Here is a 263,976-nt window from a genome sequence, read left to right as displayed (position 1 = left end):
TCCTCGGCTCCCCAAAGTGCTGGAATTACAGGCTTGAGCCACTGCGGCCAGCCTGCATTGCTATTAATGGCAAAAAGAAAAGAAAAGAAAAGAGAAAAGAAAGAAGGAAGGGAAGGAAGGGAAGGGAGGGAGAAAGGGAGGGAGGGAGGGAGGGAGGAAGGGAGGAAGGAAGGAAGGAAGGAAGGAAGGAAGGAAGGAAGGAAGGAAGGAAGGAAGGAAGGAAAGAAGGAAGAGAGGAAAGAAAAAAAGAAAACCACCACAAGCTAATTAGCTGGCCACAGGGCAACAGGAACGGTGAATGGGACAATAAGACTCTCTCAGGGCCTCTCATGAAGTGTCATCTGAAGGCTGGATAAGGGTAGTTCACTAACATGACTGGCAAGTTGGTACAGGTGTCACCTGGGGGCCTCAGTCCCTCCCGAAATGGCCTACTCCACAGGGCTTCTTGAGTAACCTCAGGACATGGCAGCTGGCTTCCCTCAGAACTAGCAACCCCAGAGATCACGGTGGGGGTTGTGATGCCTATTATGGCCTGGCTTCAGAAGTAACCTACTGTCACGTCTGTCACATGCTGTTGGCCAAGCATGTGGGATGTGAGATGTATTGGTGTGGCCATCCTGGGGAGACACACTCTGCCACCCCAGGTTATTCCAGTGTGTAGTAGCCAGGGTTGAGGACCATGGAGCTTGCAAGCTTCATAAACAAGGAAACAGAGCAGGTAGGAGCAATGTAGCAGCCAGAGTGAACATTCGGGGTCACAAGCCAATTCTTTTATCTTTCTAAGCTTCAGCTTCCTCACCTGTAAAATGGGAGTTAAGGAAGCTGTATTAGTTCATTTTTACGCTGCTGATAAAAACATACCGGAGATTCGGCAATTTACAAATGAAAGAAGTTTAATGGACTTCCACAAGACTGTAGAGGCCTCACAATCATGGCCCAAGGCAAGGAAGAGTAAGTCACATCTTACTTGAATGGCAGCAGGCAAAAAAGCAAGCTTGTGGAGGGAAACTCCAATTTTTATAACCATCAGATCTCGTGAGACTCATGTTCACCATCACAAGAACAGCGCAGGAAAGACCCGCCCCCATAACTCAGTCACCTCCCACCGGGTTCCTCCCACGACACGTGGGAATTGAAGCAGTTACAAATCAAGATGAGATTTGGGTGGGGAGACACAGCCAAACCATAGCACATGCCTACTTCCCAGGCTTGTGAGAGGCGCCCTGACTGACCCTCTGCACCCTGTGGCTGCTGTTTCTGCTGCTGTTTTGGGGGATTTGTTTGATCAGTATGAGCTCATGAGGTTGTATGTCCCAAGGTATCACTGTCCAAACCCGCCAAGGGCTCTCCAGTATGCTCTGACTCCCGTGGCCTCTGGGAGCTGACCCTGGTCAACTTCATCCATTATCACCCTCCCATTCAGCCCACCTGGCTCCAGGTAACGGCCCTGGTCTGCTTGTCAAATGCACCAAGCAACCTCGGGCCTCAGGGCCTTTGTGCTTGCTGTTCCCTCTGCTTGGGTTTCTCTTCCCCCAGACAGTCATACAGCTCTTGCTTACCTCCTTCCACACTTCCTTTGCATCTTTGTCCAAATGTCATCTCCTCTGGGAGATCCCTCCCCACTTCCCCCATGGTTCCTGTGGTCTCTCTGCATAGTGTTCCAACCTGCAGACATGTGGTGTGGCCCGTGCTTGCATGTTAGCTGTCTCCTCCACCAACTGTGAGTGCCCAGAAGGCAGCATCCACATTTCTCTTGCCCACTTGTCCTGCAGTTAGAGACTCAACATGCCTATCTCCACATTAAAGTATCTGAGAAGTAGTGGAGTGGAAATTTCTTTCTCTTTGCTTACACCACATTTCCCAAACACATTTAACCCTGGAGCCCTATGTCCACACAACACTTATGAAATGGTCCATAGAAATAGTGAAAACATGACCGGGCATGGTGGCTCTTGCCTGTAATCCCGGCACTTTGGGAGGCCAAGGCGGGCAGATCATTTGAGGTCAAGAGTTTGACACCACCCTGGCCAACGTGGTGAAATCCCGTCTCTACTAAAAATACAAAAAAAAAAAAAAAAAGAGCTGGGTGTGGTGGCGGGTGCCTGTAATCCCAACTACTCAGGAGGCTGAGGTAGGAGAATCACTTGAACTCAGGAGGCAGAGGTTGCAGTGAGCTGAGATTGTACCACTGCACTCCAGCCTGGGTGACAGACTGAGACTCTGTCTTAAAAGAAAAGAAAAAAAGAAAAATTATGAAAACACTATCTCCAGAGGGTGGGTCTCCAGGATGTGATGAGGGACACTTCCTTCTCTGCCAGTGCCCCCCTTGAAAGCACAGAGTGCTTCCCCTGGGACACAGGGACTGCCCTCAGTATCCAGTTCCCCACAGCCCATGCCTCTCAAACCAGCATCACTCTCTCCAGGTCACACCTTCAGAAAGAATCTGGCCCGGCTTCCTATGGGAGCATTCCAGGTCTGAGGACATGCCCCACTGGCTCAGCCACACTGTGGGCCCATCTTTAATGGGAATGATAATTTCCCTTACGATGTAAGATGTCACATCAAGTCTCTGAGATGATGCTGGCAAAACTTTGAGCACAGAGCCTGCCCAGAGCATGGTTCTATAAACAGGCATTATACTAATGATGATATCAGAGGGCATGAGTCTGCTCCAGCTGCGAAAACAAAATAGCAGAGACTATGTGGCTCAAATAGTACACATCTAGTTCTCACAGCTCTGGAGCCTAGAGGTACCAGATGGAGGTGCCAGCTGATTCAGTCCCTGGTGAGGGCTCTTCTTGGCCTCTGGGCTGGCCACCTTCTCCTATGTCCTCACATGGCTTCTCCTTGGTGCATGGAACTAGGGAGGGTGAGAGAGTTGGTGAGAGAGAGAGAGAGAGAGAGAGAGAGAGAGAGAGAGAGAGAGAGAGAAATCCCTCTTGCTCTTCCTTGTTTGTTTTTGAGATGGAGTCTCTTGCTCTGTCACTCAGGCTGGAGTGCAGTGTGCAATCTCGGCTCACTGCAACCGCCTCCTAGGGTCAAGCAATTCTCCTGCCTCAGCCTCCTGAGTAGGTGGAATTACAGGCCCACGCCACCATGGCCAGCTAATTTTTGTATTTTTTGTAGAGACAGGGTTTCAGCATGTTGGCCATGGCTGGTCTTGAACTTCTGACCTCAGGTGATCCTCCTGCCTCAGCCTCCCAAAGTGCTAGGATTACAGGTAAGAGCCACCACGCCTGGCCTTCTATTTGCTAATTTGTTTAACAGAGAGGAAGTCTCAGACTTGGGGATAAACCGGCATTTTTCTTTGTTTTCTTCTCTAAAATTTGTCTTTTTGAGGTGGTTTATACATAAAATAAAACTCACCAACTTTAAATGTAAGCTTTGGTGATTTTTGGCAAATGTATACAATCTGTAACCACCACCATCATCAAAAAACAGTTTGGATCACCCTAAAAAGTTTCTGCACCCCTTGATATTGTCAGCTCCCTCTCCCCAGCCCTGGCAACCACTGGTCTGTTTTCTTTCTCTCTAGTTTTGCCTTTTCTAGACAATCATATAAATGTAACCTTTTGTGTCTGACTTTTTTCACTAGAGGCTAGACTAGAATAACATTGTTTTATTTCCATTTCATTATTTTTTCCTATTATATTTCTACTTGTGGCAGATGAAACCGGTTTTCTGTTTACAGAACTGGAATAAAATTTCTTTTTAAATTAAATCTATTTAAGTAAAGGAGAGTAAGTTCATTTAAGAAATAGTTAAGTGGAGATGGCTACAATTACAAAAGTGGGACAGACACAAGTCACTGGTGTTTGGGGAACCAAGGCCCAGAAAGCGGAGGTGACCTGGTCTGGATCACACGGAGCAGGTGGTAGAAGCAGAAGAGGACAGATGGAGAAGGCTGCAGGGAGAGGCTGGGGTCTCCCCTAGGGTTGGGGGTGGGGACCCGGGTGGGGACCCTCCCCTCCCCTCCCCTCCCCTCCCCAACGGTGCAGACTGCGATGACAGAGAGGTCGAAGGTCAGAGGCTGAGCCTGACAGATGGGATTTTGCTGGGGAAGGGGGTTCCCGAGGGTGGGGGTTTGGCCTTTGTCCTCACAGCGTGTAGACCTCTCCTAAAAAGAAACGACCTTGTCCCCGGGGCCCCTCCCCAGCCCCAGATGGCAGGGCCAGGCCGGAGGGGCGTTGGAGGCAAGGGAAGGCAGAGCCCCTCCTGAACAGGAAGGTCATGGCCTGGGGACAGAGTCTTTGTGGGAACTAACACCCAAGACCCTCTACCCAGGACTGGCGCAGGCCTTCCCAGCTTTCAACTTGACCTCTCTGCTTCACATGCAAATCGGATGCAAATGAGTGGACAGGCACTGGGAGCCCTGCCTCCCTTCCTCTCTGCTAGGGCCCATAAGCAGGCGGGTCCAGACACCCAGGATTTCCAAAGCCGGGTCCTATCTGCTCCACACCCTCAGACCCTCCACAAGGGCCAGGCAGGAAACGGGGTCCCCTGGTCCATCTGTGCCTGGAGGCTGCATCAGAGCCTGGGCTGCTCCTACCTGTCCCCACCCATCCTGCACCCAGCACAGGCGGACCTTTCAGAATATAACTGCTATCCCATCCTCTTCCCACTCGGAACCTTCAACTGGCCTTCTGTGGCTCAGGCCTGCCCTCCTGTCCTTCCCCTATCTTGCCTCCTCTGGGACCTCAGACTTCCTCTAGCAGACCCTGTGCCTGGTTCTGTCCCTCAGCACCCAGCTGGTGCTCACTTCGGGGCCTTAGCACAGACCATTCCTCACTCAGGGATGCCTTTCCCCTGGTTCTTCTTCCCCTGCAGCTGCCTTCTCATCCAACTCTCCGCTGAAATAAAGTCACCCCTCAGCAAGGCCCTCCTAATGCTCTCTTCCACAGCTCCTGTCGGTCCCTCTCACCACGAGTGACATCTGAAATTACTTCATATGTAGGTTTGCTTGTTTTTCTTTGACTCCCACACCCCAGTGTAAGTTCCACAGGGGCAGCGGCCTTGCCCCATTTCCAGTGCCTAGAATACTGCCTGGGACATAGTAGGCGCTCAGTAAATATCTGTGAGTAAATGAGCCAGGCACAGTGGCTCACGCCTGTAATCTCAGCACTTCAGGAGGCCAAGGCAGGTGGATCACCTGAGGTCAGGAGTTTGAGACCAGCCTGGCCAACATGGTGAAACCCCATCTCTACTAAAAATACAAAAATTAGCTGGGCGTGGTGGCTGGCGCCTGTAGTCCCAGCTACTTGGGAGGCTGAGGCAGGAGAATCGCTTGAACCTGAGAGGCAGAGGTTGCAGTGAGCCAATATCGCACCATTGCACTCCAGCCTGGGCGACAAGAGTGAAACTCCGTCTCAAAAAAAAAAAAAAAAAAAAATGTAAGTGAGTGAGTAAGTTAATGAAGGACCAAATGTGTATTCTAAGCCCCCTGAAGAGGCAGACATTTATGAGTGGGAAGTGTAGTAGTAACAATCCCTTGTTCATTCAACAAGTGTGCTGCACTCCTACTATGTGCCAGGTGCCGCAGTAGGGGCTGGGAGTACAGTGGTGAGCAAGACAGACTGGCTCTCTGCTTTGTACGTCCACACCTGGAGGGAGGCAAAGGCCAACAGGGCACTACAGTGCTGAGTGATCCTAGGCAGCTGTGGGGCCCAGGAGAGAGGTCCTTAATCTATTCCAGGGGCCAAGGCAGGCTTCCAGGAGGAGGCAACATCCTGGCTGAGGCTCAAAGATCAAGCAGGAGGGAGGGAGGGAGGGGAACAAAAAGAGGCTTGGGGCTGGGGTAGGAGGGAAGCTGGATCATGGCGGTCACGAGAGTCCTCAGGGCCCTGTTTGGTGTGGGAGTGGGGACAGAGTAGGAGACCCTCACATAATCCCCTTTTTACAGGCAAAAATACAGTGCCCAAAATCAGAGCAGGCACAGGCCCACACCCTCCAGTCCACTGTCTAGTGCTCTTCCCCTGCCTCTGGCCTTGTAAGAACACCAGATCTTTCTCTGGAAACTTCTGGAGCCTCAGCCACCTCCCTTACCTAGGGAAGGGGCCACCTCTGGCTCCCCACCCTGCAGATGAACCCTGGCTTAAATAACTCTTACCCCAATCTGGAGAATGTGACCCCCTTTCTAAGTCCCTTTCAAGTCTCATCACATCAGTGAGAAAATGTTCTTTGCTACTGCCCTGTCTTCAGATTTAGTAGCCACTGATCTCCTATTTGTGTCAAATAGAGAACAGGTCTCCACCCACAGCTCTGGGCCTGGCACCGTGTCCATTTCCAGGGATACTTTCTATTTATAACAGAAGATAACTTGCTTGTCATTTAGTATATCAAGTTTCCTTTCACAATAAATCTGTTGTCAAATGTAAAACACAATTTAGGGGAATTGCCAATGGGGAAATCCATTGTGGATTAAGTATTAGATATCTTTGACTGATGCAGACTAAAGTATTTGGGGATGAAAATTCATGATCTGTAATTTACTTTAAATTATTTCAGAAAGAAAGAGATAAAGCAAATATGGCAAAATGCTAATGTCATATCTGCGTGTTGGGTATATAATTCAAAATGTTATTCTCTACTTTTCCGTGTGTCTAAAATAATTCTAATTCAATCTAAGTGAGTTGACTTAAAGAAAACATTGGCCAGGCGTGCTGCCTCATGCTTGTAATCCCAACACTCTGGAAGGCTAAGGCAGGAGGATCACTTGAGCCCAGCAGTTTGAGACTAACCAGAGCAACATAGTGAGACCCCCATCTCTACAAAAAATTAAAACATCAGCTGGGCATGGTGGTGCATACCTCTGGTCCCAGCTACTCAGGAGGCTGAGGCGGGAGGATCGCTTGAGGCCAGGAGGTCAAGGCTGCAGTGAGCAGTGATCGTGTCACTGCACTACAGCCTGGGTGACATAGTGAGACTCTGTCTCAAGAAAAGAAAGAAAGAAAGAAAGAAAGAAAGAAAGAAAGAAAGAAAGAAAGAAAGAAAGAAAGAAAGAAAGAAAGAAAGAAAGAAAGAAAGAAAGAAAGAAAGAAAGAAAGAAAGAAAGAAAGAGAGAAAGAGAGAGAGAAAGAGAGAGAGAAAGACAGAAAGACAGAAAGAAAGACAGAAAGAAAGACAGAAAGACAAGAAAGAAAGAAAGAAAGAAAGAAAGAAAGAAAGAAAGAAAGAAAGAAAGAAAGAAAGAAAGAAGGAAGGAAGGAAGGAAGGAAGGAAGGAAGGAAGGAAGGAAGGAAGGAAGGAAGGAAGGAAGGAAGGAAGGAAAGAACGAAGGAAGGAAGGAAGGAAAGAACGAAGGAAGGAAGGCAGAGAGAAAGAAAAGAGAGAGAGAGAAAGAGAGAGAGAGGAAGGAAAGAAGGAAGGAAGGAAGGAAGGAAGGGAGGGAGGGAGGGAGGGAGGGAGGGAAGGAAGGAAAATAAAACATTCTGAGAACAATCCTCATGGCTGACTCTGGGTATGGCCAAAAGTGTGAACATGAAATGAAACTGGAAGAAGACTGGGAAAGGCAGAAAGTACCTTCCAGGCTGGGAAAGCCGGCACTGTATCTGGGAGGCACACAGGCCCTGTGCATCTATCTCTTCCCCCATCTGCAGCCCCTTCCCCTGGGCCGCCTTGATTCTCCACCCCAGCCCTGGCACCTGGTGCTCTGAACAGCTCTTCTCTAGTACATCTGCTCTTGGGTTTGGGGCCAGGGAGGAGTCCAACAGCTTAGCTGTCCCCAAGCCCTGGGAGGCCTAGCCACTCTGCCAGTGTCTAGGCTGGGGAGGGGGCAGAGGGCCCAGCCACCTCTCATCAGCTGGTTCCACCCCCTTGGATCTGAGCCCAGGCATCTGTCCTCTCACTGTCCACCTCATGGGACAGGCAGGGAAACTGAGGCCCAGGCCTGACCCAAGTTCCCTGTCCTGGGGCCTGGACTCTTCCTAAGGACCCAGGACACACAGTCCTGCAGAGGGAAGAGGAAGGAGAAGGCCAAGGGCACAGAAAGAGCCAACAGCCAGCCTTCAGCCCTCAGCCAGCCAGGGTCGCACACAGAGGTAGGGGACAGGGCCCCAGAAGTCTGAGGTCCCTGAGATGAGGGAATCGCAGTGCAGGCTGTAACCCGCAGCCCCAGCAGGATAGGGTGCTCCCCTCTGTAGCTGTGTCCCCGCCGTCAGTGCTGCCCCAGCCTCCCCAGCTCAGGAGAGGCGCCCTCCACCCATTGCTCAAGCAGAAGCCTCAAAGTCACTCTCAACTCCACCTTCACCCCCAAATCCAGTCAGGTCCCCCTCTTCAATGTCTCCCCTTTTATTCACTCAGTCAACAAATGTGTCTTAGTTTGGGAGGCCGAGGCAGGCAGATCACTTGAGGTCAGGAGTTAGAGACCAGCCCAGCCAACATGGCAAAACCCCGTCTCTGCTAAAAAAACATAAACTAGCCAGGCTTGTTAGCAGGCGCCTGTAATCCCAGCTACTCGGGAGGCTGAGGCACGAGAATCACTTGAACCCAGGAGGCAGAGGTTGCAGTGAGTGGAGATCACACCACTGCACTCCAGCCCGGGTGACAGAGTGAAACTCTGTCTCAAAGAAAGAAGGAGACAGAGAGAGAAGGAGGGAGAGGAGGGGAGAGGGGGAGAGGGGGAGAAGGGAGAGAGAGAGGGGGAGAAGGGAAAGAGAGAGGGGGAGAAGGGAGAGAGAGAGGGAGGGAGAGAGGGAGGGAGGGAGAGAGAGAGAGAGAATCCCAGCCTCAGGTTCCCCTTTCCCACCGGAATGGATTTTTTTGGTCAAATCCGTCAGATGGCGACCTCTGCTGGCGAATTTTTAAAACTGCAATCCCTCAGGTTGCGGGCCTTAAAGGACCAAAACCATGATCCCGCCAGCTATATAAAATCAGAAAGCGGCCGGGCGCGGTGGCTGACGCCTGTAATCCCAACACTTTGGGAGACCGACGCGGGCGGATCAGGAGTTCGAGACCAGACTGACCAACATGGAGAAACCCCGTCTTTACTAAAAATACAAAATTAGCTGGGCGTGGTGGCGCTTGCCTGTAATCTCAGCTACTTGGGAGGCTGAGGCAGGAGAATCACTTGAACCCAGGAGGCGGAGGTTGCGGTGAGCCAAGATCGTGCCATTGCACTCCAGCCTGGGCAACAAGAGCGAAACTCTGTCTCAAAAAAAAAAAAAAAAAAAATCAGAAACTACGCCCCACCCCTCACTCATTCTGCAGATGAGGCTATTGTGACCCACCTATTGAGCTCTGGTCTCCTCCACCACTGCCCCTCCCGGCCTCCCAGCTATTGTTTTCCACAGCTGCACGACACCCTCTGGAAGGATGCTGGCATGCTGCCTGGCTTGCATCTATCTCAGGCTTCGGCACTCCTGACACCCCAGAGTAGCCCCTACCTGCCCTCCCTAGCTGGGTAGGAAAACTCTGCCCCATCCTGGGCTGGACTTTCCATCCCCTGCACCCCTGGATTCCTGTCCTAAAGCCTGGCATCCATTTACCATCCATACACCTAGAAGCTGCTCACCTGCCCAATTCCTCCCGCTTGGGTAAAGGGCCTGCTACCAGAACTGTATCACGTGCAGAAGGCCCCAGCTTCCCCCCACCTCCAACCCCCAGCATGCCTTAGGCTGTCATTATTCTCACAGGACAGGGCCAAGAAGAGGAAAGGAGGTCGCAGGTGTGGTCTGAGCACAGCAGAGGGGGCTGTCGCCTCCCTTGAGCTGCATGTAAGACTTCTATTGATGCAACACAAGATAGCATTTGATTTTTTTGTTGTTGTTCCTTTTTTTTTTTTTTCTTTGAGCCGGAGTCTTACTCTGTCACCCAGGCTGGAGTGCAATGGCACAGTCTAGGCTCACTGCAACCTCCGCCTCCCAGGTTCAAGTGATTCTCCTGCCTCAGCCTCCTGAGTAGTTGGAATTACAGGCAGGTGCCACCACACTCAGCTAATTTTTGTAATTTTAGTAGAGGGAGGGTTTCACCATGTTGACCAGGCTGGTATCAAACCCCTGACCTCATGATCCGTGGCCTCGGACTCCCAAAGTGCTGGGATTACAGGCGTGAGCCACCACTCCCAGCCTTTTTTTTCTTTTTCTTTTTCTTTTTTTTTAAGTAATTTTTAATTTGTGACTATACAATAGCAGGGTTACAGACTCCTGGAAAATTAAAATGTTTCAGTTTAGTCTAAAGTCCCCTTTGGGGGCCGGGTGCAGTGATTCACGCCTGTAATCCCAGCACTTTGGGAGGCCGCGGCAGGCGGATCACCTGAGGTCAGGAATTCGAGACCAGCCTGGCCAACATGGTGAAACCTCGTCGCTACTAAAATAAAATACAAAAATCAGCTAAGCGTGGTGGTGGGCACCTGTAATCCCAGCTACCTGGGAGGCTGAGGCAGAAGAATTGCTTGAACCCGGGAGACAGAGATTGCAGTGAGCTGAGACTCTGTCTTGGAAAAATTAAAAGAAAATTAAAGTCCCCTTTGATCACTCCTTATTTTCCTTTTTGTCCCCTGCCCCCTTCTACACACACAATAACAAAAGTAACCACTGTTGTCAATTTGACATTTACCTTTCCAGATTCTCCCTATAGATGTTTATGTGGTAAATACACACACCCCAAACTAATATGTAGAATTTATTGGGAGGCCGAGGCGGGCAGATCACGAGGTCAGGAGTTCGAGACCAGCCTGACCAACATGGTAAAACCCCGTCTCTACTAAAAATACAAAAATTAGCTGGGTGTGGTGTCGCACGCCTGTAATCCTGGATTCTCAGGAGGCTGAGGCAGGAGAATCACTTGAACCCGGGAGCCAGAGGTTGTGGTGAGCCGAGAACGCGCCACTGCACTCCAGCCTGGGCGACAGACTGAGACTCCATCACACACACACAAAAAAAGATTTTATTTGTGGAGTTTTTTTTTCACACAAATGAGATTATACTGTACATATTTATCCTGGAAATTTCTTTTCAAATTTTTTTTTAGATAACGTTTCCCCTGTCGGCCTCCCAAAGTACTTGGGATTACTCAGCCTCCCCACGAACTGGGATTACAGGCGTGAGCCACTGCACCAGGCCTATCCTGAAATTTCTTTTTCCCCTCTGTTCTGGGCTCTTGGGCTCAACCGTGGGCATAAGGGGGTTTTGGCTTTGCTGGGGTCTGCATCAATGCTGCAGGCTCTTATGGGGAGCTAAATGGTCCTTACCTGGTGTGGAGGCCCCCTCAGAAGCCCCTCTCTCTGCCTTCTTCTCCCACATGTCCTTTTACCCACTCCCCTTTCTTCCATCTCCCACCTTTTTCTCACCCTAGCATTAAGGCCCCACAGAAGCCCTTGGTGAAAAGGTCCTAAATCACCAGACGCTTTTTAAAAAAGTTTTCTCCAGAATGTGGGCTCCCTGCGCCTCCTGGTGGCTCCTTTGAGTAACTGCAACGGCACCGTCAGCCCCTAATCCAATCATCCTCAATCCCTCTATCCATCAATGCCTCCACCAGGCACTGCCCACCTACTGACTCCCGCGTGAACCCTCTGTGCGAGCCCTGGGAGGAAAGACACGGAATGGAATATCTCTGCCCTGGACACTCCCGCTAGAAAGTGAGCTCCACCGTGACCTGCCAGAAGAGTCTACAAGTTTGAGGGAACAGCACTTTGTGCTGAAATCCGTGGCCCAGGTGCAGCTCCTGTGGAAGGCAATCAGGTGATCTCTCTCAAGTTCACTGCTGGGAATTAATTCTGCAGATATTCTGCCCATGGGCAAAATGACAGATTGGCAGAATGTTTATTACAGTATTGTTTTTGTTTGTTTTTTGGAGACAGATTTTTGCTCTTACCCGATTGGAGTGCAGTGGCGAAATCTAGGCTCGCTGCAACCACTGCCTCCTGGGTTCAATAGATTCTCCTGCCTCAGCCTCCCAAGCAGCTGGGTTTCCAGGAGTGCACCTGCACTCTAGGCTAATTTTGTATTTTTAGTAGAGACCAGGTTTCATCATGTTGGCCAGCTGGTCTCGAATTCCTGGTGATCCACCCACCTTGGCCTCCCAAAATGCTGGGATTATGGGCATGAGCCACCCCACCCGGCCTGCAGTATTGTTCTTGATGGCACATGGTAAGCATCTAGTAATGGCAGTGGGTGACATTTGTCTTGGTGCATCTGGATAATGGAACACCATGCGCTAGCAGAAGGAGCCCCACCTGCCATGCAGGTTCACCTCTGACCTCGCCTTTCCATCACTCTACTCCAGCTATCCTGCTCTCAGAGCCAGCACCAGAGACAGCTTCCCACCTCTAGGTCATGCCAGTCCCCCTCCTGTGATCCACTCCTCCTCAGAGGGGCTCTACTGGCTGCCCCCACCCTGCACCTGTCCCCACTCGGTCCTCTCTGCACTCCAGGTCCCTCTCACTATTTTCCTACAGAAAGTATCTTATAACATACTAAATAATGTATTTATTTGTTGTATTTATTGTCTATCTCCTTCCACTAGAATATCATCTCTCCAATGGAAAGGACTTTGTATATTTTGTTCAGTTTTATATCCCAAGCACTTCTCATAGTGCCTGATATAGAGCTGACAATAAATATCTGTTGAACAAAGGAATGAATTCAAATGAATGAGTGAAGCCAATGAATGAAGGTCTCAATGTACAGAACACAGAAAGATCTGTAAGACAGATAAGAGGAGAAAGGAAGCTGCAAGGTGATGTGTGTGGTGGCTCCCCTGTGTAAGTAACATGGGTGGAATGCTGTTCTGTAAACCTAAGGCCAGGCGCAGTGGCTCACGCGTGTAATCCCAGCACTTTGGGAGGCCAAGGCTGGCAGATTGATTGAGCTCAGGAGTTCAAGATCAGCCTGAGCAACATGGCAAAACTCTGTCTGCACTAAAAATACAAACATAGTAGCCGGGCGTGGTGGTGCATGTCTGTGGTCCCAACTACTCAGGAGGCTGAGGTGGGAGGATCACTTGAGTCTGGGAAGCAGAGGTTGCAGTGAGCCAACATCGTGCCACTGCACTCCAGCCTGGGTGACAATGAGACCCTGTCTCAAAAATAAATAAATAAATAATAAACTTAAAATCACTCAAAAAATAATGTATATTAAATAAGTAGCCAGAGACCAGGCACCGTAGCTCACACTTGTAATCCCAGCACTTTGGGAGGCCAAGGCAGGTGGATCACCTGAGGTCAGAAGTTTGAGACCAGCCTTACCAACATGGTGAAAACCCATTTCTACTAAAACTACAAAAATTAGCTGGGCATGGTAGTGCATACTTGTAATCCCACCTACTCAGGAAGCTGAGACAGAAGAATCACTTGAACCCTGGAGGCAGAGGTTGTGGTGAGCTGAGATCGCGCCATTGCACTCCAGCCTGGGCGACAAGAGCGAACTCCATCTCAAAATAAAAATATGAAGCAAATAAATAAACAACCACAAAGATTATAAAAACTTCTGGAGATTACAAGGAAGGGAGAAATACATTGGTTTGGGGTTCATTCATTTATGTATGCAACAAGCATTTATTAGGCTCCCAATATATACTGTTTATATCAGATAAAGATATCAGGACAGGTTTCTTTGGAAAAGGTGGCATTTGAGACTGGCTTTGAAATATGGATCAGATCCTGCCAGAAAGAGACAGGCAGAAAGGATATTCTGATGGAAGGATCAGTAAGGAAATTTTGGTGGCTCAGACGTACTATAAATACTTACAGAATTATTACCAGAAAGGGGTACAAAACCAGACCCCAAGACGGGGTTTCTGGACCTCATGCAAGAAGGAATTTGGGGTGAATCCATAGAGTAAAGTGAAAGCAAGTTTATTTAAGAAAGTAAAGGAATAAAAGGATGACTACTCCATAGGCAGGGCAGTGGCATGGGCTGCTCAAACTGAATATACTTACAGTTACTTCTTGATCATGTACTAAACAAGGGGTGGATTATTCATTGTTTTACCAGGAAAGGGATGGGCAATTCCCAGAACTGAGGGTTCCTCCCCTTTTTAGACCATATAGGGTAACTTCCTGATGTTGCCATGGGATTTGTGAACTCTCAGGGTGCTGGTGGGAGTGTCTTTTAGCATGCTAATGTATTATAATTCCTATGTAATGAGCAGAGAGAACGACTCGAGGTCACTTTCATCCCCATCATGGTTTTGGTGGATTTTGGCCGGCTTCTTTACTGCATCCTGTTTTATCAGCAGGGTCTTTGTGACCCGTACTTGTGATACCAGTCCTGCCAAACTCCTATCACTAAGAATGTCTGACCTCCCGGGAAAGCAGTCCAGTGGCTCTCAGACTTACTTTACCCAGCCCCTATTCAAGATGGAGTTGCCCTGGTTGGAAGGCCTCTGACAGAATGGTAAACAGTTCTGGTTGTAAGTAGCAAAGCCTAAAGTACAAGAAAGAACACATGGGCCGGGCATGGTGGCTCACGCATATAATCCCAGTAATTTGGGAGGCTGAGGTGGGTGGATCACTTGAGGTCGGGAGTTCGAGACCAGTCTGGCCAAGATGGTGAAACCCGTCTCTACTGAAAATACAAAAATTAGCTGGGTGTCGTGGTGCACGCCTGTAATCCCAGCTGCTCAGGAGGCTGAGGCATGAGAATCACTTGAATCTGGGAGGCAGAGGTTGCAGTGAGCTGAGATTATGCCACTGCACTGAAGCCTGGGCAACAGAGTGAGACTCCATCTCAAAAAATAAAAGAAAAGAAAGAAAGAAAGAACACCTGATAAAGTGTGGGGAAAAGAGAGAGAGATCAGATTGTTACTGTGTCTATGTAAAAAAGGAAGACATAAGAAACTCCATTTTGATCTGTACTAAGAAAAATTGTTTCTGCTTTGAGATGGTGTTAACCTGTAACTTTAGCTCCAACCCTGTGCTCACAGAAACATGTGCTGTATTGAATCAAAGTTTAATGGATTTAGGGCTGTGCAGGATGTGCCTTGTTAACAATACGTTTGCAGGCAGTATGCTTGGTAAAAGTCATCGCCATTCTCCATTCTCGATTAACCAGGGACACAATGCTCTGCGGAAAGCCGCAGGGACCTCTGCCCAAAAAAGCCTGGGTATTGTCCAAGGTTTCTCCCCACTGAGAGAGCCTGAGATATGGCTTCATGGGAAAGGAAAGACCTTACCATCCCCCAGTCTGACACCTGTAAAGGGTCTGTGCTGAGGAGGAGTAGGGAAAGAGGGAGACCTCTTTGCAGTTGAGATAAGAGGAAGGCTTCTGTCTCCTGCTTGTCCCTGGGAATAGAATGTCTCCGTGGAAAGCCAACCATTCCCATTCGTTCTATTCTGAGACAGGAGAAAACCGCCCTGTGGCTGGAGGTGAGATATGCTGGCAGCAATACTGCTCTGTTGCTCTTTGCTACACTGAGATATTTGGGTAAAGAGAAACATAAATCTAGCCTACATGCACATCCGGGTATAGCACCTTTCCTTGAAATTATTCATGGTGCAGATTCCTTTGCTCACGTGTTTCCCTGCTGACCTTCTCCCGACCTGTTGCCCTGCTACACTCCCCTCACTAAGAAGTAAAAATAATGATCAATAAATACTGAGGGAACTCAGAGGCTGGCACTGGTGCAGGTCCTCCATATGCTGAGCACCGGTCCCCTGGGCCCACTGTTCTTTCTCTATACTTTGTCTCTGTCTTATTTCTTTTCTCAGTCTCTCGTCCCACCTGACGAGAAATACCCACAGGTGTGGAGGGGCTGGCCCCCTTCAATAAAGCTGTCATGATTTATTGGTCCCAGTTGAGAAAGGAATTATATGTGAGGTTTAACTAGTTTTCTTAACTTGGTAAGCAACAGGGAGTCTTTGAAGGTTGATGTTAAGAATGTATTCTTAAATTTAAAATTAAAACAATATAAGACCAGGCATGGTGGCTCACACCTGTAATCCTAGCACTTTGGGAGGCTGAGGCAGGCAGAACACTTAAGGCCAGGAGTTCAAGACCAGCCTGGTCAACATGGTGAAACCCTGTCTCTACTAAAAATACAAAAATTAGCCAGGCATGATGGCAGATGCCTGTAATCCCAGCTACTCAGGTGGCTGAGGCAGGAGTATCACTTGAACCCGGGAGGCAGAGGTTGCAGTGAGCCAAGATCACACCACTGCACTCCGATAAGAGCAAGACTGAGGCGATAAGAGCAAGACTCCATCTCAAACAAAATTCATTTAATTTAATTAAAATTAAAATTAAAATTAAAATAATATAAGAGGCTCCTGTGAGAATATGACCTGCAGTGAGACCACAGCAGCAGGGCTGTGGGTCACACCTAAGGGGGAACTTCCTGCTGGGGCTTGCAGGGGAGCATCCCTGGGAGACAGGGATTAGGGACAGGAGAAGCTTCCCTACTGGGGGCCTGATGGAGAATAAGCAATCCCTACCAGGCCTCCAGCTTCCCTAGGGAGCAAGTTCTTGTGTCCCTGAGGCCTGACAACCCCAATAATCAAAAGTGGCTGCCCAGCGAGGTGTCAGAGCCTCAGCATTGGAAAGTGGTCCACTCGTGGGTAGGTAAGGGGAATTTACTGGTGGGCACAATAGCTCACACCTGTAATCCCAGCACTTTGGGAGGCCAAGGCAGGTGGATCATTTAAGGTCAGGAGTTCAAAACCAGCCTGGCCAACATGGTGAAACCTTATCTCTACTAAAAATACAAAAATTAGCTGGACATGGTGGTGGACGTCTGTAATCCCAGCTACTCTGGAGGCTGAGGCAGGAGAATCACTTGGGCCCAGGAGGCGGAGGTTGCAGTGAGCAAAGATCATGCCACTGCACTCCAGCCTGGGCAACAAAGTGAGATTCCATCTCAAAAAAACAAAAAAGAAGGAAGAAGAAGAAGAAAAAAGAGGAAGAAGGAGAAGGAAGAAGAAGAAGAAGAAGAAGAAGAAGAAGAAGAAGAAGAAGAAGAAGAAGAAGAAGAAGAAGAAGAAGAGGAGGAGGAGGAGGAGGAGGAGGAGGAGGAAAAAGAGGAGGAGAAGGGGAAGGAGGAGGAGGAGGAAGAAAAAGAATTATTTATGGATGATAGTGTTGGTTTGAAAAAAGGAAAGTTTTATTAGAAAGAAAGAACTCTGTAGAAGAACGCAGGGGAGCACCTCAGCAAGATAGAATGGAGAGTGCCAAGGTGGATTTTTCCTCAGGGGCATTTATGGACCTTAACGCAGGAGCTTAAGGATAATTTGGACCACATTAGCCACATAGGTCATGCTAAATGATTACATTTGTAGACATTTTGGTGCCTTGATGTCAGCAAGGGTTGCATAATGAGTTTCAATATGCATGCATTCCAGAGATGTATAGAAATGCTACTTACTGCAAATCAAGAGTTATCTGAGATAAGTTTCAATCAATTTAGAAAATTTATTCTACCAAGGTCAACGACAAACCAGTGACACAGCCATAGGAGGTTCTGATGACATGTGCCCAAGGTGGTTGGGGCACAGCTAGGTTTTATACATTTTAGGGAGACATGAGACATCAATCAGTATGTATATAAGATGTACATCAATTCTGTCCAGAAAGGTGAGACAACCCGAAGTGGGGAGGGGTTTTCCAGGTCATAGATAAAGGACAAATGGTTACATTCTTTTGAGTTTCTGATTAGCCCTCCACTGCATATGCAACTTACAGGAGTAGTCACTTATGCCTTAGTCTGGCTTAATGAAACAACAGGGCAAAGGATGCCATCAGATATGCATTTGTCTCCCATGAGCAGGGGGATGACTTTGAGTTCTGTCTGTTCTATGTCCACAAGGAATTTCCTTGTGGGAAAATTGTGAGGGAGGTATGTAGCTTTTTAAAATCTTTGTAGCTATCTTATTTAGGAATAGAATGGGAGGCAGGTTTGTCCAATGCAGTTCCCAGCCTGACTTTTTGTTTTGGCTTAATGATTTGAGGGACCCAAGTTTATTCTCTCTTCACGTTCTCCCCCACTTTTCTTTTTAAAAGCATTTTAGAAGAAAATTAGTCTCTGGTCTCAGGTTTTGTCTGATTTCTCATGACTAGGACATTCTTCCACATTATTAGGAAAGAGGTAGGTTCCACATTATTAGGAAAGCTCATTTTAGCAGGTTGTGAAGTCTCATGTCCTAAGAGAAAATGGGGGAGGAAGGGAGAAAAACAACAACAACAACAACAACAACAATCCTGGAAAATCAATAAAGGTCATATTGCTCTGAAGTTCATACATCAGTAGGCAGGTATGAAAGTAGCTTATGTATGTAAATAGATTGTCTAGCTTTAGTTCACAGGGTTTTAAGAAACCACAGTTTAATGTTTAAGTGATTTCTAATCAGGAAAAAATGTAGGGGAAAAAGGAAAGGAAAAAAGAAAAAAAATGAAAAAAATTATGTTGGAGACTTGTAGCCAGGAAAATTTTTAGAATTTAGTCCAAACTATAGAAAATAATGAAAATTAAAAATCATTAAGCAAGACTAAAATCTAACAACAGGTGTACCATAGGTGATTTTGAAACATATTTTTTTCTCTCTCCAGTCCCCTTTCACTGAGGACAAATTATAGGACAAAATTCATTTGCAAAATAAGTTTCTGTTGTATTATATTTGGCTGGAGTAGTTGCATAAAATCATCAACAATAATCATTTGCCACGTAGGGTCCTTGTTTTTGTTTTTTTAATTGACTTTGCTGGACCTTTATTCCATAAGTAATCTCACATTCCACTTTAACATCTTAAGCCCAGCCTGTGCCTGCAAATACCTGTATTAATTGGGTGAATTCCTCACCTCAGGAAGACTTGGGGCTCCTGGGCCTGTCAGAAAGTGACATTCTTTACTTACCACAGGTCAGGAACCTGTACAGTGACTGTGTAGACAAGATAGGAGGCCAGCTTTCCCAAGAGACTTTTATTAGCTCTGTAAGTTAACTTTGATTCCTTAAAGGAGTCTGCATCTGATAGCATGTTGTTCCAGTCAAAACCTTGGTAAAATGACTACTGTCTCCAATTATGTCCTCTTATAAAAGCAAACAGATTCTTATTCTACTTGTGCAGATAACTATATTTCTATAAGTTAAGAATACTCACAACTAGTTTCCAAATTTTAGAGAAACCAGGTAGAGAGAAATACGCTCCAAATTTTGTTTATAGGAGTATAATTTCCTCAATTGTTAAAAGCTGTAAATACAGAACTTGCCCTGCAGAGAAAAAATAAAAGAAAAAAAAGAAAGAATATTATTTATTTGTAAATAATAATAATAATAATAAATTTTTTAAAAGCTCAAAATAAATGTTTTCTTGGCTCTGAAAAACAAAGAAAGGATTAGCAATGTTTTAAGCCAAAAGTCATAAAAGGATTATTTCAGTCTTCTATTAGTTCAGTCCATGCAGTTAACTCCTGTTCTGCTTGATATTCATGAATTTTTCAGCTCTCTATGGGAGTATTGGATTTTTTTCTCTATTTCAGTGTCACAATCTCCAAAACCTGTATTCAAGAGCAACTGTCAGAGTCCTATACTGATTATAAAATCATCCTGTTGAAAAGAATAAAAGTAAAACAACTGTGGATGACAAAAGTTTTAGAAAAGTCATACTTAAAGACACAATTGACAAAGAAACTTGGTTACTTCCATAGCATACAACAATTTTACATAATAATTATAATGATTAATAACATATACTAAGTCATTCAGAATTATAGTTGGAACACATGCCAATAACATATTTATACAAATACAACCCAAAGAAAACCAAACACTATTTCATATTCGACAATGCTTCCTGTATGATTTTTATACCAAATAAGCTCACTATGTCTCTTTTGGACTTCAGGGGACTAATATCAAAAAATCATTGAGGAACCAAGTTAGAATTTGACTTTGGGAAGTTTGTCAAATATAAAAAGTTTAAAGGCCAGGCACAGTGGCCTTTAAACACCTTTCATACCTGTAATCTCAGCACTTTGGGAGGCTAAGGCAAGTGGATCACCTGAGGTCAGGAGTTCAAGACCAGCTTGGCCAACATGGTGAAACCCTGTCACTCCTAAAAATAGAAAAATTAGCTGGTGTGGTGGCACATGCCCATAATCCCAGCTATTCATGAGGCTGAGGCATGAGAATTGCTTGAACTTGGGAGGCAGAGGTTGCAGTGAGCTGAGATGGCACCACTGCACTCCAGCCTGAGGTGACAGAAAGAAACTCCATCTCAAAAGATTCAAATTTTAAAAATAAAACTTAAAAGTTTAAAAGGCTTGATTTGGGTGGGCGCAGTGGTTCATGCCTGTAATCCCAAAACTTTGGGAGGCCAAGGCAAGTGGATCACCTGAGGTCAGGAGTTCAAGACCAGCCTGGCCAACATGGTAAACGCTGTCTCTATGAAAAATACAAAAATTAGCCAGGCATGGTGGAAGGCACCTGTAATCCCAGCTACTTGGGAGGCTGAGATAGGAGAATCACTTGAACCCAGGAGATGAAGGTTGCAGTAAGCCAAGTTCATACCACTGCACTCCAGCCTGGGCAACAGAATAAGACTCCATTTCAAAAATAAATAAATAAATAAATAAATAAAATGCTTGATATCACAAAATAGGATCACAGATCAGGTCATTGTAAAATAAGTCATTCGTTTACCCAACTTGATAACTCAAACATTTAAAAAAAAAAAAAGGCAAAAACCTTGATTCTTTGAGAGAGAAGACTTAACTTTCTAAACAATAAGCCCTAATAAAAACATGAGGCCAATTAAATTTGTTTTTCAAAATTTATAAACAATCTATAAAATTTTAATCTTTTTGACCACAAGATAAAAATTCCATAAGCCTTTTTATAAGCTTTATAACCTTTTATTAAGGAGTGGGTTAATTCTCCAAGAAAACCTTGTTAATGTGACACAGCAGCCTATATGCTAGTCTTGCATCAGTGTGCCTTTGAGATTAATGGTTAATTTATAGAGAAACTCTCAATTATTTTATCTCTCAAGCTTGGCCATTACAATCATTTGATCTCTCAAAATTGGCCCTTACAATCTCATGCACCCACTTCTTCTGTGATAGTCTCCGGACCTTGAGGAGTTGAATAGTTTTAATTTCTGGCCCTCTGTCTCATGAACACAGTTTATTTTGATTTGCATCTTCTACCAGGTCAGAAAATGAGGTTTTAACTGCTGTCAGTGTTTAATATTTAGCAGGACTTGGTGTTCTTTTTAGACCAAGGACTCAAAGCTCTGTAACTTAATGGCACAAGGACTTTAAAAACACATACAGAGGGTTACATGGATGTAATAATCTTAATTTTAAAAATATTTAATCTCAGGTTTTTTTCTAAACAAACCAAAACTTAGTAATCATGACATAGGAATTATTTCAATAAAGCATAAAATCTGTTTATTAGGCCAGTTTCCCAAAGGGAAAACAAAAGACCTTCTGCATATCAACTGCTGTTCCCTACAGGGAATATTATGTTGGAAGGAATGTTTCCTTTAGACCACAAAGATAAAACATTTATTAGCATCAGGCCACAACAGTTAGAACCCAAAGAAGAAAATTTAAAAAACTTACAGGAGCTAAAAATGAGTGGAAAGATAGAGTTATTATTTCAGATGCTTTAAAAGGGGAGAGAAAGCTGAAAACAGTGAGATGCAAAAAAAGTTGAACTTTGCAGAAAAAAATATATATATAGTCTTGTAATTTATTAAAAGTAAAACAATACCTTAAGAAAATGCTGTTCTACCAAATTCTTTAGTGTATAAGTGTTTTTTAATATCAAAACCCAATCTCTCAAAAGGTCATTATAAATAATTTCCCTTTAATTAAAGACAACTTGATTATATAAAAGATTGTGGGGTTTTTCCCAAAAATGCTCTTATTATAACTTAAACAGACCATTCACTACATGCTTGGACTTTCTGGTTTGTATGAACATTCCTCTTTCTTAAACAACCAGTAATTTTATTCTAGGACAAAAATTTGCCATACAAGATTCTTTCTCATGTAACATTATTTTTCTTTAAGCTTTCTTACCAAAAATACTTTATTTCTATAACTTTCTTTACACTTATTTTCTTGTTTCTTTTACCTTATTTTATATATAACGTTTAAATAAGCTTTGAATTAGACAAAAATTATCCTCCTTTTAACAAGAACACACTTTTTTAGAAAAAAAAAGATTTCCTTTTTTTTTTTTTTTTTTTTTTTTTGAGACGGAGTCTCGCTCTGTCGCCCAGGCTGGAGTGCAGTGGCGCGATCTCGGCTCACTGCAAGCTCTGCCTCCTGGGTTTACGCCATTCTCCTGCCTCAGCCTCCTGAGTAGCTGGGACTACAGGCGCCCGCCACCGCGCCCGGCTAATTTTTTGTATTTTTAGTAGAGACAGGGTTTCACCGTGGTCTCGATCTCCTGACCTTGTGATCCGCCCGCCTCGGCCTCCCAAAGTGCTGGGATTACAGGCGTGAGCCACCGCGCCCGGCCTAAAGATTTCCTACAATATATTTTTAATAAAAAATAGCCAGTTAATGAAATATATATTATTTAATTTAACATAACTTTCTATCCTAATTTATGACGTTTGTCTACAAGTATTTATTCCATTACATTTACCTAAATATTTTATTTTATAGTTTGCCCAGATTATTTATGAAAACTGTGACAGTCATCATTTAAAGTTATTTCCCTGTCAACCATTTGATAGCCTGTGAATTTCAGGTGTTTGCTAAGTAAGAAGCTTAAGATTAAATATGTGGTTATTTTACTAAATAATTCATGATTTAGCTGTTTTCATTAAACCAATATCAATGTCTTATTTATCAAAAATTACACAAGCAAAGATCATTCTGTTTTGAACTGGGTTTATAGTTTTATAACCCTATGCCAAATTTTGACACCTTATAGTATTTGGCAGTATATGAAATCCCTTGATCAATAAATGCAAACAAAAATTTATGCTAACGATTTTTAAGACATTTCTAATATTACTTTATCAATAATTTTAAAGCTAGCTTATTAAAGATTTTACTTAAGTCATGTGAACTTGAAAAGCATTTTGCCTTATTTAATTTATGAGTATTCTTTAACTTTAAGCCAATTCAGTACCTTGTGGCTAGAAAACACAATGAAATAAGTTTATGTATGCATAAACACACACATACATACTCATACAACCAAAGATCCTATAGTTTTTACCTCAGAACTGTAGCCATGAGATATTAATACAAACTTATTGGTTTGCTGAGATCATGCCATTGCACTCCAGCCTGGGCAACAGAGCAAGACTCTATCTCAAAAAAAAAAAAACCCACAAAAATTAGCCAAGAGTGGTGGCACATGCCTGTAGTCCCAGCTACTCAGGAGGCTGAGGTGGGAGGACTGCTTGAACCTGGGAGGCAGAGATTGTAGTGAGCTGAGATTGCACCATTGCACTCCAACCTGGACACAGAGCAAGACTCTGTCTCAAGAAAAAAGAAAAGTAATAGCAGACTTAAAACAGGAAGAAAAGCAAGCAGAGAGATAGAGAACTTACGAACTTTACAGTTGGAGGTCAACCTTCAAGCTCTAAATTGCCCTTGATATAATTATACACAAAGAGACCATAATATGTACATTTTACACAAACACTTGCAAAGTAGAGATGCCTTAAAACAAATGGGGTGCCTAAAAGGGGGTCATTCTCCTATGAGAAGACTAAGCTCTGATTTTTTTTATCTTGCCTAAATTCCTATCTAAGGGGTCTGGGGAGTCATGCCCTACAAATCATAAATTCTGACCAGATGGATTTTATTTAACATTATATATCATGACTACTTTCCAATTTGACTCTGGCATAACATTACATGACCAAGAAGAAAGTTAATTATTTTACCCCAAAACATGTTTCTTTGCCATATTTTGAAATGGCCCTGCCAAGCTGTCCTTTGTGGGGAGAAATTTGCAACTGTAAAGAATCTCTATTAACATAGCTAGATCTTTTTATTTTAGGCCCTCCCAATCCTGAAGAGATTAACTAATAGTCTAACACCTTTTTAAAGGTCTGAATAGGAAACATTTGTCACCTATTGTCTCTAAGGGCAGCCACTATAAGGCTTCAAAAGAACCTTGGACTCCACAATCTTTTATCTTAACCTAAACATTTACTTTCTATTGATCCTAGGTCTTTAGACAAACTCAACCAATTGTCAATCAGAAAATGTTTAAATTTAGGGCAAAGTGGCTCACACCCATAATCCTAGCACTTTGGGAGGCTGAAGCAGGTGGATCACCTGAGATCAGGAGTTCAAGATCACTCTGGCCAAATGGTGAAATCCTGCCTCCACTAAAAATACAAAAATTAGCCAGGCATGGTGGTGGGTACCTGTAATCCCAGCTACTCAGGAGGCTGAGGCAGGAGAATTACTTGAACTCAGGGGGGCAGAGGTTGCAGTGAGCTGAGATTGTGCCACTTCACTCCAGCTTAGGTGAAAGAGTGAGACTGTCTCAAAACAAAACAAAACAAAAAGTTTAAATTTACCCATTTACCTATAGCCTATAGCCTGGAAGCCACCCCCACCCTGACCCTTGCTTTGAATTGTCCTGCCTTTCTGAATCAAACCAATGTATTTCTTAAATGTATTTGATTGATGTCTCATGCCTTCCTAAAATATATAAAACCAAGCTGCACCCTGACCACCTTGGGCTCATGTCCTCAGGACCTCCTAAGGACTGTGTCACGGGCCATGGTCACTCATATTTGGTTCGGAATAAATATCTTTAACTATTTTACACAGTTTAACTCTTTTCATCAACACCTTGTTTTTCCTTATTCATAGATTATTTGTTTCCCACTTTTTTAAAGGAGTAACTGAGCAGTGGCCTAGGGTTTTTGTGGAGTAGGTCGAAGTGTAATGGTTGCGGTGAGACTCCACAGTGTGTCACCACTGAATCATTGCTACCACCCTCTTAGGTGTCTCAGTGTTTTCTCCAGAGGCCTAGCACCTCCAAGAGGGCTCAAAATTCAGAGTGACCAGCTCCTATATGTGTTTCCTGGGCAAACCTTTTTAAAACTAATTTTGCTGTGAGTTCCCTACAGAACCACTTCATGTCACTGGGGGCTCAACCCCCAGACACTCCCACAAGGCCCTGCAGTCACTCGGGTACCTTTCTGCTGGGATTAGCAAAATGCCCTTTTTCTTTGGAGCTGAGGAAACTCAGTCTCTTATTTATCTATGAAAATGACAGTTCAGTTCCTCACGTGAATGCACACACAAGCCAATGTGTGAGATTAATTTTGGGGGGAAAGGCAATGGAGAAGCCTATTTAGAATGCACCTCTGAACTAGAATTAGGATCCTAAACAACAACTTCCCAGGAGGGAAAAAAACCAGCTAAGACCACATTCTGTTTACTGTCCTCAGTCACCCCTAACTTTGTAGCTTGGTAGTGAAGATGACAAAGTGGGGAGGAGGAATCAGGGTGAAAGAAAAGCAAACAAAACAACAATTTTTTTTTTTTTTTTTTTTTTTTTTTTTTTTTTTTTTTGGAGACGGAGTTTCACTCTTGTTGCCAGGGCTGGAGTGCAATTGCACGATCTTGGCTCACTGCAGTCTCCACCTCCCAGGTTCAAGTGATTCTCCTGCCTTAGCCTCCTGAGTAGCTGGGATTGCAAGAGTGTACCACCATGCCAGGCTAATTTTTTTGTATTTTGAGTAGAGATGGGGTTTCATCAGGTTGGCCAGGCTGGTCTCTAACTCCTGACCCCAGGTGGTCCACCCACTTCAGCCTCCCTGAGTGCTGGGATTACAGGCGGGAGTTACCACACCCAGCCAATTTTTTTTTTTTTTCCTATGTCAGAAAGCAAACACAGAAACCAAGTTCATGGTAGTGGTGGTTTTTGGTTTTTTGTTTTTTTTCCTTTTGCAGCTGTGAGGAATTTTAGCCAATTCAGAGAGGCCTTGTTCCCCAAAATTTGAAATTCTCATTCAGATTTGATGAAACCAGGTAAACTTGGTAAAATCTGATGGAAGAAAGATAGAACAAAAAAGAACAAAACCCAACAATATGATTACTGAGCAGTCTAATGCTCAGTAATTAAGACCAGCTGGTTGTTAATACTAACTTCATCAAGATAAAATTTCCAATTCAACCTGTCTTCCATCATCATGGAGGCAGGAAACCTTGCCTTCCTCGTTGGAAGCAAATAAAACCCACGAAAAAAGAGTTGTACAGCAAAATAAACTTTATATCTTGACCAAATTTGGGGAGATCAAGAATTATCTGGAGGGGGGCTCCCAGGCCTCAGCCAGTTGTCCTATTGGTTTGAGACATAAAGAGGGCTCAACCCAGCACCAAGCGCCAATATATTTGTCAAAGGCCAGGGTCATATCCACTCCAAGTCCCTTGCTTGGATGGCCAATTTGTAAACCAGGAGTATCTGAGACAAGTCTCAATTAATTTAGACAGTTTATTTTGCCAGAGTTATAAACACACTCTTGACACAGGAGGTTCTGATGACATGTACCCAAGGTGGTCAGGGCACAGTTTGGTTTTGTACATTTTAGGGAGACATGAGACATCAATCAATATATATAAGATGTATATTGGTTTGGTCCAGAAAGGTGGAACAATTCAAAGTGGGGAGGGGGCTTCCAGATCATAAGTAGGTAAAAGACAAAGGGTTGCATTCTTTTGAGCTTCTGATTAACCTTTCACTGAATATGCAATTTACAGGAATAGTCACGTATGCCTTAGTCTGGCTTAGTGAAACAACAGGGCAAAGGAAGCCATCAAATATGCATTTGTCTCCCATGAGCAGAGGGATGACTTTTGAGTTCTGTCTGTCCTACGTCTACAAGGAATTTCCTGTGGGAACACTGTGAGGGAGGTAATGTAGCTTTTTAAAATCTTTGTAGCTATCTTATCTAGGCATAGAATGGGAGGCAGTTTGCCCGATGCAGTTCCCAACTTGTCTTTTCCTTTTGGCTTAGCGATTTTGGGGTCGAGATTTATTTTCCTTTTACAGTCTAAAGACTTTTCTAGCGCTGACAGACATGTGCCAGTTTTTGCTAAGGATATCTCAGGACAGGCAGTAAATTCCCATAGTGTGATTTCATAGTAAGCAAAACCTCCTCAAGGGGCAAGAGTTGTGATAGTTTGCATAACTATGGCCACGATAAATCCTAGACCCATTTTCTTCTAGAATGGAATTATAGATTGGAAGTTATGTTCAAGACAGTGACTTGGGTGAGAGCTATTATTCCCAGAGTACAATCACCATAATGAAGAGAATTACCAAGGTGGCATAGGGTCAAAGCTCAAAAAGGGTTTAAATAATTATTGGCAGTGTTGCAAAGCCATAAGGGTTCAGAAGGGGCAGGTAATATATTCTTGAAGCTTCTTGGACTAAGAGGGCCACTACTGTTAAGGCTTTAAGCAGGTGGTGGTGAGTGGGGGTAGGATGGAGTGCCTTCCTGAGATACTAGGTCTAAAGTTTTTGAAAAATACACTATAGGGCACTTAGAGGACCCCAGATCTTGGGCTTAAACTACCAAAACTTTTTCCCCTTGTTCATGTACATACCAAAAAACAAAAAAACAAAAAAAAAACAAACAAATAAACAAAAAACAGTTTAGCCAGATTTGGTAAAGTTAAGGCCAGGGCCAAGATTAAAGCCTGTTTTAAACTGTTTAGAGCATGCTTCATATCATCACTCCAGGATAGAGGTTTTTCCTCAGTTCCCTTGAGGGCTTCATGTAAAGGTTTTGCTCTTACTCCAAATGAATAAATCTATATTCTACAAAACCCAGCCACACCCCAGAAGGACCAAAATGATTGGGGTTATTGGGGTTGTCATGTTTAAGATAAGATCTTTAAGAGCACTAGAGAGGCTCTTTGTATGGGGGGCTAAAATAAGACCCAAATACTGAACCCATTGTGCAGATACTTGCGCCTTAGAAGGAAATAATTTGTACCCACCATCAGCAATTTTATTTAGTGCTAATACTGTATTTTGGTCTGAAACAGCCTTGTTAGGGCTACAGATTAGTAGGTCATCCACGTACTGGAGTAGACTGCTGTCTGGGAGAAAGTGTAGGATGCACAGGTCTTCAGCTAGGGCCTGCCCAGAAAAATGGGGGCTGTCTCTGAATCCCTGCGGCATGACTGTCCCAAGTTAACTGTTGAGTTATTTGAGTATCTGAGTCTTGCCATTCAAAAGTGAACAAAAATTGGCTATGTGGGTGTACAGAAATGCAGAAAAAGGTGTCCTTGAGATCAAGTACAGTAAACCAAGCTGTGGTGAAGGGAATATGTATGAAAAGGGTGTAAGGGTTTGGGACAATAGCATGAATAGGATTAACAGCTTAATTAGTAATTCTAAGGTCCTGTACTAGTCAGTAGGAGCCATCTCAGTTCTTTACAGATAAAATGGGAGTATTGCAGGAGTTGCATGGTGCAATAATCAATGGGTTAAAAATTGTGTTATTAGAGGATTTTAATCCTTTTTGTGCTTTTGATTTCAAGGGATATTGGGGGTTCTAGGGAACTTATTGGCATTTTTTGTTTGTTTGTTTTTTGAGACGGAGTCTTGCTCTGTCACCCAGGCTGGAGTGCAGTGACGTGATCTTGGCTCACTGCAGCCTCTGCCTCCCAGGTTCCAGTGATTCCTCTGCCTCAGCCTCCCTGGTAGCTAGGATTACAGGTGCCTGCCACCACACCTGGGTAATTTTTGTATTTTTAGTACAGGTGGGGTTTCACCATGTTGGCCAGGCTGGTCATGAACTCATGACTTCAGGTGATCCACCCACCTTGGCTTCCCAAAGTGCTGGGATTACAGGTGTGAGCCACTGCGCCCGGCCTCTTACTGGCATTTTTACACTGATTGACGATGGGAGCAGCTGATCTTGAATAGTCAGGAATAGAAGTATTTTAAACCTCAAAAGGTACTTCTTAAATTTTTTTATTTTATTTTTTAAGATAGAGTCTCATTGTGATGCCCAGGCTGGAGTGTAATGGCACAATCTCGGCTCACTGCAACCTCCAATTCCCAAGTTCAAGTGATTCTCCTGCCACAGCCTCCTAAGTAGCTGGGATTACAGGTGTGTGCCACCATGCCCAGCTACTTTTTGTATTTTTAGTAGGGACAGGGTTTCACCATATTGGCCAGGCTGGTCTCGAACTCCTGACCTCAAGTGATCCACCCGCCTCAACCTCCCAAAGTGCTGGGATTACAGGCGTGAGCCACTGTGCCTGGCCAGTGCTTATTTTAAAATGTGATGTTCTATAGACTGCAGCAGTTTTTTGGTGAAGTGTGAGTTAATACAGCTAGAAGGTGAGGTCTTAACTGTAAATTCGCTTATAATTTTGTAAGTAAATTGTGACCTAATAAAGAAACAGGGCAGCTTGGCAGGACTAAAGAATGGGTAAAGGAATAGCCTTTCATTTTACAAGGGAGTGGCAGTGTGAAACAGCCTCATTGGAGTTTATCATCAATACCCGTAATGAAATGGAGGACTAGCACATTGGGTTGTAATAAACACTTAAAGCTGAATAACTGGTCCCTATATCTATTAGGAACATTGTCTCTTGTTCAGCCACAGTCAGATTTAACAGAGGCTCATCCACAGAGATGGAAAAAATAGGGGCTTGAACGACCTCAAAGCCCTAGAGGATGATTTTATTTATTTATTTATTTATTTATTTATTTATTCATTTATTTATTTATTTATTTATTTTGAGGCAGAGTCTCACTCTGTCGCCCAGGCTGGAGCATAGTGGCACAGTCTCAGCTCATTGCAACCTCCGCCTCCCAGGTTCAAGTGATTCTCCTGCCTCAGCCCCTCAGGTAGGTGGGATTACAGGCACCTGCCACCATGCCTAGCTAATTGTTTTTGTATTTTTAGTACAGTTAGGGTTTCACCCTGTTGGCCAGGTTGGTCTCGAACTCCTAACCTCAGGTGATCCACCCACCTCAGCCTCCCAAAGTGTTGGGATTATAGGCATGAGCCACTGCGCCCGGTCCCAGGATGACTTTTAGAGGCTTGATTATTATCCAGGAATAGAGTTAGAGGTGCTTCTCCCTGCCCTTGCCCTTGTTCTGCCAGACTCCCTTGTCCAGTAGGTTGGTGAGGTTGTGGCTGTGATAGCTCAGAAGGAACAGGTGGCCCCCCACCATGAGAGAGAGGGACACTTGTTCTTCCAATTGAAGCAGGAGAGTTCCCTGATTCTCCTTACAGGACATGCAACAGGGGGTGTGGCTCGCCTGTTTGGTCACCCCACTGCTCAAACCCTTGAGGGAGAGGGAAGGGGGAGCATGCAAATGGACAGGTGCTGGAGCCCAACTGGGTATATGTTACAGTGTGCTCCTTTAGCCTTGCCATCCGGGGATGGCTGAATGTTAACTTCCCCAGATTCTTGTCTGGCATACTGGATTAATCAGGTCACATGAACTCTTTGAAAGGTGATACATGCGGAGACTTTATTGAGCAGTGAAGGTGGCTTCCAACGTTCAGACGCCTCTTCCCTCCCTCTCTGCCATGCTGCTCTGCCACTCTCGAGTGCTCTCTGCCATTCTCTGCCACTCCATTCCTCTGCTCCTCTTGATATTCAGCTGCTTCTGTGTGTGTGCCTGCCAAGGCCTCAGGTTTATATTGTTATATATAAAGTTTCGGTGCCACAAAATAAATAGCACTCGAATATAAAGTTTTCTTTTTAATTATCAGATTTAATTATCAGGTTTTAGGAAATTACAAAAACTAGTTGGGGCAGTCCATCCTTGCTCTTTGGTGGTCCACAGAACATTGGACCAACTACAGCATAAAAGCTCTAATCGTAGGGGGAAGACTCCTGGTTGCCACTGGGGTCTTTATAGAAATATCCTCGGATTAAATGGTCCCAATTCACTGATGCCTAGACTGAGGAGAGCCAGGAGGGACAGACGTACTTTTCTGAAGTAGAGAGCTGTCTTTGGCTTGACAAATCCCCACAGGGTATAACAAGGCAAGCATCAAATGTAATAGTTTGAGGTGAAATTGACTTGGTTATGTTAATAACCAGATGGTCAGCAATAGAGTGAGGAAAGAAAAAAGAGTAATAGACTAGATGAAAGAGAGTTAAATTCTTAGCTTGTTTGGTGGGGTTTTCCCCTGGGACTATGGCCCACCACTCTGAAGGGGGCGGCGCTTTCTTGACTCGGGTGTGGTGAGTCCATCCTCTCTCTGCTGTGTGGACTGCAGTTTCAGTATTATGAGCACTAAGTAAGGACCTTCCCAGGCTGGCTCAAGCTTCTCCTCTTTCCAGCTCTTGATGAGGACGTGATCCCCAGGCTGATGCTGATGCACCGGGAACTCCAAGCGTGGCACCTGTGCTAGTAGACTTTAGTTTTAAGAGAGAAAGGAGAATATAGACCAAGTATATAATTTTTAAGGAATTGATCATTTGTTTCCAAGGTAGGAATATCAGCAGTGGAGTGCAAATAGGGTAACCCATAGAGCATCTCATAAGGAGAAAGACCAATGTCTTTCCATGGTGCAGTTCGAATTCTCAGCACAGCAATAGGAAGACACTTGGTCCATGGCAACCGAGTCTCTAAGACTAATTTGGTTAAGTAATTCTTTAGAGTCTGATTCATTCTTTCTACTCTCCCTGATGAGGATGGGTGCCAGGGAGTATGGTGTTCCCATCTAATGTCTAATATTTGGGATATCTTTTTAATAATGTGTGTGGTGAAATGAGTTCCATTGTCTGAGTCAGTATTTTCCATTAGTCCAAACCTGGGTACTATATTTTCAATTAGGGCCTTAACTACATTATTGGCTGTTGCATTTGAAAAGGGAATAGCTTCAACCCAGTGAGTGAGGTGGTCTACTATCACTATTTTAGATGACCTGTTGGAGGCATTGCTCTGTAATCAACTTAGATACTTTGGAACGGCCTTTAGCCTGGATTCCTTCCCCTGAGAGGTAATCTTTTTATAGTATGTCTATTACTTTTCTTACATATTAAGCAACTATCTGTAACCTGTTTGGCCAGGGTGTAAATTCCTATACAACCATAAACTCTGAGAACTGTGTCACACATGGCCTGGGGCCCCAAATAGGTCCCCTGATGTAGTTGGGATAAGACTTCCCTCATAAGGGGCTTAGACAACATTTCTCTCTGGTTTGGCAGTATCCACTTTCCTTCTGAATTCTCTTTAGCACCTATTTTTATTAGTTTCTCTTTTTCAGTGGAAGAGAAAATGGGGATTATGGTAGGAGGAGGGAGGTAGGGAGTTAAGTGAAAAATATGCATTTCAGAAGACACAGCAGCCTGCTTGCCTACCTGATCTGCTAGGTTATTTCCTCGACTTTCAAAAGAAAGGCTTTTCTGGTGTCTGGGAACATGGACAATAACTATTTCTTCCGGCAACTGAAGATTATTCAATACTTGGGTGATCAGCTCTGTGTGAATAAGGTCTTGACCTTTACTATTAATGAGACCTCGTTCAGTCCAAATTTTCCCAAATGTATGGGTCACTCCAAAGGCATACCTGGAATCTGTATAGGTGGTTCCTTCATGGTTCTGTAAGTACTTTAAGACTTGGCTGAGTGCAAACAGCTCACACGTTTGAGCAGACCAACTGTTGGGCAATTTTCCTGACTCTATTTCTACAAGAGTTTCTCCATCAATCACTGAATACCCATTTTGTCTTTTTCCCTCAATCACCTGGGAGGAACCATCTATTAGTAAGTGCTGTCCAGTCCGGAAGGGGGTTTCTCCTAGGTCTGGTTAAACCTTTGTATGATAATCAATTAAATCTAAATATGTGTTCCCTCCTTAGATCTGGATTCCCTGTTAGGAAACCTGCTGGGTTGAGTGAATTATCAGTGGTCAATATTAAATCATCCTTTTCTAACAGAATGGCCTCATACTTTAAGATTCTCAAGTCAGTAAGCCATCTCCCTGCTCTCTGGTTTAAGATAGTTCTAACTTGGTGAGGCGTGCTTAATGTCAATTTTCCTCCAAAGGTTAATTTTCTGCTTTCCTCAACTAGTATTGCTGTAGCAGCGAGGGACTGGATGCATTGAGGCCATCCACAAGTGACTGGGTTTAAGACCTTTGATAGGAAGGCTGCGGGCTGCCGGTGGCCTCTGTGTTCTTGAGTCAGCACTCCTAAAGCTACCCCACTGTCCACATTAACAAAAAGGTGGAATGGCTTTTCTAGGGAGGGTAAGGCTAAAACGGGGCAATCATGAGCCTTTCCTTCAACCTCTCAACTTGATCAACTTCCTCAGAAGTCCACAGGAGACGGTTAGGCTTCTCCTGGGCAAGTTTTTGATATAACAGTTTACTGTGCAGTGCATATGAGTCAATCCATAAGCGGCAGTATCCTACTAGCCCTAAAAATTTCCTGAGTTCTTGTTTAGTTTGAGGTAAGTGTAGGGACACGATTCCCTCAATTCGTTCAGGCCCTATTCTTCGCTTGCCTGCACTTATTAAGTGGCCTAAATATTTAACTTCAGGCTCTACATACCGAAGCTTTCTTTTTGAGACTCGTAGCCCCTCAAACTGCAAATGGTTAAGAATATGTGTAGAGAAGTCAGTTACCTTCTCTATATCTTCCCCAGATATTAGAATGTCGTCCACGTACTGAAGGCATATTTGTTCTGGGATGACAACTTTTTCTAGTACTTGTTCTAAAATTTGGCCAAAAATATTAGGGGAGTCTGTGAACCTTTGGGGCAAGACTGTCCATCGATATTGTTGTTTCCGCCCTGAGTACGGATCCTCCCACTCAAAAGCAAATATATCTCAGCTATCTTCAGCCAGGGGACATGCCCAAAAAGCATCCTTCAAATTTATTACAGTAAACCATTGATGATTATATGGAATCTTGCTAAGAATGGTGTAAGGATTGGGGACAACAGGGTGGATAGTCTGGACTATTTGTTTGATAGCTCTAAGATCCTGTACTAACTGGTATGACCCATCTGATTTCTTGACTGGCTGTGTTGGGGTGTTATAAAGGGACATACAGGGCTCGAGAAGTCCATCCTAAATAAGGCCTTCGATTATAGGTTTCAACCCTATCCTACCTTCTAGGGGAATAGGGTATTGCTTCCTTCTTACTACTTCTCCTGGGTTTTTTAGTTTGATGTGGATCAGAGGAACTTGGAGTTTCCCTTGGTTTCCTTCTTTGGATCAGACATTAGGATGAATATATTTTTCATCTGCAGTGGTGAGTAGGTTTAATGAGGTGAGGAATCCTCTTGGGCTGACTTGTAGACCTATACCCAACTTTAACATTAAAATCCCTCCCCAGTAAATTAGTTCCTGCTTCAGGGATTAACAAGAACTGAATATAAGCTGAGCAATCCTGGTATCTAACTTCCGTACTTTCTAAAACTTTTGCTCTTAATCCTTTCCCTTTTACCCTGAAGACTAAAAGTTCCTCTGAGGAGGAGACAACATTAGATGGGGGGAAACAGAGGAGCAAGCAGCCCCTGAATCAACCAAAAAGGTGTTTAAGTTCATGTTTAGGTCCCACCTCCAAATGTATCAAGGGCTCCTGGTGGGACTCAAGATAAAAGAGACAGAGCCCCTGGCCCCCCTATTCTTCCTTGAAAGTCATGAGTTAAAGGATTTCTTTCTCCTTTCTTAGTTCAGGACATCCTCTCTTGAAGAGGCCTGTTCTTCCACATCTATGGCACCTATCTTGTCCTTCCTCCCTCTTAGTTCTGGGATTCTTTAACCCTGCTCCCCCATACTCTTTAGGGGGTCTGGTACACAAGGACCTTGGTCCTCCAGATGGAGGCTGGAGTCCTTTAAAAGAGGGTTTGGAAACTCTATCTAGAAGTACTTGTGTTTGGAGCCATCTGTTTGAAGGTGGAAAACATAAGTTTTGTCTTTTGTTTCTGTTTTACTTTGTCTCTTTTCATGTATACTTTCTGAGCTTCCCTGAGAAGCTCACTTAGGGGATGGTCTTCCTAATTGTCTATTTTTGTAACTTTTTTTTGAAATGTCTGGCGAACTTTTAATGACAAATTGGAGTTTCAACATTCCTTGCCCAAGTGGATCATCCAAATAATAAGGCCTGCATATTGCCTCATTTGCTCACTCAGTCTGTCTAGGAATCTCAAAGGCCCTTCATCTTTTTCCTGTTGTATATCAAATGCTTGAGAAAAATTTCAGGTTCGGGGTACTGATTCCTGAATTCCTTTTATTATTATCTCCCTTAGGTCCTGCATATTTTCCCAGTGATCTGCATTGTTATTGTCCCACTAGGGGTCTTGGGCAGGGAATTTCTGGTCCGCAGTAGGAACGTTTTCACCAGGAGGGTGCTCACATTCCCAAACTACCATAGCAGCCCTATGAATCATACTCCTTTCTTACCCTGAAAAGAGGATTCCCAAGATGGACATTAACTCAACCCAAGTGTATAACTGAGGTCCTAAGAATTGGTCAATTTGGTCTGCCACTCTGTAAGGGTCATCTAGCAGCAGTTTACGCTCCTTTTTAAAATTTTGGACTTCTGAACTGATTAAGGGAACATTTACAAAGCCAACGGCCCCCCCTCCCACTCCTTGTGGTACCTCTTTCAAAGGAAAGAGGGTCGGGGCTGACCTCTTAGGTACGGAAGGAAATGGGAAATTCTGAATATCTTTATTACATTGTTCTACCTCAGGCTGGAGTCCTTTTAGAGAGGGGTCTTTAGGTTGGGAGAGAACAGGCTGGTGGAACGGTAATTCCCAAGAGTCAGGGTTATAAGGAAGAGGGATAACATGAGCAGAGGGGGAATTTGGAACGAGATCTGAGGCAGCAGTGGCTGTCTGAGGGTAAAGATTGGGGATGCTGAGTGGGGGAAGGTAGTCTAGGGGATCCCATGCACTGGAGTCTTTAGGCATGAAAGCTGGCTCCTCTGACTTTTCATTTTGAGGTGCCAGATTGGGTTTTTCCCTATTTGTTTTTAAGGGAAAAAGGAGGGCAGATCCTTGCCTCCAACAAAGGACATAGCCTCGTTCTTCTTGAGACACTGGACTTTTATCATTAACATATCAGATTAGAAGCTGACACATTACATTCTCATTCGACCCAAACTTTGGCCAAAAGATTGAGGGTTTGAGGATGGGTCTCTGAGTCCAAATAGAACAGCAATATTTTATCATTTGTTGCTGTTTCCTATGTTTAGTCCTTTCATGATCCTTCTGGTGTTTTAGCATGAGACCTAGGGGCTCTCCGGAGGGATATCTTTGTTACCATCTTTATCCCCCTCGCTCCCTGTCTTGCTTGGGATATTTCCCATCTTGATGGTTTTGGGGTAAGGTTCAAGGTTCAATTTCCCTTACTGGAATTTTGGGGTGAGGCTCAATTTCCCCACTGGAAATTTCTTGCCTTTTCTACTACTGGAGGTTTGTGTGAGGTTCAATCCCCCCCCAGTGGGGATGTCTCACCTCATTTTAACCTCGAAGCTACCCTGACCAAGGAGTACTACACCACCCACCACCCCTGTGGCTTTCTGACCTTGGTCCTGACCACCAAGGAAATACTTTACCAGCTCCCACGGCTTCTCCTTCCTTGGTCTGTGTGCAGAGTCATCGCTGCAGTATGTGAGAATCCTTTAAGCTAGGTTGCTGGCCATTTTTTTCCCCCACATTGCTGAAAGCTTAGGTTATTCCTTGCACTGGGTGGGTTCTGATTTCTCCCCTCTGAGGCTGCCACAAGGGGTGGGGTGAATGCCTCTTCACAAGAGAGAACAAAAGACCGCCCCAGCAGGGAATGTAATCACGAGCGAGCCCCCAAATTGTTATATATAAAGTTTCAGTGCTGCAAAAGAAATAGTACTTGAATATAAAATTTTCTTTTTAATTCTCAGCAAGGCAAGGTACTTCTATAGAAGGGTGCGCCCTCCAGATAAAGCAATGGTGAGTGCACACCTGGACAAGGGAGGGAAAGGGGTTGTATCCCTGATGCACGTGGCCCCTGCTGCTGTGTCATTCCCCTATTGGCTAGGATTAGACTGCACAGGCTAAACTAATTCTGAATGGCTAATTTAAAGAGAGTGATGGGGTGAGTGCTTTGGCGGGAAAAAAAATGGTTATGCAGTGTGGAGAATAATGAGTCAGGGTGGAGCAGGTAGCAGGTAACCAGCATGAGTCAGGGTGAAGTAGGTAATCGGAATGAGTCAGGGTGGAATAGGTAATTGGAAAAGGTTGCTTTACGAGGAAGTTAAGTCTAAAAGTAGAAGGCAAAGAATTGAACACACTGACATATAAATTCTTTGAAGAGAAATATAGAATTCATATTTAACAATATGGACACAGGATGCGGGTGTGGTGGGCCAGAGTGGTCTTGGAAAATACAACATTCAGGCATGAAAACAGGAGTGCCTGTTCTTACTTAGGTCTGCAGGCACAGGCCCAAGGGTGGAGCCATCACCAGGAACCCTACATTTCTGTACCCAGCACTCCCCTGCCCCCCTTCCATATCACAATGACCCTCTTGTTTGCAATGAGGACAAGGTCCTGGGGGTGGCTCGTAACCCAAAGGTTTGGAACATTCTCTACTCCAGTGTCCTGGATTCCTGCAATGATGCTGTCTGTAATAATTTTGCAAAGGTGGTTTCAATGCCTTAATGTCAGCAAGGGACTCACGTTCAGGTTATGATAAAAGATTGTGGAGACCAAGGTTCTTTTGAAGGCTTATGGTGGCTGCCCTTAGAGACAATAGATGGCAAATGTTTCCTATTCAGACCTTTAAAAGGTGTTAGACTGTTAGTTAATCTCTTCAGGATTGGGAGGGCCTGGAAGAAAAAGATCCAGCTATGTTAACAGAGATTCTTTACAGATGCAAATTTTCAGCACAATGAGTTTTGATATCCATGCATTCCAAAGATGCATAGAAATTCTAGTTACTTATAAATTTGGAGGAAAGAAGGCTGGAATGAGATGCCTACTTTAGATAATAGGGAAGTCTAATTACTTCTGAATAAGGAGTTCTGATAAGGAGTTTTGTCTCTGAATGGTCTGCTTGATGGTCACCAGGTGAACTTTGCTCTCCCCAGTGGCCAAATCTGAGAGTCCTGTACATAGGTAAAAACAGAGAAGCTGAACAAAGGTGTGAGGAGACCAAAAATCACCTGGTGACCATCAAGCAGCCCCCGAGACAAAAGCTCCTTATCTGAGGAATTTAGCAGTATAATTGTTACTGGAAAGGGGTCCCAATCCAGACCCCCAGAGAGGGTTCTTGGATCTCACACAAGAAAGAATTCAGGGAGAGTTCACAGTGCAAAGCAAAAGAAAATTTATTAGGAAAGTAAAGGAATAAAAGAATGGCTACTCCATAGGGTTGGCCATTTTTATGGTTATTTCTCGATTATAAGGACTAAGTTCTGATTTTATTTTGCTTAAATTCCTATCTAAGAGGTCTGGGGAGTCATGCCCTACAAACCATTAATTCTCATCAGATGGGTTTTATTTAACCCTATATATCCTGACTTACTTTCCAATATGACTCTGGCATAACATCATGTGACAAAGAAGAAAGTAAAAATATTTTACCCAAAAACATGTTTCTTTGCCATATCTTGAAATGGCGCTGCAAAGTTGTCCTTTGTGGGGGGACACACATTCTGTAAAGAATCTCTATTAATATAGCTAGATCTTTTTCTTCCAGGCCTAATATAGTTAGATCTTTCTTCCAGGCCCTCTGAGATTAACTAAGAGTCTGGCAGCTTTTTTTTTTTTTTTTTTTTTGAGTCTAGCAGCTTTTAAAAGTCTGAATAGGACACATTTGTCATCTGTTGTCTCTATCGGCAGCCACTATAAGACTTCAAAAGAACCTTAGTCTCCACAATATTTTTTCTTAACCTAAACATTTCCCTTCTATTGATCCCAGGTCTTTAGACGAACTCAACCAATTGTTAACCAGAAAATGTTTAAATTTACCTATAGTCTGGAAGCTCCCACTTTGAGTTATCCTGCCTTTCTGGACCAAACCAATGTATTTCTTAAATGTATTTGATGGATGCCTCATGCTTCTCTAAAATGTATAAAACCAAGCTGCGCCCAAACCACCTTGGGCACATGTTCTTAGGACCTCCTGAGTGCTGTGTCATGGTCCATGGTCACTCATATTTCACTCAGAATAAATCTCCTCAAATATTTTACAGAGTTTGAGTCTTCATCAACATGTCTAAAGCTGGCATCTGGTTCCAGGCGTCTTTCAAAAATTTTGTAGTAACCAGAATTTATATGTGAAACTCATTGTGCAATCCTTGCTGACCTTAAGGCACCAAAATAACTACAAATGTAACCATTTGTCATAACCTCCGTGGCTAGTATGGTCCAAATTACCCTCAAGTTTTCGCCTTAAGGTTCATAAATGCTCCTAAGGAATATCCACCACAGCGTTCTCAGTCCTCTCTCGCTGAGGCGCCTCGCTGCACTCTTCTGCAGTGTTCTTTCTTTCTAATAAAACTATCCTTTTTCAGACCTATACTGTTGTTGGTAAATTCTTCTTATCAGCCCTTGAGTTGACGACTTTCTGATGCCGGGGCTCTGACCCTTCGACCGGCAAAGGCTGAGACGTAGTTACAGAGATTTGATTGACTACTCCCTACTTTCTGAGGGGTTGCTTAACATTCCATTATAAAGAGGTAACAGTCACAGGGGGCTCTTTTTCACACACCATTATGTCCAAGTCCGAATGAGAAATAGGGAACAATGGTTAAAGGTGTAGAGATACAGTTAGGAAAATTGCCTAATAATTGGTCTGCTCAAACGTGTGAGCTGTTTGCACTCAGCCAAGCCTTAAAGTACTTACAGAACCAGGAAGGAAGCAGCTATACCAATTTTAAGTACGCCTTTGGAGTGGCTCATACATTTGGAAAAATTTGGATTGAACCAGGTCTTATTAACAGCAAAGGCCAAGACCTGGTCCACGAGGAATTAATCACCCAAGTATTAAATAACCTTCAGTTGCCAAAAGAAATAACTATTGTCCATGTCCCAGGACACCAAAAAAGGCTTCCTTTAATTAAAATCCCAAACTCACAAGGTTTTCAACAAAAATAACATTTGCTGAAAGTTAACAGTGTAACGTGTGTTATCTTAACCTCTAATCTTGTGGCCTTGGGCAGTCTAGTCCACAGACATGAAGGAAGTTTGCTTTGGGAAAAAACAGTTATCATCTTTGACATTTAAAAAAAAAGGAGAATTTATGTAAAAGGAATCTTATATGGTAAATTCTCATCCTAAACTAAATTAACTGGTTGTTTAAAGAAGGGGATGTTTACAACAAGTCAGAAAGTTAAGTCATGCCAAAGATTGTCTGTGAAAGTCGTGAAAAATGTTATAAAAGGGAATTTATGCAAGAAATGTTGTATAATTTAAAAGTAATTAGGCCTTCTGAATGTAAAACTATTGAAGAAACAGTTTATGTGCAAGGTATGTAAGGAAGTAAAATATACTTTTGGTAAAAGGATTAAAAGGAGGCATAAGAATGTGGATTTTTACCTACATTAAAAGGTTAAAAAATTATTTTCAAGGTTTAAGCAAGTTTTGAAATGTTAATTGTAAAGGAAATTCTGTGTGTAAACATATTGGCTAAAGTTAAAGGGGTATCATCCAGTTTTTCTGTGAACTGGACATTAAAATAAAAGCACAATGGGTTTTTCTTAAAGCACTAACCTGCTCTTTAACAAAAATTATAAACCGTTAAAAAGAGTCTATAACAATTTTACCTTATGGTCAGACATTAAAATTGGATAAATATGTCTACAAGGTTTTATTAAAATTGAGTTTAACATTAATAGCACACTAATATAAAGGTGAAATTTAGCTTATCCAATATAAAATAATATAGGAAGCATTATCAAATATAAAATAGTGTTTGGCTTTCTTTGGTTTAAAAACTAACAAAAATAGGTGCTAAAGAGAATTCAGAAGGAAAGTGGATATTGCTAGACCAGGAAGAAATGTTATCCAAACCCCCTATGAGGGAAGTCTTGTTCCGACTGCATCAAGGGACCTACTGGAGGCCCCAAGCCATGTGTGATGCATTTGTCAGAGTTGATGGGTACATAGTAATTTACAGACTGGCTAAACAGGTTACAGACAATTGCTTAGTAAAAGATTACCCCTTGGGGGAAGGAGTCCAGGCTTAAGTCCATTCCAAAGTATCCAGATTGACTACACAGAGGTGCCTCCAATTGGTCATCTAAAGTATTTATTAGTATAATAGATCACCTTACTCATTGGATAGAAGCTATTTCCTTTTCAAGTACAACTGATAATAATGTAGTCAAAGCATTACTTGAAAATATTATACTCAGGTTTAGATTAATAGAAAACATTGATTCAGGACTCATTTCACTGTACGTCATTAAGAAATTAACCCAGGTACTGGATATAACATGGGAATATCATACTCCCTGGCAGCCACCTTCATCAAGAAGAGTGGAAAGAATGAACCAAACTATTTTTTTAAAAGCCCTTTGGGAGGCCAAGGCAGGCAGATCACGAGGTCAGGAGTTCAAGACCAGCCTGGCCAATATGGTGAAACCCCATCTCTATTAAAAATACAAAAAATAGCCTGGCGTGGTGGCACATGCCTGTAGTCCCAGCTACTAGGGAGGCTGAGGCAGAAGAATCGCTTGAACCTGGGAGGTGGAGGTTGCAGTGAGTCAAGATTACGCCATTGCACGTCAGCCTGGGCGACAGAGTGAGACTTGGTCTCAACAACAACAACAAAAAAGCCACCTAACCAAATTAGTCTTAGAGGCTTGGTTGCCATGGATAGATGCTTTCCCATTGCCCTGTTGAGAATCTGAACTGCTCCTCGGAGAGATGTTGGCTTATCCCCTTATGAAATGTTATGTAGGTTGCCCTGTTTGCACTCCACTGCTGACATTCCCAAGTTCAAAACAAAAGATCAGTTTCTCAGAAATTATATACTTGGTTTATTTTCCACTTTCTCTTCCCTCAGAACTAAAGGTCTTTTAGCACAGGTACCACCCCGAGAGTTTCCAGTACACCAACATCAACCTGAGGACCATGTCCTCGTCAAAAGTTGGAGGGAAGAGAAACTGGAACTGGCTTGGGAAGGACCCTACCTAGTGCTTCTAACCACCGAGACCACAGTTCGAACAACAGAAAGAGGATGGACTCATCACACCTGGGTCAAAAGAGCACCACCCCCTCCAGAATCATGGACAGCTATTCCAGGGCCAACTCCAACCAAGCTAAAGCTAAATGGGTTTGATTCTCTTATATTGCATCTCTTTCTTTTCCCCTTCTATTGCTAGTCCTCTCGTTATTAATGTAACTAGGTCAAGTTTGCCCCAAACTATTAGTTTTGATGCTTGCCTTGCGATGGTCTGTGGAGATTTGCCAAATCAGAGGCAACTTTCCACTTCAGAAAAGTATCTTTGTCCTTCCTGGCTCTCCTCAGACTGAAAATCTGTTAAACGAGATCAATTAGTCTGGGAAGATTTTGATGATGATCCCAGTATGAACTGGGAATCTTGCCCTCCAAGAACAGAACTTTTATGCCACAGCTGGTCTAATGTCTTATGGACTACCAAGGAGCAAGGATGGACCGCCTCATTGTCAGATGAACCAATGTTTCCAGTACAGATTACCACCTCTGCTCCCTAGAGCACCGTTTCTATGGTATAGGAGCAGAAGTCTCAGGGAAGGACACCACAGGATCCTTTGAAATGTGCTTCATTGCCTCCTCACCTTCTGCAACCCGTTCTCCCTCTCCTAAGTTCTCTGCTAACCAGACCTTCTTTTGTTATGTACCCAATGATAAAACCAAAGTAGCTGTTGTAGAAGTTATAGATTTAAAACAAACTACAGCAATTGAAACAGAGTACCAGGCCGTAAATACTTGACTGAAATGGATTAAATATTCTGTTCGCATGCTAAACAAAAGTGACTGCTTGTGCGACAGGCAGGCCAGAGACCCACATTGTCCCCTTTCCTCTTGGGTGGTCCTCTCATGGACAGGGCATGAGCTATGTGGTAGCTCTCTTCCAGAACCCCACAGCCTGGGGCAATGAGTCATGCAAAACTCTTTCACTGCTGTTCCCTTTCACCGCTGTTTCCTGAAGTCAAGAGCCCTGTGGGTCAGCCGGAGGGCCGTCTGGCTTCCAGCCCCTGATGTTAACTTCACCTGTGCCTTCCCGGCAGGGGGGAAAAGTTAGCATTTCTTGGAGACTTAACAGAGTGCAGTGAAACCAAGCTTTTTCAAGAGCTTACCAATCAATCTGCCCTTGTTCATCCCGGAGCAGATGTGTGGTGGTATTGCAGGAGACCATTGCTGGATACTCTGCCAAGTAATTAGAGCAGCACTCGTGCCCTAGTCCAGTTGTCATCCCTTTCACCCTAGCATTCTGTCAACACGATAAAAAAGAAAATTGTAAAAGAAGTGCTTTACATGGGTCCTTTGACCCCCATGTTTATATAAATGCTACTGGAGTTCCACGAGGAGTACCAGATGAATTTAAAGCCCGAGATCAAATAGCTGCAGGATTTAAGTCAATATTTTCGTGGGTGATGATTAATAAAAATGTAGATTGGATAAATTACATCTATTATAATCAGCAGCAGTTTATTAATTACACCAGGGATGCTGTCAAAGGAATAGCAGAACAATTGGGTCCCACTAGCCAGATGGCCTGGGAAAACAGAATGACCCTAGATATGATATTAGCAGAAAAAGGTGGTGTTTGTGTTATGATTAAAACTCAGTGTTGTACCTTATCCCAAACAGCACTGCCCCTCTGGGAACATAACAAGGGCCTTACAAAGACTTACCGCTCTATCCAATGAACTAGCTAAAACTCTGGAGTTGCTAATCCTTTCTCAGGGTGGCTAGAAAGGTGGTTCAGTAATTGGAAAGAAATCATAGCCTCAATTCTTACTTCTCTTGCAGCCGTAATAGGTGTGCTCATTCTTGTTAGGTGTTGCGTCATACCATGCATCTGTGGGCTAGTGCAAAGATTATAAAAGCAGCACTTACTAAAATCTTCCTTAACTCACCTCCACTTTATTCAGATAAACTTTTTCTTTTAAAGGATTAAGTCGAGCAGCAAAGCCAAGACATGTTAAAAAAGTTTGAAGAGGAAGTACTATGAAAATTGAAAGGGAGAAATTGTAGGACATAATAAATTCCTCTTCAAATGTTTTAGCCTGTAAATTGTTAAGTACAATGAGTTCTCAGATCCTCTCCAAGGAACCAATGTATCAGTATGTTCAGGTCCCCTGTTCTTTGTTCTCCATTTTAAAGTTAAACTTCCTTGTTCTCTTTGCCTCCTTGCCCCTAGTTTCAGTAAACAACCTTTTCCACCAGTAGTGGTAGTTCACATCGGTAGTTCACACCTATTCCCCAATCACCTGCTCTTTTCTGAGTTACCCCTGATCACCTGCACTGACCTGAGTCACCTTTAGTCACCTGTTCCTAACTGTCCTTCCCGCCAAACTACTCACTCCACCACTCCAACTCATACCCTGCTCTCTTTAAAACAGCCAGTCAGAATTAGCTTAGAGTGCTGTCCAACCCTAGTCAATAGGGGCACGACACAGCAGTAGGGACTACCTGCGTCAGGAATAAAAACCCCTTCCCCTCCCTTGTTCAGGTGTGCTCTCAACATTGCTCCATCCACGAGTCACACCCTTCTATAGAAGTAAAATTGCCTTGCTGAGAAAATTAAATTTATGTTCGAGTGCTATTTATTTTGCAGCACCAAAAATTTGCTTCTAACAAAGGTGTTGTAAGAGTTCAAGAAAGAGGAAAGAAACATGAAAAGAGGCCCAACAGTCAAAGACAGGTTTATTTTAGAGAATAAACCTGAGCGGGGCCTCTATCCAATTTAAGTCAGGAGTGCTCTTTCTTACATACTAAGGGTGTTTATTGGTTTCAGGGTGAGAGAGCTTATCACAGGCTTGGAATGTTCCTGTGTAGGGGAGAACTCTATTGAGGGTTGGAATGTCTCTGTTTGGAAGGGTGTTGTCTTGAGGCTGACATCTCTCCAGCTGGAGGGGAGGTTATCTCCGGGCTGGCATGTCTCTGGTTGGGGAGGGCTTTAACTTATGGTTGGAATGTTTCTGGTCAGAGACGTCATTTGTAGTTTATGGTCATGCTGACCTTAGCCATTAGGCTGATGCCCTTTGGATTTAGGTGGTTTTTGATCAAGGGGAACTTTAGAAGAGTGGTGCTTGTCCAAGATGGTGATACTCCTGCTCTGTCAATCCAGACCTTATAGTTATAAAAAGGATGAGAGGCAGAGTGTTCTTTCTGGCTACTTCCTGCTGATGAGGGGACGGAGCGTTTTCTGGTCTTGGATTAACTGTAGTAGTAACGCTATTTGTGGATGTTTTTGGGTTAAATGGCCATGATCCTGTCAGTTAAAAATCTTTGAAAAAAGTTAATTAGGCAGGGTAAGAACATTAGTCCTAGGCATATTATTAGGAGAGGTCCCAGGAATGGGATGACCCATGCTATGATTTTGTTCCCAAACCAAGAATCTATTTGGTTGTTTTGGTATTCCCTTAGCTTTTTAGCCCTTTCCTTAAGTATTTCAGCAGCGTCTCTTACTAGGCCTAATTGGTTGGTATAGAAACAACATTCCTCACCCAATGACAGGCAGAGGCACATGTTTGGAAAGGCCCATGTGTTATTTTCTGTTAGTAACCATTATTCCTGCTATGAGGATAATAATTAAGCAAAATGGTACAGTAATTGAGATTCTCTGTCTGATATTCCACCCTGAGGGTGCTACAGTACATAGTCCTACGGCAAATAGTAGAGTGAGTAAAACAATTCCCACAACGGTGGTGTAATAAATACTTTCCATTAAAAAGGTTTAATATTTGTCTTAAAAGGAGAGGTAGGAACATCTAAAAGTATTTGGTGAGGTAGGGGTGAGACTGAGTAAGATAAGTAGTTCTCACTCAGTTACTTACTTTTTATGAGCTTAAGGTTTCCTATTTCTTTACATTCATATTTAGGATATTCCTTTGGGCTATCAGGGGTTGCTTCCTCAGCTTTCTAGGTTTTGACTCGAGTGTGATGTATCCAGAAATTGATTCCTGGTTTTTTGTTTTGTTTTGTTTTTTAAGATGGAGTCTCGCTCTGTCTCCAGGCTGGAGTGCAATAGCACAATCTCGGCTCACCACAACCTCCGCCTCCTGGGTTCAAGTGATTATCCTGCCTCAGCCTCCCTAGTAGCTGGGATTACAGGCATGTACCACCGTGCCCAGCTAACTTTTTTATATTTTTGGTAGAGATAGGGTTTCACCAAGTTGGCCAGGCTGGTCTCGAACTCCTGACCTCAAGTGATCTGTTTGCCTCGGCCTCCCAAAGTGTTGGGATTACAGACGTGAGCCACTGCACCCGGCCCAGAAGTTGATTCTTGTAAGAGATGCTGTCCCAATTACCCTGGGTTCTGTGGACTCACTAGATGTGGGGGTGAAGGATTCCAGGCACTCTCAGTTATTAGTTGTCAGTGCCAGCAGTGAAGAGGTTTCCTCCTGTGATGGTTGGGGGGCTTAGAGGCAGTGCCTGCTGAAACGTCTAGTTTTCAATTCATAGGGCTTTAAGAAAGCAAAGCTTATTTTGGAAACTCGTAGTCAGAAAAAATAGAATTTAATTTAAAATAATAAAAATTGAAAAATATTAGGCACCACTAGAATTTAACAACAGGTGTGCTATAATTTTTGAAACGTAATTTTCTCTCTCCAGTTTCCCTTTTTTTTTTTCCCAAGACAGAGTCTCGCTCTTATCACCCAGGATGGAGTGCAGTGGCACGATCTCAGCTCACCGCAACCTCCGCCTCCCGGGTTCAAGCGATTCTCCTGCCTCAGCCTCCTGAGTAGCTGGGATTGCAAGCACCCACCACCACACCCGGCTAATTTTTTTATTTTTGTAGAGACAGGGTTTTGCCATGTTGGCCAGGCTTGTCTCAAACTCCTGACCTCAGGTGATCTACCTGCCTTGGCTTCCCAAAGTGCTGGGACTACAGGCATGAGCCACCACATCCAGCCAAGAATAATTATTTGTTACACAGGCCTTAAAAAAAAAAGTTAACAGTGTAACATGTATTTAAGACTATTGTAAAAACAGTTTACATATACTTTTAGTAAAAATATTATAAGGAGGCATGAGAATGTGGATTTTTACCTAGATTAAAAGGTTGAATAATTGTTTTAAGTTGAATAAAATAAAAATGAAGGTTTAAGCAACTTTTGGAAGGTTAATTGTAAAGGAAATTCTGTGTGTAAACATATTGGCTAAAGTTAAAGGTGTATCATCCAGTTTTTCTGTAAATTGAGTATTAAAATAAAAGCACAATGGGTTTTTCTTAAAGCACTAACCTGCTCTTTAACAAAAATTATAAAGGGTTAAAAAGGGTCTATAGACCAGCCACAGTGGCTCACGCCTGTAATCCCAGCACTTTGGGAGGCCGAGGCGGGTGGATCACGAGGTCAGGAGATCAAGACCATCTTGGCTAACAAGATGAAACCCCGTCTCTACTAAAAATACAAAAAATTAGCCAAATGTGGTCATGCACACCTGTAGTCTCAGTCACTCAGGAGGCTGAGGCAGGAGAATAGCCTGAACCCAGTAGGCGGAGGGTGCAGTGAGCCGAGATTGCTCCACTGCACTCCAGCCTGGGTGACAAAGCGAGACTCAGTCTCAAAAAATAAAAGGGTCCATAAAAATCTGACCTTATGATCAAAACATTAAAATTGAGTTTAACATTAATAACACACTAATATAAATGTAAAATTTGGCTTATTTGGTATAAAGTCACACAGGAAGCATTGTCAAATATAAAATGATGTTTGGCTTTCTTTGGGTTATGTTTGTATAACTATGTTATTGGTATGTGTTCCAAAGTTATGGGAGACTCCTATAATTCTGATATGTCTTAGTGTGCATTATCAGTAGTAATTATAATTGTTATGTTAAAATTTTTATGTGCCACAGAGGTAACAGATTTCTTTGTCAATTGTGTCTTTAACTATGGCTACCCTAAAACTTTTGGTCATCCATAAACAATTGTTGCCTTGTTTTGGTCCTCTGTAGAAGGGTCTTATAGTCAGCTATAAAGCTGTAACAGGTGCTCTTGAATGCAGGTTTCTGATAACTTTGGAGACTGTGACATCAGAATACAGGAAAAACAGTTAGGACTCTTGAAGAGTTCATTAATATCAAGCAGGACAGGAATTAACTGCATGAACTGAACTAATAGGAGACTGGAGTGATCTTTTTGATATTTTGCTTAAAATATTGCTAATACTTTGTTTTGCTTTTCAAAGTCAAATAAACTTTTCTTTATTTATTGTATTTTATTTTATTTTTAGACGGAGTTTCACTCTAGTTGCCCAGGCTGGAGTTCAATGGTGCGGTCTTGGCTTACCACAACCTCCTCCTCCTGGGTTCAAGCGATTCTCCTGCCTCAGCCTCCCTAGTAGCTGGGATTACAGGCGTGTGCCGCCACCACACCCAGCTAATTTTGCATTTTTAGTAGAGACGGGGTTTCTCCATATTGGTCAGGCTGGTCTCGAACTCCCAACCTCAGGTGATCCACCCGCCTCGGCCTTCCAAAGTGCTGGGATTACAGGCATGAGCCACCGCACCCGGCCTCGAAACTTTCATTGTGAGCTATTAACAGCTTTTAACAATTTAGTATACTCCCATGAACAAAATTTGTAGCATACTTGTTTCTGTCTCCCTGATTTTCTCCAGAATTTGGAAACTATCTGTGAGTATTCTTAAGTTATTTGCACAAGTGTAATAAGAATCTATTTTCTTTTGTAACAGGACACAATTGAAAAAACTGGTTATTTTTACCAAGGCCTTGACTGGAATGGTATGCTTTCTTTTAAGGAATCGAACTTGACTTACTAAGCTAAGAAAGCCCTTGGAAACTGGCCTCATCTTTTGTGTACACAGTCCCTGTACAGGGCTTCTGATCTGTGGTAAGTAAAGAATGCCCCTTTCTGAGAGGCCAGGAACCCCAAGTTATCTTGTAACCTCAAGAGGAAACTCACAGGTATTTAACGGTACAATTCCATGGCTAGGCTCAGCTTTACAGTCTTATCTTAGATTCTTTCTATGGAACAATACATGTTACACTGTTAACTTTTAGCAACTTTTACTTTTGTCAGTAAGTTTGAGATTGTAATTATGTACTAGATGTAGAGCCTAGGACATAGACAGAAGTGCAGATAAGGTCTGACTTATTCCAGCATTTAACTCCATGTGTCCTAGGTCCTACCTAGCTACAAAGCAGGCAAGTTGTACAGCTAAGAGTTATAGTGGCATTTTATAAAGCATTCAGGAGGCCCAGTCACGTTTTTTTTTTTTTCTTAGATGGAATGTAGCTCTTGTTGCCCAGGCTGGAGTGCAATGGTGCAATCTCAGCTTACTGCAACCTCCATCTCTGGGTTCAAGCTATTCTGCTTCAGCCTCCCGAGTAGCTGGGATTACAGGCACCCGCCACCATGCCCAGCTAATTTTTTGTATTTTCAGTAGAGATGAGGTTTCACCATGTTGGCCAGGCTGGTCTCAAACTCCTGACCTCAGGTGATCCACCCACCTTGGCCTCCCAAAGTGCTGGGATTACAGGCGTGAGCCACCATGCCCGGCCCCCTAATCACTTTTAAATTGTACAACATTTCTTGCATAAATTCCCTTTTATAAAATTTTTACAATTTACACAGTCTCTCACATGCCTCAACTTTCTGACTTGTTATAAACATCCCTCTTTTTAAACAACCAGTTAATTTACTTTAGAACAAGAATTTACCATATAAGATTATTTTTTATTTTTTATTTTATTTTTTTTTATTTTTTATTTATTTTTTTTTTTTGAGACGGAGTCTCGCTCTGTCGCCCAGGCTGGAGTGCAGTGGCGCGATCTCGGCTCACTGCAAGCTCCGCCTCCCGGGTTCACGCCATTCTCCTGTCTCAGCCTCCCGAGTAGCTGGGACTACAGGCGCCCACAACCGCGCCCGGCTAATTTTTTGTATTTTTAGTAGAGACGGGGTTTCACCGTGGTCTCGATCTCCTGACCTTGTGATCCGCCCGCCTGGGCCTCCCAAAGTGCTGGGATTACAGGCGTGAGCCACCGCGCCCGGCCTAAGATTATTTTTTATATAAATTCTCTTTTCTTTAATATCAAAGATGATAACAGTCCTTTCCCTAAAGAAACTTCCTTCATGTCTGTGGACTAGATAGACTTCCTAAGGCCATAAGATTAGAAGTTAGGGTATTTAACGAAATAGTTCAAGATACAGTTATCTTTATTAAACCAATATTGATGTTTCATTATTTAAAAATTATACAAGCAAAGATTATTCTGTTTGGATTGAATTATAGTTTTGTACCCTCTATGCCAAATTTTGACATCTCATAGTATTTGGCAGAGATAAGTATGAAATTGTGGCTAGGTACAGTGGCTTATGCCTGTAATCCCAGCACTTTGGGAGACCAAGGCGGGCAGATCACCTGAGGTCAGGAGTTTGAGACCAGCCTGGCCGCTGCACTCCAGCCTGGGCAAGAGTGAGACTCCGTCTCAAAAAAAAAAAAAAAAAAAGAAAGAAGAAGAAGAAGAAAGTGGCCATCCTGCAAGCCACATAACTCACTCTGCAGGGCTTAACTTCTCCTTTGGCATCATAAATTTAGAGAGTCCTGCAATTTTTTTTTTTTTTTAACAGACCCAAAGTATTTGGTACTATAGAGAAGGGAAACATGGCTTCCCTCCACCTTTCATGGTTCTTTGGCTGGGCTATGAATTAAATTGACATGAAACTGACTAATAGGAGAGAAACCATATTTAATTCATATCTGTGTGTGGAAATCCCACAAAATATGAGACTGAAAGAAGGGTCAGATGATTGAAGTTTAAGGAATAGGATCTTAGGGCTTCTGGGGGTTGGTGGAGACACAGTTATGGGAAGGTGAGGGGAAGAATTATTGTATGGTAAATAATGGTTATATTGCTATGCAGATAAAAGTCTCTGGGTGGTCGGGTGCAGTGGCTCAAGCCTGTAATGCCAGTATTTTGGGAGGTAGAGGCAGGCAGATCATCTGAGGTCAGGAGTTTGGGACCAGCCTAGTCAACATGGTGAAACCTTGTCTCTACTACAAATACAAAATTAGCTGGGCATGGTGGCGTGCGCCTATAATCCCAGCTACTTGGGAGGCTGTGGCAGGCGGATCACTTGAACCCAGGAGGCGGAGGCAGGCTGCAGTGAGCTGAGATCGCAACATTGCACTCCAGCCTGGGCAAAAAAAGTCTCTAGGGCTCTAGGGTAATTCTTCTGGAGTAAGCCCTTTTCCCGATACAGGAATGTAGATTTCCTTGATAGATGTAAATTTACTTTACCAAAGAATAGCTTTCCAGAGCTACTCCTATGTCTGCAGTTTCTCTGAATAACCAGCTCAAAGTATGTCAAAGAAGTGTATTTGGAGATGGCACATTCTGGTTTCCCACAGTCATATTTTGGGGATATGTATGTCCTGAGCGCCAACAGTGGCAACACTTCCTGAACACCTGCCTGCTAAGCAAGGAATCTGGCCCCTTCCCTAGTGCCTGCTCACCTCTCACCCCAAGCATTAGCCTGGAGAGTGATTGATTGCTTGTTAAGTAAATGAATGTCTTGGAAAATAACACAACAGGCAGGCCAGAATTATTTGTAGAAGTCAACATGCACTGAGCATTTACTAGGTGTCAGAATCTGTGCAATATGTTGTATACCCATGGAGGCACCAGTTTGAGTCTGCGTTCAAATCCTGGCCCTGCACTTACAGGCCGTAGTACTGTGAGCAACCACTTTTGTAAAGTTAATGAGAGGCAAGCAGGCTGGGGGAAGAAGAGGAGCCTGGGTCCTCCTAAGGTGTAGACATAAACGATTGCCAGTCATTATTCTGGAGGTCATAAGATATGCAACTTCCCCAATTACTCCTGCAAATAACACCACTATTGTAGGTTGGTCGTTTGAGATATCTTTCCAGTTGGTGTTTGTTTTGTTTTGTTTTGTTTTTTGTTTTGTTGTTTTGTTTTTTTGAGACGGAGTCTTGCTCTGTTGTCCAGGCTGGAGTGCAATGGTGCAATCTCGGCTCACTGCAACCTCCACTTCCTGGGCTCAAGCAATTCCCCTGCCTCAGCCTCTCAAGTAGCTGGGATTACAAGTGTCCACCATCACGCCTGTCTAATTTTTGTATTTTTAGTAGAGATGGGGTTTCACCATGTTGGCCAGGCTGGTCTTGAATTCCTGACCTCAGGTAATCCACCCGCCTCGGCCTCCAAAGTGCTGGGATTACAGGCATGAGCCACCACGCCCGGCCATCTTTTCAGGTTTTTTGCAGCTCTGACACCCCATGGCTCCACCTAAACCTGATGGCTCTACCCAGACCACCAACCCCGCTCCTGTGGTCCCACCTAGAAGCAATTCAGCCTGCAGGAGGACAGCTTCAACCCCCTGTGATTTCATCTCCACCCCAACCAATCAGCAGCAAGCACCTGTTACCTGGCCACCCCCAACTCTTCCCCCACACTGCCTTTGAAAAACCCCTCACCTACAAGCTTTGAAGATGATTTGAGTACAAACTCATCTCCCATGTGGCATGGCCAGCCTCGTGTCTATTAAACTCTTTCTCTGCTACAATGCCATGGTCTTTCTTTATGCAGTGGGCAGGAAGAACCCCCCCAGGTGGTTGCAGTATTTGTCAGGGTAGCTCAATGAGCATCAGAGACCAGTTCTGCCATATACAAGGTGTATGACCTACACAAGGCTCTCGACTTCTCTGGGCCTGTTTCTTCATCTGGAAAATAGGGATAGTAATAGCATCTCTCCAAAAGGCCATGAAGATTAAATGCATTAATTCATATCAAGCCCCAAGAACATGCCTGACACTGGGTCAGCTCAGTCTACACTAGCAGTTAGTATTTCTGTCCTATGAAGAGGGCACTATTATTGTCCCTGCTTTCCACATGACTTACTGAAGCGCCAGTATTTGAACCGTTTTTGCTCCAGGGAACTCTCTTCCTGTGTGAAAGAAATTACAGAGATCTCCTGGTGGTGCCAGAACCAACTGTTTGCACATAGCTTTTGTCAACTGGGGATCAACCCTCATGAAATCTGGATGGCAGAGAGCACTGAATAAAGCAAGCCCTTTAATGTACAGTTCTACCATCAGGAGCCTCCTCCTAGCTGGGCTGCAGGGCAGATTACAGACACACAGTAGGCTCTTGGTCTTGCTGGGAGCCACACCCACCCTCCGCCTGCCTTTCCCCGAGCTCTGGGCGGGGACAGCTTTATACAAAACGAGCTGCCTCTGGCCCCTCCCATGCAGAGTGAGTGGAGAACTGGACCAGCAGGTAAGTGGGCAGAGCGGGGCGGCTCAGGCCTGTGAGGGTGCCGCTGCAGCTACCAAGGCCGGCTGCTAGCTGGGAGCATGGGACGCTGACCAGGATGTGGCAGGGGCACTTGTCTGGAGCCAGCAGGTGTCTGGTGGCCTTTCCCCTAGTTTCAGGCTGCCATGTCGGGAGAGTCCAAAGAGATAGGAGTGAAGAAAGGTTTCCTCCTCAGCTGGCATTTGGAGTTGGGACAGGCTGAGCCATTCAGGTGAATTCCAGACCCCTGGTGCCTTCAGACCAAAAGGCTGGACCCATGCTGGGTGCCACGGCTCACGCCTGTAATCCCAGCATTTCGGGAGGCCGAGGCAGGTGAATCGCTTGAGCTCAGGAGTTCAAGACCAGCCTGGGCAACATGGTGAAACTCCATCTGAACAAAAAATACAAAAATTATCCGGGTCAGACATGGTGGCATGGGTTAATAGTCCCAACTACTCAGAGGCTGAGGTGGGAGAATCGCATGAGCCAGGGAGGTTGAGTTTGCAGAGTGAGCTCAGATTATGCCACAGCACTTCAGCCTGGGTGACAGAGAGAGATCCGGTCTAAAAAAAAAAAAGAGGCTGGGCCCCCACTGACTTTACCTAGGTGCATCTCCATGCTATCTCCCAACGACTTGACCAGCTGAAGCCGCAGGAGCCTGGGAAGGAGGCTGGGAGTTGGAATGGACATGGAGGGGAGGAGAACTGGCCTGGGGGAGGCTGCTCCACCAAGGTCAGCCCGTGGGAGGCCTGAAGCCCTTCCTGGCTTTGGGAGGGAGAAGAAGGGGAAGAGAACTCACAGTCTGCTTCTGCTGCCAGCCTGAGTGCCTGTTATCTCGTTTCCTTTTTCCTGGTCCACTGAGCCCAGAAAGGCTGGACATTCCCAGACCCTTTCACAGATGGAGAAACCAAGGCCTAGAGAGGGTGAGCAGCTGACCTGAGGTTGCACAGCTGGTCAGCACAGGCCTGGATGTCTGCCACAGCCTGAGGTCAGGGTTGGGACAGGGTTCGGGGAAGCACTAACTCCTCCCTGGGCCTTGGTTTCCCCACCTACGCAATAGGGATACTGAGTTGGGATGAGTTCCAGGGAAGCTCTGGGGTCCTAGCAACGAGAGGTAGAGATGGCCTCCTGCTACATGTGGCTGTGAGCAGTGAGCGTGGCTGAGCTGGGCCCAGGCTCCCAGTGCTCCAGCTGCCTCCTGCCTCCTGGCACCTCCTTGCCTCCCTCTCAGCTGCAGCTTCCCGTTTTTCCTTGTCTCTGTGCCTCTGTTGTCCTTTCTCCCCATTTCTGCTTCTAGCTTTTGGTTCTTTCTGTCTCTTTGTCTCAGTCTCTTCTCTCTCACCCCTTCATCTCCCATCTCTCCCTGTGGGTTTTGTGGTTTTGACCTCTCAGCCTCCCTTCTTCAGGGGCTCAAAGCCAATCCATTCCTACCCACTCTCATGAGGGTGAGGCTAGGGCCAGGCCCTAGGTAGATGCCTGCAGGGCTCACTAACTTCTCCAGGAGCCTGGAGCCCAGGAAAGCATTAGCTCAGACCCTTGCCCAGAAGTGAGATGTATCTAGTGTCGGGCTACCACCTGGCACCGCCCCAGGGGTCACCCTGGCCAACACAACCCGCATAGCTGAGGCAGGTTTCCTCCAGTCTGGCCCACAGGGCTAGGTGCCTACCAGCTGGCAGATTATCCCTGCAGAACAAGAACCCAGCCATGGTACCAGGAGCTCAGGTGGCCCAGCCCTTAGCAAGCCAGATGGTCACCTGGGCACTGGGAGAGAGGACAAGTCCCCGCTCACATGGAGATTACACTCCCGTGGGAGAGACCAGCACTCAACAGATAGACACAGATAAACTCCCGTAACTGAGCTGGTGTCAGTAATACTTTGATGGAGGAAAGCAGAGGGCAGGAGAATGCGGAGGGGGGCGGGGGGCGGCGGGTGGGTTGGAAGCTGCCTGAGCTCCCTGGAGGAGATGGCCCAGCCCACACAATGAGGGTGCACTGGACCTCGACAGAACCCCACTCCCAACTCCCTTCACTCTCTTGGGCTGGGGGCTCACAGCTTTTGATGCAAGAATGCAAAAGAGAAACCTTTGCCTGGAACTGATCCTTCTAGCTTCTCTATCCGTTGCCCACCCATTATGGGGCATCTTAACTGTCTCATGTGAAGCCTTAGGTTTCTGGTCTCTGGTGATCACAGAGGGGTCCTGGATCCTTGGGAAGCAGATATGTCTCAGAGCCTCTCTCATCTTCTCCCGAGCCTGTACCCCATTTCTCTCTTTCCCCGGCCCAAGTCTCGGGAGGCCGTCTGTGAGCGGAAAGAGATCCTGCTCAGCTTGGCCCCCATGGCCTCTTCAGAACCCCTTCACGCCGAGGCCTTTCTCAGGGCTGGGTCCACAGTCAAAAATGCCTGGATGTAAAGTTCAACTCCCAGCTGTATGACCCTCGGCAAATTTATTTCCCTTTCTAAACTTCAGTTTCCTCATCTGTAAAATGGAGATAATCATAATGCCAGCCTCAGGACTATGGAACAAGATTTGATAGGTAATGTGTGCAACGAGCTTAGCACAGGGTCTGGCACAATAAGCAGCTGATGAGTAGCAGCTATGGTTGTCACTGTTGTCATGGTGATTTTTAGCCCCTTTGTAACAGCTTCCTAACCCGCCGAAGGTTTACTCCTCCTTCCTCCCTGGTGCTTCATGTTTCTCCTCACAACAGCCAGCACGATAACTAGATTAGAGCTGGTCTCCCCTGCCTACTCATGGAGCTTTTTGCTCTAGGGAAAACACCCAAGCTCTCACCACAGGGCCCTAGGGAACCTGCCCTGTCTCCTCCCCTCCCACCTCGCTCCCGCTGCTGCAGCCACACTGGCCTCCTAGCTATCCTTTGAACAGCAAAACCCACTTCTGGGACAGAGCAGGCATGGCTGCACCCCAGGGACTTTCCACTTGCTGTTTTCTCCCCTGGACCGTGCTTTCCACAGACAGCTCACTCCCACACTCCCTTCATGTCCTCTCCTTGACAGCTGCACATTCCTCATTCAGGAGCTTTGCTTTCCTCCGGAGTCCTTGCCACCATCTGACTTGCTCTGTGTTTCTGCTTTTTATTCTGCTTCGTGACCACTTCCCACACCTTCCTGAGAGCAGGGATTGTGGTTGAGCACACAGTTGGTGCCCAAGAAATATTGGTTAAATGAATAAACAAGAACTGCAAGGTCACTGTAAAACAAACAAACAAACAACAACAACAAAAACAGAAGATGCAGACATGCATCTTTTAAAAGTATCCCAACACATTCCGAACACCAGCCATTCTGAGTCTCTCCTTTTCTCTGGGGCCTTTTTGCACATGTAGTTCCCTCTGCCTAAGACATTCGCTTCGTTGTCATTGATGACTGTTCCTCACTGTTTCCCTGAGGTCCAAAAGCACGCCTCGCTTTTGAGGAAGGAGACAATTTGGGAGTGGGCCACGGCCATAGTGCAGATGGGTCACGTGGGGACCAATCCCACCGTGCCTGGTTTCCAGACAAGGAAACAGACCCCCAGAGCCAAATCCCATCCCTCAAGTGACACAGCGGTGGCGGCACCTGGGTCGGAATCAGAGAATGTGTCTTTGTGGGGAGCGGGGATTTAGGTTTTCAGTGCTTAGGACTTGTTGAACATAGAAGAAAGTCAGACTACTGCCCTGTCTGCCCTCATCTCCCCATCCGGCCCTCCGTGGGAAAGCTACTGATGTTTGTAAATGTTTAACTGGACACTCTCCTTAGTTTAATAGCTTTTCAGGTGGCAAAGGTCACCATCATCTGCAAATTCACCTACTCCCCTTAACTACTGACTTAGCCCTCTTTATTAGGTATGTCATTTATTGCTTTTGCTGTATCTTCGTTTATTTTGCACCTTCGTCTGCTGTCTTGACCTGGAAGGGTGAGTCAGGCCTGTACCGCCGGACTGTGCTTCTGTTCATTTCTCCTGGAATGTCTGAGGCTATTTCGGGAAATATTCAGAATACAGATAGTCACTACAGTTTTGACTCCAGTCTCGATATATGAAATGACTCTTGGTCTCAATTTATACTTTTGGTACCAAATTCTCTATGGAGGGCTCTTTGTTCCTCTGTTCCTCCCTCTTTCTCTCTTCTCCTTTTTTTTTTTTTTTTTTTTTTTTTCATTTCTCTGCAAGACATTTGCCCCCAAGTGTCTAAACAACTACTTTTGTTAAATTTTGATTTTTTATCAAATCCTGGTTGGGACAGGACCTAAGTTTCAGAGTCAGAAAGTAGGTGGTAAAGGAGATAAATGTATTCATTAGTTTTTGGTTACTATAATCTGTCAATATATATCCTGGAACATGTATCTCTGTGCACTTAGTACAGAGTAGTTTTTGTTTGTTTGTTTTTGTTTTTTGAGACAAGAATCTTGCTTTGTCGCCTAGGGTAGAGTGCACTGGTGTGCTCTTTGCTCACTGCAACCTCCACATCCCGAGTTCAACCAGTTCTCCTGCTCCAGCCTCCTGAGTAGCTGGGATTACAGGCGCCCACTGCCATACCCGGCTAATTTTTTGTATTTTTGATAGAGTCAGGGTTTTACCATGTTGACCAGTTGGAAGCTGGTCTTGAACTCCTGACCTCAAGTTATCCACCAGCATCGACCTATCAAAGTGCTGGAATTATAGGCGTGAGCCACTGCACCCAGCCTCTGAGTGTTTTTGTTGTATATAAAATAAGAGTGACTTAAACAACATAGAAGTTTGTTTACAATTTAACAATAACATTAAACAAACAAACAAAACAGTTCAACACAGGCAAAACAGGACTGGTATGGGTGCTCTCCGCCACAAAATCCCAAAGGAGCTTAGTATGCATCTAACCTCCACTGCATGCCTCATAGCACAAAATCGTTGCTGGAGTTCTGGCCATCACATCTGATTCCAGACAGCCAAATGGAGGAAGAGCAGAAGGGCCACTCCCTTATTGTTAACTCTTTCCCCATCTGCCAGAAGGAATACCCACTTGTGACTGCAGCATTTACCACAAGATAGCTGTGCCACAAAATACCTCGCTTTTATTATTATTTTTGCCTCGCTCTAGTATATTGACTTTGGAAACAAAAGACATCACTCCATTTATAGCATTCTGGTTTTAGTGGTTGTATTTCCATTTACAAAACATAGTCATTCTCAATTGCTGAAAATCTCAAATCCTAGCATTCCTACATGTGATGTTAACATTGCTCTCAAACAGTTGCTGGCCAAAGATTTATTTGATGAATCCAGTTTTTCTGAAATAGATGAGTCTGATGTTATTTCTGGTTAGAAATAACTCCAAAAACAGTTTTTACATTTTATTTTGACATTGAAAATCAGTCAGATTTAGGGTTGGGCGCGGTGGCTCAAGCCTGCAATCCCAGCACTCTGGGAGGCCAAGGCGTGGGGATCACTTGAGCCCAGGAGTTCGAGACCAGCCTGAGCAACATGGAGAAACCTCGTCTCTACTAAGAAACACAAAAAATTAGCTGGACATGGTGGTGCACGCCTGTAATCCCAGCTACTAAGGAGACTGAAGCAGAGGTTGCTGTGAGCCGAGATCAAGCCACTGTAGTCCAGCCTGGGCTACACAGTGAGACTCTGGAGACTCTGTCTCAAAAAAACAAACAAACAAAAAACACCAGTCATAATCAGTCAGATTTGCTTCAACCTCAAATAGTATATTTACATAAAATTACATGAGCGCTGGCAACGAGCTGCACTTTTTTTTTCTAAACAGGAAATGGGCTAAGGAGACTACTCAGAGTCGCATATGAATTCATTGGCTTGATGACAGGGCCGTATGCAGCTACAAGGAAGTCTGGGAAATGTAGTCCTTTAGTTGGATGGCCATTTGCCTAACAAAAACTGGGTCTCTTTTTTTATTTTTTATTTGTTAAGATGGAGTCTCGCTCTGTTGCCCAGGCTGGAGTGTAGTGGCATGATCTCGGTTCACTGCAACCTCCACCTCCCAGGTTGGAGCAATTCTCCTGCCTCAGCCTCCCGAGTAGCTGGGACTACAGGTGTGTACCACCACGCCTGGCTAATTTTTGTATTTTTAGTAGAGACGGGGTTTTCTCATGTTGGCCAGGCTGGTCTCAAACTCCTGACCTCAAGGGATCCGACTGCCTCAGCCTCCCAAAGTGCCAGGATTACAGACGTGAGCCACCTTACCTGGCCGTTAACTACATGTTTTTGAATGCAACTGATATGTTTGTTGAAGCAGTAATCTTATAATGATGGTTCACTGAGCCCTTACTATTTGCCAGGCACGGTTTTAGCACTTTGCATGTTCCTAGCAACAATTCTGATGTTGGTACTGACATCCTAACTGTTTTGCAAGAGAAGACAGGATCCTCTGAAGCACAGGAGATTAAGTCACTTGGCTCAGCTTGTAAGGGTTGAAGCTGGGATTTGAACCCAGACAACTGGTTCCAGATGCTACTGCAGGAGACAGCGTCAAGATGGCCCGAGTCTAGGATGGAGAAAGAGGCCAAAGTGGGTGGCCACTTCTTCCAAAATATTCCTCAGAAGCCAGAAATGCTGAAGGTTGCTTGCCATCCCCTCCATTGCTGATCACAGTAACAAACTGTTAAACACACTGGGCAAACCAAAGTAATGTATCTGCTGTCTGGCTTTGGCCAGTGCGTTAATAATTTACAAATCCTAAGCTAAGTCATTGAGAAAGACCCTTCCACCTTCAAAACGTCGGATTCCCAAGCAGCCCCTGCCCTCAAAAAGCTTCAGTCTCAAGGTATGTGCCTGCATGCACCCACACAAGAACGACCTGAAATGCAGGGGTCATGGGGCCCTGGTGAGGACACCTGAGAAGGCGAGGCAGCCAGAGGTCTCCTGGAGGACGGGATCTTGTAGAAAGCTTGGATGCGGACAGCAGAGGGGGCTGGTGCTCCAGGCTGGGAGGACAGCAAAGGCAAAGGTGTGCCACTGCTGCCTGGGAGTTTCCCCTCCCTCCTTGGGTGCTCTTGGCACGCCTAGAGCAGGCCTCACCTGTGCTGTAAGTCAAGTCAGCTTCCTAAAGGAGAGGACGGAGTCCTCTCAGAAGGGAGGGGGCAGAGCTGGACTCTTAGGAGACCTGACTGCGTTACACCCCAGGAGTGGCTCCTCCCAGAGAGGAAAAGGAGGTGGCCAGAAAGGCAACTGAGCATTGGGTTCGCTCAGCGAAGGTATGAGGAAGGAAGTCCCAGCCCTGTGAGTGAATTCCGTGTGTGGGAACCATGGGGAGGAGCCACCAGGATTCAGGAGTTTCCTGGGTGAGGCGTGGCCACAACTGACACTCCTGCTTTGTACTAGAAGGAAGGAGTATGGAGTTAAAGACTGTGGCGTGAACTGAGGAACCCTGGACAGGCCACTTGCTGCAGGCGACCCAGTCCAGATCCCAGGAAAGCCCCGCTGCCCCTTCGGACCCCGTCTCCCATCTACAAAACGTGGAGATTGGCCCAGTTGACGTGTCTCTACAAAAAGGTGCATATACCACTGGTGAGTTCAGTTGATACCGAATGGGGGAATCTTTTCCCTTTTTAAATTTTCATAGTCATGTGTTAATTCTCATGTGAATTAGACAAAAATAACGATGTCACCAAACCTGCCATTTCACGATAATGATCAGTAACCCTTAGTGGTGCTTACTGTATGCTGGGACTGTTGGAAACAACATAAACCCACCAGCATCCTTACATCTCATTACAAGCCACGGAGTTCATACTATCACTATCCCCTACTTGCAGATGAGGAGATGAGGCAGAGAGAGGCAAAGTCACTTGCCCAGGGTTACCCAGATTGTAAGCAGCAGAGCCAGGGTCAAACTCAAACAGCTGGCTCCAGAGCCTCACTCCTGGCATCTCCCATATTACTGCTCAGACTAAGGGTAGATAGAAGAAAGTTGTTAGTAACAGCACAGGTGGGCTGCCACTGGTAGCTGGCAAGGGGGTAAACAGATGGCAAAATGGTTCTGGAGTGCTAGAGGAAGTGGTCTCCAAAGGCCACCTAGAGAGTTCTATGATTTCAGGAGGAAAGAAAGCCAGATTGAAATCTCATTTCAGGTAACCATATATTTGCATCAGGTAATATGTTTACATGGTTCACAAATCAAAACTCTATTAAAAGATATACTGAGGCGGGGCCGGGTGCAGTGGCTCACACCTATAATCCCAGCACTTTGGGAGGCTGTGGGTGGATCACAAGGTCAGGAGATCGAGACCATCCTGGTTAACACAGAGAAACCCTGTCTCTACTGAAAATACAAAAAATTAGCCGGGCGTGGTGGCGGGCGCCTGTAGTCCCACCTACTTGGGAGGCTGAGGCAGGAGAATCACTTGAACCCAGGAGGCAGAGGTTGCAGTGAGCTGAGATTGCGCCACTGCACTCCAGCCTGGTGACAGAGTGAGAATCTGTCTCAAAAAAAAAAAAAAAAAGATATACAGGGGCATCATCAACATCCCTGCAGTCCCTGTGTGTCCTTCAAGGGTTGCTTTGTGCAAGTACAAGCAAAGAAAACATATTTTTCCTCCTCTTGTATGACCAAAAGGCAGTACACCTTTTCCTGGTCCCATTTACCTGCCTTGATTTTGTTTCAAGATTATCAGTATAGCCTAGAGACCTTTCCTTATCATCCAGCAAGATCTGCTTTCCTTATTCCTTATTCCTTCAAACAAGTATGTGGTATTCCAACAGGTCCCTTTAATTAGCCATTTTTCTGTTGGTAGCCACCCAGGAGAAAATTTCCTACAACTTGTTATTACCAACAAGATCACAATCTATAATAACCTTGTACATGAGTCATTTTGTCAGGCTTTGGGACAATCTCATGGTGAGAAATGGCACCTGGAGTAGTTTTCCTATTGTGAATGAAGGTGATAATATTTTCATTTCTTTAAAGCTTATTGTTTTGTCTGAATTGTTCATATCCTTGGCCCTCTTCTATATTGGGTCTCTTTGTTCTTGATTTTTAAAAACTCTTTATATATTAGGAAGATGAGTCCTCTGTCTGTGATTTATGTTGCAAATATTTTCCTTATGTTTTCATTTAACTTTTGACCTTGCTGTTGGTACGTTTTGCAGAAGCTGCTTTGTTTTCTTTTGTGTGTTGTATTGAACTTTTCTTTCACGAGTCATAGTTAGAAAAGCCTTCCCTTGTTTTCTGCTAATAAAAAGCCAGCTTGGGCCAGGCGTGGTTGCTTACACCTGTAATCCCAGCACTTTGGGAGGCCGAGGCAGGCAGATCACCTGAGGCCAGGAGTTCGAGACCAGCCTGGCCAACATGGTGAAACCCTGTTTCCACTAAAAATACAAAATTAGCTGGCGTGGTGGCATGTGCCTGTAATCCCAGCTATTTGGGAAACTGAGGCAGGAGAATCACTTGAGCCTAGGAGGCAGAGGTTGCACTGAGCCGAGATCATCCCATTGCACTCCAGCCTGGGCTAAAAGAGCGAAACTCCGTCTCAAAGAAAAAAAAAAAAAAAGCCAGCTTGTTCACAAGAAGGGGAGTAATAAGAGAAAACCCTGGGCCCCAGGTCCCAGCATCTTGCTAGGTGGTGAAGTTGAAATTACTCACCTGGTGTTCTTCTCTGCCAGCCCCACCGCAGGCTGATCTGGGGAAGCCTCTGGCCCAGGACAGATACCGCCATGGCCTTCCTGATGCACCTGCTGGTCTGTGTCTTCGGAATGGGCTCCTGGGTGACCATCAATGGGCTCTGGGTAGAGCTGCCCTTGCTGGTGATGGAGCTGCCTGAGAGCTGGTACCTGCCCTCCTACCTCACGGTGGTTATCCAGCTGGCCAACGTCGGGCCCCTCCTGGTCACCCTGCTCCATCGCTTCCGGCCCAGCTGCCTTTCTGAAGTGCCCATCATCTTCACCCTGCTGGGCGTGGGAACCGTCACCTGCATCATCTTTGCCTTCCTCTGGAATACGACCTCCTGGGTGCTGGATGGCCACCACAGCATCGCCTTCTTGGTCCTCACCTTCTTCCTGGCCCTGGTAGACTGCACCTCTTCGGTGACCTTCCTGCCCTTCATGAGCCGGCTGCCCACCTACTACCTCACCACCTTCTTTGTGGGTGAAGGACTCAGCGGCCTCTTGCCTGCCCTGGTGGCTCTTGCCCAGGGCTCGGGTCTCACTACCTGCGTCAATGTCACTGAGCTATCAGACAGCATACCAAGCCCAGTACCCACGCAGGAAACTGACATCACACAGGTACCCAGCATCACCCGGAGCCATCTCAGCACTTGGCTTGGTCACAAATGTAGGGGAGGGAAAAATCTGCTCCCCTCCATCTTTCTAGGTTCTTTGGTCGGTCTATGAATTAAACTGACATAAGGCAGATCAACAGCAGGAAATCCATTTTAATTACTTACAGACATACACATGGCAGTCCCCCCCAAATATGAGACTTAAAACAGGGCCAGATGATTTCAGCTTATATAGCATCCTGAGCTACAAAAGGGAATAGGGACTTGGGGCTTCTGCAGGATGGTGGAGAAAATTTATGGGAGGATGAAGGGAGGAAACTTACGGTGAATAAACATTACACTGTTATGCAGATAAAAGTTCCTCAGGTGATAAAGGCCGCCACCTTTCTCTTCCTGGTTCAGATACCTCTTCTTAGTACAGATAAGATACCTTTACTAATAAAAATTTCCTTTAGCTGTAAATTTATCTTACAAAATGGTAACTTTTCAGAGCTACTCCTTAGTCTGCAATTTTTCAAAATAACCATCTAGAAGTAAACAATATGCCAATAGGTCAATTTTGGCGTGGCATATTCTGGCCTCCTACAGTCATATTTTGGGATGGCATGTCCTGAGGGCCTCTGTTTCCCAGATGGTGGCTGGAGCAGTGTTCTTCTTTAGGTGGAGGCTCTCCCTTAAGTGGTGGCTCTCTGCTTAGGTGGGGGATTCTCCCTTTAGGTGAAGGCTCTCCCCTTAGGTGGGGGGCTCTCCCCTTAGGTGGGGTCTCTCCCCTTAGGTGGGTGGCTCCCCTGCTCAGTCAGTCTCCAGCTAGCCCCTCCTCTGAACATGCTTGTGCTTGCCACTGCTGTGGGGTAGCAGAGTGGTAAAAGGTGTAGCTTCCAAGTCAGAAAGCACCAGGTGGAGTCTGGCTTTGCCACATTCTCCCTGTGACCTTCAGGTAAGGGACAAAGCATCCCGATACCTCAGGTCCCTCTAAAATGGGAGATGCTGGTCCCCCCTGCACAGGCCTGTTAGGAGGCACAGGGGCTTATCCATGCCCGGTGCCCGTGCTCAGTGGGCAGTCAGTATGAGCAGTCATTATTGCCACCTTATTAGTTATGTTTATTTACTAATTATCTATTAATAATAACAGGTGATCTGTATCCTGTATTATCACTGTCATGATTGTTGTTCTGCAGTCTGATCCCCTCCCCCGACCAGGGATCTGACTGACCTGTCTTGTCCTTTGCAGGGAGTTCCCAGAGCTTTGGTGTCCGCCCTCCCCAAAATGGAAGCGCCCCTGTCCCACCTGGAGAGCCGCTACCTCCCCGCCCACTTCTCACCCCTGGTCTTCTTCCTCCTGCTATCCGTCATGATGGCCTGCTGCCTCGTGGCGTTCTTTGTCCTCCAGCGTCAACCCAAGTGCTGGGAGGCTTCCGTGGAAGACCTCCTCAATGACCAGGTCACCCTCCACTCCATCCGGCCACGGGAAGAGAACGACTTGGGCCCTGCAGGCACGGTGGACAGCAGCCAGGGCCAGGGGCATCTAGAGGAGAAAGCAGCCCCCTGCTGCCCGGCCCACCTGGCCTTCATCTATACCCTGGTGGCCTTCGTCAATGCGCTCACCAACGGCGTGCTGCCCTCTGTGCAGACCTACTCCTGCCTGTCCTACGGGCCAGTTGCCTACCACCTGGCTGCCACCCTCAGCATTGTGGCCAACCCTCTTGCCTCGTTGCTCTCCATGTTCCTGCCTAACAGGTGTGCTCTCATCTGGTCCTAGGGAATCCTAGTGGGGGAACACTTCATTTCAGAACCCAGAATTCCAAACGCACCCACTGGGCTGTACATGTAGTGGTTAAGCACGTGGTTTTCGGAGCACCCCGGTCCAAATCCCAGCTCTGCCACTTGTCAGTTGTGTGTGATAAGACAAGTCACTTCAGTTCTCTGTGCCTCAGGGATATTTATCGGAAAATGGGAGTAGTAACAGTTCCACCTCCTAGGACTGCTGGAAGCATTATATGAGCTGATTCTATAAAGCTCTTGGAGCAGTGCCTGGCACGTGGCAGGTCCAGCCTAAGTGCTGACCATCATTGTCATAAGCCCATGAGGAGGAGCAGAGAGCCACCGGAGTTCCCATTTATATGGGGAAACCCTGAGGCTTGGAGAAAGAGCTTGACCTGGTCTAATTCCCAGGATTTCAGCCCTGCCCTCCTGCCTCTGATCTCCAGCTGATTCCGTTAGAGCCACAGTTCTAGAAGAATGGCTGGGCAAATTGATAAAATGCAGATTGAACCAGCCTAGACTGGGACCTGGGATTTCAATTTTTAGTAAGGAACCCAAACAGTTCTGAGGCAGGGGCTTCAGACTCCTGTATGAGAAATACCACCTCGGGATCTTGACATTTGAGGTAGGTCCTACAGCCTCGCATCCACGCTGGCCTGCCTGCCCTCACTGGCCTGCTTATACCCACTCTCCCAGCCCAGAAGGAGGACAGTGAGGACAGAAGATCTTGACAAAAAGCTTGCCAGAAAGCTAACTTTCTACCTTGGGACCTAGAAACTGGAAAGAGGATGGAGGATTTGAGGGAAGCAGGACCAAAGGCCCCGACCTGCAAATCTAAGAAACCCCAAATATTAGAATTACAGAATTTGAGTCATGGAATCCAAGAATCTTGGAGCAGAAAGAGTCTTTGAGGGTATAGGCAGACCTCCATCTGTTCTTACCCAGGGCGTGGACCAGTCTTGGTGTTCTGGATACTGGAGAGTGGGACCCCAATGGACAAGGACTTCTGAGGAAGGACAGTGTCTTCAGTTGTCAGATGTAGGTTTGCATGGAAGGCCACCTGTAGAGAGATGCTCCTAGCAGCAGCAAACCAGCTGCCAGGGCCCCTGGAGATCAGCAAACTCCACATTGCAGAGGCAGGTAGCTGAGGCCAGATGAGGAGGGGTCCCCTGAGGAGGCACAGCAGGGTTTGCTGTACCAATGCCCGGATCCAGCCATCTTCACTTCAGCCCAGCTTCCTGGCTGAGGCTGGGGGTGTGTTGCAGGAGGAAATAGCAGCAGGTAAACACTAGATGGGCCCACAACTGAGCCAGGCCCTGCATGCTCTGCTCCTGGAGGTCACGCAGACTTGCAAAACTCCCATTTGGAGGCTCAGAGACTAGTCTCAGCTTAAACAGTAGAACTGGGATTTGAACCAGGACCATCCGGTGCCAGACTCCATTGTGTTTTTCTTGCTGGGGTGCCAGGCCCTACCGTTAATGCTGGGGATGACCCAGGCCAGCCCTGCCCGCTTAGGAACCTCCCTGACCCACTTGGGCCAGGCAGCCTGGAATTGTCCACATCTAAACTAACTCTGGAGACACTGGCCATCCACATGGACCCCGGCGGGGGCGGGGAGTCAGAGGTCAGGCTTCCCGCCTCCACTCACCTCCCCTACTCTCCTCTAGGTCTCTGCTGTTCCTGGGGTTCCTCTCCGTGCTTGGGACCTGCTTTGGGGGCTACAACATGGCCATGGCGGTGATGAGCCCCTGCCCCCTCTTGCAGGGCCACTGGGGTGGGGAAGTCCTCATCGTGAGTATCCGGCCGGTGGGGCTGCTCCCGCTCCGTACCCCTCAACTCTGTACCCCTCAGCTCCTAGCCACGGCCTGGGAGAGCCTGGGCGCAGCCCTTTCCCGGGAGCAGAGTCTGTGGGGCTCTCCCAGGAAGCGCCAGGTGGGAGGGGTGCCCCTTCCTCATTTGAGAGTGGAGGCTTAGGGAATCGAGGTGACTGGTAGGCCTCTTCCCACCATGTGTACCTCAGCAGTGGCCTTCTCTCAAAGGCCCTTGACTTGATCATGAGCACATGAGCCCAGAAAAGCCATTGGGTTCTCCTTTGCCCCCGGGCGGTCAACTCATGGGACCCGTCAGCCCCTCAGGATCACTCCCAGAAAGCTCTCCTTGCACCTAGAGAGTATTCCATGGGTTTCCCTGAGCCCTGTGAGAGTTCTTTGTCCTGGCGCTCGCCCTGCAAGCCCTGTCACTCTGCATCTCTTCCCTCCCGTCCCCGCAGGTGGCCTCGTGGGTGCTTTTCAGCGGCTGCCTCAGCTACGTCAAGGTGATGCTAGGCGTGATCCTGCGCGACCTCAGCCGCAGCGCCCTCTTGTGGTGCGGAGCGGCGGTGCAGCTGGGCTCGCTGCTCGGAGCGCTGCTCATGTTCCCTCTGGTCAACGTGCTGCGGCTCTTTTCGTCCGCTGACTTCTGTAATCTGCACTGTCCCGCCTAGGCATGCCACCAACCCCGCCCCCATCGCTAACGGACGGAACTGGGATCCAGAGAGGCAAGGTCACAGAGCAAGTGGCAGGAACAGAGATGCAGAGCCTGAGTAATTGAATCATGAACACAAGTGCCCACTACGGACTGTGGGGAAGATGCGACCTGGAAATGCAAGGTGCAGCTCTATCCCCAACTCTGTGTCACAGTACCTGTGACTACAAGTTCGGATCTCCTTTGCTTTGACTCTCAAGAGAGGACTGATTTGCAGCATCTAGCTGGAGGCAGGCCCAAGGGTGTTAGAAGGGAAACAGCTGGGAGGGTGAGCTGTCCCTTCAGGCTGTGTGACCTTGGGAAAGTCACTTGGCTTCTCTGTGCCTGTTTCTTCATGCATGCAATGGGGATTACAGTAAGTACCAACTACCTCACAGGCATGGCACAGAGACAAAAGGAAGAAGACAAAAGGAGGGCATAAAGCAAGCCCTCCTGGGCCACCTGCTGACCTGAGAGTCCATCATAGTAACAAGAGTGGCGGTCAGCACAACCTAGAAGTAGCCAGAGGGTTGAGACAGGCCCCTGCCCTCTCTCCTTTGCCCCTCAGTCTCACAGAGGGGCTTCTACAAGACAAGCAGCTAGCGATAGAATCTTGGGTATCTTGGCTTTCGGATTCCCAGTGTGGAGAGACAGAGTACCCCACACACCCCTTCCTGTCATCCTTCCTGGCCCATAAAGCCCACTTGTTGGAGAGTAAGTACCTTCCTGGAAGCAGGAGGGGGTGATTTGCCGGTGGGGCTGGGGAGGGCCCATCCCTGAGCCTCTGAAAGTGAAATCCCCAACCAGGCTGGGGACCAGACACGCAGACCCCCTGGAAGTATTCTCTCAAATGGAGGTGGCAGAGGTGATTGTTATTTTGTTTTAGCTTTAGTTTTTCATTTTTTTAAATAAAGACATTCCCTGCTTTTACACTCAGATCTTCCTTCAAAGGAGAAATTCAGGCATGGCACAGTGGCTCACGCCTGTAATCCCAGCACTTTGGGAGGCCAAGGCTGGCAGATCGCTTGAGGCCAGGAGTTCAAGATCAGCCTGGCCAGCATGGCAAAAACCCATCTCTACTAAAAATACAAAAATTTGCTGGTCATGGTGGCACATGCCTGTAGTGCCAGCTACTCAGGAGGCTGAGAATTGCTTGAACCCCGGAGGTGGAGGTTGCAGTGAGCCAAGATCGTGCCACTGCCCTCCAGCCTGGGTGACAGCAAGACTCTGTATCAAAAATAATAATTTTAAAAAGAAGAAGTTTAATGTGAACTCCCAAAATGTGTAATTAGTTTCCACTTGGCTCTAAGCTCAAGGCTAAGTTCAGAAATGAACAGAATCAAGTGCTTAGAGGATGTCTGGTTCTGGGGCTTTTTTTGGGGGGGGATGGAGTCTTTGCGATGTCACCCAGGCTGGAGTGCCGTGGCGCGATCTCAGGTCACTGTGTTGGAACCGAACTGTCGATTCCTTCCTGGGCAGGGGTCGCCGCGAAGGATCACCGACACGAGATTCACAGCAGAGAGTTATTTATTACTAGCGCGCTAGGGTCCCAAGCTCTAAGTTGGCCTTGGGACCCTGACTGCTTGTTACAGGCTGTTTATATAGGCAAACACAAGTTCAAACACAGCTTAGGGCGCGAAATTCAAACAAAGCTTTAGGCGCGTGGTAATTGGGTCTGTCTATGGCCTGAGCAAGGTGTCTTGTTCTAATTGGTTAGAGCAGGACCTTATGAGGTTTTTTCCTGGAGTTGTTGATTCCGGGAACTTCGAGGCAGGGTGGGACCCCCGGAATTGGCAGGGTGGGACCCCATGAGGTTGTTTCCCGGAATTGGCAGGGTGGGACCCTATCAGGGTGGGACCCTATTGAGGCAGGGTGGGACCCTATCCAGAGCCACCTGGTGTTAATTTTTTTTAAGTTCTTTTTTTTATGAGGCCTAGTTTCTAAGTTTTATGCAGCCTAGTTTCATTCCCTCCTCTTTTTGTGTCAGAGGCTCAATTTTGAGCCTTTTCTTCAGTCCTGAGGCTCTGGTATTGTTGGGTCAGAACCATAGCATGTACTATGTTTATTCTTTTTTTTTTTTTTTTTTTTTTGAGACGGAGTCTCGCTCTGCCGCCCAGGCTGGAGTGCAGTGGCCGGATCTCAGCTCACTGCAAGCTCCGCCTCCCGGGTTTACACCATTCTCCGGCCTCAGCCTCCCGAGTAGCTGGGACTATAGGCACCCGCCACCACGCCCGGCTAGTTTTTTTTGTATTTTTAGTAGAGACGGGGTTTCACTGTGTTAGCCAGGATGGTCTCGATCTCCTGACCTCGTGATCCGCCCGTCTCGGCCTCCCAAAGTGCTGGGATTACAGGCTTGAACCACCGCGCCCGGCCGTTTATTCTATTTTTAATAAGGGTGAGTAAGCAGTTGAGTATGCATGGCCTGAAAGTCAGGATGAGCATGAGCAGGATGAGGGGTCTTAAGATGGTGGAGATTAGGGTGCTAAGCCAAGGGGATTGGTTGTACTAATTTTTAAACTAACTTTGTTGAGATTTTCTTTTTTTTTTTTTTTTTTTTGTCTAATCTTTTTTTTAGTTTTGCCATAGAATCTTTAACTATTCTTGAATGATCTGCATAAAAACAACATTGCTCTTTTAGGGCTGCACAGAGCCCGCCCTCTTTCAGAAAGACAATTTCTAGTCTTCGTCGGTTTTGTAATACAACTTCAAACAGAGAAGTCAAGGACTCTTCAAGTTTTGTGATAGATTGTTCTATGGCTCTAAGGTCTTTATCTATGGCTACTTTAAGTTGTTGCAGATGATGGTTACCATGCACTAGGGCTGCTCTCCTGGTCTTAACTCCAGCCGCTACCTTAATTCCTAACATGTCGGCGAGGGTGAGGGAGATTAAGGGCGGGGAAGTGCTTTGAGGAGTTTTTAGTTGGGGCTTCTCCAATATGGAAACCGGGGGCTTCTTAGCTTCTAATAAAACCTGGTCTGGCCTTACTGCAACAGGGGCAGTGTCTGGATTGACCAATAGTCTGATTTGGAGGGGAATTTTAGGCGGGTTGTGCTGGTATAAATAGAGACCTTATATTAACCTTGTTGTTACTTATCTGTTATCAGATTTTGCCGCATCTTCAAACTTGATGCGAACCAGGTTGCAATTTTCCGAATATCGGGTTGTGGTACAGGGCTGGACAAAGGACATGGTTATATACTAAGGTTTTGTGGCCTATTTCTACTCTCTATTATTAGTAGTCACACAGGACCAGCTTTTGCAATACAAGTGAGTCAGATCTCTACAAGTTTTTTTCATTTGTCCTGTCCTGAATCCGGGACAGGCATAAAACCCATTCCGGCTGATGGACACCTTTCTAGCCTGTCCTTTCCATTCTTGTCTATCTTGAGGAGTTCCTAATAGGACTCCTGTGGGACCAGTAAACCGGGGGCCTGTGTCTTTTATCTTTTCTGCTATATATTTTTTTTTAGGTTGAAATAGAGGTCTGGAAACCAAGTCTTTATAGGAGCATTCTCGGAGGTCTTATTTAAGACCTCTTGATTATTAAAATTAATTATCTGTCAGGTCAGGCTAAATGGCCGGTGGGGGTTAGCGTCAAAAACTACACTAGAGACGGCGCAGGGAAGAAGGGCAAACAATAAGCAAGGAGTTAGATACGAGAGAGTCTTATCTTGAGCGGGTCCGCGGAGCGTCGGAGTTTCCATGTCTCAAGTGGTGTTGGTCCGGACGTCTCTGGAGCAGCCTTGGCGTGGGATGCGTGGATCTAAGTGGAGATTCCGTCAACCTTTATGGCTGTGGGCGTGGTCAGGAGAACAATGTAGGGTCCTTTCCACCGAGGCTTTAGTCTTTGAGTACGGTGCCGTCTAACGTAGACAGAGTCTCCCACCTGGAAGGGGTGACTGGTCTGTGGATGTCCTGGTTGGTACAGTTCTGCCAAGGGGGCCCAGATTTGGGCCTGTACTGCTTGGAGTCCTTTTAGCCGAGCCTGTAGGTCAGTTTTAGGATCGGAGGGGGAGAAGGAGTTAAGCAAGGTTGACAAAGGGGGAGGTCCTCCGTAGAGGATTTCATATGGAGTGAGCCCAAAACGGTTAGGTGTATTTTGGGCCTTTAACAGAGTTAAGGATAGGAGGCGTCTCCAATCTTTTAAACCAGTCTCTAAGGTCAATTTAGTAAGGGTCTCTTTTATTGTTCTATTCATTCTTTTTACCTGTCCTGAGCTCTGGAGTCCATAGGCACAATGTAATTTCCAATTAATCCCCAATATCCTGGCGAGCCCCTGACTTACCTGAGAAACGAAGGCCGGCCCGTTATTTGACCTAATTACCTTGGGAAGTCTGAATCTAGGAAAGATTTCTTCTAAAATTTTCTTGGCTACTATGTGTGCCGTTTCTTGCCAGGTGGGGTAGGCTTTTACCCATCCTGAAAAGGTATCTACAAACACCAGTAAGTACTTATATCCAGCATAGTGAGGTTTTACTTCAGTGAAGTCTATTTCCTAATAGACTCCTGGGCGGTTACCACGAGTTCGTTTCCTTTCTGGCACTCGGGTAGCCCCAGCGTTTACCTGCTGACAGACCTTACAGGCAGATGTCACTTGTTCTACGAGGGTACTTGCCTTTGGGATTAGAAAGTCAGTTTTTTCAATCAGTAATTTTAGCTTTCAATTACTCAAGTGTGTCCAGGCATGCATCTGCTGGATCATTGCCAGGGCCTCCTTTTGGGGAAGGACTATTTTTCCTCCTTTTTCCTAGTTTTTAGTGTCTTTGTTCTTTATAGCCCTTATGGCTTTTGCTTTTTCCTGGTCTTCTGGGGTATAAGTATGTTCAATAGTTATGTGGCTGGTTTCGTCCTACTGCGACTGGATCCTGTCCTTTCTGATGCCCGGGGCAGTGAATTATAGCCACTTCTTGAGGAAGAAAAAGGGCTTTTAATAAGGCAATTATTTCAACTTTGTTCTTGATTTCCTTTCTTTCTGAGGTTAGGAGACCTCTTCTTTCATAGATACTTCCATGAGTATGAGCCGTTGCAAAGGCATACCGGCTATCAGTATAAATGTTAGCTTTCTTTCCCTTGGACAGCTCTAGGGCCTTGGTTAGTGCTATTAACTCAGCCTTTTGTGCAGACGTGCCAGGAGGTAGTGATTGTGCCCAAATGGTGTTGTGGCCATTTACTACCGCCGCTCCCGCCCTCCGGGTACCTGAGTCAAGGTAACTGCTGCCGTCTGTGTACCAGGTGTGATCCGCGTCTGGGAGTTCTTGGTCTTTAAGGTCTTCCCGTGTTCCATGGGTCTCAGCCAGTACTTGCCGACAATCGTGTGGGCTTGGTTGGTCTTCTGGTACCGGCAGCAGCGTAGCAGGGTTTAGGGTGACCGGAGGGCCAAACTGGACGCGGTCCGTGTCCAGTAGGAGGGCCTGGTAGTGGGTTAGGCGTGCGTTGGTTATCCACCGGTCCGGGGGCTGCCGCACTATGGCCTCTAGAGCATGTGGGGTAATAACAGTTAGTGGCTGCCCAAGGGTTAACTTAGCAGAGTCCTTGACCAGCATAGCGGTGGCTGCCATGATGCGAAGACACGGGGGCCAGCCGGCCGCCTCCGCTTCTCTCCCTCTCTCCCTGGTCCTTTCTCTCTCACAACTGCCGCCAGGATTTTTGTTAAATGCTTATCCTTCACTCGGTTCTTACGATCCTCTCGCTCTATCTGTTCCTTCGCTAACCTGGCTTCCCTTTCCTCAGGGGTTTCTCTCTTATTTTACGCTTTTTTTTGCCTCCTTAACCAATTCCTGTAATCCATAGGTTTGATTCCATCTAGTCTTTGGAGTTTTCCTTTGATATTTAATGCAGCTTGGTCTATGAATGCCATAGCTACGGCAGCCTTATGTTCTAGGGCCTCTGGGTCTAATGGGGTATATATTTGGAACCCTTCCAGAAGCCTTTCCATGAAGGCTGCCGGGCTTTCATCCCTTTCCTGAGTTATGGTCCTTACCTTGGCCAAATTTGTGGGGCGCTTTCCTGCCCCTTTGAGACCTGCCAACAGAGCCTGGTGATAGATTTGGAGACTCTCCCTACCTGGTGCCGTTTCATAGTCCCAGTCTGGGCGGGTGAGGGGAAATCCCTCGTCTATTTTATTGGGAAGTTGGGTTGGGAGGCCTCCTGGTCCTGGCACATTTTTCCGGGCCTCCAGGAGGACTTGCTGCCTTTCTTCAGTGGTTAGGAGGACCTGCAAGAGTTGCTGGCAATCATCCTAAGTGGGCTGGTGAGTGAGGAGAATGGATTTTATTAATGAGGTTAGGGCCTGGGGGTCTTGGGAAAAGGAAGGGTTATGGGTTTTCTAGTTGTAGAGGTCAGAGGCAGAGAAGGGCCAGTACTGGACCGTGCGATTGACAGTACGGAGGGGAAAAAGGAGGATTGCTAAGTGGAAGGGCCTTCTGGGTCCTCAGTCCGCCGCAAGCGGAGACGAGGAGGTGTCGGCGGCGGCGTCCGAGGGGTGAGTTTGGGCGGGGCTGGAGAAGGAGACGGGGTGGAGGGAGGGGCCGAGGGAGAAGTTGGAGAAAGGGTAGGGGCCGAGGTGGTAGAGGGAAGAGCTGGGGACAAGACAGGGGGCAAGGGTGAAGCGTAAGGTGGAGGTCCCAGAAGGGGGTTTTGAGGTGGAGGAGGCAGGGGATCAAGAAGGAGGAGGTCCCTCTGGGGTTCATCTGGGAGGACTGGCTTATGCGGGTCCGGATTCCGATTCTTTGGGGCTTCTAAGGCAAGGAGGGTAGATTGGGATGGGGAAGGGGAATGGAGGAAGGGTTTCACCCAAGAGGGAGGGTTTCGGACCAGATCCTCCCAAGTAATTATGTAGGCCACCTGGTCTGGGTGTCCGTGTGGCCCAGGATCCATCACTGTTGCTTTAACCTGTAAGATAATTGGGAGGTCAAATGTTTCGTCCCGGGGCCACCCAACATGGAGGGTAGGCCACTCGGACGAGCAGAATTTTCGCCATCGTCCCCTACAGACTTCTATGGAGAGGTTGTGGGCTCGAGCCCGAACGTCAGGGAAGTGAGTCAGGGTCAGAGACAAAGGAGTCGTCAACGTCTGTCTTATTTCGTCCACGTATAACAAGGACAAAAGGAAAGTAACAAAAACAAAGACCAGACAAGTAAGGAGAAGCCGCACGGCCAGAGAGTGGCGCCACAAGATCACAAAATATTCAGACGGCAGGGGCGGCCTGCCTACAGATTTGAAGAGGCTGACTGAATCATTAGCCTTCTCCCAGACTACCGCCAGGGCATCCCCCGGGGCGTAAGTGGGAAGGTGCCGGACACGTCTGTCCCCCTTCCCCACTTAATTCAGAAGGAGTACTCCCCAGAGTTCAGAGTTAGCCGGCAAGACAGACAGAACAAAACGAAAGTACCTGGTAGGTCCGTTCAGTCAGCAGTCCGTGGCCCGGGCCAGATGGGTCTCCGCCGGATGGGTCGGGGGTCCTCGGACGACCCCACTTCCCGGCCAATGCACCAAATGTTGGAACCGAACTGTCGATTCCTTCCGGGGCAGGGGTCGCCGCGAAGGATCACCGACACGAGATTCACAGCAGAGAGTTATTTATTACTAGCGCGCTAGGGTCCCAAGCTCTAAGTTGGCCTTGGGACCCTGACTGCTTGTTACAGGCTGTTTATATAGGCAAACACAAGTTCAAACACAGCTTAGGGCACGAAATTCAAACAAAGCTTTAGGCGCGTGGTAATTGGGTCTGTCTATGGCCTGAGCAAGGTGTCTTGTTCTAATTGGTTAGAGCAGGACCTTATGAGGTTTTTTCCTGGAGTTGTTGATTCCGGGAACTTCGAGGCAGGGTGGGACCCCCGGAATTGGCAGGGTAGGACCCCATGAGGTTGTTTCCCGGAATTGGCAGGGTGGGACCCTATCAGGGTGGGACCCTATTGAGGCAGGGTGGGACCCTATCCAGAGCCACCTGGTGTTAATTTTTTTAAGTTCTTTTTTTTATGAGGCCTAGCGGCCTAGTTTCAACTGCAACCTCTGCCTCCCAGGTTCAAGTGATTCTCCTGCCTCAGCCTCCTAAGTAGCTAGGGTTACAGGTGCCCACCACCACACCCAGCTAATTTTTTTTTTTTTTTTTTTTTTGAAGCAGAGTCCTGCTCTTGCCCAGGCTAGAGTGCAATGATGTGATCCTGGCTCACTGCAACCTCTGCCTCCCAGGTTTAAGGGATTCTCCTGCTTCTCAGTCTCCTGAGTAGCTGAGACTACAGGTGCACGCTACCACACCCAGCATATTTTTTGTATTTTCAGTAGAGACAAGGTCTCACTATGTTGCCCAGGCTGGTCTCGAACTCCTGAGTTTAGGCAATCTGCCCACCTTGGCCTCTCAAAGTGCTAAGATTATAAGAGTTAGCCACTGCGCCCGGCCCCTGGGACTTCTTTTTAGAGGCTTTGTTTGCTTGCCACCACCACTCTTCCCTTCCCTTCCCTTTTAATTTATTGTGAATAGGTAATATAGTCATGTGTTTCAAAAAATCAGAAAATATAAGGTACACAGAGAAAAGTTTTCACCTCTTTCCTCTCCCTCATCTGCCCAGTTTCTCTTACACACACACACACACACACACACACACACACACACACACACACACACACAGAGGAGCACTTTTATCAGTCTTTGTTTACCCTTCCAGAGATTATACAAATGGCAAATACAGTCTTCTCAGACCTTTTTTTTTTTTTTTTTTACAGAAAACGTAGTAAACTGTTGTGCACATTGCACTTTTCATTCAACAATGAAAACAGCCTCCTTGTGTTTTGTCATGGCTGTGTAGTATTCTCTTGTGTGGAGATGCAACGTTTATTTAACCAGCCCTCTGTAGAAAGACATTTGAAGGTGTTGGAGACAAAATTAAAGTTCTAATCCAGAAAACCTTTCCACAAAAGTGGAAGAGAAAACAGTTTTATTATTAAATAAACATTAAACCGACTGCAGTGGGCATCACAGGCAATCCACGAAAGAGATTACAAAGAGAAAGAAATTTCATCCTCCTATATAACCAAGCAGGTATAACCTATTGCACTCAAGTCCTCAAATAATAACTAGGGCCAGGGGTGGTGGCTCATGCCTGTAATTCCAACACTTTGGGAGGCCAAGGTGGGCAGATCACTTAAAGTCAGGAGTTTGAGACCAGCTTGGCCAACATGACGGAACCCCATCTCTACTAAAAATACAAAAATTAGCCGGATGTGGTGGTGCATGCCTGTAATTCCAACTTGGGAGGCAGAGGCAGGATAATTGCTTGAACCTGAGAGGCAGAGGTTGCAATGAGCTGAGATTGCGCCACTGTACTCCAGCCTGGACAACAGAGCAAGACTCTGTCTCAAAAAAAAAAAAAATAGTCCTCAAGTCAGATGACTGCACAACATGATTTGCAACATATTTCATCCTGAATTCACCTGGTAGTTGGAGTGGCCATCTGCGTTAGCTAATTGTCTTTATCCAGAGGAAATAGAAACTTACATCTTTATGATAGATGATGGACTGTTTTGCAGCTTGGAGCCAGGCACTGAAGTTAGGCTCCCATCCTCCCATGGAGACTGGATGAGAAGGGTGCTATCTTGATGTTTACCTTCCAAAGAGATGACTCCTAGGTCCTTGGGAAAACATTCCTGGCTTGTAAAACTGGTAGGAGGTCATTTGGCTTTTAAAAAGACTCCCATCTTAAAGGAACAGATAAATAATTGAGAAGTTTTCTGAAGTGTTTGCTCTAGAATATTTAAGAACAGTAAACGGGATGTTTCTTTCCCTTTTCTGCACCAGGAAGAATTAGTTTATTTTTCTTATTTGCCCTTAGAAGGGCATTTGGGTTTCCAGTCAGTCCCTCCCAGGAAGGATGTTGGAGTGGATAATGATCAAGGAGTTTCTCTGTACTGATGTAGGAAGTTGCCCCAGAATTAATTATATGTGCACACACACACACAAAGGAGATGCAGAAAAGCATGTGGAGTGTGGCGCAACCCATGCTAATGTCGCTTGTCAAGGACTGGGTGGAGGGTGCATTGGCATTCGGAAAAGGCAACTCTCTGGTTTTGCTTTCATGCGCCATCCTTGCAGGTCTTTAGCCCTTAAGGTACCGTGCAAGACCCAGCTCTTGTCAGCTTTGTCAGCACATGCGGATGAGAAAAGCACCTCCCTCCCAGGATTGCTGTTAAGGATGCACTGAGCTAGTATGTGCAAAGTGCTTGGCACCACACTGGCAAACAGTGAGTGCTCAATAAATATCATTAAAAAGCTGTCTCACTTTGGGAGGATATCCACCACAGACGCTTGATGTCCCCAAACTACACTCTGCCTGCCCCCACCACACCCCCAGCTGAAATGCAGTTTTGAGGCAGGCCTGAGACACGTGATGCTCCTACAGACACCAAGTGACCAACTAGGTAAATTATTTGCAGAATGAGATCAGGGCTGGATGTGTTGGTTTACACGTGTAATCCCAGCACTTTGGGAGGTTGAGGCAGGAGGATTGCTTGAGCCCAGCAGTTTGAGACCAGCCTGGGCAACATAATGAGACCCTGTTTCTACAAAAAAATACAAAAATTACTAGGCATGGTGGCACATACCTGTGGTCCCAGCTACTTAAGAGGCTGAGGTGGGAGGATTGCTGGAGCCCAGAAGTTCAAGGCTGCAGTGAACCGTGATGGTGCCACAGCACTCCAGCCTGGGTGACAGAGCGAGATGCCATCTCAAAAACAAAACAAAACAAAAAAAATGGTTGGGCACGGTGGCTCACACCTGTAATCCCAGCACTTTGGGAGGCCAAGGCTGGTGGATCACCTGAGGTTGGGAGTTCGAGACTAGCCTCACCAACATGGAGAAACCCCATCTCTACTAAAAATACAAAATTACCCGGGCATAGTGGTACATGCCTATAATCCCAGCTACTTGGGAGGCTGAGGCAGGAGAGTCACTTGAACCTGGGAAGTGGAGGTTGCAGTGAGCCGAGACCACGCCATTGAACTCCAGCTTGGGTAACAAGAGTGAACTCCGTCACCAAAAAAAAAGAGAGATCAGAACTCCAGACTCAGTCCAAGGGGTGGACTTTCCCAAGGATGCCCCTGCGAGCTGGTACCTCAAGGCAGGTAGGAGGGAAGGAAGTGAGGTAAGGAAGAAGGTGCCTTCCAGGAGGAAACTGCACTTTTGAAGGCCAAGGGGTAGAGCCAGCAGGGTGCCTTCAAGGGCCTGATAGGAAGACAGGGTGGGGACCCAGAGAGAGAGACAGAGTACCTTGGAAGCCAAGATCATGGAGAGATGGAAGGCTGCTTTGGCCTGCGTGACATTGAAAGGGACCACATCAGATGCAAGCAGGCTCAGAAGCCACTGCAGCCATCCTGGAGAGAAATAACGTCACCCTGGGCAAAGAGCATAACCCCCCAAGGGGTTCACCTTGCAGGCTGCCTAGTCAGAGCCGATTCATCAAGACAGGAGAATTGCAACAGAGAAAGAGTAATTCACGCAGAGCCAGCTGTGCCGGAGACCAGAGTTTTATTACTCAAATCAGTCTCTCCCGAGCATTCAGGGAGGAGAGTTTTTAAGGATAACCTGGTGGGTGGGGAGAAGCCAGTGCACCAGGAGTGCTGATTGGTTAGGGATGAAATCACAGGGAGTCGAAGTTGTCTTCTTGAGCTGAGTCAATTCTTGAGTGGGAGCCACAAGATCAGATGAGCCAGTTTATTGACATGGGTGGTGCCAGCTGATCCATCAAGTGCAGAGTCTGAAAAATATCTCAAGCACTGATGATAGAAGCAGTTTAGGGAGGGTCAGAATCTTGTAACCTCCAGCTGCATGACTCCTAAACCAAAATTTCTAATCTTGTGGCTAATGTTAGTCCTACAAAGGCAACTTAGTTCCCAGGCAAGAAGGTCTGCTTTGGGAAAGGGCTGTTGAAAGTATAAACTAAGTTTCTCCCAAAGTTAGTTCAGCTTATGCCCAGGAATGAACAAGGACAGCTTGGAGGTTAGAAGCAAGATAAGAGTACATCGGCCGGGCGCGGTGGCTCAAGCCTGTAATCCCAGCACTTTGGGAGGCCGAGGCGGGCGGATCACAAGGTCAGGAGATCGAGACCACAGTGAAACCCCGTCTCTACTAAAAATACAAAAAATTAGCCGGGCGCGGTGGCGGGCGCCTGTAGTCCCAGCTACTCAGGAGGCTGAGGCAGGAGAATGGCGGGAACCCGGGAGGCGGAGCTTGCAGTGAGCTGAGATCGCGCCACTGCACTTCAGCCTGGGCAACAGCGTGAGACTCCGTCTCAAAAAAAAAAAAAAAAAAAAAAAAAAAGAGTATATCAAGTTAGATCTCTCACTGTCGGCCGGGCACGGTAGCTTACGCCTGTAATCCCAGCACTTTGGGAGGCTGAGGCGAGTGGATCACCTGAGGTCGGGAGTTCGAGGCCAGCCTGACCAATACAGAGAAACCTCGTCTCTACTAAAAATACAAAAATTAGCCGGGCATGGTGGTGCGTGCCTGTAATCCCAGCTACTCAGGAGGCTGAGGCAGAAGAATCGCTTGAACCCAGGAGACGGAGACTGCAGTGAGCCGAGAACACACCATTGCACTCCAGTCTGGGCAACAAGAGTGAAACTCCGTCTCAAAGAAAAAAAAAAAAAAGATCTCTCACTGTCTCAGTCATAATTTTGCAAAGGTGGTTTCAAGAGGGACCTGCACTGGGCGTGGTACACTGGGCCAACCTGACACATAGACCAAAAGGTTCTTCTTTTTGATCTCCTAGAATGTTTTTCAGGATGTTGGTCACCAACTGAACAAACGGACTCTGCAGGAAAAGGACAGAACGGCCCTCCCTCTCTCCCGGGCTGGCAGGTGGGAGCTGAGAGGAAATGCATGTGAGGAGGCACGGTGGGGCCTGTCTCTGCCCTGAGAACCTACAGCAAGAGTGACTGTTCCGGCTTAAAGCTGCCCACTCAAACCTCCAAAGTGGAGGTCCCCAGGAGACACTCCCTCCTGCCATGTTGCTGGGGTGGTGTACGCTGGGAGACTTTTTTATTTTATTTTTTTATTTTATTTGAGATGGAGTCTCGCCTCTATCACCTGGGCTGGAGTGCAGTGGCACAATCTCAGCTCACTGCAACCTCCACCTCCCGCGTTCTCCTGCCTCAGCCTCCCAAGTAGCTGGGATTACAGGCACTGCCACCACGCTCAGCTAATTTTTGTATTTTTAGTAGAGACGGGGTTTCAACATGTTGGTCAGGCTGGTCTCGAACTCTTGGCCTCAAGTGATCTGCTCGCCTAAGGCTTCCCAAAGTGCTGGGATTACAGGTGTTAGCCACTGCACTGGGCCACTGGGAGGCTTTTAGAACTGCCTGGAAACCACAGCCAGAAGAGTGAAGCCTGTGGCAGGGTGACCCACCCACCCTGGCTCCCTGCTGTGGTTGACCTGGTCAGCCCTGCCCTAGATTTGGGCAAATCTAGCCCCAGTTCAGGAATCCTGGCCCCAGGCCCAGTTTCTGCCTTGCCCTGCCCTGTCCTTCCCTGGCTTAGGGAGAACTCTCTGACTCTCAGGGCGCACTGCTTGGCCGTGGCTTGACTTATATATACCTTTTAACACTTTCTCTACAATGGCCTGTAGGTCTGCATGTGTGTCCCCGACCTTGCAAATGGGGTCGTGTGCTGACAGTGGTCCTTGCTCTTCAAGTCTCTGAGCTCCAAGAAGGAGGAGCTGACTTTGAATTGTTCATTCTGAACAACCGCCACCCCCCCGCCGCCCACCCCTGAGGCTCAGCCTCAGATAAGAGTTAGGCAGGACTGGTTTCACAAGGTACAGGTCACAAAGACCTCATTGATAAAACAGGATGCAGTAAAGAAGCTGGCCAGATCCGCCAAAACTTGTTTGGTGATGAAAGCAACCTCTGGTCCTCCTCACTGCTCATTATAATATATACGCTAATTATAATATATTAGCATGCTAAGAGACACTCCCACCAGTGCCACGACAATTCACAAATGCCATGGCAATGGCTGGAAGCTACCCTATATGGTCTCAAATGGGGTGTGGTGGCAGGCACCTGTAATTCCAGCTGCTCAGGAGGCTGAGGACTGAGAATTGCTTGAACCCAGGAGGTGGAGGGTGCAGTGAGCTGGAGATAACACCACTGCACTCCAGCCTGGGCGACTGAGCGAAACTCCATCTCAAAAGAATAGCACAGGCCAGTGGCCTCTCTCAGAGTTCAGTGGTTAGAATGTAAGACACAAATTTTTCCCTCTTGATGGGGAAAAATATTACCATTGAGAGAATAAAGGCGAATAGCACTGCTAGTTGCCACAATATCCATTCTCCTGTTTCTTTCATAGTGATAGAACCCCTGACTTTTCACTGGGCACAAGGCAGCCCAGAGGAAAGACCACATTTCCCAGGCTTCCTTCTGGTCAGGATGGCCATGCGACTACATTTAGACAAATGAGATGTGATAAAGAATAATGTCTGTAAATTCTAGGCTGTATACTTAAAAGGCTCTCTACTTCCCATTTCCCCCTTCTTGCTGGCAGGAAACAGATGTAATGGCTAAATCTGGAGCAGCTGTCTTGGACCACGAGGAGGAAGCCAACAGTTGAAAATAATACATATGCATATACACACTCAGTCACACAAGATGTGGACTGGAAAGATACATACCAAAATGTTAGCCTAGTTAGCTCTAGGGGAGGGGAGGAATCCCAGGTGATTTTTTTTTTCTTCTTCTTGGCTCTTTTCTTTTTCTTTCTTTCTTTCTTTCTTTCTTTCTTTCTTTCTTTCTTTCTTTCTTTCTTTCTTTCTTTCTTTTTTTTCTTTCTTTCTCTCTCTCTCTCTTTCTTTCTCTCTCCCTCTTTCTTTCTTTCTTTCTTTTCATTTATTTATTTTGAGATGCACTTTCACTCTTGTCACCCAGGCTAGAGTGCAGTGGCACAATCAACTCACTGTAACCTCTGCCTCCTGGGTTCAAGCAATTCTCCTGCCTCGGCCTCCCGAGTAGCTGGGATTACAGGTGCCTGGACCACACCCGGCTAAATTTTGTATTTTTAGCAGAGTTGGGGTTTCACCATGTTGGCCAGGCTGATCTCGAACTCCTCACCTCAGGTGGTCCACCCACCTCAGCCTCCCAAAGTGCTGGGATTACAGGCGTGAGCCACCGCACCCGACTGGTATTTTATTGTACTCTGAATTTTTCTTTGAACATGTTTCAAAATCCAACAAAAATAAAGAAAAGTAAGAAAAGAAGAGTCCTATAAATAGATCCTATTGTTTAATTCACCTACATTTGCTTCAGATCAGCCTCCAGAGGTCACATACACACACACTTGGACTTAGATTTTTTGGAATATTTGGCAGTATTTTCTGTGGGTTATGGAACTTTTTTTTCAGATGTTCTTTTTACTGAACAGAATGTCTTGGAGATGATCCCATGTCCTATGTATAGCGTGACCTCATTTCTTGTAACCAGCACAAAGCACTCCCTGGCTGGGCATGCTGGGGTTTACTGGGTGGCCCCTGTTGGTGGACATCTGCACTGTTTCTCATGTTAAGCTACTGAAAACAATGCAGCAGTGAACGTCCTCAAACCCGCCTCTCTGTGCACCCGAGTGAAGCTTTGGAGTCTCACACAAGGGCGACTCTCTCGTGTAGGTTCTAATCTGGCTTCCCTGCTTATTTGCTGCATAACCCTCAGGTGACTTACTGTGCATCTCTGAGTCTCTGCCTCTTCATCTGCAAAATAGGGAAAATAACAAGCCTGACCCATAAAATTACTGTGAAGATAATAACAATTGAAATTTATCACGTGTTTACTGCATGCCAGGCGCTTTTCTAAGTGTTTCCCCTGAATTAACTAATTTAGTACTCACAACAGGATGACATGAGGTCATGCTTAGACAGCTGCCCTGAAAGTTTTTTAGAAGCTCCTGGCTTTCAGACAACCAGCATGAAATCTGACTAAATTTTCATATGGAAATGACTTCCATATGAAATATGGAAATGCCCTTCCACAGAGTTCTTAGGGTTGATGGATGTATTAGTCTATTCTCTCACTCTAATAAAGACGTAACTGAGGCCAGGCACGGTGGCTCATGCCTGTAATCCTAGCACTTTGGGAGGCCGAGGCAGGTAGATCACAAGGTCAGAAGTTCGAGACTAACCTGGCCAACATAGTGAAACCCTGTCTCTACTAAAATACAAAACTTAGCCAGGTATGGTGGCACACACCTGTAGTCCCAGCTACTCAGGAGGCTGAGGCAGGGGAATCTCTTGAACTTGGGAGACAGAGGTTGCAGTGAGCCGAGATGGCACCCTTGCACTCCAGCCTAGGTGACAAAGCAAGACTCTGTTTCTAAAATAAAATAAAATAAAATAAAATAAAATAAAATAAATAAAGACATACCTGAGACTGAGTAATTTATAAATGAAAGAGGTTTAGTGGACTCACAGTTCCACATGACTGGAGAGGCCTCACAATCATGGCTGAAGATGAAGGAAGAGTCAAGGGATATCTTACATGGTGGCAGGCAAGGGAACTCTCCCTGATAAAAACATCAGATCTGGCCAGGCGCGGTGGCTCAAGCCTGTAATCCCAGCACTTTGGGAGGCCGAGACGGGCGGATCACAAGGTCAGGAGATCGAGACCATCCTGGCTAACACGGTGAAACCCCGTCTCTACTAAAAAATACAAAAACCTAGCCGGGCGAGGTGGCGGGCGTCTGTAGTCCCAGCTACTCGGGAGGCTGAGGCAGGAGAATGGCGTGAACCCGGGAGGCGGAGCTTGCAGTGAGCTGAGATCCGGCCACTGCACTCCAGTCTGGGCGACAAAGCGAGACTCTGTCTCAACAACAACAACAACAAAAACATCAGATCTCTTGAGACATCTTCATTATCACGAGAACAGCATGAGAAAAACCCGCCCCCTAATTCAATTGCCTCCCATGGGGTCCCTCCCATGACATGTGGGTATTATTACAATTCAAGGTGAGATGTCAGTAGGGACACAGTACCAAACCATATCAGTGGACTTGTGGACCTTGTAAAGTGCAAACATTCTCTGGTGTAAATTAATGGCCACACATTCCTCCCAACCCTCATTCACACTCCTTTGCAATGTGACTCTGCTATTCCTCCCATCCAAGGTGGAGTCTGTTTCTCCGCTGACTTGAATCTGAGTGAGCCATGTGACTTGCTTTGACCAATAGCGTGTGACAGAAGTGACATCCTGTGGTTTTCAGAGTCTATGCCTCAAGAGACCTTGCAGCTTCAGTCTTGGGCTTGGACCGTTAGACCCTTGGGCCTCTATGTAAGGGATGATGTCTGACCTAACAGAGCAAGAGCGACCACAAGGAGGAGACCACAGACATTCCTGTTGACAATCAGCACCAATTGCCAGTCATGTGGATGAGGTCCTGTTGGACCTCCCAGCCCCCCAACCCTCCTCTTACATTTTTTGGAAGAGTTTGAGAAAGATTGGTGATAGTTCTTCTTTAAATGTGCGGTAGAATTCACCAGGGACTTGTCAAGGGTTTTTCTTTTTTGGTTGGCTTTTGATTACTGCTTCACTACAGGCCTATAAAGATTTCCATGTCTTCATGACTCAGTTTTGGTATATCATGTGTATCTAGGAATTTCTCTCTCCTTCCCTCCCTCCCTCCCTCCCGTCCTTCCTTCCTTCCAACACAATCTCACTCTGTTGCCCAGGCTGGAGTCCAGTGGTGCAATTTTGGCTTATGGCAACCTCCACCTCTCGGGTTCAAGCAATTCTCCTGCCTCAGCCTCCTGAGTAGCTGGGACTATAGGCACGTGACACCATACCAGGCTAATTTTTTGTATTTTTAGTAGAGACGGGGTTTCACTGTTTTAGCCAGGATGGTCTTAATCTCCTGACCTCGTGATCTGCCTGCTTTGGCCTCCCAAAGTGCTGGGATTACAGGCGTGAGCCACCATGCCTGGCCAGAATTTGTCCATTTCATCTAGGTTCTCCAATTTGCTGGTACACAATTGTTCATAGTATTTTCTTGTAGTTCTTTCTATTTCTGTAAGGTCAGTAGTACTGTCCAAACTTGCATTTCTGATTTTAGTAATCTGAATCTTCTCTTCTTAGTCAGACTAGCTAAAAGTTTGTCAATTTGACTGATCAATTTTTTGTTTGTTTATTTAATTTTTATTTTTTATTTTTTTGAGACAAAGTCTTGCTCTGTTGCCCAAGCTGGAGTGCAGTGGCATGATCTCAGTTCACTGCAACTTCTGCCTCCCAGGTTCAAGTGATTCTCCTGCCTCAGCCTCCCACATAGCTGGGATTACAGGTGTGCACCACTAAGCTCAGCTAATTTTTGTATTTTTGGTAGAGGTGGGGTTTCACCATATTAGCCAATCTGGTCTCGAACTCCTGGCCTCAAGTGATCCACCCACCTCTGCCATCCAAAGTACTGGGATTACAGGCACATGCACCATGCCCAGCTTCACTGATTTTTTACTACTGATTTTCTATACTCTATTTTGTTTACTTCCACTCCAATCTTAATTATTTTCTTTCTTCTGCTAGTTTTGGGTTTAGTTTGTACTTCTTTCTCTAGTTCTTTTTTTTTTTTTTTTTTTTGAGACAGAGTGTCGCTCTGTTGCCCAGGCTAGAGTGCAGTGGCGCGGTCTCAGCTCACTGCAAGCTCTGCCTCCTGGGTTCACACCATTCTCAGCCTCAGCCTCCTGAGTAGCTGGGATTACAGGCACGCACCACCATGCCTGGCTAATTTTTGTATTCTTTCTGTGGTTCTTTAAGCTGTAGAGTTAGGTTGTTGTTTTGAGACCTTCCTCCTTTTAAAAAAAAAAATTATTTTTTAAACTTTTTTTATTTTTTTGAGATGGAGTGTTACTCTGTCACCCAGGCTAGAGTGCAGTGGCACGCTCTCGGCTCACTGCAACCTCTGCCTTCTGCGTTCAAGTGATTCTCCTGCCTCAGCCTCCCAAGTAACTGGGATTACAGGCATGTGCCACCAAATCCAGCTAATTTTTATATTTTAGTAGAGATGGGGTTTCACCATGTTGGCCAGGCTGGTCTCGAACTCCTGACCTCAAGTGATCCACCTGCCTCAGCCTTCCAAAGTGATGAGAATACAGATGTGAGCTACCACACCCAGCCCCTTTCTCCCTTTTTAGTACAGGTCTTTACAGCTATAAATTTTTCTGCTTTCACTGAATCACATAAGTTTTGGTATGCTGTATTTTTATTCTCATTCTCTCATGGTGTTTTCTAATTTCCCTTGTAAGTTCGATTTTGACACATTAGTTGTTTGAGCGTGTTTTTAATTTTCACATATTTGTGAATTGTCTTGGTTTTCTTCTATTGATTTCTAGTTCCTTCCATTGTAGTCAGAGAAGGTACTTTGTATGATTTCAATCTTTTAAAATTTATTGTCCGGGTACGGTGGCTCACACCTGTAATCCCAGCACTCTGGGAGGCCAACTCAGGCAGATCACTTGAGGTCAGGAGTTCAAGACCAGCCTAGCCAACATGGTGCAACCCTGTCTCTATGAAAATACAAAAATTAGCTGGGTATAGTGGTGGGTGCCTGTAATCCCAGCTACTCTGGAGGCTGAGGCATGAGAAGTGCTTGAACCCGGGAGGTTGAGTTGCTGTGAGCTGAGATAATGCCACTGCACTTCAGCCTGGGCAATAGAGCAAGACTCCATCTCAAAAAAAAAAAAAAAGATAAAAAAATCATTGATGTTTGTTTTGTGGTCTAACAATTTTTCACATACTCTTGAGAAGAATGTGTATTATCTTGTTGTTGTGTGAAATGTTCTATAGATGTCTTTTAGGTCTTGTTGGTTTAGTGTTGTTCAAGTCATCTATTGCCTTCTTTTTTTTTTTTTTTTTTTTTTTTTGAGACGGAATTTCGCACTTGTTGCCCAGGCTGGAGCGCAGTGATGTGACCTTGGCTCACCGCAAGCTCCTCCTCCCAGGTTCAAGTGATTTTCCTGCCTCAGCCTCCTGAGTAGCTGGGATTACAGGCATGTGCCACCACGCCCAGCTAATTTTGTATTTTTAGTAGAGACAGGGTTTCTCCATGCTGGTCAGACTGGTTTCGAACTCCTGACCTCAGGTGATCTACCCACCTCGGCCTCCCAAAGTGTTGGGATTACAGGCGTGAGCCGCCATGCCCGGCCTCTATTGCCTTCTTTAGTTCTCTGCTTAGTTGTTCTATTCATTATTAAAAGTGGGGTTTTGAAGTCTCCAAATATTATTTTTGAATTGTTTACTTGCCCTTCAATTCTGTCTGTTTTTGCTTCATATATGTTGGGGCTTTGTTGTTAGGGGCATATCTGTCTATAATTTTTATGTCTTCCCAATGGATCGATTGATCCTTTTACCATTATCAAATGTTCCTTTTTATCTCTTATAACATATTTCGCTTTAAAGTCTTTTTCCTGATATTAATATAGCAAATCAAGTTTTCTTATGGTTGCTGTTTGCGTGATATATTTTGTTCATCCTTTAACTCCCAACCTACTTTTAACATTTGAATCTTGAGTGTATCTTCTGCACACAGTATATAGTTGAGCTTGGCTTTTTATTTAGTCAGGAAATCTCTGCCTTTTGACTGGATCCATTCACATTTAATGCTATTATTGAGAGTTGTATTTACGTCTATTATTTCACTTTTTATTTTCTGTATGTCTCCTGTCTTTTTTGTTCCTCTGTTCTTCCTTGTTTTTTGGATTTTTTGTTTGTTTTGTTTTTATTTTTGTTTTTGAGACAGAATCTCGCTCTGTCACCCAGGCTGGAGTGCAATGGCATGATCTCAGCTCACTGCAACGTCTGCCTCCTGCGTTCAAACAATTCTCCTGCCTCAGCCTCCCAAATAGCTAGGATTATAGGTTCCTGCCATCACACCCAGCTAATTTTTTGTATTTTTAGTAGGGAGGGGGTTTTGCCATGTTGGCCAAGCTGGTCTCGAACTCCTGACCTCAGGTGATCTACCTGCCTCGGCCTCCCAAAGTGTTGGGATTACAGGCGTGAGCCACCATGTCCGGCTTTAAATTTCTTTAATAGCTTTTTCACTGTTCTGTCTGTTTGTCTTAATGGGTGGTTCAGGCTTACTACATACATCTTAACTTATCAGAATTGACTTCAGATTTACACTTAATTCCAATGATATACAGAAATATTACTCCTATATATTTCTTTTTTTTTCTTTTTTTTTCTTTTTTTTTTTTTTTTAGACAGAGTCTTGCTCTATTGCCCAGGCTGGAGTGCAGTAGTGTGATCTTGGCTCGTGCAACCTCCACCTCCTGGGTTCAAGCAATTCTCATGCCTCAGCCTCCCCAGTAGCTAGGATTATAGGCACATGACACCACATCTAGCTAATTTTTGTATTTTATGTAGAGATGGGGTTTCACCATATTGGCCAGGCTGGTCTTGAACTCCTGACCTCAAGTAATTGGCCTGCCTTGGCCTCCCAAAGTGCTGGGATTACAGGCGTGAGCCACTGTGCCCAGTGACTCCTATATAGTTCTATTCTCTCTTCTTCCTCTTTGCACTATTCTTTTTATATATATATTACATCTACATATGTTACAAAACCAACAGTACCTTGTTATAATTATTACTTTATATAGTTTTATGTCTTTTGAAGAAGCTGAGAGAAGAAAGGAGAGCAAGTATATATTAAAAGACTTTGTTTTATTAACTTTCTTACTTATAATGTCTGGTTCTCTTCATTTGTTCCTGTGGATTCCAGTTCCCATCTGGTCTCACTTTCTTAATCCAATACAGCTCTGCTCCCACTCACCTCCTGTGTGCTATTATTATCAAAATATATTACATTCCTATATGTCTTGGCCCCACAATACAATTATATACAAATTATTTTTAAAAATCTGTTAAGAGAAGGTGAATAAATATGCATTCTTACTGCCTTTCATAACAATCTAATTGCCTTTCTCAGAGCACTTTGGCTTTTGTATGTGTGGATTCAAATTACCCTCTGAAGAACTTCCTTTAGTATTTCTTGTAAGGTAAGTTTCCTGGCAACAAATTCTCAGTTTTTGTTTATCCAGGAATATCTCTTTCATTGTCACTTTTGGAAGATAATTTTGCTGGATGTAAGATTCTTGCTTGGTAGCTTTTGTTTATGCACTTTGAATATGTTGTCCCACTGCCTTAGGGCCTCCATCGTTTCAAATGAGAAATCTGCTGTCAATCTTATTTGGAGTTCCCTTATATGTGATGAGCTGTGTTTCTCTTGCTGCTTTCAAGATTTTCTTTTTATCTTTGGATTTCAACATTTTCCTTTTATGTATCTGGTTGTTGACCACTTTGCATTTATTCTACTTGGATAGTTCATCAAGCTTCTTGAATGCATAATTCATGTTTCTCATCAAATTTGCGAAGGCTTCAGTGATTATTTTTGCACATTTTTTTCTGTTCCTCTCTCTCTTTCCTCTCCTTCTGTTACATATGTTATTGTGCATATGTTGGTGCACCTATCTGTGTCCCACATTTCTCCAAGGCTTTGTTCATTTTTCTTCATATTTTTCTCTCTGCTCTTCAGACTGCAAAATCTCTATTGATCTGTCTTCAAATTCACTGAATCTTCCTTCTGCTGGCTCAAATCTACTGTTGAGCCCCTCTAGTGAATTTTTCTTTTGCACTTTTCAACTCGAAAATTTTCATTAAGTTTTTAAAAATAATATCTTCTTATTTACATTCTCTGTTCATGAGACATAGTCATCATTAGCTTCCCTTCTTCTTTTTTATTTTTGTATTTCTTTTTGAGATGGAGTCTCTCTCTGTTGCCCAGGCTGGAGTGCAGTGGCACAATCTCAGCTCACTGCAACCTCCATCTCCTGGGTTCAAGTGATTCTCATGCCTCAGCCTCCTGAGTAGCTGAGACTACAGGCACCCACCACCACATCCAGCTAATTTTTGTATTTTTGGTAGAGATGGGGTTTCACCATGTTGGCCAGGCTGGTCTCAAACTCCTGACCTCAGGTGATCCACCCACCTTGGCCTCCCAAAGTGTGGGGATTACAGACATGCACCACTGCACCTGGCCTAGCTTCCCTTATTCTTTAAGCATGGCTTCCATTATTTCTTTGAACATATTTACAGTGGTTGCTTTGAAGTCTGTGTAAGTATGACCTCCGAGCACTCTCACAGGTAGTTTCTGTTTATTGTCTTTCCCTGTGTATGGGTCATATGTGTCTATTTCTTTGCAAGTCTTGAAATTCTTTGCTGGAAAATAAACATTTAAGATGATATATTGTAGCAACTTTGGGTCCCTGATCACTATCAAAATTGCCACTGCTTCTGAGGGTACTCTTAGGTTTAAATTTCTGCATACTCTGTTCTAAAGAAAGTCAGTTCCTTTACGGACAACTTTAAAGATCTGTGTTGTTATGACCTGCCTCTCTCTTGGGCATCTGTGACACTGCTCTGGAGCTGGGGGTGGAGACAATGGCTCACTTCTCTCAGAGTAACCTTCTTGCTTTATGAGCAGGGCTGAGTTGGGGCAGTAGTCTTAGTCTCTGGTCTTCTCAGCTTGCATCTCCAGGCATGGAACCTCTGCTTTAACAAGTAAGCTAAGACAACAGCAACTGGGGCCTCAATATTCTTAGCCTGCTGCACTTGGAGTAGCCACCACTCTATGAGTGGGGTCTGGGTAGAGGAAGGAAGATCCCAGTCTCCTGGCCACACCTACCTGGAGTTTAGCCTTTGAAAGATATAACTGAGGGGAGGATGACAAATGCTGGCAGCCTTCCCTTCCTGGGGAGATGCTGTACCACCGACTAGGAGCTTGGGGAGAAATGATTCCCATCTTCTTGTCCTTGGCTGCTCAGAGTGGAGTTTCCATTACGGTAAAATGGAATGGAGGGGAGACAGAGAGTGGATTGTGTCTTACGTTCTACAAACTCACTGTTCTTACCTAGATTGAGTAGATTTTCTTGAATAAGTGTTTCTTCACTTGCTGTATGCTCTTGGGACAATTTCCAGAGACTTCAAATGATTGTTTTTTAGAAATCATCATCAGTTGTTTTCACCAGAAAGCAGTCTGCAGTGTTCCTCACTCTACTGTTCTGGAAGTGAATCCCCTGCAGACCTTTTTATGACCCAGTCTCTGAAATCATGGAGCATTGCTGTTGCCCTACCCTCTCACCCAGAGTTAAGGGTAGCAGTCAGATTCTCACCTTCCAATGGGAGGAGAATCAGACAGTTTACAGCACATTTCAGAAACTACCACAAACCATACACCAGGCTCTGCCCTGTGCACTTTACATAGATTATCTCAATCAACCCTCACCACACCCTAAGATGTAGGTGCTATTATCTTTCCCACTGTATAGAGGGAGGAAAGGGAGGCAGAGATGGGTGAAGGCCACCCAGTTCAAGGTGATAGAACTGAAATACAAACTCCAGTAGTGTGGCCTTTCTACACTAGCAACCATGATTCTGTCTGCCTCTCAGCCTCACGTGGTCAAAAAGGACAGCGAAGAGTGCTCCAGGCCAAGGAAGCAGCAGCAGCAAAGGCCCAGGGCAGGAGCGAGCTTGGCACCTCGAGGGCCTGAGGAGGAGCCCAGAGGGAGGGATAAGCAGTGGAGACAGGGATGGAAGCAAGGTTAGACCCTGTGGGGAGGGGGTGGACTTGGAAAGGATTCAGGTCTTGATCAAAAGTGGTGGGAGCCATTGGAGGGTTTAGGCAGGTTGGGAGTGACATGCACTGATTTCTCTTCTGAAAACATTCTTCATTGGGATCCAGTGGGAGGGGCAGGAAGGCACATGGGGCAACCCTTCCCACAGTCTTGTGGGCATCGTGGTCAGTTGTGGGCACCTTCCAGGAGTGGGCCAGCCCTGGAGCACCTGAATGCAAGGAATGAGGACCCTCCAAGAACCTCCTGGCACACGGGAGTGTGTGTGTGTGTGTGTGTGTGTGTGTGTGTGTGTGTGTGTGAGAGAGAGAGAGAGAGAGATTGTAATCTTGGCAGCCAAAAATCAATGCCTGTTGGAGTGGAGAGCAGGATTTTCCCCTTGAAGTTTCTGGATCACCTCTTGTGCACATGGTCAGGGAGTTCTACTGGTTCCCTCCTGCTTCTTTAGTGATTGCAAGGGAAGCCTGTGGCTTCAGGCAGGATGTCAGATGGGGCAGTGCTGGAAAAGATGGGAAGATTCCCTGGAGGGATACCCCAGGAGGGCCTTACACACACCTCCCCCAATGCATACCTCCTCTACAGAGGGAGGAAGGAGGTGGAACAGGGAACCTTCTAGCTCACACTAGGAGTATTCACTAGCAAGAAGACTGGCAAGCTGAGGGCAGAGGGAAAGTTTGGTTAGATCACCTCTCCCCCTAAATCTGTTCTAGGCTCTAGAGCTAACAGAAGCCTTTCCTGCAAGAGGTTAGAGGGCCTCTCCCCCTCTAACCCCCACACACACAACCTGTGTTGGCTCATAAAGATCTGGTCTGCCAGTGCTCAAGAGACCCTCAAAAATGGCTCAGACCTGGAGTTACACATTGCCATTTTTGAGGTTCCTTTTTGACACTGCAAGTTCTGTCCTCAGTACCCACTTTCCTAGGATGGAAAACAAGAAATTTTCCCCACCTCCTAAGCAGATTGATAATATTAATATATAACACTGAGAGAGCACCAATATGGAAGATGGCACTGAGTTCCTAATGAAATAGGTAATCATCTTATGAATGAGACTAATAAGGCTCAGAGAGGTTAAGTAACTGAACAAGGTCACACAGCTGGTAAGTGGTAGAGTTGTACTTTGAACGTAGGTGGTCTGGCTCCAGAGCCAATAAGCATGATCACTCCACTGTGCTGCCTCCTTGAAACTGGGCATTAGAGGATTTATTTCCTCCTGGGAGTGGCAAATGTTTAACATCTCTAGAGGGGAAAACTCCTGTTTGAAGCATTTGCCAATTTCCATAGTGTAAATACTCACCATTGCTGATTTCAAGCTACAAACATGATGTTACTGAATGTAGAGTTGGGTACAGATACACACAATTAGGTCTCCCAAGCTGGTGCAGGCCACCTAATTGAGCAGCTTGAAAATTCAAGAAGGGACCAAACAGAATGTGGGCAAGGGAGAATTTAGTGTCTGTAATTTTTTTTTTTTTTTGAGATAGAGTCTTGCTCAGTCGCCCAGGCTGGAGTGTAGTGGTGTGATCTCGGCTCACTGCAAGCTCTGCCTCCCAGGTTCATGCCATTCTCCTGCCTCAGCCTCCAGAGTAGCTGGGACCACAGGCACCCACCACCATGCCCGGCTAGGTTTTTTTTTGTATTTTTAGTAGAGACAGAGTTTCACCATGTTAGCCAGGATGGTCTCAATCTCCTGACCTCGTGATCCAGCATCCCAAAGAGCTGGGATTACAGGCGTGAGCTACCACGCCTGGCCTGTATTCGTTTTTTCTCACATTGGTATAAAGAACTATCTGAGACTGGGTAATTCATTTTAAAAAATTGCTCACAGTTCTGCAGGCTCTACAGGAAACATGGCTGGGGAGGCCTCAGGAAACACAATCACGGCAAAAGGTCTTGAAGGGGAAGCAGGCATGTCCTACATGGCTGGAACAGGGTGGGCGGAGCTGCCACAAACTTTTAAACAATCAGATCTCGTAAGAATTCATTCATTATCCCAAGAACAGCAAAGGAGATGTTTGCCCCCAAGATCCAATCACCTCCCACCATGCCCCTTTTCCAACACTGGGGATTACAACCCCACCTGAGGTTTGGGAGGGGAAACAAATCCACTATCAGTGTTTTGTTTTGATGGAGTCTTGCTCTGTCGCCTAGGCTGGAGTGCAGTTGCATGATCTTGGCTCACTGCAACCTCTGCCTCCTGGGTTCAAGCAATTCTCCCACCTCAGCCTCCCAAATAGCTGGGATTACGGGTGCATGCCACCACACCTGGCTAATTTTTTGTATTTTTAGTGGAGACAAGGTTGCACCATGTTGGCTAGGCTGGTCTCAAACTCCTGACCTCTAGTGCTCCACCCACCTTGGCCTCCCAAAGTGCTGGGATTACAAGCATGAGCCACTGCGCCTAGCCCACATCAGTGTCTTTAAAGAGAATTTTTCCCGCCAATGGGCTTGTTGGAGCCTCCGGCAATCTGAAAAGCTGATTTTGATTCTATTTTTTTCTTTTTTTTCAGATGGAGTCTCACTCTGTCACCCAGGCTGGAGTGCAATGGCACAATCTCAGCTCATCGCAACCTCTGACTCCCAGGTTCGAGCAATTCTTCTGCCTCAGCCTCCCGAGCATCTGGGATTACAGACGCGTGCCACCACACCCAGCTTTTTTATATTTTTACTACAGACAGGGTTTCACCATATTAGACAGGCTGGTCTCAAACTCCTGACCTTGTGATCCGCCCGCCTCAGCCTCCCAAAGTTCTGCAATTACAGGCGTGAGCCACTGCGCCTGGCCGATTCTTGTCTTACACACACAGAAGCTGAAGTGAGCTTTATGCAAAGTGAGCTTTATGCATTTGTACAACAGTCACTGAGCATATACCCTGCCTGAGTGCGGCCCTGGATGGAAAGGACCAGCACTAAAGATGCAAAGTTGACCTAGATCAGGTTCCAGCCTGCCTAACAGAGAGTGTCGGCCAACAACAGGTACACAGGTATGCACCCGTTGCTCAATGGAGCCTTCCTTCGGGTGGCATGCCAGTCCAGACTGTGGGTTCTCGTCCCGGACTTCCTGGCTTCAAGTTCAGGCTGAACCACTCACTGGCTGTTGAAACTGCCTTTGCAAAAATTGTAACTGAGAAAATTATGACAGTGAAAGAGATCAGACCTAACTGACTCCATCTTGCTCCAAACTGCGTTTGGAATTGGTGAGTTCTTGCTCTCTCTGACTTCAAGAATGAAGCTGCGGACCCTTGCCCTGAGTGTCTTAAAGGACCCTTGCCCACCGTCTTAAAGAGGTGCATCCAGAGTCTGTTCCTTCTGATGTTCTGACGTGTTTGGACTTTCTTCCTTCTGATGTGTTGGTAGTCTCCCTGGCTTCAGATTCACAGTGAGTGTTACAGCTCATAAAAGCAATGCATACCTAGAGTGAGCAGCAGTTATTGCAAAGACTGAAAACAAAAACCCTTCCCACAGTTGCCACTGAGACTCCAGCAGCCTGCTTTTATTCCCTTATCTGACCCCACCCACATCCTGCTGATTGGTCCATTTTACAGAGAGCTGATTGGTCCATTTTGACAGAGTGCTGATTGGTGCGTTTACAATCCCTGAGCTAGACACAGAGTGCTGATTGGTGCATTTACAATCCTTTAGCTAGACACAAAAGTTCTCCAAGTTTGTACTAGATTAGCTAGACACAGAGCACTAATTGGTGCGTTTACAAACCTTGGGCTAGACACAGAGTGCTGACTGGTGCATTTACAATCCTTTAGTTGACATAAAAGTTCTCCAAGTCCCCACCTGACTCAGGAGCCCAGCTGGCCTCGCCTAGTCACCTAGTGGCGGTCGATGGGACGCGGGAGCCCACGGGGCTGGTGGGGGAGCTCGGGCATGGCAGGCTGCAGGTCCCGTCCCGAGCCCTGCCTAGCGGAGAGGCAGCTGAGGCCCGGTGAGAATTACCAGTGCGCGTGGTCGGGCCGGCAGTGCTGGGGGACCCGGCTTACCCTCTGCAGCTGCTGGCCCGGGTGCAGCTGCTCACTGCCCAAGGCTGGCGGCGCCGAGAGCCAGCGATGGCTGCTAGCACGTGGTCACCTCTCACAACATTTAAGCTGTCCTTGTGCATTCCTGGGAATAGACTGAACTAACCTTGGAAGTAATTTATAGTTTGACTCTGAAACAAAATTGATAGTAGCCCTTTCCTGAAAAGATCCACTTCTTGCCTGGGGACCGGTCTGCCTTCATAGGACTAACAAAACAGCTCCAAGATTAGAAATCAAGGTTTAGGGGCCATGCAACCTCCAACTGCAAGCGTCTGAACCTTCCCAAGTTGTTCCTGGGGACAGTATCACTATTGCAAAACCTGAGATCAGTGCTTGAGATATTTTGCCGACCCTGCACTACAGCAGCTGATGGATCAGCTGACACCACCCAGATTGGTAATCTAGCTTAGCCAGTTCTGCAATCCCACCCAGAAACAAGGTGAACCCATTGTGCTGGGTGGTTACACTGCTTGACCATGGGCTAGTTACTTAACCTTTCAGTGCCTCAGTTTCCTCATCTGTAAAGAGAAAAGATAATACTACCTACCTCCGAGGGCTCCGAGCAGTACCTAATACATAATAAAAGCCCAATAAATGTTAGCTGTTTTTATTATGTAACTTCGGAAATGCAACTGTGTGCTCAGAAAGAGAGAGAAGGGAGAATGATGTACACAATGTGGGCGATTCTGCCTGGACGTGATCCCAGCTGTAAGCGAGATCTGGGGGTGTGGATCCACTGCTCAGAATCCCACACACCCCTGAGAGAGAACAGAACCTAAAATTACAGTCTGCAAATGCATGCAATCGCCACCATACACTGTTGTTCTTTATGGTCCATGCATTTATTGCTGCAAAGGACTATATTTAGAAAACTGCCCATATTGTACTTTATGAGTGACTTAAAGGATTTTTAGGAGTTTTTAAAATTTTTTGTTTATTTTTATAAATTTCTCCTTGCATTAGAACCTAATACTCACATTAAATGCTCTCCCACAGTAAATACATTTCAAAATGACAAGTGCTAGAATAAATGGGTGAGGATTTTCCAAAGGCTGTTTTGCTGGTAGTTGGAGGTAGGGAAGGCAAAGCTAGAACCCCAACCTCTGAACTCTGAGTCCAGTGTTCTCTCTTCTGTAATCAGGACCCTGGGCGGGGGACAACCCTGACATACTTCCAAGGACCCTGGACTTCAGCTCCTGGCTCCCTACTCAGAAGGGAGGGGTGGATCCTCTGGGGCCCAAGGCAGAACCTGAACTGAGTTCCCATTCTAAGAGGGTGTTTGGATTAGAGGTGAAAGGGAGACAGGGATTCTAACCCCAGCTTCACAGCTGGCTCTCTCCGTGTGAGCTCCCTAGGCCTGTCTCAGCCTATATAAAAGAGGTAATGACACCTATCTTAGTGTGTACAGAGGTAAATATTCTTGCGCACAGCAGCTCCCCAAGTCCATATTCCCTTCCCTCCACCCTCCTATGCACATTGGCTGCAATGTAGCTTTGGGCCAGTAGGTGGTGGTGCCGCCCAAGAAGCAGGAAAAAAGCAGGGAAAGAAAGGGATGTGCCTGGATGTTGGATGGACTGAGGTCCTGCTGATCCCAGGCCAGGAAGTGGGGGCATTCAGAGCTGAGATTGGAGTCCAGGCTACGTGAGTGCTTGCCTACGCCCCACATATGCAGGCACGCCAAGAGGCTCACATATGCGCATAACCAAGGACCAGCCTTGCACCTGAAGGAGGCCTTTCATATATGAGCTCCTCGAATCCGCACGCTTTCCCTATGGATAGTGGTAATATGGACCCATTTTACAGGTGAGAAAACTGGACCAAGAGAGGCAAAGTGACCTGCACTAGGTCACTCAGCAAGTCCATGGCAGAGATGGATTTGATCCACCCCTGCATCCATGTAATGGCTGCATCCACAGCCAACTCCCATGTAATTCCTGCCTGTGCTGATACTGTCCTGTCTGCACCTGTGAACTTATTTAATCCTCATGATAGCCCTATGAGGTAGGTATGAGTAGTATTTTTAGTCTCATGTTACACAGGAGGAAATGGAGGCACTGCGAGGTTAAGTAACTTGTCCAAGGTCACAAAATCAGAGCTGTGATTTTTTTTCTTTTCTTTTTTTTTTTTTTTTTTTTTTTTGAGATGGAGTTTCACTCTTGTTGCTCAGGCTGGAGTGCAATGGCGTGGTCTCAGCTCACCGCAACCTCCAACTCCCGGGTTCAAGCGATTCTCCTGCCTCAGCCTCCCGAGTAGCTGGGATTACAGGCATGCGCCACCACGCCCAGTTAATTTTGTATTTTTTGTAGAGAGGGGATTTCTCCATGTTGGTCAGGCTGGTCTCGAACTCCTTACCTCAGGTGAACCGCCTGCCTCAGCCTCCCAAAGTGCTGGTATTACAGGTGTGAGCCACAGCACCCTGCCTGTTTTTTTGTTTTGTTTTGTTTTTGTTTTTAATAGTCATCCTAATAGGTGTGAAGCAGTATCTCATGCTTGCAATTCTGATTTGCATCTCCCTAATGATTAGTGATGCTGAGTATCTTTTCCTGTGTTTATTGGCCCAGTTACACATCTTTGGAGAAATGTCTATTCAAATCCTTTGCTCATTTTTTCATTTGGTTGTTTTGTGTTGTCATTTTTCCTCTCTTTGCAATTAAATAACCTGCACACTGAGACAAATTACTTATTTGGGTCCTGCATTCCTTCTCTCATCCTGCATCCAGGCCTGGGCCCTGCCCTAGATGCTGGGGATGTGGTGGAGATCAAAACCCAGAGATTCCTGCCCCATGGGGTTTCCTCTCCAGTGGGGCAACCAGACACCAGCGTGATGTCAGATGACACAGCAGGTTTTGGGGTTTTTTTTGTTTTGTTTTCTGTTTTTTTGTTTTGTTTTGTTCTTTGAGACAGTTTCGCTCTTGTTGCCCAGGCTGGAGTGCAGTGGCGCAATCTCGGCTCACTGCAACCTCCAACTCCCGGGTTCAAGTGATTCTCCTGCTTCAGCCTCCCGAGTAGCTGGGATTACAGGGGTGAGCCACCACACCCAGCTAATTTTTTTTTTTTTTTGTATTTTTAGTAGAGACGGGGTTTTACCATGTTGGCCATGATGGTCTCGAACTCCTGACCTCAAGTGATCCACCCACCTCGGCCTCCCGAAGTGCTGGAATTACAGGCATAAGCCACTGCGCCCAGCCTGGTTTTATATCAAGGGGCATCGACAGGCAGCCTCAGGCCCCCTCCAGCCCTTGTGCCTGGCATGTGGGCCCCTCACGGCAGGTTTGAAAAGTCTAGAGTTTCCAGCATTTTTAAAAAATTTGGAGCGTTAACATCAAAATCTAGATTTATAGCTTCTCTTGAAAAGTTGAAAGCTGAGACCACTCAGGCTTGCTTTTCCACCTCAAAGCCATCACCTGGATCAAGGCACCAGCTTAAAGGGGCTGCTTCACCCAAGATATTAATAACATCTCTCCTGTGGGTAGCCACTCCAAAGTCTGATCATTGCAGGGTACAGAGGCGTGACCTCCCTGTCTCAGGTTGTGACGTGTCCTAAGGGCTGGCCCAGCTCCTGATGGGACTGGCCGAGGCCTCTATTGCAACAGCCTGAGCCTGCTTCCCTGGCTCCTCCAAGATCCTAAGAGCACTCCCTGGAAAACCACCCACATGCAGATTTCCATCTCACGGGCTGCTTCCCGGGACCTTGACTTTCAAGACGGGGCATGAGCTCACTGGCTCCCCACAGCCTCCTCCTGGCCCACCTGAGTTTTTTTGAGTTTTCACCTCTGGTTTTATCCTGGACAGGACATAACTCCATAGTGATGGCAATAGGAGGAGCTCACCCTTCCAAGCCAGGAGCCATGTGCTAGGCAGTATTCTCAGATATATTCATTTCATCCTCACAATAACCCTATCATTGTTACATACTTATTAAAATACCTTATTTTTTTTTTTTTGAGATGGAGTTTCACTCTTGTTGCCCAGGCTCGAGGGCTGGAGTGCAATGACATGATCTCAGCTCACTGCAACCTCTGCCTCCCAGGTGCAAACGATTCTCCTGCCTCAGCCTCCCGAGTAGCTGGGATTACAGGCATGCACCACCATGCCTGGTTAATTATGTATTTTTAGTAGAGATGGAGTTTCTCCATGTTCGTCAGGCTGCTCTTGAACTCCTGACCTCAGGTGATCTGCCCACCTCTGCCTCCCAAAGAGCTGGAATTACAGGCATGAGCCACAAGTACCTGGTCTAAAATACCTACCTTCATAAAAACCTGACAATACTAAGTGTTAGAGAGAATGCAAAATGGCAAAGCTACATTGGAAAACAGTTTGTCGGTTTCTTTCTTTCTTTCTTTCTTTTTTTTTTTTTTTTAAGGCAGGATCTCACTTTGTCACCCAGGCTGGAGTACATTGGCGCAATCTCACCTCACTGCAACCTCCGCCTCCCACCCTCAAGTGATCCTCCTACCTCAGCCTCTTGAGTAGCTGGGACTACAGGCACGCACCACCACACCCAGCTAATTTTTGTATTTTTAGTAAAGACCAGGTTTTGCCATGTTGCCCAGGCTGGTCTCGAACTCCTGAGCTCCAGCAGTCCTCCAACCTTGGCCTCCCAAAGTGCTGGGATTACAGGCATGAGCCATATCAGTTTCTTTGTAGTTTTTTGGTTTTTTGGTTCTTTTAGACAGAGTCTTGCTCTGTCACCCAGGCTGGAGTGCAGTGGCGTGATCTCGGCTCACTACAACCTCAACCTACTGGATTCAAGGGATTCTCCTGCCTCAGCCTCCCAAGTAGCTGGCACTACAGGTGCATGCCACCTCGTCGGGTAATAATTTCTGATAAAATTATAAATACACTTACAATATGACCCAGTAATTCTACTCCAAGGTATCTACTCTAGAGAAATGACAGTGTATGTCCACACAAATATCTATACACACATGTTCATAGCAGCATTATTTATAATTGCTCCCAATTAGAAGTGACCCAAATGCCTTTCCACTGGTGAATGGATAAGCCATGGTATATCCAGCAGTGAAATAGCATCCAAAAGGAACAGACTTCCGATGCATGCAACAGCATGGATGCATCTCAACTGTGTTATGCTGGGTGAAAGAACCCAAACTCACAAAAGCTTCATACTGCAGGATTCTGTCTATGTAACATTCTTGCAAAGGCAAAACTTATACAGACAGAAAACAAGGTATGGTGGTTGCTAGGTATATTTGTTTGTAAAGGCTACTGTAACAAAGTACCACACACCGAGAGGCTTAAAACAACTGAGATGTATTCTCTTTCAGTTCTGAAGCCAGACGTCTGAAATCAAGGTGCTGGCAGAGCCACTTTACCTCCAGAGGCTCTAGAGGAGAATCCATTCCTTGCCCCTTCTGGTTCTGGGTGGCTCCTGGTGTTCTTTGCTTTCGGCCACATCACTCCAACCTCTGCCTCTTAATTACATCTGCAAAGATCCTTTATCCAAATAAGGTAACATTTACAAAATTCAAGGCTTAGAATTGCTAACTTTTTTTTTTTTTTTTTTTTTTTTTGAGACAGAGCCTTGCTCTGTTGCCCAGGCTGCAGTGTAGTCATGTGATCTCGGCTCACTGCAACTTCCAGCTCCTGGGCTCAAGCGATTCTCCTGCCTCAGCTTTCAGAGTAGCCAGGATTACAGGTGTGCATCACCACACCTGGGTCATTTTTGTATTTTTAGTAGAGACGGGTTTTTGCCATGTTGGCCAGGCTGGTCTCAAACTCCTAGCCTCCAGTGATCCACCCACCTCAGCCTCCCACAATGGGATTATAGGTATGAGCCACCATGCCTGGCCTAGAGTCACTAACTCTAGATGACCTTTATTCATCCTGCTATACCAGGGAATACAGGGAAGGGTATTGACTACAAGGGGCGTGAGGCAACATTTTTCGGCAATGGAAATGTTCTATATATTAGTTGTGGTGGTGGTTACGTAACTTACAAACTTGTCAAAACCTATGGAACTATTGAGCATGGTGGTGTGAGCCTGTAAGATCCAGCCACTCAGAAGGCCAAGGCTGGAGAATTGCTTGTGCCCAGGAGTTCAAGACCAGCCTGGGCAATATAGCAAGACTCTGTCTCTAGGGAAAACACACACACACACACACACACACACACACACACACACCCCTCTAAACTGTGCATTATACCCCCAAGTTACCCTAGTTGTAAGTGGTAGAACTGGGGCTGAATGAAGGCTGAATGAGGCAGGCTGGTACCAGAATGTTCTCTTTTTTTTTTTTTTTTTAATGACTTTATTTATTTATTTATTTATTTATTTATTTATTTATTTTGAGACGGAGTCTCCCTCTGTCGCCCAGGCTGGAGTGCAGTGGCGCTATCTTGGCTCACTGCAAGCTCCACCTCCCGGGTTCACGCCATTCTCCTGCCTCAGCCTCCCTAGTAGGTGGGACTACAGGTGCCCGCCACCACGTCTGGCTAATTTTTTGTATTTTTAGTAGAGACGGAGTTTTTCCATGTTAGCCAGGATGATCTCGATCTCCTGACCTCGTGATCCACCCGCCTCGGCCTCCCAGAGTGCTGGGATTACAGGCGTGAGCCACCGCGCCTGGCCCAGAGTCTGTTCTCAATGTTATCAATGCACTATTTATTATTTTGGGGGCAAATGAGGTGGGGTGGGAGTTGTGGGTTCTACTGCAAAAGCTGTGACATGTCACGATTCTGCAGTTCTTTGGCTTTTAGAATTTCTGCTTCAGAATTCCCTAAGGCTGAAGATGCTGCACCCTTTGGAGCCAAGAGGGCAGTTGTCTGGGATGCTCTGGCTGGGTTGGGGAGGGGAGAGGACGATGGAGGTGGATGACAATAATGGGAGGGGGGTCTGACCCCTCTCCCCACAGAGCACTCACACCCTGTCCCCAGGGACAAGGCCTCTGTCCCCTCCATTCACTCACCCCAGCTGATGCCACACACCCCCACCAGAGGCCACCCCACCTCCCCTTATTGTCTGAAGGGCTCAGATGGAGGGGCCGCCCATTAACCCCTTCCTGGCCTCATTGCTTCACTCTGCAGCTGTCACACCAGCGGCCTCAGGCCGGAGCAGGAGAGGACTTGGTAGTTAATCACAATTAGAGAGCAGCATGTCAGCTGCAAGGCTGGCCTCCTTCATCGGCTGCCAGCCGGCCTAGGCCGGGGGACAGCCTGCATCAGCCACGCAGCAGGTTCTGAGACCTGCAGAGGCAAAGAGAGGATAGCCCCTTCCTGGTTCATACCTGGAGACTTCCCCCAAAATCCCAGTCAAGTATCCTCCATTGTCAGAGCTGCATCCAGTAGCTTTCACGCCCACCAAGTACCCCCTCACCAGCACCTCTGCCTGGTCCTCCCATGCTGGGCTTCTCCTCTCCAGTGAAACGCCTCCTCCTCCAAGAGGCCTTCCCTGACCACCCTGGCTAATGTGGCACCGTTCCCAGTCCCTCTCTATCCCATGCCCTTCTCACCTGTTTCGTTTTGTTTTTCCAAAGCACTTGCCACTAGCCGGAATTGTCTTAGGTATTAGCTAGTTTTGTGTGTGTATGCATTTCCTGGGACTATAGTAACAACCACAGGCCAGGTGCGGTATCTCGCACCTGTAATCTCAGCACTTTGGGAGGCCAAGGCAGGTGGATCACTTGAGGCCAGGAGTTCAAAACCAGCCTGGCCAACATAGTGAAACCCCATCTCTACTAAAAATACAAAAATTAGCCAGGTGTGGTGGCAGGTGCCTGTAATCCCAGCTACTCCAGAGGCTGAGTCAGGAGAATCGCTTGAACCTGGAAGGTGGAAGTCGCAGTGAGCCAAGATCATACCACTGCACTCCAGCCTGGCTGACAGAGTGAGACTCTCTCTCAATAAATAAATAAATAAATAAATAATTTTAAAAAAGAACAAATAACCACAAACTGGGTAGGTTAAGACAACTGAAATTTATTCTCACAGTGCTGGAGGCTAAAAGTCTGAAATCAAGGTGCCGGCAAGGCCATGCTCTCTCTGAAAGCCCTAAGGGAGGACACTTTCTCGCTTCTCCCCAACTTTTATGGCTGCAAGCCTCCTTGGCCTTCTTTGGCTTGTGGATGCATCACTCCCATCTTTGCCTCGTGGTCACGTGGTGTTCTCCTGTGTCTGTTTCCCTCTTATAAGGACACCAGCCATTGGAATAGCCCACCCTAATCCAGTATTACCTCACCCTGACCTGACTACAACGGCCTAAACCCTGTTTCCAAATAAGGTCACACTCAGGTCCCAGGGTTAGAGCTGGGATGTATCTTTTTGGCAGACACAATTCTCCCACAACAGCGTGTTTTCTCTATATTTTCTAAGAAACCAGGGCTCTGTTGGTTCTTGTCATGGAATGTATTCTTTACGCAGCCATATTTAACTTAAAGACGGCACATTTTATGAAAGTTTCTACCCCAGGCCAGATCTGGGTCTGGGAAGAGGGGACTTTGCTGGGAGTCTCAGGGCAGGAGAAGCCTGCTGTCTGAAGCAGAAACATGGAAGCAGGTTCCCCCATAAAGGTGGCTCCCACACATCTCCAGGACTCTGGGTTCCAGCTCACAGAGAGCTCTGGGAAACACGTGTTGATCTGACAGATGAGGAAGAGGGGAAGGCAAAGTGCAGCAGGTCGAGTGAGACCCGAGGGACCAACTCAGGCAGGAGACTGGGGAGAATTCACCAAGGAGCTGAGCACTCAGGGAATGGCACATATGCACTTAGGCAAACCAGAGGGAGCCGGGCACTGAGCTGTCTCTGCAGGGAACAGGAAAGTGGCTGGAGAGGATGCTGCCTGAGTGGGGCCACATAAGGCCAGGACAGCTCAGAGTCTGAACTTCATCCAGATTGCCGGGAAGAGCCATTAGGAGATTTAAAACATGGATGTGGTGATGTCTAGTATGCACCTCATTGATCTTTTCAATTTTAGTTTTTAATTAGGTAGTACATTCAATTGGTTTAAGATTCTACAGTTATAACAGGATATGGCCCAAAATGTCCCTTTTCCCCAGCCCCCACCTACCCAGTTCCTCTCCCACAATCACTAGTACAAGTCTCTTCTACACAGTCAATGCAGATACAAGCAAATTTCCTTGCTTTTTACACATACCAGCTTCCATAATTTAAATTCTGCACCCCACTTTTTAAAAATATCAAGGTATAACTTACATGCAGTGAAATGCACCTGTGTAATCAACACTCCAATCATGACACAGAACATTTCCAGCATCCCAAGAAATTCTTTTATGCTCCTTCCCAGTTCATTCCTCCACCCCAGAGGCAGCCACTGCTCTGCTTTCTGTCATCATAGATTGGTTTGCCTCTTCTAGAATTTCATATAAATGGCATCATTACAACATGCTATTTTTTGTATCCAGCTTATTTTCATTCAGCATGTGTTGAGATTCATCCATGTGGTTGCATGCATTGGATCACTCATTTAAACTCCAGTGTAATATTTGACTCACCAGTTTATCCATTCACTGGCTGATCAATCTTGGGCCACTTCCAATTGTTGTCTATCACATGTTAAATTCTGTTGAATATTTGCATAGAAGTCCTTGTGGAGCTATATATACATACATATTTTTATTCTGAGCAAAAACTTAGGGCTGAACTTGCTGGGTTATAGGAGAGGTGTATGTTTAACTCTATGAGAAACTACCAAACTGTTTTCCAAAGTGAAACATCTTAAATACCATTGCATATCAGTGCACTGAGAGTTTCCTCATGTGTGTTTGTGGCTAGGTTGTGCTCCGTTGTATAAATGTCCCATAATTTGTTTAACCAATCCCCTATTACAGGACACTTAGGTTGTTTCCAGTCTTTTGCTGTCACAATGCTGCAGTGAATAATCTTGTAAATGTGTCAAATGTCACATGGGTTAAGTACACCTATAGGACACACTCCTAGACATGGAACTCCTGAGCGTGCATAGACTGTTATTTCCCAATATCCAGACTGCACTTTTTCTGATACTTTTTTTGAGAGAGTCCCATTCTGTCACCCAGGCTGGAAGGCAGCAGCGCAATCTTGGCTCACTGCAACCTCTGCCTCCCAAATTCAAGCAATTTTCCTGCCTCAGCCTCCTGAGCATCTGGGACTACAGGCACACGCCACCACGCCCAGCTAATTTTTGTATTTTTAGTAGAGACGGGGTTCCACCATGTTAGCCTGGCTGGTCTCGAACTCCTGACCTCAGGTGATCCACCAGCCTCAGTCTCCCAAAGTGCTGGGATTACAGGTGTGAGCCACCACGCCTGACCGTGGACTGAACTTTTTCCTTTGAAATAAGAGCTTCAATTTTCATCTGGACACATGGTGCCTGGAACACAGATCATATTTCTCAGCCTCCTTTGTAGATTAGTGTAGCGATGTGATCAAGTTTAGCCAATGGAATGTCAACAAGAAGATTATATGTGACTTCCAAAATAGTCTTTAAGGGAACCTTCCTCCCTCCTTGGCTCCTTTCTCCTTTCTACTGACTAAAAGACTCGTCATCTGGGGGCCGGGCACAGTGGCTCACGCCTGTAATCCCAGCACTTTGGGAGGCCGAGGCAGGGAGATCTCAAGGTCAGGAGATCGAGACCATCCTGGCTAACACAGTGAAACCCCGTCTCTACTAAAAATATAAAAAATTAGCCAGGTGTGGTGGCACGTGCCTGTGGTCCCAGCTACTCAGAGGGTGAGGCAAGAGAATCGCTTGAACCCAGGAGGTGGAGGTTCCAGTGAGCCGAGATCAGGCCACTGCACTCCAGCTTGGGCTTTAGGTTGCCTGCTTTAGACTTTATTTACATGACAGAAAAATGCCTCTATTGGCTGAGTGCAGTGGCTCACGCCTGTAATCCTAGCACTTTGGGAGGCCAAGGCGGATCACCTGAGGTCAGGAGTTCAAGACCAGCCTGGCCAACATGGTGAAACCTCATGTCTACTAAAAGTACAAAAATTAGCTGGGTATGGTGGCAGGCGCCTGTAGTCCCAGCTACTTGGCAGGCTGAGGCAGGAGAATCTCTTGAACCCAAGAGGTGGAGGTTGCAGTGAACCAAGATTACACCATTGCACTCCAGCCTAGGTGACTCCGTCTCAGGAAAAAAAAAAGAAGAAGAAGAAGAAAAGAAAAATGCCTCTAACACTATGACTTTTTTTTTTTTTTTTTTTTTTGGAGCCTCACTCTGTCACCTAGGCCGAAGTGCAGTGGTGCGATCTCAGCTCACTGCAACCTCTGCCTCCTGAGTTCAAGTGATTCTCCTCCTGCTTCAGCCTCCTGAGTAGCTGGGATTACAGGTGTACACCACCACGCCCAGCAAATTTTTGTATTTTAGTAGAGACAGGGTTTCACCATATTGGCCAGGTTGGTCTGGAACTCCTGATCTCAAGTGATCCGCCTGCCTCAGCCTCCCAGAGTGCTGGGATTACAGAATTGAGCCACCACACCCAACCTAAACCATGATTATTATAGGGTTTCTGTCATGTGCAACCACCAGGTTACAGATTCTGTGCATTTGTGATTTTGAAAAGTAGTGCCACTGAACTTTGCTTTTAAAAAGGTCATTTTGGAGGATGGGGTGCAGGCAGATTGAAGGGCAAAATAAGGGATACAGGGAGACCAGTGAGACAACTGGGCAGAAATCAAGGGGGAATAATGCCTAAACCCTTACAAGGGTGGGGGCAGCCCAATCCTCTCCAAATCTGAAGGGGAGAAGGATAAACTGGAAATGATGAAACGATCTGACACCCCACCCTCAGCCCACGCTTGCAGGTGGCCCTGTTGTCATCTGGCCCTGGCCCACTTACCTACGTCATTGATCACCTCCACTCCCCTCGCACAGTAAGTGCAAGTTACTCTCCCCAGAGTGCACCTTACTTGCCCGTACTGCAACCCCTTTGCAATAGCTGAAACCTCTTCCTGCAATGCCCTCATCTCCCTTGACCCCCACCCCTTCACCTGGTCATCTTAGACCAGACTTCCCCCAGAGAGCCATCTGGGACTCCTTCCTCTCCCGAAGGGCCTCACTGGGCCCTCATCCCCTGTGTGGTCCTTACTGTATCACGTGCAGGGCTGCATTCTGATGGTCTAAGTCCATCTGCATCGCGAGGCTGAGCGCCCTTTCCTGGTGAGGATGGCAACCGAGAGGGACCCAGCTCCCGACAGGGCATTTAAAAATGTGGCCCACTTGCCCTGTTCTCAGCACTTTACCCTAAACTTGTGCAATACAGCAACCCGGTATAAGGTTGAGAAAGGGTGAACGAATGAGTGACTGAGGAATGAATGAGGCCCCACCAGGGGGCGATGGCGCTTTGCCACGAAACCCGGGGCGGGGGAGGAGACGGGAAAGCTGCTTTCCCATCGCCCCCTCCTCTGCGGGTCTCGGCGCCCCCCTCCCCATCCCCACCAGGGAATCGCCTCGCCCCGCCCGCCCCCTCCGAGCCTCAGATAATTAACTCGAACCAATAAAACGCTGATTGCGGCGCCTTTGTGCGCGCCGCCTCGGCATTGTCATGGAAAACGGGGTCCCCTCCCCAGCCGGGCTGCCCACCCCTCCCTGGCCCCCGCAGCTGGCCCGGAGTCGGCCCGAGCCACCTGGACGGGACCAGGGGACCCCCAAGCCGTCCGGCGCCCCGTCCATCTGCTCCCCACCCCCACCGTCAGCTGCGGACCCGGCCTGGCCGGGAAGGGTGGGCGAGGGCTTCCAGCCGCGCCTCCGAGGCCCGCACCTCTTCCCTCCCGCGCCGCCCCCGCAGGGCCCGAGCGAAGCGCACATCCCGGTTCCTGGCCCATGCGACTGGGGTCTGTCCCAGAGACGGCGGTAGAGGTGTGTTCCCGGGGAGGGAATAACAACAGCGGTGGAAGCCTGAGTACAGAAGGGAAACGGTGGAAAAGCCCCGCACGCAAGCACCATTCCATTCCTAGTCCCCCAGATAGCCTTACAGCAATATTCTATCCCGCCGGGCGCGGTGGCTCATGCCTGTAATCCCAGCACTTTGGGAGGTCGAGGCGGGCGGATCACCTGAGGTAGGGAGATCGAGACCAGCCTGACCAACACGGAGAAACCCCGTCTCTACTGAAAATTTAAAAAAAAAAAAAAAAAAATTAGCCAGGCATGGTGGTACATGCCTGTCATCCCAGCTACTCAGGAGGTAGCTTGAACCCGGGAGGCGGAGGTTGCGGTGAGCCGAGATCGCGCCAATGCACTCCAGCCTGGGCAACAAGAGCAAAACTCCCTCTCAAAAAAATAAAATAAAATAAAATTATATATATATATATAGAGAGAGAGAGAGAGAGTCTATCCTATTCTCTCTCTCTGTGTGTGTGTGTGTGTGTGTGTGTGTGTGTGTGTGTGTGTGTGTATTAACAGGCGACAAATAACACGGGAAAACAAGTTGGATGTAACCAATTTAAACAATGCAGTGGGCTTCGGTTTTTGAATTTCTTTTACAGGATTGTTTCCCCTTCATCCTCACTCCCCATGGCTGTCAGTTTAGGGGGTATTTCCCCAGAGAGTTTTCTCTGCATGCACACTCATAAATGTGTCTGCACATACACACGTATTAAGCTGGATAGACGCCCACGCTACTAGTTACGGGTCGCTTTCTTTTACCTGACAAATAATGCAGGGATCTTTTTATGGCATGGTTGCTGAGGAAAGAGGCTGGGCTGCCATAGACCACGCATCGGCTCCCGCCTGCCCCTTCAGCCTGGGCGTGCCCTGCCATCAAGCCTGTGTGCCTGGGCACCACCGAGTTCATCTGTGGGTAGAGGCTCTGCCCCTTGTGTCCTTGTGTGAATGGGTGGGGTGGGGTCTGCGTGTCCCTGGGCTCCTGGGAACCTGTGAGGCCTGTGAGCAGCCTTTCATCAGAGAGAAGTGGAGTGACAGTAATAATAACTGTAAAGAAAAAATACCCAAAACTTGGAAATAAGACAAAAAGGGTGTCTGTGTACCCTTTCAATATCAAGCTAAGGCACTGTCTGATGAGCCTGGGTCACCTGATTCTAAGCAAAGTTACCCAGTAACTTCTAAAAAGTGCACAAGTTGCAAATGATTTCTGACCTGTAGAAGAAATAACGCTAAAGTTTATGGTTTTGGTGCCTTGTAAGACATTAACCAATGTCATAGCTAACTTTGCCATCTTATCCTCCTTTGAATCTGCTTTGCCATCTTACCGGTTCCGTCATTAATGAGTTAAATAACACTTTGACATGTGCTCACTATATATTTGTATAAGATCCATGTTTTCAACTTTATGAAAATAATTTTTGACCCAGTTACCCTTTCTCAAAGGCTCACTCGGTGCCAGGCACCATGCTGATGGCCTCCCATGGATAAAGAGGCTCAGACGTGGGCTCTGGGGTGAGGCAGATCTGGGTACAAGTTCTCCTTTTGCCACTCACCAGCTATTAGACCCCATGCAAGACTTAAATAAGCACCTACTGTGGACTGGATCCATTCACATTCTTATCCCTCATTCAACTCAAATTGCACAATAACACTGCACGATGAGGTATGTTTTCACGTTTTTCCACTTTGTGCACATCTCTGAACACATCCCTTCCCTCGCTGAGCCTCAGGGTCTCCGGCTGTAAGATGGGGTTCGTAACAGCTGCCTCCCAGGATTGTGTGAAGATGTAGTACAATGCTTGCAAAAGCAATCTGGTCAGCAGTAGGAGGCTCCGGGATGTGGAGTAATGTACCCAAAGCCCCAGAGCTGGTCCCAGCTCTTCTGGCTCCAAAGCCTGTGCTCTGGCTCCTCCTACTTCAGTCAATCAAGCCTCCATTTCTTTTTTTGTTTTGTTTTGTTTTTTAAGACGGAGTTTCGCTCTTGTTGCCCAGGCTGGAGTGCAATGACACGATCTTGGCTCACGGCAACTTCTGCCTCCCACGTTCAAGTGATTCTCCTGCCTCAGCCTCCCTAGTAGCTGGGATTACAGGCATGTGCCACCAGCCTGGCTAATTTTTTGTTTTTAGTAGACGGGGTTTCTCCATGTTGTTCAGGCTGGTCTCAAACTCCCAACCTCAGGTTATCCACCTGCCTCGGCCTCCCAAAGTGCTGGGATTATAGGCATGAGCCACCTCACCTGGCCTCAAGCCTCCATTTCTACATCAATAAAATGGGGATAACAAAACCTCTGGGAGCTGTTGCTGGTTGATAGAAAACTCTGCCTGGCAGAGGGGTCAGCTGTTGGGGCAGCTGTAGACAGTTCTGTGGTTGTGTGAAGGGCTGCCCATGTCACATATCAAGGTCATCTGTGGAGTTACCTTTTTTGTTCTTTCTTTTTAAGGCTGGCACCTGAAAAGAGATTTTTTCCCCCACCCTCAACAAGGAGAGCATTTGTGCTCTGAGCTCCGGGCTCTGGCTGGGGGGTCCCTTGGCCTCCCAAAGTGCTGGGATTACAGGTGTGAGCCACCACACCTGGCTCTATGTACTTTATTTTGTGTAGTTTATACCTTAATAAAAAGGCAGAAAGAGAGGGAGGGAGGGAGGGAAGGAAGGAAAGAAAAGTGGGTACAGTGATCCTTGCTTGGCCTGGCCTCCAAGACAAAGTGAAGAGGCTGGTACCCAGGTTTCTCTACAAATAGTGGGCAGAGTGGCACCAAGATATGGTGTTGACAGCAGACAGAAGAGAGAGGCTGGTGTCGGGTCTGCCTTTCTTTAGCCCCCATCCTAGGCATCTCCCGATGGGACATTCCCTCCATAGTGGAAGGCAGAAAGTGGGACTTTGGAATCACACCTACTAGCTGTGTGACCTTGGCCATGTTGCTTGCCTTCTCTGGGCCTCAGGCTCCTCATCTGGAAAATGGGAACAGTACTCTCAAAGAACTTCAGTCGACTGGGCATGGTATCTCACACACATAATCCCAGCACTTTGGGAGGCCAAGGCAGGCGGATCACCTGAGGTCAGGAGTTTGAGACCAGCCTGGCCAACATGGCAAAACCCCGTCTCTACTAAAACTACAAAAATTAGCCAGGCATGGTGGCACGCGCCTGTAATCCCAGCTACTCAGGAGGCTGAGGCAGGAGAATGGCTTGAACCTGGGAGGCAGAGGTTTCAGTGAGCTGAGATTGTGCCACTGCACTCCAGCCTGGGCAACAAAGTGAGAATCTGTCTCAAAAAAAATAAAAAAAGAACTGCAAAGAGGCTTGAGACACTGGCTAAAGCACCCTCAGCACAGAGGGTTTGCTTTGGCCAGTGTTCCACAAATGCAGCTCTTACTGGCCTCAACCCCATGGATGAGGGAGTGCCAGCCTTGCTGTCACTGGGCTTATCGACAGGTGGGAGATGATGTTGGAGTCCTGAGTTCCAGTCCTGATTTTTTTCCACTTACTATCTGTGTGACCATGGGCCTGTCACTCCTCAGTAAAATACCTTTCTTCCTGAGTTGTCATTTAATTCATTCATTCAACTTTGGGCAATTTCCTATGCTTTTCTGTGTTTCAGTTTGCTCATCTCTAAAATGGGGATGATAATAGCCCCCACTGCAAGGGTTGCTGTGAAGATGAAAGGAATTTGCACTTAGAACAGTGCCTAGCACAGCAAGGAGTCAGAGGAACTGTCTGGTATCACTATTTGTGCCCATCTGTGGATGAACTCCCGCTGTGTGGTGGGCACCAAGGGTGCCTGTGGGTCTGGCAGTCCAGCTGGGGGCTGGGCATACCCTTCATGCAGGGTCACGCAGGTGGATGACAAGGGAGCCCCAGAGCACTCTGCCTTCCAAGGCCACTGCAGTAAGTGGGCCAGATGCACGGCTCTGCCAAATGAGGCGCCAGGAGAGGCTGTCACGGGTGCACAAAGGCAGCTCCCGAACTCATCATGGGCGGGGCCCAAGGGAAGAGCTCCAGCCACCTGGCTCAGCAACTGTTCATGAGGCAACCTGGCCCCAGGCCTGGGCTCTCCTTCCTGTCTGTGCAGTGAGAGGATGAGGCAGCAGGGCAGGGGCCAGAGACAGGCCCAAGATGCTGGGCAGAGAGACGTAAGAGCCAAGTGACAGGGCTTGGAGAGAGGGAGGAAGACAGACTTCTAAGACCAGGAGGAGAAGAAGAGAAGGGGAGGGAAGAACATTAACAATGAACAGCTAACACTCACCTGACACCCATGGCACCCTTCAAGAGAGACACTGTTAGCATCCCACTGTGCAGCCCAGGAAGCCAAAACACAAAGAAATTAAGTGACTTGCCCAACGCCACACAGCCAGCGTGTGGCAGAGCTGGGATTAGAACCCAGGGAGGCTGACATCAGAAACCATGCTCTTAATCATTATGAAAAGGAAGAGGAGGAAAAGGAGAGGTGAGGGGGAAGAAAGACTAGACAAAAGAAAGAGAGGAGGAGCCGGGCGCGGTGGCTCAAGCCTGTAATCCCAGCACTTTGGGAGGCCGAGACGGGCAGATCACGAGGTCAGGAGATCGAGACCATCCTGGCTAACACGGTGAAACCCCGTCTCTACTAAGAAATACAAAAAACTAGCTGGGCGAGGTGGCGGGCGCCTGTAGTCCCAGCTACTTGGGAGGCTGAGGCTGGAGAATGGCGTAAACCCGGGAGGCTGAGCTTGCAGTGAGCTGAGATCGGGCCACTGCACTCCAGCCTGGGTGACAGAGCGAGACTCCGTCTCAAAAAAAAAAAAAGAAAGAAAAGAAAGAGAGGAGGAAAGAGGAGGAGAAAGAGGAAAGAAAAGAGAAGAATGAAGATGAAAGAAGGAAAAAGAAAAGAAGGAAAAAGGTAGAAGAAGTGAGAAGGAGGTAGAGGAGATAAAGGAAGAAGAAACAAGTGGAGATTTAAGGAGAAGAGAAAAGTCCGCACCAAGGAGGGAGAGAGACTCATCCTTAGGGGTCTGGAGAGGGAGGCTGCCCTCTGCTCCCACTCACGTCCCACGTGCATTGAGCTGCTTCCTGAGCTGCATGCTAGGCTCCAGATAGCCCTGGCCACCGCAACGGGAAATCCTGGCACTCTGGAGCAGGGGGTCCCATAAGGGGGCTGGTGAATTAGCCACTGACCAGAGCCAGAGACTGGAGGCTAAGGGCTGAAGAACCAGAGGAGCTGCCAGGCAAAGAGCCCATCCTGTTGCCCTGCTGGAGGGCCTGTTTCCACCCCACAGCCACACTTCAGGGTGGACTTCTGGCCTCCAATTCAAAAGCCCAAGTCAGGAAGGTGAAGTACATCCCCCAGGTCTCATGGCTGAGCCCACAGTCTGGTTCCAGGGGCTGCGTTTACAGCCTGCATTCCCTGCAGGTTCTGTATTGAAGTGGAGACATCAGCCACGTATGAAAACCAGCAACTGGCAGAGCTTGGCTGAGAAGTTGCCTGTACACAACCAGATGGGATCTCTCAACCTGTTCCCTTAGAGCTAAACTTACCTACTCAGTCTGGGCACCCACGGGCCTCCTCTGCAGGGGCAGTCTGCCAAGGACACAGAGAAGAGGAAGAGAAAGGAATGTAGGCCATAGGCACCCTGCCATGACCAAGCTGAAGACCCTGCAGCAGCCACCATGTCCCACAGCTCAGTACTGAGACACTGTTCATTCCTCACTCAGGTTCCACGTCCACTGGTGGCCAGGATCTGAAGGTCTGAAGTTTGATTTTAGATGGCCTGTGATCCCTTTGAAATTGCATCCCCATTTCTTTCTGTGTGTACTTGAACTTTTCTGAAGGAGGGCCTTTGGTTTTCATCAGACTTTCATCAGATGGCAGCTGGAGCAACAGAAGAAGCCAAGAAAGGGCACAGAGAAGCCCTCATTATCTGATGCTGCACAGCAAATGACCCCAAAACTTAGTGACTTACAACAAAATGATGATTTAGTATGTCTCAGTTTCTCTGGGTCAGGAATATGGAACAGGCCTGGCTGGGTGGTTCTGGGCTGCTGTCATCTGAAGGCTTGCCTGGGGCTGGAGCATCCACTTCCAGGGTGGTTCAGTCATATGACTAGCAAGTCCATGCTGGCTGCAGGTGGGACCTCAGTTTCTCTCCATGTGGCCTTTCTGCAGGCTGCTTGAGTGACTTCACAGCCCGGCAGCTGACTTTTCCAGGGAGATCAAACCCAGAGACCAAGGCAGAAGCTGCAACACACTCTATGATCCAGCCTTGGAAGTCACACTCTGTCATTTACACAAAATCCTGCTGGTTATTAGGACTCAAAGATTACTGGGGGCTATTTTAGGGGTTGGCCACCACAGGGGGTTCGGAGAGGTAAGAGGAAAATCTGGAGAATTCAGAGCCCTGCAGAGAGTAGCCCTGTCTTGAACAGAACCAGGGTCATGGTTCAAGTCCAGAGCTTTCCACCACTTCCCCAGGCCAAGCTTCCACTTTCCACCTCATTTCTGGCTATACCTTCCCCACACTATCTCAGCTACTGATATTCTATCAATTTCCTAAAGGCAATATGACTTCTCCCACCTCCAAGCCTTTGTTTCTGTTCTTTTCTCATCTTTGAATACTCTTCTCACCTCTTCCTCTCTCAGACTGCCTCCTCCAGGAAACCTCCCTGCATGCACCCCCACACGTGTCAACTGCCCCCTCCAATCCCCAGTGCATCCCCGATCACTGCACAGACCCTCTGCAACCACGTCTGCCTGCCCACTCACCAACAGTACTCTGGCTTGGGGGACTGACCCACAATGGGTGCCTCCCAGTGTGTGCTGAATGCATGAATGATGTAGGGGGTTATACCCCACACACAACAGGGAGCCCCTTCAGGGCAGAGAGGCACTGAGGCACAGCTGATTGCCTCCCTGGGCCTCAGTGTACCCACCTGTCAAATGCCAGGGAGGCTCCTTCCAGCCCCAAGATTCTGCCATTACATCCCCCTATTACTCAAGGGACAGCATCTTGAAATTAAAAGAGAGGGACATGAGCAGGGTTGGAATCCCGGAGCCTCTACCTACCTCAACTGCAAGTCATTGACGTCTCCACACCTCAGATTCCTCAGGTGTAAAAGGAGCTAATGTTCTTCACCACCCAGGAAAGCTGACAGAGATGAGTGCTAAGGCACAAGAGGGGATAAATCTTGACTCCACCACTGGGCAGATGACTTAATCCCTCATTTTCCCCATCTATTAGATGGGGACGATTATATTTGGGTGGCCAGGTTGCTCTGATCTGAAACTGCATTTGTCCAGGTAAACACTCTGCACAGAGCTTGATATGTGGTAGATGCCTGGGGCAGTTGTGGACGGGACACAGTCTCCCTTCAAGAAAAAGCTTGTCTTTCAGCAGCAAGGAGGGCAGTGAGCTGACAGCCTCCAGCTATGGCTCCTCCAGAAGCCGCCTTGGCTTGGGGACTGAGGCCCTGTTCTTCCCAGGTTGTCCCAGCCAGACTGAGCTAGCAGAGGCACCAGGGCCTGGCCATTTCTGCCCCACATGGGTCTTCTCTGTGGATAATCTTTACTCTGGAGACCCCCAGAGAGTGGACTCTGAAAGCCTGCACTGTGGTCTGAGGTTCTCCTGGCCAATTCCATTCCCTTCTGCTTTGTGTTTCATAGGCAGCAGCCCCCACTAACCTCCTTGCTCTCCTAACTCTTTCCCAGCACCAGCACCGAGGGAGACCCGAACTGAGAGGCCACTCAATAGAGCAGTGGTTCTCAAAGTGTGTCCCAGAACCCACAACATCAGGATCAACCAGGATCTTATAAGACATACACATTCTCAGGCCACACCCTACACTTAGAGATGGTGCCTGAAAATCTGCATTTTAACCGATCCTTCCAATGCACTCAACTTGGAGAACTGCTGTCACAGAGGACAACAATCAGTAAGATATGCAGAGCAGTGTGGCCGGGGGTGTGTGTGTGTGTGTGTGTGTGTGTGTGCACACGCGTGCGCATGCCTGTGTGTGTTTTGTGGGAAGGGGAGAATGTTTTATCAAAGCCTCAGCAATTTACCACCCCCCAAGGCCCTCCCTCATTTATTTCAAGAACCCAGAGGGCTGGGCCAACAAGCCTCCTTCCCTGCCCATTCAGGGGGAAGGTCCAGTCCCAACCTCCAGCTGGAGACTCTGCAGGCTCAGTTTGTGAAGCTGCACACAAGCCCAGCCTTCTTTCCTCCTGCTCTTTCCCCGCCTTCCTCCCCAGGGGCACCCAGCCCCAACTGCCTGCCTCCTCTTTGTCTGCCAATCTGTCTCCATCCTGTGATGAGCCCCCGGCCTCAGCCAGCCAGTCTGTGCTCCATCTTAAGGATGGAGAGTGAGGCCTCAATGCTCCCAACTACTTCCTACTCACCCTGGCGAAAAGTCACTGAGAATGGTTCATGCCACCAGCTTCACTTCCGCCTCCCAACCTGTGGCCCAGGTGGAGATCCTGCCCAGTCTAGGCCAATAATCGCATCTCCTGATGGGAGACATCCTCCCTATCTAAGACACTCAAAACCTCATTATGTGACAAGAGAGGACAAAGGGGACAGAGGTGCAGAGGCTTGCCCAGGGTCACATAGCAAGAGAGGGGAGCAGCCAGGAGTCGGCCCCTGCTCTCTCCTTCCACCTCAGATTCCAACTTCCAGGCCCTGGCAGGTGGTGGGTGATGGTTCTGAGGTGGTCACATGTGGTGGGGACACTGTTGGCCCTGGAAGACCGAGACCTTTGTGAACTCACAAAAGCAGCATGTGCTTCTTTCTCCAGTGGGCGTGGTGGTTTCTGTCCTGCTCACCGACACCACAGCCCCGCAAATAAAGCTCAGGCAGGGGGACACTGCCTGTGGGTCACATGGCTGCCTTCCCTTTTCTAAACTGTCAGTAGGTGATACATCTGCACCTTCCTTCATGATGCCCAGCTCATCCCCCATCCTGCCCCGCCTCAAGGAACCCTGGAATGTCAGGGCCAGAATAACAGTGACAGTTATGAGAGATTACTTGCTATGTGGCAGGCATGACTGGCAAGTGCTGCAGACATCATTGTATTTCTTTATTAGTATATATATATATATATATATATATATATATATTTTTTTTTTTTTTTTTTTTTTTTCAGACGGAGTCTCGCTCTGTAGCCCGGGCTGGAGTGCAGTGGCCGGATCTCAGCTCACTGCAAGCTCCGCCTCCCAGGTTTACGCCATTCTCCTGCCTCAGCCTCCCGAGTAGCTGGGACTACAGGCGCCCGCCACCTCGCCCGGCTAGTTTTTTTGTATTTTTTGGTAGAGACCGGGTTTCACGGTGTTCGCCAGGATGGTCTCGATCTCCTGACCTCGTGATCCGCCCAACTCGGCCTCCCAAAGTGCTGGGATTACAGGCTTGAGCCACCGCGCCCGGCCTTATTAGTATATATTTTTATTTTATTTATTTATTTTTTGAGACAGAGTCTCACTTTTTTGCTCAAGCTGGAGTGCAGTGGCACAATGACTCCACTGCAACCTCCGCCTCCTGGATTCAAGCGATTCTCCTGCCTCAGCCTCCCAAGTAGCTGGGATTACAGGCCCGTGCCACCACACCCAGCTAATTTTTGTATTTTTAATAGAGACAAGGTTTCACCATGTTGGCCAGGCTGGTCTTGAACTCCTGACTTCAAGTGATCCACCCACCTTGGCCTCCCAAAGTGCTGGGATTACAAGAATGAGCCACCGCGTCCGGCCCATCATCGTATTTCATTCTCACCAGGAGCCCGTGACAGATGTGCGGCTCTCAGCCCACTCTACTGACACGGACATAAAAGCTCAAAGAGACAAAGCACTTTAACTCCAACTGCCCTAGACCAACTCCTCCATTTGATAGATGGGGAAGTTGAGGCCCAGGGAGGTGACACGGTTTCTCCAAAGACACACACTCACACTAGTCAATGTCAGAGTCAGCCTTTCCCAGGCAACTTTACCCTCTGAGAATGACCATAGTTCACTCCCATGGCACTTTACAGTTTGTCAAGCTCTCATCTCCTCTCAGGAAGGCAAGGGTTTCCTTTGTTTAATGGTTCTCACTCTGGGGTGCCTACATGATGTGCCGAGCAAGCATGGTTCGAAAGTTTTATAAACATTAACTCATTTAATGCTCACAAATACCCTATGAAGCAGGTATGTTTATTGTCCCCATTTTGCAAATGAGGAAACAGGCACAGAGAGCTGGAGTAACCTGCCTAAAGTCACACAGCCAGGATCCAAATCCAGGCTGCCTAAGGTATTAACTACTATGATGTTCTGTCCTTTTTACTGCCAAAAAAACCTGAGGCTTAAGGAGAGGACATGACTTGCATGAGGCCACACACTAGAGTGGTGGTGGCTGGACTAGAGCTCAGGCATCCTGCCCCCATGCCCAGTGCTGGTTTTCCACCCCCCACCCCACCCCACGGGGCTCTTTCTCTCTCTGTGTTTGTTGATTCACAAACACCAATTGGGAGCCTTCTTTGGCCAGGAGGTCTGCCTCAGTTCCCCTACCTAAAAGGTAAGACAAACAGGAAACAGACACCTAAAAAACAAATGGATAAACAGGTTCATGGAGGTACCAGAGGCAGTACTGCGGGAGTACCAGGCAGGACACTGAGCCACCCTGGGAAAAAGAGAGGGCTTTTGGAAGCCTGATCCTTGAGTTGAATCTCCAAGTTCAAGTGGTACCCTTTCTGGAAGGACAGAATGGAATAGGGCATCCCAGACTGAGGAAACAGCATGTGCAAGGGTTGGGGTATGGGAGAGTATAAATTGTTGTGAAAAGTGCTGTTCAACCCCATGCAAGGGAGGGCACAGAAAAGGCTGTCCCGGAGGATCACAGAAGGAGTCTCAGAGAGTCAGAACGCGGGTCTTGACCACAAATCTGCCCTGTCTCACAGTGACCTTGGTATTCCCACCTGTAAAATGGATTGGTACCTAAGCACTCTGCCAGCTCCATCTTTCAGCTGGTGGAGTCAGGATGACTTTGAGTAGGAGGCTGGTTTTGATGTGAGGGCAGAAGGTAAGGGAGGAAAGGCATTCTGGAAAGGAGGACCTGTAGGAGCAAAGGTCCAGAGAGAGAAAGTGCAGAGCAGACATTAGAAATGGTAAGGACAGCCAAACACGGTGGCTCATGCCTGTAATCCCAGTACTTTGGGAGGCCAAGGCAGGAAGATTGCTTGAATCCAAGAGTTCACGACCATCCTAGACAGCATAGTTAGACCCCGTCTCTACAAGAAAAAAACAAAAAATAGCTGGCCATGATGGCACACACCTGTAGACCCAGCTACTTAGGAGGCTGAGGCAGAAGGACTGCTTTGCCCAGGAGATCAAGGCTGCAGTGAGCTGTGATTACGCCTCTGCACTCCAGTCTGGATAACAGAAAGAGACCTTGTCTCAAAAAAAGAAAGCAACGGTAAGGAGAGGATGTAGCTGCTGTTGACGGTCCATGGGATGATGCAGACAGGGGACACATCTGAAGAAGTTATATCAGTCTGGACTCTTCAGTTAGAAGTGAAAGAAAGAAAAAAAATGAATTATTAATTTATATAACTGAGAAACCCAGGGCACTGGCTTCAGGTATGGCTGAATCCAGGTGTTGACATGTTACTGTGAGGATCCTGTCTCTCTCTCTATCATGGCTTTGATTTCTTCCTTGTAGGCTTCACTCTCAGGCAGCCTCTAACCTCATGGAGACAAAGGTGGCCACCGCTACCTCTGGAATCCATCACACAAACTACACTTCTGGTGGAAAGGCTCCCAGTAGCCCCACAAAAACCTCGGAAATGGCTCTTGCCAGACTTACTTCCTAGAATTGCCATGAAGATTAAATAGGTTAATAGAGCTTAACCCAAACTCTGGTGCACAGCAGGCCCTCAGTCTTTGCTGTAGCTCAGCCAGAGAACTTGACATTATCCTGGACTATTCTCTTTCTTCACATCTAACATTAGATCTGTTTGCAAATCTTGTTGAACCTACCTATAAAAGAGATCTAGAATGCACACATTTCTTCCCACCTCCACTGATAACAGTCTAGTCCAAGCCACTTTCATCTCCCTACTTTGTTTTTTAAGTTTTATACATATATAGTATATTTATATAGTAATATATTCATGTATTCAATTCAATTGTGAACACAATTTAGAAGTGTACATCCAGCTCAATGAATCTTCACACAGTGAGCAGATGATGTAACCTCCCCCAGATCAAGATACAGGACACTGACAGCACCCCAGAAGCCTCCTTCATCCCCGCTCCTAATTATTCACCCCCTTAATCGTGTGTCCTTTCATGTGTCTGAGTCACCAGCATTCACCTGGCTTAGTGCACCGGTTCCCAGCAAGTCTCTGGCTTTCTCCCTTGCCCTCTTGTCTCTTTCAGTTATTCCAATCGATGCAGAGATCCTGTAAAAGATGTCCTCCCTCTGCTCAAAATCCTCCCATGGCTCCCATTTCATTTGGTGTAAAAGCCAAAATCCTCATCATGGCCTGCAAGGTCCTACACAAGCTGGCACCTCATCCCTTCCTCTCCCCACTTTCCCCACATAACTCTCTGCTCCAGCCATACTTGCTCCCTTCTTTCCTCAAACACACTACCCACACTCTCAGCTGTACACACAGAAGACCTTTGTACTTGCTGTTCACACTGCCTAGAATCTTCTTCCTCTCCCCGCTCCCATATCCTCTTGGTTCACTCCATCAACCCCTTCAAGTTTGTGTTCAAATGTCACCTTCTCATATTTGCTTCCACCCAAGATGGAGTATCAGAAACTGAATTTACTCTCCTGCTTGAAACAATCAAACAAACAAATCAAACCAGGCAAAATATGTGAAACTATAGTTTTTAAGACTCTAGGCAACAGGCAATAAAGGATCATGATCCCTGAGAAGTGGGAAATAAACAAGATGAGCCCTATCATGGCTCAGTTTACCACTCGGCGAGAGTTTTCAGATCCTAGTGCAGGAAGGAGGATCCCAGGCAGCACCCAGCAGGCTTCCTGAGTTAAGGAAATAGAGCTGAGAGTCCAGGAAGGACAAAGAGGGCAGAGTTTGCAAGACAGAGTATTGAGAGGAGAGAGTTGCACGGAGAGACTATTCCAGAGATATGAAGAAAGTCCCCCTTGAGTATTAGACTGAGTACTGGTTGGTGCTTTTGTATGATAAAACTACACTGAAGTAGGGGGGGAAATCATCTGATAAGATCAGAGAACAGTGCTCAGCACTCACACAAAACCAGAAATATTAATAAACAGAAAAACCCTCATAATTTCTGGGGTACTGGGTAGAGTGCTCAGGAAGGTCTTTTCTCAACAGTGGTACGTAACTAGCCCTCAACAGAGAGCACTGCTCTGGACCCACCGAACAAATTATAAAAGCAAGACTAGAAAAGATAAAACTGTTTCCAAGTAACTTAATTGCATCTTAGAGCAAAACTGAGGGAGATTTGTAGAAATATAAAAGTGTACAGCACCCAACAAGGGTAATATCCACAATGTCTGGCATCCAAAGTTTATCCTGCATGCAAATAAGCAAGAAAACATGGTTCATGTGAGAATAATAATCAATCATTCGAAACTGACCCAGAACTGATACAAAAGTAGCAGATAAGAACATTAAAATAAGTATTCAAATTGTATTTCATGTGTCTGCATGTTCAAAAGTTAAGGAGAGACTTGGAAGATATAAAATGACCCAAACCGAACTTCTAGAAATGATAACTACAATGTCTGAAATGAAAAATATGCAATGTGACAGAAGAAAAGATTAGAGAATTTTAAGACATAGCAAATAGAAACGACCCAAAATCAAGGACTCAGAGAAAAAGAAAATCCAAAAAAGCAAGAGTATTAGGAGCTATGGAACAACTGCAAGAAGCCTAATATATGTGTCTTTGACACATATATTAGGAGAGGAAATAGAAAATTAATGGCTAAGAATATTTCATATCTGATATAAACTATAAACTCACAGACCCAGAAGCTTAACGAACCTCAAGCACAAGAAACAAGAAGGAAATTACCCATCATGAGCAAATTGCTCAAAACCAATGACAAACAGATAAATATTAAAAACAGTCAGAGAAAGAAAAGGCTTGTAAAGTATAGAGAAACAAGGATAATGGCAGAGTTCTTGTTGGACACAATTTAAGGGAGAAAATAGTGAAGCAACATCTTGTAAGCTAATAAAAGAAAAAACCTGCCAATCTAGAATTCTATACCCAGTTAAAATATCTTTTTAAAATGAAGATGAAATAAAGATGTTTTGAGACATACAAAAGCTGAATGAATTTGTCACCAACAGATGTGCACTACAAGAAGTGATAAAGGAAATCCTTGAGACAGAAGGAAAATGATACCAGATGGAAATCTGGATCTACATAAGGGAATGGAGGTCACCAGAAATGTTAACTACATGAGTTAAATACATACATTTTTTTCTGATTATTTAATTTAAAAAAAGATAACTTAGCATTTTAACAAAAATACTAACATTTTGTGGAGTCTGTCACATATATGTATGTATCACAACAACAGCAAAAAGGCCAGGAAGGAAATGAAAGTACATGATTTTTTTTTTTTTTTTTTTTTTTTTTTGAAATGGAGTCTTGTTCTGTCACCCAGGCTGGAGTGTAGTGGTTCTATCTCAGCTCACTACAACCTCCACCTCCCAGGTTCAAGCAATTCTCCTGCCTCAGCCTCCTGAGTAGCTGGGACTATAAGCGTACACCACCATACCTGGCTAATTTTTGTATTTTTAGTAGAGACAGGGGTTCACTATGTTGGCCAGGCTGGTCTCAAACTCCTGACCTCAGGTGATCCGCCCACCTCAGCCTCCCAAAGTTCTGGGATTACAGGTGTGAGCCACCGCACCCAGCCTTGTAAGGCCTAATGTAACTACTAAGATAACAAACAAAAAATTACAGTTAATAAACCAACAAAGGAGGTAAAACGATATAATTTAAAAAGGAGGAGTTAAAATGAAATAATAATAAAAGACTCAGCTAATACAAAAGAAGACAGAAAAAGAAGAAAAAGCAAGCAAAGAACAGATGGGACAAAAATGAAACAAACAGCAAGATGATAGACTTAAATCTAACCATGTCAATGATCACATTAAATGTAAATGGTCTAAATACCCTCAATTAAAAAGCAGAGATTGTCAGATTGGATTTTTTTTTTTTAAGTAAGACCCAAATATTGGTTTTGTTTTTAAAAAATAAGACCCAACCTTCAAAACAGCACACCTTAAGTATAAACACACAAGTTAAAAGTACAAAGATGTAAACTAACAGTAATCAAAATAACCCTGGAAGAGTAGCTAAGTTTAATATCAGACAATGTTTGTTTCAGAGCAAAGAATATTACCAGACAAGATAAGGTCATTTTATAATGATTAAAAAGGTTAAGGCTGGGTGCGGTGGCTCACGTCTGTAATCCCAGCACTTTGGGAAGCCAAGGCAGGTGGATCACGAGGTCAGGAGTTCGAGACCAACCTGACTAACATGGTGAAACCCCATCTCTACTAAAAATACAAAAATTAGCTGGGCATGATGGTGAGCACCTATAATCCCAGCTACTTAGGAGGCTGAGGCAGGAGAATCACTTAAGCCCAGGAGGCAGAGGTTGCAGTGAGTTGAGATTCTGCCACTGCACTCCAGCCTGGGCAACAGAGCGAGACTCTCCATCTCAAAAAAAAAAAAAAAAGTCAGTTAATCATGAGCATATGACAATTCTAAATATTTATGCCCCCAATGGCAGAGATTCAAAATACATGAAGGAAAAACTGAATGACCTGCAAGGAGAAATAAATCCACCTCATCAACTGAGATTTCAAATCTCAATAACTAAAAGAAGTAGAAAGAAAATACTGTCACTTTCTTAGTGAGTCCTGCCTTGACTATTAATTTTAATTCACTTTCTAAAATAACATTTATTTATTTATTTTTAGCTATTTATTTGTATGCTGTCTAGAATGGTGTCTGGCACTTAGAAAATTCTCAAAAAATAACACTGTTAAATAAAACCAAGGTCAAAACGATGTTAATTGCTACTGTAATGACTAGTATTATGCATATAGTCTTTCTCTATTGTTATTTGAATGGGTAGACCCCAACAAAATTAATACTGAAGACTCAGAATCTAGAACATAAGGGCAGAAATCAGAACTCCACAATATTCGTGTAAGAAGCATAGGATGTGAAAATTCTAAAAAGTCAGAAGACTACAATGTTAGAATATGGGATGTTTAGGAGCAGAACATAAGAATCAGAAACCAGAGTTGATGAGGAAACTAACCCTGCTATGCATGGGGTGGGAGTAGTGGTTGGTCGGAGCCAAACAGCACTTTCTAAAATCCCACCTGCTGGTTCTGGGTGTCTCCTTACTCTGGTATCCATAAGGAGATGTCCATCCAGCTAACCCAACTAACCCAGCTCAGCAAGGCAGAGACTGAGAAACTATTCACCCATGGCTTCAGGAGTGGCAGGAATGAGGGGAGTAAGGGGGGAGGAGCAGGAATGGGGGAAGGAAGGCTGTATTTATCTATTTTAATTCAGCTCCTGCTCACCGGGCCCCTTCTGGACTGTGGGCTCATGAGGCATTGTGGTCATGCAAGACTGGAGTATGTCATTATCAGAGGGAACCACTACCACCACCACCTCAGGGCTAGGGGCAGAGGTTGCAGCAGTCTGAGGCCTGCCAATCATCCCAGGGACCCTGCCCCATGCAACAGAACTGGCTGGAGGCTGGGTCTTAGTGGGTGGGAAATGAGGCTACTTAGGGCCCTAGGTCCCTAGACCTAGAGTGTGGCCCTCTCCTGCCCAGGCAATGATACACTGTAATAGGGAGGAGGGTAGGGGTCTGGCAAATAGGGTCCACCCTCCTAATCAGGTGCCCTGCTTTGTTTTTATCTAAAGCTCATATCACCTAGTGACCTATCTCATGTCTTACATGTTTATTTTATTTCTCATTCATCTTCCGAAGGAGACTGCGAGTCTGTGAAGGGAGCCAACAACTCTGCTCTGCTCACGGTTGTCCCTAGCACCTAGGGATGCTGCTGTGGACTCCACACACAATAAGCGTGCCATCCATGCTATTCTTGGACCGAAGAGATGAAGCTGATTTCCCAGCCCTGCACACGGGGATTTTTCGCACACTGGATCACACCCTTCTTGTAGAAACTAGTGAAGGCTGTGCCTTCTCCACCCAAAAACTCACACAAGTCACATGCTGATGAAGACACTTCTTAAAGACCATAGACACACACACACACACACACACACACACACACACACACACACCCAGCCCCAAGCTCAGCACAGACCACAGGTTTTTTGCCAAGCACCACTTTCACCCTACTGCCAGCTGTGAGATGAAACTCAAGGGCCTCTTTCCAGCACCATCCGTTTTTTGTTTTCCTGGTGCCCCTCAAAGGAAAATCACAGAAAACAGCAAGAACCAGCACCTGTGAGCACGGGGCCGGCCTCAGCCCATCACCTCCACCGCCCTGGGGCGCAGGGTGGTTACCTGACGCACATCCTCAACGGTAAGTAGGGAGCACTTCTGGAAGCCCTTTCTGAACCACCACGCTATTGGCCTCTAAAATAGGCCCAGATTTACCCTCCCTAAAGGCCTCTGGTTTTCAATATTACCTGAATCACAGGCTACCTTTTTGAGGCTGGGTCAACTGCTGGCAAAATCCCAGAAAAATGCACAAAGAGATACTGTCAGGCAAATTCCCAGGCCTCTCCCTCCCACCTCCCACCTCCCCAACCCCCACCCCCCAGCCATTGGAGCCTGTAGCCTCCCAAGCCAATAACCAGGCGTTAAGCACCTGGGGTACGAGATGGGTGGCAGGGTCCCCCTCTTTTCTGGACACCGCTGGGAACCCTCCGCCTAACAATTCTTCAAACTGCTGCTGTGCTTCCCCCAACCTTCTTAATTAATACCGCACTGCTTAACAGGGCGGCCCCGCGTGTGAGTGTGCGCGCGCGCGTATCTGGGGGCTGGGTGGGGGGGGTCACTTGTCACACGTGGGGATGCCGGGGGGAGGGGGGTGCTGGCTCCCTGCCCAAGAGCGAGACCCCTCCCCCAGCCCCCGGCCGCTGGAGGATTGTGAAGCTCAAACAGATGGACCGAGCCAAGGGGCGGGGGCGCGCGGATGGGGTGCGAGACGGCAGCGCGGCGGCCGGGCCTCCCGGCGCCCTGACAAAGGCGGGGCAGCGCGGCTAGGGGCGCCTTATCTGCGCGAGCAGACCGGGCGGCCGGGCGGGCGCCCACGGCCCACGCTCGGGCGCACAAAGGCCCGGGGCCGGGAGGGGGTGTGGGGGGCGCGAAGATTAATTGCCCAATCAAGTTGTCGGCGCGGGGCAGGGGCGGGGGCCGCGGCCCCGGGGGACGCGGGGCGGCGCATAATGAAGTGTGCAAAAAGTTAATTTGCTCCGCGACTCGCTGCTCACCACAATCAAAGGCGGGCGGCGGGGAGTGCAGGATCGAGGAGTATGCCCCCCGCCACCGTCCCACCGACCCCAGCTCGTGATCCAAAGGTGGGATGAGGGGGTCACAGGGCACTCCCAAAGCTGGGGGCGGAGGTCACCAGACGTGTGCCCTATTCCCACTTCCTCCCGCTGTGAGTCTCCGGGCAAGTCCCGTCCCCTCTCTGAGCGCCACTCTCCTCTCCTGGACTCACAATGGTTGACATTTCTGGAGCGCTCACGCTGCTGGGCACAGTGCCAAGCGACCAAGCGTTTCCCTGGCGTCGTCTCCTTTTATCTCACAACCTGAGGACATAACGCCTGTGAGCATCCGTTTTAAACCCGAGGTATGGAGATGCTTGAGAAGTACTCCAAGGTCACAGGGCTCTTACCCAGCTCAGAGCCTTAGGTGGAAAACAGCACAGTGGAAAGGGTCAAAGACAAAATACACGGAAGAATTGGGGGGATGGTATTATTCATGCTATTGCAATAAGGAGGGCACCCCAGATCCCAAGATCAGAGTGTCTGGGCAGGATGGATTTGCCTTTGACTTTTATAGGGGTGAGGAGACAGGTTACAGGAGGAGGGATGTATAGTGGGGATTGTCTTACAAATAGGGGATGTCTCCATTAGTCCACTGAAGAGGAAATGTTCATCTCTGTGTCTAGCTAGTTTCAGAGAGGACACACAGTTCTCATCTCAGCTAATCAACCATGAGACAAAGAATGGGAAGTGGGAGGGGCCTTGGCCTTGGCCTTGTCAGCAGGTTCCAGCAAAAGGGGAAAGATCACAGGCCAGCAAGCTAGTCATCCTCCAGTCTTAAAGGAGACACTAGAAAGAGGGGACTACGTCTTATCTGAGTCATATGGGGAAGGGTGGCTTGTTTTCCTAAGCCATTTCCCTGAACAGAAAAGGTAGGGAGACTTCAGAAAACAAAAAGTTGGGATTTCTGGACCATTGCTGTTTTTCAGGAGCACAGCGCTCAGGTAAAGTTTAACATTGTTTAAAGAGTGGCTTGATAGCACAGGCGGAGGCCCTGGTACCCTGTAACAGAAGCTTTGCTGAGTGGCTTAAAGGCCCCTTCCTGATGAAGCACTCATCCTCAGTAAATACAAATGCCCCTTTACCATTCCCCTGGGCAGTGTGACCTCAGTCAAATCATTTAACCTCTCTGTAAAATGAGAGCAATGATAACAAAACTCACCTTCTAGGATATTCTTATCAGTGACAGCATTAACAACAATTACAAAGCAGAGCCCTGGAACATGGTAGGTGCTCCATTAATGTTAGCTATGGGCCTGGTGTGGTGGCTCACACCTGTAATTCCTGCACTTTGGTAGGCCTAGGTGGAAGGATGGCTTGAGCCCAGGAGTTCAAGACCAGCCTAGGCAACATGGCAAGACCACATCTCTAGAAAAAATTTAGCTAGGCATGGTGGCGGTGTGCACCTGTAGTCTCAGCTACTCAGGAGGCTGAGGTGGGAGGATGGATTGAGCCCAGAAGGTCGAGGCTGCAGTGAGCTGTGGTCATGCCACTGCACTCCAGCCTGAGCCACAGAACGAGATCTTGTCTCAAAACAAAACAAAAACAAGGTTAGCTGTGAGTACATACTATCATTTTCTCAGAAAGTAGTGGTGTCAGGATTTGAACTCAAGCTGCCTGTTTTCAGAGACTGCAGGCTCATCACTAGGGTATACCACCAGCTCTCCATATTATGGATTCAGTCTTCAAACACCAAACACATCCTGAACCTGTGTTCCAGGTACTGGGCGTCCTGACAAGAAAAGGAGCAGGCCAGCCCCAAACAGACAATGGCACAGAAGCCACAGTGGGTGTGGGAGCTCAGAGGAAATGCCATGGTCCCCTCCTTCAGAAGTGGCTTCCAGGCCAGAGCTAGGCTCACCCTCTGGGTCTGACTGGTGGCTCCTGAGTCCTGGTTCTCTGACCCACTGCTCAGGCCTGTCCTTGGGCCCAGGCCGAACAAGAGGACTGGCAAGGGAGCCCTTGAGGATGATAGGAGCCAGGCTTTCAAGCAAGAAGAGGGTGAGTCACAGCCAAACCAAGATTTATGGGCCCGATCATAATAATGAAAGAAGAAAAGAAAAAAAGGACGCGTGTTCGGCAATGCCCAGGGACCAGGACTGCTGCCCTATTACCAAAAATGTCGTAGCTCTCGACTCTGCAAATTAGCATAAAACATGCTGTTTTGCATTCATTTGCATATCATTTGCATGCTAATGACTTGATGCCACAATGCACCCAGTCCCCTAAGAGGCTTCTGGTCTTGGCTTCTCTCTCAGCCCCTGCCCCTTGTCTTGTATTGAGAAAAATAGGAGATCTGGGTTCTAGGCTAAGCTGGGCCACTCACTATGGGCAGATCCCTGCTCTTCTCTTGAGTCTCAGTTTCCCTGACTGTGAGCTGAAGGAGACAAACTGAGCAGGGATCTTCAAATTATGCTCCAGTAGGCCTCTCGGAGGCTGCAGACACAGAGACAGGGGAGCAGGTGGGACAGGCGCCCCCCCTTCAATCCCCTGCTAACAGCTGGGGCTCTGAGTAAAATTTCTCCTGACCAATGCAGAGCTTCTCTGTTAAAAACAAAGACCAAAAAGTTTGCAAACAAATGAACTCAGATTTCTCCACTGAGTCTTTCCAGGGCAACATTCTCTAAAGATGTTAAGAATAATGATCAGAGTTAAAATATATAGCACGTACCACAGGGCAGGCACTGTTCTAAACACCAGACATATATAATTCACTTAATCCTCCCACAGCCCTTGAAATAGGTGTTATTATTGTACCTCCATTTTACAGATAGGTAAACTGAGAACGAAAGGTTGAGTAACTTAGCTAAATTCAAAGGGCCACTATGTGGTAAAGGTTCAAACCCAGGCAGTCTGGCTCTAGAGTCCACACCATGAGTTTATCCAGGTCAACCCTTCCATTGCACAGATGAGGAAACTGAGGCTCAGAGAGGGAGAGAAAATTTCTAAGCATAGCAGTGGAACTACCCCTTGAACCTTTCTGCCCAAGCCCACCCAGGGAAGGACGGCTGGAGAAGGGAGGCCTGGGTTTTCCAAAATGGTCCAATGAGTGTGCAAGGGTAAAGGGTGCCTTCTTTGTTGCCACCACCAGCGCCAGTGTCCTCCTCAGCCAGCCTAGTCCCAGCTGGTAGACTCCAGGGAACAGGCCCCTGAGCCAGGCAGGATGAGCCCCTAAATCAGGCAGCCAGCAGGCTGGTGAATGCCAGGTGTGCCGGCCAGAACTCACAATGCCCTGCCTGACTGTGCAGGTGGAGGCACCACAGAGTGGGGTCCTGGTGAACGGGGAGCAGGGAACTTTATCTCTGCAGAGACAGGCAGTGCCAGGCCAGCAGGTGTTTGGCCCCCACTCCTTAGGGGTTTAGCTGGGAAATTATCAGAGCAAAGATGACTACCCAACCCCCACCCAGGGGTGAATTGTAAGGGGCTAGTCATCCCTTCTCTCTATTCAGTGTCTATCCACACTCTGGATTTTCTCCAGCCCCCTCCCTCTTGCCAACCTCCCCTTCTCACCCTGCTCCAGCCACCTTGGTCTTATCTCGGTTCCTTTCTCCCACGAAGCTCTGTCCTACCTCTGCACCCTGGCACTTGCTGTTCCCTCCACCTGGAACACCGTTGGGCCCCGTTGCATGCTTTGGGTCTCAGCTCAAGAGTCACTTCCTGGAGAGGCTTTTCCTGGCCACCCTATCTAAAGTTAACTACCAAGACCGCATTCCCATTACTCCCTAGCACTTCAACCTTGTTTTCTTCTCAGCTATGATCACAATCTGAACTTTGCTTATTTATGTGTCTTTCATTGAGTGCCTGTTTCCAACACTATATTCTCACTGTAGGAGAGTCAGGACCATGTCTGTCTTATAGCAATAAAGTTCTCCATAAATATTTGTTTCAGGAAATAAATAAGAGGAAAGACAGTGCTGCAGCTGACTTACTTGGTCCTTATTGGTCTCCCACTCCTCCACCCAGCACTGGAATGTCCACTCCACAGGGCCAGGGTTTTGTGTCTGTTGTGTTTACTGCTGTGTTCTCAAGGTTGGTACACAGTAGGTGCTCAATAAATATTTGTTGCATGAAGGAGCAAAGTGTGCAAGAGCTCTGGACTGGGAGTCAGGAGACCTGAGTCCCTTCCCAGCAGTGTGCTTGATGGAGTATAGGTCCAAGGGCAAGTTCCTTCCCCTCTGGGCTTTCAGTTTCCTCTCTAAAAGCTGGACTTTAAAATCCCTGCTACAGGACCATGGAAGGTCAAGTGTCGCTTGTCCTCATTCACTCCCCAGGGAAGGCAGGTGATGCAACTGCCAGCAGGCAAGAGGCAGGCAGAGCTGGGTTCCAGTCAAGGCATGGCTACCACCTGGCTATATGACCTTACGGAATCACAGTCCCTCTCCCATTTCCTCATGTGCAGAAGGGGCACAGTGGGCCAGGTGCAGTGGCTCACGCCTGTAATCCCAGCACTTTGGGAGGCTGAAGTGGGTGATCACCTGAGGTCGGGAGTTTAAGACCAGCCTGACCCACATGGAGAAACCTCATCTTGACTAAAAACACAAAATTAGCCAGGTATCATGGTGCATGCCTGTAATCCCAGCTACTCGGGAGGCTGAGGCAGGAGAATCACTTGAACCCGGGAGGCGGAGGTTGTGATGAGCCAAGATTGCACCATTGCACTCCAGCCTGGGCAATAAGAGCAAAACTCCATCTCAAAAAAAAAAAAAAAATGGCACAATGGCTACAAGGACTGCCTGAGACAAAGACAGGCACAGAGTTGCTCAGTGTAAAGTGCTCTGCCCATAAGTGTCTTTTCTCATCAGCAAGGCTGTGCAGCAGGGCCTCACGCCACAGCTCCACCCAGCATGCACTGTTTCCTTATCTATAAAAGGAGCTCCCCATAGTACCAACCTGGCACATTGCAGGGGCTTTATAACCAGAGTCCCTAGAGTCATTAAGTGCTTCTGTGGCTCTTCATGTCTAATTATTTGTGTTCTCCCAAATCATTATTTGTGGACCATTTCCATCCCCTTCTCACCCACCTGCCACATTGTACCCAAGCAAGTGACCCTACTGTGTGCCCGGTGGGTACTATGGGGAGCTCCTTTCACAGCTAAGGAAGCAGAGCACATATTGGGTGGAGCTGTGGCATGAAGAGAACCCAAATAATCAGATGGTAAAGGAAAATACAAGGTGAGGATGGAGTGTGCATGGTTTGATTTCAATGTTGGGGTGAGTTGGGGAGGATGGGGCTGGGGGAACCAGGGCATGAGGCTGGAGAGGTGAGCCACAGTGAGATCAAGCAGCCCTGGGGCTCAGATGAGGATTTAGCCTTTATTATGGGAGCAGTGAGTGCTACAGGATCATTTTAAGCAAGGAAGTAAAATGATTCAAGTTTCAAAACACTCACTCTGGCTTCCAGGTGCCAGGTGTGGCTGGCATTCCAAGTGATTTACTTTGTCCTGCAGTACGAGAACCCCACCGATGTAGCTGGGTGCATGGATGGCAGAATAGAGACCATGCTTCCCAGCCTCTCTTGCAGTTAGGGGTAGCCATGTGTCTGCATTCCCACCACGAAGAGGTAAACCGAGTACCAAGTACAACTTCTGAGCGGTGGGGCGAGGGGTCTTTAAAGAGACCAGAGTATTCTTTGCCTCTTCCTCTTTCCCTCTGGCTGGAATGTGGACATGATGGCTGGAGAATGAGCAGCCACCTTGGACTATAAAGTGTCGAGGGTGGAACAGCAAGATAGAAGGAGACTGGGTCCCTAAGGATCAAAGAGCCATTTTACCAGCCTGGGACTGCCTGCTTCCAGGTTGGTAATAAGAAAGAGAAATCAGCATCTATCCTCTTTAAAATAGGTCACTCTTCTTGTGGGCTCCCTGCCACTCTCAGCCAACTCCAAACCCAGTAGATCCAGTTGGCACAGATGATCTTGGAGCTGTATGGCCCAACTTGGGTAGAGAACAGAGGGTGCTCGTGAGCCTTCAACTTCCTGTTCACACTGTCAGGCTCCAGCCCTGACTGCCCAGCTCTGTCCATCCAAGGGCACAGCCTAGGTCAGCCCAAAGGAATTGGCTGGGATCTCTGCCTGGGCCAAGCTCTGATAGGTGCAGAGCTCATTAGGACCTGAGACCAGGCCTCCTGGTGCTGCCCTCACAACTTTGAGGAGCAGGACAGGGAGAGGATGGTGGACAACGGCAGGGTGGCGCTGTCCATCCTCGTGGGCCACTTCCAGCCCCTTCTCACCCACCCTCCACATTGCACCCAAGCAAGCTTCTTAGTGCCCTCTCCCAATCTCATAAATTCCACACATCACTGTCTTCCCACAGCCGTCCAAGGCCCTTGAGATGACACCCAGTCACCTATGTGGCGTACCAGGCCCTGTAGGACATGGGCCCTGCTTGACTCTTCAATGCTCAAATTCATGGGCACAAATCCTAGCTCTTCCTCTTAGAAGGTCTGGGAACTCAGGCAACTTGCTAAAGCATTTTGGGTCTTAATTGCCTCATCTATGAAATGGAGATGATAATAACAGCTACTTCCTAAGTTGTGAAGCTTAAGTGAGTCAGTACAGGGATTCTGGTGATTTACTGCGGCATAACAACCCCAACATGTAGTACTGTTAACCATTTTCTTACTCTCACAGATTCAGACAGAGCACATTGGGGTGGCTTTCTTCTGTTCTACAGTATCTGGGGCCTCAGCTGAAAAGAGTTGAAGGCAGGGGACTAGAATCATCTAGAAGTGTCTTCCCCTAACATGTGGCAGTTAGGAGTGGCGCAGTGGAGACTGCAGGCCAGAACATCCACACATGGCCTCTCTGTGGATCCTGGGCTTCCTCCCAGCATGGAGGCTGGGTTCCAAGAGTTCCAAGAATGAGTGTTCCCTGAGACTCAAGCAGAAGTGTCACGGTCATTTTATTATTATTTATTTTTATTTTTTTATTTTTCGAGAAGGAGTCTTACTCTGCTGCCCAGGCTAGAGTGCAGTGGCGTGATCTAGGCTGACTGCAACCTCTGCCTCCCGGGTTTAAGTGATTCTCTCGCCTCAGCCTCCCGAGTAGCTGGATTACAGGCGCCCGGGACCACATCTGGCTGATTTTTTTGTATTTTTAGTAGAGATGGGGTTTCACCATGTTGGTTGGCCAGGCTGATCTCAAACTCCTGACCTCAGGTGATCCGCCCGCCTCAGCCTCCCAAAGTGCTGGGATTGCAGGCGTGAGCCACCACACCCAGCTGGCATGGTCATTTCTAACCATATTTTATTCCTGGGAGCAATCAATAGAGGGGACATAGCCCCACTTCTTGATTAGAAGAATTTAAAGGAATTTGGAGTCATGTTTTAAAATGGCTTGAACAGTGCCTGATCCCATAAGCACTTATACGACAACTAGGAGAATTAGTAACGGTATAATAGTACCAGGGTTCAATCCTATGTGTGTTGAAATAGTCGTATCAGGCGACACTAGTCATAAAGGGGTTAATGGAGGAAGCATGGGGACAGGTCCCTGGAATCTGACGTCCCATCTAGGCCAGAGAGACACTGAAGGATACAGCTAGGATAATATAAGCTGAAATGTCTTGGTGCCAGGCATCAAGCCAAGCACTTTCCATGAATGATCTTCTATCATTCATACAGTAATCTAAGAGGCAGATCCTAACATTATGCCCATTGACGGATGAGAAGCTAGAAGCTCAGAGAGGTAATGGGTCTTGCCCAAGGCCACACAGCCAGGGAGGCACAGCAAAGATTTGAACTCAGGCAGTGGGTTCTCAGCCCTGGTCCTCACTTCCCAAGACTACGCTGGGCAATAGTCCAGCCCGCCAGGTGGAACAGACCGTCCTGACTGTTTGGTGACAGACAGGGAGGGCTTGTTCTGCTGGACGGAGAGCCAGAACCAGGAGGTTTGTCAGCTGCAAGCCTACAGCCACAGGCTGGGGGAATGGGGCCAAGACCTCCGTCTGGAAGAGTGGGGGAGGGAGTGTGTGGAGAGAACCCAAAGAGCAAGGCACAGCCCACTCCAGAGGCAGCCAAGCACTAAGGAATGGAAATAAAGCCCAGGGATCACAACAAGGCCCCAACTTCTGCTTCCTGGAGCCCCAACCAGCTTGTCACTGGTCCCTCACCTGGAGCAGGGCTCACCTGCTACTGGAGGTCAGGAGGGAAATCTCAGCTGTAGGGTGAGGAGGATGGGGAGAGGATCACCATTCCATACAACAGCCAGGGAAAGGGCACAGAGGGGGCAATTCCAACAGCAACAAGCACACCTGGTGGGGACTGCAGGATGAGTCTATCTTCTCTTCTCATCTACTCCCTCTCCCTTCCTCCCCTCATTCCACTCCTTCATTCTATCCCCTCTTCTATTGATTGACTGATTGATTGATTGAGACAGAGTTTCACTCTTGTTTCCTAGGCTGGAGAGCAACCTCCGCCTCCCGGGTTCAAGCGATTCTCCTGGCACAGCCTCCCGAGTAGCTGGGATTACAGGCATGTACCACCACACCTAGCTAATTTTGTATTTTTAGTAGAGACAGGGTTTTCCCATGTTGGTCAGGCTGGTCTTGAACTCCCGACCTCAGGTGAACTGCCCACCTCGACCTCCCAAAGTGCTGGGATTAAAGGTGTGAGCCACCATTCCCAGCCCCACTCTTCTACTTATTTATCCTACACTTCACTCCCTATTCCTCCCTCCTCCTGTCCCCCCTCCTTCCCTTCTTCTTGTCTTCTTTCCTTCCTTTCATTCCTTCTCTACATGGAACCTCAGATGGGAGAAGCTACATTCTCCAAAGACAAGGGGAAACCTGGTCTGAACCTGGCCCTAAAAAACCCATTTTATGGATTCCATCATAAAATGAAACATGAGGCCAGGAGCTGTGACTCACACCAGCACTTTGGGAGGCCAAGGTGAGACGATATCTTGAGGCCAGGAGTTCAAGATCAGCCTGGGCAACATAGGGAGACCCAGTCTCTACTAATAATAAAAAATAAAAAAATTAGCCAGGCATGGTGGCATGCTCCTGTGGTCCCAGCTACTCCAGAAGCTGAGGTGGGAGGATCTTTTAAGCCTGGGAGGTTGAGGCTGTAGTGAGCCATGATTGCACTACACTTCAGCCTGGGCAGCTGAGTGAAACTTTGTCTCTAAAAAAAAAAAAGAAGAAGAAGAAAAAAAGAAAAAGAAAAGAGAAAGAAACATGATTCCTAAGCTGTCACAAAACCAGCCCTAACAGTGTCACGAGCCTGCGATGACTTTCCTTGACCCTCCAGAACTTAGCTGGAAAAGGGGTGTCGACTCCTCTCTGCCTCCTAAGTATAGATGGCATCCCCCAGGGTGTGTGAGTATCCTGGGTGTTCCTAGGAGGCTCATGGGGCATGGATGATAAGCTGGATCACCTTGAGCTAATGGTTAAGCCCCTCTGAGCCTCCGTTTTCTTGGCTGAAACAATTTACAATTTTGTGGGGTTGAGACTGGGTGACACGCAGTTGCACCCTGTCACAGGAGTGCTTTGGCCTTGCTTAGTCCCTTGCTGGCACCAGCCTCTGACCTTTCTCCTAGGCCTGGAGGCAGAGCCAACTCCCAGCTGATGTTGGCGAGTGTCTGGGAGGGTGGACAGGCAGGCTGTCGGGGCCGGCCGCGTGCCCAGAGAACCTTCTGTGCCACTGTTCCCTCAGCCAGGCAGACCCGGCCCACCGGCTACTTCCTGTGCCCCTGGCAGGACAGGGCTGCAGGCCCCTCCTCTCCTGCATCTCTGCTCAGCTGATGGTGCTGGCCACCCCTCCTCCCCCCAGGCCCTGGAAACAGAAGTCTCCAATATAAATGCAAATTTGCTGCGGTCCCCAGTCTCGTCTGGCAGCTCCAGCCTGTGCTGCAGGCTGGGGACAGGAGCTGACACTGGCCCAGAGGAGATAAGGCACTTCTGGGCCACCCCCACCCCCAGAACTAACCACTCCTCAGCCTATCAGCTCCACAAAAAACCCCAGGGAATCCTGGCCAGCCTGCTTTTTTTCACTGTCCCATAAGGCCTGAGCTGGGCTGCAAAGGCCCCCCTTGCCATAATTAAGGAGGGGGCATCCCTCAATGGTGAGGATGCTCACCTGCCTGCCCTCCAGGGGCTGGCAGGAACAAAGCAGGAAGCAAGAGAGGTGGGAAAAAGGATGGCACGACGATGTGGGGATCTCACCTCTGCCCCATCCTCTGTGAGGCTCAGGGCCACCTCTAGCCCATAGCATTCCTTTGTGTGAATTAGACACAGGTACCCTTTCTTCCTGGTGCAGCCCCTTGGTGGGATGCAAGGCATCCCCTTAGCCTCCAGCTGGGCTCCCTGGAGCGCAGTACAACTTGCACAGCTGTAAGCTACCGCCTTTGGCAAGACGCATCTTGTCTCTGGGACTTGGTTTCCCTTTGGCCAGGGGAATCATCTAGAGAGACCCCTAATGTTGCATAACTCCACTGTAGGCGAGTGCATGAAGCTCCTGGAGTTGGGCAAGACAGCATCACAGGTGAGGTCTCTCCAGCTTGGATATCTTACCATCTTTTCATCCCTAGTTCCTGGACACTCCATTCCCTAAGCCATGACACCATGATTTTTTTTTTTTTTCTTTTTTGAGACAGAGTCTTGCTCTGTCACCCAGCCTGGAGTGCAGTGGTGGGATCTCGGCTCACTGCAACCTCCACCTCCCAGGTTCAAGCAATTCTCCTGCCTCAGCCTCCTGAGTAGCTGGGATTACAGGTTCACACCACCATGCCCTGCTAATTTTTTTGCATTTTTAGTAGAGACGGGGTTTTACCATGTTGGCCAGGCTGGTTTTGAACTCCTGACCTCAAGTGATCCACCTGCCGCGGCCTCCCAAAGTGCTGGGATTACAGGTATGAACCACCGTGCCCAGCCAACTCCATGATTCTTAACAAGGGATCGAGTCTCTGGCAAAAGCATTCTGTGATCCACAAGGAGACAGAGGAGGGGAGGTTTGGAGTCGACGCAGGACTCTCCCATGCCACAAGCCCAGGTTCAAGTCCAGACATTACTGGCTCCGGCTCTAATGTCACCTCCTCAGAGAAGCCTTCCCTGATGGCCTCATCTGGAGCAGTTCCTTCCCTACCTCCAGAGGCCATATCACATTGCCCTGTGGGTTTTTTCTCCCTGGCGTTTATCGTTATGTGAAATTATCTCATTCATTGATGTCTTCCCGTGGTTATTTTCTGGCTCCCCTCTCCCTTACTGGAATTCAAATTTCTACAAGAGCAGGCACCATGAATCAATAACTTCTGCCCTTGACACTTTCTGGGGGATAATGACACCTCCCCTCCCATTGCGTTAGTGTAAAGTGTGCAGTGAGACAGCCAGAGTTGCTCAGCGCAGAGCCAGCCCGCAGTGAGCACTCCATAAATGCTAATGGTGGTTGTTACTGTTATTAGGAGAGGGCTGTGAGTGCCCTGGTTCCACAGGTACAACTCCTGACACATCTCCACAAATTCCAGACCAAATTCCGCTTCTTCCGGCCATGCTGCCCGCACCCACCACTGAGGCCATTTACTCACCTGAGACCCTGGGCAAACTGCTGCATCTCTCTCCGCCTCCGTTTCCTTCTGTAAACTGACAGGGCAATCTCCTTATTGCCTGAAACTCCACAAAGTTGCTGTGAGTGTCAAATGACACAATGAGAAGGATCACACTTTGTAATCCCTAAATATGATTTCAATACCGGGAAGAGCTCCGAAGGCCCCCCCAGCCGCCCGGCCTTTGACTGTGGCAGCCTCACTGCACCCTCCAGAGCCTCCCAGCGCCCTCGGCCTGGAATCCCAAGGCCCTGCTTTCTCCTGACCCAACCCAGCCCTGGCTTAAGGCCTTCCTCAAGGAGCAGTTTCCACGGAAGCAGTGTTTCTCAAAGTTTGGGCAAAAATCACACGACCTCCTTCCCACCCCCATCTGCAGGCTATCTTTCACCAACTTACTTAATATTTTTCTTTAAATAGCCTCATTAAAAAAACAAAAAGCCAATTCATGCTAATGGGAAACTTTGTGCTGCCATACATGAAAATTAGTATCAATTACTATACATGTTGATATTTGCTAAAATAAATGCTTAAGAATTAAATGCTTGGTACCCACCTCTCACCCCTCCGAAGGAAGGGAATCATGTTCAAAGGCTTTCGAGTTCTCTGGAAGACTTCTTTTTCTTTTTTTTCTCATCCAAGACAATCCAGGAGACTTTTAAAAGATTCCTGACTGGGAGCTCATGCCTGTAATCTCAGCATTTTGGGAAGCCAAGGCAGATGGATTGCTTGAGCCCAGGAGTTCGAGACCAGCCTTGTCAACATGGCAAAACCCCATCTCTAAAAAAAACACAAAAATCAGCCAGGCATGGTGGTGTGTGCCTGTGATCCGAGCTACTTGGGAGGCTGAGGTGGGAAGATCATTTGAGCCCAGGAGGTCAAGACTGCCAGAGGCATGATCATGACACTGCACTGCAGCCTGGGCAACAGAATGAGACTCTGTCTCTTTAAAAAAAACCCAAATCCTTCATTGACCGGACAAACATTTTATGAGAATGTTATGTGCCCAGCGCAGGAGGCAGCAGCTATAGGGGACCCCTTTTCCTGCCTTCAACACATAGAGGTGCTGGTTGAGGCAGAAGCTTATGGCCATTGGAAATGCAATTAATTAGCCAAGAATCATTACCAAAGCAGGCCTAATTTCTTGGCTCTTTTCTCTTAACATCACTAATAATGGCATCTTACCTGTCAGGAGTCAGGAGAGGGTAGGAAGGAAGAGGACAGGAAAAATATCTGCTACAGTAACTGTTTCTTCACGCAACAGAACATGCCTGCTAACAGCTCCGGTTCAAAACATCATCTCCGGGACCCCTACTTTGCTGATTCCAGACTCGGTTCAAAACATCATCTCTGGGACCCCTACTTTGCTGATTCCAGACTCTTGGGAAGGGCAATTGAACACAATGGCATATTGCTTCTTGGAAAGGAATCAAAAGTGGATCCTCTGGCAAATTTGGTAAAATTATCAGAAGCCTTAAATTCTATGGGCAATTTCATTTCTATGACTTTATCTAAAAGAAATGATCATGAATGTGGACCACAGCAGCTCCAGGATATTCTTGGCAGCATTATTGATCATATGAAAGCTGAAAGCAACTTAAATGTTCATCATAGGGGAGTCAGTAAATAAACACTGTATATTCCATACAATGGAAAACTATGCAACCATTTGCCAATGATGTTGTAGAATATTTAGACATGGAAAAATGTTCATTCATGTTAGGTAAGTGGAAAAGTAGCTACAAAACAGGATGCACATATGATCCCTTTAGAAATATATATATACATGTGCCTGGCGTGGTGGCTCACACCTGTAATCCCAGCACTTTGGGAGGCCAAGGCAGGCGGATCATAAGGTCAGGAGATTGAGACCATCCTGGCTAACATGGTGAAACCTCGTCTCTACTAAAAAATACAAAAAAAATAGCCGGGTGTGGTGATGGGTGCCTGTAGTTCCAGCTACTTGGGAGGCTGAGGCAGGAGAATGGCGTGAACCCAGGAAGCGGAGCTTGCAGTGAGCTGAGATCGCACCACTCTGCTCCAGCCTGGGCGACAGAGCAAGACTCCATCTCAAAAATAAATAAATAAATAATATATATACAAGTGCATCATAGAAACACGGGGATGGCTTTGGGTTGGAAAGGATTTCTGAAGCAAGAAACAGGACAAACCATAAAGGCAAATATTAATAAAGTAGTTACATTGCAACTGATACCATTCATCAAAATTCACCATTTTTTAAAAGTAGAAAGACAAGTCACAAGCTAGAAGATGTCGGCAACAATTTGACTGACAAAGATTAGCACCCAAATATATAAAGAGCCCCTACAAATCAATAAGACAAGGACAAACAATCCAAAAGAAAAATGGGCTAAAGATTTGGACACACATAGAGAAGCTTGAAAAGATGCTCAACCTCTGAGTAATTAGAGAAATCCAAATTAAAAGCTCATTTCCTGTCTACTCAATTGGCAAAACTTAAAAAGCTAGACAAATCCAAATGTGATCAATTATGTGGAACAAGGACTCCTTGACACTGGTGATAAGAGAGTCAGTTGTACAACCACTCTGGAGAACAATTGGGCATTATTTTGCACTTATTCCCAGCAATCCATTCCTGGAGACATTCTAGAAAAACGTATCAGGAGGTATGTACAACAATGTTTAGACTGGCAGGACTGAGCCCTTCCTGGGGCACCTAATAAATTCTTCTTTCTTCTTCACTGCCTTCTTTGCACTTCTGAGTGGTGTCACTCAATCCTGCCAGGTAGCCACTGAGCAAGCCAGATTCCATGGGCAGAGGTGGGTGTCATCTGTGTGAAAGTAGTGACCCTCCCAGGGAGTCTGGGAGAGGCCAAGACTGCCCCGTGTGTTAGGAAAAGAGGTGGCAGGGTTGTGGGCATGTCTAGTTAACAAATGACAGTTCATCCAAATAACAGACTGCTCTGCTGCTGTACAAAAGAATGGGGAGCTCCACACGGGCCAATAGGAAACATCTCCAAGATACACTGCAGGCAGAACAGCCACCATTGTGAAAAGGGGAGGAGTCAAGTGTATATGTACATGTTCATTAGCATGTGCACAAAATACCTTTAAGCACAGGAAACTGGCCTCAGCAGGGAGAAGGTGTGTGGCTGGGGGTCAGAGGTGGGAGAGAGACTTGCTTTTCAGGGCATCTCCTTTTGTTTCTTTTTATTTGTACATTGCACATAATACTATGAAAAAAATAACTACAATAATGTTAAAATGGAAACAAAATGCAGTCACATCAAATAGAACGCATATGTAACTATTAGGAGACTTGGGCGTTGCTCATGACCCGTTGACACAATGCTACTTGGTAGGCTCTTCATTAAGTCTTTCAAATTTGGAAAGTTTTAAAATATTTTTCCAGCCAGCTTTTTTAGATTTCAGACTTTTCCATGGACCCTTGACGAGCCCATGGCTTCTTGGTATTGTGCCTACTGGGCCAAATGCACAGAACAGAACTTATCACTTATACCCAGCGGCCCACTGGTTCTCCAAGGGCTACTCTTCAACACACATTCTACTGACTTACATCATCTACTGGGTTCTGCCCCAGGGGTGCTTTTTAGCACAAGTGAATCCATACTCCCTTGTTCACTGTGCTCCAGCCACACTGGCTTTCTTGTTTCTCAACCCCCCAACTATGGTAGGCAGATTCTAAGATGGCCCCCAGTATTTCAGCCCAGTCCTCCCCATCCTGTGTACGTGTCCTGTAAAATACCCTGAGTTGTGAATATGGTGGTGTTTACTCTTGTGATCAGGTTATGTTATTTGGCATAAATGACCTTAAGATACAGAAATTCTCTGGGTATGCCTGATATGATTTGGATGTGTGTCTCCTACAAATCTCATGTTGAAATGTGATTCCCAGTGTTGGAGGTGGGCCTGGTGGGAGGTATTGGATCACCAGGGCAGATTCCTCATGAATGGTTTAGCACCATCCCCTTGTTAATAAGTGAGTTCTCACCCAGTTAGTTCATAGGAGATCTGCTCATTCAAAAGAGTCTGGGGCCGGGCGCCATGGGTCATGCCTGTATTCACAGCACTTTGGGAGGCTGAGGTGGGCAGATTGCCTGAGTTCAGAAGTTCGAGACCAGCCTGGGCAACATGGCAAAACTCCATCTCTACCAAAAATGCAAAAATATTAGCTGGGCATGGTGGCGTGCACCTGTAGTCCCAGCTACTCAGGAGGCTGAGGCACGGGAGTCACTTGAACCTGAGAGGCAGAGGTTGCAGTGAGCCGAGATTGTGCCACTGCACTCCAGCCTGGGCGACAGAGCAAGACTCTGTCTCAAAAAACAAAAATAAAAAATAAAAGAGTCTGGCACCTTCCCCTTCTCTCTCTTGCTCTGGCTCTCACTATGTGACACCACTTGCTCTCCCTTTACCTTCTACATGATTGGAAGCTTCCTGAGGCCTCACCAGAAGCAGATGCTGGAGCTATGCTCGTACAGCCTGAAGAGCCATGAGCCAATTAAACCACTTTTCTTTATAAATCACCCAGCCTCAGGTATTTCTTTATAGCAATGCAAAAGTGAACTAACACAGCACCCGATCTAATCCTATGAGCCCTTTTAAAGCAGTGAGTTTTCCCTGGTTGGTCACAGAATAGGAAGTCAAAGACCTGAAGCATGAGGAGGATTCAACACATCATTGCTCACTTGAAGATGGAGGGGCCACACATCAAGGAATGCAAGTAGCTTCTAGGAACTAACAGCCAACAAGAAAATAATCTGTTACTGTCAGTCCCACAACCGCGAGGCATTGAACATTGCCAACAACAAGAATGAACTTGGGGGCAACCCATTTTCTGCAAGACCCATCTCTCTGCAACAGAGAGAGCTTTTCTTTCTTTTGACTATTAAACTTCTGCTCTTAACCTCACTCTGGTGTGTCCAAGTCCTAGTTTTCTGTGGCCATGAGATAGCAAACCTCGGGTATTACCTCAGATGAACGACACCGCCTCCTTGTGGGGGCCTGCCTGGGATCCAAGGTAGACTCCCTGAAAGGGTGAGTATAGGTGCAGACCCCAACTCTTTCATTTTAAGGACTCTGTCCTCCATTTTCTCGGGGAACAGGCTTGCCAGGGAGAACTTAGCCAATCCTTCAGTGCCCTCAGGGTGTTGGGAATGTTGGCTTTGTTGCCAACTGGTCTCCTTTCATGGAGAGCCTAGCCATTGTGTGGGGCCGGAAGAAGTTCAGAGGCAACTGAGAGTTCTGGCCAAGGCAACACTCTGGCATTACCTGAAAACTTCTGGACTAACCCCAGCTTCCAACAGCCCCATGGGTGACAGCAACAGGATCTCCAAGATTTTTCTATCAAAAATTTCCTCCTTTCCTCTCTGCAATTGCAGAAAAAGAAAAGAAAAGAATGAAATTGGAAGTGGATTTTTTTCTCCAAAGCCTTCATATAAGAACTAAGCCCAGCCTACACCTTGGTGTCTACCTTGTAATATCCTGAGCAAAGAACCCAGTTGCTCTGTGCCAGGCTATGACTTACAGAACTGTAAGCTAAATGGCTGTTTGTTGGTGATGATTTGTTACATAGCAATAGACACTAATACACAGGCAAAGCTGGCTCCACTCTGCGTCTTTTCTCAGATGGGTCCCTCAGTATCCACGGAGTATCTCCCCAAGTATCCACGGAGCTACTCCCTCCATCCCACTAGGTCTCTGCTCAAAGGTCCTCCCCTAGAGAGGCCCGGACCATACCATCTGGAATAGCACCACCCCCTCATTTTCTGTTCCCCTGCCCACTTGATTTTTCTATATATCACTTATCATTACTTGACATCATATGGTTTCAGTTTCATGTAAATACTTTTATTGTAAAATAATGTTAAACCTACAGAAGAGTTGCAAACATTGTACAAAGAATTCCCATATATTGTTTACCCAGAATCCCCAAATGTTGACATATAAACATATTTGCTTTATCATTCTCTCTTAGAGATTTATATAGAGAGAGATTTTCTCTGAATTGTTAGAGAGTAAATTGTCAATTTGATTCCCTGTTATCCTGGAGTACTTTAGTGTACATTTCCTAAAAGCAAGCATATTCTCCTACATAACCACAATAAAATCATCAAAATCAGGAAATTGACATTGATATATTACTACCATCCAATCTTCAGAGCCCAGTCAAATATTGTCCATTGTCTCAATAATAATGTCCTTTATAATAAACAAAAAGATCCATCCAGAATTACTCATTGTATGTCATTGTCTTATCTCTTTAGTCTCCTCTAATCTGTGACGGTCCCTCAGTTTTTCTTTGCCTTTCATTACCTTGATACTTACCCAGGTTACAGGCCAGTTATTTTGTAGAAGATTCCTCAAACTGGGTTTATGTGACGGCTCCTCGTGATTAGATTTCGGTTTTGCATCTTTGGCAGGAACATCACAGAAGTGATTTTTCACTCTTCCCTGTGCATCCCATCAGGAGGCTCAAGTCAGTTTGTCCAGTAACAGTGATGCAGTCTTTGATCACTTGACTAAGATAGTCTCTGCCATGTTTCTTCACTATAAAGTCACTCTCCTTCCTCTTGCAATTATCGTATCTTGTGGAAAGACTCTTTAAGACTATGTAAATATCCTACTCCTCAACAAATTTTCACACAATGGCTTTAGTTTTAGCATCTAGCAGTGCTTCTTGTTGGAATCAATTATTACCATACTAGTTGCATCCTTCCTTCTACATCTATTACTGGGCATTCTAATGTAAGAAAGAGCTTTCTCTTTCTGCACGTGTGTATGTATATATGTGCGTATGCAATACATGTATGTGTGTGTATATCAGTACTATTTTTATTTAATGGGTTATAATCTGTTACTGTCATTATTTTGATACTCAAGTTGTCCCAGATTTGGCCATTGGGAGTCCCTTTAAGTTGGCACCTTGGCTCTTTTGACATGTCCTCAGCATTACTTGAGCACTTGCCTATCTTATGGCACAGTTAGATGTTTCATGTACCATGGTACCAGGCACTGGGCACTTTTCCTGCTCCAGCCCTCAAATCTAACATTTTCCCAAGCCCCAATTCCTTTCAGTGGAGGATGGTATTTAAAACCCAAGATCTGGGTGTTAGGTGTATTCATGGCTACATGGTGTGTTCATTGTTGCTGTTTTTGTGGACAGAACTGGGAAATGCACATATGCATCACACACACACACACACACACACTTTCATGCATGCTTATGTAACTATATATATCAAAAGCCATGAGTTTACACTGATTCCTCTAATTCCAATATAACACCACAGGGTTCTTTCTAGCCTTTCCTGTTTTCATACTTGTAATTCCCTTCTCTGATGGTGAGCAACCTGGCTCTCATTATCCTTGATATATGAACCTGTTTGTTCAATCCCCAGGCACACTGAGCCACCGACTCACTCAGCTCCCTTTCCTGCTTAGTCCCAAATCCCACCAGTCACCTCCAACAAATGCTGGGGAAGGAAAGGAGGAAAGAGGAAGCTGAATATTTATTTTCTCTTTTTTGAACTAGTAATACATTCACTTCATACAAAAATAAAAGTTATAGAAAAGTATACAATGAAACCCTCCCCTCCCTGTCTCTCATTCCACCCCTACTCCTCTCCTTGGGTAACAACTATTATTAGTTTCATATATACACAAGCCAATATAAATACATTTTTAAAATTATCTCCTCTTTTACAGAAACTATCCTTCACATTCCTTTTCTTATTTGTCAAGACATCTTACAGAGCTTTCTATATCAGTACATAAGAAATGGTCTCACCAACGACAAGTTCAAGACCAGCCTGGTCAACATAGTGAGATCCCATCTCTAAAAAAAATAAATACAAATAAATACAAATAGAAATGGTCTCACCCTTTGTAATGGCTATGTAATATTTCATTATTCAGATACTCCATACTTTAGTCAGTCCATGTGTAACAGACATTTAGATCATTACTAAGATTTTGCTATGCCAAACAAAACTGCAATAAATACATGAATGCATTCATTCCACATGTGTGCAAACATGTCTATAGAATAAGTTTTCAGAAGTGGGATTGCTGGTATGATCTTTTATGCTTATGTGTTTCATGATTAATGGTCTCTCTCCCCTCTTAGAATGTCATCTCCAAGAGGAAAGGGACTCTGTTCTAGTCACTGCTGCTTTCCCAGGAACCATTAGAATGTGGTAGGCACTCAATAAACATTTATCCGCTAAATGAGTGAATGACTAATGCACTCTGTTTCTGGACTTCACCATGTCAAGCATTTAGTAGCCCCTGTGCGTCAGGCGCTATGAGCTATTCTCCAAACACCCCTGGGAAGTAGAAATTGTTTGACAGCCCCATTTGACAGATGAGAGCCCTGAGGCTCAGAGAAGGACCACGACTAGGCTGATGTCACACAGCTAGCCAAAGCCACGCCACAGTTTCCACCAGATGAGTCAGGCCCTGGAGTCTGCCGCCATGAATCACTGCACCTGTGCCACACACACAGCTCAGTCTCCCAGCCCCATGTGGATCCCTCCTCTCACCTACCAGCTTTCCTGGTCCCATCTACTGCCCCCAGCCCTGGCCTCATCCCCAGCTGAAGACACTTAGACTTGCTCCTACCCTGAGCCAACACAGGACAGGACGAAGGAGAGGAGCTGTCATTTCCATACAGCTGTCCCTGGGAGCCAGGCCCTGCCCCAGCCCCCCCATTTTCCCTGAAAAGGCTGAATTGTCTTGGCTGTTTGGGGGGCACCCCTCGGCACAGGCCGGGCTGCCTGGGCAGGGCCTGGCTAGGCTATTATCCTACATTATCTCACTCCCCTGCTCCTGAAAAGAACCAGTGACTGCTCACCGCCCTCAGCCCTCCCCTGCCTGCTCCATCTTTTACACTTAATTACCTCACTCACTACCCCGCAGCCTGCAGAGGCCGGACCACAACTGGGGCGTGAGTAATCCCCGCATCGCACACCCAGCCAGCCGGCCAGCAAGGAGCAAATTGCTCACACAGCCCATAAATAAAGGAACAGGGTCTGCTCGGGCCTTCTGAGCAGAAGGACCCTTGTGGTGGCTGCCATGAGGGGCAGGTATTGGCCCCAGCTTTCCAGTTGGCCTTTGCCAGCCCTGGTGAGATAGTCTCCACCTCCTCCACCCCAGACATGACCTTGAACTTCCCCAGGCCAATGAAGTCACAGCTCAATACCACTGAGACAGATGGGGTAGCAAGAGCCAGCACCCCTTCCTCCCCACTACCAGGGTACCGCCAAGCATGACTTCCAGGGGCCTGCCTGACCCCTCCAGCCATCTCCCCTCTTCTCTCTTCCCCTCCCCATCCTCCCCACAATGGAATACTCTGTAAGCCCTGTGCCCTCTTTCTTTCCCAGCTTCGTTACTCATGCTGTTTCTGCTCCCTGAACACTTTTTTTCAGCACTCAGGGGTCTGGTTAGTTCCTACTCATTTGAGAGGCCACTTCCTCTGGGAAGCCTTCCCTGATCCCTCTGGGCTGGGTTGGGGGCCTCAGGTACTTCCCCCACCAAAGCATCAAGCTTTTTCATTGTCACTGTCTTCTTTTCTCTTTTGAGGGAAGGACTGAGCCTTACGCATCTCCCTTTTCCCTAGCACGCAGCCCAGGTCCTGGCATGTCACCAGGCTATTGACTAGGTGCTAAACAAATGTGAGGGAGTAAATGAGTGCTTAGCAAATAACTTATCATTTCCAAGACACAATGCATGTAAATGATATTTCAAGATATGCAGAACATCTGTAATGTAATTTTTAAAAATCTGTGATTTCTATTGGTGACGAAGTCACAGGTCCTGCTAATACCACTGTGGTCTGTTGCCTGCATTCATAATTGAAGGAATGATAAGTTTCAGATAGAGGTTAAATTAAAAATGTAATACTTTCCCTATCCAAGTTAATGACAGACCAACTAAATTCTTTTCATGGACCCCAGGTTAGGACCTTGTGATAGGGAATGACATTACTTCACTTTACGAAGCTTGGCAGACATCGTTAATCAATTGCAGCAGTCTTTCTCACTGAGGCCAAACTCAGTTACAGCATCTATCTCAGCCCCATGTTCCAGGCTACAGACCAATCAAGATTGAGCTCTTGAGCTTTGGCATTCCTGGGAAGTGAGAGAGGGGGCAATACCATTGTAAGCATGAGATTAAGGGAGAAGGGCAGTAAAGTAAGGTTTTGCAACAATATGTGGGTAGAGGGCCATAAAAACAAACCATTTGCTAGTAGCTTGATATATGCCACCCAGGGAAACAAAACAAGCTTATTAAATGTCTGGTCATGTAATTAGAAGTCCAGTATCTACAGTAAGGGAGGTGACAGTTTCCTTCTGCTCAGCTCCATTCACCTATTTCTGGGAGTTTTGTGCTCGATTCTGGTCCTGTATATTCAGAAGAACACTGACAAACTGGAACATGGTTTGGGGAAGCAAGCAGTATGGGGAGATATGTGGAAACTGTATCCTTTGCCACTGATTTGTTGACACCACGGACATGCATTGAACCTTTCCTCTGAGCCATTCTGTGCTAGGATCTGGGGACACAAAAATGAACAACCCAGGCCCCTGCCCTCGAAGTGAGGACAGTGGAAAGAACTTGATATGTGCATATCCCCAAGGGGCCATCTGGGCCAGAAGGGTGGAGTCTGTGCACAGAAAGCATCCAGCTGAACATGAGAAAAATAGTACCAGTGGAGTTTCCAGACAATGGCGTGGGCTGCTAAACCATCCAGGACCCATGGCTGCACACATGCTTGAAGGATCTCCAGAAGGGTCAGAAGGCTTACAGGCTTCATATCCAGAAAAGAAAAAAAGCCCTCAAATCAGGCCAAAGCCCTGGCCTGAGGGAGACTTCACTGCTGACACCACAGGTCCCCAGGACAGAGCTCGTGCTGCTGACACCAACGCTGAATGCTGACACAAGGACTTTAGTCCCTGCTACCTCTGGACACTCAGTGTAGCAACCACCACACTAGCACCAGAATGGCACGAGGCTAACCTGGGTCACTTGACTGCCCCCTGGCCAAGACGGAGCTGGGAAGGCCAGCAATGACACCATGAGTGGGAGGTGAGGTCTCAGAAGCAAGGATGTTGGAGGGTGCTGGACGGCCAAAAGAAGGGTCACCTGCCCACTCCAGCCACCAAGGACTAGGTGAATCTGGTCAGCCCAGCTCTTGGCCCAACATTTTATGTGGACCATCTCTATTAATCAACTGAGCTCTCAAAATTGCAAGCTACGCTTTCCAATCCCCATTTTACAGATGAGAAAAGTGAAGCTCAGGGAATCTAAGTCATGTGCCCTGTTCTTTTAACTGCTTCAGGAAGGTAAGTTCGCCGGGGCAGGGGAGTTCATTTATCCACACTGAAGCTGATCTAGGCAACTGGGCTCTAGGCACCACCAGTCCTGGGATCTCTTCCGGCCACAGCAATGCTAAAGCAGATTCCCTGAGTCTCCACCCAGCACTTGCCGCATTCAGGGCTCTACACAAAAGTCACCTCCTCAGAGAGGTCTTCCTTGACTACCCTATCTAAAATGGCTCTCACTTCACCTCTCTCTATCTTTTTTTTTTTTTGAGATGGAGTCTTGCTGTGTTGCCCAGGCTAGAGTGCAGTGGCACAATCTCGGCTCACTGCAAGCTCCGCCTCCCGGGTTCACGTCATTCTCCTGCCTCAGCCTCATGAGTAGCTGGGACTACAGGCGCCCACCACCACACCCGGCTAATTTTTTGTATTTTTAGTAGAGTTGCGGTTTCATTGTGTTAACCAGGATGGTCTCGATCTCTTGACCTTGTGATCCGCCTGCCTCGGCCTCCCAAAGTCCTAGGATTACAGGTGTGAGCCACCGTACCCGGCCTCCACCTCTCTCTATCTTTGCCCACTTCCCTGCCTGTTGCTTTCTATGACAGGACGTTGGCGTATCTACCTACTGTTGGCTCAGCAGGATGTAAGCCACATGAGAGCAGGTCTTTGTCTTGTTCATTGCTGTGTCTCCAGCCCTTAGCACAGTGTCTGGCACATAGCAGGTCGCGGTAAATATCTGCAGATTTACAGCTGTGAGCCCTCGGGCAATTTCTTTTCTTTCTTTTTCTTTGTTTTTTGTTTTCGTTGTTGTTTGTTGTTTTTTTTTTTGAGACATAGTCTTACTCTGTCACCCAGGATGGAATGCAGTGGCCCGATCTTGGCTCCCTCTAACTTCTGCCTCCCGGTTCAAATGATTCTCATGCCTCAGCCTCAGTAGCTGGGATTACAGGTGCATGCCACAATGCCTGGCTATTATTATTATTATTATTATTATTATTATTATTATTATTTGTATTTGTATTTTTAGCAGAGATGGAGTTTCACCTTGTTGGCCAGGCTGGTCTTGAACTCCTGGCCTCAAGTGATCCACCCACCTCAGCCTCCCAAAGTGTTGGGACTATAGGCGTGAGCCATCATGCCCAACTGCTTGGGCAATTTCTCTAGGCACCAGGACTTTAGTCCCTGCTACCTCTGGACACTCAATGTAGCAACCACCACACTCGTGCCAGAATGGCACCATGAGTGGGAGGTGAGGTCTCAGAAGCAAGGATGTTGGAGGGTGCTAGATGGCCAATAGGAGGGTTACCTGCCCACTCCCCTCGATGTTACCCACTGTCCCCCTTTTTATAAAAGGGGATGATCATATCATATGCCTCCAAAAGTAGTTGTGAGGGTTCTGTAAGTTCATGTAGTATCACAGCCAAGCAGGCCTTTTCATGAGCACCTATTGTGTACCAGGCCTATATGAGGCACCTGTATGGGGTCCCCGCCCTTGAAGAGTTCACAGTCTGGATTGGGTTCCAGCAGAATTTCATTGCAGGATCTTGACAATTAGAGCCACAGGAGTCAGAGAGAGGAGAGACTCCTTGGGGCTGAAAGGCCCAGGAGGTCACTGTAAGAGGATAGCCTCGGAATTAACAATGGCCAATGTGCTTGAGCACTGGCTGTGTGCAAACACCACTCATCTCCCATCCGCCCTTCAAGATAAGCCATTAGTATCGGCATCCTCATCTAACAGTTGAAGAAACTGAGATACAAAGAGGATGGGAAACTTCCCCAGGCTGGATAACTTGTTGGTAAGTAGCCGAAGTGAACCCAGATCATCCACGCTTTCAACTCCTGTGCTCCCCCTCTCCCTCTGCAGCCAGGTGAGATGGGAGGCTAGGAAGATGAGCACTAGGGGCATGTGGACATTCTGACTCCTTAGCAACCTGTCCACCCGCAAAGTCTGGGGTCAAGCGCAGGTCAATATTGACAGCCCCCTGCCTCCATGCACCTGGGCCACCTCCTGGCTTTCTCTAGAAGCTGATGAGTCCCAGCTGGTGTATGAGCAGAGGCAGGGAGCAGGAGGCAGAGCCGGAGGTGCTGAGAGGGGTTGATTCCTCTGTGCCAGGAGTCCTGGGAGCCCGGAAATGCCAACTCTGCAGCTCCAATGCCGCCTCAGCATCTGCCAGGCATGGTTCTGAGCTCGGCTGGTGGGGAAGAGAGGGAGGCAAGAGAGGCCACCTTGGAGTAAGGAAGCCCGTCCTGACTTGGCAGGGAGCCTGAATGTTCCAGGAAAGCATTTCCCTGTCCCATGCCTCAGGTTCCACAACTGTCAAGTGGGGGTGGGGAGGAGACAATGCTGATATCTCAAAGGCCCTTCAAGTAGAGCTCCCATTTACCAAGGGCTAACTATACATGAAGTCTCCTATAGCCCTACTTAGCAGGTGCTCCCACTGGCCTCTGTTTACAGAGATGACATAGAGCTGCAAAGAGGCAAAGTAACTTGCCCAGGGCCAACCGGCTTGAAGAGGCAGAGCCGGGATTAAAATTTGGCTCAGTCAGGTACAGTGGCTCACATCTATAATCCCAGCACTTTAGGAGGCTGAGGTGTGAGGATCACTTGAGGCCAAGAGTTTGAGACCAGCCTTGGAAACATAGCAAAATCCCATCTCTACAAAAAGTTTAAAAATTAGCCAGGTCATACAGGCATGCACCTGTAGTCCCAGTTGCTCAGGAGGCTGAGGGAGGAGGACCACTTGACCCTAGGAGTTCAAGGCCGCAATAAGCCATGATCACACCACTGCACAACAGCCTGGATGAGAGCAAGACCCTGTCTCTATAAAATAAAAAATAAAACTTGGCTCAGGGTGACCCAGGCCCAAATGCTGAGTTATCCCACTTGCTTGAATGGTGGGCTCTTGTCTAGGGGCTTTTAGCTAGCCCACCCCTAAACCATGCCAGAGGCCTACCCCAAATCCCCTGACCCTGCAGGGAGCCTGGTGATCAGACTCCTGACAGCCAATTCCTTCTTCCAGAGGTTTCAGAGACCTGCTTAAGATGGGACCTTGTTGGGGACAAGAGTTAGAATGTTTAGGGATGTCTCCAACTTTGAAAGAAAGACTTTTTTTCTTTCCTTCTTTTTTTTAAAGACAGAGTCTCACTCCATCACCTAGGCTGGAGTGGAGTGGCGAAGTCTTGGCTCACTGCAACCTCCACCTCCCAGATTCAAGCGATTCTCCTGCCTTAGCCTCCCAAGTAACTGGGATCACAGGCATGCGCCATCATGCCCAGCTAATTTTTGTATTTTTAGTAGAGACAGGGTTTCACCATGTTGGCCAGGCTGGTCTCGAACTCCTGAACTCAGGTGATCCGCCCGCCTCGGCCTCCCAAAATGTTGGGATTACAGGCATGAGCAACCTGACCCAGTCTGAAAGAAAGACATTTTAATGGAGGAATATCAGTGTCTGTAACAGTCAGGACAGAAATCTAATTATCACCCAAAATAGAGGGAAATCTTGAGGGTTGACACATCAACCTAGTTCTGGTCAAAGGGGACCAAGGCGACTGCAGGTCACAAAAAGGTTTTTCACTCACCAGTTTATTCATCCATTCAATTGATGTATTTACTGAGCACTTACTATTTACCCAGCACTGGGTAGATGATGGAGGTGCGGCAATGAATGGAGCAGATATGGAATTCCACTCAAGGACCTGTCAGCCCTGGCAGCGGGGAGGGGAGAGACATTCCTTGGAGGGCCCTCGCCTACCCACCCCAGCATTGGTACCTTTTGCCCTCTTAGAGGGAAGGTTTAAGATCAGGGCTTTGTAGCCAGGCAGCCTGTTTTAAATACTGATACCACTGATTCCTAGCTGGGTCTCCTTGGGCAAGTCATCTTGCCTCTGTGAGCCTTGGTTTCCTCATCTGTAAAATGGGGATAGCCATGGGCCGCACTCACAGGTTGTTATGATGGTTAAGTGAGGCAACCTACGTAAAGAGCTGGACTTGACTCCTAGCACATAATAAGTGCTCAATAAATGTCGACTAGCTCCTTTCCACCACATATCACCCCTATCGTGGGCTAGATCCTGGGGTCAGGCAAGGGAGCGATGGGAGGAGGGGTTGCCTAGGCAAGGAGGGGATGGAAGAGCGCTCTGAGCAGTGGGAACAGTATATGCAAACGCATTGAGGTGGAAGTCTTTGAGGGAGCAAGGTAGTAGCTTCAGGGCTTGCTGGGACCCTGAAGCTACTACATGCCCCCAACCACCACAGTAGGCCCCTTCCTAAAGTCTGTTAAGGCTGTGAGGTCCTGAGCCAATGAGAAATGAAAATGGAAATATTCCCAGAAATTGCCACTAAGGCATTTGCAGCTGGAGAGGGGGCAGTGTGGTGGAGTGGTCAGAGCACAGCCTCCAAGCAGCTTGCCTGGGTTGGATTTGTGGCTTATCACCTACTGGCTGTGAAACCTTGGGCAATTTACTTAACCTCTCTGTGCTCAGTTTCTCCCTCTATAAAATGGGGCTAAAAATACCATCTGCCTCAAAAGGCGAGGGTAAGGATTGACTAATATTTGTAAAGTGCATAGATCAGTAACTGGCACATGGCCCAGAGTTCTGTAAGTGTCTATTAAATGAATAAAGAAAAACATGTGGCAGCCTTAGGGAGGTGCCACTCAGATCTTCTCTGGACTACAGTCACTGAGAGCCTCCAGCTGCAACACCTTCGCAATCTGCCACAGTGTCCCAGCGCAGCCACTCTTCCAAGACAGCCCGGCTGATGACTGAGCATGGTAGAAAACTAGCGCCTGCCCTTCTGTCGAGTATGGGACTCCTCTACAGGAAATCTTTGCACAGGAGCTCCCTGTTGGGTTGGCCAGGACTTCCTTAGACCTGCACCATGGCCTGAGCTCCCTCTTCCCCAATCTTTCTTTATTCCACCTCTGCTTTCACAGTATCAGACCTGCATCCTGTTTTGAAGGCTCGCCTCCATTTCTCACGGGGTTTTTTCAATAAATCTCTTACACTTACACCTCCGTTTTCACATCTGCTTCCCGGAGGACCAAAATGACACAAAAGAGAACACAGCCTTCCTCAAATTTCAGAGGACCTGCCACATGCCCTTGGGCAAGTCATCTCTGTGATGAGCCTGAGTGAACAGAGCTGTGAGTTTGTTTCATCCTTCTCCTACCCTCTTTTCTTTGGCTCAGAGGAGGTGGGTCTGATAAAATACACTGGAGAAATGGCAGAGTAAGTAAAGCTTACCAGAGAAAGAGCCCCATCAGCGTGGAGCGGATGCATTTGTGGCTACTTTCCTCCTTGGAATTCATACAGAATTCCATTACCGGGTCTGGACAGCAGCTCAGGGACCATCTTGTCCCATTCCCATTTGACAGACAAGAAAGCTGGGGCCCAAAGGGAAGGGCAGAGGGAGCAGAACCAGGGCTGGAACTGGGCTCCTGACTCACAGGTCAGTCAGTGCTCCTTCCTGACCCCATAGAGTTAAGCCAGTGAATCACAGGATGCCCCAACCCCTGTTTATGGATGTGCAGGGTGAGGCCCAGGGTGGCTCTGCCAGCTACCTAGGGTCACACAGCCCTGAGACTCACACCTAGACCCTGGTAGCTGCCCTCCTTCCTGATGGGCAGGGCACAGTTAAAATATGGAAGATGCCAGAGCAGACTAGGTAGGCCAGAGAAGGCCAAGCCTGCAGCCAGCTAGACCTATTATGCCAAGACCTGGGGCTCCTGGGCAGGAAGGCAGTAGGCCATGAAGACATGGGACACTCTCTAGCTCCTCTGCACAGTGACCATGTAGCCATGAACCAGTCATTTCAATAACAGCACCTTCTCCCATGAGGCCATGGTAAGGCTTAGATGCGTGAGGATATATAAATAACAACAGTCAACATTTATCACGTTATTGTGTGGCAGGCACTGCTCTAAGCACTTTATGCATATATTATCATTTAATCCTCACTGCAACCTTGTGAGACAGGCCCAATTTATACATCCATTTTACAGATGAGAAAACGGAGGCACAGAGAATTACACAGTTGGGAAATGGCAGAGCAGGAATTTAAACTGAAAATAGCCTGACTCCAAATCCCCCTCAATCTAAAGCCCCAGGCAAGGTCAACTTCTCCAAAGGGAAAGTGCTTAGCATAGTGCCAGGTATGTGGGGTGACTCTGTAATGTTGCTGGCGATGTACTAATAATTATTATCGCCATTGAGAAAATTCACAATGCCATCTTCCCAAAAGTCAGAATGAATAGTGAACATCCTGACATGGTTTACTAAACTTCATCATTCCTTCTATTTGGAAGTAAGTGACAGTTAGCAAGTGCTCAAGATAAATATTTGTTGAACTGACTTTTTTTTTCTTTTTTCTGAGATGGAGTCTCGCTCTGTCACAAGGCTGGAGTGCAGTGGTGCAATCTCAGCTCACTGCAACCTCCACATGCCAGGTTCAAGAGATTCTCCTGCCTCAGCCTCCCGAGTAGCTGACACTACAGTCGCGCACCACCATGCCCAGCTAATTTTTATATTTTTAGTAGAGATGGGGTTTCACAATGTTGGCCAGGATAGTCTCGATCTCTTGACCTCGTGATCCGCCTGCCTCGGCCTCCCAAAGTGCTGGGATTACAGGCGTGAGCCACAGCACCCAGCTGAACTGAAATATTTTATGATCTTTTTGGAAAATGCAAAAAGAAGGGAGGAGGAAACCCCATAGTTCCAGACCCTTATTTCACTCTTTTGTGTGAGTTTATTTTTGTTTTGGTTCAAGGTTGTGAACGTGCTGTAAGATTTCTGCATTCTGCACCCCTCACTTAACATATTCTATGAGCTTATCTCCCCATATGAGAATGTTTAATGGCTGCAGAATACTACATGGAGTGAATGTCTTCTTCACAACCCTCTCCTTGCTTTCTCCAATCCAGGGTTTTCATTCCCGTCTCTGATGCTGCAGCGAACATCCTTGGGAATAAAAGTTATTTCGTTATTTCATGTGACTTAGAGAAATTAATTCCCAACAGTGAACTTTCTGAAACCAGTAAGCTGGGGTGGGGGAGGCTTGGGAGACTGAAGGCCCTTCCTGGTGTCCTAGTGATGAAATTCTGCTGGCCATTGTGTATTTCATCCATGCTTAAGGCCTCCTCCCCGCTGAAAGTATTTTGGAACCTCATCTCCTGGGCTAAAAGTTTCTTCTTATCTGCTAAATGCACCCACACCACCTTCCAGCTTGTGGTCAGAGACCTGCGGTTTTATCCTCAACCTGACATTAGTGGGCTACAGCACCTATCAATACATAATTTCCGTGGGGCTTCCTTTGATCAGTTAGGGGGTGGATCACTATCTTGCCCAGTGAGAACAGTCCAGTCCCAGCTCTGTCCCAAGTTGCTGTGACCTAAATTCCTTGTTAAGGACTCTGGGCTCCATTTTGCCATCTCTTAAGTGTGAGGTTGGAGAGGTAGAACCATCAGGCAGGTGGAGGTGAGCTAGATGACACCCACTTGCCTTATTTACCCACAGTGAACTAGGCACCCCTAGAGGACAGAGATCCCAGTACTCAGCACAGACTCAAAAATATGGCTACACCACAAACAATTGTCAGTGACTGAACAAATAAGCAACTTCCTCTATGCAAACAGTGAAAAGTTATTCTCCAACCAATAGGTCTACTTAGTCACAGTTATAAGCTATAATTATACGCTGAATCTCACCCGTATACTCATTCATTCTTTCATTCACTCATTCATTTGGGATTTATGGAGTAATCTCTGGGTCTGGCCCTGCTGATGTGTTGAACTCATCTTCCTTCCCTTCTTGCTGTCCTCAGCTGCCCAAGCTCATTCCTGCCTCGAGCCTTTGAACTTGTGAAGCCTCTGCCTGGAGCAGTCTTTCCTGGGCTCCTTCTATGGCTGGCTCAAGTCTAGGCTCACATGCCACCTCTCCCAGGAGACCCTTGCTGGTCACCCTGTCTAAAGGCACCATGACTCTCCATCATCTCACCCTGTTTTATGTTTCTCACAGCCCTGGACAACTATCTGAAAATATATCATTGATTTAAGGATTTTCTTGCTTGGTGTCCATCCACTCAATGGATGGACAGCTGCAAGATCAGCTGCAAGAAAGCAGGGACCAGAGATGCCTAGTTCACCACTCATTAAACAGAATCCCACTAACATGTAACAAATGAGTGCCGCATGCTACAGGCAAAACTGCATGTATAGAACCCTCACTCATTGAGCTCCTACCATATGCCAGTCACCATTCCAAGCCATTTATATGTTGCAACTCTTCTAAAGCTCCCAACAACCCTTAGGTAGTGACAATTATTATTCCCATTTTATAAGTGGGGAAACTGAGGCACAGAGCAGTTGAGTAACTTGTCCAAGGACCTATGGCTAGTAAGTAGGGGAGCTGGAAGACCCTAGTGCACACTGTTAAGAGTGTGTTGAGCCATACATAGGACACAGTCTTTGTCCTCATGAAGCTCAGGGACCAGTGGGTGAGTTGGCCCAGCCTACAATGATGGAAGTCAGGGACACCTCCTGGAGGAAGTGACACCTCGGCTGAGTCTTGAGGACAAGTAGGGGTTTCCTAGGGTGAAGTGCAAGGAAGGACTCTGGGCATTGGAAACGGTATGCAGGTCAAGAGAACAGCAAGCCCAAAGAACCAGTAGGCACCTGTGGCTGGAGAAGAGAATGTATGGGCATGCCCTGAGACAAGGGTGTGGTCACCTCAACTCTCAGTGACAGAGGTTTAAAAAAGTCCCATGGGCAACATGGTGAAACCCCATCTCTGCTAAAAAGACAAAAAATTGGCCAGGTGTGGTGGTGCACACCTGTAATCCCAGCTACTTAGGAGGCTGAGATAGGAGAATCGCTTGAACCTGGGAGGCGGCGGTTGCAGTGAGCCGAGATCATGCCATTGCACTCCGGCCTGGACAACAAGAGTGAAACTCCATCTCAAAAAAAAAAAAAAAAAAAAAAAAAAAAAAAATCACATGGGCAAGATATGAGGCAATGCAACAGGAAAGATGGTGGGGGACTTCTAGATCATGCAGGGCCTTGACAAAATCAGGGGCCCCCATTTTTTTTGGACTTGCAATATGTTTTTCAATGTTTATATATAGGGAGTAAACTGCCTTAATTCCTTATTTGGGTCAGGGAAAACAATCTAAAACCATACAGGGTAAATTCAACGGTAAACCTTCAGTTTACACATCCTTGCATCTTTACGTCTTTTGAAAATATTCAAGGCCAAGAGATCCTGCACTGGAAACTCTAATTTATTATTATTATCATTATTAGTAGTAGTAGTATTTTGGAGATAGGGTCTCGCTCTTTCATCCAGGCTGAATTGCAATGGTGCCATTACAGCTCACTGCAGCCTCAAATTCCCAGGCCCAAGTGATCCTACCACCACATCCTCACAAGTAGCTAAGGCCACATGTGTGCACCACCACACTTGGCTAATTTATTTTTAACTATTTGTAGAGATGAGGTCTCACTATGTTGCCCAGGCTGGTCTCAAACTCCTAGCCTCAAGTGATCCCCCTGCCTCAGCCTCCCAAAATGCTGGGATTACAGGCTTGAGCCACCACAAGGGGCCCCAGTTTTATTCTGAGACTTCTGGGCTACACCTCGAGGACAATGATAGGCCCTGATTCAGCGGTGCCCGGAGGCCACTGAGGTCTCTGGCAATTGCTGCTGACTCACTGCATGACCTCAAGCACCTCCAAGCCCTCTCTAGGTCTTAGCCTGCAAACTGGTATTCGATGACCCAGTCCCAAAAGGACATCCCCATTCCACCAGCCTTGCATCTCATAAACAGAATTCCATTGACAGTGAGAGCCTGGCATTCCTAGAGTCTGATTCTGGGACTCTTGTGCACTGGCCATCCCACACTTGCTGAAGCTGGTCTACCACCATGGGGCTTTGCCCAGCAGTCTCTGGGCAGGGGACTGAGTTCTCCTGCTCCTTGGTCCTGCCAAGATATGGGGGCTCCCCTAGGTTTGGGTCCGACTGGTGGTGGAGGGTCTGCTCAGATCCTTTTAGAGACAAAGGAGCTGACCTGCAAAGAGTTCCAGCAGGAGCCCCACTCCCCCTCCCTTCCCCCCTCTCCCTTCCCAGTCCACGTGTCTCTATTGTCTGCTCCCCGCTTCAGGGAAAGACACAGCCTCGGATGTGTCAAAACCACCACCCCCCGGCAGGAGGAAAATTAATTACTGGACGATTTTCACTTCCTCTTGCAGCGCCCGCCTGAGCTAGGCACCGGAACAGGACCAACTGAGCGCGGCCAGCCATCGACGTGGGGGACTTGCTCCCCCCACCAACCAGTTCTGGAAGAAGAAAGTTGAACCCCAAACCCAATAGGGGGCTCCAGTGGGAGCCCGAGCAGGGGGGAGGGGAGACTTACTCTAGTTAAAGCTGAGTGTCCACCCTGGCCACTTCAGAACTGGGGGAGAGGGAGAGGACTGGAGGCGGGAGGGTCGCTGCTGGCCAGTGCACACTCTGTTCTTTGCATCCCATTCCCTGTGGCCCCATGTGCCTGAACCCCGCCTGCTCGGGACCGCTCTCCCTCCGTTCCCCTCGTCTTCTGCCCCTATTTTGCACTTTTCTTTCCCTTTCTTTGCATTCCTGGGGGGCTTCCTTTTTGTGTGCCTGGATTTCTCTTTTCCTCCTGTGGGTGTGTGTGTGTTGCTACTTCTCTCCATCTCTGTCTTTCTTCTCTCTGTGTTTCTCTCTTGTGTCTTTTTGTCCTTATCTTGGTCTCTCTGCTTCTATTTCTACCTCTTTCAGCGTGTGCGTCTCCCTTTCCCTGTATGTCTCTTTCTGTCTTTCTCCGAGTCTCTCTTCTTTTCCCCGCCCCCCTCACTCCCCTTTCTCCGTCTCTGTCTCTGCGCCTTTCTCACCCTCACTTTCTCCCCTCCTGCCTGCTCGCTGCTCCCTGCGCCTGGCCTGCCCCCACCGCTGCCGGTTCAGGGGAACGTGTGCGGAGCGATTGTCCTGGGGGACATTTGATGGATTAGAGCGCTGAACAGTTCCATTGCTAGGGGACCACCTGATCTCCTCCAGCCTGCGTCCCATATAAAGCCGGCAGCCGGAGTGCTTAGCACAGCTCCTGCGATCCCCTGTCTGCGCGCCGCCGCTGCCAAGCCCGAGTGGGAGCCCGAGCCCGAGCCCGAGCCGGAGCCCGAGCAGGGGCCGCCGCCACCCGTGCCGGCTCCGAGCGGCCTCCCGCCCGCCCGCCCGCCCGCTGGGAGCTGTCCAGTGCTGAAAACCGGCGCGGACTGTCAATCGCGCCCGGCTGGCCGCCTCCCCCCACCGGGGCCCCACGCAACTGCCCCCGCCGAGCCCCCCGCCAGTCGCACCATGCCGCGCTCCTTCCTGGTAAAGAAGATCAAAGGGGACGGCTTCCAGTGCAGCGGGGTGCCGGCCCCCACCTACCACCCCTTGGAGACAGCCTACGTGCTGCCTGGCGCCCGGGGGCCTCCCGGGGACAACGGTGAGTGGGACCCGGCGGGGGGGTTGGGAGGAGAGACGAGGGGAGCTGGGGCCCTCCCCAACTTGGGCCACGAGGAGGGGCGCGTGCGACAGGAAACCCCGGGAGGAGATATCTCTGGCCGTGGGCGCCTCCCGGGCTTTCCAAGGGCCGTGCGTGCGGGCGGGGCAGGGGCTAGGTAGTACAAAGGGAAAGTCGCGGGGTCGGCCCATCCCGCAGCCACGCGCCAGTCGGGACTTTGAAAGTTGTGGCCCTCAAATAGGGCTAGAGTGAGGGGGTGGCGAGAGAACACAGAGAGAGGTCTGTTCATGAAGGGCCAGTGCTGGGGACTAAAGCACAGGCAGTTTGAGGGTTCCCTCTCCCCAGCTGAGGAAGAGAAGCTGGCTGCCTGGGGAGGGGGAAGGTAAAGAGCCCTGGATGTTCAGTCCCTGGAGAGACAGGGTTGGTTCTCTGGGGGTGGCTGGGGGCACCCTCCCTCCCTTCAAACCTGCTCCCCTGCCGATGTCACTCAAGTGCTCTCAGACCCCCTCTCTCAATAACTCTTTTGTTACCCTCAGCCACATGCCTGCCAAAGGCTGGGCCTGTCCTGGCGACTGCAAGAAAGAGGGGATTTCTGGGAGGGGTTCCCCCAAAGTGGCTCCTGGTCCCCTGGATTGCACTTCTTCCCCATCCCCAGCTTCTCAAACCCCCTCCAGAACCAACCCTGGTGCTCCTCGTAAGCCCCCTCCCTACTACACACACACACACACACACACACACACACACACACTCCCATCTCTTCTCAGAATAAGTTCCTGCAGGGACAAGGGTTTGAGGAACAAGAGAGGTCATTCAGGTGCAGAAGGGGGTGATCTCTGGAGGGCAGGGAAAAGTGGAGACTGCTTCTGTGGATCCCATCCTCCACCAAGGGGATCATAAAGGGGTTCTCCCCTGATGGCCCCCACCAGGGCAGGTGTCTGGAGAGGAGGTGTCCCTTTGGTAGTGAGAGATCTGACATCACATGTGGCAGCTTTGGGGTGTGTGTGTGGGGGGGGAATGGGGGTGGGAAGAGAGAGATTGAGAGAGGAGAAGAGAAAGGGCCGAGAATGAGGGGGGAACTGAGATGGCAAAGACAGGAGTCTGGGAGGGTGGGGGCTTCCACCTCTGGGATTTCCAAGCACTTCACCCACATTCCATCACTCTGCCACACCAGGTAGAGAGAGAGAGTGCTGGGCAAAGGGCTTTGTGACCTCATCAAGGTCAAAGAAGTTACAGAGTGATCAGGGATACAGCTACAGCCCCTCATCCCCTAGCCTCCCCCAGATCATTAACAGAAACCCCTTCTCCTCTGTCCACATATCCCTTATTCTACTGTCCTCTTTTCGTGACCGTAGGGCCTCTTGAGGTGGAGGACAGAAGCCCAGGGACATGGCTGAGCTGGGCTGAGGGCTGGCAGGACAGAGGGTGGACCTGGGGCTATGCCAAAGCTGGAGAGTGTGTGCTCAAAGCTGGTGGAAACTGAAATATCTGCAAGCTTGGGATATGGATCCCTTAAGGGACTGACACAAAGCTCTGGGATTCCAGCCCCTGAAGCCCTGTTGGTCCTGTCCCCAGGCCAGCTGAGGAAACCCAGAGAAGCCCAGAGAATTTCCCATTCACAGCCAAAACTGCAGGCTGTTCCTCAGGAGGGAGGCAAGAGAATGCCTTGCCTTGAATTCAGTCCAGAAAAGCTTTGAAAGGAGCCCCTGAGTGAATAGTGGGAAGCAGGGCGGGTGCAGAGCCACCAGCAGGGTGTTTCTGCAGAGGTTCCACCGGGTTTAACACCCTAGAACCACCTCCGTCTTTGTCCCTTTCCCCACGGGGCTCCAGACCAACTCCCTCACCTCTCAGGAATCCTGAGGCTGTCCTGATAGCCAGAAACCTGGCCTGAAACTTGGAGGCCGGGGGTCTATATCTCTCACTTGCTGTGTGACCTTGGGCAAGTGCCTTCCCTTCTCTGGTCCTCAGCCTCCCCAGCAGTGAAAGAGTTTTGATGGCAGAAACTAAGCATCCTTCCAACTTTGACAAGCTCAGCTTCTGTGAAGGTCAAGTATGGAGTGTGAAGCACTGGAGATGCCTGCACAGGGGTCTAACAGGAGGCTGGGAGGCCATTGTCAGGTTTTCCTTAGGGCTCCACTGAACATACGCCACCTGGCTGAGGGTAGCGGCATTTCTGGGATCAGGCATTTTTCTTGGCTTTGGTCTCAGTAGGCTACCCCATGTTGAGGACAGGCACCCTGGCCTGGCCACCTTGGCAGTGTCTGCAGTGGAAAGTCAGTGCCAGAGACCAAGCCAAGGTATGACTTGGAAATACAAAGTCTGCCTTGTCCTGTTTTCGGGGGCCTCTTCCCTCCCTGGGGTGTGGCCAGACTGGGCAGTGAGGGATCCCTTATTCCCTGGGTGGGTGGAGGGTGCTGGGGGTCTGCTGAAAGCCTGCCGGCTCCTGGTGGCCCGTTGTCTCCGCTCTGCCGGAAATAACCTTGCTGAGCATTTGAGGGAAGTGTGAAAAATTGCTGAGCCGACGTTTTTCTCTCTCAGTGTGTGTAAGTGTGCTGGGTAAACAAGGAGAAAGAGAGGAGGGGGGAAGATGAGAAGAGGGAGGGAGGAGAAGCAAGGAAGGGAGGGAGGGAGGGAGAGAGGGGGAGGCCTGGGGCTGGAGATAGTTCCAGTTATTAGAAAGATCTTCTTACAAGCCATTCCTGCAGCTCAGGCTGCAGGGTCAGGAGGAGGCTGGAGGGAGGGAAACCTGGGTCGGGGGAGCAGGGGTTGGGGGAGCTTGTGAATGTGGAGGTCAGAGAACCCACATGCTCCTAGCTGATAAAGATGCAGAACCCCAAATTAAAGAGGTGTACCCCAGCTCTGGGAATGCCTGAGAATGCTGGAGAATTCCTGGAGGACTCCTCCTCCTCCTACACACACACACACACACACACACACACACACACACACGAGCAATGTTCTTCTCTGCCTTCCTACTCCCTTTCAGCTCTACCACCAGGCAGAGCAGAGGGTGCAGCAAGTGCGTCTGTGCTCCAGGGTCCCCCCAAGCCCACAGAACCCCTAAATAGGAAAGGGGAGCCCCCAAAATGGAGAAAGCACCAGGTCTCTCTGCAGAGCTCCCTGATAAGTGGGAATCGATCTAATTTCATTGTCCCCTCCAGTAAGATCCCTCTCTTGCTCCTCCACTGCTTTCCCTTCCCCTTGTCTCCCCTGGGTGATTCTGAGCACAGACTCAGTCTTTCTGGGAGATGCCAACTCACATCATCCTAACCCTCCGCTAACCTCACCCTCCAACTCCACCAGGCCTTCCCCAGACCAGAGCCCCCATCCTGAAGGATGCTGGGACTCTCAGCCACCCCAGAGAAGGTGGCCCACCCATATGCATGTCAGTGGTCTCTGTGGGCCCCTGCCAAGAACATCTTTTGGAGTGTCTGCCTCCCCTCTACCTTAACGCTGAACCCCAGCTGGGAGCTAGACCCCCCTTCCTCTGCATCCCCACCCTGTCCTGCCCTCATGCCCTCTCAGAGTGCATACAACCCAGGCAGATGAGGGATCAATGCCAATCCAATAACGCAGTTGTCTGCCCTCTGCAGCTACATTAAGCCTCCCCCAGCAAGCTGAGGAAACTCTCCTACTTCTACCCATGGGCTTATCTAGTTGACCACATTAAACCAGCGCCCACTTCCTCTCACTCCCTCTGATGGCGCCAGGTAGTCGCTCCAGGCCAGGCCTAGGAGCCCGGCCCAATGTCCCCAGCTGCCACACATCCATTCCTCAGAAAGTTCCTCTGGGGAGCAGTGATGCAAAAGGGCTTCCCCAATCTTTTGGAAGAGTGAGCACAGAGAAGTCTGGGGAGGTGCCCATGGACACACAGCAGGCCCATCTGAGTCTTCTCTAACCACCCATTTCCCTGGTAACTTGGCCTTGGTCCAGGTCCAAGGTCCGCGTTAAAGACAAGTCAGAGGCCCAGGTTCAAAGTCTAGGTCGAGGTCTAACATTCAGTCCAATCATCCAAGTACAGATCTGAGGTCCAAGTCCAATGCCTAGGTCAAACTTCAGGTATAGGACCAGGTCCATGGACTAGGTACAAGGTCAGTGTCTGAGGTTATAGGTCCAGGTCTGCTATCCAGAACAAATCCATGTCCAATTTCAAATTTCAATATCTATGAACAGGTCCAGGGCAAAGCGCTGGGTCCAGAATCAAGATTCAGGCCCAGTTTCCAGTCCAAGGTCATGTCCAGATCTATTCTCAAGGCTGGCCTGAGTTCAAGTCTTAGATTCACCATTAGCCTTCCGGGTGGTCCTGGCCTAGTCTCTCCTCTCCTCCCAGCCTCCGTTTCCCTTTCATGATATCAAACAGTTGAATATGATCTCTTTCAGCTTTGACCTTCTAGGGACCCAGAAATCTAATTTTCCTGTGAATTAACAGGGCTCAGTGGAAGTGTGGAATGATGAGACCCATGTGAGATACGGAATCTGGGAACCCCTGATTTCCTCTAAAGCCTGGGGTTACGAGAGGGTCATGAGGGTCCCGAGCTGAGCTTCCACACTTTAGAGAGTCTCAGTCTTTGACTGCTGAAGGAGGGCGGGAGAGTACACCAAGTCCCTTATGTCAGTGCAGCAGTCTACACATCCCAAAGGCACTCTCTGGCCACACAAATCCACAGTGGGCAAAGGGCAGGGGGGGCAGGGGAGGATTCACTCCAACCTACAGAGGCAAAACTGAGGTCACAGAGGGGCCATGACTTGCCCGAAGTCACAAGAGCATAAATGGTGTGCCCTGTCACACCTCCCTGGTGGGTGCTACATCCACAGGTTCTAGGGGCCCCCACAGCCTGGAGGCCCTCTGCCAGGAGAGATGGGGTCCCTCAGGCCTCTTGGTCTCCTTCCCAGCTGTGGACTCCCCTGCAGTGAAGTGTCTACTGCCAGCCTTTGGGTAGGGAGGGGTTTGGAATGGGCCTTCTAGAGAGAGGGGGGGCACAGCAGAAAGTAGGAGGCCGGGAGAGGAGGTGGAGCACTGCGTAACACACCCTGTCTCCGGAAGGAAGCCCAGAAAGGGCCCACTGGAGAACCCCCCGAGGGAGTGGGAGGCAGCTCCACCAACCAGGATGGGCAACTGAAGACCCTGAGCCACTCACTGTAATCTCCACACCCCCCTGAAAAATCTTTCCTGTTGATTCCTGCAGAGCTCTGGACCTCCCTGTAGGCCACAGGAATTGGGTCACAGTCAGGAAAGACCAGAATACGGGGAATTCCAAGAGGTGGGGGTGGTGGGGAAGAGCCTTGGAATTATCTCGAAGTTCCTTGGACCTGTGTCAGTGGGCATCAGCCCCAAGCCGTGCAGCGTTGGTCATGTTAGGCCAGACCTCACTCTGTCCACTGCTCATTTGGACTCAGGGACCTCCTCCCCGTGGGCAGATGTACCAGCTGCCAGGCCTTTGGAGGAGGTGGGTGTCATTTCTGGTCCAGTGCCCAGGGAACCGCTAACAAAGATGCTATAATAAGGGGAGGGGGAGGTACCCAGCCCCTTTGCCCAGCTCTGTGAGCAGACAGGAGAAACTATTTTTATCCTGCTTTGCTGCTGACAGACCTGGCTTTCTGCTCAGCTGGCTGGAGCTGATTCTCGAGGCCCGAGGCCCTGGCACAGCAAGAAGCAGGTCTAAATATACCCATACAGCAGCCCCTCCAGCCCCCACCACCCAGCAGGGCCCAGCCCTCCTCAGGAAAGTGGGCCGCCTGGGAAGCTGGCCCACCACCAGGCCCCTGTCTTTTTCTGCCCATTTTGGGACAGAGAGGTGAGGCTGAGGCTAGGAATTCCCTGGAGAAAGTTTGGCACCTTGGGAGTCTGGGAGAGACTGGGGAAAGGAGTCCTGGACTGAAAAAAAGAAAAGAAAAGAAAAGGAGGCCAACCCAGCTCTGATGAGAACTTGTTTTGTGACCTGAGGTGGGTCAAGGCCCTTGTCTGGGCTTCAGCTTCTGCAGAACAAGGGCATGGAGGGAAGTGACCTTAGATGTGAGCTAATGTGCACAAAGTATTTAGCAGGGTGCCTTGCACGAAGTAAGTGCTCAATAAGTGATAGACATTACTGTTATTAAGTATGATTTACAAATATTTACAAGGGCCTGAAGCATTTTCCACAACAGCTTCTCCATGCCCCTACTACCCCATGCCCCCACCCACCCCACCACAGCCTAATTAGATGGGAGTGTTTGCGCAGCACCCCACCACCACTCTCCCCACCACCCCTCCCCCCACCAATTGAAGATCTCTTCCCCAGCAAGTCTCCATGCCCTCTCTGGTGTTTTGGAAAAAACACGGGCCTTGGAAGGTTTCAGACCTGCCACCTCCCTCTCCAGTGACCTTGGGCAAATCCCCTCCCCTTTCTGGGCCTCTGGGCACAGGGCGATGTCTGGCTTACAGGGAGGCTGGTATCAGTTGGAAGCACCAGCAGTAACAGTAGTAGTATTTGTTACACATGCCCCTCCATCCCCCCAGGGGGTCAGGTAGCTAAATGAGACAGTGTCTGCAGAGGGCCCAGCACCTTAATTCTCATAAATTTACCTTTCACGACTCCTTTGAGTACTAATTTTTAAAAAGATAGATTCTGGACCTTCAGCCTAAAATCTCAAGACTCTTGGGCAGGGAAAACCCAAGTCATTCCCAGGAAACATGTGCACATCTCCAAAGTATTTCTGGTCCCTCCCCATATCCCTACATGACATGGGTGGCTCTGGTCCTCATTCCTCAAATGGAGGATTTGAGCCCAGAGAAGTTATGCAACTTACCCAAGGTCACACAGCTAGGGTCTGAATTCAAGGGCCAGGATGAGAGATCTCATCTGAGATTCTCTTTTCTCTGAATCCCAGACCATCCCTATCTCTGTGGGAACCCAAACAAGAGTCCTGTCTCACCCTGTCAGTTGCAGGATAGGTATCTCAGCCTTCTATAGTCACCCTTAGGACAGAGGAGGATACGTGTCTGGGTTCCATGCATCAGGTTAAAGTATGGCTTTTAGTCTCCTAAAGAAGTCTCCAGGGTTGAGGCTCAGAGAGGTGAGGTGGTTTGCTCAAGGTCACACAGCAGCATAAGACACCCATGTGTATCTCCTACTCTCTGGCAGATTAGAAGGATATCACCAGGAAATGTAGGAATACTACCAACGACAATAATAATAACAGGTCGAGAGGGCAGCTATTATGTGTCAGGCATTGTACTAAGCACTTTACATGCATTCATTTATTCAACCTTATTATGAGCTCCCTTATACAGGTGTGGCAGAAAGAGGTTAAGTAACTTGCCCAAGGTTGCATAGGGAGATGTCTGTGAATCTGAGGAAAACAGGGTGGAATTGGAGGAGCGAGGAGTGGAGGGGACAAAGAGCATCATGGAGGGACTGATTCAGCCATGATGCAGAAAGGGTCTTTAGACCATTCCAGTCAATCTTTCTCATGTATAGATTCCGCCCAGGAAGGTTAAGCAACCTGGCCACAGTCACAAAGCAAGTTAGAACCACTTCCTCCTAACATGACCACACAAACTCTCATAGGATGCTCTCAACCCATTCCAAAATCCACTGACAGGGTGTCTGGTCTGGGCTCACAATTACTATCCTGAAGACAATTCTGCATCCCTCCCTAGGCAAATGAGCAGCCTTTGTTAAAGGCGCCCCTACTTTATAAAGAGCCCCTTGCAACAAGAGTAAAGTCAACAGTGCTGAAGGCCACCAGCAGAGGGCGCCATGGGCAGAGCACCTCATTGAGAACGCTCTGGTTCACTGATGGAGCTCCTACTATGCACCAGAAATTTTCCCATCAGAATGTGAAATAGAAATTACACATCCTGGGTGAGGAAACAGAGGCCCAGAGAGGAGCAGTAAAATGTGTTGGGGCAGACGCCAAGAAAGCTGCAGCACAGAAACCCATCTGGGGAGATTGTTATTGTTGTTCATGGTAACAGCCAATATGCATGGTGGATTTAAAATGTGCCAGCCACTGAACTGGAATCCTGACTCTAACTTATTAGCTGCACAATCTTAGGCTTGTTACTTAATTTCCTTGTGCCTTGGTTTCCTCTTTTGTAAAATGGTACCACTTTGTGCGTCATGAGGGTAGAGTGCATTCATGTGTGGAAAGCCCCTGTAAGAGTGCCTGACACAGGAGTGCTCTGGGAGTGTTGGTTATTATTTGTTTATACATTGTCTGTTTACTGACGACCCCTTACTGAAATGGTAGAGGCACATAGAGGCCAAATCGTTTGTCCAAGGTCACACCACTGGGAATAGCAGAGCCAAAACAATCCAGGCTGTCTGGCACCAAAGCTGTACTCTTATCCAATATGTCATCCTTCTTTAATAATAGAACATGCAAGGCACTGGTTACATGATCAGTCACCCCTCCAAACAAATCCCATTAAAAAAAAAGGACCCGAGGCACAACCTGCCCAAAGGCACCCAGATGGAATCTGTGTTGGAGAACCAAATCACCCTTCCCCTTCCATGGCCCCAGCCACATGAGGTGCAGACCTGCCCTGAGACCAGGTGGACAAGACTGTCTACCAGGCCCTGCTAGGCTGGGGAGTGAGGCTGGCCTCGCAAATCGTCATCACTCATTCCACAAATACTTATTAAGTGCCTACTAGCTAGGGCCCTAGGAATGGGAGGTGAACAGCTCAGCCACAGCCCCTTCCTGGAGGACCTCTCACTATGTGGGAAACCAAGGGGGCAGTAGATTCCAATCCTTGCTCCATCCCTGGAGCAAGGGCCATCACCACACTGTTCCTCAGTTTCCTTATCTGTGATAAGAGCAGTTTTGTGATGATTCAGTGAGATGATGGGAGCGAAGCACTTAGCACAGAGCCTGACGCACATAGTAAGTGCTCAATGAATATTAGCTATTATTATCATCACCAGGAATTACAACGTGAGGAAATACAGAAGGAGAAGGAGGGGGGTCTGGGAGTGCCTGACAGGTATTTAACTCAGTCTGAAACAACACTCCTGAACGTTCTGGGACTTGAGTACCACGCCTGGTTCCTGGAGTGGGAAGCAGGGGGATCTCCAGACCAGAGGCAGATGGGATGGAAGACACAGGGTTCGGAGAGGCTGGGCATCTCCTCTCCCCAGATTAAAAAATTGCCACTATCACTATCCCCCTTTACATCCAAGCACAGAGCCTCTCCCTACTAGGTCATCCACTTCCTCAATCCACAATCACTTCTATGTGCAGAGGCCCCTGTGCTGGCTGCTGAAGGGACAGAGATAAAAACGAGGGCATACCCTTGCTTTCAGGGGCACACAGACTTCACCCTGTGTCCATCCCAAATGCCAGATGAGAGGCAAAGGCCTGGAGGCTGAAGCAGGCTGTGTAGGGAACCAAACCTGACCAGAATACCCAGCGAAAAGTCTGAACATCTTGGAATCCTGTTTCCCCTTACAAAACCCTCTTCCACCTGCTCACTTCAGCTAAGGAGGCTACGGGGAGAAGGGAAGGAGTAGTGGTTATCGGTTTCAGGGATCACCAGGAGAAGGTCAAATCCCGCTCCCCAGCTGGGAAACCTCTGAAAGGGACTTAACCTTCATTGTTCTGTGGAATCACAGAAAAATGGAATCAGTTGCTCATCAAGTGCCAGGATGAAAAGTTTGTCTGCCAGAAACTCGACAGGGAGCCCAGCCCCCAGGGTCCCAGGGAAGGTGCTAGGACCAGCCTAGGCCATGGGAGGCAGAGGCAAATCAGAATGGCCCCTGCCTATAAGAACCCCCTATGGAATCCCCTGGGAGACCCCAGCCTGCCCACCCACCAATCACTCAAACCCTTGGCAGACAGGATTCCTGGTCTAACTCCAGTTAAGTGGGAGGAGGAGGGGAAGGTGAATTCTCACTGGGGACTCCCAACGACTTCTAGAGGAGCACAGAGCAAAGCAGGCTTGGGAGCAGGTATGAGGAAGTTCCCTTTCTGTAGCACCTATTACATGGCACACACTTGACCCCTCCTAAATGCTCCAGCAACCCTGGCAGGTGGGTCTAACTGGATTGTGATTCCTTCGTGCAACATCTATTCATCGCACATCTACTTTGAGCCAGGCATGTGTTGAGCATACAGATCCAACCCTGGGGAGCTCACAGTGTGGTGGGGGAGGAGACTATCTCCAAGCAAGTAAAAAGCATAATTATAATAGCTAACATTTATATAGCAATTACTGTATGTTCCCCCCTTTGTTAATTTCCTTACACATAAAATGGGGATTACAATAGTGTCGACTTCCTTGGGTCTGTGACAATTAGAGTTAACATGTGTAAAGCACCGAGGCAGAGTCTGGCAAACAGTAAGAGCTTAATACATGTTTATTATCGTCACTTTACTCAGTCCTTCCAACGACCCTGGAAGGAGGTGTCCAATCACAAGCTGCATTTTGCAGATGAGAAAATTGAGATCCAGAGAAGTCACAGGACTGCAATGGCAGAATGTTGTTGGAATAGAGGCAGCATGGGCTTCAGGGTCACACTGGCAAGGGCTCCATCACTTACTGACTCTAAGGTTAGACTGACTGCTGCATCTCTCTGTGCCTCAGTTTCTCTACCTGTAGAGTGGGTATTATAAGACCATCACTCCGTGGTTGTGAGCACTTGATAGTGAAGGTACGCTCTGTAGAACCGTGCCGGCCCCACGCTCCGTGGGACGGGGTGGCGGCTGTTTGCACTGCAGTCGACAGAGGAAGGAATTGAACCCAGGCTGTCTGACACGAAGAGCTGAGGTGCAGGTCGGAGACTGCCACTGTCGGGGCTGCCACAGGGGCGCTGAGCTACAGGGCACATAGGACGACCTGCTCAAAGCGGGAAACCCTCTTCGGCGCCTCCTCTCACCGCCCCTCCACTTCTCGCCCCTCCAGGGTACGCTCCGCACTGCCTGCCCCCGAGCAGCTACGATGCGGACCAGAAGCCGGGCCTGGAGCTGGCCCCGGCCGAGCCCGCGTACCCGCCGGCGGCGCCGGAGGAGTACAGCGACCCCGAGAGCCCGCAGTCGAGCCTGTCCGCGCGCTACTTCCGAGGGGAGGCGGCCGTGACCGACAGCTACTCCATGGACGCCTTCTTCATCTCGGACGGGCGCTCGCGGCGGCGGCGGGGCGGAGGCGGCGGGGACGCGGGGGGCTCGGGGGACGCGGGGGGCGCCGGGGGACGCGCGGGGCGAGCAGGGGCGCAGGCGGGCGGCGGGCACCGGCATGCGTGCGCCGAGTGTGGCAAGACCTACGCCACGTCGTCGAACCTGAGCCGCCACAAGCAGACGCACCGCAGCCTGGACAGCCAGCTGGCGCGCAAGTGCCCGACGTGCGGCAAGGCCTACGTGTCCATGCCCGCGCTCGCCATGCACGTGCTCACGCACAACCTGCGCCACAAGTGCGGCGTGTGTGGCAAGGCCTTCTCGCGGCCCTGGCTGCTGCAGGGCCACATGCGCTCGCACACTGGCGAGAAGCCGTTCGGCTGCGCGCACTGCGGCAAGGCCTTCGCCGACCGCTCCAACCTGCGCGCGCACATGCAGACGCACTCGGCCTTCAAGCACTACCGGTGCCGCCAGTGCGACAAGAGCTTCGCGCTCAAGTCCTACCTCCACAAGCACTGCGAGGCAGCCTGCGTCAAGGGGGCCGAGCCGCCCCCGCCGACCCCTGCTGGCCCGGCCAGCTGAGCCTTCCGCCTCGCCCGCGCGCCTGGAACTCGCTCTCCACGCGCCCCGGGTCCGCTACCTGCGCCCGCAGCGCCCTCGCCCACCCCCCGCTGCGTTTCCCTGCCCATGCCCCTCTCGTGAGGACCCCTGACCAGCCCTGAACTATTCTCTCCAGCCCCCAAGCCCACGACTCACTTCCAGCACCGTCTTCCCCAGCGTCCCCCTACCCACTGCTTCCTTTCCGGCCACCCCTCGGACCTTGACCCACTGTCCGCGCCTTCAAGGCTCCCAACTCAGGCACCAGGTCCGCACCTCTCCCGCGCCAAGAGCCGGAAATTTCTCCCGCCCAGACCCCGCGCTGCTCTTCTAACTTCTAGATCTTTTCTGTCGCTTCTCAGCTGAATCTCTCTGACCATTCCTCTGTTGGAGCCCCCAATGAAAGCCGCATACCTATACCCTTGACGCCCATGCCTGCCTCAGTTTCCCCATCCATACCTGGACGCAGGCCCTGCCGCCCTGAGACCACAATCCAACCCAGACCATCCCTCTGGCCTCTGCTGAGTCTCCCAGAGTGTGCCCATCTGGGGATCTAATCTTCACCCTTCTTGAAGTCTCCAATCTGTCCCTGATCCCATTCATGCTCAGGCCTTAGGTCCGGCCATACATACACACACACACACACACACACACATTCCCACACACATTTCCTACTCTCTTCAGTCCATGGGGATCTCATCACCCACTCCCAGCCCCAGCTCCAGATGCCCTCACCTCTCTAGCAACTCTCACCCCTCTGAGTTTACCTAACCTGGAGGGGGCTTGAGGGGCACTTCAGGGCCCTGCCCTCTAGTGTAACCCCTCTCTCCCCGGCACAACCTGGGCTTCCACAATCTGGAGCTGCCCTACCCCCAGACTCTCTGAGCACTTTCCCCCATCCCCAGGGCCACAGATCCCCTTCCTTACTTGTTGGGGGGAGGTCTGGAGCACCTCACCAATGCCCTTCCCCCGTCCGGCTGGGTCCTTCCAGTTATTTATTTGTGTATTTATTTATTTATCTATTTATTATTCTATTTAATCTCTTGGCCTCACCCAGGGACAGTCTGGCTTCCCCAGCTGGACTGGGAGGTCAGGAAGCCAGGCAAGGAGAGGGACAGCATAGGCCACAGAAGGCTGCCCCCACCACACACACCCCCGCGTCTCGGGAGAAATCCATCCTCACCAGAGCCCGCACTCACTAAGGAAGGGGACTTGAGAATTGGGGGGCAGCTTGCTGACCCTCAACTTGTGGGGTGAGGGAGCATCAGGAGGTCCAGGCGTGGGGCAGGTCCCCGCCCTCCTGAACCTTACCCTGCCACTCCAGGCGGCCCGGAGAGAGGAGCCTCCTCGATTTGTTTCTTATTTATTCCTCTTCCCGAGGGACCCCAGGTTCCAGGGACCGACTGAGCCCCGGACCCGCTAGGGCCTCTGGCCTGCTCCCCGGGAGGGGCGCTCTCTCCCGGCCACGTCTATGCAACTCTCCCGGACAGAGGGGCCGGGCTGCCAGCTACCCGCCCGTTGGCCGCCACTACCTCCTCCGCTGCGCTTTTGCATGCCCGGGCGAGGACCGAAGCACACACCTCCACGCGCACGGGCCCCGGCCCCCTCCGCTTTAAGCACATGCCTCTGCCCCATTGCTCTGCACCCAGCTTACGGGCAGGAGTCCTGGACTCTCAGATCCTCCTCTCCCCTCCTCTTAGCCACAAAAGAAGGGGGAGACTGGAGGCACCCCTGTAGCAGGGGCACTTCCCCAGGGCTCCGGAGGGGTGAATGGGCCTTTGCTCAGCTCCAGGCCCAGCGGGAAGGGAGGCTGCAGGGATGGTGGGAGGGAGAGGGGTAGCAGAAGCAATTATGGAGGGTGTTGACCCTGTAAATAGGAACTTCTGACAGCAATAATTTTCCATGCATGCTAAGCCTTTTGGCCATATTTTGTATGAGCGCTTGGCGCTCCTCCTCCGTCCTATCCAAACTCACCCCCAAACCCCCATCCCTTCCCCACCTCCAGCAGTATTACTTGTAACGCAATTCAGGGATATTAAAGGGACTTTGGCCACTCACCATCGCCTCCAGACGTTCTGATTGGAGCAGGCTGCGGGGGCGAAGGGGGGAATGAGAAGAAGGGGAGGGCATCCGAGAGACAGTATTTTTCCACTCCGTTTTCCTCTCTATAGCCTGACCAGCCTGTAGCTGCCACCAAGGGTCACATAGCCCCAAGGGTCCCTTGGCATTTACAGGGTCTCAGGCATCCTCAATCCTTAATATTCCTCAAATAAGGGTTTAAAAACCTGATTAATAACATGTGAGTGAAGCCAGTTGCCTTAAGACATTAGGGAAGGTGAAGCCTGTGACTAATTGGAGTGTGTCTCACCTTAGAGAAATAAGATTCAAATTACACCTACCAAACAATTACAACTGTGGTCCACATGTGTCTGTGGACAGCCAGTTTACAACCCCAATATTCTTCCCCAGTTCATCCCCTACTGCTCTGCCCAGTCATATATAGTCACATATTCAGTGAGTGGAAGCAGGCAAAAATGTTGACTTTGGCTCAGCTGGCAAAGTTGTCCAAAAACAGTGAGTTGCCCATAGAGCTTCTGAGCTACCTGTCACCAAAAGTGTTCAAGTCAACCAATACATCATCCTCAATAGCTGCCTTAGCGATCCTTCAAAATACAAATCTGTCTCACCTTACTGAAAACTTCAGTGGGGACCACCAACCCCTGCCACCTACCCTCAACTCAGACTTACCAAGAAGCATAACCTGCATGTTTTGAGGGATGGATGCCGAGTAATGGGATGGGGAAGCTGCAGGCTAGAACCTGCCTCCTCTGGGGCCTCTTTGTCGGTTTCCTCCTGTGTAAGCAGTGCACTCAGTTTGCAGACTGTCTACCTGGTGCCTGTCCGCCTTCCCTCCACACACCTCTGGACAAGCAGCTGCATCCTGAGCAATGTGCTAGCTGTTTTCAACAACAACAGCAGTTGTGGGAACCTTCCCCTAACTCTGCAAAATCTCCAATGGTTTCTTGTTTGTTTTCTTTGAGACAGAGTCTGGCTCTGTTGCCCAGGCTGGAGTGCAGTGACGCAATCTCAGCTCACTGCAACTTCTGCCTTCTGGGTTCAAGCAGTTCTCCTGCCTCAGCCTCCCAAGTAGCTGGGATTACAGGCATGCACCACCATGCCTGGCTAATTTTTTTTTTTTTTTTTTTTTTTTGAGATGGAGTCTCGCTCTGTTGCCAGGCTGCAGTGGCATGATCTTGGCTCACTACAACCTCTGCCTCCCAGGTTCAGGCAATTCTCCTGCCTCAGCCTCCTGAGTAGCTGGGACTACAGGCGCATGCCACCATGCCCAGCTAATTTTTGTATTTTTAGTAGAGACAGAGTTTCACCATATTGGCCAGGATTGTCTCAATCTCTTGACCTTGTGATCCGCCCACCTCAGCCTCTCCAAGTGCTGGGATTACGGGCATGAGCCCTTGCATGCGGCCAATTTTTGTATTTTTAATAGAGACGGGGTTTCACCATGTTGGCCAGGCTGGTCTCGAACTCCTTGCCTCAAGTGATCTGCCTGCCTCGCCAGTGGGGTTTTGAGAAACCCAGGCACCTGCTGCATCCCTTAACCACCCACATACACTGCCCATGACTGGCTATTGGATCCATTATGTTTGTTTTAGGTGCCAGGAACAGAAACCACTCTAGATCAGGATTTTATAAACATGTATTAAATCCCTTTGAAGAGAAAGGATTTAATACTTCAATAATTGGCTGCTGACAAAATTTGTGGAAGGGCTGAAGAAGTGAGCCATCTGCTGGAGTCCAGAACTCCACTGCAGAACTGCTGCCACCGAGACAGCACCTGCCTCTTCCACAGTCAGTGGTGGGGGAGGGTGTGGAGTGGGGGTTGGTGGTGGTCAATAGGGTGCACTGGAACTACTGAGTTGAAGAACACCACATCATAGGTGCAACCGAGGGATCAGCAGGCCCTTGCCACTGCCTCTATAACTGTCTCCTGTCTCCCACTGTGCTGGTGGCACAATGCTGGAACACTGCTACAGAAAATCTTAACACCTCCAAGACGATCTTGACAGTAGCAAGAGTCAAACCAGTCGGAAGATGGCCCCAGCCCACGTCTGCCATCCATATCTCGTGGAAGTACATCTAACTGGTAGAACTTAATTCCCTGTTAGTATCTTTGCGGCAAAGAGATCTGAGAAATATAGTTTTTAACTCTCCAACTATGCAATCTAGAAGGCACCCTAGAGGGAGGTGGGAAAGAATGCTGGGTCTCCATCAGCCATATCCAGCCCAGTTATACAGGTCCAATAACCATTCCACCCCACCCCTCTCTCCTGGATTAGCAACCTTGCAATCTGGGGACTGAACATCAGCTTAAGAGGTAGTCTTTACTGGTCTAAGAATACTAACATCTCCCACGGTTCAGAAATGGGCACATAACCTAATTCTGGCCAATGAGACTTAAGGAGAGGGTTGCCGGAAGGGTATGGAAAACTTGCTGCTTCCTTTTTCTTAAAAGGAAAGGAAGTCCAGTTCCTCTTCCCCTCAAATGTGAGCAGAGAAGCATGTCATCTTGTGACCATGAAATGAACTGGCCTTAGCATGAAGCCTACACAACATATGGCAATGCAGGGGCATGGAAAAAGCCTGGGTCCTTTATGACATCACGGAGCCAATGAAAACACCACCCTGAATCCCACTCATGGTGCTTGCTGCCTGTGGACTTCTGTTTACTTGAACATACCTGAAGACATGAGTTTACTGTTTCAGTCAGTTGAATCAGGTTCCTGTTACCTGCAGTCCAGAGTACCTCAACTGGCACATGGATCCAGTCTGCTTTTTACGACGTTCTCAAAGAGCTTCAAGACCTCCATGACATGACATGACATGACATGACTATCTGGTTCTCCTCTTACTTGTCTGACTGCTCCACCTAGCAGCTTTGCAGACTCACCTACCCGATACCCAAGGAAGGAACCCACTTTCTGCTCTGTATACTCCCCTAAAGCAATCTAATTACACCCATGGGTTCAATTTCTACCTACATGAGACGGCCCATACACTAACATTTTCAATTCCAGCCTCCTCTCTGAGCTGCAAATCTGTATCTGCCTGCAGGCCACCTCCACTTTGATATCCCAAAAGCATCAGAGACCAGCCCAGGTCTGAAGCTGTGATTTGCTTCTCCTCTGAGGCATCCCACCTCTGTGAATGACACCAGCACCCATCCAGTCCTGCAGTCACAAAACCCAGAGGTCATCTCTCTCACCTCTGTCTTCCCATCCTACCACCCAATCCACCAGGTCCTGTCAATTTTTCCTCTCCATCTTCTCAGTCTCCACCTTGGTCCAGAGCCACCATCATCTCTTATCTAGACAACTGTACCAGTCTTCTCCCTGGTCTCCTGGATCCATTCTGCCTCCCTGGCCTCCCTCCCTCCATCCACAGCAGCCACAGGGATCTTTCAGAAATGCAGATCAGATCATGGCTGTCTTAGTCTGTGTAGGCTGCTGTAACAAACTACCGTAGACTAGGTGGTTTAGAAACAACAGAAATGTATTTTGCACAGTTCTGGAGACTGAGAAGTCCTAGATCCAAGGGCTAGCAGATTCAATGTCTGGTAAGGACCTGATTTCTGGTTCCACCATCTTCTCATCATGTCCTCACATGGTAGAAGGGGTGAGGGAGCTCTCTGGGATCTCTTTTATAAAGTCACTAATTGCATTAATGAGGGCTCTGCCTTCATGACCTAGTTACCTCCCAAAAACCCACCTCCTAATACCATCATATTGGGGGTTAGGATTTTAACATGAATTTTGGAGGAACACAAACATTCAGTCTATAGCATTCTGCCTCCATCCCCGCCCCCCGCCAAATTCACATCCTTCTCACATGCAAAATACATTCATTCCTTACATCCCAACAGCCCCAAAAGTCTTAACTCATTCCAGCATCAACTCTGAAGTCTAAAATCCAAAGTTTTATTACCTAAGTGTCATCTAAGTCAAATATGGCTGAGACTCAAGGTGTGATGCATGCTGGGGCAAATTGTTCTCCAGCTGTGAGCCTGTTAAATCAAGCAAGTTATTTGCTTCCAAAATACAATGGTGGGACAGGTATAAGATAGACCATTCCAAAAGGGAAAAATAGGAAAGAAGAAAGGAATAGCAGATCCAAATTACATCCAAACTACAAGGCAAACTCCATGAGATCTTAAGGCTCAAGAAAAATCATTTTTGGTTCATTAAATGCTCTGCTTCCAGGCCCACTGAGGCAGCCTTCCAGATCCACGATGGTGTTGGTCCCACCCTCTGTACCCTCTGGGGTGGTGGTCCTGTCCCTCCAGCTCTATCCAGCAGAGGTCATGTTCCCAGGGCTCTGGGTAGCCCCACCCCAACAGCTCTGGGCAGCTCTTCCTCCATGGCTTTGGACAGAGGCCCTCTAACCTGTTGAATGCAAGGCATTGTCCCTGACTTTTGAAAGCAAGGAGATAGCCTTGATGATCTCTGAATTGCCTTCAGGGTCATTCTTCCCTTGTCTTGAACAATAGTTTGCATTCTGGTCTTGTCCTGAAAAACCCAAGAAGTCAAACAGCCTTCCTTCATCCCTCCCCATCTCCTTCCCCTTCAATTCAAGATGGCAGTTTTCCAGCTGGGATGGCTGATTAAGTTCATAACCATTACAGTCTCCTTATGGAGACTAATGTTTTCTCCCAAACATTCTTTCTGATTCTTTGCAATATGGATAGGCTGAAAATTTTTCAAATCTTTACATTTTGCTTCCTATTTGCTTAAAAGTCGCATCTTTAACTCATTTATTTCTACTTATATTTTACTGTAAGCAGTCAGGAGGAGCCAAGCCACAGCTTCAACACTTTGCTTAGAAACAGCTTCAGTTAAATATCCCATTTCATTGCTCACAAGTTCTACCTCCTATAAAGCACTAGAACATGGACATAATTCAGCCAAGTTCTTTGCCATTTTGTAACAAGATGGTCTTTTTTCCATCGTCCAATATCTTCCTCATTTCCTCATCCAAATGGCCTTTTTCATCTGTATTTCTACCAATACTCTGTTCAGGATTCCTTAGTTATTATCAGGTTCCTGATTTTAAAAATTTGAAGTTTTCTTTACAGTTCCACTGCACTCCAGCCTGGGTGACAAAAGTGAGACCCTGTCTCAAAAGAAAGAAAAAGGACACTAATCTCACTCACGAGGGCTCTGCCCCCAGGAACCCCGCGACATAATCACTTCCCAAAGGCCCACCTCCCAACATCAGCACCTGGGATTTCAACATATGGATGTTGGGGAGATACAGAGTCACCTTGATCTTGGATTTCTCAGCTCCCGAAACTGTGAGAAATAAATTTCTGTTGTTTATAAGCCACAGTCTATGGTATTGCTATGGCAGCCAAAAGGACTAAGGCACTTCCTCGGAACCACATGCCATTCTTTTGCAGCACCTACTATCAATGTATACTTTACACTCTCCATTAACCAGTGTGATTATTTGATCATTATCTGAATCCTCCACTACACTGTAAGCTTCATAATGCAGAGATTGGTAGTGTCTTTTTGCTGATCACTAAATCCCCTGGGTCCAGCCCAGCCAATAGCAGTTGACCAGTAATTACCTTTAAATGAACTCCATACCTTTAAGTCATTATAATAAATAATGGTGGCTTATGCTTTTAAGAAAGTCTGTGCCCCCCAATGCTATAGCTGGTTTGTTCATATGTAGGCATCTGACTAGAACTTGGAAATTTTCTCTCTCTCCCTCTCTCTGTGCCATAAGGCCTGTAACTTGAGAGCTGTGGCTCCAATTGCTAGCTACTTATCAATCTCTATTCTTCCTTAGTAAGAGAACTCCAATTTTAGCTGAGCACATTACCGCTATGAATGAAGACAACATATCCAGCTGCCCTTGCAGCCAGGGGTGGCCATGTGACCAATTTCTAGTCAATGACACGCAAGGGGAAATGTTATATAAAATTTCTGAGATAGCATCCTAAAAAGGGGAAGGGTCATATCCTTTGCCTTTCCATTTCTCCACCTCTTTTCAGGGTGGAATTTGGATGAGATGGCTGGCACTTCAGCAACTATCTTGAATAGGAGGTGACCCTGGGAATGAAAACTCTGCTCAAAAATGATGGAGCAGAAAGATAGAAAGGGCCTATGCCACTAGTGACCATGGAGCAGCCATCCCAGCCATGGACTTCCTACCTCCAGACTTTTTTTTTAATAGAGGAAACACTTTAAGTTGTATTAAGTCTCTCTTGTCAGGTTTCCCTTATTGAAAGCCAAATATCATTGCTGTTGACAGTCATGTTCCTGACATGTAGAGATAATCCCTCTGCTGAGTGAGGGCAGAAAAAAGAAATCTCTCAACTTACTTTCCCCTGAGGCCCGGCTTCACCTCAGTCAAGGGAATAGCGAAGCATCCCCATTTTCATTAAGCTAATTCACATTGGCTTTCTGTCACTTGCAAACAAAAGTCTTGACTAATACATCAAGACTAGTCTGAAAGTGAAGACACGGAGAGACCTTCAAGCTCTGTTATAATTTAAAATGCAATCAAACAGCAAACATTTATTGAGCACTTATAATGTGTTGTGCACTGTTCTAAGGACCTCACCTAACATCATCTCTCTTCATTCTTCCAACATCCCTGTGAATTAGGTGACCGCATGTCCATTTTGCAGATTAGGAAACAGGCACGGGCAGGTGACTGGCCCGAGGTCACACATGCAATAAAATAGTGCAATTTTAACCTACGCAAGGTACAGAATTATAGGGGATGACCCAGTATCAAGTTTCCCTTTTGTTTTAGTTTTGGCTCCCTGATAGCAAGTCTGAGACTTTAGTGTAAGTCATTTATGTGGAAGGTGATCCCTGGAAGCAGAAGTAAGGGGTGAGAGGAATGGGACAGAGGGGGTGTTAGTGAAGTCAGTTGTAGTAATAGGGATGAGTACTTCTGGTCTCTGAGAAGGTTCCAGAGAGATCTGAATGGTCTAGAACACCTCTCTGAATCATCCATCTGTGACAGTAGAAGACTGGCATTTACTCGCCGGCTCCTGCCCCCATTAGTGAATGGCCTGGCACCTCTGGAACGTATGGGCAGAGCTCCCACAGGGATACCCCATCTATCAAATGGGGATGGAGATAACAGACTCATCTCATAGAGCTGCTGGGTTCCAAGAGTTAATATATGTAAAGCGCATCAAACCATGCTGAGCACAGGGAAAGCACTCAGTAATGTATGCTGTGTACGACCTGAGGGAAGAGCGTTCCATGCAGAGGGAATAGCAAATGTAAAGGGCCTGAGGCCAGGACATGTTCGCTGTGGAGGAGGCACAGCAAGGAGACCAGTGTGACTAGAGTGGGCTCCAGGGCTCGAGGAGTGGATGGTCAGAAGGTGTGAGTCACTGCATCCAGCCAGGAAAGGTTTCTTCACTCTTAAAAAGAGGTGCGAAGGATGTCCTAACTTCCACTTGTGGACATTCGCATGTAGTGATGTGATGCTTTGAGCTACAGCAGCCATCTTGGGACCATGAAGGGCACACTGCAGGATAACAGAACACTGAAGATGATGGCACAAAAGGATAGACAGAACCAGAATCTTTTTTTTTTTTTTTTTTTTTTCTGAGACAGAGTCCTGCTCTGTCGCCCAGGCTGGAATGCAGTGGCATGATATCAGCTCGCTGCAACCTCTGCCTCTCAGTTTCAAGCGATTCTCCTGTCTCAGCCTCTGGAGTAACTGGGACTACAAGCGCGTGCCACCATGCCTGGCTAATTTTGGTACTTTTGGTAGAGACAGGGTTTCACTATGTTGGCTAGGCTGGTCTCGAACTCCTGGCCTCAAGTGATTTGCTTGCCTCAGCCTTCCAAAGTACTGGGATTACAGGTGTGAGCCACTGCACCCAGCCAGAACTGGAGTCTTTGTTCAACTGCCTCTTTACCAACCTTAGACATGCCTACCACATCTTATTATGTGAGAAAACAAACCTTCTTATTGCTTAAGCAATTTTGAATTGGGCCATAGATATCTTAACACAGAGAATTTGATACCAGGAAATGAGGTCCCCCTGAATACACCATGATGAAAGAATCAGGCCAGAGCTCCACTTTTCCACTCTAGAAACTGTTATCTTGCCATTCTTACTTCTTATAATGAGAAAGATGTTTTAGAAGGGATAACTTCCTTCTTGATGAAATTCTCTAATTCTTTTTTTTTTTTGAGACAGAGTCTCGCTTTGTCGCCCAGGCTGGAGTGCAGTGGCGGGATCTCGGCTCACTGCAAGCTCCGCCTCCCAGGTTCCCGCCATTCTCCTACCTCAGCCTCCCGAGTAGCTGGGACTACAGGCGCCCGCCACCTCACCCGGCTAGTTTTTTTGTATTTTTTTAGTAGAGACGGGGTTTCACCGCTTTAGCCAGGATGGTCTCGATCTCCTGACCTCGTGATCCGCCCGTCTCGGCCTCCCAAAGTGCTCTGGGGCTGAGGTGTGGTTGTCAGTTCTACTTCTGGAAACAAAGTATCATTTAGGTGTCCACGGGAATTATGTTTGGAAAGGGAAAGGCTCAAATCTTGGTCTCAGTGTTCTAAGGTTTTGTGAGAGACTAAGAACCCAAAATAAAAGATCTTCAACAGCAAAATGGATGTTACGCAATTCACAGAGCACTATATGAGCACTCTCCCAATTCACTCAACTCTGAGTGAGGAGCAGCATTACTTCATTTTACAGACAGGATTCAGACAGTGTCAGCAACTGGCTCAAGGCAAAGTAGAAACCCCTGGCCCCCTCCTCCATGTGGAGTTTTCTTGGGCTGGCAGGGTAAGTATGCATTCCTCCATGTTCGTGCCATCCATGTGGAGAAGGAAGACAAGCAAACCAGACATGGTTGTCTTCAACCGAGTCTGGGATTGTCCACCTTCCTGCTTGGAGTTGGTGGTTAGGTGGCTCCACAGTATGGACTTGTATGACCTGACTTTCATTTCAGCTGATCTTGAACAAGCGGGTCTATAACTGCACCTACTTCCAGTAGTGTTGTAATGATACAAACAGTGTGGAACTCGAAGGCAGGGCCCACACATTGTCAGCGCGATTCCTGAGGGCTCCGTGTGACAGTCACTGTTGCTGAACCAAGGCAACCAGCCGTGGGGCAGAGAGCGGACTCCCGAGCCAGACTATCTGGTTTTGAATGCGGATTCGGCCACTTACTAACTCCATGATCTTGGGTAAATCACTTAAACCTCTGTGTCTCAGTCTCCTCTTCTGTAAAATGGGAATTAACAATCATACCTTCCTTGCAGAGTTGTTTTGAGGTTTAGATAAGTCAATATTCGTGCAAAATGTTTGGAACGGCGCCAGACACAGCCAGCACCAGATTGGAAGTGGAACCGTTGGTGGGGATCATCACCTCGCTGGCTAGGAGCCCTAGCAGCGGGGCAGCAGCGCACTGCAGGCTTTGCCGACTCATCCCGGCTGGGCAGGTTCGCCTCGCTCTCCGCCCCCGCCCCCGCGGCCTAAGTCACCGCGGCCGGTGCGTCACCCGCGCCCCTCCCGCCCCGCGACCTGCAAACTCACCCTGAGTCAGCCAGCCCGGGCGCTTCCACTCCCCGGACGCCGCGCCGCGGAGGGGAGGCGGGAGGCGCCCCCCGGTGGAGAGCCGGAGCCCCGCGCGAGTTCGGCTGCACCTGGCGAGCGGCGCCTGAGTCGCGGGGGGGACCGCGGGGTTGAGACCGGACCACGGCGGGGCCGGGGGAGAAACGCGCCCTGGCCCGGGCCCCCCCACCCGACCGCGCAGAATGGTACGGCCCGGCCAGAGTTAAGGCCGGAGGAGGCGGCGAGTCCCGCGGCGGCGGCGGCGACGACGGTGGCGGCGACGATGGGGCTGCGTGCTGGAGGAGCGCTGGGCAGAGCCGGCGCGGATCGGGGGGCGCCCGAGGGGCCCGGGCCGAGCGGTGGCGCGCAGGGCGGCAGCATCCACTCGGGCTGCATCGCCGCGGTACACAACGTGCCACTGAACGTGCTTATCCGGCCGCTGCCGTCAGTGCTGGACCCCGCCAAGGTGCAGAGCCTCGTGAACACTATCCGGGTGAGGCCCCGAGGAGTCCAGCCAGCTGGAGGGAGGGCTTTGGAGGGGAGGTCGCCGGAGGAGGGAGGTCGCCGCGATGGAGGCGAGATGGAGTGGTTCCGGGCTCAGCCGGAGCATAGCATCTGCTGTGTGACCTTGAGCAAGTGGCTGGGCCTTTCTGGGCCTCTGTTTCCTCACTTGAGCAAGGAGGGAATTGGACGAGATAATTAAAGTAGTGATGATAATGCTTATAACGCTAGTGCTTGCAGTGGTCCAGGAACTGCAGGAAGTCCCTTAGTTTCCAATGCCAACCCAATGAGTACCTATGAGGTAGAGAGTGTCTCTTTTGCAAACGAGAAACTGAGGCAGGGAAGATTTCAGCGGCTTGACTAAGATCAGGCGCTTAAAAAGTGGCACAGCTAGGATTCACACCCAGGCAGCCGGCCCCCACTGCCCAGCACATGGCCACTGCACTACCCGGAGATAAGCCATGGGTTATCATGGCTGTGACAGTCAGTGACAGTGGGACTGGGTGTGTCGTATCTGCTGGGAGGCCCTGGTCTGAATGGGAAGTGGAAGAGGTCAAGGGTCAGCTCCACCACTGAGGGAGGGTGTTAAGAATGCCGGAGTGATTCTGGCAGGTGCAAGAACAGGTGTCAGGTTAGGCCTACACGACATTGAGTCCCCTCCCCCCTGACCCTTGGAAGGCGAGCACATGAGATCCCTAAGCCCCACCCAGCACCTCTACAGCCACCCCCGATTAACTTTCAGTCCTAGTATTTACACTGCTGTCCTCACTGCCTGGAGCCACTTCCCCCGACAACCACAGGGCCTGCCCCCCTGCCTGGTCCAGCTCTCTGCCTCCTTGATCACCCTTGGTCAGGGTCCCTGGCGTCTCTAGCTCTCCCCTTAGCCCGAGATGTTTCTCAGGATACCACTTATGTCCACCAGAAATTATATCATACATTTATTTGTGTTGCATTTTATTTTCTGTCTTCCCGACCTCTTGTGAACTCTACAAGGGCGAGGACCTTGTCCCATCTTATCTGTTGCCACAACAGTAGCACAGTGCCTGGCTGAGATGGGAAGGGATCTGCCATACACACCCTGTCCCACCACTGGGCTTTTTCTCCTATTGAGAACCTCTTCTGTCTCTGCCTTGTTGTTTCTGACTCTTCCTCAGTCTTCCTGTCTCAGTGTCAGCATCTTCCCTGACCGTCCCTACCAGGTTAGGAGCTCTGTGGGCCTGCAGCCACCTGTGTGACCACTTGCATAGCTCTGATCTACTGGCTTTTTTTTTTTTTTTTTTTAAAGACATTGTCTCTCTCTGTCGCCCAGGCTGGGGTGCAGTGGCGCGATCTCGGCTCACTGCAACTTCTGCCTCCCAGGTTCAAGCTATTCTCCTGCCTCAGCATCCTGAGTAGCTGGGATTACAGGCACCCGCCACCACGCCTGGCTGGTTGTTGTATTTTAGTAGAGATGGGGTTTCACCATATTGGCCAGGCTGGCCTCAAACTCCAGACCTCAAGTGATCTGCCCGCCTCAACCTCCCAAAGTGCTGGGATTACAGCTCACTGGCTTTTAACGTCCTGTTTAGACACCTGCCTTCCATGCTAGAACTGTAGGCTCCAAGGGCCAGAACCAGCTCTTCCTTTGCTTACGTACACCTATATTAGTTTTCTGGGGCCACTGTAGGTTACCACAAAGTTGATGGCTTAAAACAACACAGCTTTATTTATCGTCAGAAGTCCAAAATGGGTCTTACTGGGCTAACATCAAGCAGGGCTGCACTGTTTTCTATAGGCTCTAGGGGAGAATCTATTTCCTCACCTTTCCCAGCTTCCAGATGCCACCCACACTGCGTGGCTTCTGGCCTCTTCCTCTAACCAGCAACATTAGACCAAGGCCTTCTCACATCGCATCACTCTGACCTCTTCTTCTGCTCCCTCTTCCCAGTTTTAAGGACGCTGATAATGACATTCGACCCATCTAGATAACCTTGGATAATTTCTGCATCTCAAGATCCTTACCTTAATTCCGTCCGCCAAGTCCCTTTTCTCATGTAAGGTAACGTATTCACAAGGGTTCAGACGTGGACATCTTTGGGAGCCATCATTCTGGCCATCCACCATCGTGCCTTCAGTACCCAGCACAAGGCCTGCCTGGCACGGCTGCCCCTCCGTAGTGCTCTACGGATGCCCGGTAGGCATCAGCTCACTGACTCTTCAGCAGCAGCCCTCTAGGATGTCTTATTCCCAGTTTACAGGTGAGGAATGTCATTCAGAGGGCTGGGTGCCCCAGCTGCTGTGGAGAGGAGCCGAGATCCAAAGTCAGGTGTGCCGAGTTCCAGAGCGCAGGCTCGTGACTGATGCGCCTTACTGCTGAATAATCATTTGTGGAATCATGAGAGAGGACCCGTGGGCCAGCAGCAGGAGGCATTCCAGGCCGCTCACACTTAATGGGGTCTCCCCAGAGTGCTCTACGCTGCACCCATCCTGCCCCAGGCTTTCCCTACTTAGAGGATGACCCACTCTCCACCTGGCTGTGCGGGCCCCTAACAGGAAGCCAACTTAGATTCTCCCTTTTCTCTTGCCCTTGGATTCACCCCTCTGCCAGACCCCTCGGACCTGCCCCCTAAATGTGTCCCAAACCCGTCTACCTCTCCCTGTCCCCACCACACCATCATCCAGACCAGCATCTTCTGCTGAATGCCTGCAAAGGCCTCCCCTCTGTCTTCCTGCCTTGTGCCCTTGTCCGCCCTGCCAAGTCTGTTCTCCCGTGACAGCATTCTAGAGTGTGCATCAGATCATATCACTCTCCCCTATCGCGAACACTCCAGGCCCACCAACTTCTCTCAGAAACGGATCTGCACCATCTGGCTCCTACTGGCCTTTCTGACCATTCCTCGAGCCCTGGAGGCCACTCTAGTCACACTGGCCTCCTTGCTGTGCCTCCTATATGGTGAAGGTGCTCTGGCCTCAGGCCCTTTGCGTTTGCTGTTCCCTCTGCGTGGAATCTTCTTCCCTCAGGTCATACACAGCATACATTACTGAGCGCTTTCGATGTGCCAAGCATGATTTAAAGTGCTTTATATATATTAACTCATTTAACCCAAAAGCTCTGTGAGATGGATCGGTTATCTCCATCCCATTTGATAGATGGGGCAACTGAGGCACAAAAAGATTAATTGCCGAAGATCACATAGCTGTTAAGCAGCGAGCTAGATTTGAACCCGGGCAGCTACGCTCTTAATTGAAACTATTCCACTTCTCTCTTTTTTTTTTTTTTTTTTTTTTGAGATGGAGTCTCGCTCCGTCGCCTGTGCTAGAGTGCAATGGTGCGATCTCAGCTCACTGCGACCTCTGCCTCCCGGGTTCAAGCGATTCTCCTGCCTCAGCCTCCTGAGTAACTGTGATTACAGGCATGCACCACCATGCCCAGCTAATTTTTGTGGTAGAGAGAGGGTTTTGCCATTTTAGCCAGGCTGGCCTCAAACTCCTGACCTCAAGTGATCCACCCACCTCGGCCTCCCAAAGTTCTCATTACAGGTGTGAGCAACCATGCCCAGCCCCATTTCTGAATCTTTCCAAGTACTCTGCTTCCTTCTTACCTCAGAGAGGCCTTGTGGACCCCATCTCTGTCCTCTCACCTGTGTTATTGTCATTATAGCATTTGTCACTCTAATATTTACTTCTTGTTCCATCTGCCCCACTAGACTGGAGCCCCTTGAAGGCAGGGCCTTATTCAGTCTCATTCCAGCTGTACTGTATTCCCAGGGTCTACAACAGGGCCCAGGGGATAGTGTGCATGTGGTGTACTGATACATGTGTGGGAGAAATCCCTGATTTGTAGCATCTGTCCATTTCTCTGGTGTAAATACTCTCCCATGGCTGATTTTCAAGCTACAAAGTGATGTCGACCAGCTCACAAAATTCCTGATATTTAGCAGTTGTCTCTCACAGTAGTCCGGTGTGATCACCTTATAAGGAGCGCGACACAGGTGGACAAAGTGGACAAAGTCTGCTTTACAAACTGTCAAGCCTTGTACCATCCATTGACTCTGTGCCCCTTCTCCCCAGGAGGACCCAGACAGCGTGCCCCCCATCGATGTCCTCTGGATCAAAGGGGCCCAGGGAGGTGACTACTTCTACTCCTTCGGGGGCTGCCACCGCTACGCGGCCTACCAGCAGCTGCAGCAAGAGACCATCCCCGCCAAGCTTGTCCAGTCCACTCTCTCAGACCTAAGGGTGTACCTGGGGGCATCCACACCAGACTTGCAGTAGCAGCCTCCTTGGCACCTGCTGCCACCTTCAAGAGCCCAGAAGACACACCTGGCCTCCAGCAGGCTGGGCCATGCAGAAGGGATAGCAGGGGTGCATTCTCTTTGCACCTGGGGAGAAGGTCTGACTCTGGGCACCCCTCTCGCCAGCTACAAGGCCTTGGACTCACTGTGCAGTGTGGGAGCCCCAGTTCCCACCTCTGTGACAATAGGATCATGGCCTTACCCTTGAAGCATTACTGAGAAGGTGAAATGAGAACAGAGATGCGCTTGGAGAGCCACATGCTGCCGGCTCCAAATTCCCAAGGACAAGGATCCCTCTGCATTTTTGTCTATGTAACCTCTTATGTAGACTACATTCAGCTGCAAGGATAGGAAAACCTTGGTTGCAGTGGTTTAAACAAACAGAAGATTGTTTTTCCACATAGCATGGATTCTGGAGATGGGTGGCTAATGGTATTGGTTCAACAACTCCACAAAGGTAGGGGTGACATCTTGGATCCTTTTGCCTTGATCTCAGTGCTTGTTACTTCATGGTCCCAAGATGGCTGCTGTATCCCCAAGAATCATGTCTGCGTTCAAGGAAGGAGGGGTGGAGGAAGAGGAAGGGCCAAACTAGCTGGACCTGTCACCTATCAGAAAGTAAAACCTAGTCAGAAGTCTGTTTCCTGCTCTCTCCCTCTGCATATTTTCACTTAGATGCCCTTGGCCTGAGCCAGCTACCATTGCACCTCTAGCTGCAAAGAAAGCTAAGACAGCAGGGAACAGAATTGTCATGGTTGAGTAGACCAATCGTGTTCCATCTACTGAGACTGGTACACTGCCTCCTGCAATAAAACTGGGATCCCATTACCAAGAGAGAAAGGCGGAATTGTGTACCAGTTAGCTTTTGCTGTGTAACAAACCATCCCCAAACTTGGCAGCTAGAAACAAACCCTCTATTTTCCCACAATCCTGTGGGTTAGCAGTTTGGGCTGGGCTCAACAGGGCAGTTCTGCTGCTCCCACCTGGGATCCCTCATGGAGTTAAGGTCAGCTGTTGACCTCAGCTGGGCCTGGATGGTCTAGGATAGCCTTACTCACTTGCCTGGAAGGTGACAGACTGTTGGCTGGAGTTGCTTGGTTCTCCTCCATGTGGCCTCTCCAGCAGGCTAGCTGAGGCTTATTCACATGATAGCTTCAGGGTTCCAAGAGAGTGAGAGTAGAAGCTGAAAGACTTCTTGGGTTCTTGGCCTGGAACTGGGACTAGGACAGTGTCACTTCTGCTAAATTCTCTCCGTCAGAGCAAATCACAGGGCTTTGCTCAGATTCAAGGGATGAGAAACAGATGACATGTCTTGATGAGGGGAACCACGTAGAGCTTGTGGCCATTTTTCACCTATCACAAATAATTTTGGATGGGCAAATAAAAGTATTTCCCTCTTCCCCCTTTCTCTCTCTCTGTTTCACGGGCCTCACTCTGCCAAGTCTGAAGGCACTAAGACATTGTCTTGGCCCTCAGGGTCTAGGGGAAGAGGTGTTGGGGCAGGAAGTGAGTCTCTCCAAGGACTGGACCCACTGTAGTAGGGGCACCTCCTTGCTGCACTGGTGGTATGGGGTTAGGCCAGGTAGGACATTCCAGAGGGGCTTCCGAAAATCAAGAGTCCCCAGGGAAAGGGAACAGAGTAAGGCAGGCCTTGTTCTCACTGCCCTCTAAGGGAACTTGGTCACTTGGCACTTTTAAGCCTCAGTTTCCCCAGTTCAATAATAAGGACAACAACTTTTCCCACGCATTCTCTTTCCCAGGGAAAGATGACTGAGGTGACCAATAATAGAACTGAAAAGGGAGAGTGTCCTGAGTGCAATGTTGTATCCTGGATTGGATCTTGGAACAAAAACAGGACATTAGTGGGAAAACTGTAAATCTGAAAAATGTCTGAATTTTAATTAATATACCAATTTCAGTCTCTTAGTTTTGACGAATGTACCATGGTGATGTAAGATGTTGACCTTGGGGTAGGCTGGGTGAAGGATATACAGGAACTCTTTATACTATCTCTGCAACTTTTCTGTAAATCTAGTATCATTCCAAAATAAAAGTTTATTTAATTAAAAAAAAAAAGGGGTGTGCAATTCCTTTAGACCAGCGGTTCAGGGTCTCAAGCTTGTTTGCTAAATCCCAGATTGCTGGGCTCCACCCCCACTTTGTTTTTTTGTTTGTTTGTTTGTTTGTTTTGAGACAGGGTCATGCCCTGTCACCCAGGCTGGAGTGCAGTGGCACGATCATGGATCGCTGCAGCCTTGACCTCCCGGGCTTAAGTGATCTTCCCACCTCAGCCTCCTGAGTAGCTGGGAATACAGGTGCGCCCTTCTCATTTTTTTGTAGAGATAGGGTTTTGCCATGTTCTCTGGGCTGGTCTTAAACTCCTGGCACAAGCGATTCTCCCGCCTCAGACTCCCAAAGTGCTGGGATTACAGATGTGGCCCCCGGAGTTTCTGATTCAGGTGAATTGGGGCAAGGCCCCAATAATATATTTGCTTTTCTAAGAAGTTCCCAGATGATGCTGATGCTGCTGTTCAGGGACCACACACTAAGAGCCACTCATTTAGACTGCGTCAGTTATTTTCAAATATAGTGACCTCCCCACTTCCATCGCCAGTGGAATGAGTCTACTCATTCCCCCCAGCTTGTCTACCATTAACTGTGTGACCTTGGGCAGTTCTGTCCCTTCCCTGGGGACTTCTTCCAGGCTGTCAGATGGGCTGTGTACCCCTAAGGTTTGTAGCGAGGGTGAGGTGCCACGGTCTTCTGCGAGTAAACTCCTCCTGTGCCCGCTGGGCTGGAATAAGAGTGAAGATGGTCGCCCCCTCCCGAAACAACTTCTCCTTCTTGCAGAGAAGACGCAACCAGGCAGCGCTAAGGGCCCTGCCAGGCACTGGGAAGGAGGTGCAGAACGGATTCGGAGTAGAGGGGGACTGGTTGGTCATTTAAGGAAGACGAGCTGGGTTTTAAAGGCTGTAACCTGCAGGTCGCTGAGAGTTGCGTTTCCCTCTTATAGCAGCAGGTGGCGCTGCTCTCCTGCCCCCACTGCAGGGCTGGCCCTCGGGCTTGCAGAGCTACCACTGTGGAAAGGGACTGGATGCGCGCGCCCGGCTGAGAGAGGCAGAATAGTTAATCCGGGTTCAGCCGGGAGTCTGGAGTTCAGGTTCTACTTACCTGCTCTTGTTCTGTGACCTTGCATACATGTCTACCCACTCCTGTCTATACTGGGGGTGCTGGGCCAGAGAATCTCAGGCTCAGCAAAGGAGGTACCTTCTCCAAGAAGCTTCTGGGCTCCTACTAGCTGGGCTACCGTGACCCTACATGTAGTGTCCCTCCCCAAACCAACCTCTGCCCCCAGGATCCTGGCTCCAGTGAAAGGCAGTATGTGCCTTCCCTGCCCTGGAATCCACCCATTTGACCTGTGGTAGATTTAAATTTCTTTTCTTTTCTTTTTCTTTTTCTTTTTTTTTTTTTTTTCCATTTCACAAGGCTTTTTGTTGTTGTTGTTTTAGTAGAGACGAGGTTTCACCATGTTGGCCAGGCTGGTCTCAAACTCTTGGCCTCAGGTGATCCTCCCGCCTCGGCCTCCTGAAGTGCTGGGATTACAGGTGTGAGCCACCATGCCCAGCCATTTCACAAGTTTTATATAAGTATATTTACTTTTTAAAATGTGTTTGTTTGTTTGAGACAGGGTTTTGCTCTGTTACCAAAGCTGGCATGCAATGTCCTGATTATAGCTCACTGCAACCTCAAACTCCTGGCCTCAAGCCATCCTCCTGCCTCAGCCTCCCGAGTAGCTAGGACTACAGGCACCACCACACCTGGCTAATTTTTTTTTTTTAAACGTTTTATACAGACCAGGTCTTGCTCTGTCGCCTAGGGTGGTTGGTCTCCAACTCCTGGCCTCAAGTGATGCTCCTGCCTTGGCCTCCCAAAGTATTGGTATTACAGGCATGAGCCACTGCATTCAGCCATATTTACCTTTTAAACATTAAAATATTAAAATGTTAAATAATTAAATATTAGAAACTGAAAATATTAGAGGCAAGCGGAAGCCCACCACAAGACCCAGTCCTGGTTATTCCTTTGCACTCTTGAGACAGTTACCTTCATGAATTTGGCATCAACCCTTCCAGACTCATCTAATTTGATAGTAATGAATGTGTGTTTAAGTAAAGAATGTTTTCTTTTTTGTGTTGTTTTGCAGATTGCTTTTCTCCCTTGGCACTGTGCCGCCGCCAACCATCCCATTCGTGTGTGTTCTTCTCCCAATCTCCCTCATTCTGGTCTGTGCCCAAATGTCACTTCTTCCTGGGCCTTCCCAACCATAGTGTCTAAAACAGCCCCCTCCCCCATCATTCTGTCCCTTTATCCAGTTTTATTTTCTTCATGGCATTTGTCACACTCTCCCAAATTTTCTTCTGTGTCTGCTTTTTTTTTTTCTATCACCCAGACCAGAGTATGCAGTGGCACCATCGTGGCTCACTGCAGCCTCCAACTCCTGGGCTCAAGCAATCCTCCCAGTTAGCCTCCTAAGTAGCTGGGATTACAGGTGTGTGTCACCAGGCCCAGCTAATTTTTTATTTTTCTTTTGTAGAGATGGGGTCTCACAATGTTGATCAGGCTGATTTTCAACTCCCGGCCTCAAGCAATCCTCCCATATCAGCCTCCCAAAGTGCTAGGATTACAGGTGAGCCACTGTGCCCGGCCAAATGTGTGTTCTTAAGGCAGGACTTAATCTGTCTTGTTTATCACTGTAGGTTCAGTGCTAAGAACAGTGCCTAAACGATAATAGTGTTCAATCAATATCTGGCAAATGAATGAATTCCAGGTGGCTCTAGCTCCTTCTTTTTTACTGCTGCGTGGTGTTCCAGGGTGTGAATGTAGCTGTTTGTTAGTCATGATCATGATCCTGGACGTGTGGGGGCTTACAGTTATTTGCAGCTGTGAACGGCCCCCACCATCACCCTGCTCTTTCAACTGTATACCCAGGAGTGGAGCTGCCTGGCTGATGCATATGACCGTTTCCATCTTCTAAGACCCTGGCAAATTGCTCTCCAAAGTGGTTGTTCCAAGTGCCACCCTCTCCTATGGAATTTGGGAGCCTATGTTCCTTCCCTGCACTCCAACCGGTACTTCTTAGCCTTGTTTGGGATCATGAATTTGGTTGAGAACACAAGAAACCATGAGTCCTTTCCCCAAAAATACACACACACATTTTGGGCAGTTTCTGGGCCTCCCTATATTTGATGATCTCCTTCCCCAAGGGATCCTGTATCAAATGTTTAGAAGCCTAATTATCTTTTGGATGGGAGCTCTGAGGCACAGGCAGGTGGCAGTGTGAATGAATGAATGAATGAATGAATGAATGAATGAGTGAATTGATGAATAAAAGGGCTGTCGTTTTGTAGCAGACAGAGGAGAGCCTTCAGACCCTGACCTACCTCCAGTCAGAAAAAAACCCCACCTATCTGGGTCACTCCAGTCCCACCCCACCCTGGACCAGAAGGCACCAAGGACAGGCTCCAATGGGTTCCTGGGCTCAGGCTTGGGCAGCTGCACCTATCAGCCCTGGAGAAGGCAGACCAAGTCTGGCACCCAGGGTCAAGGCAGGGAATCAGGGGGAGCCACTGACTTCCCTGGGCTGAAAGAGAGTGAAACATCCGTCTCTGGGGTGAAACATCCATCCCTGCCTCCCATGCAGGCATGCACTATAGGCTACAAAGCACATTTGCGTCCAGCCCCTGCCTTAGCTCTTCCATGGTGCGGGAAGTAGAGACTGCGATGAGGAGAAAGCTCTCATCCTCCGTCGTCATCATCATCATCATTGTAGCTCCCCTACTTTAATTCTCACAGTAGCCCCCAGAGGTGAACAGGACAAAATGATCTTTCCTGTTGGACAGACTGGTAAACTGAGGCCCGAAGCAGCGCGGCGACCTGCCGCAGAGCCGCCAGCGAGCGCTGGTGTGTTAACCGGCCCCCGACCCGCACCCCGCCGGCCCATGCTCGCTGCCCTCCCTCGCAGCCCCTTCCCCGGGCCTGACCCCCGGCTCTGCCTGACAGATGACCTCAGCTGCCGCCAATCCATTGGTTCCAGCTCCGGGGGGAGCGCAGAACAAAGCGCGCTTTGTGGCCGGGCGGTCCCCTCACCCCGCGCGTCCGCCGCCGGGACCCCCTCCGGAACTCCGAGCGACGCACCCCGTCCGACAGCCGTGTAATGTCTTCCAGGCCGCGCGGCCCCTTCCAGAGCCTGAGGGCCGCCCATCCCTCCCCCGGGGGGCTCCCCGGGGCCTCCCAGGGTGCTCCACCCCTGCTGGGCTCCCCAGGCAACCAGATTGGGGGGCATCCCCAGAGGGAGGCTCTGCTGGTTGCCCCCGTCCCTGCGGAAGCAGCGTGAGGGCAGGGTCCAATGTCCGGGTTTGGGTGCCAGGCAGGGGCTGTCGCCTGATGACCTTATCTTTTTACCCTCAGCGCCACCACCTGCAGTGGAAAATGCTGTTATTGCTTGGAGGTGTTGTTACTATTGTCGCTGTTATTATTATTTTGTGGCTGTGAACACGAGTCACTTTATTTATTTGCTTAACTTTTTTTTGAAACAAGGTCTTGCTCTGTGGCCCAGGCTGGAGTGCAGTAGTGTGATCACGGCTCTTTGCAGTCTCCAACTCCTGGGCTCAAACGATCCTCCTACCTCAGCCTCCCAAGCAGCTGGGACCACAGGCACATACCACCGTGCCTGGCTAATTTTTTAAGTTTTTTGTAGAGACAAACAATGTCTCGTTATGTTGCCCAGGCTAGTCTTGAACCCCTGGGCACAAGCAATCCTCCTGCCTCAGCCTCCCCTAGTGCTGGTGTGAGCCACTGCACCCCTCTGGGAATCACTTTAGATTCAGACAGATCTAGGTTTGAATTTGTGTTACTTACTAACTGTGAGACCTTGGGAAGTTAGTTCACCTGTCAGAACAACAAGCGTACCCAGCATTTATTGAGCATCTACCATGTGCCACACAGGGCTCTGTGTTTAAAGGCTTTACTTAGCTCATTTAATCCTCAAGGTAACCTTAGGAGGGGGGAGTTATTCTCCTCATTTTACAGAGGAGGGGACAGAGACTCCAGCTGTCCTAGAGACAAATTCACTTCTCTGAGCCTCAGTTTTCTCATCTGTAAAAGGGGACAAGCATAGTAACTCCCCATGGACCATTCACTCTCATGAGTCTTGCCTCTTTCCCGATGAGGTCACGGAGGCTGTGAGCAGGTTCCTGGCTGCCCAGAGATATTCAGAGTGGCTCTTCCCCTAAGGCCCTTCATCCTTGGAGTACCCTCCATGAGAGGGCAGCTCCAGTTGGGCTTATCTGGGATGGAGGTATAGGAGGAGGGTCTGCCCTGCAGCTGGAAACCTCTCTCCTAAGGGATGAGCTTGCTGCCCTGGCCTGCCCTTGAGGGTCAGGGGGTGGGGCAGGCAGAGAGAAAAGCTATATCCGGAGAGGGGACTGAGGGGCCATAGCGAGGCTGGGCAGGGCTGGGAGTGACTGCCCCCACCCTTCACACACACCCCTGGACATTCATTCTGCAAATCAGTACTATTCCAGGCACTGAAGCCATCAGAATACAAAACAGATACAAACTTCTGTCCTCTTGAAGTCCAGTCTGGGAGATAGGCAATGACACACACAAAATACGTATCAAAGGTAAAATGTGATATCTGGTAGTGATATGTGCTCTGAGGGAAAAGCAGGGGAGGGAGGAAGAATGAGCTAGGACATACTCATTTAGGTGAGGTGGATGGGCCTCTCTGAGAGGGGGCATTGACCTGGACAATGAGAGGAAAAATGCCCTGTGGGTGTCAGAGGGATGTGTTCCAGGCAGAGGGAACAGCATATGCAAAAGCCCTGAGCTGGGAGCCTGCAGAGAGTGTTCAAGCAGCAGCAAGGAGGCCAGTGTGGTGGGGACAGTGGGGGTGGGAGGAGGGCTGCGGCTGGGCAGGTGACGAGGCTGCAGAGGTGAGGGTCATCATCTTGGGAGGGGCCTCATAGCAGGGTGAGGGCTTTAGCTTTTTCTCCAAGTGAGCTGGGAGCCACGTGAGGCTTTGAGCAGAGGAAGGACATGGTCTGGCTCTGGCTGCCAAGTACAGCAGGAAAAGAAGGAATGTGAAGGTGATGCTGCTGTCACCAGAGCCCCAGGTGATGCTTGGTGGATCGCACCTGGGTAGAAAGAATTGATCCGAATCGGGACATAACTTGAAGAAGGAGCTCCAGGATTTACCAGTGGATGGGACTGGATCTGGGGGATGAGAGAGAAGATCCCAGTGACTCCAACTTTGGGAGTCCACCAGCCCTTTTCGGAACCTTCACTGCAGGCCAGAGTGTAGACAGAGTCCTGGAGTCGCTGGGATGAATCCCTCTCTGCCACTGGTGCCCTGGGAAACTCAACCAAGCACAGAACACACAGTGAAGAGCTGTGCTTAGAAACAGGTTTCCTGGCCGGGCGCGGTGGCTCACGCCTGTAATCCCAGCACTTTGGGAGGCCGAGGCGGGTGGATCACGAGGTCAGGAGATTGAGGCCATCCTGGCTAACACGGTGAAACCCCGTCTCTACTAAAAATACAAAAAATTAGCCGGGTGTGGTGGCGAGCACCTGTAGTCCCAGCTACTCAGGAGGCTGAGGCAGGAGAAAGGCGTGAACCCAGGAGGCGGAGCTTGCAGTGAGCTGAGATCACGCCACTGCACTCCAGCCTGGGCTACAAAGCGAGACTCTGTCTCAAAAAAATAAAATAAAATAAAAAGTAAAAATAAAAATAAAAATAAATAATAATAAATAAAATATAAAAAAAAATTTTGAGGCAAAGTCTGGCTGTGTCACCTAGGCTGAGGTGGAGTGGTACGATCACAGCTCACTGCAGCCTTGACCTCCTGGGCTCATGTGATCTTCCTGCCTCAGCCCCCTGAGTAGCTAGGACCACAGGTACGTGCCATCATGTCCAGTTTTGTGGTTTTTTTTTTTTTTTTTTTTGAGACAGAGTCTCACTCTGTCACGCAGGCTGGAGTGCAGTGGCATGATTGCTGCTCGCTGCAACCTCCACCTTTCAGGTTCAAGCGATTCTCCTGCCTCAGCCTCCTAAGTAGCTGGGATTACAGGCGTGCACCAACACGCTCGGTTAAATTTTTGGTATTTTTAGTAGAGATGGGGTTTCACCACGTTGGCCAGGCTGGTCTCGAACTCCTGATCTCATGATCCACCCACCTCAGCCTTCTAAAGTGCTGGGATTACAGGCTTGAGCAACCATGCCCGGCCTTAATTTTTTTTTTTTTTTTTTTCTGGAGAGATGGGGGTCTCACTATGTTGCCCAGGCTGGTCTTGAACTCCTGGCCTCAAGCAATCCTCCTGCCTCAGCCTCCCAAAGCATTGGGATTACAGATGTGAGCTACCACACCCAGCCTGTTCTCTCTTGAAGTCGTTTCAGTATCACTTTGGGAAGCATGGAACTATTGGAACTAGAAGGGTCTTCAATTTTAATTTAGGAAATATTCCTACTAAATATATTCCTACTAAAATATATCATATCATATCACCTCTTGCTTAAAAGTGTTTGGAGATCAAATTTAGAAAACAATTCCAGGCTCTTCACCGTCAATACCCAAAATGACCTCCCCTGCCCCTGCTCTTCCCCATCCAGCCAGGCTTCCTAGTTTCCGATTGCCTTGTGACCTCAGGGCTCTTGCACTCGCTCTTGCCTCTATCTGGAATGCGCTTTCTCTTGTTCTTCTGGCTTTGTTGCATGCTTCAGGTCCCAGCTTATATATTACCTTCCTAGAGAGACTCCGCTTGTCTCTCCACACCCCGCCATGCTCTTCCCAACAGTCTCACTCTGCATTTCCTTCATAGCATGGAATGATTGTGTTTGTGTGCCTGTGTGCTTGTGCTTTGTCCTGCCGCCCACTGGGATATAAGCTCTGTGCAAGCAGGACCTGGTGGGCAACGCAGCCAAGGATCTGGGCGGAAGGGCCCAGAGAAGGGCAGCCTGGGGAGGGCAAGTGTTTGGACTGTCCCCAGACAGGGGAGCAGATGTGTCTGTGGGCCCCAGAGAGCACAGGGTCTCCAGAAAGATAATATGAAAAAATGTCTTTTACACACACCTAGTGGTTCAGATGTGGAAAGGGCTATGTCGTAAGGTAGTGAGTTCCCCCATTCTAGGAGCTATGCAAGTTGAATTAGGACAGCCTCCCAATGTGTTGGGGCTGTAGAGAATGGATGAGATAGATATTCATTCGCTTGCTCATTTACCCATTCATGCATTCATTCATTCTAACTCCTATGTATCCATTTATTCACTGACTACAAAGTTTACTGTGTGGTGGGCAACCTTCATGACTTTGGCCACACCTACATGGCATCTGTATTATTATTTACTTAATATCCTCAACATGTGGTGGTGGTGGTGGTGGTGGTTTTGAGACAGAGTCTCACTCTGGAGTGCAACAGCGTAATCTCAGCTCACTGCAACCTCCATCTCCCAGGTTCAAGCAATTCTCATGCCTCAGCCTCCTGAGTAGCTAGGGTTACAGGCATGCGCCACCATGCCCGGCTAATTTTTTTGTGTTTTTAGTAGAGACAGGGTTTTGCTAAGTTGGCCAGGCTGTTCTCAAACTCCCGACATCAGGTGATCCACCCACCTTGGCCTCCCAAAGTGCTGGGATTGCAGGCATAAGCCATCATGCCCAGCCCTCAATCTGTGTTTTTAAATCAACTTGGAGGTACAATTTACATACAATAAAATGCACCCATTTTAAGTGTTACCGTGCAATGCATTTTGAAAAATATACACAGCCACGTAACTACCACTACAAGCAAAACACAAAACGTTTCCATCACCCCACAAGTGCTCTCGTGCTCCTTTTCAGTCGAGCCCTCTTCCCCACCCTGGTTCTGATCACTTCATCAGAAAGTGCCAAACGCTTCCAACTCCCGCTGGCCATGTCCAAACATAAAGGAAAAATCGGAATCCCCGTTACAAACAAAAGGTAACTGACCAAAATGAATAAAATGGCAACTAAACAACATTCTCAAATTCTAGATGGATAGTGTTGTTTGTAGAAGCTCTGAGTTCAAGACCAGCATTCTTGGAGTGGGCTTTGGGGGAGTTGGGGGAGAGAGAGAGAGAGAAAGAGATCCACAGGTGCTAGAAACACGTTCCTGGCATCATCAGAGACTTTCTCCTTGGCCTGTGAGAAGGGCTGGGAGATAATGAAAAAGGAACGACTTTTTCACTGTTGATTTATTGTTATTTAATAACTTGTTGCTGTTCACCTGTATCATCTTTTATCCAGTCCCCACTCCCACCCCCATGATGCAAGTTCCACGTTTGGGAAACACGGCAGCTCCTCATGTTCCCTTTCGGTCACCCGCTCATCATTCACGCACATGACACATGTTTATTAGTAGCTACTCTGGGCCAGCACTGGAGCTACAGAGGAAAACTATGAGTCAGCCTGGAGTGTGGCATCGTGCCAGGCACATAGGTGACCCTGAGAAAGTATCTGTTGAATGGATTGTTGTGAAATGAAAAACACAAATACCTATGTTCTCCTTGATACTCTAAGCTGTTGCTCTAACAAAAGTTGTGTGGAGCAATCAAGAAACGCTTATCAGAAGAGGTGGCCCTTGAACAGAAACTTGACAAAGTTCATTCTCCTTCTACTCATTTGACAGATGGGGAAATAGAGGCACAGAAAGGTAAAGTGACTTGCTCAAAGCCACACAGGAAAAAGAGAGAAAAATGAGGGTTGGGCAGAACCCAAGACTCAGGACTCCAGCCCACCATTTCTCCCAGGGGCTGGGCCAGGTCTGAGGCCTGCAGGCAGGAAGGTAGGCCTGGGGAAGGGACTCCCAGGTCCTGAGTCTGGAATCCATTTGCTCCAGCCCAGAAATGTTTTCCCAAGGAGAAGTGGGAGGCCCTGGCCCTACCCCTCCCAGCACCACCACTCCCCCCACAACCATCTGCTCCCTGTTTATTTATTTATACTTAAGTCTCACCTCCCAACCCTGCCAGGGGCACGAAACCTACTGGCATCCCTGCAGAGAGTGGAATTAGGGGGAGAGAGGCACTGTTAGCCCCCATCACAAGGGAAAACCCAGGTCTGAGAGGTCCTCAGCCCTATTGCCCAGCAGGGATCAGTCAGGAGTACTGGGCTCAAATGCCAGCCCTGCTGCTCCCTGGCTGTGTGACCGCTTTGTGCCTCAGTTTACTCATCTGTAAAATGGGATTGATAATAACAGCCACCACATGGAGTTGGTAGTGGAGATTCGGTAAAGTGCTTTGGACGCGTCTGACACAGGCATACTTAACGAGCGATGCTGTCTTGGTGTGAGTTTGAGCAGCACATTGCCCCTGCCCCTCTGGGGTCTATTCCCTCATCTCCACAGTGGACAGCTTGCTGCACAATCTAAGGGCCCTTGCAATCAAATGTCTGAGGGTTCGTGAGGGCCATAAGACCTGTTTCTTCCCCAGGACCCTTACCCCAGCCCTGGCTGAGGACAGGTGGATGATGCCAGTGCCCTGCCTCCAGGCACGATTGTGCCTCGGCCATCTCCTAATCTGCAGGAAAGGCAAAGCCACACCTTCTTCAGCCCCACATGAAGGCAGCGATCTTACCTCGGCTCCCTGAGTCACCCCCACCCCAGAAGGCTGGCGCTGGCTTCCATCCACAGTGGCGCTGACTAGCACAGTGAATGCAAATCCCGAAAAACTGGGCCCAGCTGCTCATTAATGGTAATTAGCTCAGGGTCTGTCAGCTGCGAAGGAGCTGCAGGGCCCAGGCTGCTACCCCCAGGCTTTGTTCTGGTGCCACCCGCTCCCCACCCTCCACAGACCCAGCCTTCCTCCTCCTCAAGCTGCAGAGGACTGTGTGTGCTCAAAACTGACACTTCCCTCCCAAAACGGACGCTCCCCTCCCTCCCAATTTTCCCATCTCTGCCTTCATCCCCTCGCCTGAGCCCCCACTCCCCTTTTGTCCCCATCCCTCTCTCTGAGTCTACAACCTCCATCTGAGTCTGGTTCTCTCTGCACCACAGCCCCTCTCTGAGCCCACTTGCCACTGGGTCCCTGTCTATTTCACTCTCTGTGCTTACATTTTCTCCCTTGAGCTCCCTCTTCCCTGACCAACCCCTCCCGCTCCATCTCTCCAAGCCCACTTCCACCCTGCTCCAGCCTGACTCATCTTCAGAGCCTGTGTCTCCCCCCAGCCCCTGTTCCCCTTGCAGATCACACCGTACTCGGGTGTGCACTTGAAATGCTGTGCCTCCTAAGGCCTTTTGGAGGTGTCACAGGCAATCTAGGCTGATTCCTCCATGCTGGAGGCCACATTGGCCTGGTCTGTGCAGCAGAAGGGAAAACTTCCCCGCAGGCAGAGCCGAGGGGCCGCCTTGGCTGGGGGACTTCCATCATCAGACAGGAACCATGCGGTGGGAGCCTTAAGAGGCCAATGAAGGGACATGGAAACCTTTACTGGCCATGCCTCACTGTCTGCTGGACAGTGTGTGAAGTTTATTTCCTTCTTATTGCCCTGAGGAGACGGAAGCTCAAGAGATGTCATCTGCCTGAGTCTCACAAGAGGGCCTGAGCTGAGATCAAACCAAGCAAGGCTCACTCCACATCCCGACTTATCCCTGCTACACCCCCAGTCCTCCGAGGCCCTGCCCCAGCCCCTCTGGCCTGCCCACGCCTGGAAAGAGGAGGCGGGAGGAACAGAAGCCCCAAGAAGGGCGGGAATTGGTGGGGGAGAAAGAGGGGAGGCAGGTGCCTGTGGGATGCTCTATCCTGGCCTTCCTCAGTCCTCAATCCCCCCACCCCAGCAGGCCCCTGACCCCCTCCACCCCATTCTCATCTGGCCTCCATGTGCTGGCGCCTGCACCTGAATACACACTCCCCACCAATCTGTCTTGGGCTGTCAGAGGATCAATGGGGCTCCCAAGGCCTGGCCCAGCAGGGAGCTAGAGGGGAGTCCCTAACGAGAGTTAAGAAGGGACCCAGGGGAGGGGGGGATGTGAGGAGAAGCCAGGCTGAGAATGGGAGCATGAGCCTGGGTCTGGCATTTTTTTGAAAGACCCTTGGAAGGACTGGTTCCCCAATAGTAAGACCCGTCAACTCTCTTATTCAGGGGTTCCACGCTGGTTTCCAAGTCTGTTTTGCCTCTGACATTAGGACCTGTCCCTACTCCACTCTGAGCCTCAGCTTCCTTATTTGTGAACCTGAAAGAGATTGACTGCCCTGGGATTGCACCTCAGATGGACATAAGTTTCTAAAATCAGCAAGAGATCTCTCTTTGTGTTCAAATGTGAAGTGGTCTCCAAAATGTTAAATGAAATAAAGCAAGACGCAGACCATGTGTCTATTTAGCTACCTCCTGCATGCACATAACTCGAGAAGAAGACGGATGAGTGGATTCGCTTGTCTATACATAGAACATTTCTGGAAGGACACAAGAAACAGTGAGATTAGGGATGGCTTGGGGAGAGGATTGGGGTGGCTGGGGATGGAGTGGGTGGGAGACTTGCCTTACACTCTTTTATACTGTTGGAATATTGGTCTATGTTTGTGTATTCCTTTATCAAATTATAATTTCATCTATTGCAAAATAGATCATCCTGCTAGGAAATATATGGGCAGGAAATATAAAGAGAAACAGAATATTTACATAGTATCAGTGTATCTTCCTATAAGGTATTTGTTAATTACAAAGAGAAAAATGGTAACTTTACAGTGGGGAAAACTGGCAGACACCACCTTCACCAAGTGATCACAGTGAACATTGCTAATAATGGGGCAAGTCGGCATCACGGGCCCCCTGATGGGACGCACCCCGAAGGACAAAGCATCACTGATACGGTGTTCTTGCCACAAGTGCCTGATCTGAATCCAAGCATAAAGAAATAACACAAAAATCCAAACAGAGGCACAATCTGCAAAATCACTGGCCTAAACTCTTCAAATAATGTCGATCATAAAAGTCAAAGAAACTGTTCCAGGCCAGGCACGGTGGCTCACAACTGTAATCCCAGCACTTTGGGAAGCCGAGGCAGGTGGATCACCTGAGATCAGGAGTTCGAGATCAGCCTGCCCAATATGGTGAAACCCCGTCTCTACTAAAAACACAAAAAATTAGCCAGGCATGGTGGCAGGCACCTGTAATCCCAGCTACTCAGGAGGCTGAGGCAGGGGAATCACTTGAACCTGGGAGGCAGAGGTTGCAGTGAGCCGAGATTGCACCATTGCACTCCAGCCTGGGTGACAAGAGTGAAACTCCATTTCACAAAACAAACAAACAAAAATTGGCCTAAACTCTTCAAATAATCAGTCATAAAAGCCAAAGAAACTGTTCTAGGCTGGGTGCAGTGGCTCACGCCTGTAATCCCAGCACTTTGGGAGGCCGAGGCGGGTGGATCACTTGAGGTCAGGAATTCGAGACCAACCTGGTCAACGTGGTAAAACTAAAAAAATACAAAAATTAGCTGAGCGTGGTGGCAGGTGCCTGTAATCCCTGCTACTCAGGAGATTGAGGCAGGAGAATCTCTTCAACCTGGAAGACAGAGGTTGCATCACTGTCAGTGAGCCGAGATGGCACCACTGCACTCCAGCCTGGGCAACAGAGCAACACTCTGTCTCGAAAAAAAGAAACTGCTCCAGATAAGACTAAAAAGAAGACTAAAGAGACGTAAACATTAAATACAACATGTATCCTGGACTGGTTACTGAGTGGGGGGGGGGGGGGGGGTAGAATTCTTTTTATCTATTTGCTGCAAAGGACATTAGTAGAACTGACAAAATTTCAATAGGTCTATAAGAGAGATGATAGCATTGTATCAATGTCCTGATTTTTGTATCTATCCTGCGATTTTGTAAGAGAATATTCTTGTTTTTAGAAATATACACGGGATAGTTAACTTAGAGGTAAAGAGTCAACATGTCTGCAACTTATTTCCAACAATTCAGACACTGGGCAAAAATATATGCAGAGAGAATGAAAAAGGAAAGATTGCAAAATGTTAACATTTAGGGAATCTTGGTGACGGGTATGTGGGAATTCTTTGTACTATTATTGCAAACTTTCTGTAAGTCTGAAATTATTTCAAAGTGAAAAGTCAGGTATAAATAGAGTCATTGGCATAGCTGACATGCCAATGTCAATGACATGCTAATGCCGTGATGTTCAGGTGTTGTGTTAAGTTCTTGGCACATCAAGGATCAAATTTCATCCTTGTAACCACCCCATGAGGAAGGTGTAGCTATTTCTCATCTTTGTGCAGATGAGAATCTTGAGGCACAAGGTGGTTAAACAATTTGCCCAAGGTCACACAGCTGGAACAGGTGATGCCCAGGGACTCTTCTTCAGCATCATCGGATAGCTCTAGGAACAAAGGGGCCTAGGAATCAGAATTCCATGATATGAATCCAGGGCTGTGAATTGTTTTCTCAGCACTGGGATTGTGCTGTTATTGGAATGGAGCCTTGATGTCATTATTCACCCTTCCATCAAATATTCACTCGTTGATCTGTCCAAACACGTGTACTGAGCACCCACTGTCAGTCAGACACTGGAACTATAAAGGCAAGTAAAGGCGACTATAAATGGGCATGAGCTTATAGAGCACCCACCATTTACCAGGCTCTGTGTTCAGCATGGTGGTTAAAGAGATGAGCCAGACCCATCCCTGTCCTCCAGGAGCTCACTGGCCATCAGGGGAGAGCAGCAGGTGAGCCAACCAGAATAGAGACATGTAAAGGGCTGTGGGAACCCCAAGAAGTGGAAGGCTGGAAAAGGTTCCATTGAGGAGAAGGCCTTTAGGCCAGGTTTTGATGGATGTGTAGGAGTTCCTAAAATGGTGAAAGGAGCACTCCTTTTTTTTCTTTTTTGAGACAGAGTCTAGCTCTGTTGCCCAGGCTGGCTCGCTGCAACCTCTGCCTCCCAGGTTCAAGCAATCCTCCCACCTCAGCCTCCCGAGTAGCTGGGATTACAAGCACCTGCCACCACACCTGGATAACTTCTGTGTTTTTAGTAGAGACAGGGTTTCACCATGTTGGCCAGATTGGTCTCAAACTCCTGACCTCAGGTGATCCTCCCACCTCGGCCTCCCGAAACGCTGGGATTACGGCATGAGCCACTGCACCTGGCGAAAAGGCACCCTTAATGGAAGAAACAGCACAAGCAAAGGCTCAAAGTAGGAACAAGTAGGTTTCTGGGATGGGGTGTGGCCTGGAGAGACTGGAGCACTGTGAGAAAGGCAGGGAAATGAGATTGGAGAAGCAGCAGACCCAGCTAGGGAAGGACCTTAGGTGCCAGACAGTTGTTATAATTAAGCCCCGGAGAGTCCAGCTAAATATTTCCTTCTTCTTCTTTCCTCTCCTCCTTCTCCTTCATCTTTTTTGTATCAAGTACAGACAGCTGAGTTAATCCCATTTCTCAAGTCATAGCTCATTGTCATCACACACTTCACTTTTATTTTTTCCTCAACCCCTACTCCTTTTCCCCTTACTCCCAACCATCATGGGCATCCACTTGTGTGGAACTGACACGTGATGGTGAAGGCAGCATCACAGTGGTGGTGTGAAGCACAAGGATTCTGGAGTTGGACTGCCTGGATTCAAAGCTGGGTCTACATCTTACCAGCTGTGTGACTCTGGGTAAGTTACTTGACCTTTCTGTGCTTCTGTTACTTAATCTCCATAAAATACCGATAAAACTGATACTATCTACATCACAGGACAGTTATGAAGATTACATGAGTTATCACTTGAAAAACACTTAGAATAGTATAGGTATCTATGTGATAAATAAATCTCAGCCAGGCACAGTGGCTTACACCTTAATCCCAGCGCTTTGAGAGGCCAAGGCAGGAGGATCGCTTTTAGGCCAGGAGTTTGAGAGCAGCCCGGGAAGCATAGTGAGACCCTGTCTCTGTATAAAAATGTAAAACTTAGCTGGGCATGGTGGTGTGTGCCTGTAGTCCCAGCTACTAGGAAGGTTGATGGGGAGGATAGCTTGAGCCCAGGAGTTCCAGGCTGCAGTGAGCTGTGATCACGCCACTGTACTCCAGCCTCCTGGGCAACAGAGCAAGACCTTGTCTGTAAAATAAATAAACAAACAAATAAACAAACCTCAAACAAGTCACCCACTACATACTTGGATATACTGTTATCCTTGTAGAAAGTGCTTACATCACAGCCTCTTCCTTTCTATCTAAATTCCTTCCCTTCTAGCACTCTCATCCAATCCCATGGCTTTAGTTTTATGTCAATGATGCTCAACGTGTATCTCCGGTTTTGGTCTCATCCTGAACTGCTGCCTTGACACTTCTGCTAGAACATTTAACAGCTGTCAGACCTAACCTGCCACCTGTCCAAAACCTGCTCCAAGCCAGCCTTCCCTAATCATGCTTCCCTCCATTCAAACAGGCCAAATGCCTCGAGGTCATTCTGAGCTCGTCTCCTCTCATATCCAACATTAGATCTTTCAGCAAGTCATGCTGGATCTACCTACGAAACACATCCAGGACCCAGCCACTTCCACCGTCACTATCCAAGCCTCGCTCATCTCCCACCGGGCCTACTGTGGCATCTGCTCTACTGGCCTCTGCTCTCAGCTCCCACTCCTGCCCCCTCAACATTCTCTTTACTCAGAAGTCAGAGGGATTGTCTCAAAGACTGAATCTGATTATGTCACTCCTCTGCCTAAACTCCCAGCAAGTAAGCACCATTGAAAAACAGAACAAACCCCAGCTCCTTTCAATGACCCCCAGACCTACAGGGTCTGCTCCTTGCCTCCTGCATTCCCCTCATTTACTCCCCTGCAGCAACACCTGCCTCTTGGCTGTGCCTTCATCACACTAGGCACCTCTCGCACTCCAGGGCCTTTGCACTTGCCATTCCCATGTCCTGGAATCCTCTTCCTGTGAAGTCATCCATGAGAGCACCGGAGTCCCAAGATCCCAAGGATCCCCCTCCCAGTCCCTGTGAATGCCGCCTGCCAGGGAGCAGGTGCCCTCCACACCCAGAGGCCTGCCTATCCTGGACCTAAACCCCCAAGGCTAAGAAGATATAATCGCATACTCCGGCTTCCCCACCGTCCCAGGGCCCAGAAGCCCAGAGGGACAGATGTCCTCTTCAATTCATCATATTCTCCTCCTCCACTGTTTCTGGGAAAATGCAAGGTGTGGTTTGGAAAGACCCTTCTGTCCCATCACTGCAGCTGGGCTGTGAGCCCAGACCTCAGCTTCTGGGCTTCAGTCTCTGGACACCTGGAAGGAGATGCCTCCGTACAGGGAGAGGGCTATGGGCTGCTAGAACACAGCAGGACCCCACTGGGGTCTGGGGTTGGGGCAGGGGAGCCAAATGCGGGGAGGTGGAACATCCTAAACCTATCAACGCTGGGAAACGGGGATGGGGAAGTGACGGAGCCCCCGTGACTAACGACACCTGAATGCTGTGGCTGGCAAAGCACTTCAGAAGAGTGGCTGCCAAACTTACCCAAACCTTTCTCTTCACCCTTGTCCTTCACCATCCTCCTCCTTTGCCTCCCACCCCCCTTCTTTAACGCTGTGGTACCAGTGGGGCAGGGCTGCACCAGGGTTGGCGAATGGGTCTGATAGTCTTCTGTGCTACAAATCCCAGCTCCCTCTGTTGCCAGTCCTCTGACAAGCGACTTAACTTCTCTTTGCCTCAGTTTACCCCCTTTATAAAGAGCATAGTAACAGTGCTACTTTTGTGGGTTAATGAGTGACCAAAATGAGGAAGTGCATCCGCCATCTGACAGCATGCCTATCACATAGTGAGCACTCAATAAATGGTGGCTGTTCTTTTTAAACGTAATCTGCCATAGAGACCAATCCAAGACACAAGGGAAAGAATGCCAGCTCTGCTGAAAGTTGGGGTCTTCTGATATTTTGTGGTGGCCACTGAGACACCTCTCAGAAGCTAAACCTAAAATCACCCCGAAATTGATCTAAAGTTTTCACTGTGCAGATGGGAAAACGGAAGCACAAAGAGAGGAAGCTAATTCTCAGCCATTCCTGATACAACAATTGTTCCTGCAGACCTGCTGTGTGCCAGGCCCTGTGCTAAGCATCAGGGGTGGAGGGGAATGGGAAAAAAAACCTACTACTCTGCCTGCCCTCGTGGGGCTTACCCTCTAGCTCCAGACAGTAACAGATAACTGAATGTTGACCACACAGAGTAGATGCCGGCAGGAAAAACAGAGGGAGCACCGTCAAAGGTCAACTTGGGGGGGACATGTGGGGACAGGGAACCCATTAGCTGGAGTGGGGGGTTGGTAGGGTTACATCGTTAGAACTGAGACCTCCAAGAACAAGAAGGTGCCTTGTGAAACGCAAGTGGGCAAGTGGATGTTACCAGCACTGTTGTTTGTAATAGCAAAAAATAAAAACCACCCAAATGTTCATCAACATGGACTTCAGATACTATATCGTGGTATTGATATATTCATATAAGGGAAGACTGCCCAGCAGTGCCAATGAATGGCAGCTGCCTGCCTCAATGCAGATGGGACTCCAATCCACACTGTGGAAGGAAAAGAGCACGTGAGGTAGGATACACAGAATCCATACAATATATATGCACTTCTATACATTTTTGAGAATGATGCTTGAACCCGGGAGGTGGAGGTTGCAGTTAGCCGAGATTGTGCCATTGCACTCCAGTCTGAGCAACAAGAGGAAAACTCCATCTCAAAAAAAAAAAAAATTTTTTTAAAGAATGAAATATAGTCCTATGTATTGGGTAAGCATTTATTATATGTAGTAAAAGGTAAAACATTCATGGAAATAATAAACATCCGGATTGTGGCTTCAAAGAGGGTGGATGGGGATGGTGGGAAGGGATACCAGAGACCCTCTGTATTAGCAATCGATCCTGCATTAGAAATCATCCCAAAACATAATGTTTTAAAAGTAATAACAGTCATTTTTTATATCTCACAGTTTCTGAGGGTCAGGAATCTGGGCGTGGTTTAGCTGAGTGGTTCTGGTCCTCAGGAAGTTACATTCAGCTGTCAGCTGGGGCTGCAGTCATCTGACGGCCTATCGGGTTGGGGAGTTGGAGGGTGAGCTGGAGAATTTGCTGCCAAGCCAAAGGGGGTTCATCTGTGTGGTTAGCAAATTTGTGCTGGTTGTTGATCAGGAACTGGGAAGAGGGGAGAGGGCCTCAGTTCCTCTCCTTGTGGGCCCGTCCATGCGTCCTGGGTTCTATCACAACATGGTGGGTGGGTTCCAAGAGTGGGCATGGAGAGACAGACGGACAGATAGACAATTAAGTAGAAGTTGTATCCCTTTTGTGACCCATCCTCATTCACCACATCCTCTTCATTAGACATGAGATGCTAAGCTCAGCCCATACTCAAAGGTGAGGAGAATGTAACTCTATTTTTTGAAGGGAGAAGTGTCCAAGAATTTGTGGACATATTTAAAACCATTCACTCTCAATTCTATTTGAAAAGTTTTAGGCCGGGTGCGGTGGCTCATGCCTGTAATCTCAGCACTTTGAGAGGCCGAGGCAAGTGGATCACAAGGTCAGGAGTTCGAGACCAGCCTGGCCAACTTGGGGAAACCCCGTCTCTACTAAAAATACAAAAATTAGCCGGGCATGGTGATGAGTGCCTGCAATCCCAGCTACTCAGGAGGCTGAGGCAGAAGAATCACTTGAACCCAGGAGGCGGAGGTTGCAGTGAGCTGAGATTGTACCACTCCAGCCTGGGTGACAGAGCGAGACTTTGTCTCAAAACAAACAAACAAACAAAAACAGAAAAGTTTTACTCCTTAAACTGAGCAGTGAGTACCTGGGGTTTTATTCTGCTATTCTCTGGACTCGTTTGTGTATTAAGTAACAGGGAGATGCGCAGTGGGGAGGAGTGTTTCAGGCAGAATGAAGGAGAGCGGTGATGGTGAGTGGCAATGAAGGTGAGGATGGCAGCCGACAAGTGCAGAGCGGTGGGCAGTGCCCAACGAACTTGTTGGCTGAGGTTGCATCATGGACACAGTCAGGACCCTGGGCATTTTGGAAGCAGCAGAGGCTCTCTGCCCCCTCTGAGTCCCCACACCTGGCATGATCCTGGCCTGGAGAGGTGGTCCCAGGGTTAGTGGCAATTCCTTCTCTGAACACAGCTCTTGGGTGCCTGCTCTTCTGAAGTGCCATCCACTCCTCTCCCCTGACATCTGGCTCTTTTCCCCAGGAGCATCCTTCCACAGATATACTATTTGTCTACAAACATATCCACAACCATATACACTGTTATCTCCCCCCAAATGGAAGCCTATTCTACATCCTCTTCAATACCCTTTTTATAGCCTTTTTGACATACTTTGGGACTCTTACATGTTAGTACATAGCAAGCTCCCCCACTCTTTTTTATAGCTTTATAGTACTCCATCATGCGGATGTGCTACAATTTGTTTAACCAACCCCCTATTTACACACATTTATTTTGTTGGTCTTTGTTATTACTTTTTAGACTTTAAATGTAGAGACTCGAGTTTAATAAAACCTCAATTCATGGCAGATTATCATAACTGACCCCTGTGTGCCCTCCTTTGTTTTGTTTTCTCTCTCTCGTTATTCCTGTTTATCCCATTTACCCTTCATATTTTCTGCACCTCCACAGATTCTGATGGGTTCTTTGTGCATTCTGTGGTGTATAAGTCTTCATGTAGAACATAACAGACTTGTATGTGTGGCTTCACCTGTGACTTCTGATTGCTGCCTAGAGCTCTTTGCACCTACCATGTATTCCTCCCTACCACCCCAGTAATGGACACCTGGGTGGCCTCTAACTCTCTGTTGCCACAACAATATGGCCATGTCTTATATGGGCTGATATGAGAATTTTGTCTGGACATACAGCCAGGCGTATAATTGCTGGGTCATAGGGTATATCTATTCTGGTTATCTTTTGCACTACAATAAACTACCCTCAACTGAGAGGCTTAAAGCAACCACTTCGTTTTATTCATTACTTTGTGAAGGGTGAAATTTAGAAAGGGCTCAGCTGGGTGGCACCTCTGTGAACCATGTGGTATCAACCAAAACAGCTATGGCTGGAGGTTCCCTTTCAAGATGGCATCTTCACTCATGTCTACAGTCTTGATGTTCCTGGCCTCCCTCTCCATCACATGGTGTCTCATCCTAGAGGACTTCTTTCCATTGTTGGCCGGACTTCCTCACAGAATGGCAGTCTTGGGGTGGTTGGAGTTCTTTCATGGCAGCTGGCTTCCCCTCAAGTAATTGTTCCAAGAAAGAGGAAGTAGAAGCTGCCAATCTTTTAAAGCCTAGGCCTGGAAACTGACACATCATCACTTCCACCATAGTTGTTTGTCAAAGCAGTCACAGGCCAGCCCAGATTCAGAGAGCAGATACATAGACCTACATCTAGATGGGAGGAATGTCAAATAATTGGTGGCTATAATTTATGCACCCAATATACAGATTTAACTGGACAGATCGCTCTCCAGATGGCAGCTCCAGTCAACACACCCCCATCGCTGTCTCCACATCTTCACCTATACTTGGCTGTGTCCAGCCTCTTCAGTTCCCCCTTCACACTGCAGTAAACATTCTTGTAGATGGGTCATTGCACACATGTGCAAGTACAAATGTAGGACAAAGTCCCCAAAGCAGATACGCTAAATCAAAGGCAAGTGCATTTGCAACCTTGATAGATATTGCCAGCCCTTTGATAAACCATCTCCTCACAACAGATCCAGAATCTGACCACTTCTCACCATCTCTATTGCTACTACCCTGACCCAAGCCACCCACCTCCCTGGGCTCCCAGCTTCTGCCCTGGCCCCATTGTCCATTCTCCGCGGTGCAGCTAGAGGGATCCTCTCAAATCCCAGGTCAGATTCTGCCCCTCCTCTACTCAGAAGCCTATGATGGCGTCCCACATTACTCAGAGTAAGACACCCTTATGATGGCTTTGAAGCCCCACCTGTATGACCCCATGACCTCTCTCACCTCTTTCCTTCTGCCCATCTCTTCACTGCCCCACCCTGGGCTCCACACATGCTCTCCATGTCTTCATACTTAAGGTTCCCTCTACCTGAAATATTCTCATTTCTTTCCCCAGTGCATGCTATACTAAGTTGTATATTCATTCATTGTGTGTCTCCTCTCCAGAAAATAAGCACCAGGCAAAGGGACTTGGTTGGATTTATTTGCTGCAAATCCTTAACACCTGAATAGCACCTGGCATTTGGTAGGAGCTCTTCCATTTATCTTAAATATTTGTGGAACTCAATCACCCTCCATAGAGATTGTAGCAATTTGCATCCCACCAGCAATGTCTAAGTTTCAGTAACCTGAATTGACCCAAACACATGGTTCATATGTTTTAAGTTCATGCTTCCCCCTGCTCAAGAACCTTCAAGGACTTCCTATTACCTTGCTTGGTGTATCCCAAACTGGAACCCAAGACCTTTTAATACTAGTAGCAAGAGTTTCTCCATTTCTTATGGAAAGAAGCCCATGGATGTTTCAATGTTAAGTTTTTATCTTATCCATTTTTTATAAATGATTAGCATTTAACTAAAAAATCAATAAGAGATAGAGGAGATACCTCACAAACAATGAGTTTACTGTTTGGGGGCTTCTAATGGTATAATGAAACTTGTCACAACTTAGGGCCAATAAACAACACAACTGATAGCGTGAACCAAGTTCTTTCGCCTAGCTGAGCCTCAGTTTACCTGTTGGTAGAATGAAAATAGCACTATCTCATATGGTGTGTTGGGTACTTTTTAACTCACTCGGTCCTCAATGCAACTGGAAGAGATGGGTACTATCATTATTCTCCTTTTTCAGATGAGGAAACTGAGGCATAGAACAATTAAATAACATGTCTAAGTTTCCACATCTGGGGAGTGGTGGGGCCTGGATTTGAACTCCTACACACAAATTGTCCTCCTCCCACCCCACCCCCAAGGCTGGCTTCAAGGCTAGATATTTATTCTTTGTTTGTTTGTTTGTTTAAAATTTTTTTAGAGACAAGGTCTCGCCCTGTTGCCCAGGCTGAAGTGGAATGGTGCAATCATAGCTCACTGCAGCCTTGAATTTCTGGGCTCAAGCAATCCTCCCACCTTAGCCTCCCAAGTAGCTGGGACTACAGGTGCACACTACCACACCCAGCTAATTTTTTAAAAGTTATTTAGTAGATATGGTCTCACCGTCTTGCCCAGGCTGGTCTCGAACTCCTGGACTCAAGCCATCCTCCTGCCTTGGCCTCCCAAATTGCTGGGATTACAGACATGAGCCACCGTGCCTGGCTAGATATCAACTCTTGCAGCACATTTTAGGGAAGTGGTGTGTTCACAGGCATAGCCTTTCTGAGGGGAGGGGAAGGAGGTGGCCTGTGAGTAGGAGATAGTCTCTGACCAGATTGAAATATACACAAAAGGCACAGGATTGAAATCGTGTCGTGCCAAGTCCATTGTCCCCTCTGGGGCATGAACTGAGACTCTTGGGCTCCCAAATGGCTTCTCAATAACATCTGATTCTCTATCATTATTGTAATAGTTACCATTAATAACTGTTAACATCTAGTGCACGTTCATTGGGTACTAAGACTTTTCTCTGCATTTTTGAATCCCTCAGTAGCCCCAGGAAGTTACAGATTCACATTAACCCCATTTTACACATGAAGACACAGAGCTCAGCGGCAGAGTTGGGATTTGTTCCCTGTGCCTCCACCCACGAATGGGTCCTTGAAGCATCTCTGTTTACAGAGGACTTTCATGCATTATCTCACTCAATTTCATAGCCACTCCTTGAAGTCAATGCTCCTATCCTTCCTATTTTGCTAACAAGGAAATCAAGGTGCAGTGCACAGCTCTTTGCAACAAATCTGTCTTCCCTGCCTTCCCCATCAAATCCAGGATGTCACACAGCTGGAAGGTACCCAATTTATAGCTCAGGAAGGAGCACGTCAGGGCCTCTGCGGCACTGGGCAGGGTTCTCAGGCAGTTCCCCAGAGATCCTGTTTACTGGCAGAGCCGGAGACACACAAGACCAGGAAGGAGGGAGGCCCCAGAGATGACCCACGTTTGCATCTTCAAAGGCTTGCCCTGCACTCTCCTATCCTCAGGACTCCCCAGCTGGGCAGCGAGTTGTCACTTCCATGAAATGTCCTCCAGCCCTGGCCACACTGGCTCAACCCAGCCACTCCAATCCTGCCCTTTCCTCACCCACTCTGCTTCCCCACACACATAGCCCTAGGGAAGGCAACCAACCCCTTCTAGGCTCCTACAGCTCATTCATTCATTCAGCAACCCCCTGTGAGTGTTAGGTACTCTTACAGGCACTGGGGATACATTAAAGAATAACAAAGATTCCTACCCTGTGGTATTGACATTCTAGGGTGGAGGGGGTGGGTGGGGGAACACAATAAGTAAAGTGCATAGTGTGTCAGGTAGTTCTAAGGGTCATGGCAAGATGAAAAATAGAGCACGTCAAGGGGTTCGGGAGTAGGAAGAGAGGGCCTCACTGAGAAGATGACATCTGAGCAGGCACATGAACAAGATGAGGGACTGAACCAAGCAACCCCTGGAGAAAGAATGTTCCAGGCAGTGGAGCACTGTCCTCGGCAAGTGCAAAGGCCCTGAGACAGGGAGTGTCTGGTGTTCGAGGAGTAGCAAGGAGGCGGTGTGGCTGGAGAGGGGAGAGGGTGGGAAACAGGACAGAGAGGTCATGGACTGGAGAGGGGTCCCATCATGTGGGGCCTCTGGGCCATGGTAAGAATCTGGCATTTCCTCTGAGTGAGCTGGGAGCCAACAGATGGTTTTGAGCAAAGGAGGGACGTGGTCTGTTTGAAGCATTTATGGGACACCTCTGGCTGCTGCATCAACAGCACACCGCAGAGGGAAGGGAGGAGGCAGAGAGCTCTGTGGCTGCCGCACCTTCTGGCTGGCCAGAGAGGAAGGTGACATGCCCAGGGTGGTCGCACTGTTCCAGTTACTATCTCTGTGTAACAAACTACCCCAAAACTCAGTGGCTTTAAGCAGTCACCATTTTATTATGCTTAGGAATTCCGGCCAGGAGTTGTGGGGATGGCTTGTTTGGTCCTCAGCTGGGAGGACTTAAAGGCTGGATATGAAACAACTAAGAACTGGAATCATCTGGAGTACCCAGACCAGGATGACCTGAAGACTAGGAGTGCCTACATGTGACCCACCGTGTGGCCTGGTCTTCCTCACAGCATGGTAGTCCCAGACTACTTGAACATCTTCCACAGCAGCTCAGCACTCCAAAAACGGGGTGCCAATGAACAGTCTCAGAAGTCGCAGAGTCACTTCGGACATATTCTATTGGCTAAAGCTGTCACGAGCCCACCCAGACTCAAGAGGAGGAGACATACACCCCTATTTTTTTTTTTTTTTTTCTGAGACAGGGTCTTGCTGTGTCACCCAGGCTGGAGTGCAGTGGTGCAATCACAGCTCACAGCAGCCTCTACCTACCCAGGTTCAGGTGATCCTCCTGTCACAGCCTCCCAAGTGGCTGAGACCGCAGGCACATGCCACCACATCTGGCTAATTTTTGTATTTTTTGTAGACACGGGATTTTTCCATGTTTTCCAGGCTGGCCTCAGCTTCCTGAGCTTAAGCAGTCCTCCTGCCTCAGCCTCTCAAAGTGTTGGGATTACAGGCATGAGCTACCAATGGACCCCACTTCTTAATGCAGCCATGTTCTAAAACCACCACAAGCACTTAGAATCTTCCAGGAAAATTGAACTGGCTCTGCTCATCCAGGGCTCACAGTCCAGTGACCAAAAGAGACAGCTACTTCCCAGAGGCATGAGCAGACAGAGAGGAGCCCCAACCCAGCTTAGTTAGTCAGGACAGGTGATGCATGAGCCGTATCTTTAAAAATGAGGTCATCAAGCCAAGAGACAAAGGAGAGGTCATCCCAGGGCAAAGAGAATTAGAAATTCGTATTGGGAGGCAGGAGAGCGAATGCTTGAGAGATGGATTCTGGCACCAACTGTCTAGGTTTGCATCCTGTCCCAGCCCTTCAAGGGCGAAATTGCTCAGGCCACCTTGCCTCAATGAGCCTCAGTTTATTTACCTTTAAAATAGGGGTTATAATAATTGCACTGCCTTCAGGGGAGGACATGCATGCAAGGTGCCAACTAGACAGAAAGAGCCTCAGACTGTCAGCTCTGATTAGGAAATGACATATGGTGGTCATCTAGCTCCAGCCCCCTGATTGCAATGATGAGGAAACGGGCAGAGACTTGCCCAGTGTCACACAGCATAGAAGGTGGAACCTGCATCACACTTCAGTGATCTGCCACAGCCTGACCCCTCCCTGTCTCCTCTCATTCCTCACCCTGCAAATTCACTTTGGAAAGGGGGGAGGGGGTATCACTTGTTCCTTGGACTTTCCCCCACCCTGTCGATCCTGGTCCCTCCCCTTACCCAGGAATCCTGTGAGGCCTCCAGAGGGGGTCACCCAGCCTGGAGCTGGGGCCTTGAAGATGGGGTGGTCTCTGCTCTGATAAGGAGCCACACTGTGCCCCTCCCAGCCTGCGTTCTCCATGCCCCTGTTCAGCAGGAATGCCTCAGTCCAGCATGGAGTTCCGGTGGATTTTATGGGCCAGCCACAAGCAGACAAATGGAGAAGAAAAACATCCCTCCAGAGCCCTGCTCAGCTCTCAGAACCTGATTTCCGCTCAGCCGGAAGGAGGCTGGGCTGCTTTAACCCTCTGTGGGAGGGGACCACGGGGTCTGATTCAAGATCCTCTTTGCTCCATGCCCTATCTTCCCACCACACAGGCTCAGTTCCTTCCCCAGCAGCTCCTGTGCTGGCCCCCACTTTGCCCCAGGACTCAGCTTCCCCCAGGTCCCCTTGGTAGAATCACCTCAGAGGCCCCAGATCCCAGTTTATGATCATCATCAAAGCAGCCATGACTGTGAGCCTACTGTGTGCCAGGCACCGTGCCACATGCCTTAGCAACATGGGCTCAAGGCAAGTCTGGAGATCATGGTGGGAAAGCACACAGCAGAGGCTGAGAATAGAAATGGCTTCAGATCCAGCTCTGCCTCTCCTAGATGGTAAGACCTTGAGCACAGCCCCTTAACCTTGCTGGGTCTAAGCTTCCTCATCTGTAAAATGGACTTGGTAATAGGATCCATCTGCTAGGATCATTGTGAGTTTTAAATTACCAGGTGTGTAAAGTGTGCAGCACAAAGCCCCATACAATGCAGTTGTTGTTACTATCCCTTCTCTCCACAAACCCCACAGAATGGCCCTCATCAGCCACAGTTTGCAAAGAAGAAAAGCGAGGCCTTTTGGGACACCCCTTGACTTCCTCCATGCCTCGCTTTCTCCAATTATGAGTCACGACTGCAAGCCCTGAACTTATTAAACAATCAGTCAATTCTTCTTCGTCACTGATTCTGGAGTCGTGGATTCATCTACTCACTAAATTTGTAACCTCAAAATCAACACGAGGAGTCATGAAAAATTTGAGTCGCTGACCAGGTGTGGTGGCTCACACCTGTAATCCCAGCACTTTGGGAGGCCGAGGTGGGCAGATCACGAGGTCAAGAGATTGAGACCATCCTGGCCAACATGGTGAAACCCCATCTCTACTAAAAATACAAAAATTAGCCAGGCATGGTGGCGCGTGCCTGTAGTCCCAGCTACTCAGTAGGCTGAGGTGGGAGAATTGCTTGAACCCGGGAGGCAGAGGTTGCAGTGAGCAGAGATCTCACCACTGCACTCCAGTCTGGGCTACAGAGTAAGACTCTGTCTCAAAAAAAAAAAAAAAAAAAAAAAATTTAAGTCACCTGATGCACGTTTCCAGGTGAGATCAGACAAAGTGACATGCTGCCTTCTTGTTTCAGCTCTCACACTGTAAACAACTGTCCTTTTCACAGTCTATTTTTTGTGCCACATTTTACAAATGTTTGTGTCTTCTGCTGGTGATTGTACTGTTGACAATGACCCCGGGCGTGGTGCTGAAGTGCTGTCTAATGTTCCTAAGCACCAGAAGGCTTTGATGTGCCTTACAGAGAAGATCATGTGAGTTAGATAAGCTTCATTCAGGCGTGAGTTACAGTGCTGTTGGCCATGAGTGCAATGTGAGCGAATCAACGATATGTATTAAACAGGGTGTCTTTCAACAGAAACATGCATGAAACAAGCTTATGTATTGATCAGTTGATGAACATGTTGGGAAGAGAATGGTTCACAGGAACCTAAGCCTGTATTTCACCTAGGAGCAGTGGTTCAGTATTTGCTTATTCAGTGTTTATAGTGACTTTCTAGAATATAATTACAGCAAATAATGAAAATCGACTGTACTTTCAGGTTTTTTGGTGCTTTTAGTTGTGAAGATAATATTTGGAAGGCATTTTAGTGAGCTACAGTCACAATTAGTGTTGCTGTGTGACAAATTACCTGATAAGTTGGTGTCTTAAGCATTTCCTTATGCTCACGGATTCTGTAGTTCAGGATTCAGAACAGGCAGAGCAGTGAAGACATGTCACTGTCCGTGATGTCTGAGGCTTCAATGGCAAAGACTCAATAACTGAGGCTGGAATTGTATGAAAGCCTCTTCACTCACGTATCTGTTCCTGCAGCTGGGAGAACTGAAAGACTAGAACAACCAATCAAAAGCACGTGGCCTCTCCATGTGGCCTAGGCTTCCTCATAGCATGGTGGCCTTAGGCCATTCAAACTTGTTCTTGGCAACTCTGAGCTCCAAACTCCTTGAGCTTTCAAAGAAGCCTTAATTGGTAGTTTCATTTAGCATTATCTTGATCTTCTACAGCATGTTGGTGATCCTGCCACACCTGGCACTGGTGTCAGGGTCAACCTGAGTCAGGTGGGTACCTGACCAGGCGAAATTATTTAGCACTTCCTTCAACTTAATAGTCTTTAAACATGAGCTCATCCTTTCCTTAAAGCGATGGAGCTGAAGGAGGGCACCCATGGCAGCACCAACCTCCTCTCTATCATTGAACAATTCCACTCTGGCCCAAATTTGCATCCTCTACTCAACAAAATCAGTGCTCTGCAACCAAGTGATCTCACTCTCCCTGGAGCAGAGTTTTGTGAGCATCTGAGCTTAAAATACCCTGGGGGAGGGTCTTCCTTTGTTATCCTCACCACAAGCAACTTATCAAAGAATTCCTGTCCACTCCCTAGCTATGTGACCTTAAGTAAATTATTTAACCTTTCTGCTCTTTAGTCTACTCACCTATAGATCGGGAACATTAATAGTACTTAGCTCATGAGGCTACTATGAGGATTAAATAAGTTCCTAGAAGAGTGCCTGGCATATTGTTACCCCTCAATAATATTATTATTTCAATTTACATTGCATTTTCCCTGAAAGAAGTACCACGAAATACATTTTTCTCTACCTGTTTTCAATGATATTTTCATGTCCCTTAGAAAGTGGGGCTCGGGCATATGCTCGTATGTTCCCCGTCTTACCCTATCTCTTCCTGGTAACCAGCACCCACCTGCTCACTTCCACTTCACTCCTATCAAACATGCTGTCTAGAAAGAATGGATACCCACTCACAGCAAGGTAGATGTCAGTGGTAACAGCCTGGAGAAATGTCTGCTAAACTGTATTCTCTATTAGGTGTCTGGTGTTGGGGGCAGGAAGTGAGTCAATAATCAAGTAAGTCTAAAATAAACTCAGAAAATGCACATTGAGGCCAGGCACAGTAGCTCATGTCTGTAATCTCAGCACTTTGGGAGGCCAAGGCAGGAGGATTGCTTGAGTCCAGGAGTTAGAGACTAGCTTAGGCAACATAGTTGCCTACAAAAAAAAAATTAAATCTCTACAAAAAAATTAAAAATTAACTGGGTGTGTCACATGCCTATAGTCCTAGTTACTTGGGAGGCTGAGGTGGGAGGATTGCTTGAGCCTGGGAGGTCAAGCCTGCAGTGAATCATGATTGCATCACTATTCTCCAGCCTGGGCAACAGAGTAAGACATCGTCTCAAAAAAATAAGAAGAAGATAAAATGCAGATTGAAATGAAGCCCAATAAGTTTTTTTGTTGCAGGATTTCTCAGAGTCTTTAACATGCTAATGTGTTGCAGGTCTCTAGGAGAGGGATATAAAATGCAGTTTCTCTGACTTTTTAAAAAAATCATGGAATCCTGAGCATCTGCAAGAACAAGTGTTCTCAGGAATTCACCCCTAAAAATGATGGCTTGGAGGGACCCTGGAGGGACTGAGTTCTAGCATGGAATCAAGGGCATCAGCCCCAGACTAGAGGAACCAGATGGGGTCAATGGAGCATTCTCATGAACTGAACATAAAACAAAACCAAACAAAACCTAGCATCTCTATGTAAGGACAGTTTATATGTTTATTTAACACACTCATTCAACAGATATTTCTGGATGCTTATTACGTGCTGTGTACTGATCTGGGTCTTGATCTTGCACTCTATGAATTTCTATGGGATGAGGCAAGTGGAAAAAAATGCTCTCGGGCCAAATTCTGCTTCCATCACTTGCTGGTTGTGGGACCTTAAGAAAACCCCTTGTGGCCAGGCATGGTGGCTCATGCCTGTAATCCCAGCACTTTGCAAGGCCGAAGCAGGTGGATCACTTGAGGTCAGGAGTTCAAGACCAGCCTGACCAACGTGGTGAAATCCAGTCTCTACCAAAAATACAAAATCAGCACGCCTGTAATCCCAGCACGTGGGAAGCTGAGGCAGGAGAATTCTCCTGGGAGGAAGAGGTTGCAGTGAGCTGTGATTGCACCATTGCACTCCAGCCTGGGCAATAAGAGTGAAACTCCGTTAAAAAAAAAAAAAAAACCCTCGTAAGGATTATATAATGAAAACAGCTAACATACATACCATGTGCCAGGACTGTTATAAACCCTACATACATTGACTCGTTTAATCCTCATAACAACCCTATGAGGCAGGCTTTACTGTGAGCCCTGTTTACAGACGAGGAAATTGAGGCCTAGAAAAGTTTGGTAAATTTCCCAAGATCATACATCTGGTAAGTGGCCTAACTGAGATATGAAACCAGGCAGTCAGGCTCCCAAATCTGCAAACTTAACCATGTGGCATTACTATCTCCAGAGATAACACCTATGGCATATAACACCTATGGTTCGTCGTTTCCAGCAGCCATTCTTCCCCTCTTCCTCACTAACAGAAACCCAGTGTTCAGCTGCATACATGGACACCTACCTGCAAAAGACTATCTTCTCAGCCTCCTTTTCAGTTAAGTGTGGCCAAATTACAAGATCTGGCCAATGGGATGTGAACAGAAGTGAGGTTGATGTTCTACAGATTAAAGCATGCTCTTCCTTCTGCCTCTTTCTCTTTTTTGCCAGTTGGAATGCAGACAGAATGGCTCCTGTGGCCCTTTGGCTCTGTAAGAGAACTAGGAAGTAGAAGCTATGTATGGTGCAGTAAAAAGATAGACAGAGCCTGGGTCCCTGGCACCATCTGTTTTGGTCATCTAATGTTGCGTAACAAAACACCCTAAACTTAGGGGGTTACAACATTGATAATTTTTCTGTTTTTGGAGACAAGGTCTTGCTCTGTTGCCCAGGCTGGAGTGCAGTAGTGTGCTCATGGCTCACCGCAGCCTCAAACTCCTGGGCTCAAGCGACCCTCCTGCCTCAGCCTCCAGAGTAGCTGGGACCACAAGCATGCACCACAGCATCCAGCAAATTTCTTTTCCTTCTTTTCTTTTAGAGACAGGGTCTCACTCTGTTGCCCAGGCTGGTCTCAAACTCCTGACCTCAAACAATCCTTTGGCCTCAGCCTCACAAAGTCCTGGGATTATAGGTGTGAGCCACTGCGCTCAGCCAATAATTATTTATTATCTTTTTTCTTCCTTTGGTCTCAGCCTCATGAAGTGCTGGGATTACAGGTGTGAGCCATTGCGTCCAGCCAATAATTATTTATTATCTTTTTACTTTGTCTTTCTGTATTATCTTTCTTCTTTTTCATAGGTCCTACAGGTCAGGAATTCAGGATCTACATCCAAGGAGGCTCACTCACTTGGCTGGTAAATTGGTGACGGCTGTAGGCTAGGGACCTTAGTCCCTCTCCGCAGATGGCTTGAGTGTCCTCATGGCATGGTGGCTGCTGTCCCCAGAGTAAATGACTCAAAAGAAAAAGGGAGGAGCTCAATGCCTTTATGAGCTAGATTCAGAAGTCACATACTGTCACTTCTGTCATATTCTTTTGGTCACATGAGTCAAATCTGATTCAATGGGGGAGGGGTCTACACACACAGATGAATGCCAGGAGGCAAGGATCATTGCTGGCAATCTTGGAGGCCGGCGACCACACCACGGAATGCCAGAGCAGCCCTACCTCCAAAGGCCTTGAATGTGAGAGAGAAATGCATTTTACCTTGTCTAACTAAAGTTAAGGTTGTGAATATACACCTATGAATTCTTGATACAAAGTAAGCCCTCAATAGATGCTAACTCTTATTAGTCTTTTTCTCTAGGTTGAGGCATAGGACTTTGTCTTATATTTCCCTCTCCACACACAAACATACACACATATACTGCCACCTTCTAGACTGAGGTTTGGTACAAGGTAAACCTGGGAGGCTGTGTATTAGCCTTTTCATTCAATCGTGCAACAAGTATTCATTATATATATATATATTTTTTTTTTTGAGGTGGAGTCTTGCTCTGTTGCCCAGGCTGGAGTGCAGTGGCACATTCTCAGCTCACTGCAACCTCCACCTCCCAGGTTCAAGCGAGTCTCCTGACTCAGCCTCCTGAGTAGCTGGGATTACAGGTGCGCCAGCAACCTGGCTAATTTTTGTATTTTCACTAGAGACGGGGTTTCTCCATGTTGACCAGGATGGTCTCAAACTCCTGACTTCAATGATCCGCCTGCCTCGGCCTCCCAAAGTGCAACAAGTATTCATTATTGCCCACGCCGTGAGGGAGGCAAGCACAATGAGATGGAAAACAACCCGTATCTCCATCATTAGGAAGTCAGATAATTCCAAGTGCCAGGGTCCAGGTGGAGAAAGTGGTCCCTCGTGCCCTGCTGCTGGTCATGTAGACTGAGGCAGCCGTCACAGAGTGCAGTAACTGTGTGTTTTCTCTCCACCCAGGGATCCTGCCCCTGAGGGATATCCCAGAGAAATACACACAGGAGTCTATGAGAGTCACACACTGCAAGTCCCTCACAGCTTTGCTTGGGGAGGTGGGAACTGGAGCTAGCCAGCATCCATCACGAAAGCGGTGGGAAAAGGAGGCATGGTGGCACACGCACACCGTGCATGCTGAGCAGCAGTGGGAAGCAAGGGACTTGAGCTGGACTCAGCACACAGAGCAGTGTCAAGGAAACAAAATAGCCTATGACACAGATCTATTGAAACTACTATTTATGTACATTAACAACCCCCCACACACAAATCAACACCATGCACATTTTATAAAGACACATATATATCCAAAGACATGCATCAGAGATATTCGAGTGGGTGTCCTGTGAGGGGAGGGAAATGGAAATGAGAATCATGGATGAAGAGAGAAAAGTCAAAATATGGTGTGATGAACACAACAAGACTTTGCAACAAGGTTGGGAAAAAGTGGCAAAGAGGCCTTCACCATCTGCTACTCTGAACACTGGCAGAGGACTAGGCATGTCTGCTCAGACCCAAAGGGACAGCATTCCAGGCAGGAAGGACAGCTGGAGCACACGCTCAGAGATGAGCACAGTGGGTGCCTCTGAGAAACAAATGCTTTTTGTGGGAGTGAAGGGTGCCCATGGTCAGAGAGGCAGGGGCCAGCCTCTACCCTCTCAGCCTGTGATACCTATCTCCTCTTATCTGGCAGACTCCTACTCAGCCCTCACAGACCTCTAGGCTCCCTCAGAAGCCATGTGGTTAGGGAAGGAGCAACCACTTTGGAGTCAGAACAATCTGAGCTCCCACATTGGCCCACCGTGTGACCTCAGGCAAGTCACTTTCCCCTCTTTGAACCTCTGTTTCTTCATCTGTAAAATGGGAATAATGACAATACTACCTCAGAAGGTTGTGTTGGGAAGGAAGTGAGATAAGCCAAACACACAAAGTCCCTGCCCCATGGAGCTTATACTTTAGTGGAGGGAGATAGGTGGTAAACAAATAAATATGTAACATGTCTACTGCTGTATCCACAGTACCCAGAACTGTGCCTAGCACATAGCAGGTGCTCAGTTAATATTTGTAGAATGAATAAGTGAATGAATGAAAGTCAGTGGTAAATGCTATAAAAAGAAATAAAGCAGGGTAAAGGGAAAGGGAGAGCTGGGGATGCTGGCAGGTGGGAGGAGCCATTACTGTTAGTGCTGGTGGTCAGGGAAGGCCTCCCTGAGATAAGAATAGAGTGAAGATTTGAAGGAAATGAGGGAACAAACTATGAGACTATCAGAGGCCGGGGAGCCAGGAAGAAGTGGGCTCCAGGTTTAGTGGGGAGGCCAGTATGGCTGGAGCAGAGTGAGGGACAGAGAATGGGGGAAGCTGAGGTCCCCTGTGTAGGTGAGCTGAGAATGTGGCAGGAGTCCTCTCTGCACTCCCAGGGACAAGAACTAGAAAAGTCCATGCTGCTCAGCCCTTTCCCAGGCAGTTGGCTGGGGCCAGCCCCTAAAAACAGTAGCGCAAACTCCTCGCAGGTATTGAGCACTCCTGTGTGCCAGGCCCCAGCTCTACTGGCACAAACTCATGGAACCATCACCAGCCCTGGGTATGAGTACTATTATTATCTCATTTTCAGAGCAGGCAACTGAGACTCTGGGAAGCAGCTGACCTTGGAACCGGAACTGGGTCTCTCTGATACCAGACCCTGGCTTGCTCCTACCGCATTGTCTTGAAGTCCTTTGTTTATAGCTCGCCTTCCCCTCTCGGCTGCAGAAGGCCTGTCTCAGTCTCATTCATGGTTTTCTTTTACTCCCAGGGTCCCAAGTGTCGAGAAATCTGCCTAAGGAGCGAATAAATGAATGAGCCTACAAGGCAAGCCCCTCTTCACCTTCCGGCCCAGTTCACGCCTTGTTTGGCATCTCAAGTTGGAGGTGGAATTGGGAGGGGGCTGGACAGAGGAATTTCAAGCTGCCTGAGGGTCAGGAGCAGAGAGGAGGGGGAGAAGGGGGAGAAAGCGAAAGTGAAGTGAGCTGGGAGCCCCTGTGAGGAGGCGCAGACAGGGAAGGAAATCTCCCGGTAATAATTCATCGGCTCAGGAAGCAGCAGCCTGGCCTGGGGCTGTGTGTGGGACCAGCCCTGCGGGGAGGGGGCCCATGCTGGCTGCCTTCCTCCTCCCCAAAGCCCAGCCTGGTTGGGGTCACGGTCAAATGGTGGCAGTGGGGGAATCCAGGTGTGGGAACAGAGTCTCCCGCAGACCCTGGATCCTAAGGGGCTCCAGCCCCGGCAGCCATGGGAAACCCCTCGTTCCCTCTTCTTCCCCCAGTTCTGACCCGGATCAGGGAAGCCGGGAAAGCACAGCATGGCAGAGCTGCAGGCATCGTCAGGAAAACAGACGCCCAGAGGAGCCAAAATGCACCTAGGAGCCTTTCAACTTCACTCCCTGCGCTCTCTCTGCTATACGGGCTGCCATTCGGGCTTATTTTCAAGGCCAAGTGGAATACTGGTTTAGCTAGTGCCTGGAGAGAGCTGAGCAGCCGGCACGAGTGAGATGGAGACCCCAGCAACCACCGTTGGCTCAGCAGTTCTCTGAGGAGGACACATCAGGCTGAACAATCTAAGGTTTCTAGAAGGAAGGCAGGCATTGAGGAAAGATAGCCCGTGTGTGTGCGCGATGGGTGGTAGGATTCCAAGGATGGGTGGTGGTAGGATTCCAAGAAGTAGTGAAACCGGACAGGCTGGAGCTAGCGCCCCAACTCCCACCTGCATGACTGAAGGCCAGAGCTCTCTTACCTGTAACTCAGGGCTGCCATCCTGCAGCCTCAGCTGGGCTCAATAGAGTATATAGCACCGCGTCTGGCACACGGTAGTGCCTCAACCAAAACATCAGTTCCGTGAGGGTGAAAAATTTGTTTTGTTAATGGCTGTATCCTCAGACCTAAAACCATGCCTGACTCATAGTAGGGATCCAACGAATATTTGTTGAATAAATGAACGAACTACTGGTGTTTATGTGTTGTGGTTTTGTTTTGCTTTTTTTTTTTTTTAAGTTTGTCTTCAGGGACAAGACACCATCGAATCCTCATTTGGAGAGATTATAGCTTTTCTCCAAGTGTTCTCCACTGACACCACCACTATCACCAATGGCTTGTTACAAAATGCACGTTCCTGGGCACGTTCCAGAACTGCTTAATCAGAATGGGAGCAATCTGGGACTCTGTAATAGCAAAAGCCCCCTCCCCAGTTCTTACGCACATGAAAGTTGCAGAACTACAGGATTAGAATTTGAGGGCAGGAATACACTAGCTGTTTCTCCGCAATCTGAACGTTCCGAATGAGGAAACTGAGTCCAAGAGAGGAGAAAGGGACCTGCCCGCGTCTCCCAGGTGGTCCAGGCTGGGGACAAAAAGTTCGAATCTGGGCCCACCCCGGCCGACTCGCCCAGACCTCCAGCATCTGCCGGGCTAGCCAGCCGGGAATGGGAGCCTTCGGGGTGGGCCACCAGCTCCCGGGCCGCTTTCAACCTAGGGAACGGAGGCGGTGGGCGCGTAGTCATTGGCCAGGGTGCGGCGGGTGCCTCCCCATTGGCCGGGCGGAGCCCTCCGCCCCCGGCCGGGGCGGCCTTGCCATTTGGCCCCTCCCACGCCTATAAGGCGGGGGCCGGCGGGGCCGTGGGAGCGCGCGGGAGCGCACGGCGGGGCGCGGCCAACGCTGGGACGCGGAGCTCGGAGGGACGCGGCCGGCGCCCATGGCGTTCGCGCTGCTGCGGCCAGTCGGCGCGCACGTGCTGTACCCGGACGTGCGGCTGCTAAGCGAGGACGAGGAGAACCGTAGCGAGAGCGACGCGTCGGACCAGTCGTTCGGCTGCTGCGAGGGCCTGGAGGCGGCGCGGCGCGGCCCGGGCCCCGGGGGCGGGCGGCGGGCGGGCGGCGGCGCGGGCCCCGTGGTGGTGGTGCGACAGCGGCAGGCGGCCAATGCACGGGAGCGGGACCGCACTCAGAGCGTGAACACGGCCTTTACGGCGCTGCGCACGCTCATCCCCACCGAGCCGGTGGACCGCAAGCTGTCCAAGATCGAGACGCTGCGCCTGGCATCCAGCTACATCGCGCACCTGGCCAACGTGCTGCTGCTGGGCGACTCGGCCGACGACGGGCAGCCGTGCTTCCGCGCCGCCGGCAGTGCCAAGAGCGCCGTCCCCACCGCCGCCGACGGCGGCCGCCAGCCGCGCTCCATCTGCACATTCTGCCTCAGCAACCAGCGCAAGGGGGTGAGTGTGCTGCGTCCCTCACTGCGGCCACTGGGTCGGGGTAGGCGGGGGACGTTGCCTCTCCGGGAAGGGGCCCCAACGAGGCCAGGGGGAAGCGACGTGGAATTGTGCTGGGTGCGGCTCCCCAAGCCCAGGGTCTGGTGTGGAACAGAACCACTGACTTAATGTCCTGCCCCCCAAACAGAAAGGATGCAGGAAAACCCAGAGTTCGGGTGAGGTCTGATTTAACTGCTCAGTGTGGGATATCCCCTCCAACGAAAGGTGTGCTGGTACTTCCTTCCTGCTGGGAAGACGGCATGAGGACGGAATAACAAAGTCCATCTTTCATTGAGTCTTCCTCTGTGCTGATGCGCTCCACATCCACTTTTTTGCCTTCACAAGAATCCCTTCAGGCAGGTAGTTTTTCTGCCCATTTTATCCTCGTGAGGATCTGAGCATCAGAGATGGAATCACCTGCCCACATTTACTCAGCTGGGAAGCTGGGGTGCTCGCCCTAGGTTTGCCCGGTGTGTGTTGCCCCCACCTTGAAGTAATTGTCCCCTGTCCTGAGATCTAACCCAAGAGCAGGAGACTGAGAAGAAAGGACGCCACAAACCCCCAACCGAGAGCCTGAGGTTCCCAGCGGATGAGCAGTAGGAGTGAAGAAGGGGCCCCCTGAGAGCCCCCAGCCCCCAAAAGGACGTGGTGTTGGGAGAGGGCACTCTTGGCTCAGCTGGAGGGAGCTGGTGTGCAGCTCCTGCAGTGTGTCCTGGGCAAGGAAGTGGACCAGGCTAGTAGGGGTGGCTGGGGGCTGTGTGGCAGCAGAGGTGGCCTCTTGGCTGAAACCTTGCCCAGGCCCCAAGGAACCTGCTTCATCCCCAGACCCTGTGCCTTTCTGGCCTGGGTTTTTCCTACAGTAAAGAAGCCTGTCTAACAACTTGTATTCCAGCAGCTACCATTTGCATCCAGGGAAACTGAGCATGAGAGAGTACTGACTTTTGGTGGCCAAGTGGAAGGGCATGGGGAATTGGAGTTAGGCCCCTGACTCCCTGCTGTTTGGTTCTCACAGCTCCCCTTGGTCCCTTGCTCCACCCTGTTCTGCGGAGGCCTCTGCATCTTGGCCTGAGACCACCCTCTGTCTGGCCCATCAGACATCCAGCCTGCTTTCTCAACACTTGGCTGCCTCAGTTGCCCTGAATCCGTCTTCTTAGCCTCAGGCTTGTACCCTCTCCATGGTCCCTACTGCTCCCAGCTGTGGGACCCTGTCAGTGCCCCAGGCTGGGCTGAGAAGCCAGGAGTGGGCCTTTAAGGCTTCCTGAGATGGGAAGACCTGAAGGGGCCCTCAGGGATACTCCCTGACTGCCTTTCACCCATTCATTCCAGTTAGCAACCCTTAGCTACCCGACAGCTGCCTGCTGTTGGCTCTGAGAACCCCAGAGAAGCAGGTTATAGGTCCCTACCCATCCACCAGTCAGGACCTGACAGTGCAGCCCCAGGGTCAGGGCAGGGAGATGAAGATGAGGATGCTGTGGTCTGATGATGGGGTAGTGGAAGCACAAAGGGATTCTCAGAGCCCAGAGGAAGCCCCCAACCCAGGGTGAGTGCTGACAGGGTTTCTGTGTCGCATTTCTGAAGGATGCTTTAGAACACACAGGCCGATGGAAAGGGTGTTCTAGGATTGGGGCATACAGCAAGAGCTGAGACCTAGAGAAGGAAGAGGGAAGAGGCTAAAAGTGGCGGGAGTGCAGAGGGGGAGCACAATGGCCAGTAACAGCAGTGACAGCAGCCTTCGTGAGCACTGATCTGTGCTAAGCACTCTTCATGAGTTATCATTAAAATCAGGCAACAGCCAGGAATGAGGCGCTGCGGTTATCCCCACTTGCTTAGAGGAGCTGCCAGTGGCGCAGAAACACACAGTCAGTGATGGAACCAGGATTCAAACTCAGGCCTGCCTGGTTGAGACGTGGGATAGGTTACAGGGGTAAGTCCCTGTAACTGTCATGTGTCCACCCCCACAGCAGGCAGGCTGGGGGACTTCTCTGCAGGTCTCAGGCCTGTCCCACAGCTCACAGGGACCTCCCCTGGGCCTGGCTGCTTCCCTGGGATCTGTCTATGGGACCAAGAACCCAGCCAAATTTGGCTGTAGAAACAATGCTCTCAACCCCACAGTCTCCTCTGGGAATAGGCGAGAGGGGCAATCCTGGCCAGCTATGGCCCCTTGAAGACTCTGCTGGAAGAAAACTGGCTGTCTTGGGGAGCTCTTGTTCCCTTCTGAGCTTTGGGGGGGCCAGAGAGCTTTAAGACCCAACACCCTGTTCCTTTACCCTGAGCCACCACCTCCCTCCCATCCTGGCCAGTCTGGAGTTGGGGTTGCCATGGAAACAGTTCCCTGTAGCATCTTTCTGTTGAAGGATGGGTTAGGTGTGGCCCTCTGTGGTAGAATTAGCAAGTGGGAGGTGGAACGGGGGTTCTTGTTTCTGCCCTGTTTTCCCTTTGTCACCTGGGGGTGGGGATCGGACAGGATCATCTTGTAAGGCTCTCTCTCCCCTGTTGGTATACCCAGAGGGTAGCTGGGACCAGGAGGCACTCTCAGTAGATGATGCTGATAGTAATACTTATGAACATTTACTATATTCCCAACACTGTACCAAGGCTTTACCTAGATTAGCCTGTGTAATCCTATGTTAGCTTGTGTGATCCTATAAAGTAACTCCCCTTTACAGGGGGGGGAAACTGAGGCTCAGTGAGATGAAATCACTTGCCTGAGGTGCAGTAGTTGGCCCTTGGCAAAGTAGGGATCGAAGCCTAGGTCTGTCTCACTTAAACCTAACTCCTAACCATGGTGCTTCCTGAAGACCCTTGGTGCTAAGTTCCTAAGGGACAAACAAACTGGGGTCTTGTAAGGACCTCTTTTTTTTTTTTTTTTTTTTTGAGACGGAGTCTCGCTCTGTCACCCAGGCTGGAGTACAATGACATGATCTCAGCTCACTACAGCCTCTGCCTCCTGGGTTCAAGCAGTTCTCCTGCCCCAGCCTCCCCAGTAGCTGGGATTACAGGCGCCAGCCACCACACCTGGCTAATTTTTTGTATTTTTAGTAGAGACAGGGTTTCGCCATGTTTGGCCAGGCTGGTCTCGAACTCCTGGCCTCACATGATCTGCCTGCCTCGGCCTCCCAAAAGTGCTGGGATTACAGGCATGAGCCACCATACCCGGCTGTCAGGACCTCTTCTAAGCACACTTAGCAGCTTACACAGCTGCATTCACATTCGACTGCACCTTGAGATGGCAAGTAAAATCATTTTGTCCCGATTTCATAGATGAAGAAACCGAGGTTCAGGGAGGTGAACAGTCCCAGCATTCTTCTGGGACCCCAGGTCTCCACATGACCTCTAGACTTGGGGTGGAAGGGGGCAGCTCTCCCTGTCCCTGAGGACTTAAAGAGGGGAAGGCCAGTTTTCTTTTTCTCTTTTTTTTTTTTTTTTTTTTTTTGAGACGGAGTCTCACGCTGTTGCCCAGGCTGGAGTGCAGTGGCGCAATCTCGGCTCACTGCAAGCTCCGCCTCCCGGGTTCATGCCATTCTCCTGCCTCAGCCTCCTGAGTAGCTGGGACTACAGGCGCCCGCCACCGCGCCCGGCTAATTTTTTGTTTTTTTTTTTTTTTAGTAGAGACGGGGTTTCACTGTGGTCTCGATCTCCTGACCTTGTGATCCGCCCGCCTCGGCCTCCCAAAGTGCTGGGATGGAAGGCCAGTTTTCTAATTCAACCTTAATATTGCACCCCCTCCCCTATCTGCCCTTCTCAGCCACTCCTGCCAGAGTTTGTCTGAGAAGCCCAAGCCCCAGGCTCTGCTGGGACTGTGGCCTCAGCCCTCAAAATAGCCCTGCCTGTGAGTGAACATGTTGTCCCTGGGCTGCAAGAGCCTCGAGGGAGGCTGGGCTCGCATCTGGATGGATCTGCCCCAACCTGGACCTGGGGGTGGAGGGGGCAGGGGGCAGAGCTCCCAGATGGTCAGCTGTTTCTCTAAGTGGGCTGAGAAAGCTGCCTGTTCCATCATCATCTAGCCAGGCTCAGGGCGATGAGCATTTACAGTGGGATTTCAGACACTATCGTGTCCTGGAAACAGGACAGATTGTTGGACAACATAGATTTCTAGCCCAGCTCTTTTACAACTGGCTGGGTGCCTCTGGGCCAGTCACTCAGTGGCTGGAGGCCGCAAAAGAGGGGGTGCTCTAACATCTGTGACCTCTCTGGCTCATGGTGAGGATGAAACACATGTGTCCAGTCTGAAAATATCAATGAGAAGAGCTGGTAGAGACAGCCCCTGTAGGGACTGATGATTTCAGGGACTGCCACCATTAGCCCATCTTCCAATGGCTGCCACTTAATTCAGTAGGCATTGATTGGTGCCTGCTCCAAGTCAGGTCCTGGGCCAAGAGAGCCCAGGCTGGAAATGGGACCACAGAGTGAAGAACTCCTTTTCCCTACCATTCCCTGAGATCCCAGTCCAGAAGGTGGGACAAAGGAGAGACCCTGCCTTGTCCTTCTGAGATTCGTCCCCATGGAATGTCCCCAGAAAGACAGGAAGTGCTAGGCAATTTAGGAACGGAGAAACCTTTCCAGGGAGACAAGACCTGAGAGCACATTCCTGGCAAAGGGGACGCCCTGAAGGAAGTCAAGGAGGCCAGAAATCCAGTCCCCTTTTTGAAGGTGGAAGAGTGAGCCACTAGGCATGCAGTCAGGCAGGGGGAAGACCACTGCGGGGTGTGCTGGTTTTGCCCATGTAAAATACTATGCTTTAAAATGTATTGGATCCTTTTCTTTTTTTTAAAGCAACAGATCATATGGGAAAGAAATGGAAATGGTAAAAAAGTATAGCGTGAATACAAAAATTAGCCAAGCGTGGTGGTGGTCGCCTGTAGTCCCAGCTACTTGGGAGGATGAGGCAGAAGAATCCCTTGAACCCAGGAGGCGGAGGTTGCAGTGAGCTGAGATTGCTCCATTGCACTCCAGCCTGGCCACAGCAAGACTCTGTCTCAAAAAAAAGTATAGCATGAGAGAGCCTCCCTCTCATCCTCTCTCCATCATCAAATTCCTCTCTGAAGAAACCCACTCGCAATTTCCCACGTGCACTTCTCTCCAGCAATCACAGCACACAGGCGCATTCAGCCTGCCCCTTGCTTTTGTCCTTAAACATTGTCATAACATTGTCATTCGGCAGCAGTCCGTATCAGTCCAGAAAAGGTTTCTTCTGCTTTCTGCTGCAGAGAACTTGATCGTGTGGCTGAACTGTGATTTATTTATCAGGATCCCTGTTGGTGGATACAGAGGTTAGTGTTCACACTGGCCTGATCGAACCTCCTTATACTCTTTCTCCCCCTCTGCAGGGTGGCCGTCGTGACCTGGGGGGCAGCTGCTTGAAGGTGAGGGGGGTGGCCCCCCTTCGAGGGCCGCGGAGATGAGCCTGGACCCTGGAGAAGGAGGCCAGGAGCCAGCCACTGGCTGTACAGGGAAGAAGACCCCAGGAGCCGAGCCCACCCCTTCTTTGTGTGGGGACCAGGGGACCATGGCCTGGGTCCAGGACACTCTGGGCAGGGCCCTCGGGACATCTCCACCCGATCCTGGAGAACTGTGAGGGTCCATTCAGCCTGCGCAGCTCTGGCTGGTCAGAGACAAGGCAGAACTTTGGAAAAACACAGACTGTTGGTGACAGAGGGTGTATGTGTATGTCTGTGCATGAGTGTGAGTGTGTGTGAGAGAGAGAATTGGTGAGTTTAAAATAAAAGCTATTTTTAAATAAAAGACGTCGTTCTGAGCTGAGGAGGGGGCCTGTGGACATCGGAGGTCAGAGGTGGGCCCTCCCCTGGACTTAGAGAGAGGCACAGACGTTCCAGGGGCTGCCCTGAGCCCTAGAGGGGTGGGGCTGGGGAAGACAGGCAGAGCCCCCTCTCCGGGAGCCATAACCAAACCTTCCTCAGTCTGCTATTTATCAGATGTTCTTAACAACTGTTAGGTGTCTGGTATGGTTGGTAAAGAAATCTTAATTTTATTTATTTTTGAATAAGGACTGCGTTCATTTCATTCACATGGTTCAAAATTCGGAAGGTACCAGAGGATATGTGTTGAAAAGTCTCCCTGCCCCTGTCCTCCGGCCACCAGCTCTCCTCTCTGCAAGCAGCCTAGGGCACCAGTTTCCTGTGATGTCCCATTCGCTATGAATGATCAGGCAAATACACAAATGACAGCACATCGTACACACTTTCAGCTCCTTTTTTTCCTTAATCTAGCTTGGTATCATCCCAAGTCAGTACCTAAAGGGTATTTCATTTCTTTCTGAGCTGCTTATTATTCCATTTTATGAACGTGCCGTCCTTCAATCCCTCTTTGATGCTATCACCAACGAGGCATGTGGTTTTCCACAGGTGCAAATGAGTGCATGCTAAAGGGGAATATTCCTACCGCTGTGTTATCTGAAATGACTTAGAAGACCAATGACACCCAGAGGCACATGGCAGGGTGACACCCTGAGTCCGTCCACCTTTGAAGCCCAGAGCAGCTCCTTCCCTGCCCTGGAGATGCCCCAGGTGGAAAACCAGCACCTATTACCCCGATTACACTCCCAGGAGCCCTGGGAGGTGAAGGCTGGTGTCTCCCCCATTGTAGACCCAGCAGAGACAGCGATGGGTACAGCTGATCAGTGCAGCTAGGAGTTCTTCGCGCTCTCAGGCTGGGGCTGTGTCCCTGTGAGGCGAGGGTCAGAGAAGCTTGAGAGGCCTGAGGGTGAGAGAGCCAGGGAAAGGCCAGGGCAGCCAGGCAGCCACCCTCTCCTCAGTAAGGTGCATTCATATGCCTATCTCAACAGTTTATTTATTTAACAACACTTTTATTTTTAATTTATTTTTTTAAAGACAAGGTCTCACTATGTTGCCCAGGCTGGTCTCAAACTCCTGAGCTCAAGTGATCCATTTCATGTTTACTGACTGAAGTCTGGCCCCAGAGTCCATATTCCTATCCCCTCTGTTCTGCCTCTACCCACTCCCCTGCATTTGACCCTCTGAGCCTGAATTGTGGCTCCCATTTTGCAAATTGACAAACAGATTGCCAATACCCTCTGTGTGCCAGGCATTGTGCCAGACACCACAGGAATGAACTCGACCAACCTGGTCTTCCTCACAGATGAAAACCAAGGCCCGGGGAGATCAAGGGAGTTGTGGAATTGCCAGTCCCTAGGCTGGAGCAGGCCATGAAACCACCACACTTAACCCCTTTGGTGTGAGAAGTAGAGGAAAGAGGGCCCCAGGGGGCCAGGGTCCCCCACCCAGGAGAGCTTTCCAAGCACCCTCTACCTCACTTCCTTGCTGTTCCAGGGACACTGGCGTGGTTATCCTGTGTCCCAGCGCGGCTGTGCTTCCCCCTTCGGGAACTGATTAGGAAAGCACATTGCTCTCCCTGCGCCTACCCCGGCCAGGTATAGCCAGCCTCTGGCAAAGCCACAGGAAAAGGACTGTGGCCTTGTCAATGGCAGGAAACCTGGGAGTGGGGGCAGAGCAGACACTTGGGTGCTCTGGCTAGAGTCCCACTCCGCCACCAGATTTGCTGGGTGACCCCAGAGATGTTGCTTGACCCCTCTGGGCCTCCCTGGCTCAATCTCTAACTAGTAAGAGCAGCTAGAACAGAAAGATAAGTATTTGTTTTGCTTTGTGAGATAGTTTTTACTATACCCTGTTTGCATTGGTAAGTAATCCAAGTTGTGTCAAATGGTATGCAGTGAAAAGTACAGACCTCCCTCAGGCCCCTCCCCAGAGGCAGCTTCCTGAGTGTCCTTCCAGAAAGCTTCTATACTGATTACTGTTTCTGAAAAAAAAAATTTATAGGTTTCTCTGCCTGTGTTTTTCATTGTAAAATAAATGCAAATTGCTACAAGACTCTAGAAATATCACTCATCCCAAAGACAACCACAGTGAAGACTATAATCCCACCAAGTTTTGTTTTGAGACAGGGTCTCACTCTGTCACCCAGGCTGGAGTGCAGTGGCACGATCATAGCTCGCTGCAGCCTTAACCTGTCCTCAAGTGATCCTCCACCTCAGCCTGTGGAGTAGCTGGAAATACAGGCATACGCCACCAGGCCTGGCTAATTTTATTTATTTGTTTATTTTGTAGAGACAGGTTCTTACTATGTTGCGCAGGCTGGTCTCCAGCTCCTGGGCTCAAGCGATCTGCCTCAGCCTCCCAAAGTGCTGGGATTATAGGCGTGAGCCACTGCACCCAGCTCTGCAGCATTTTCGTTAAACACGCACATATACACAACACAATCATTTAAACCATGCTAAGTTTACACTTTTTTTTAAGACGGATCTCACCCTGTCACCCAGGCTGGAGTGCAGTGGCATGGTCTCGGCTCACTGCAACCTCCACCTCCCGGGTTCAAGCGATTCTCCTGCCTCAGCCTCCCAAGTAGCTGGGAGTACAGATGTGCACCACCACGCCTGGCTAAGTTTTGTATTTTTAGTAAAGACGGGGTTTCACCATATTGGCCAGGCTGCTCTCGAACTCCTGACCTCAGGTGATCGATCCATCCGTCTCAGCCTCCCAGAGTGCTGGGATTACAGGCATAAGTTACTGCGCCCAGCCAAGTTTACACTTTTTATGGAAGTATAAGACACATTCAGGAAAGTGCACAGGGTGTACTTGAAATCAATGGGTTTTCACAAGCTGAGCACACCTGTATACCCAGCATGGAGATCAAGAAATGCAATTAGCAGGCCGGGCGCGGTGGCTCAAGCCTGTAATCCCAGCACTTTGGGAGGCCGAGGCGGGTGGATCACGAGGTCAGGAGATCGAGACTATCCTGGCTAACATGGTGAAACCCCGTCTCTACTAAAAATACAAAAAACTAGCCGGGCGTGGTGGCGGGCGCCTGTAGTCTCAGCTACTTGGGAGGCTGAGGCAGGAGAATGGCGTGAACCCGGGAGGCGGAGCTTGCAGTGAGCTGAGATCACGCCACTGCACTCCAGCCTGGGAGACACAGCGAGACTCCGTCTCAAAAAAAAAAAAAAAAAAAAAAAAGAAATGCAATTAGCAGCTTCCCAGGAGCCAGCCCCTCTTGCACGTCTACCCATACTGGTTCTTTCCCTTGTAGAGACACAAAAAAGAATAAACTGACAATAAGTATTCTCTCTCAGCCACCCAGCTCCAGTCCTCAGAGGCAATTACTATGTTCAGGTAACCAGGATCCTATGGATTCCTGCAGAGATGGTCTGCATATATAGGCAAGTTACATAGATACTGTTTTTCCATACAAGTGGTAGCATTTTGCACACTCCTCTCTGCACTTGGATTTTTTTTTTTTCTTAACCATACTTCTTGGAGACCCCAGTTGCTCACAGAGCTGTTGCATACCTTTTTGTAGCTGCACGGTGCTCCATTATGCATATTTTGCAGCTTGCTATCTTCCTGGTAATGGCCAGTTAATGCCCATGAGCCTTTGTGAGCTGCAAGGTCAGCCCACACACATGACCGGGGAGAAGCACAGGTGTGGTCTGCATATATAGGCACCTCCTCTGGGGAACATTTTTTAGCATTGTCCACTCCCCCAGTATGCCCATCACCTCCAGGATGGTCCAGGTCAGCCAAGCTTCTCCAGGCCAACTTGGAGCCAGAGGAGTCAAGCTGCTCAGGGAGAAGAAATCCAAGACTGAAGGGGTTGGAATGACCAACTCAGCCAGGCCACCTTGGACCCCAAAGGGATACACTCTCCCCCCAAGTCTTGACACATGAAGCATCAGCACGATAATAATCTCAGAGTTCATCATTTCACAATGAAGAAAGTGAGACAAGACAGAAGGCAACCTGCCTGTGGTTCCCCAGCAGGTCCTTGGCCCCGCTGAGACAACAAGGACCCAAATCTCCCTCCCTACCAGGCAGGGCTGTCTTCTCTGACTCCACAATTATGGGCAGGAAGGCCTCGGAGGTCACCCATGGCAACCTGAAGCTCAGAGAAGAGTGGTGATGGGCCACAGTTGCACAGCATCTGGAGCTGAGCAGGGCTGAGAACACAGGGCCTCTTCCTCCAGCCCTGGGCACCCACAGCACTTCAGGTTCCCCTCATTGTCCCAGGCCACTTCCATTTCATGAGGCTTTTATTAGGTTAAAAAATAAAGCACTAGAAAACAGAGTGCTGAAGACTATGGCATATTTGGTAAGTTAACTTTTTTTTTGAGACATAGTCACACCCTGTCACCCAGGCTGGAGTGCAGGTGGCACAATCACGGCTCACTGCAGCCTCCAGCTCCTGGGGTCAGGTAATCCTAGCACCTCAGCCTCCTGAGTACCTGGGACTACAGGTGTGCACCACCATGCCCAGCTAATTTTTTATTTTGGGGGGGGTTTCACCATGTTGCCCAGGCTGGTCTCAAATTCCTGGGCTCAAGCAATCCTCCAGCCTCAGCCTCCCAAAGTGCTGGGATTACAGGTATAAGCCACTGTTCCTGGCCTGGCAAGTTAACTTTTAACTACCTCCACACAGTCAGGAGCATGATGCGTTATTAGAAACATTGGTTCATGGGGATGTGCATATGAAGATGGATGTCTTTGTTCAACTCCATCTGTGTCTCTTATGACTGTATATTTTACCTTGTGTAGTTGTGATATCAAGTCTAGACCTGAACAGGTAAATGCAATGCATGACTTTGAACTGGATCCTGCACTGCAGAGGGGAAAATGTGACAGGGGACCTTCTTGGTAGAGTTGACAATTTTTTTTTTTTTGAGACATGGTCACACAAAATTGGGATATGAACAATAGATTAAGGTATTGCATGAAACTTAAATTTTCTGTATTTGCTAACGGCACCCTGATTGTGTCAGAGGATATCCTTGTGCTTAAGAAATACATCCTAGGCCGGGCATGGTGGCTTAACTTGTAATCCCAGCACTCTGGGAGGCCGAGGCGGGCAGATCACCTGAGATCAGGAGTTCGAGACCAGCCTGGCCAACATGGTGAAACTCTGTGGTGGAGGGCACCTATAATCCCAGCTACTCGGGAGGCTGAGGCAGAATTGCTCGAACCCGGGAGGCAGAGGTTGCAGTGAGCCAAGATCGCACCATTGCACTCCAGCCTGGGTGACAGAGTGAGACTCTATCTCAAAAAAAAAAAAAAGAAAGAAAAAAAGAAATACATCCTGAAGTACTATTAAGGAGGAGAGAAGTATGATGCAGGTAACATGCTCTCTCAAATGGTTCAGAAGAAAAATAAATAATATGTGTGTGAGAGAAAAGGATGGAGTAAATATGACAAACTTAAAATGAGGTGGATCTGCGTACAGGGTATATGGGAGTTCTGCACACCACTTTGGTCACTTCTATGCATGTTGTAAATGATTGCAAAATGAAAAGTTAAAAAGAAGTTGGGATCTTGGCCTACTGTGATGCGAGGCCTGCCAAATGGTGTCCTGGCCCCCTCTGATGCACCCTGGCTTTAGCTTGTCCAACAGAGGATGGAAAATATCCCCAGTGGACCCAGGTGTCTCTGCTCATGACTCTCAGGCCCCTGTGCCCCTTAGGAGGCTAAGGTGGTCCCAGCCCCCGAGCCTCCTGCCACCATGATTTATGTCCCTGTGAGCCTCAGCAGCTGTGAGCACAGGTCCCACTGGGCAGCTGGCTGGCGGGGCTGGCGTTTGCTTCCCAGCGTGTCTAATCCAGACCAGATTTGCAGACCCCACGGGCCTGGGATAGAGCTCCCAGGGGGCTAGGGTCAGAGGGCAGGCCAGCAGGGCCTGGAAACCAGGGAGGCACTAAGGATGAACAGGCTGTAGATAGGAGACCTAGCCTATTCTAGGTTGGCCACTGCTCCTGTGTGACCCAGGATGGGCGTCTGGCCCTCTCTGGCCCTTGCTTTTCCTCACATCAGCACAGCCGGCAACTTTGTCAGCTGGGACAGACTGGCCTTGTGGGAGGGAAAGCTGGTAAAATCTAGGAGTTGTTTTTTTCTGAATGGCTTGGAAAAATGCCTGACTCTTTTGAGGACCTACTACGTGTCAGACCTAGGCTATGCACTTTTCATAAAATAAATACAGCTTCGCAGGGGGCAGTGGCTCATGCCTATAATCACAGCTCTTTGGAAGGTGGAGGAGGGCAGATCACTTGAGGCCAGGAGTTCGAGACCAGCCTGGCCAACATGGCGAAACCCCACCTCTGCTAAAAATACAAAAATTAGCTAAGCATGGTGGCGCATGCCTGTAATCCCAGCTACTTGGGAGGCCGAGGCAGGAAAATCCTTTCAACCCGGGAGTTGGAGGTTGCAGTGAGTCAAGATTGCACCACTGCACTACAGGCTGGGCGACAGAGTAAGACTCTGTCTCTAAATAAATAAATAAATAAATACAGCTTGCTCAGAAGCTTGTTAGATATGTATTATTATTTCCCCATTTTATAGATGAGGAAACGGAGGCACAAGGAGGTTAAAGAACCTGGCCAAGGTCACACAGTGGCTGGTGAGCTAGTGGATTTGAATCAGATGTTCTAGCTGCAGAATCCCACTGGGCTCTCAACCACCGCCCCCATGTGGCCTCACCAGGTGCGTACCTAGTCCTGATGTTGACAGAACTGACTAGTCCAAGGCACTTCTCTGAATGACGTACAGAGATGGCCTCACTTGTAACAAGCCACATAGGTAGGTACAGTTGCCATCCCCATTTCACATACTAGAAAACCAAGCCCAAGGTCACCCAGCTAGGCAATGGCACAGCCAGGATTCCAACTGAGGGGGTCTAGCTCCAGATCGCATGGCCTGCATCACAGCAGGAATGTAAAACTCAGCAGGAGGCATAGGATAGAGTGTAACGTTGTAGACCGACATAAGGCGGGCAGACTTAGTCTGTCAGTCAGTAAGTCAACAAACATGTTTTGAACTTCTTCATGAACCACACAAGGCTCTAGGGATGATCAGAGAATAAGCCAGATGTAGTACCTGACCTCATGGAGGTTACGGCCTGCTGAAAAAGCAGGCTCTGAGCAAATCATAAAAATGGGATGGGTGCTTCTAAGACATGTGGGAATGCATGGCTGGGAGACCTGTGTCATCATTAGAAATGATGCTTCCAAGGTGAAAGAAGGCTTTGCCAAGTGTGAATCGTTCTGCAGCTTCCAGGCCACCTCTGCATCAGTATGAATGATGGGGCACCTGCAGGACCTGGGTCTCCCCTAAACACGAACCCTGAATCCCCAACATATCTCCTTTGAGTTCCCGGAGCAGCCCCGTGAAGCTGTCAAAGCAACACGAGGCTAGTTGGACAGAAGTTGAAAATAAAAGCAAACACTTACTTTGCCTATTACTGCCTCAGTGCCAGGCACTGTTCCAAGGCCTGTAACTCATTTACTCCTCTACGACCAGTGAGACAGGGGCTGTCACTATCCTCACATGGCCACCAAAGGACAGAACCAGGATATGGACAGAGGCTGGGTCCAGAACCCACTCTCTTCACCTCCCTGCTCTGCTGCCTCTGTGCCAAATGCCGAACATCCCGAGTGCCGGGTGGCACCGGCGCATTGTGGGTGCTCAGCAGATACGAAGGACCAAGAGGCATTGTTCTGTCTCACTCATTGTGCATAACCACCCTCTAAGGCCAACCTAATCCGTTTCAGAGGTGGCACTCAAAGAAAAGCAGTGACCAGCCTGAGGTCACACGGTTAGGAGTGCAGAGTTGGACCTCAACCTCAGCTCTGTAGATCGTCCCATCTGCAGAAAACCCAGTTTGGAAGATATTGGAAAAGAGTCTTGGGTGTTTTGGTTTGGTTTGGTTTGGTTTGGTTTTCAGACAGAGTCTCGCTCCATCACCCAGGTTGGAGTGCAGTGGCATGATCTCGGCTCACTGCAAACTCCATCTCCCAGGTTCAAGCGATTCTCCTGCCTCAGCCTCCAGAGTAGCTGGGATTCAGGAGTGCTTCACCACACTTGGCTAATTTTTGTATTTTTGGTAGAGACAGGGTTTCACCATATTGGCCAGGCTGGCCTTGAACTCCTGACCTCAGGTGATCCGCCTGCTGCAGCCTCCCGAAGTGCTGGGATTATAGGCGTGAGCCACCGTGCTTGGCCTGGAAGATATTGGCAAAGAGCCTTTAACCATAAGAAGAAAGGGTGGGCCGAGGGCTCAGGGAGGGAGAAAAGACACTGACCGACTGGGAACTCTGTGGGAACCTCTCTCACCCCCCAACCTCACCCCACCCAGGGGCCTCCCCAGGAAGCAGCCAGGGCTGAGAAGCAATGGGGCCAAGGAGGCGGGCCTTGGATTCCCAAGAAGCAGACCCCCTCGCGCCCCCGGGTGGGAGGGCTAAAGAGCCACCCAGGAGCCAGGCTTGTCTTCTGCTCACTCCACCCTCACTCTCCTCCCAGAGGCAGCCCTCACTCCTCCCCACCCCCACCCACCTTCCCTGCCTCTCTCTGCCCTTGCAGCCCAGGCCCACCGCCTCCCCTGCCCCTGGCTTTCAGAAAGCCCTGGAAAGGCTTGCTTCTTTGAGACAGGAAGGTGTCCTCAAGTCTCAGGAAGGAAAAACAGTCAAGCTGAACCCACCAAGACCGTCTCCAAGGGGCCGGGACTGGCGCCTGGCCAGGACTGACATCACCTGGGAACCGCCACAGCCGCAGCTGCAGCGCGCCTCCTGGGGGGACTCGCTTTTGCTATTTAAAAAATAATAATAATAATAATAAAACTTTTCCAGTCTGGTGTTTTTAAATGTGCTTTTTATAGTGGGCCCTGGGGCGTGGGTGTTTTGGTGTCTCCCGCCCACCTTTTCCTCACGTCCTGATTTCTCACACTACACAATGTAGCCTTTGACCAATTACAGCGAATTCCCGGGGATTCTGGGTGGGATCTCCTTCCAGGCCCTGACCCCCTCAGATGATCTCTTAGCTATCTAGATACATTGAATTTCTTTCTTTCTCTCTTTTATTTTTTGTTTGTTTGTTTGTTTTTTGTTTTCTTTTTTGAGACAGGGTCTCACTGTCGTCCAGGCTGGAGTGCAGTGATGTGATCTCGGCTCACTGCAACCTCTGCCTCCTGGTCTCAAGCAATCCTCCCACCTCAGCCCTCCAAGTAGCTGGGACTACAGGTGCACGCCACTACACCCAGCTAATTTTTGTATTTTTTGTAGAGATGGGGTCTCATTATGTTGCCCAGGCTGCTCTCGAACTCCTGAGCTCAAGAAATCCACCTGCTCCCCAAAGTGTTAGATTACAGTATGAGCCACCACGCCTGGCCAAGATACACTGAATTTAAACCTCAAAAAAAAAGGCCACGCGTGGTGGCTCACGCCTGTAATCATAGCACTTTGGAAGGCTGAGGCAGGTGGATCACCTGATGTCAGGAGTTCGAGACCAGGCTGGCCAACATGGCGAAAATCCGACTCTACTAAAAATACAAAAATTAGCCAGGTGTGGTGGTGCACAATTATAATCCCAGCTACTCGGGAGGCTGAGGCAGGAGAATTGCTTGAACCCGAGAGGTGGAGGTTGCAGTGAGCCGAGATCGCACCACTGCACTCCAGCCTGAGTGACAGAGTGAGACTCTGTCTCAAAAATAAATAATACATAAATAAATATTTACCCATGGTACCAAATTCAAAAGGAGTCTAAGGGCATCAGATGAAAAATAAGTGTCTCTCCCTGCCCCTTAGTCACCTGGTCTCCATCCCCTAAGGGACTCTCTTTTTTTATTTTATTCAATAAAATCTTCTGTAGTGCTTAATGTGTGCCAGGTACTCTTCTAAGCAATTATCTAAGATGAACTCATGTAAACCTCATAAAAACCCTATGAGGTAGAGTTTCCACTGACTATTTAACAGTGAATATTGCCAAAGATTTTCTATGCATACAGAAGCACATCTAGATGTATAATCTTCACCCCTCCCTTCCTAAAAAACACACATAGAAGCTAATTATACATGCTGGCCTGCACCTTGCTGTATTTACTTCAACTATGTCTTGGAAGGCCAGGCATGGTAGCCCACGCCTGTAATCCCAGCACTTTGGAAGGCTGAGGTGCGAGAATCTCTTTGGCCCAGAAGTTTGAGACCAGCCTCGGCAATATAGTGAGACCTAGTCTCTCCAAAAAAAAAAAAAAAAAAAATTAACAAGCGTGGTCGTGTAAGCCTGTAGTCCTAGCTACTGAGGAGGCTGAGGTGAGAGGATCTCTTGAGGCCCCAGAGATGGAGGCTGTAGTGAACCGAGATCATACTACTGCACTCCAGTCTGGGAGACAGAGTGAGACCCAGACCCTGTCTCTCTCTCTGTCTGACATATATATCTTGGGAATCATTTCACATGGTACATAAAGAGACTCTTCATTCATCTTTATGACTGCATAATATTCCCTTCTGTGGAAGGAGGTACCATGATATGATTAACGCATCCACTCTTGGTGAACCTTAGGGATGTTTCCAATCTCTTTTCCCTGCATTACACTGCAATGGATAACCAACGTGATCTCTCCAAAGCATAGGTTGAGCCCCAACAGTCCAATACTCGAAAACTCTCTATGTTTCCCCCTTATGTGCAGATGAACATCTTAAATGCAGGAATTATCAAGAGCCCCTCTAAGACTCTGACAAAAGTAATGGACCAGCTGGTGCGGTGGCTCACACCTATAATCTCAGCACTTTGGGAGACCGAGGTGGGTGGATCACTTGAGGTCAGGAGTTTGAGACCAGCCTGGTCAACATGGTGAAACCCCGTCTCTACTAAAAATACAAAAATTAGTCAAGCGTGGTGGCACACACCTGTAATCCCAGCTACTCAGGAGGCTGAGGCAGGAGAATCGCTTGGATCCAGAAGGTAGAAGTTGCAGTGAGCCAAGATCTCACCACTGCACTCCAGCCTGAGTGATAGAGCACAACTCTATCTCAAAAAAAAAAAAAAGAAAAAAAAAAAGTAATGGATCACGGCTGGTCATGATGGCTCACACCTGTACTCCCAACACTTTGGGAGGCCAAGGCAGGAGGATCACTTTAGCACAGGAGTTTGAGACCAGCCTGCACAACACAGGGAGACAACATCTCTTAAAAAAAAAAAAAAAAATTATGCAGGCATGGTGATGCATGCCTGTGATCTCAGCTACTTGGGAGGCTGAGGCGAGAGGATCTCTTGAACCCAGGAGATGGAGGCTGCAGTGAGCTATGACCACACCACTGCACTCCAGCCTGGGTAACAAAGCAACACCCTGTCAAGAAAAAAAAAAAAAATACAAGTAATGGACCTGCCTCCCCCAAAAGTTCATAGACAACCAATCTTCACATGGGGCTCCAGGACTCCCGGAAACCCCGTCCATGGATGCAGTAATGCCAAGACGCCTCCTCCAGCTGCGTGCGGTACCTATGGCTTTGGGCTGCACACTTTGGACTGTCGGCTCTCCTGCTTCTGAGTTATGCAGCCTTGGGAAAATTGCTTAATCTCACCATACCTCAGTTTTCTCATCTCTAAATTGGGGCTAATACAGTGATTTCCTCCTAAGATTGAGAAATAGAAACCAGATCCAGGTTCGGAAGCGTTTAGCACAGTGCGCAATACATAGCAAGTCCTCAGCTTGAGTTGGATATTATTTTTGTTGGTGGAGGTGGTGGTAGTGGTGGTGGGAGTATGGTTTCTGCAAGATAAATTCCAAACTCATTCATTTATTCAGTAAACATTTATTGAGACTATACTATGAGCAGGGAACTAGGGGTTCAGGGAGCTGAGGAGAGGGAAAGGCTTGTACAAAACCAAACCAAACCAATGTGCTTTGCATGCCAATGTGCTCGGGGCTCCGAAAGTGGAAGATGTGAGTGGTTTAGGGAGCACTGAAGAGGAGCTAGCTAAGCCAGCCCGGGGCGGAGACAGCCAAGGAAGGCTTTGAAGAGGAGTGATCCTGGGTGGCTCTTGAAGGATGGGAGGGGGCTGTCTAGGTGAAAAGGAACGTGAGTAGAGCAGAGAGCCATACACCAGCCTTGAGGAGGGACAGCCTACGGCAGCAGGGAACCCCATGGAGGCTCCGAGTGACTAAGTATGGGCTTTGGGGTGAGGAGAAAAGAAGTTAGGTGGGGCTGGACTGAAAAGCTGGGGGACTGTGGCTCTCACCAAGGCAAGGGTTAGTCAGAGCTGCAGGTAGAAAGAGACCCTGATGACTGGTGGAGGCTGGGTCAGCAGGAGGCAGGGAGGCCCGTTGGAGGTCATTTGGGTCAGCCATATAAAACGATGACCTCTCTGGGCACAGAGGTTCACACCTGTAGTCTCAGCACTTTGGGAGGCCAAGGTGGGTGGATCACTTGAGGCCATGTGTTCAAGACAAGCCTGATCAACATGGCAAAACCCCATTGCTACTAAAAATACAAAAATTCATTGGGTATGGTGGTGCACACCTGAATCCTAGCTACTCGGGAGGCTGAGGCATGAGAATGGCTTGAACCCAGGAGGCAGAAGCTGTAGTGAGCCGAGATTGTGCCACTGCACTCCAGCCTGGGTGCAGAGTGAGACTGTGTCTCAAAAAAAAAAAAAGATGACCTCAGCAAGATAACGGTCATGAAGATGTGCAGAAGAGGGTAGCAGCCAGGAGAGAGAGAGAGTCAGAAGCAGAGGCAAGATCACCATCCCGATTAAGAGCGAGACTGAGTGTGGGCAGAGGGAGAATTGAACAGAAAGTCTAATTCATACCCCTTCCCTGCTCTGCCCTCCGATGGCTTCCCATCACTCATACAACCAAATCCAAAATCCTCTCCTGGCATCCAAGCCCCTGCTGACCCCTGCACTCATCTTCTTCCCACTCTCCCTTTGCTCTCTGGGCTCCAGCCACACAGGCCCACTTACCGTCCTTAGAGCATACCAGGCCCACTCCAGCCCCACAGGGTCTGTCCTGGCAGTTCCCTCCACCCGGAATACCTTCCCCCTGATCTCCTCGAGGCTTGCTAATTCCCCTTATTCTGTTCAAACGACACCTCCTCAGAGAGACATGTCCTGACCACGCTAGCTAAAATAGCACCCCTCCGCCAATCCTATTTTTTATTGTGGTGAAATGTGCATAATATAAAGAACAGAAAAATACCTAATGTAAAATTTATCATTTTAACCATTTTACCAGTTCAGTGGCATTGAGTGCATTCACCATGTCAGTCAACCATCAGTATTATCCATTTTCATCCCAAACCCCTCTCCACTAGTCTGTATTCCTTTTACTCATCTTAATTGTTCTAGATAACAATTATTGCTCCCTGACACTATAATACTTGTTTCTTTTTTTCTTATGTTTACCACCTGTGTCCTTCACCTACAAAAGAAGCTACAAGAGGGCAGGGACTTGGTGGTATGGCCCACAGCTCTCTCGCCAGCCCTTCAACAGTGCCTGGCACATGCTGGTGTTCAGTAAATAGTTGTGGATGAGTTAACTGATGAAGGGCATGCCTCCAGAGGAGGAGGATGCAGGTGGAGGAACAGACTGGATCTCTGCACGATTAGGGCGCATCCTCCTTGCCAGCTCCTCTCCCACCACCTCTCTATCCCCATCCTCTCTCCAATCACACTGGACTGTGCCACTTCCCTGCCCTGTTCCGCCACCAAGCCTTTGCCCAGGATGTTTCCCTCACTGGAAATACTGTTTCTTCCCCTTCTTTGTATATCAAAATGCTCTCCATTTCTCAAAACCCTGCTCAAAACCTGCTTCCACCAGGAAGGACTCCAGGATAAATCTTTACACACACTCCCTCCAACCCCTCTCTGTTGCCAACATTCCCATGATAATGTTTCTGCCTGGATTATCCAGGTCTCTTTTTGGTTTTAAGAGACAGAAATCCATCTCCAAGTGGCTAATGCAAATGTGTGTGAGTGTGTGTGTGTGTGTGCGTGTGTGTGTGTGTTTGTGTTATTGGCTTCTGGAACCGAGTTCAAGCCTGGGCAACATAGTGAGATCCCATCTCTACAAAAATAAAAATGAGCCAGGCGTAGTGGCTCACACCTGTAATCCCAGACCTTTGAGAGGTGAAGGTAGGAGGATCACTTGAGGCCAGGAGTTCGAGACCAGCCTGGGTAACATAGTGAGACCACATGTCTACAAAAAATAAAAATTAAAAATTAAATTAAATAATAAATAAAAAAATTAAAAATTAGCCAGATATGGTGGCACACAACTGTAGTCCCAACTACATGGGAGACTGAGGCAAGAGGATCACTTGAGCCTAGAAAGTTGAGTCTGCAGTGAGCTGTGATTGCACCACTGCACTCCAGTCTGTGTGATAAAGCGAAACCCTATCTCTAAAAATTAAAATTAAATTAAATTTAATTTAATTTTAAAAATAAAAAATAAATAGAACTGAGTTCAGGGTCACCGATTTCATGGCTGGATCCAGGAGGTGACCATACAATAGCACTAGGACTCTAGCTGTCTCTCCATCTGTCATCCCTGTTTCCCTGTCAGCTTCATTTTCAGAGAACCTCTCCTCTTTTGGTGGCAAAGAGAGCTGCCAGCAACTCAACTCTGGATTACAATTTATCCATTTAGAAAACCCTATTAAGTGAGATTTTTCTCTAGTAGTTCCAGCAAATTCCTGCGGAAGGCCCCCTCTGGCCTGCCTTGGGTCACATGCCCAACCCTGTGCCAGTCTCTGTGGCAAGAAGGATAAAGTGCTCTAATTGGCCAGGTCTGGTCACGTGCCCACCTCAGAAGTGGGTGTGGGGTTTGCCTGGTCTGAGCTACAAGAATCGAGAGTGGTGAAGAGATGGTTTCCCAAAAGAATATGGGGATATGACCAGTAAGCAGACAAAAACCCAGATGTCACTACAGAGGCCTCTGTTGGAGCACTTAGCACACTGTCGCCAGAAACTTGAGTTATATTTGTAGGACATGTCTGCCCCCACATTTGTGAATTATCTGGGAGTGACGTCCGGCACCCAAACATCTAGCATAGTCAGTGAGCGATAAACACCAGCATTCCCCTCTCCTCCCCTCCAGGTCCCCCGGTCCTTTTTGCCTTCAGTCCATGACTTGGTCAACCTTGGAGGACTCTGTCTGACTAGTGGATCAGTGCACTGGACAGACCAATGGGGCTGCACACAGTCCCTGACCTCTGCCCTCCCCGTCTGGCACAAGATGTCCCCCACCACAGGGCTATCAAGAGGCTGTCAGTTCTTAGTCCACATCATCAGTGTGACCTTGAGAAAGTCCCTTCTCTCTGTGCCTCAGTGGTGCCTTCTGTTAAACAGGGGCTGGGAGAGGCATTAGCCTGAGAAGCATGTCCTCCTTTTCAGCCCATTACATACCTCTTTATAATTTTTTCCTTGTCTCGGTACCACCTGTGCTATAAATATTACGCAATTAATATTACATAATATTTTTTCTTTAAATGGTCCTTCTTTTAAAAACACAAATATATTATTTCAAAAGGAAAGTTTCGGGCCCTCCATAAATGGAAAACCTGTATCTCACGCCATAAATAGAAGGTAGCCATAAAAATAAGTACAATGAAAACAAAACAATGTCATCACATTCTAGCCAGATCCGGTTGCCTGCAAAAGGCTCTGGAGGCCTATTCTCTGTTAAAAAGGGAAGTAAGTGTTAAGAGAGGTGTTAAAAACACACCAGCATTGAACACAGACTTTCTCCTTAACAACAAGTTGAAGGAAAATGGGAAAGGGAGGAAGGTTCTTGCTCTGGGCTTTGGTGTTCTTTAGTTGGCGTGGCTCCACTGAGCAGCAACTCAGGTACAACCTCTTGCACCCAGCCCACTCTTAGAAAGCAGTGGAGCTGGCCATCCCTTCCCAGGGAGGGGCTGCTGCTCCTGATTCACACAGGGCAGGTGGGAGGTCAGAGCCCCAGCCAGGACAGAACCCGGGTTTAGGGATCTGATTTATGTTTTATAGTCAAATAAATGTACAATCTTGTGCCCTCCCAGAATAATGGCTGTGTTGAGAAGGCCAGTGAGGATAATATATCAAGTTATCTGACTCTGTGCCTACCTCAGCGGTCCCTACCTTCTCAGTCCCAGTTACCCCCACCAAGCAAGGCGTTGGGGAATAGCAATATATTTCATTGCATAAATTTGCATGAAGAACCTCTGGAAAGCTAAGACATGAATAAAAGTGGTGGGAACCAAATAGACGGAAAATGGAGTGGGAATGAGCCTCTTCCCAGTATGTGTTTTAATATATTTGAATCATATGAATATATTATTCATATTTTAAATAATAGAAACAAGTATTTTCTAGCAACTGTTATGTAAGCAGACCTGGTGTTAAGCACTATGAGTTCATTCATTCATACATTCATTCATTCTTTCATTCATTCATCCTTTTATAAACAAAGTGATTCAATGACCATTATTCACACAAACAATGGATCAAGCCCTATGCTAGGCACTGAGAGCTTGTTTGTTCATTCACTCAGTCAGTTAACATCTATCAGGACTCTGTGACTTTGTTTGCTCATGTGAGGCTGGATCAGCAATAACCCCTGCCCTCGTGGTCTAGAAGGGTAGACAGGTGCCCTAACAAAGTTAGCTGCCAGGAGTCCAGACAGTAAGCGTAATTTCCGCAAGGCTGGGAGATGAGAGATTGCCCACACTGTAGAACCTTGCGCGTTGTCCTGGGAGGAGGGGGGCCAGATCCAGACATCATGAAGGCCTGGTCACAATGGGGAGGCAGTGGGCCATTATACAGCGGGGGAGGGGGCAGTCTTTGATGCTGAGATGAATCCCATGCAAACCCTGCCCACTCCTCCTGGACTTCTGCCTTCATCCCTTCCCCAAAGCTCCCAAAGTCACATAGGATTTCCAAGTGCCAAATCCAAAGATTACATCTCTATACACATCCACTCCACTGCTCAGCAGCATTTGGTAGAACTGAACATTCCATCTGGAAGAGAATCTGGTGGTTGCTGTGACAGAAGCTTCTGGTTGTCCTCAAAATTTTATTCTCTCCTTCTTCTATAGACAGTTGAAGAACCTATTCTTCTGGCCAATAGGATGTAAATAAAGTTGTGACCTCCAGGAAGTATCCTTAAATATATGGAGCTTTGCTCCTTCATTTCTTCCTTCTTCCAGCTGACTGGAAAGCAGATGTGATGTCTGGAGCTCAAGTAGCTATTTTGTAACATGAGACACAGTTGGGAATGAAAGTCATACATGATGAAGTGACAAGATTGAAAAAACCTGGGTCTCTGAATCCACACGGTGCCTGACCGGTCATGAACTGCTTACTTCAGGACTTAGTGAATATGAGTTGAAAATAAACCACTTTCTTGTTTAAGCCAATTTTTAAGCATTTTTATGTTCCTTGCAGTTGAATTTAAAGCTAAGTGCTGCCTGCAGCTGTCATCTAACGAACATTTTCCTTTTTTCTTATGCTAAAAAGATCTTCACTTTGCTCTACCATCTACCCCTCTTTTCCTTTCTTTTTTTGGGGAAAATTCTGATTGGTCCAAGTAAATCATGGTGGTCTCCTTCCCCTTGCTATAATTAGTTTAGGGATGGGCATGTGGCCTGTTTCTGGCCAATGAGACATAAAAGTAAGTCTGCTCAGGGAAGGACTTCTAGGAAGGTTTCTTTAAACAAAAGAAAAAGAGCACTTTGGGAGGCTGAGGTGGAAGAATCACTTGAGTCCAGAAGTTTGAGACTAGTCTGGGCAACATAGTGAAATCCTGTCTCTACAAAAAGTTAAAAGAAAAAAAAAAAGAAAAGAAAAAGGCATACATGGAAGAAATGGCTCTTTTCTGCCTCTGTACACTGCTGAGTGAGGATGTGATGGCTGGATCTGTGGTAATCATCTTGCAGCTATGAAGGGAATAGCTGAAGGAAGAGTAAAAAGATGGGAAAAAAAAATCTGAGTTCTTGATGATGACGTTCAGTTAACCAAAGCTCAAGTCACCCTACATCTGGGCTTCTTATTGTACGATAATAAATTCCCTTCTCATTTACACTAGTCTGGTTTGTGTTGTTGCTTGCAGGTGAAGGTGTCTTAACTGTTGTATTTTCCTTCTTAAAACACTCTCTTGTTATTCTACACACAGCACATACACAAACCTTTTAGAACTAATAAATTCAGCAAAGTAGTGGGATACGAAATAGATTTCACACAAATCAGTTGCATTTCTACACACTAACAATAAATAATCCAAAAGGAAATTAAGAAAGCAATTTCATTTACAATAGCATCAAAAAGAATAAAATACTTAGAAATAAACTTAACCTAGGAGATGAAAGGCTTGTACACTGAAAACTACAAAATGTTGCTGAAGGAAATTTAAAAAGACACAAATACATGGAAAGATACCCCATGTTCATGAATTAGAAGACTTAATACTTTTGGCTGGGCATGGTGGCTTATGCCTATAATCTCAGCACTTTGGGAGGCCAAGGCAGCCAGATCACTTGAGGTCAGGCATTCAAGACCAGCCTGGCCAACACGGTGAAACCCTGCCACTATGAAAAATACAAAAATTAGCCAGGTGTGGTGGCACACACCTATAATCCCAGCTACTCAGGAGCCTGAGGCATGAGAATCATTTGAACCCGGGAGGCAGAGTTTGCAGTGAGCTGAGATCGCGCCACTGCACTTTAGCCTAGGCAACAGACCAAGACTCCATCTCAAAAAAAAAAAAAGGAAGGAAGACTTAATACTTTCAAGATGTCAGTACTACCCAAAGCAATCTACAGAATTAATGCAATTCCTATCAAAATCTGAAGGATTTCTTTTTGTAGAAATAGAAAAATTCATCCTAAAATTCATATGGAGTTTCAAGAGATCCTCAAATACCCAAAATAATCTTGAAAAAGAACAAAGTTGGAGGTCTCACACTTCCTGATTTCAAAACTTACTACAAAACTATAGTAATCAAAGCAGTGTCATACTGGCATAAGAACAAAAATACACACCAGTGGAAGAAAATAGAGCCCAGAAATAAAATCTCGTATATATGGTCACATGATTTTTGACAAGACTGCCAAGACCATTCAATGAGGGAAAGTACAGTCTTTTCAACAAGTGACGTTGGGAAAACTGAATATTCACATGCAAAAGAATGAATCTGAACCATTACATTACATCATATGCAACAATTAACTCAAAATAGATCAAAGACCTAAATGTAAGAAATGAAACTATACAACTCTTAGAAGAAAACACAGGGAGAAAGCTTCTTGAAATTGGCGTTGACAATGATTTCTTGAATATATACCAAAAGCACAGGTAACAAAAGAAAAAAGGCAAATTAGACTTCAGGAAAATTTAGAAATTTTGCACATCAAAAGACAGTATTAATAGAGTAAAAAGGAAACCCACAGAATGAGAGAAAATATTTGGAAAGCATATATCTTATATGCCTTCTGATATGAAAAACCATATATAATATGTGATAAAGTATACATCTGGATTGATATCCAGAATATATAAAGAATTCCTAAAACTCTACAGCAAAAAACACCCCACCAACCCAATTCAAAAATGACTTGAGTAGATATTTCTCCAAAAAAGATGTACAAATGGCCAATAAGTATACAAAAAGATGTTCAACATCACTAATCATTAGGGAAATGCAGTCAAAACTATAATGAGATACCACCTCAAACCCATTAGGATGGCTACTATTAAGAAAAAAAAAAGAGGCCGGGCGCGGTGGCTCAAGCCTGTAATCCCAGCACTTTGGGAGGCCGAGACGGGCGGATCACGAGTTCAGGAGATCGAGACCATCCTGGCTAACACGGTGAAACCCCGTCTCTACTAAAATACAAAAAAAATTAGCCGGGCGAGGTGGCGGGCGCCTGTAGTCCCAGCTACTCGGGAGGCTGAGGCAGGAGAATGGCGTGAACCCGGGGGGCGGAGCTTGCAGTGAGCTGAGATCCGGCCATTGCACTCCAGCCTGGGCGGCAGAGCCAGACTCCGTCTCAAAAAAAAAAAAAAAAAAAAAAAAAAAAAAAAAAAAAAAAGAAAAGAATAAGGTTTGCAAGGATGTGGAGAAATTGGAGCCCTGTCCACTGTTGGTGAGAATGTAAAATGATACAGCCTCTTGGAAAAAAGTGTGGTGGTTCCTAAAAATAACTAAACATAAAACTACCCTATGAGCCAGCAGTTTTACTTCTGGGTATGTATCCAAAAGAAATGGAAACATTGTCTCAAAAAGATATTTGTATATCCATGTTCATATCACCATTACTCACAGTAGCTAAAACGTGGAAGCAAGGCCAGTAGCTGCAGTGGCTCCCGCCTGGAATCCTAGAACTTTGGGAGGCTGAAGCGGGCAGATCCCTTGAAGTCAGAAGTTCAAGACCAGCCTGGTCAACACAGTGAAACCCCGTCTCTACTAAAAATACAAAAATTAGTGTGGCGTGGTGGCGCACACCTGTCATCTCAGCTACTTGGGAGGCTGAGGCATGAGAATCGCTTGAACCCAAGAGGTAGAGGTTGCAGTGAGCCGAGATCATGCCGCTGCACTCCAGTCTGGGCAACAGAGCGAGACTCCATCTCAAAACAAATACAAAAACAAAAAATCAAGGCATAAGTAACCCAAGTGTCCATCAACAGATAAATGAAAAAGCAAAATGTGGTGTATACATGCACTGTCATATTATTCAGCCTTTAAAAAGAAATTCTAACACATACTACAACGTGGATGAACCATGAGAATGTTAAGTGAAATAAGCCAGTCACAAAAAGACAAATATTGTCCGATGTCACTTATATGAGGTACCTAGAATAGTCAAAGTTGAAGAGATAGAAAACAGAGGTACCTAGAATAGTCAAAGTTGTAGAGATAGAAAACAGAATGGTGGTTGCCAGGCACTGGGAGGAGAGAGGAATGCGGAGTTATTGACGAACGGGTATAGAGCTTCAATTGTACAAGAAGAAATGAGTTCTGAAAATGGATGGTAGCGATGATTGTACAACATTATGACTGTACTTAATACCACTGAACTGTACACTTTAAAATGGTTAAGATGGCGTTGGCACATGTCTGTAGTCCCAACTACTCAGGAGACTGAAGCAGGAGGATCACTTGATCCCGGGAGGTTGAGGTCGCCGTGAGCCATGACTGCGCCACTGCACTCCAGCCTGGGTGACATAGCAAGACCCTACCTCAAGAAAAAAAAAATCTAAAAAATAAAATAAAATGGTTTAGACGGTAAATTTTATGTTATGTGTATTTCACAATAACAAAAAATAGAAAAAAAATGAAAAAGGGAATGCAACTCTGACACACTTTAAATATAAATGAGCCTTGAAGACATTATGCTAAGTGCAGTAAGCCAGTCACAAAAGGTCAAATACTGTGTGATTCCACTTATATGAGATACCTAGAGTGGTCAAGGTCACAAAGACAGAATGTAGAATGGTGGTTGCCAGGGGTGAAGGGGGAGGAATGGGGAGTTATTGTTTAATAGGTATGGAGTTTCAGAATGGGAGGATGGAAATTTCTGGAGATGAATGGTGCGATGGCTGTACAACAATGTGAATGCATGTATATTTTAGCACAATTTTTTTTTTTTTTTTTTTTTTTTTTTTTTTGACACAGGGTCTCACTCCCGTTGCCCAGGCTGGAGTGCAGGAGCATAATCATGGCTCACTGCAGTCTCTACCTCCTGGGCTCAAATGATCCTCCCACCTCAGTCTCCTAAGTAGCTGGGACCACAGGCACACCACCAAGTCTTGATATTTTTGTATTGTTTGTAGAAACAGGATCTCTCTATGTTGCTCAGGCTGATCTTGAACTCTCGGGCTCAAGCAATCCTCCCACCTCAGCCTCCCACAGTGCCAGGATTATGGGCCATGCAATGTCATGGTTTAAAGTGCCACATTTACGTTGATGAATCCCAAGTGTACTCCTCCAGTCTCAACCTCTCCCACTGAGCTCCAACTGCCTTGTTGACATTTGCACTTGGATATCTAATTGGCACCTCCAACTTGGCATGTGAGTAGAGTGATTCTGAGTTCACTCTCCCTCACTTTCACGTCTTGTCACTCACTCACTCTTTCTGTCTCAGTAAACAGCACCACCACTCACTCAGCTCCTGCCAGAAACCTTGGAGTCATCCTCGATCCTTCCTTTGACAACTGTGCTCAAACAATTGAAAGGTTCTATCAGTGGACCCTAAAAAATGCCTCTCAAGGCCAACCATGTCTTTCCATCTCCAGTGCCATCTTTCACAGTGACCATCATCTTTTGTGCAAATTACTACAATAACCTCGTTACTATAACCCACATATTTTGTTCTCCTCAAAGTCACAGCAGCCATTTTAAAGTTAATACCTAATAAAGTCACTCCACAGTTTAAAATCCTACAGTAAGTTTCTGATGCTCTTAGAATAAAATCCAAACTCCTTACCGGGACCCACGAGATCTTGCATGACCCAGTTCCTGTCAACATTGCTGATCTCATACTCTCCTTGATTCGCTGTGCTTCAGCCACTGGCCCCCTTACTGTTTCTCAGATACACCAAACTCTTCTCTGATTCAGGGACTTTGACCAGCCTATCCTTTCTGCATGGAAAGCCAGCTTCTTTTCATTCTTCACGTTTTATCTTAAACATCATGTCCTCAGGAAGGCCTTGCTTGAGCTGGTGATATCAAGCAGGAATCAGCAAACAATGGCCCATGTTTCAAATCTGGCCCACCACCCGATTTTGTAAATAAAGTTTTACTGGGACATAGTCATACCCATTCGTTTACATATCGTCTATGGCCACTTTCCCACAACAGTGGCGGAATTGTGAGTTGTGACAGACAAGGGATGTCACACAGAGTTTAAAATATGTACTATCTGATCCTTTACAGAAGAAGTTTGCTGACCCCTAATCTAAAGCAATTATTTCCTCTTCTTGAGTTGAACTCCATTGTATCACCACCCTTATTTCTTACACAGTGCTTACCACAATCTGTAATTATTTTGGTTGTTGTGTGTTTGTCATCACAAAAAAAGAAGAAAGAAAAGACAAAATAAGCATTTAAAAAACAAAAATTTACCAGGAAAGAAGTTTTTTCCTTTAGAATGATAAATCACCCAATGAAAAATACAAGTTTTATAGCTCTTTTAGAATTTGCCTAGCAGATTTTCCAGTTTTTATCAGAAAACCCTCATGGGAAAACAACAGATACTTCAAGGGAAAAAAATTACCAAGGAGTCAGTCTGTCCAAGGTAGAAAAAAACAGCAATTTTTTCATATGATCATTATAAAGGCAATCACATATTTTCAGACATAGTATATCACACAAGTAAGAAATAAAGTTGTTTTTGTTATGGAGTCTAACAGGAAAGGCTCCAATCTTCATTTATTTGCAGATTTGGAGTTCAACAGGTAGTGTTGTTTTTTCTCAGAGTACAAAGTGCTTTTATCATTTAATTATAGTCATGCATCCCATAAGGACATTTTGGTCAATGACCATCCATGTATATGACACTGGTCCCATAATATTATAATGAAGCTGAAAAATTCCTATCACCAAGTGACATTGCAGCTGTCCTAACATCATAGTGCAATGTATTATTCACATGTTTTGGGTGAGCCTGCTGTAGACAAACCTACTACACTGCAGTGGTATAAAAGTCTAGCACATACAATTATGTACATAGACAGGCACGGTGGCTCACGCCTGTAATCCCAGCACTTTGGGAAGCCGAGGCAGGTGGATCTCCAGAGGTCAGGAGTTCAAGACCAGCCTGGCCAACATGGCGAAACCCCATCTCTACTAAAAATACAAAAATCAGCTAGGCATGGTGACTCACGCCTGTAATACCAGCTACTCAGGAGGCTGAGGCAGGAGAATCATTTGAACACAGGAGGCAGAGGTTGCAGTGGGCCAAGACAGCGTCACTGCACTCCAGCCTGGGTGACAGAGCGAGATTCCATCTCAAAAAACAAACAACAACAACAACAAAAAAAAAAAAAACAGTTATGGGCCGAGCACGGTGGCTCACGCCTGTAACCCCAGCACTTTGGGAGACCGACTCGGGTGGATCACCTGAGGTCGGGAGTTCAAGACCAGCCTGACCAACGTGGAGAAACCCCATCTCGATTAAAAATACAAAATTAGTCTGGTGTGGTGGTGCATGCCTGTAATCCCAGCTACTCAGGAGGCTGAGGCAAGAGAATCGCTTGAACCCGGGAAACAGAAGTTGCAGTGAGCCAAGATTGTGCCATTGCATTCTAGCCTGGGCAACCAGAGCGAAACTCCATCTCAAAAAAAAAAAAAAAAAAATACGGTACATAATGCTTGATAATGATAATAAACAACTTATTGATTTACATATTTACTATACTTTTTATTGTTATTTTAGAGTGTGCTCCTTCTACTTATTAACAAAAATAAGTTAACTGTAAAACAGCCTCAGATAGGTTTTCCAGGAGGTATTCAGAAGAAGGTATTGTTATCATAGGATATGATAGCCCCACATGTGTTATTGCCCTGAAAACCTTCCAGTGGAACAAGACATGGAGCTGGAAGACAGTGATATTGATGATCCTGACCTTCTGTAGGCTGAAGCTAATGTGTGTGTTTGTGTCTTAGTTTTTAACAACAAAAAAATTTAAGTAAAAAAAAATAAATAAAAGTAGAAAAAAGCTTATAGAATAAGGATATAAAGACGGAAAATATTTTTACACAGCTGTACAACGTGTTCCTATTTTAAGCTAAGTGTTATTATGAAATAATACAAAAAGTGTTTTAAAAATTTTTTTAAGTTTATAAAACAAAACAGTTACGGTAAGCTAAAGTTAACTATTGAGGAAAGAAACAAATTTTAAAAATAAATTGAGTATAGCCTAAGTGTACGGTGTTTATAAAGTCTACAGACTTTCACATCCACTCACCGCTCCCTAACTCACCAAGAGGGACTTCCAGTCCTGCAAGATCCACTCACAGCAAAGACACAAGGGTGTCTTTTTTAAAAATAATCTTTTCTACATATTTTTTCTGTATCTTTTCTACATTTAGCTATGCTTAGATACAAAAATACTTACCATTGTGTTACGATTGCCTACAACGTTCAGTACAATAACATGAGGTACAAATTTGTAGCCCAGAAGAAATAGGTTATAGCATAGAGCCTAGGTGCATGGTAGGTTGTACCATCTAGAATTGTGCAAGTACATTCTATGATGTTTGCACAAGAATGAAATCACCTAATGACACATTTCTCAGAATGTATTCCTGTTGTTAATTCACATATGACTGTATAAAACAAAAATGGCAAAGACTCAGTTTGGCTTCCGAAAACTGTTCCCCAGCTCTCCACCCCAGTTAGAACATAAGGGAACATTGTGCTTGAGGGAGAAATTGTGTCTGTATGGTTTAGCTCTGTATTATTAGTGTCTAGTACCGGTCTGACTCACATCAGGAAAAACTGTAAAATACTTTGAAGCTGAAAAAAAAAAAAAAAACGTCCACAAAGATTACTGGAAGTCCTCCAGAACGGTATGAATTGTCTTTACATCATTTCAGGTTAGCTGATTCTGTGGTGGCCGATGCATTTCGCATTTTTGAGCTAGTATACACTTCCATACGTTGTAACAAGATTGATGATAATAAAAACAATTCTTGTCACAGAGATGCAGACACATTTCTTCTGCTTTAGATCCACTTGAGGCCAGATGTGGTGGCTCACCCCTGTAATCTCAGCACTTTGGGAGGCTGTGGCGGGATCACTTGAACCCAGGAGTTTGAGACCAGCCTGGGCAACATACAGAAACCCGTCTCTACAAAAAATTATTTAAAAATTAGCTAGGCCGGGCGCGGTGGCTCAAGCCTGTAATCCCAGCACTTTGGGAGGCCGAGGCGGGTGGATCACGAGGTCAGGAGATCAAGACTATCCTGGCTAACATGGTGAAACCCCGTCCCTACTAAAAATACAAAAAACTAGCCGGGCGTGGTGGCGGGCGCCTGTAGTCTCAGCTACTTGGGAGGCTGCGGCGGGAGAATGGCGTGAACCCGGGAGGCGGAGCTTGCAGTGAGCCGAGATCACTCCACTGCACTCCAGCCTGGGAGACACAGCGAGACTCCGTCTCAAAAAAAAAAAAAAAAAAAAAAAAAATTAGCTAGTGTGGTGTCACATATCACTCATCTACAGTCCCAGCTACTCAGGAGGCCGAGGTGGGAGGATCGCTTGAGCCCAGGAGGTTGAGGCTGCAGAGAGTCATGATCACACCACTGCAATCTAGCCCTTTGGCAACAGACCCTGTCTCAAAATAATAATAATTATTATTATAATTATAATAAGAAGATGTAATTCATTCCCCCAGTCCTCTTGGAAGAAAACAGTTTTGTATCTTCAGCAAATTAATGTAAGCATTCCTCATTACCTATATATGCCTCTTCTCTTTGGATTCTCCTTTGAAGTAGTTTTTAAGACCTTATTGGTTACCACATAAATTAATGTGTTAAATAAATCTTTGACACATGTTCATTTTATATTTGAACAAGAGCATGATTTTATTCCTTTCTAAAAATTATCTCTAGCCTGGGCACAGTGGCTCATGCCTAAAATCCCAGCACTTTGGGAGGCCGAGATGGGTGGATCACGAGGTCAGGAGTTCAAGACCACCCTGGCCAAGATGCTGAAACTCTGTCTCTACTAAAAAAAACAAAAATTAGCCAGACATGGTGGCACACACCTGTAATCCCAGCTACTCGGGAGGTTGAGGCAGAAGAATCGCTTGAACCTGGGTGGCAGAGGTTGCAGTGAGCCGAGATCGTGCCATTGCACTCCAGCCTGGGTGACAGAGCAAGATTCCGTCTCAAAAAAAAAAAAAAAGCAAATCTCTAATACATATAATTTGTTTTATTACATGTTTGTTTAATAAATGCTGGAATACATAATGAGTGTGCTCTCACAGCATTCTGCACTTCTGCATAGTGCTAATCATTGGTCACATTTAACAGCTACATAGCTATTTGTGCATTTATTTGTGTAACTTCTGTCTCTCTTAAGCATAAGCTCCATGAGGGCAAGGATCTTGTCTGGTTTGCTCACCAGTGTGTTTCTCAGTAACTTTCAAAATACCTCCTGGCACATAGTAGGTGATTATACATATACACACACACATATACATATATACACACATATATGTACATATACATATACACACATATACATACACACATATATACACTTCTTCTCTGACCTTTCACCCACTCCAGTCTCCTTGCAAGTCACCTTCCTGCATCTCTCTCTACTGTTGCTGGCCGCCTCCCAGACACCTGGCCTCATCTTTTAGCCCTCTCCACTTTAGTCATCACATATGTGTATGTACATATACATACATGTATATGTGTATGTGTATATCTGTACATACAGAGACATATATTCAGATATACATATATATGTATGTCTATGTGTGTGTTTATGTTATATGTGTGTATATATGCACATACAGAGGAAGAAGAGGGAAATCAAGGAAGGAGGAAGGAAGGGAGAAAGGGAAGGAGAGAGGAAGGAACTGGAAAAGGAAGAAGGAAACCAGTGACAGTTCACTGGACAGGAATGGGCTGGTGGCACTCCAAAGCACCCTCCCACCTGCCACCTAACTTCAGGTACCATCTATCCTCACCAGTGTGAAAACAGAGGCCAAGATGCTTTGTGAGCTCTTGAGCATTGTGTTGAGGGAAGAGCTGTGATTACTAAATTATCCCTTCCTTCCCCCAGCTCTGCTCGCCCTGCAACACTGCATCCTCCTTTCCAGACTCTTCTCTGACCTTTCATCCACTCCAGCCCCCTTGCAAGTCACTTTCCTGCGTCTCTCTCTACTGCTGCTGGCCGCCTCCCAGACGCCTGGCCTCTCCACTTTGGTCATCACCAGGCAAAAGGCCTCTAACCTACTTGCTCTGGTTCCATCAAATCATTAGACCTCTATCCGGGACTGAAAATGTCTTCTCCCTTAAGTCTGAGCTAGAAGCTTTCAGAGACACCAGGGTGGTTAATGTAGCCCCCTGCCCTCAGGGAGCCTGCTGTCTAATGGGAGAGATGATATGTGACCCTAGGAGTCTTCACATGATAGAGAATATTGGTGTCCATACATCTTCTTCTCATCTATGCCAGAGACCCCTACTTGCCCCTCATATCCATTTTCCACTTCTCCTATGGAAATAAAACCTCTCACTTTTACCTGAACACATAGCCTCTCAGAATAAAGACTACATTTCCCAGCCTCCCTTGCAGCTGATTATAGCCACACAACTAAATTCTGACCAGTGGTAGGTGAACAGAAGTGGAGAGAGCAATCTGTAAGTCATAGTTGCCCCATGCCTTTCCCACTGCCTACTGCCTGTGGTGTAGATATGTAGGTGACATCTGAGACCATGGGGACTAGGGCAACACCCTGGGGGTGGCAGAGCTACAAGACAGAAGAAGCCTGGAACCCAAACAAGCTAGTCCTGGATTATTATAATTATTATTAT

General features: G+C 47.9%; 4 protein-coding genes, 3 long non-coding RNA genes and 1 other non-coding gene across 14 annotated transcripts; 6 read left to right on the top strand and 2 right to left on the bottom strand.

The window, feature by feature from the left end:
* Positions 1-43,157: 43,157 nt before the first annotated feature.
* Positions 43,158-185,623, bottom strand: LOC139358485 (uncharacterized). Of its 3 annotated transcripts, none has more exons than XR_011613442.1 (3): positions 185,419-185,623; positions 139,288-140,082; positions 43,158-43,263 (listed from the first exon to the last, which is right to left on the bottom strand). It is a non-coding gene; the product is annotated as an uncharacterized lncRNA (long non-coding RNA). The 3 variants fall into 3 exon arrangements; XR_011613443.1 differs by lacking the exon at positions 43,158-43,263 and adding an exon at positions 69,266-71,742; XR_011613441.1 differs by lacking the exon at positions 43,158-43,263 and adding an exon at positions 83,526-84,589.
* Positions 53,240-68,686, top strand: LOC105496125 (solute carrier family 52 member 3). Of its 3 annotated transcripts, none has more exons than XM_024797404.2 (6): positions 59,761-60,042; positions 60,603-60,785; positions 62,880-63,497; positions 64,725-65,230; positions 66,922-67,045; positions 67,524-68,686. In XM_024797404.2, exons 3-6 carry the CDS (start codon positions 62,931-62,933, stop codon positions 67,734-67,736), a joined length of 1,410 nt encoding a protein of 469 aa, XP_024653172.2. In that variant the 5' UTR covers positions 59,761-60,042; positions 60,603-60,785; positions 62,880-62,930; the 3' UTR covers positions 67,737-68,686. The 3 variants fall into 3 exon arrangements, with proteins under 3 accessions (XP_011764547.2, XP_024653172.2, XP_011764545.2); XM_011766243.2 differs by having other exon boundaries at positions 60,600-60,785; XM_011766245.2 differs by lacking the exons at positions 59,761-60,042; positions 60,603-60,785 and adding an exon at positions 53,240-53,262.
* Positions 109,758-118,297, bottom strand: LOC105496124 (uncharacterized). Of its 2 annotated transcripts, none has more exons than XR_011613439.1 (3): positions 117,636-118,297; positions 116,304-116,401; positions 109,758-115,517 (listed from the first exon to the last, which is right to left on the bottom strand). It is a non-coding gene; the product is annotated as an uncharacterized lncRNA (long non-coding RNA). The 2 variants fall into 2 exon arrangements; XR_011613440.1 differs by lacking the exon at positions 116,304-116,401 and adding an exon at positions 116,171-116,246.
* Positions 161,859-173,947, top strand: LOC105496126 (scratch family transcriptional repressor 2). The gene is made up of 2 exons (XM_011766246.2): positions 161,859-162,116; positions 173,017-173,947. The coding sequence occupies exons 1-2, from the start codon at positions 161,984-161,986 to the stop codon at positions 173,805-173,807; spliced, it is 924 nt and encodes a 307-aa protein (XP_011764548.1). The 5' UTR covers positions 161,859-161,983; the 3' UTR covers positions 173,808-173,947.
* Positions 185,624-185,694: 71 nt separating the features above from the next.
* LOC105496127 (sulfiredoxin 1) lies at positions 185,695-192,279 on the top strand. 2 transcript variants are annotated; one of them, XM_071079557.1, is made up of 2 exons: positions 185,695-185,902; positions 189,988-192,279. In XM_071079557.1, exons 1-2 carry the CDS (start codon positions 185,720-185,722, stop codon positions 190,189-190,191), a joined length of 387 nt encoding a protein of 128 aa, XP_070935658.1. In that variant the 5' UTR covers positions 185,695-185,719; the 3' UTR covers positions 190,192-192,279. The 2 variants fall into 2 exon arrangements, with proteins under 2 accessions (XP_070935658.1, XP_011764549.1); XM_011766247.2 differs by having other exon boundaries at positions 185,705-185,929.
* A 1,515-nt stretch (positions 192,280-193,794) lies between these two features.
* On the top strand, positions 193,795-195,582 carry LOC139358827 (uncharacterized). Its single transcript, XR_011614337.1, has 2 exons — positions 193,795-194,494; positions 194,806-195,582. It is a non-coding gene; the product is annotated as an uncharacterized lncRNA (long non-coding RNA).
* Positions 195,583-229,020: 33,438 nt separating this feature from the next.
* On the top strand, positions 229,021-238,035 carry LOC105496128 (transcription factor 15). Its single transcript, XM_011766248.3, has 2 exons — positions 229,021-229,611; positions 234,975-238,035. The coding sequence occupies exons 1-2, from the start codon at positions 229,093-229,095 to the stop codon at positions 235,047-235,049; spliced, it is 594 nt and encodes a 197-aa protein (XP_011764550.1). The 5' UTR covers positions 229,021-229,092; the 3' UTR covers positions 235,050-238,035.
* A 20,565-nt stretch (positions 238,036-258,600) lies between these two features.
* Positions 258,601-258,662, top strand: LOC112429295 (U7 small nuclear RNA). The gene has a single exon (XR_003021486.1). It is a non-coding gene; the product is annotated as a U7 small nuclear RNA (small nuclear RNA).
* Positions 258,663-263,976: the final 5,314 nt, after the last annotated feature.

The sequence above is a fragment of the Macaca nemestrina genome, chromosome 15 (assembly GCF_043159975.1).
Source record: "Macaca nemestrina isolate mMacNem1 chromosome 15, mMacNem.hap1, whole genome shotgun sequence".
NCBI classification, from domain to species: domain Eukaryota; kingdom Metazoa; phylum Chordata; class Mammalia; order Primates; family Cercopithecidae; genus Macaca; species Macaca nemestrina.
This window is presented reverse-complemented; position numbering and strand designations above follow the sequence as displayed.

Coding starts and splice junctions, on each gene's coding strand:
- LOC105496125 (XM_011766245.2), top strand. CDS start 62,931: ATGGCCTTCCTGATGCACCTGCTGGTCTGTGTCTTCGGAATGGGCTCC. Junction 65,231..66,921: donor TCCATGTTCCTGCCTAACAG/GTGTGCTCTCAT, acceptor ACTCTCCTCTAG/GTCTCTGCTGTTCCTGGGGT. Junction 67,046..67,523: donor GGGGTGGGGAAGTCCTCATC/GTGAGTATCCGG, acceptor CCGTCCCCGCAG/GTGGCCTCGTGGGTGCTTTT.
- LOC105496126 (XM_011766246.2), top strand. CDS start 161,984: ATGCCGCGCTCCTTCCTGGTAAAGAAGATCAAAGGGGACGGCTTCCAG. Junction 162,117..173,016: donor GGGGCCTCCCGGGGACAACG/GTGAGTGGGACC, acceptor TCGCCCCTCCAG/GGTACGCTCCGCACTGCCTG.
- LOC105496127 (XM_011766247.2), top strand. CDS start 185,720: ATGGGGCTGCGTGCTGGAGGAGCGCTGGGCAGAGCCGGCGCGGATCGG. Junction 185,930..189,987: donor GCCTCGTGAACACTATCCGG/GTGAGGCCCCGA, acceptor CCTTCTCCCCAG/GAGGACCCAGACAGCGTGCC.
- LOC105496128 (XM_011766248.3), top strand. CDS start 229,093: ATGGCGTTCGCGCTGCTGCGGCCAGTCGGCGCGCACGTGCTGTACCCG. Junction 229,612..234,974: donor TCAGCAACCAGCGCAAGGGG/GTGAGTGTGCTG, acceptor CCCCCTCTGCAG/GGTGGCCGTCGTGACCTGGG.